This window comes from Mustela nivalis, assembly GCF_964662115.1.
Source record: "Mustela nivalis genome assembly, chromosome: 12".
Lineage (NCBI taxonomy): Eukaryota > Metazoa > Chordata > Mammalia > Carnivora > Mustelidae > Mustela > Mustela nivalis.
The window spans coordinates 2,316,811-2,601,709 of NC_139031.1; the positions used below are offsets into that span (position 1 = coordinate 2,316,811).

General features: G+C 54.1%; 2 protein-coding genes and 2 long non-coding RNA genes across 15 annotated transcripts; 1 reads left to right on the forward strand and 3 right to left on the reverse strand.

Annotated features, from left to right (window-relative positions):
- Positions 1-65,177: 65,177 nt before the first annotated feature.
- On the forward strand, positions 65,178-75,603 carry SHH (sonic hedgehog signaling molecule). Of its 2 annotated transcripts, XM_082692677.1 has the most exons (3): positions 65,178-65,793; positions 70,822-71,083; positions 73,696-75,603. In XM_082692677.1, exons 1-3 carry the CDS (start codon positions 65,494-65,496, stop codon positions 74,499-74,501), a joined length of 1,368 nt encoding a protein of 455 aa, XP_082548803.1. In that variant the 5' UTR covers positions 65,178-65,493; the 3' UTR covers positions 74,502-75,603. The 2 variants fall into 2 exon arrangements, with proteins under 2 accessions (XP_082548803.1, XP_082548804.1); XM_082692678.1 differs by lacking the exons at positions 65,178-65,793; positions 70,822-71,083 and adding an exon at positions 72,412-73,386.
- Positions 75,604-77,240: 1,637 nt separating this feature from the next.
- Positions 77,241-82,426, reverse strand: LOC309845142. 2 transcript variants are annotated; one of them, XR_014301068.1, is made up of 3 exons: positions 82,133-82,426; positions 79,289-79,342; positions 77,241-77,700 (listed from the first exon to the last, which is right to left on the reverse strand). It is a non-coding gene; the product is annotated as an uncharacterized lncRNA (long non-coding RNA). The 2 variants fall into 2 exon arrangements; XR_014301067.1 differs by lacking the exon at positions 79,289-79,342.
- Positions 82,427-93,564: 11,138 nt separating this feature from the next.
- On the reverse strand, positions 93,565-219,329 carry RBM33 (RNA binding motif protein 33). Of its 10 annotated transcripts, none has more exons than XM_082692898.1 (18): positions 219,062-219,329; positions 198,520-198,598; positions 185,498-185,546; positions 181,305-181,381; positions 178,957-179,269; positions 165,319-165,490; positions 161,298-161,506; positions 157,522-157,810; positions 152,768-152,826; positions 135,608-135,740; positions 134,686-135,029; positions 133,213-133,500; positions 131,406-131,693; positions 127,847-128,458; positions 111,924-112,133; positions 107,037-107,225; positions 99,977-100,065; positions 93,565-99,673 (listed from the first exon to the last, which is right to left on the reverse strand). In XM_082692898.1, exons 1-18 carry the CDS (start codon positions 219,102-219,104, stop codon positions 99,625-99,627), a joined length of 3,492 nt encoding a protein of 1,163 aa, XP_082549024.1. In that variant the 5' UTR covers positions 219,105-219,329; the 3' UTR covers positions 93,565-99,624. The 10 variants fall into 10 exon arrangements, with proteins under 10 accessions (XP_082549024.1, XP_082549025.1, XP_082549023.1 ...); XM_082692899.1 differs by having other exon boundaries at positions 111,924-112,130; positions 219,062-219,328; XM_082692897.1 differs by having other exon boundaries at positions 111,924-112,130; positions 127,820-128,458; positions 219,062-219,328.
- Positions 219,330-274,553: 55,224 nt separating this feature from the next.
- LOC309845065 lies at positions 274,554-276,343 on the reverse strand. The gene is made up of 3 exons (XR_014301012.1): positions 276,226-276,343; positions 274,886-275,011; positions 274,554-274,693 (listed from the first exon to the last, which is right to left on the reverse strand). It is a non-coding gene; the product is annotated as an uncharacterized lncRNA (long non-coding RNA).
- Positions 276,344-284,899: the final 8,556 nt, after the last annotated feature.

The window sequence follows — 284,899 nt, forward strand, 5'->3', positions numbered from 1 at the left end:
ACGTGGGGTCGCTGAGCTCGTGGGACCTGCTGCGGGAACATGCGACCCTCGGAAGGGGACAGAACGGACGTTAGAGGACGCAGAAGCAACTGGGCAGGACCCATTTTGTTTGTGTCAAAGAAAACCGTGAGAACAGCCAGGCAGGTCTTGCGAACCCCGTGGTATAAATACTGCGGTACTATTTTGTTGACAGATGAGAATCTAAATCTTGTTTGTCGCAGAAAAAACTTACACCAGAAAAGCTTCCCCATGTCACAGCGTATTACTCAACCATTAGGAAAAATCCCATTTACAAAGAATCTTTCCACGTATGAAAACTGGTGTGATTCTGTCTAAAGCAGCAAGGGGAGACGCTGTGTCTTCCTCGGCTGTGAGCACGACCGTCTAAAAATATGTGCAAGGAAAGCCCGGAAGGGACGCACGGGCGCGCTGCGGCGGACGCTACCACGGCTCTTGATTTCCCTCCGTCCTTTTTAAGGCTTCCTTATGTTTTCAAGATATTTTCATAATGAGCATACATTATTTTTACAGGAATTTAGTAGTTTTGAAAGATCTACCACGAGTCATTAGCCCTTATCATCATCCGGTCCCATCCGACCATGTCCCGGTGGGGGCAGGGAAGCCCCGAGCCTCCGGGATGGGGCCGGGCCAGCCCGCACTCGGGAAACGCCGAAGCTGACCCAGGTTATCGGGGCCTCGGCGCGGCCTTCCAGCCCTCTGCCCTCCCGCCGGCCTCCCCCGCAAGAGGGGGCACACTGACCTGTTTGCGTCTGTCCCCTCTACGAGATGCCGCGGCTCTTGGGAAGCGGGTCTCGCCCGTCATTGTGCGTCCAGTCTGGTCTGGTCCTGCGATGGAGTAAACGTTCAAGAAACACGCGCTGACTGACTAAACGGCAGAGACCGGCACTAAATGACCGCCTGCTGAAGACATACGAGCAAGAACCGTGTGGGCAGAAGGAGGGAGCAGGTGGGGGCTGTGACAGTCAGTGAGCTGTTTCCAGTCCGTCACACACCCTGGGGTCCTCACAGCCCCTCCAGCAGCAGCCCGGGGGGGGCAGGAACCCTCCTTCCTGGGAACCCCCAGCTTCCCCCCAATCCTCCAACACTGGACATACTTCATTCCAGCAAGGAAGTTGAAAACAGATTGCTTTAATCCCCCAAATGCTGTGGCCTCCGCCTGCCTGCGGCGAAGAGGACCCTCCGCGTCCCCTCCATGTCCCCTCCCTGTCCCCTCCAGCATGTCCCGCAGGCTGCCCCACGGAGCTCGTGTGGACACAGGCCTGGAAAGCACAGGCTGGGCTTGGTGCCCAGGGCAGCTCAGGACTCACGGAGCGCCCCGGTCCACCCCACGGCCCCCGCGTCCTGGGCACCTCCTGCCATCCCGAAAGACATCCTCTCCACAGAAGGGCCCTTCTTGCCGTGATTAGGAATTTAGACACGTCGGCTGAGGGAATTTTAAGTCCAGTCTGTTCTGGAAAAACCAAGAGCACGGTTATTAAATCTGTGTCCCCTGTAAAACGTAGGAAGCAAGAAATTAAAAACTGAGCCCTTCATCTCCGTGGTTATTAGATCAGGAAAGACACAAGCAGGGAGCAGGTCTTTTTCTGTAAACCGCGAATTTCACAAAAATCTTGGGGCCCGTCTGCAGAAATACAGTCAGGAAACGCTCACCTTGTGGCCGTCCCACGAGGTCAAGAGCAACGGCCCAGACGACAGCCCAGTGCTGGGGCTAACAGGCAGCTAAGGGGAGGCTTCATTCGGGGCAACATAGAGCTCGTGGGTCAACGGGAGGAAGCGACCCAGCGGAACGTGTCCTGGTTCTAGAAGAGGACTGCGCCGCGCCATGGGGCCAACGCCGGATCACGGGCCGGATCACCACCTCAGTTTTGTCGCACCGTCTTCCAATTCCTTATCCCGTGCGATTTACAGACAGCGCCTGCCCCCACCTTCCCCGACCCCACACAGCCGCTGTCTACCAAATCAAGGCCCCACGCCAGCTGCCAGGCAATGCCAGGTCCGGGCAGATTCTGGGCAGCTCGGAGCCCCGGAAAGGGAAAGTCAAGGCAAGATTGGCCGTACCTGTGCTTTTCCTGAATTCTCCGGCTGGAGTGAGTTACCAAAAAAAATCCCCGACACGTGTACTTTCCAGCGCAGGACGAGATGGGGAAAGCCCACACGTCCTCCGTCCGGTAGCTCCTGAGTCCTTCTCTGGTTCTCGGGGAAACCGCTCTGAGCGATGTGACGGACAGACGAGCTCCGTGCTTCGAGGACGACTTCCAGGCAACAAAATGCCGCCCCCAGCGGCACCGAGGAGCCGGTATGATCTCCCCCCCCCCTGAACTAGCTGCTTCCGTGAAGACACAAGACAAAAAGCAAGACGCTGCTCCTGCCCTAAGGAAATTGCCAGAAACTAGAATCCAGAATTTTGGGGGGAAACAGCGAGTCCTCCAGCCCCACGCAGACTCACGGAACACTGCTGTGAGCCCACCCGTGGGCCCGGGACTAGACACCGTCAGGACCCCCGAGCTCCCGGAGCCTGCCCTGCCGGATGGTGCAGCCATGCGAGTTCAACGAATATCCTAAGAAAACTAAGCAGGCGACCCTCCTGCCCTCTGGCGCGTAGCTGCATGACCGAGGGGACGTCTGTCTTCCGCCGCTGCCTCTCAGAGCTTAGAGTGAGGGGAGCCTGGCGCGCCCCGACTGATGAGCAGATCGGAGTTGGACGAGTAAATGTATTGTCTTCTGCAAATTGTCAGGCCACCTGGCGGATATTCTGGACTGTGGGTTTATGCTTCTAGAAGGAAAATACCTAAAACTTGCCTGTGCTAAAAGCAGCAGGGCAGGGAGACACAGCCCCAGATGGCCCCTGTCTCCCCAGGGCACCAGAGTCGTTCCAAGGTTTCCAGAACACCACACGGCGGCTCAGCCAGCGTTGCTGCTGCCCTGCTCTGTCTGCCCTTAGCGAGGACCCAACCCCGACACCAGCTCTGACCACGCAGGCGTCTCCCTCTCGGTGCTCACCTGTAAGAGGAATCGCGGCGGCTGCCCTGCCCATCACCGTGTAATATGTCAGCAGATCCATCTCAGCCTGACGTAATGGCGTTTATGGGCACCGGCGACGTCATGACCTTAACTGGAGCCATTAAGCCTTGCCTTGCTCTTCTTATAGGAGACTGACTGGTGATCATTTATTTTCTCCACTTCCTGACAAAGGAAAGGTGACCTGCGCACCCAGGGTATGTGCCCTGTGCCTGTCCTCGCGGAAGGCGGTCCAGGGCTGCTTTCCCAGGGTCTGTGAGCGAGGCCTTCCCCAGAGCCAGGCTCTACCATAGAAGCCCAGGACCCTCCCAGAGAACGCAGCAGAAGCTTCGGGACTGACCTCAGTCAAGCTTCTCGCTTACAGAGGAGAACGCCGAGACCACAAAGCCTGGTGGCCGCCTCCCCCGTCCCACTGACGGGAAGAAGGGATACGACCCCAACCCTCTGCCCAGAGGCAGAAGGAGGCCAGCTGAGGACACTCTGTCCTCGTGTCACACCATGACTTAGAACACAAAACCTTTGCTTCCAAGAAATTTTTCACGTCTTCCCAGATTTTCTAGAAGGGAGTAAATCTCAGTAGTTTGCGAGTTGATTTATGCTCTAGTCTGTTTCCAAGTTTTGCAGCCCGTTATCTGGAAACCTAGGAATAATCACAGGAGAGTTCCCACCTCCTCCCCACCCCTGAACTTCCCTCCCCGGGTCATCCGGCCTTTCAACGGCTGGTTTGCACCTATCAGTTTTGGCTTATCCTCTGATAACTCCACCAGGAGCCGTTTGAGGTCGGCCCCCCATTGTCTCCGATCTTAAAATAGCCCTGCTTATCTGCCTCCTTAAACTCACTTTAAAATCAAATACTAGCCTCTGGAGCGATGTCCCTCAGTGGAACAGACTTTTAAAAGTCCTTATTTTGTGCGCGGTTCCTCCGCCGCTTGCCGGGAGCCGGCCCCTCCCCCCGGGGTCTATCTTCCCGTCGCTTTGGATTCACTTCTCCGCCTGTCCTACCTTTCAGAAAGTGGTTGTTTTTCTGTTTCCAGAATTGCTGTTCTTCTTCTCTTCGATCTGCCGATGGATTTTCAGGTGTTTGCAATCTTTAGATAAGCTATCTAGCTGATCTCCGGTTAGCTGAAGTAGTCTCAGCCTGCTACTTCTCCGCCATCTTGACTCCTCCCTCTCTCATCCCTTCCTGATCAAAACTCTTCAAAGTGTAGGGATAGAGGGCACATACCTCAATATCATCAAAGCCATCTATGAAAAACCCACCACAAATATCATTCTCAATGGAGAAAAACTGAAAGCTTTTCCACTAAGGTCAGGAACACGGCAGGGATGTCCATTATCACCACTGCTATTCAACATAGTACTAGAGGTCCTAGCCTCAGCAATCAGACAACAAAAGGAAATTAAAGGCATCCAAATCGGCAAAGAAGAAGTCAAATTATCACTCTTCGCAGATGATTTGATACTATATGTGGAAAACCCAAAAGACTCCACTCCAAAACTGCTAGAACTTATACAGGAATTCAGTAAAGTGTCAGGATATAAAATCAATGCACAGAAATCAGTTGCATTTCTCTACACCAACAGCAAGACAGAAGAAAGAGAAATTAAGGAGTCAATCCCATTTACAATTGCACCCAAAACCATAAGATACCTAGGAATAAACCTAACCAAAGAGACACAGAATCTATACTCAGAAAACTATAAAGTACTCATGAAAGAAATTGAGGAAGACACAAAGAAATGGAAAAATGTTCCATGCTCCTGGATTGGAAGAATAAATATTGTGAAAATGTCTATGCTACCTAAAGCAATCTACACATTTAATGCAATTCCTATCAAAGTACCATCCATCTTTTTCAAAGAAATGGAACAAATAATTCTAAAATTTATATGGAACCAGAAAAGACCTCAAATAGCCAAAGGGATATTGAAAAAGAAAGCCAACGTTGGTGGCATCACAATTCCGGACTTCAAGCTCTATTACAAAGCTGTCATCATCAAGACAGCATGGTACTGGCACAAAAACAGACACATAGATCAATGGAACAGAATAGAGAGCCCAGAAATAGACCCTCAACTCTATGGTCAACTAATCTTCGACAAAGCAGGAAAGAATGTCCAATGGAAAAAAGACAGCCTCTTCAATAAATGGTGCTGGGAAAATTGGACAGCCACATGCAGAAAAATGAAATTGGACCATTTCCTTACACCACACACAAAAATAGACTCAAAATGGATGAAGGACCTCAATGTGCGAAAGGAATCCATCAGAATCCTTGAGGAGAACACAGGCAGCAACCTCTTCGACCTCAGCCGCAGCAACATCTTCCTAGGAACATCGCCAAAGGCAAGGGAAGCAAGGGCAAAAATGAACTATTGGGATTTCATCAAGATCAAAAGCTTTTGCACAGCAAAGGAAACAGTTAACAAAATCAAAAGACAACTGACAGAATGGGAGAAGATATTTGCAAACGACATATCAGATAGAGGACTAGTGTCCAGAATCTATAAAGAACTTAGCAAACTCAACACCAAAGAACAAATAATCCAATCAAGAAATGGGCAGAGGACATGAACAGACATTTCTGCAAAGAAGACATCCAGATGGCCAACAGACACATGAAAAAGTGCTCCATATCACTCGGCATCAGGGAAATACAAATCAAAACCACAATGCGATATGACCTCACACCAGTCAGAATGGCTAAAATCAACAAGTCAGGAAATGACAGATGCTGGCGAGGATGTGGAGAAAGGGGAACCCTCCTACACTGTTGGTGGGAATGCAAGCTGGTGCAGCCACTCTGGAAAACAGCATGGAGGTTCCTCAAAATGTTGAAAATAGAACTACCCTATGGCCCAGCAATTGCACTATTGGGTATTTACCCTAAAGATACAAACGTAGTGATCCAAAGGGGCACGTGCACCCGAATGTTTATAGCAGCAATGTCCACAATAGCCAAACTATGGAAAGAACCTAGATGTCCATCAACAGATGAATGGATCAAGAAGATGTGGTATATATACACAATGGAATACTATGCAGCCATCAAAAGAAATGAAATCTTGCCATTTGCGACAACATGGATGGAACTAGAGCGTATCATGCTTAGCGAAATAAGTCAAGCAGAGAAAGACAACTATCATATGATCTCCCTGATATGAGGAAGTTGTGATGCAACATGGGGGCTTAAGTGGGTACGAGAAGAATAAATGAAACAAGATGGGATTGGGAGGGAGACAAACCATAAGTGACTCTTAATCTCACAAAACAAACTGAGGGTTGCTGGGGGGAGGGGGGTTGGGAGAAGGGGGTGGGATTATGGACATTGGGGAGGGTATGTGCTTTGGTGAGTGCTGTGAAGTGTGTAAACCTGGTGATTCACAGACCTGTACCCCTGGGGATAAAAATATATGTTTATAAAAAAAAAAAATTAAAAAATTAAAAATTAAAAAAAAAATCAAATACTAAAAACAAAGACCAATGGAAATCCAGTAGCACAACCCAACACATGTGGGAGACAACGCACTCTACCCTGGGTTCGTCCACTCACAGTATCTTCTGGACGACTCAAAAACTCAGACCTTCTGGTGTTTTCTCTCCTCGAAGATTGTGAGACGGGCTGCATATGGACATTTCTCAGATGCTTTCTGCTCCCACACCTGGGCCTGCAGACTGTTCCTTCCCTGATTGTCTGGTGCGGCTCTGCGGCTCTGCGGGTCTGCTGGCTCCCGTGCCACGGCCAGAGATGGGGTGGGGGGGGACGGGAGGAGGGTGGGGGCGGAGATGAACAAATCTTGCCTGTCTATTACGTGCCAGGTGCTTCCCCAGAACAGAACAACGATGGTCCGTTTGTTCATCTCATCTAATAAACAAGGAAGGAGAGTCTTCGAGGAGCAGCGTTCAGCCAGGACGGGATGGACCTGAGACCTGCGTGTGCGTCTGCCCGCTGCAGAGACGGGGCGAGCCTCGGTCTTTTTCCCCATCCGGATCTCCTGGGAAGCAAGGCCAACGTGGGGGACGACCACGAAGCAATGCTTTGAGACCGATCTGCGGGGAATCCACATCCAAAGACTGCGTGTGGTTTGCTCGGGTCTCCCACTCCCTGTCTGTGGGCCTTCGGCAAATCTGTCCTCTCCAGTCTCCGTCTCTTGTATGTAGTCCTGTCGCTCCAGAAAGAAGGGCCAGGACTCCAGGGCGGAGGCTACAGGATGACGCCAGGCTGTGCTTCTCAAAGTGGGAGCTGCTGGCAATCCACTGGGCCAACTCCAGAGGTGGCGATGCCCAAACAGAGCCAGAATGGCCACCAGTGGCAAGAGGTCATCCCAAGAGGGCATCCCAAAGCCCGGGCCGAGGCACCAGGGGCCTTGAGGGTGGACAGCCAGAGGGTCTGGGGTTGCCAGAGAGTCCTGTGGCCTCTGCAGACCTTGGCCAGCTTCTTCCAGCCTCGGCCAGCCCCGTGGTGTGTTGACTCCAGTGTGATGTGCGGAAGCCATCAGCCCGTTTCTACCTTTGGCCACTGACGACCCCCCAAACACACACTAACTACTTGTGGCTTCAGGTCCCCTGCTCCTGGGCCCCCCGCTGTATGCATCTAGCACCGCACATCTGCATGCCCCAGGGGAAACTTCCATCAGAAGACACCTGCACTGGCCGCTGTCCCCCCAGCCCCCTCTCTGCGGCCTCAGGCCTGGACAGTCATTTCAGCAGAGTGACAAAGTGTTGTCCAGTGCTGTCCTTCCCAGGAGACACTGGCACTGTGGGCATCTCAGGACCTCAGTCGGGTGGGAAACTGCAGGGGAAGGGGGCTTTGGGCTCTTCACTGGCCCGGCCCCACACAGCCCTGTGTGCAGGACTGTCCTCCTGGTCCCCTCACCCCAAGCCCAGCAGCTTCTGTCCTCCTGTGGGTGCTTGGTCTCAGGGTTATGTCCGACAGCTTCGCATCGGCTCCTCATTCTCCTCCGCCCATCCTCAGACAGAGCCACCGCAACCATCCTACAGAAGAGGAAATGCAGGGCTGGCCTGAGACCAAGGGCAGGAACAGCAGGACCAAACCCCATCTCCAAAGTTCCCGGACGGAAGACCTGGGAGGTTTATTAACCTCTCAGTGCTCAGTGTCACCTGCAACATGAGCATAATCAGAAGAGCACCTTCCTCCCCAGGGTACTGTTACGTGAGCAGATACCTGCTAAGAGTGTAGGACAGTGGCTGACCTGAGTGGTGATGGGGGTGATGGTGACGGTGGTGATGATGTTGATGGTCGTGGCGATGGTGATGGTGGTGATGATGTTGATGGTTGTGGCGATGGTGATGTTGGTGATGGTGATGATGATGGTGATGATGGCAACACTACATGGTGATTTCATGATGCTGACAATAGTGATGCTGGTGACAGTGATCCCGTAAGCAGTCACATTGACCATCAGTGCACTCATTTGCCAGAGTCACAGCAGAACCAAGAGCTTTGACTCAACCCCTTGGCTCCTAAACTCTTTCCACCCATTGCAGGAAGAGTCAGCCGGCGGTCTGCTGAGAGGAAACGCTGGCTTGGCTTCTTGCCCTTTTTGATAAGCTGAGAGTATTGAGCGCAGTAACTCCAAGGCCTCGGACGGACTCACTCTCAAGCTCTTCATTCGGTTTCATCTCCTGAAACACACACAGGATTTGGTCTCGTCTCCAAGAAACTGGCCTGAGCGAGCAAAGCAAGGAGTCCTTAAATCCAACGACCTCGCGATCCACATAAAGAAAAAATCTTGATGGAAATCTGGGTTCCTTTTTCTTGCCTTCCCTACCAAGTCAGCTGGCCCTGGTGTGAGGAAAGTCCACGTAGGCATGTTAAGCCCCCAAAAGCCCCTAATCCCTGGTGCCTCAAATGTCTGAGGAAGAACAAAATCTTCTTCCACCACTGCCCAGTGGTACTCCTCAGACTGCCAAACCGATCCAGAAGTGCACATGTGCACACCCACATGCGTACACACCTGTCACACACTCACAGCTGCACACAGGTGTCCCCATGCATGCACACGTGTGCACACACGCTCACACACGTATCCGTTCTTCTTGCATGTGCTGTACCTGAGCCCCCAGGCTCCCCAGGAACAGATTGGGAGTGTGAGCACATACTTACGGCAGGAGGGGGGTCCCCAGACAGAAGGCACAGGAAGTGACACAACCTGAACGTCCGCCTGCCGTGCTGATGAAGACATCTGCAAAGCTTCCAGCAGAGGGACCAAGCGGTGTGTGTCTTTCAGGCATGCTTCCCTTAGAGAATAGAAACTGCCCCAGGACCGAAGCAGCCGATGACACGTCCCTCCATCCTTCCTTCCTGCCTCAATCATCTTGAAGTAAGGCCCCTCCCCACTAGCGGCCACCAAGCACCGTGTCGGGCGAGTTTCCCTCCGAGAGCGGCCCGACCTCCTACCCGGAGAGGAGGTAAGGGCTGGCGGAGGACACGTGGCTGTCCTCCAAAGCTGACAGATGGTCAGACTTCCAAGAAATATTTCAGGCGACCATGTGTCCAGTAGATTCTCCCGGGGATGGGCGTGTTGCCTGGCTCGGAGCTTGGGAAGGAAAGGCAGAGGAGCCCGTGGGCAGAGAAGGAGAGAAGACCAGCTGCGGCGCTAGATGACCCTCACCCAACAGCAACTTTGTTGTTAGATGACTTTGGGCGTCACACTCAGTCTTTCGTGGCCTCAGTCTGCTCATCTGCAGCATGGGACCATTTGCAATATGTGCCTCACAGGGTTGTTGTGATGATTAAATGAAATAACGCAGGGAAATGTGTTGCAGGGAAATCGGCACCGGAAAGGGAAAGCCCACGAGCATCTCCCACCGTCATTCCGTGTTTTCACCATGTTCAGGACAGCTTTGGACCCTGCCCCTCCGCCCATCTGGTCTTCTCTGTCCCAGGAAGGGGGGAATCGTATAGATGGGAGATTTTAAAAATTTCATTCCGCAGCTGAACCGAACTAAGTTCTGACAGGAAGACAGTGGAGGAGTAGGAGGGTGTGAGCCGGCCGGCGCGGGGCGGCAGCTGCACCGCCAGCGGGTGGAGGAGCCGACGGGCTCAGTCCCTCTGAGGCGCGCTCAGGGCAGCTGGCCGGAGAGGCTTGGCCACTCCCAGCCAGGGGAGGAGGACCACGGTTTCCTCGTCTGTGAAGAGGAGCGCGGTGCCTGCCGCCGATGTGAAGCTGGAGAAGACCAGGACACGATCGGTGTGCGGCTCACGGGGCTCTGACTCTCAGACAGGCGCGTCCCTCAGGACCGCGGCGAGGCCCTCAGGACCGCGGCGAGGCAGGCGTGGGCCTGCGCACGTGACTGCCCTGGTCGGCTTCTCAAAAGCGGTCGGCAATTTGTTTCAGACTAAATGATCCCTGTGTGAGGAAAGCCGTATAAAATTCAGGCGGTCAAGTGATTTCAGAGAAACAAATTATTGGGGCATAAGTATGTCCCATGCAATATTTGGGGCACACTTAGAGTAAAAATTTTGTATTGTGTATCTGAAACTTGAGTTTAAGCGACTCTCCTGTATTTTGACTTACTAAATATGGTGATATTGTGTGAAACTAGCAGTCTGTGGCAGAAAGGTACCCTACAAAGCAGGGCCCAGAGGAAACCAGAGGTCAGCAATAAGGACTTTTAATGGAAATGATGACCAAGATTCGTTCTGATCCTCAAGACCAGAAGAGCGTGCGGTAGGCACCGTGCTTCCAGAACACGATCATGTGAACCGTGTACATCCGCTCCAGAGACTGAACGCAAATCTTCCTGAACACATGCGAGGATTCTGCCCGAGGGTTGGTCCTAGTGATATTCTCACAACAGCGTAGAAGCGCCACAGCTGAGTTGTCCAACACCAGGAGGCAGAGCAGGGAGGGATGGTGAGCCACGCCTCCGGTTCTAAGACGGGGCGAGGTGGGGAGCCGGTTCTAAACAGACCATCGGGAGTGACCCAGCTGTGTGCGGAGACACACACTTGACAAAGCGTCTACAGAAGGAGCAGACCGGATGTCCGAGCGACTTCCTGGGCACCAGCCACTACAAGCGCACTTGGTTTTCTCGTTTTCTCACCGCAGAGTTTCTGAACCCCGCAGAGGGCATTGCAGAACCTGGCGATGGCATGACCCTATTCTCAACCCACACCGTCGCCTCGCCTACCTCCACGTCCTTCTCCTCCTGCAGTGATGCTGAAACCGGCTGCCTCCTACAGCAGATGCCCCCTCTTGTTCCCACCACGTCTCTGTTCCACTTCCAAGGGGGACACGCCATCACTGAGTCGAGAAACACGACAGCAAATACTAATGATGTACTGCATGGTGACTCACATAACATAATAAAAAAACAGAAGGGTGCTTCCCGAAGGTAATGCCTGTGAAAATATATCTGAGTTCGCGAATCATTTTGTAGGGAAAACATGGGTGGGCCAGCAGGTCCCAGCCGCTGAACTAGATGCATTCCTGCACACAGCCTGGTTTACTCTGCGCTATCACGCCAACGAGCCCTAAGCTTCTAGAAGGTAAAGACCACGTCTCTTTTGTCCATTCGTTCGCTCATGCATGAGACAGATGGTTCCTGAGCCTCTGCTGCATACCCCTGCGGCTCAGCTGTGGGAGAAGCAGGGATAACTCCAACACGGTGGCTGTTGTCAGGACAGCCATTGTTCCGCGGGGACAACTATCAGACAGGGCCGCAGAGGTCGGAACTGTCAAGGTAAAGACTCCGGCATACCTGAGCACACAGGAGGCAGCCTCGGGCTCTGCGCCTTCATTTTACTCCTTTACTTAGTCTTCCTTTATTAAGTGTTTTGTGAAAGCAGGAGCTAAGTTCCAGGGGGTGACCATGGGACCGTTGAGCCAAGAAGCAGCATTTGAGCAAAGGTGAGCTAAGAGGTCTGTCCAAGAAATCACTGGAGAAAGAGGGCTCCGGACAGAGAGAACAGCATGTGCAAAAGCCCCGGGGTAAGATTCGGATTTGGCTTATTCACGGGGGAGAAAGATGACCAAAAGGGTAGGAGCAGATGAAGCAAATCCAAGAGTGAAACCAGGTCGTCTGGAGAGAGAAGGAGAGAGTAACCAGCTTAGGTTAGCCCTAGAGTTAATGTGCGCCTGTGTCTTGACTGTTCAAGTACATGATGTCTAATGTAACCAAACCCACTTACGGGGCAGACGAGGAAATCAAAGCCTAGAGAGGTTGAGATGCCCCAAGATCGCACAAGCCCCCACCTGGGTTGCCCAAATCTCCTACCCCCGTTACCCCTTCTCACCCCACCTGCCACACAAGGCCCTTCCCTGACCTGCCGCTCACCGACAGTCCCTCATCGGCCGGCCCACGGGTGCTGCTCCTCAGCCGAGAGGAAGCAGACCTAGACACCTGACCCCACCTGGAGGTCATCTGGGATCCGGGAACCACTCCTGACCACACACGCCTGCTTTCGATCTGTTTCAGCACAAGGCGAGATTACAGGCCATCGTGATCGTGCCGCTGAAGGAAGCAATAATAATTTTAAAAATCCAAAAGGTCAAATTTCCACAAATTAATTAGGTAATTTGTTTCTTCAAGAGGCCCCGTCATGAATTAGCCATTAAGTAACTATCTGATGCATTTAATACTCTCGTGCAGACTCAAGCTGAAACGGCAAATTAATAGTAATTATACATAAACACGCGACAATCCGTAGCGCTCCCATTCCCGGGGTCCGACGTCATCTTCGGGCTGCGCTGAGGTGAGCTCAGTCACAGGAGACTTGCACCCATTTTCCTGATGGTAAAACTGAGAAAAGAAGCAAGAAATGTTTAGGAGAGAAACACGCGTTTTGGATTACTGATGATTACTCATCATCCCCAAGTATTTTGTGGCTTCTCTAAAAACACTCACACCCTTATGTGCGCCAGAATGAGTGACAACTGGGACAAGTGAGATCTGTCCCTCGTGGGGTCCACAGCCCAGGGTCTTGATTCCCAGTGGCCATTCCTCTCGGTTTACTTGGTCTGTAGAAAGTGAGGCTGTTCGGACTGGAACACAGCTCTGGGAGTGGCGCCGCCGGGCGCCAACGTCCTTCTGCTCGGAAGCAGAAAGAAATTCAGGGATATTACAGAGAGCGAGGGTGGAAGTGATTTTTTAAACCAACCTGAAACGTTTCATGAGACGCGGGGGAAAAAGTTTATTCTGCATTATCTCCCGTTGATTTAAGGTGTCGAGAATTTTTTTTCATAAGGTAAAGCTACATTCTGAAGAATTCGATGTTTGCCGTTTTTTCAAATTAATTTAGATTTCCAGGACCATCTTCTCAGGGTTGGCCGTGGATGTGGAGTCAGTGGAACGTGCTTTGACCCCTGGCGCTCCTCCGCTGGTGTGGCTTTCGGTGAATGACCTAATATTTTCAGACTGTTCCTCGACCTACGAAATGGGGTCATGGTGGGCACGGGCAGCGGGGCGATGAGCAGAACACGGTGGGCACGGGCAGCGGGGCGATGAGGACACACACAGGCCCTCAAGACGTGCTCCCCAAGCGCCCGGTTAAATTCATCTCCAAGGAGCGCAGGGACTGGTTCTGACGCCCTTGGGTACCATCCTGCCCCATGAGCCTCGTCTCCGAATACGAGGAGTACAGGTGCTCACCCGTGGGTCTCACAAGCGGGCCCCGCTCCCACGGTCCAGACGCACTTGTCGAAGGGGAAGAGGCAGCAGCTTCTGGGGGGAGAGTCACGCCCGGTTTCCTGTCAGAGCTCAACCGGCGCAGTAGCACTGGGGACAGAGGTCAGAGAACCAGCGGCCGGGCGCTGTGTCCCTTCCCCGTATGCCCATGAGAACGTGAAATCTCTCTTCTACCTTGGGCTCCCGCAGAACGAGAAGACACCCCGTGGAAACGGCGGCGAGCCCTGCGTTTCCTGGGAACGAGAGCAAAGCGTGGGTGCCCACGCGGTCATTTAATCACTGCAGGTTGTGGTTTTTAATCCATTAAATGGGGAAATTCACAGAACGGCTGCAAAGGATTAATGAGATAATATTTGTGAAGTGATTGGAGATAATCCAACGAAAAGCACATATAAATACCGAGTATTACTATTAAGTCTCTGAGGAATAATAAAATGCGTAATGACATGCCCGTGGTAATCTATACTTAATTGTGTAATTGTCTGCTCCCCAGAAGGTGTGCACACGCACCGACGAGTGAATTGCATCGTGCGGCGTTCATTTCATGAGGTCACTGGTCATTAAAGTTTAATCATGTCCCATTAAAAAATAGAGATTTCTGTTTTTACTCTTTCCCAATCGTTGCTAATACGTGCACATGGTCAGGTATGAAGCTGTATCGATGTTTTCAGAGAGCCTGAGGCTCCCTAGGAGGCCTGCGCAGCCCTCTCCCCCAGCCTAGCCCCTGCGAGCACCCGCCGGAGCCCAGGAGGCATGTCCGGTCTTCAGGGGCTCCGCCCCCACTGGGCAGGGGTGACTAACGCAGGAGGGACACGGGGTGCTGTGAGACAGGGCGCGATTACCGGCCAAACCGCCTCTCGGGATCTCTGGGAGTCCGGTCTGGGGAAACTGCCGACGTGGCCTAGTGAGGTCAGAGACTTAATCTCGGCTCCCGGACGCCCAGGACCGTCCCCCGGCGTGTGCACAGTGAGCAGCGCGTGACCGGTTCTGAGCAAACAAGCTGGTGAATGAAGGAATGAGGCCCCAGGGGACCCAAACCATGTCACGGAAGAGAGGGCGCTCCAGCAACCCTAGAAGGAGGGGCGGGGAGGACAGCCCCCTCCCCGCCAACGCCAGCTGCTGCGGCGAAGCCCCCGGCACCGCCGTGGGCTGGTCCAGATTCAGGGAATGGTGCGGCCGCCCATAAGACGGAGCTGGGGACGTGCAGGCCGAGGCTGGGCTTCTCTGTGACTCTTGTGAAAGTCTTTCCCTCCCAATTTCAGACCCAAGACAAACCAAAATGGTACAGAGACCCCTTCATGCCCCGTTGGCCGCCAGCGGCGCCGACACGCGCAGGGACAAGCCACGGGGCCCAGGAGCTCCGAGTGCTTCGGAGCGGAGCCCCGTGGGCGAGCACGGCTTCGAGCCGGCAGCGGCCGGAGGACCATGAATCCCAGGGACCAGGCAGCCCAGAGCGAGGACAGCCTGAAGGCGGCAAACAGGTGGTCGGATTCCGAGCTTTCTGCAGGGTCTCTGGGTGCCACGCCCCCTAGGGTGCTGCCAGACCCAGCGGGGAACAGGGCCGAAGAGCTGGCATCGCCACCCATCCCCAACCCCCAGCAGACCCTAGGCGAGCCACAGACCAGGTCAGGTCCCGGTTTCCTCGGGTCTGCACGGGCGTGAGAACACTGCTGTGTCTCCTCCCTGCCCTGCCGCAGCACGCGGCTCACGTTTATGGAGAGTCAGGACAAGCCCCAGGCACGAGCTGTCACAGAATTAAAGAATGATTTCAAGAGGGCGTCCAGGGACTGTGGGGCTGGCCAGACCCAGACAGATCACGTAAATTCTCCAGGCTTCTGTGCCATTGGCCACAAGACGGGACCGTTGGCCCAGGATAGCGGCCCCCATCCCAGTCCGTGAATTGGATGCCTCTGTGTCGCCAGAGCCTCTTGGTGGAACGCTGAGGCAGGTGTGCAGGGCCCGGACCCAGGAGGCGTGGTCCCTGTCGCTGACACAGCCAGCCAGGCCACAGGACACCGGCCAGAAGTTTCCAGAGGTCCCTCCCGCTCTGCAGCCCAGAGTCTACACGGTGGCACGTGGGACGCTGAGTGGAGAGCTCTGTGGGGGGAGGGGTCCCAGGCTCCCAGCCCCTAACCACCGCCGCCCTGCCTTGCCCCAGCCCCGGGGCTATCAGGCTATCCGCGGGCCTCCTCCCCGCGGAGCTGGGCGTCGGAGAGACCGGACCCACTCTGCTTGCGCCAACGTCCCCACCAGGAGGGCAGGCCCCGCCTGGTGCAGGGGCAAAGCCGCTCCAAACTTCAGAAAGCAGCGTCTGGTCGTTGACCCGTCGTTGTCTAGCGAACACGAATGTGCCTGGTTACCCAGTAACTAAGACGTCCGCTCCACAAAACTCCCATTGTCAGGTTAGGCCCTTGACTGTCTTTGTCCACTTTCGTTTGAGCTCCCAGGGGAATGATGAGAGCCAAGACCTGATTCTGCTTTCCGGAAGGACGCCGATCTCCAGCTCTCCCCAGCTCTCCCGCAGCTTGCCCCGTTGCTCGGTCGACACTGCTGCAGATCTACTGTGTGCGGGCAGAGTCAGATACGAGTCCAGAACCTTCTGGAGCTCCCTAGGGGGACACTTCGAATGATAGGACAAAAGACTCTCTGATGACGACGGCGTCCTGGACAGCAGAGAGCCCGGCTCTCTCTTCACACCCACGGACACAGGACCAGACGGGGGTCCTCCCCCTAAAACTCTCCCCTGACATGTGGAACCCTTGGCTTCACCCCAGTGATTGGGTTTCCCTGTGGCCTCTCAGCCCAGGACGAGTGACACGTCTGTCACTGCAGCTGGACTCCTGCCTTCTCTCCAGAAGAACGTCACCAAACACCCACAGCACGCCCTTCGCAGGATAAAGAGGGAAGACAGGAGGTCCACGGTCGTAGCTGGAGCACCGAGGGCCACAACACGGCCGGGCTCAGGGGTCCGCCGCTGGGACGGTGACTTTCACCGAGACACTCACCCAGCCGTGAGGGGCCTGCTGGCTTCCCCCTGCATTTCCTTTAGAACAATTAGATCTATGACGTTAACAAATATGGTAATGATGTTAATTATCAATTAGCAAGTGGCACTCATCATCAATTTATTAACTAATTGACCTGTGCGGGTGACAGTTCAATGGTGTCTTGAAGGTCTGTTTGGAGAGTCCAACCTACTAAATTAAGGCAGTCCAGGAGCTTCATCTGGTGCCGCAGACCCCAGGGCCCCAGGCAGGGGGCACGGCCCGTGGCTGAGATGTCTTCCCGCTGCGTGGTCCACTCCGAAACCCAGGTAGGCAGGACTCCCCACACAGAGGCCATCCCCATGTGAACTGCTGGCTTTGCGGGGGAACGCAGTGGACCAGAACGTGAAGGGTTCCGGTTACTTGCGGGGTCAGCAGCTGGCGTCCCCCTCCATCACCCACGTGCGCTCGTCCGCGTAGGCGAGGCCCTGTGGACAGACTCAGCTCACAACGGGGCAAGAGTCGGGGGAGCTTCTTCCTGCCCCGATGGCAGAAGTGACTCTGGGACTCGGCGGGTGCCTCTGCCGTCCTCTGCGGACTCGTCCCCGAGCACACCCAGCGGAGGAAGGGAAACGCCCACTACTGCACACGTCAGTTGTGTCCGTCTCCTGTCGGCTGGGACCCCGCGGTGGGGCCACGGCTGCGACGTGCAGACCCACAACGCACCCAGGCCGGGGGCACACCCAAGCTGCGGGGACCAGCCGGAGCCCCTGCAGACGGAGGGTCTTTGCCCACAGGGCCACGCCCCTGCCTTCGAAGACACCTCCGTCCCGGCCGTGGGAATACCCCGTCGCTCGGGACCGAAGTGCGGCTGGAGTTGTGAGGGACACGCGGCGCACCCAACTCTCGGGGAGCCTCTGACCGGTCTTTCTCTGCTTGCATAGCGATCGCCCAGCCCCTGAGTCGCGGCTCCGTGCCGTCGGGTCATGAATCAGGTGTCTTCCGCTTGCCAGCCTCTGGTTCCTCATCAGCAAAAGGGCGGTGTCATCCCTTCGAGGGCGTAGCACCAGCTGGGAGAAGCCCCTGCCGCTGTGGCCAGTCTCCCCCTCTAGACAGGTGACTGGAGATCTGCTGAGAGCCGGAGAAGCCTCTTTCACGGATCTTCTAACCTTCTTCGAAACTCACCACCTGAGACACCCTAAATTTAAAAACCTTTCTTAAGGCGGCCCGAAGCCCCAGCCAGAGTGGAAGTCACCGTCCCAGCTTCCCTGCCCTCCGGGTTCCCTTCCTACAGAGACCGTGACTTCTAGAAGGTAACGGCTGAGGATGTGCTGGCCAGGAAGGTCCAGAAGTAAAACCTCGGCCTGGAAGAAGGCTGAGGAGGGCAGCCCTGGCTGCGAACGTGGGCAGAGGACGTGGGGCGGGGGAAGCCGCGGCTACCTCCGTCCCCGCCGCCCCCTGGCACCCCCAAACACACCTGTCTCCCATGTCAGGCTGGGGGCCCGGCGCCTCTGTCCCCACCCTAGCCCTCGCGGACTTTGGTGGCGCTCTTGCCTGGGGCAGCTTCTGTGCCTGCTGGACGTGGAGGGGTGTGCGCTCCCCGGCTCAGAACGTGCAGGGGTGTGCGCTCCCCGGCTCAGAACTCTGACCTCTCTGTCCACAGGGCAAGCGGTACCCCAACTTCTAGGTAGGAAGGGTGAGGCACACAGAACCAGGGTGACTTCCCCGGGCGGACCAGCCAGCGGCCCCAGCAGGATGGGGACCCAGGGGTCCGAGCTCAGTTAGGTCCCCTCGGGCTGCCCTACACCCCCTCCCCTTCTCAAGCCCAGGCAACACGAGTGTCCTGAACGAGGAAGTCCTGCGGTCACCCCCGCCGCTCGAAACTGCAAAGAGCATGGAAATGAAGCAAGCGTGGCCCCAAAATGGTCACTCGTTTGTGGCCTGGGAGCTGAAGCAGGAACGTAGAATCCGCTTCCCTGACCTCAGCTGGAAGCCTGCTTGTCAGGGGCCCCGGATTCTCACCGTTCTGTGCACCTGTGAGCGGCCACAGACGCACCCCAGTACTTGGAGTGACTACGCAGGTGCATTTACAAATGCGCTGGCGTGCGAGGGGCCTGGGAGGGAAGAGGACAGGCTGTGTGGGCGGGAGCCCCTCACAGTGGGTAAGCAGGGCCGGGCACCCAGGGCCATGGACTCAGAACGGCCCCGGCCAGGTGTCAACCCAAGTCCTAAGGAAACGGGCCTCCGTGCCCCCTAAGCCCACCAGGAGGCAACACGCGGCTCACCAAGACCCGGCTCAGAGTGGCCGTCGGCCAGAAGCCAGGGCTTGGGACACAGCCACACGGGGGCTCCCAGCCGGGGGTGCCGTCCCCCTCTAGACCCTGCAGGGCTGCTCCATAAAACTCGCGTCCCTGCCGCTCTGTCCACTTCTGCACCCGCTGACCTGCACTCCCTTGTTCCGTCCCCAGAAGGTCAGCCTGCACAGCAGGCAGGTGTCGTCAGGACGCTGAGTCCCAGAGAAGGCGGGCAACTGTCTACCTTCGTCTTGTTGGAGTGGCGCTTGGGGACCATCCCGTAAACCAGTCCCCGTGGCCCAGTCCCCGGGCAGAATGCCAGCTGGCCTGTGGACCCACGGACCATCCTAATGGCTCGTAGCGCAGGGCTCTGCTCGCACGTGTTCCCTGGGGGTCTGGAAGCCTTGCCCACAGAGTCTGCAAAGTTGCCTGGCAGGTGTCTTCCTAGCAGAATAGCTGAGGCCCAGGGCCATTCCCAAGGTCACCCAGGGAATCGTGTCATAGCAGAGACCGGCACTGTGGACCCTCCATGGTAGCCCCCAAACCAGCGTCCCACTCCCCACCCCCACCGGAGCCGGCAAGACGAGCCTCAGGAAGCAGCTCAGGCTACTGGGCTTACGGGACCTCGAGGGGCAGCAGGGGAGCCTGAGCTCAGGGGTCTCCGCTGGCCCCCAAGTCAGCCAGATGTCTGGGGAAGGGCCAGGAATCCGAGGGAGGAGCGTGTTCTCCCCTGCTGGCCGTCTCCCCTACCCCCCACCCTTTGCTCGAAACCTCTCCGGCTCCAGTGAGAACGAGCTGGTAGAACACCTTCGGAAAACTGACTGGGTGAGGATAAGGAGCTAATGTTTTTTTCAAAATTTGAGAGGAGCAGAGTAGACAGAGAAAACGTGCTCTGAGCACACTTCCTGCACTCAAGGTCAAAGCCAGAATCGGTCATTAAAGAGCGTATTAATCTTGGTGCTGCTGCTGACATCTGTGGTCCACGGGGCGGCTGCGGAGCTGTAACTGTACGATCCGGTGCTGCAGGAGCAGGACGGGAAGGTGCGGCCGTTCCTGGATCCGCCCCACGCCGGTTCCGGGTATTATGACCGACCGAACCCCGCGTGGAGGGCGTGCTCAGGACCACCGCACCTGGGACACAGGGGACCCTCACAAGTAGTCCGTGAGTGGACCCGGGGGTCCGTCAACCCATCAGACCCCCTTCCCTCATTCTGTTGGACGCGAGGGGCTTTCTGACCAAGCCTCGGTGCCGGGGGAGCAGTAAGCTGCCCCCTCCTCCTGCCTCCCTGACCCGCCTCCCTCGGGCCTGGTCTCAACAGGGTGAAGCCCCGTACGACCCCTCCCGTTCCCGGTCACAGGCACCCATCAGGCCACCCCGGCCTTGGGGGACTCCACAGTCTCTGCCACGCGGCCCCCTGGGGGCCAGCTACCTCCCCTCTGCCGAGGGCACCCTGTCCCTCCTCTGCGCCTTCACGAGCTCTCAGTGACCGCAGCGAGGCGCCCACAGCAGGAGCCCCAGACTGAGCCGGGACAGCGGGTGTCTCTCCACAGCCCTGCCACCAACGAGCTGAATGCAGAGCTACGTGATCTCAGTGTCCTTCGCAGGGAAGTGGGCAGAAGACACCAGGGGGTGCTGGGACACACGCGAGACCACCGCGGTCCCACCCGTGGCTGACCGCGGACCACCCCTACCTTCACTTCACTGAGCCCTTCCTGTAGCTACTAACAGTCACAGAAGGTGCATCGGTGCCTAAAAGGGGGCCCGGGAACTCTTGGCTGTCAGCAGGCTCAGGTGCCGGAGATGCAGGAACATTCCGGTATCGGTCCGCAGAAGGAGTGCCACGTGCACTGAGCTCCCACGAGGACACTGGAAAGGCTGCCTGGGCCGTGGCCGACCTTGTGGCCGACCCTGTGGCTCGGTGCAGGGCTTACGCTGAGCCACCGTTTCGTGGCCCCCTTTCGCTCAGACTCAGCGGGAGGAGGTAGCTTGCCCAAAATCACACGGAGCGGGGGGCTGCTCTGGGCGTCGCGTCCTCCACCGCCGTTACCATTGCTTGGGCGTGAGCACCGTCCTGCTGAAGTGTGAGCCTGGCCAGCAGGCACTCTGGACAGCTAGGATGTGCGCCTGCGTGGCCCGGACGCAGAGACATCGTTCGTGGTGTGAGGCCCCCCAGCCCCCGACGGCCAGCACCCTGGTCTCGCCACGGAGCTTCCAGCCCACGCGGACAGGGCGGCACTGTCCCCCACTCCAGGGTCCCCCGCCACCCCACAGCAGTGGCACAGTGTGCCGCGCAGGCGCCATGGACGTCCTCACTTCACAGGTGGCCGCCGGAGCCCCCGGGAGCTGCCAGGGACGTCAGGGGCCCGTATCCACCCAGGCTCCCAGAAACAGCTGCTCACCGCGGGGCGCTCCCAACCGGGCCGGGGGCTCCCCCAGCCCGTGCCCTCCTGATGGCCCTGCAGGAGAGCCGGAGCCTGTCTGCAGGGTCAGCAGAGCCGGAGCCTGTCTGCAGGGTCAGGAGAGCCGGAGCCTGTCTGCAGGGTCGGCAGAGCCGCTGGCCGGGCCGCGGCGCCCTCCCCACACCACACAGCACTTTCCGCGTGGCTGGAAGTGCTGCTTGCGACACAGTCTAGCCCAGACACCCACGGGTTTTGAACGGGACAGAGAGCAAAGCCGGTGTTGAGAAACTCTGGCACTTGGGCCCCATTGTCTCGGGCGCAAGTGGGCTTCGAGACCCAGACTTCCACGCGGCCCTCTCCTGAAGGTCACCAAGCCACGTGACCAGAGCAGGCCAGGCCCGGCGTGAGCAAGCCTCTGGGAAATGAAAATCCTTTTGTTGTCGGGCCTGGAAGGTCAGGAGTTGCCATTTGAGTCTGCCGGGGCAGCGGGAAGTCCGCCCCCAGAAAGGTGACAGCATCTGGAGCAGAGGGCAGCCTCACGGCCTCCGCCAGCCACGTCGCACCCGGCAAAGGCCCATTATCCCATCACGAACAAATGCTATTGTGATCGGCGTGCGGCGGCAATAGAGGGTGCTTGTTTGAAAGGCCACCAGAGCAGCTGGCCAGCCGGGAGAGGTGGCCCCTGGCCGGGCAGCGGCGCTCGGCTAGGAGAGACACCAACCCCACCCAGCCCATCGGGGCCATAAAACGTAGCCATGTCGTGCTCTATGACCGCCATGTCCTATCAAGTGGCCACAGACACGGGACCACAGGGACTGGCCCGTGGCTCCTGGCGGAAGTACAGGGCAAGGCGCCCGAGAGCCTCCTGTCCCGACACAGCCCTCGGGGTCAGTCCACGCCGGGTCTCACGTGCGTTTCTGTGGACAGACCCCAGCGAGTCCACACCCTCCATTCATTACCACTGAGCTCACGGCCGCGGCACCGTCACTCACCCCGGAGCCCAGTCGTCCCGCACGGAGACCTTCCCCGCAAGGCCCGTCGCGGTCTTCTTGCACGCGGGAGCGCTGGCCGGCCCTCAGGCGACACGCGGAGTCATTTCCGACAAAGGAGCCACCGCGAGCCGTGCACAGGGTTGGAGCAGGTGTAGGTGCTCCGTGGGAAGACCCGGTTTGCAGTGGGAGCGGGCGTGGGCTGACCCGGCCGTGGCTGGGACCGCAGAGGACCACAGCAGTGCCTGGGATGCTGATTTTCGGGTTTCAAATAGACATCTGTGGGGGGCGAGTCACACCTCGGGACTGTGGCGGGAAAGGGTGGCCCGTGCGAAGCAGAATTTCTCAGCACGAAGCTCTGGTTCTTTCAGGACGGATCCCCAAACCCCTCACCACTCGAGAGAATGAAGACCTTATGAATAGCCTCGTGCACAGGCGGCTTCGGAGGCTCCTGTCCCCCCCGACAGGCACGTCCTGGGGGCAGGCTGCCCTGCTGAGCCATGCCGGTGGGGAGGTGACCAGGGCATGGCTGGAGAGTAGGACGCTCAGCTCTCAAACGGCCGGGCCTCTCGGAAGAAACGCCTGCTTTTCTCCTAAGCATTCAGGTGCATCCTTGCCAGCACCGGCCCCTCTGTGAGCGACCGAAGTCTCCGAGTGAGACGTGTGGCCTGCTCCTTGCCGACAGGCAGGGCTCCTGCAGGACTTTGTGGGAAAGCCCGGAATCGAGTTTCTTCTCTACCTTACTTTCCTTTTATCGCCAACTGCCTTTACTACAGGTTGATTTTAGCCTCCGGTCCTTTTGGGAAGAGGTGGAGGAGGCAGTGTGCAAATCGGTGCGGCAGGAGAGCGCTCCCGCAGGAACCTCGGGGCACCGATTCCGATTCCGGGCCGCTGTCCCCGACGGGGGGTGCGTGGGGGGGCTTTCCGGCGGCCGCCGAAAAAAGGAAAACGCTGGAAACAAGATGCCTTGCCTGCTGGTTTACCTGCGCCGTTTGTTAATACCGTGATGGGCACCAGCAGAAGTGAGAGACAAGGAGGTCTCCGGGGTGTGGGGAGCGGGACTCAGGGACGCGCTGGGTGTCAGGGAGAAGCGAGGCCGGGTCGTGGGCTTCCACCAGGAAAGGTAGGAATTGCCCAAAGGTGAGTTTCCCCAGCTTCACCGGGTGCTTAGGACAAACCGAGGTGCGCTCTCTCCTCGCGCTACCAACCACGGCACCGAGTCACCTAGAACGTCCGCTTCGACAGGCATCGGGAGTCCGAAAACCCCACACACCCCCATTTGGGGTATCTGTGCCGATGTTTGCCAGTAACTGTTGGACGCCGATTCCCTCCATCAACCGCAAGGACAGTTAAAACTCCTTCCTCTCCAGAGGGCGGTGTGGGGACCATCGCAAGACGCCGAACTGAGCAGCCGGCACTCGCCCAGGGTCAAGGCAGCCTCAGGAGCGCAGGGTCCAACCAGAAGTGCCTCCCGCTCTCAGGACCAGCAGAAGCAACAACTCCACTAAGGGTTTTGAGAAGAAAAGTAGAAAAGCTGTTCTCATGATGACACCAAGGACTTCTTTGCACGTTAAACAAATGTATGTGCCCAAACTGAAGTCCTCCTAAGAACCGGGATTCTGGAATACTCCTTGGCGAGATGCCCTCAGGAGTAGGCAGAGGGACTGGGCGCCGGGCAGGGCGTCCATCTGCCAGGCCCCCAGCTGCAGGGAAGACGCAGCCCCGCATCCTGGAGATCTGCCCCTTCCTCTGTCCCTCCTCCCTCCAAGGAAGGTTGCTGTCAGGATTCTGCTTGAACGGCCGGCCAGCTTCTGCCCAGCTCTCGGGCCTGGCCAGCGCTGCTCCGGCTGGAACAGGGGGCGCAACCATGGCCGGGCTGATGTGGGACCCGCAGGCTCCCGCCGCGGCTCTCTGTTCTGACCCGGCTGGCGGGACACCTCCCCCACCCCCGACCGGGCCTCCAGAAGTGGCCCGTCCGCCCAGAAGGCTCTGTTCTCTCTGCCGTCGAGTCGCTCCTGGAGGAGCTGCGGTGGCCCACCTCCTGTGACCCGAGGTCTTGCTCCCTGTCCTGGGACGGGCCAGGGCCCCATCAAGGGCAGTCAGAGCTCTCTCCTCCCGGAATCATGAGTGACAGACAGTGTCACTGAGCTGTGGCCCTCTGCTGAGGGGAGCCAACTCTCTCCGCTGTCCACAGGGGGTTCGGGCAAAGCAGGTCTTCAGAGGCCATGACACTCCCTGCTGCTCCGCTCGGGGCAGACCAGCCGCACACGGTGTGTTTGAGATGCGCTTGGGCTCCGAGCTCGGCTCCCTCCCACTGACGCTCACCCAGGTCCCCCTCTCTCACCTGGAAAGGGCGTGACGCTGCCAGGACGAGAATCGTGGCAAGACGGGAACCATGAGGACAGGCAGGAACGAGACGTAAGCCCGGGGAGCACCAAGCACAGAAGCTCGACAGTGAACAGGCTGTGAGTTCGAGTCCCGGCTGGCCCTGCAGGCTGTGGGGCCCAGCCGCCCTGGAGGCAGGGGTCTTCCCCGACACGGGACGTGCACTGCCTGGAACACTGGGCAAAGCGGAGGAGTGGGTCACCCCACCTGGGAGAGCGACTTAACCTTACAGCAACCCCTTCGTCCCCTGCAGAGGCGGTAGGCCCATCTGACTCAGAGACTCCAAGTCCTCCCTTGTCCATCAAGCGCATCCCGACACAGAGACACCTTGTCCTCCTCCCGTGGCAGCCGGGGCCCCCACAGATGTCCCTCAGGCCACGCTGCCCGCCGGACCCACCCGATGAAGACCGGATGAGAGCTGGGACTCAAATGAACAGGACACGCTGCGGGAAGGCCGTGACCAGGAAACGGCCCCGCATGGCTTACGGTCCCACGGGAAGCCTTAAAGCCAGAGCAGGCATTGTCTGGCTGTTCCGATGAACCGGGTCCTGGGGAGCCCAGTATAAACTGCATGCTTCTCAGATACAAGCGTTAGTCCAGAAAATACAAATTCTGATAATGCCTCTTTCTTTCTAGAAGTGACTATGTAAAGAGCTGATTTCAAAGACTATAAAGATGCAAGAAAATAAAAAGAAAGCAAGAAAAAGAGAACAAAGACTAAAGAGCACAGCACAGGGCTGTGAACTTCAAGCATTTCCCCTCGGAGAAGGTGCCGCCGGCCCTGAAAATGCTGGGCCGCGTCCTCTGAGGTCCTGGACAGGTGCAGCGGGGTCTGGAGCGGCTCTGAGCCCCGGAGAAGCCAGTTCGTCGGCCAAAGGGGACGCGGCCGTGCTCCCTGAGCACAGAGCTCCGGTCACCCTCCAGTCCGGGATGGGAGGAGCACCCCACAGTGAGGGGGAAGTGCAAACCCTGTGGCCCCGTGTCCTTGGCCGTGGGGACTGAGGCTAGATGAGCTCACAGCTTCTGGAAGGGGAGGGAAGGGCTGCTGGGTCAGCAGTGACTCAGGCCGGGCGACAATGGTGGGACAGTGAACGGGCCGGCCCGGAACAAAGGGGTTCTGTGGAGCAGCACCACACAGAGGGCGGAGCTGCCGCGTGGACTCTCGGAGAAGAAAGGCCCTCGGCGAACGTGGGCCGGGGACAGACCGGACGTGCAGAGTCATCTCAGAGTCGTCCAAAAGGCGACCACGTGCTGGCCATGGGCAGAACACAAAACCAGAAAGTGTGCGGTTCTCTGCTGGACCCGGTGGGGAGCACAGGCCCTGGGCTCGCTCTCCGCTCTGCGGCCTCCCTGGACACCGGCGGCCCAGGGCTCCGACCCCGGCCGTCCCCTCCTCTCCCAGGGCCCTCGGCATCGCCCCGGGGCTGTCGATGCCCCTCTAGGTCGGCCTGCCCTCGCTCCCTGGGATCGGGCAGGACCCGGAGAGGGGTCATGGCCTCCCGTGTGAGGGCAGGAGCCTGTCCCCTGCACCCACGTCCCCTCGAGCACACAGCTCTTCACCGGGAAACTGACTCAGATCAGCGCTCAGGACAGGGACCCCAGGCCCAGAGAGGTTCGGTGACCTGCCCAGGCACACACCGCACCTGGTGAAGGCAGGTGTCTGGAATTTCTGGAATTTTCCCGCAGAGGAACCCTCGAAGCTAACCTAAGTGCCCCTTCTCCAGGAGCCCCTGACTCCCGAGCTGCACCTTCTCTGCCCAGAGGCCCCTGGCCTGGTGCTGACGGACACCCACGGCCCAGGGCCACCTCCTCCCAGTCGGGCCGGGAAGAGGCAGATGCCCAGGAGGGAGCGAGCCTCCCTCGGACCACCTTCCCCCCGGAAGACTCCTTCCTCTCAGATGTGCGACCAGCACCGGTGACGCAGCAGAAGGAGGTGTTGGTCGTGCCCCCAGGATTCCCAGGGGAATGCGTTGTGATCATGATGAGGCTGATTTTCTTAATGTGATTAGAGCTAACTTCGAGGGAATTTGTAATTTCCGTAATGATTCTTTCTGGCAGGCGAGGGAGCGTGTTGTTTGCCAAAGAAGAGGGTTTGCAGAAGCCCGTAGCCAGCACTGCCGGGTGTTTGGGGCCAAGGGGCCCCGGAGCCGCCGTCCTGGGGCTGCGCCTGCAGGCGGCCTGCAGTGTTCGGAGCGACTTCAGGAGCTGCAGACAGCTTCTCTCTAACACTTCGTGCTCCGGAGCTGAGAAGACCGCGGCTGCCGGGAGCTGAGCGAGAGACCTGCGTCCGGGACACGCACCCGTGGCCCGACACGCTGGGCCCGCCTCTCAGGGGCGCCACCCAGCAGGCCAAGTGCTTCAGTCATGACGACTTGCAGACAGAGCTCGGGTCGGACCGAGGATTCTCCCCACGTCCACGGAGAACATCCGCACGCAGGGCACAGTCCTTCCCACCCGGGGATCTATCTCGGATGGCGGCTTTGTTTCCGAAGGATGGAAATCAGAGACATTTTCAACTTAAGGGACAAGAGCAGGGGTTCCTGAGACTAACTGCCGCCGCCCGTTCATGGGACCAGTTGCTCTCTTCCCCGAGGGTCGCTGCGCTCTCCCCTCCCCACCTTGATATGAGACGTTTGGGGCCATCTCGGGGAGAGGGAGCTCTGAGTCGTGGCAGGCACGTGGGAGCCCGGGAAGAACAGGGCAAAGCTCTTTGCTAAGGCGACCCCGTTCTAAAAAGGCCAGATCTCAGCCCGACACACTGCTCTGCTGTCAGGGTGACTCACTGAGCTTCTCACGGTCAGGAAGACAGAGGGGGCTAAGGGCACCAGCGTTTCACTGAGCACTGAAAAGGCACTTGTTGTTTTTAGAAATTATCCCAACGTGTAATTTTACCAGTGAGTGGGTAAACTCATATATGAGACGTCACCACCGAATTCTGCAGACGGCTTTGGGTTGTATTCCTCTCCTGCCCCAGGCGTCTGATTTACACTAAAGTGTGCAGGGCTGCCATGTGAAGAACACAGTGCCACGTGGGCTCCCCGGGAAGCAACCATCTGCTCGGTGGCCGAGCGGCATCCCATGACCCCTCGGATGTCTGGGGGCAGTTCCCAGAGGCTAGAGTGCTCCTCTAGAGGGGACAGCAAATGGTAAAGCCACCAAAGCCCCGCAGCAGGAGGGATAGACAGTCCTGAGCGTCCCCTGAGAAGCCCCTGGTGCAGATTCCCGCAGCCACAACGCTCACCCAGCAGGACCTGCACCACGCTGTTTCTGCACCTTCCCGCTCTCAGAAGCCGACACCTGCCATTTAAACAAAGTCCCAACAGATCGTTTTCAACAGGGCCACGTCCGGGGTACCACAGACATGGCCTCACCTCAGGGCGCTCCAGCAGATGGGAGGGGCCCCTGGTGGGCCGAGCAGGGGCAGGGGACTGCCCGTAGAAGGCGGCCTCGACCCTCAGAGCTGTGCCCCTCCACGCCGGTCCATGCGCGGAACCGCCAAGGAGAGAGAGAGCCGATGTTTAAATGACCCGATCAAAATTGTATTTAAAACCACACAAGGAGTCCAGATAAACAGCAAAATTAGTAAAATGGAATTTATCCTGCGTGAGTACAAAACCCCAAACGCAGGCGAAACGTGCTGCAAGCTGGGGAGGGGTGAGCAAGCACATGAGCGCGAGGCCCAGCAAATGCCACGGCCGGGGGGCAGGTCTGGAAAGTAGAGCAAGAATCACACCAGTGGGGGTCACCTCGATAGAATTTAACATCCAGCCTCGAGCCAGTCACCCACGCTGAGCCTGTGGGGTCCACACTTAGACACTGTGCAGACCAGCTCCAAAGCAGGCTGGACCGGGTCCCAGGAAGATAGGGAGAACCGACCAGGAGCGCTCGCCCGCCGAGCTGCACGTTTCCACACAACCCCAGACGGGCCCTGCTGTGCTCCCAAATCTGCCGTTTATTAGCTCTGAACCTCTCTGGACCTCGGAGTCTTCTTCTGAAAAGCAAACACAATTTAGAAACTTTCTCTAAATAAGGTAATCATGAAAATCATGATGCCTGTCTGTAAGCAAGCTCCGGCGAATTCACCAGATATTCTTACCGTTGTGCTGGGAAAAGACGGGAACACGGCAGCAGGTGCTCCGGGAGAGATGGGTTAGTCTGCGGGCAGCTCCCGCCGGGAGAGCTGGGCAGCGGGTGTGTCCAAGGACAAGGGGTAACACCGCCTCAGAGGGAGTCCCCTCACCTCCTGGTGCTTTGACTCTGGTGCAGAACTTCTGCGTACTGAGCTTCAGAAACACGCTGTGAATGTGCCCCATGTCCGAGCAAGGACATCGGCGCGAGCCGAAACGCGCGCCCCCAGCCCAGCTCTGAGTGCCGCCGCTCCATGGGCGGCTCCAGCCCCGATGACCCAGGGCCAGGCTTCCCCCAACCCACGACGCGACCATGCCAGCCTCTGGACGCTCCGGCTCCCCTGAGCCCAGGACCCGTCCATCGCCAGGGCTGGATACAGGAGGAGCGAAGAGAGCCCATCTGCGACCCCCCACACGCCAGGGGCGGCCCTCACTCCTGCACGACGCCTGCTGTGAGTCCCGACCTATCTGCCTGGTTCGTCTGCGGGCGGCGAACGTTCCCTCTCAGGAGTTCTCCCTCTCAGGAGTTCTCCGCGGTGTCACCAGGGAAGCGCCCGCCCGCCGGCTGCTTGTCTGTCGGGATGCAGCCTGAGGCCCCAGCGGCTGAACTCACGGCAGGTGCCCGGAGCTCGGAGCTCGCGGAGCGCGCCTCCCCCGTCTCAGTCTGCAGAGCCCTGCTTCTGGCCTCGCGACATTCCCTCTCGCCACTGATTCTGACGAGTGCGGGCTCGGGGCGCCTGGGTGGCTCCATTGGTTAAGCATCAGGCTCAGCCTCGGCTGAGGTCTTGATCTCAGGGTTGTGAGTTCAGTCCCTGAGTCAGGCTCCACGCAGGGAGCCGGTTCAGAATACTGCTACTACTAATAATGCGTGCTCCTTGCATAGAATTTGGAAGCTACAGAAGGGTAGCTCGGAATCTCCCGTAATTCTTCCAGCAGAGGTTCAGCAATGACTATTTTCTGTACTTAATACATGTATATATAAAACACTTACTTTGCAATATTAGGCTTATTAGACTTCTCACAGGTGGCGTCATTTCTGTCACTCATCATTACATTAGGCAACTTCCCCAGCCCACGAGACATCCTTCCAGATTGGGACGGCAGTATTTCACTACAGAAATAGGACTTCCTTTATTGGACAATGCCCTGTTTGAGCTATCAGCATGGTCTCCGATCTTTGGGTATCATCCACAACCTTGAAATAAAAATTATCGTATGTAGCTTTTCTACCATTTCTTTAGGAGACATTCCTGGGAGAGGTTTGTCTGTCTTTCTTTCTTTCTTTCTTTCTTTTTCTTTCTTGGTCACAGGGTTTAAGCAGTACAATCTTGATAAAAAGTGGCACAGCCACCTCCAGGAGAGCGCACCGGCTTACACCCAGCGCCCACAGGAGCGTCTGTGCCACTCGGGTCTCTGCCAGCTCGGGGATGGCTGTTAACTTATTCCACCTCCGCAAATCTGACCATTAAATTTTTTTTTCACTTAACTGTAAATTATTTGATAAGTGACTAGTGGGACTGAATACTTAGCTTACTTTTATTGGCCATTTGTCTAACTTCTGAAAATTGTCTATTAATGACATTGCTCATTCTTCTCATTAGAGGTTCGACTTTTTCATACTGAACCTCAGGGACATTTATATATTTAAAGATTTTAACTCTTTGTCTGTCATATGTGAGTTCTTTTGTTAGTACATTTTGTTTGCATTTTAACTTGAGATACGAATTTTAATTTGCATTTATTTTAAATTTAATATAGTCAAACCTATAAATATGGGACTTCGTACCTTCTCCATTCTAAGATCAGGTAACGATTAGTCTGGGTTTTTTTCTCTCCAATTCCTTTCTGCTTGTTTTTCCCATGGGATTATTAAACCCCTTGAAATCCATGTTGGTGTCTGATGGAAAGAAGCCCAGCTCGTCCAGACAGTAACCCTGTGCCCAGCGGCATTATTCACAGAACAACCCATTCTTTCCCATTAATGTTAAGTGAACATATTATCATATACTAAATTATTTTAAAATGCTGGGTTTGTTTCTCAGTTTTCTCTTTTTTGGTATTGATCTAAGTTTTTCATAATATACGATTTAATATGTCTCCATAATACATTTAATCTGATACAACAAATACACCATTAATTTTCTTTCCCATAAATGTTCACCCTTTTCTACCTATTTGTTATTTTTCTAATTTAGAATCACTTGGCTAAGTTCCAAAAATATCCTGACATGATTTGGGTTAGGACCATATTATATTTTTTAAATTAGTTATAAGAAAACCAGCACTACACATAACTAATGAGTCATTGAACACTACATCGCAAAACCAATGATGTACTATACGTTGGCAAACTGAACATAATAATAATAAAAAAAGAAGACTATATCTTATAATATTAAGCCTTCATAGTTGGGAACATGGCATATCTTTCTATTTAGTTAAATGAAAAAAAAGTTGTATGTGTTCTGTACATTTCTTAAATTTAATTAAAATTTATTGAAATTTAAATTAAAATACTTTATATGCTATAATCAATATGATCTTTCTTCCCCTTAGATTTTCAAACTAGTCATTGCCAAAATGTGGAACACCTGTTAGGTAGTATTTTTATACTGTAACTAGCCACCTTAGTACAAATTATTTCAATAGTTCAAATAGTATTTTCAAATTATTCTTGAGGTTTTTTAGATGGACAATCAAATCATCAACAAGTTACAATAATTTTTAAAATTTGTCTTTGGGGGATATATACTATTTCTTATATTTTTCTTGTCTAATTGCATTGTCTGAAACTGGTAGATCAATGTTAAAGTAGGAAAATGAGCTCTCTTGATTCATTTTCAAGTTTAATAGAGATTTCTTGATTGTTTCACCCTAATGCCTGATGTTAAGTTTTAGATTAAAAGGCAAAATATTTACCAAGTTAAAGGAGAGTCATTCTATTCCTAATTTCTTAGAAGCCTTTTTTTTTAATCATCAATGGAATCTCTTAGAAATTTATCCAGATGAACATTTTTCTCTCTAAGCCTGTTGATGTCGTAAATCACATTAATAGTATCCTCTACTAAGCCATCGTCTTGTTTCCGAAATCAAAGTGTCGTATTCTCTCCGTACTCTGCTAGATTTGATTCTGTAGTATTTTGTTTACAGTATAATGCATCTGTATGCATAAGTAATACTGGTCTGTAATATCTCATACTATTTTGGTCAAATTGTTCACACTGACTTGGTCAAATTATTATGCTAATCATTCTTTAATATAAATTATGTGAGCTTAGTAAAATGAATTCGGGAGATTTTTAATTTTGTCTCTGGATACACAAACACAAAACAACATGAAAACCATCTCTTCTGGAATAATGAGCTTTCACTGGACACCTGTGAGAATGGCCAGAATCCAGTGACAACACAGGATGCTGGCAAAGATGTGGAGCCTGGGGACCCTCATCCCTACCTCCGTGGGAATGCAGAATGGTGCAGCCAATTTGGAAGAAAATTTGATGGTTTCTTGAAACACAGACCATATTCTTACCATATGATCTAGCAATTGTGCTTCTTGGTTTTTACCCGAATGAGCTGAAAATTTACATCACACAAAAACCTGCAAACACACATTTATAGCAGCTTTATTCTTGATCAACAAAACTTGTAAGCAACCAAGAGGTCCTTCAACAGATGAATGGAAATGTAGACCATAGCACACTCGGTCAATAGAATATTATTCAGCTCTAAAAATAAATGAGCTACCAAACCATAAAAAGGCATGTAGGAAGTTTAAATGCATATCACTGAGTGAAAGAAGCCGATCTGGAAAACCTCATGCTGTGCGATTCCAACTCTATGACGTTCTGGAAAAGGCAAAGTGACGGGGGCAGTAAAAAGCATGGTAGTTGCCAGGGGTTAGCCGGCAGGGGGAACGGGCAGAGCACAGAGGGTTTTGGGGGCAGTGAAAATGCAGATACCAGAGTGGAGGCACATGTAATTCCCTGTTTGTTCGAACTCAGATAATACACCAAAAGTGAGCCCCACTATGAACTATAGACCTTGGCTGATGACAATGGGCCCGTGCAGGTTCTTCAGTTCTAACAAACCTACCTTCTGGTAGAGGGGTCGATACGGGAGAGCCTCTGCACATATACAGGCAGGGGATCTACAGGACATCTCTGTAACTTCCCCTCAATTTCACTGGGAACCTAGAACTTCTCTGAAAAATATAGTCTATTTAAAAAATTATCTCTTTCCTAAAAGTTTAAAAGAACTTGCCACGGGGCACCTGAGTGGCTCAGTCAGTTAAGTGTCCAACTCTTGATTTCAGCTCAGGTCATGATCTCAGGGTCCTAGGATCGAGCCCCACCTTGGACTCCACGCTGGGCATGGAGCCTGCTTGGGATTCTCTCTCCCGCTTCCTCTGCCCCTCCCCAACCTGGCCTGCACCTGCTCTCTCTCTCTCTCTCTCTCTCTCTCTCTCAAAAAGAAGAACTTCCACTAAAACTGGTCTATGTCCCAGACTTACATTTTCTTGACTGGGAGGTAAGTCTTTCACAGTATTTACAGTTGATTTGAAGAACCTCAGTCTCTTCACACCTGAAATGCCTTATGGGGCCAGTTTTGCCAGTGTTTATTTTCCCAGAAAATAATGAAATTTATCAAAACCTACACTTTACAAACATTCTGATCGTCTCCATTTTCACGCTCCTCTTTAATACCTTCATCTGCTTTCCACAGCTCTTTCTCCATGTCTCATGCTGTGTGTTTGTGTTTTCTCTTTCTGATTTGACTATTTGGATGCCTTCACTTTCATCACGATTTTCCAACCAACCAGTTCATGGATCTATAATCCCGTTAGCTATCCCTCTGCTTTCTAATGAATTAACTTGTGGGCATATCATTTGCTTTTCCTGTTTTCTCTGGCTTTGTGTTTGCGCTTATAGTCTTTACCCCTTTCTTAACTTTTTGAGGAACCAACATAGTTCTTTGCATTTTTTCTGAATGGTGATGAATGAATCGAGCACCATAAATTTTCACGAATACAGCTTCAAACACTCCCCTGAGACCTGATAGATGGGGTTCCATCAATACTAAACGTAAGAGTCAGTTTTATTCCCTCTTTAACGCAACTTATTCTGCAGAGTGATTCTTACAAAGGGTTTAGGGTGGGGGCTTAAACTTTTGGTCAAGGTGTAAGTACCATCTGATCCTGATCTGGAGGATGGAATCGAGAAGGCAGCGGTGCCACGTGCTCAAGGACTCGGAGAGGCGTGGTCTGAGCGAGCATGCGATCCAGGTGCCTATACGATCTGTCTCCGACTGTAGGGGTTAACCACATTTTGGGGGGATCTTGATGCCTATGTGGGTCCCTACCATCCTTCATAGAGAACTCCTGTCTTCTCTCTCTCCATGTATACGTATCTATGGAGAAGATATATAAAAATAAAAAATATATCTTCTAAAAAAATTTAAAAAAAGCAAAACTTTCTTTAAAAAAGACAAAAGCACTGTTTTAAAATTCTTAAAACAGAGCTCTCGAATCGTGGAGACTCCAGATGAGACCCCACCGTCACCTACACCAAGAAGCAGGTCCTTGAGGGCCTCACAGTCCCATCCTCTGCCACACCCGACGGAAAGCACAGATGGAGCGATCGAGGGCCGGAGCTCATGGGAGGTTCTCGCCGCCAGAGAGCCGGGGCCAGGGCCGTCCCCCAGCTCTGCCACCGTCAACGGCCTGCTGGCCACCGCCCCCGTGGCTGACATGCTGGCACGGCGCATCAAAGTCACCCCGGGAACTAAAGCCATTTTAACCCAAAGTACACCTCAAAGACTTTCTTTGGAATACTCCTCAGTCCAAGTGAGCGTTTGCTTCTGTGTGCTGTGTCCGGTGCCCACTGCTGATGCGGTCCACGGTGGCCGTACGTGCCCAGCCCCCACCGAGAGGAGGAGGGAGCTAAAAGCATGACGCATGAAGCAGGTGCTTGCCGCGGCGCAGCCGACGAGAAGAGGCCCTCCTCCGTTGCCCCTGACCCACCCCTGCACCGCGGCCTGGGCGCCGAGGCTGCGACATGAGCTTCCACAAGACATCCCATGTGACACCATTGGCCAATGTCCTACCCCGGGCGGTTTAATCATTTCTTGAAAACAATGCAAACGAAAAACAAAGTTAGGTGGACCAGCTCGGAGGCTGAAAGGCCTTGGCTGCTTCATGGCAGACAATAGAAGACGGACTGCGGACGCACAGGGAAGAGAACATGATTAAATCACAGAGGTGACATGAAATCAATGAGGCAGCGCAAGGTCGATACGCCTTCACTCCGGGTAGCCGCGGCGGGCCTGTGCAGATTTTCAGATTGCTCCAAGATTGCTTCCTATTTGAATTGTGCAAAGAAAGGGTCTGGGAGAGCATGGGGGCTGCTGTTTTCCCGAGCGTCCGATCTGATTCTTCAAGCGCGGTTGTACAATCCCCCCTCCCCCACTCCCACTGCACCGCCGATCGGTTCCAGCCCCACACACAGATGAGTCGCTAGTGCCGGTGACAGCACAGGAGCTGGGCGATTTCCAGAGGAAAGATGCTCTGAGCTAACCAATAAGAAAAGGAAGGAGCTGTTCCCCGACCCCACGAAGACCGGGCCGATGGGAGTGCAGGTCATGCCGAGGATTCCCTCTCGGCTCGCTGGCTCCGCGTCGCTGACGTCAGCAGGGGCTCGGGGCCCCGCAAACAGATTCCAAAGGAGGACAGCGGCCAATTCCATGAACCCGTGTGTTTGCAGAGGAAGCATCAGCACAGAGGGAATGTCAGATCAAGGAGAGGGCGCCAGGCTTTCAGCAGCAACGCCGCTGACCGGCTGCTGACCGTAAGCCTCTCTAAGCTCCCTGGGCCTCCGTTCTTTTTATCTGTACCTCGAGGCAGCTGGAGCCGATGATCTGAACATCTTGTTGAACCTCCAAAATCCGCATTCTATGAAGATGGCTCTGAAACGCCTGCGAATCATCTGTGCTTGGTGGTAACGAAACGAGGAGAATAGAAGCTATTGGGACTTTTCTCGAGCTCTCTGGGCAAAGTGCACCTCAGCCACGTCAAACACACCTAAACAGAATGTTTCATCAGTAAAGAAAACACGCACACAGCAGAAGCCGCATCCTGTCATCGATCTGAACACGGAACAGCAGCAGGATATGGCCGCCGGTTCGCATTTGTTATTAATAGGAAGGCTGAATTTTCAGGACAAAAATAACATTATCCTCTGAACTAAGGAAATGTGAAGCTGTAAATAAAATATATGCGCTTGCCAGCCGGGAGGACCGCGTGTCGGATGCTGCTCTTCCAGCGACCGCACTGCTCTGTGGCGCTCGGCGGCTGCTCACAGTCCAGTCGGGGGGACTGTCATGCGGCCACATGGAACAGGGCCAGGGGTCCAAAGCACCAAGAACAGAGTCTCAGGGACGCACGGCCGTGGAGCTAAGAATGGGAAACGGGAAGGAGACCGCTCGTGAGCATCCCTCGGTAGCCGCGGACACGCAGCAGAAAGAATGACTCTGCGTGTGTCAGTACGGCCGGTGGGGGTAGAAGGAGAGCCGCTGACCCATGTGCCCAGCCCGCAGCCGGAGCGCAGTTACCTGGGGCCTGAGGCGAGCAATGCAACCTCCAGCTCCTCGCCCCCGGGTACCAGGCGTGCCCCTGCCTCCAGGCTGCTGGAGGGGACAGTCCCAGAGGGGCATGGGGAAGTCCACTGCTTCAAATCGATTCACTTTAGATGGCTCTTAGGTCCACTCTTGCCTTGTTTTCAACCTTCTTGGTGTTTGGGGCCAAGCGGATGGACCATTAGGGGACAGGCGCGGGAGAGGTTTGCTCATGCCGGGTGCGGGAGCCACAGCCCCACCGGCCGACAGCCTCATGCCCGGGAAAGCAAGCCCGCAGAACGCAGTCTGTGCGGCTCGGCTGGGCTGCGCCTGGCATCCCAGAAGTGTCAAGGAGAGGACAGCGCGGCAGGCCGGGGACGGCGGCGTGAAGGGGGTGACGCTGTGTTCCGCTGCGTGGGATGAAACAAGGAAACGGCACTCCAGGCTGGGGGACATGTTGCATGTGAGGTCACAACGGGGAGGCAGGTTTGGGGCACAGTGGGTGCCCGAGTCAGCCACGGGGAGTGGGAAAAGGTGGGGCTGCAAAGGATGGTCAGAGACGCCCCTGGGAACGGAGACTGCACCTCAGAAAGGGCTTCGCTGAGGAGAGAAACGTCACACAAAACCATCCGTTTATATCTGAAAACCAGCTTTCTCTCCCCTCCTGCCCAGAGAAGACACAGCCCGAATCACAGCACAGAAATCTCGGTTCTATCCTGGATGTTCTTTCAAGGGTGAAGGAGAGGAACTGGGGGGCCATCCAGGTCTGGGGAGACGGGCCTCACGAAGGCGGACCTGTGCCCAGATGGTGTCCGGCCAGGTGCGGAGGCAGAACGCCCGCCCCCAGGCGTGCCCCCGCTCCGGGCCGGGGAGGACAGCCAGCAGCCCGGCCGCCCACTCTGCAAGCATCAAACCGCCAGGGAGATCGCAGCCCCCAGGGCGCTCCTTCTCAGGAGCTCTCCCTGCAGAGCCAAGGTTAAATCATACAGGCAGCGGGACCGAGGCTGGCCATGACCTTTTCTCCCCCAGCTATGCATGAACACTCCATGGAAAATGTATAAACCAAAGCATGCCTGTACATCGAAGGGGGGCTGGGGCCTGGGGGTTCCTGTGCTGGTTCATTTCATGAGCTCAGGGGCCTTATAGTAAGTGAGAGACAGCCGAGACCCCTGGGTCTCTGAGATCTCAGAGGAAAACTTGACCCACCGCATCCCCAGGAGTAATGCTCCTCTTTGGAGGAAGAGAAAGGTTTAACGTCAGGCTAAACTCACCCTAGAGGGCCAAACAGAGAGCCTGGGTGGGACCCCTTGCCCAGACACCGACCAGCCTTGAGTCCAAGGGGTCCTTCAAAGGGCAAGTTGGTAATCACTGTCGCTGAGGGCAGGGAGCACAAGTTATCGTCGACCCCCAGCAGCCCCGGGGGAACATTCGCTCGCAGAGTCAGTGCTGACTGTCTGCCGGACGAAGGAGAGAACAAATGATTGAGTCCTGGGTGAACGGGGGGGGGGGGGGGGCGAACAGGTGCGAAGCCCCAAAGCTCATCCAGGACAAGGACGAGCAAATTCCCCCCGCAAGGCGAGACGGAATGCTGCAGGTTTTTGGCCCTCGGGTCTCCTCCGAGACGACGCCCCTCCCACTCGTGTTGCAGAAGCAGCCACGGTCACTATGGAAACCTGGGAGCCCAGCTCCGTTCCAATCCAACTTTCCGAACGCCGCAATTTGAACTTCGTATGATTTTCAGGTGTCATGGAATGTGGTTTACTTTTTGATTTTTCCCAACCATTTAAAAATTTAAAAACTCCTCTCAGCGGCACAGTCACAACAAAACTAGGGTCTAGTCTGGTCTGCAAACCTGTGCGCTGGGGTGTGGCAGGACACGACATCACAAAATCTGAGGAATTCTGCATCAGGAAGGATGCCAAGTCGTGCTTTTCATCCCCGGATCTCATCCCCGGGGCCATCAGCAATATAGACCCTGAACCCAAGCTGCTCCCCGCCGACACCGGGGAGGGGGCGGGGTTACCGGCTGCGGGTACCGCGAGCTGGAAGTAAGTTTCATTGTATCACTGAGAGGTTCCAGGCTGTTCGTTACACAGAATAACCTTGTCTATCGGAGCTGACGCAACCTCCGCTTCTCAGTTTCTCAGCTTCAGGAATTACCTGTGGATTATGCATTATGAAAAGTGAGGCTGTCCGCAGCTCCGCTGCTTCTCACGCCTCCTGACGCGAGGGGATAACGACATTATCGCCGTCAGCTCTTCTGTCACTCGCCTGTTTCAATCCCGGTGAAGCATTTCATTTCTTCCACCAAGTCTCAAAGTATCTCTTGATCTTCCGGTATTCAGATCGTCGGCAGCGAGTGGATGGCTCCCTCCCCCTCCTCCACGCTCCCGATCCCTTTTACCAATTACAATTTTATTTTTACACTGCGAGGAACACTACCATCGGCATTCTGTCTCGAAGCCATAATTAAGTCTTCTGGGCTTTATTCCTAGGTTGATTCCAGAAGATAAATAAGAGTTCTTAAAACATTAAGCGCATGTATATGATTGCGACGGTATGAAGATGAGGGGTTTTATTCTCTGAGGGTCCTCTGCCGCCCAAGGGAGAGCCTTCCTAGCATCGAGGCTGCATGCCAGACCGAAAAGGCATTATTCTGAATTTCTGGGAGAAGTCCGTCCAGTTGTAAAGAATCCTACGCTCGTACGCCTGCTGCAGGTGCCGTCCGAGGGCTGGGGGAGGGCGCCACGGCGGGTGCGCGCAGGACAGACTGACGGATTCTCTCGACGCCCCACTTACTTTACGTCCTACAGACATTTGTGGGAACATCTCATCTCCCGTCAGCCCCCTTGTGATCTCGCCTCTGTGGTGCGTTTTCCCCCTTGGTGTTCCTTCTTCACTCCTCTTCCGGCAGGATCTAAAGCTGGCGGGCAGAAGCAAGCAGGGCTGGCCACTTTTAATATCAGCTTCTCTCACGACAAAGAGCTCTGCTTAGCTACAAAACGCAACTATATGTGTATGTATGGACAAGGAAACACAACACTTTTTGGTGACATAGAACAGAAAGCAAAGCTCACAGGCATGAATTTGTAGACGACGAGTCTCCCTGGGGCGAGCAGGAAACACCGCTGAGGCGGGACGTGCCTCTCCTGCCGCCCCGTCGGCCCCGCCGCGCTGGACAGCTCCCGCCGCCGCCGCCGCTCCTCTAGCACCTGCTCTGTCGCTCCCGACTGTTTTGCCCTGAAAGCTGGGGGGGCCCTCACAGCCCCAGGGGCACCCCCGTACCCACAAATGCCCACCCCACCCCCTGCCAAGGGGCAGCTCTGGAGCCATTCCTACCTTTCTGGAGTGGAGACCCGCCCCCGCCCCCGACCACTGATGCTGCCCGGCGGCCGCTCCTCTCCCTGCTCGTGGTCTCACTTCCCTCCTCCCGCCCTCCTGATTCCAGGGACCACCTCCCAAATGAACACTCGCCCTCAAATTCTTATCCCAGGCTCTGCCCTGCGGACAAGGACACCAGACAGGATGAATCGTGTCCTCTGGGGGAGTGAGTGGCTGTTGATCCAAAGCAGCTGACATTTCCAGACGGCTGAAGTTGGGAAAGAAGATGACGTTGAGAGCTGGGTTTGGGTGAAGAGTCCCAGGGAGGAGATCAGCACCTTCGGTGGAGCCCCTCACCCTGAGAACAGATCCTAGGGTCCTAGTGGTGGGCAGAGAACAAAGCGGGAAACAATGAGGAGAAGCTGCCGTGACGAATCGGAGGCCTGGCACTGTCCACTCAGGGTCTCAGAATGTAGGCTGCAAGGGACAGACCCCCTTGAAATCCTTGCTGAGTGCCTGCGGTCAAAGGCACGGTCAGAGGGCTTCTGCTGAGACCCCAGGAGGAGGGGGTGGGTAGTGTGGGCCAAGGCTGAGAGCTTGTGGGTGAGCCCCCCCTGAATGTCTACAAACCCGTGGAGCCTTGCTGTGTGGACAGCTCCCAGGACGGCTGGTGAATGGATGCAGACCATGTCCGAGGGATGGTGGGGCAGCCCCAGAGATCCAAGGGCACATTGGGGGAGAGAATCAGAGAAGCCCCCCGGCCCACCAAAACCTGTGGGCAACCAGAGAGGCCCTCTGATGGTCAGCGCGGCTCGCCAAGGTGTGTGTGCCCCCCACTCCCTGGGGAAGGCAGCATGGCCCGGGCTTCTCCTGGTCCCTTATGTCTAAGGAGTGTGGAGCACAGAGCCATGGCGGTCCCAGATAAGGATAAGTCTCTGAGGACGGACTTTGATATGCTTTGAGATGTTTACTCAAGGCTTTTCAAAAGTATTTCCTCTCCTAAAAAGGCTCCAGGGTACAAGCAAGCTCGCCAACAGCCAATGACAAGCAGAGTGGCAGCAGTGATCGCATCAGAACGACAAGGGAACTGTTAGGGTCAGGAAGGCGGCGTAGGTGCGGACCCCCAAAGTCCGTGAGCCCTGGGAGAGGAGGACTTCTGTGCATCATCATGCAAGGGTTCCGGGGGGGGGGGGGTTCAGGCTCCCATGGGGGGCGGGGAGTGGTCCCTGGGGAGCGCTTGCTGTGGGCTGAGTGTCCTTATGCGTGTGTGCCTACCGTCTCACAAACGCCCAGCAGCCCTGCAAGGTAGATGCTGGGAATCCCACTTTGCAGAGGAGGAAACTCACGCTCGGGAAGCATAGATCTAAGTGTCTGGCTTGACTTCAGGCAGGTTGGCCTGGGGCCATAGACAGCGACGGGATGAAGAGTCGCAGAATCTGAGTTCAGAATAGCCACACCCTTGCCCCTTTCAGGACGACCTCCCCGGGAGAGCGTGCGCTGAGCCATCCGTACGGGAGGGACCGGCTGTGAGCTCTGGGGAGGGACCCCATTCAGAAGATGGCGGAGGCAAAACCATGCACTCCAGGACCCCCATACAGCCAGTCTGTTCCCCGGGGGGCCTTCCACAACACAGCAGCCCCCTCTGGGTTTCCTCATCGTGCTAACCCCAAGAGCCCTTTCCCAGCTGAAGTATGCATTTTATGTTTGTTTTTTTTATTGCAAACAGAAGTTTATGGTGCAGCAATTGTGCTCCTGTAAATCATCATTAGAAGGCCTCCCATCACGGAACAGTGACAAGAATAATAATCGATGGACATAGATCAAGAGTGAGAAGCTGATGTGGGGCTGAGACAATGGCACCACAAAGCCAATGTTTGCGTTCTTAAGAATAGCTTTCTCATTTATAAAGTATGAGTAATAAGATCAATACTGCCGGGATGGAGGGAGCCGGGGGCGGGGGGGGGGCGCGCTTTCCTGGCCCGGGGACAGGTGACGAGATAAGAATGTTCTGTATTCTTTTCCCTGAGTAAACACGCGCCCCCAGGGCTCCCACATCCCAGCGACGGTCGTGGGGCACGTTCTCCTCCCCGTAAGCGAAGAGGAGATGCACCATTGCAGATACGGGACCTAATGACTAATCATCAGCCCGGTGGCTTAGCTCGTCTGCGTTCAGCACGCACCCGCGGCTCGCCCGGGACGTTTCCCTGCAAGGGCGGTTGACTAGGGTCTGGAGACAGAAAGCCAGCAACCCGCACGGACCCCAGAGTGCAGGAGGGAGCAAGGTGGGAAGGGCTCCCTCAGCTGCACCCCACAAACCTGAGAGAGACGGTTCTGGATGACGTCATTGCCGCGGTGACGTGGCCACGCGTGCAGGCGGTGGTGGGCTCGGATCCCCGGGCAGACCCGGGAAGGTGTGCCATGGACCCCTCTTCACACGCGCCCTGCGCCTGCGGGTCACAGAGAGACACGACCAAGTCATTCTCTGCTCGGGGGCCGCGCTGACCCAGTGCACTTCCAGAATCACCCCGAGCCCGCCCGGTTGGTGGCCGCGGGCAGCCGTCACTGCGTCTAGGGCCGTGATGCCATGAGGCTCGCACCCCTGCCTCACCCCTCCGGGGCAAAGACCCAGAGCCCTGCCGGCCACACCTGGGTGCGCCCTGTGCCTCCCGCCCCGTCCCTGTCCAGCTTTCTCCCTGGAATCTCTACCAGGACCCTCTGCTCCGTGGGCACAACCCTGACCCCAGCCTTTCTACCAGACAAGTCCGGCTGGGAGCCCGCAAGGGCCCTTTTGACCCCTGGAGAAGACCAAGCACTCTGCTGCTTTACCATTGCTTTAGGAAGGCACACCAGGTGTCCCTCTCGGGGCACAGCTCTAGGACATGCCCTGAGAAAGGCAGCACCCCTCAGAGTCACCCTGCGGGGGACACTGGTGGAGGCCACTCCCTCGCTGCCCCTCGGTAGGGACTTAAGAAATGTTCTCGGTGGTGGAGCTGTGCCTTGGCAAGCCTACGGCAGGGCTGATTGCCAAATGCTCTCCCAGCAGAAGGAGCCACTTTGCAGGAAAGAGGAAAAAAGATTGCAAATATGAGCTGACATCAGCTTTGTCTTTGAGACTAAAAGTTGGTAGCAGGATGAGGTCATTCATCCTTCTGAATTGTCTCCCTTCCCTTGGACAGGAGGAGCCCTCACCCGGGGGCTTGTGTCCCTGGTTTCCTGGTAAGGGAGTGGCGGCGGGTGCTGGGGTCTTGGGTGGGGAAGTGTCTCCGTCATCCCTGGAAGCAGAGTGACCGCTTGGGACCTCACAAGGCTGAGAGCTGCCTAAAAATAGAAGCCTCCGAAACGTGCTGTTTCCTGGAACCAGACCCCCTCCCGGGACTCGGGGAGCCTGGGGGCGCCCACCCATGGCCTGGATACCCCAGCTGGGCTCGGCCTTCTCACATTCCTTTGCTGTTGGTGCCCCGTCCCACGGGGGGCCTGGGCCCAAGCCCTGCCGTCTTCCCCGCTTACCTGTGAGGAGGCTGAGCCATGGGCGAAGACGGCCCCCACACTCCGAACCGCAGCCCAGATGCGGAGCCACAGCTCGGGCAGCCGGCAGGGAGCGGGGGAGCCGCGCTTCGGGGAGGGAGGCCGTGGAGGGCAGCGGCCGCGTGCCCGCGGGAGGCTGGGACTTCCATCTGCGGTGCCCGTGGACTGGCGCGGGGAGAGCTCAGCTCGAGAGTCAGAGAGACCCGAGTTCCAATGGCCGCGACTCTCACCCGGGCCGTGGGACCCTGGGTACACCCTGACATGCCGAGAGCCTCGTGTCCCCCGTCCGGGACAGACGGTAGTGAGAACTCGCTCAGAGCTGCTTCTAGGATTGAGAGATCAGAGCCAGGACCCACGAGAGCTACAGACAGGACGGATCCCCGCGGGCGCTCCGTCAGTCCCCGCAAGCCCCCTCTGAGGCCGGCATGGGGGAAACTGAGACAGGGAGGCTAAGTAGCCCCAGACGCAGGCCACCCCGGGGGCCCACACCCTCCCACTGCCCTGGGCAGCCGCAGCTGCTCTAGAAAGGGCAGGGGACACGTGGCTGGCGTGGTAGCCGGTGGCAGCAGTTCTCAGCTCACCGTCACCGCACGTTGTTTCTTCTCATTCTACCGCCCGTCCCACGTCCCTGTCACTCACACACGTGCACACACTAACACGCGTGGGCACGCACACAACATGTCCTCGCATGTGTGCCTGCGCTCGGCATGCCAGCGTGTGTGCACATTTGACATGTCGCTTGCTGACACACGTGTTCACCCGAGACACACACACACACGCCCACGCGCACGTTCTCGTGAGCTAACGTGTGTGCGTGACAACGCGTGTGCACACACCCTGCAGTTGCACACTCACGTGCTTGTAGACACACACTTGCACCCTGGCGTGTGTTCCCCGTGCATGGGCTCCTGCACTCCCACGGGCTCCCCGGTGCGTGCGAACACACCAGCACTCACGTCCACTCTCCCCGTGGCTCGCGCCTCCCGCGCCCTCACCCACCTCCGTCCTCACACCGTGCTGACTCCCGCACGGCCACCCGCAGAGCAGGGAACACAGCGCCGACCGCTGCCCGCAGGGACCGTCCCAGCCCCAGGCTGGGACCACAGCAGCGGCCGCAGTTCAGACCGGAGCGGGACATGCAGGGAGGGAAGGGGGGCCCGAGCGGGTGCACAGACGCCCCAGGCTGTCGCTAGGCTCAGACGTGCTGCGGGCCCGGGGAGGTGCCCTCGGACACACCCTGAGGAGCAGCTGGTAGAATAGGCAGGTGGGCTCTGACCCAGAGACTGGCCTCAGGGAGCCCGGAGCATCAGAGCACCGCGGACAGGCGCTCGGACCAAGTGCTCGCTGTGTTAACGGGACGGCTCATGGACCAAAACCCCGCAGAGCGAGTCACGGGCGGCATAGCAAGAGGGGCTCGCCGATCTGCGAATCCCTTACTCGTGCTGGGGGTGACAGCCAGAGAGGCCAGGAGGTGGCCCGCAGTGACACAGCGGTCAGCGGCCAGGCCAGTCCCTCCAGCTCCTTTCTTCCTCCCACCGCAGCAGGATCAGGACCCCACCGCGCATCAGCCAGCGGCCCGTCCGGGGGCAACGGGGACACGTTTGGGCTTGAAGAAGTTTCTGCTTCCCCAGGCGGTTCCCCCACCACATGCCATCAGGATGATGCCCAGGACCGCGTAGACCGTGACCAGGACCGCGTAGACCGTGACCAGGACCGCGTAGACGTGACCAGGACCATGTAGACGTGACCAGGACTGCTAGACCATGACCAGGACCGCGTAGACCGTGACCAGGACCGCGTAGACGTGACCAGGACCGCGTAGACCGTGACCAGGACCGCATAGATGTGACCAGGACCGCGTAGACGTGACCAGGACCGCGTAGACCGACATGACCCACCACCGTACATCGTTTACACTCCTCCATCCACGGAACCTTCCAGACCAATCTAAACGCTGCTCCGGGAGTCCTCGGTGGTATAAACGGGGTTTCCGCCCACCCGGAGTTTCAGAACCTCAGCACATGGGCATCTCTCCCTTCCCGTTTCTCGAGGGCCCTGCCAGAAAGAGAGGCCGTAATGACAGGCATCGCCTGTTTCTGACCTGGGCTTCGGAGACCCCCGACGGCGGTCCCGGCCCAGCTGAGCCACATGCATGGGCCACGTGGAGGCCACAAGGGACAGGTCACCCCCGGGCCTTGCTCAGATGGACACTCAGGCGCGCCAGGGGCTCGGGGAGGGCCAGCCCCCAACTGCCCCACATTACGTTCTGTCCCAAGAAGTTCCAAAGGCGGTATTTTTATGACCAACATGGTGAGTACGTGCCTGTACAGGAGACCAGGGTTTAAATCTGGATATAAACAAAGCGTAGATTTGCGGATAGTCTTGTACTTTACCAAATGAGGGACCACAGGGTTGACACTGATCATCAGAGCCTCAAACCTAGTCCTGCTGTCACTTGATTCATTTAAAATGGCCTTGTGAAGGGGAGCCTGGTGGCTCAGTGGGTTAAAGCCTCTGCCTTCAGCTCAAGTCATGATCCCAGGGTCCTGGGATCGAGCCCCGCATCGGGCTCTCTGCTCGGCAGAGAGCCTGCTTCCTCCTCTCTCTGCCTGCCTCCCTGCCTACTTGTGATCTCTATTTGTCAAATAAATAAAATATTTTTTAAAAAATTAAAAATAATAAAATAAAATAAAGCGGCCTTGCAGATGATTCTGCGGAAAGCTGAAATTTTATCAAGTGAGGTGGGCGCACGACAGCTGTGGGTCTCCGTTCGGTATTTGCTTCCAAAACCTAAGACTCAGACTCTGGATTCTCCCAGTTCTGCTACGTTTCCAGAAGCCTGCACTTGTCTTGGGTCACTCATCACATCGAAGGCCAAATCCAAGTACCTGTTGGGTTCTCTAGAAGACGCTAGAACATGCATAAACCTTGCATCTGCTTTGTGCACGGCTCCAAAGCACCACAAGAGTAAATGGAGGTTGTGGGGTTCAGTCTCTGGCTTCAGGGAGCGCCCAACCCAGCAGGAAGGACAAACCCGCTGAGCCCCGCAATGGCCTCAGGAGCCCCCCCCCCAACAGCACAGGGGCGGTGAGGAGAGTCCTGCCTCACACAGGCAGCCCTTGGGCCCTGGGGTGACAGTCTTCTGGTCCCGAGGAATGGGGAGGAGACCGTCAGGGCCCTCTGGTCCGCCATGGTTGTGGGCAGAGCGTCAGGAAAGGGTGCGGAGAACCGCCCTGCCAGCCGGCGAAGGTAGAAGGACAGAACCCACGCTGGGACGTGACCCAGCCTGGCCCTCGGCGCACGGGCTGAAAGGCACCTGCCCTCCTCCTGATCCGTCGGGGGCTCCAGCCGTCCACAGCTTTAAACCACCACCACCTGCCAAAGAGGAAACGCCGGCCTCACGTCCAGACCCACGTCTGCCCCAGAGCCGCCATGGAAGGGAAGCGGGGGGCGGGGGCGCCAGGCTGGGTCTCCCGGCACTGGGCGATGCCCCAGGCTTGAGGCAGAGCAGAGCCGGCGGGGAGGCCCCAGGGCCGGGGCGCGGGGTGGGAGCCTCGGCCGCCCTGAAGGGTTGATATGAATGCTGTAGGCTTCGTTCTGTCTCTGGGAGTGTGCGTCTCGGTTGGCGGATCTCGGGAACAGAGTCATGCCCAGCGACTTCCTTCAGAGGTTCTCCGACGGACGAGACAGAGACGCAGGAGCTAACCCAGCACTGGGCTCTTCTGGGCCGCGCACAGCCCTCGGGCCCCCCAGCTCCAGCTCCCAGGCAGGGCGCGGAGAGGGACACCCAGGACCCTGTGGTTAATCATTGCCACAAAGGTGCGCCCCGGGGCGTGCCCGGGCCTGGCTCCGCGTTTTCAAGGAAGTGGGCAAGGAGGAAGCCGTAGGCCAAGGGAGGGACAGTAGCAGGAACTCAAATAGTTCTCATTCCTCCCCACACAGAACAGCCGCGGGTGAGTGGCCTGTGGCGCATTCCTCATCCCGGCCGAGCGGTGCTGGGGATGGACCGTCGCCAGGGCCCGGAGGGGGAGGCCAAGCGGGAGGAATGGTTCCCCACCCGCGGCCCCCCAGCGCCTCCTTCCAGAGCCGGCTCCCAGGCTCCCCTGAAGTGCGGCCAGTGCCCCCGGGGGCAAGCTCACGTCATGAGAGCCCGGGGCGGGGTGGGGGGTCGGCGAGCACCTGTCCTGAGCACCCGGATGGCTGCCACGTCAGCCTTCGTCCTGGGCCTCCGGAGTTGAGGACCCAAGATGGGCGGGTGACGGACAGGAACCAGGGCGCGGGCAGCCGGTGCCCCGCATCCCCGCTCCTCCAGGGTCGCGCCCTTTCTCTGACCTTGTCTCTCACATTTCCGCAGCCGTGGGCCCCTCCTCCGCCCCCTCTCTGGGGACGTCGAGTGGCTGAATCACATGCCCTCCGGGTGCCATAGGCCCTCCTCCGAATCCACTGTGACAGACTTTTCCTGCCCCTTAAATCACGGGCTTCCGTGCCACACACGTGTACCGAGCACGAACTCAGGACTGGGCCGGAGACGAAGGCCTGACCGGGGAGGCAGGCCAGACCCCAAACCCCCGCACCGGGGAGCACGGTGTGGCCGAGACCGCCAAGCACCGTGCATCCGAGGGGGCCTGTGTGCGGAAAGAACACAGCAGCTCACGCGTGGGCCCTGAACCCTGGGGGCCGGGCTGTGGTCAGCCACCTGTCCCCAGGGCTCGGAGGCGTGTGACCGGGAGGAGGGGAGATGCCCAGGGGCCCAGCCCCTGCCCATGTTGCCAGGAGTGTGCCCTCTGGATACGCGCGAACATCTCCCCCTCCAAGCAGATCTCTCGTGTGCCACTGCTACATCGGCTCCACGGAGAATGAAGGCGTGGGCCGGACCCTTGGACTTGCTGCCAGCGAGTGGGCACCGCGTGGCTCACCGACGTGGAAGGCGGCCGGTGCCGGCCCCGAACCCGTGCTCCCGCCCACTCCCTCTCGGCGTCTTCTCCACTCGGCTCCGCACTGGCCACCCCTCCTGCTGCTTGGGGACAGCCCTCCTGACGTGGGCCCCCAAGGCCCCGGCTCTCCTCACGGCTGGCACAGCCCCGTCCCTGCTCCTGAAGCCGGTGGGGAACCCGGCGCCCCGCACCCACCCACCACCCCCGCCGCAGACAGATCCAGAGAGGCGCTCGGCAAACACTCGCGACGGAGAAGGAAAGAGCTGTGCGGTGTGACTTGCCGCTTGAGGTGCCGCATCATCCGGGGGAGAAGGACGCTCTGTGGGAAGCGCGTGGACGTGCTGGTGGCGGGGGAGGAAAGGCCCATCTCACCGTTGACCACGACGTCCCCATCTCGCTGCAGATCATGTCACATCCGTACGGACGTCGAGACACCAACGGTGACAAATAACGTCTGGCCCTGTACAGAGTGTGACGTCGGTGGGATGACGAGGTCCGTGAACCTGATCGAAACTCGCTCCTTCGCTCTCAGGGACGTGTCTACCTCTCTGTGGGCTGGTCTCGTCACAGGCCCTGGAAGCCGCTACGGAACCAGTGGGTCATGGAAAAGCAGCCGTTGCCTTTAGAGATGAGAGTGGAAACCAGACCAGTCCAAGTCCTTATCCAAACAACTGAAGAAAAACACCATTTTGATGACACACTGGGCTCCCCAGAGGACAGCGAGCGGCCCGGGTGCACACAAATGCCCACACACTTCAGGCTGGGACGTGCCAAGCCAGGCACACATCCTCAGGGGACTGCATCACATCCCTCGGTGACAGAGCCGGGGGGAGGCCCGTCACGCACCTGGCAGGGAGGGAACGGGCTGGTGCACAAAGCCAGGAACTGGTCCAAAACGGAGCAAGACCACTTGGGCAAAATCCCAAAGTAATTTCCCCCAGAAGCCAGCTTGCCAGACCCGACACGGGGAGCCCAGATGTGAGGGAGTCTGAACAGATCCGGGTCGCGACAGCAGAACAGCCCAGGAGAGGGCCAAGAAGGATTCCTGGACAGCAAGTGGCTGTGGGACCTCCTCCCCTCTCTGGAGGCCCCAGGCTCCCCCCATCAGAAAGTGATGGGCACTCACAGGGAGCAAAGATGGGCAACGAAACACAGCCCTCGCGCTCCCCCGCCCCCAGTGTCCGAGCCCGGGCCCTGTACCTTCTGATGGGTGAGCCCTGGCACGGCCCTCCCTGTCCCGTCACGCATTAACTGCGACTTTGCTTGAAATCGGAAGCAGTTTTCAGATGTCCTCAGAAGTGACCCGTGTCCTTTAAGGGTGAATTTCATTTTTGGAACAATTAGAAGCCGAACAGAAGCCAAGTCCAGCAAGACAGACAGTATCCAACAGGGTCAGGCTGGAGTCAGGGCTCAGCTTCCCGGGAGGGCCACTCGGGAGGAAAAGCATCCTTCAGGGTGTACAGAGTCGACCGTGGTGAAGAAGAAAAGTCTGTGTGACTTCCCTGCTGAGGGTGTACAGGTCTGTGTGTGCCTGTGTGTGCCTGTGTGTACCTTGCGTGTGTGTACCTGTGTGCATGTGTGTGCACGTGGGTGTGCACATGGAACACTTTGTTTCAAGGTCTGTTCGAGTGAACATACCCGCAGGTCAACGCACTGGGGAGTCTTGCTGTTTAAACGTACCTTGTGGTCAAGCCCTTGGAGGAGTGAACACACGTCTGACGGGACAAGACGCAGCTCAGCTTGAAACCAAGCCTCCCCGAGTCTGGCTGAAACGCACGTGAAGTTCCCTGGGGGAGTCTGTGCCCCTGACATGGAAAACAGGTCACTGATTCCAACCAACGTGCCATTTCATGAGACCAAAAGGGCAGCAGGCACAGGCATTTGCAAGGTTAGAGGCTGCGTGGTGGCAGGTCTGCTGAAGACCTCGTGATTCCTTCTGTCCGCAGACGCCCGACCCTTTCGGCAGATGCCTGGTCCCATCCACAGATGGCCAGTCCTGCTTGCAAATGGCTGATTCTGTCCTGCGCTGCTGCCAGGCCGGGGACATGCCCTTCGCGAGAGCAGAATTGACCGCACGTGTGCAGCGGCGTTCAGGGGCAAGACACTGGACAGCCTTCGTCGGAGCAGGTGGAGGGACCTCATCTGAGCTCAGGACGCGGCCTCCAGGAGAACGGGCACATGCGCCAAGTGGAAGTCCCAGCCCTTTGTAGGGTTAGCGAAGGAGTGAAGACACGACAATGCCATCGTCCGCACAGCGCAGCCGCGGCAACAGCGGACACCCGACGGGCAGGCTCGGCACCTGCTGGGCTGCGGCGTGGCTCGGCCAAGGCCCGACAGCGGCCCAAGTCAATGACTTGCCGCAGCCTGTCTGCACAGCCTCTTCCAGGCCACGGTCTTCTAGACACACGAAGCAAAGCACTGCTGACTCGAGAAGTCTGAGTTTCCCGAATCTTCGCCGTGATTCTCTAATAAACCATCCTCACTGCATCTCCGAGTTTGGCTCCCAGCATCGCCGTGAAAGCAACGTGCATGTCTGACCCACACCCTGGGGCAGAGACCACGCTGGAGAGCCGCTCTGCCTCTTGGGGACCCCAAGGCTCCCGACCAGTCCCCCACCTCCCAGGCTCGTGACCTCCCCACAGAAGAGCTGGGACGCAAGCCTTCTTGGTTTTGAGACCACCACAAAACATTTTGTCTCTGGTACAATCCCAAGAATCAGAACGGTTTCCCCGTTGAAATTTGACGTTTTAAGCTCTTTTCCATAAGCACCACGTCCCTAAAAATCAAATCACCGAAGCCAATATTTCCTCCTAAAAAGGCTCTCGCTCAAGCTCGACACTGGTAGGTGCTCCCTTGCCTTCACCATCCGCCAGCATCACAGGGGTGCCGGAGGCTTGAGAAAACGTCCCGGGGCAGAATCGAACACCGAGGATCGATCCGCATGACGTTACATGTAATACACGACACGTTGTTGGAATTCGGCTCATTGAACTTGAAACCTCGGTGACGGCTCACGGTTCAGAAAACAGCCCAGTTCCTGGAGCTTCGAGTCCGGGACCCACGGCTTGGTTCCCAGGACGATGGTGTCTGCGGAGCTGACGGACGGCCACGCGCCCCTCACCTTCCGGAGCCCCGAGGCTCCGACGCTGTCGTGAAATAAAGGCCCCTCCACGGTGGATGACAGGACGGTGGGTTCTGTTGTCCGCGGGTATGTCGTAGCTGTGCGTCCGTCAGAAACAAACGGGTGTTCCCCAGACATGCAGAAGGATCCCCGAGCGGCCCCGGGGTCCCCTAGTTCTCATGATCTCACCGACCCCTGTCCCCACACTCGATCAACGCACATGCAGGCTGCGGGACAGTGACCACACGCTTGCCTTACCACAGACACCACGGGGTCCGCCACGCTGCTTACCCTCCAGTGCCTACAGTCTAATACCACGATCCCTTTAAACGTCATCTGCGTTCTCTCCAGCCGGGATCCGGGTCCTTACCTCTGAATCCGTGCCCAGAGCTGCCTGCTGCCTTCCACCCGGAACCCCACTTACCTGTTGTCACTGAGACCCCGAGTCCTGGTCATGCACTTGGCATTCCCGACACCGGGAAGGAGCCGAGACGTCAGCACCCACGTTCCGGGGGGAGCCAGCCTTCCCGGAAATGTCTGACTTCATTAGGTGCTCACAGCCTCACCCTGACGACCCCCCAGCTTCCCTCAGAGACCCCTTCACAGCAGCGCATGGGGGCCACGGACAGCCACCATGAGAGCCATGTCCAGCCATGTCCCTGGACAAGGTAATGCCCAGCCCAGTGGTCCTCGCTTACGCCGGTCATGTCCACCCTCCGAGAGGGAGCCCGGGAACAGGAGCCACTGGCAGAGGACAGGGCTAGGCTGGGCAGCACCAAATGAAGACAGGGGCTTGGACCCCATCCCACGGTACTTTTCTGTCGCTGGTGCTTCTGTCCGTCAGGCTGTGAGTCAGTTCGCCCGAGGGTGACCGCCCCAGGAGCGTGGGCTGGGCGCCGCGGCCGACCGTGCCGGAAGGTTCCATGACAGCTTCGGACAGCAGGACGGGCCTCCTCGGGCGGCGCGGGGGAAAGAGGCCGCCTCCCACCCTGCCCAGCAGGACTCCGTCAGCGGCACCAGGGGGTGAGGCAGAGCGGAAGGAGGTCAAGCGTGAGTCCTTGTCACCTCGAGGAGGACAGCGCGGGGCGGCCGGAGGGGAGCCCTGGCAGGGCGAGCTCCAGACACCAGGAGACTCCGCGCTGTGAGACGTGGCCCCAGGCCCCCGGCCTCCCGCTGACGCGCTCCCTGCTGAGTCGGGCGGCTGCGGCGTAGGCTAAACACTGCCGTCTGTGCAAACGGTCCCTCTCCGGCAGCCACGGGTCCCTCTCAGAGTCCTGCTCTGCTGGGGCTCCCGATCAAAGGGGTCCCTCGGGATGCCCACCCCCCGGGGGCTGGCAGTCAGAAATCCTCCGCCGCGCACACAGTCGCCGGCCCCGGGCAGGAGAATAGGGGCCAGCCCTGGAGGAGGATGGCTGGGGACGCCCCGGACGGTCCGGGCCAGGCGCCCTCCCGCCTCCAAATGGGGAGCCGCCCGGCAAAGGAGTGCGCAGAGTTCCAGAGAGCCTCAGCTCGGCGGCCGGAGCCCGCCAGGACCACAGCCGCCTGCCGCAAACGCTCCCCGGGACGGGTAACTTGAAGGCCCAAAACGTGTCCGGAGCGGGAACAGAAAGACACGCTCAGGTCACTGTAAGGGAGAGACTTAAAGCCGGATCCTTACTGTGATCTTGATGCGACCTTGCCGGAGCCCCAGGGGTCCTCAGGCCGGTCACGGGCCCTTGGCTGCTGGCTTCTGGCGATGGTAGGGATGAACTGGAGGGTCAGCCTTGGCCCGTGTGGGGCGGAGAGCTGGCCCGGACCCTGACCCGTGGAACGGCTTCTCTGGCGGCGAAGAAGCCGGAAGGAGATGGGAAGGAGCAGCGGCCGGTTCGGAGATGTGGGAAGGAGTCACGGCTCCGCCCAGGGCTCGGGGTCAGGAAGAGCCGAGCCGGGTCTCCGCGCGTGCCAGAAGCCAGCGGCACAGCCGTGAGGTCACGGGGGGAGACGCGCACACACGGTGAGAGGTGAACCAGGTGAACCCGTAAGCCAGCTTTTCCTCGCGTCCTCAGCATTCGCACCACCTCGCGCGGGACCTGTGGCTCCCGACTCCAGGGCTGGCTCACAGCCCGGACCCTGAGGCTGTTGTAACAAACCAACACGAGAAGAGCTCCGCGACCCGAGAGCCTGGGGTGCGAGTTCGAGTCCGGCCGTCGGATGGGAGCACGGCGCTCGCTCCAGGTACGCCTCGGCTGCGTCACCCAGACCGACGGCTCCGCTCGAGTTCTCGACTTCGTCCTGACGTTCTAGACCCCGTCGGGCTCTCCACAGATGACATCACACAACATTTTCTTTTTCTTTATCTTTTTTGATGAGTCAGAAAGTCAAAGGCTTCCCGGGATGTCAGGGGATTGTGCACAGCTCAGAGAGGGGAGGTTTTCTGGACCGCACCCTGTGCCCTCGCCTACGGCCGCCCTCCGAGCACTTCGGGTCTGTTGTGACTTCTCATCTCTGCTCTCCGAACGATGATTTATCTGGCTTTCAGAATAGAAGTCTGAAAGGCCTAATTGTGTGTGTGGCTTCTGGGGTTGTTTCGATTTATAAATATTTTAATAGGATTTTTATTCCTTCATAACAAATATCTTAGAAACCTTTGCACCAGAAGCAGATTCTGCGTTGTCTTTCTCCTACAAAGCTAACTTAAGGGAAAGGGTAGAAACGACTCTGGAACATCGCGTCCTGGTCCCTGAGGAGAATGTGGTCACACGCCTGCTTGAAACGTGCCTCCCACATCCCGAAGGCGGCCGCCGTCCCCTGTTCCTCGCGGATCCCGGCCTCGACCCACCGCCTAAGAGGACAGTGAGGAACGGACACGCCTCCCACGGACGGGCCTCCTGAAGGAGCGTGTTACTGAATAAACAAGACGTACCAGATACATAGGCCTCCAACCGGAGACATCGTGAGGCCAAGGAGGGACGACAGAAAACCCCCTGCTGAGTGACACGACCGCCGAAAGCTCCTCGTAGACTCTGCCATGACCGGCGAAGGGCAAGGAGCTCAGTCCCTGGGACTAAAGGGCAAAGGTGACAGTGGGGCGAGCACAGAGGGACGGTGGTCCCGGACTGGCCACTTAGGCCCCCGCCTGTTTGCCACAACTTCCTTCCCACCTGCGCGGCTCAGCCAGCGACGCAGGCCCCCGTCCGCGAGCCCTCTGCGCAGGGTCCCGCTGCCCCCACACCTAGAGCAGCTTGTCTCGCTCAGTCCTTCCTCGCGGACTGACCGTGAGGCCTCAGAGAAACTTCCCGAGGAAAATCACTTCGGCAGTCCCTGGTGTGTCCACGTGGCCCCGGGAAACAGGGTCTGTTGCCCAGACCGGCGAGTTCGACATCCCGGAGAGGCCGATGCCGACGCACGTTTCTCTTCCGGGGGACGGACGTGTGGACCACAGGTTCACCTGACGGGGAAGCACCGGGGGAAGCGCCGTGGGGCCTTGAGCACCGGGATGGTAAATTGTAGGATTGTCCTCGGAGCTGCTCAGGGGATGCTGGGATCTGGAAGCCAGGAGATGACCGCGGAATCCAACTATTGCCCAAAAGCAATTACTGATCAGAATTGGTTATTTCTACAAAGAAAGGGGGCTGACGGATCCGTTGTCACATTACAGTGGGTTTGGGCAAAACTGCGGTCCTAGTTAAAGGGACAGAGCCCCCGACGGCAGGTAGGCTCGGACACTGCTGGGACCCGTGGTGGCCTCTGCGTGCAGGTCGATGCAGCCTCCAGGGCCACGGCTCCTCCCTGGAAGGGTCTGTCCTTGTCCCCCTTCCATCAGGTGGACTACGGCTGCCACGGGTCTCCTCCTCGCGACCCCGTCCTGCGCTCCCCTAACGGGGGGTTGGAAAAACACAGATACAGTCCCCGTGTAAACACTCAGTCCATGAGCGGGACGCGGTGTGTGACTACGTAGTCGAGAGCCCTGGCCAGGCCGCATCAGCCGCGTTCCAGCCCACGCGCTCCTGCCTCCCGCCGCAGTGGCCGCCGGCCGCACCCCTCGCCTGGACCCTCCTTCCTCGCCCATGGCAGAGTCAAACCCCTCGCCTGGACCCCCCCAGGCCTGCGGGTTGGAAACCGCTTCCAAGTCCATTGACGTGCGCGTCGGGGAGAGAGATGGCCCTACCGGGATCTCGGCGGTGGCGTTCTCCGATCTGAAGATGAGCGTCCTTGACCCACCGGGTACAGAAGGTCCCGCAGCCACGCCACCGCCTCCCATCCCTCCTCCGCCACACGAAGCCCAGCAGAACTGGGACATAAACACATCAGGCTAAGAACAAACACGTCTGCGACGTCGCCTTCCACCCGGCGGCCGGGAGAAACAAGAGGACGCAGGACAATCAGGCACATACTCGGCCTGCTCCCATGGCCCGGGGGACTCAGCGGTTACCATGGCGGGCCGGGCCGGAGGGAGGACTCCGGAGGGCAGGCTTTGTGTGGGCCCTGCTCAAACAGAGAGGGGGGCTTCCGTCTGCTGGTTTGTGTACTTTGGGGTAAGCCCCCCTCACACTGCAAAGGCCTGGAGGAGAACTGTGGAGTCTGACTCGGTCTCATACCTTTGGGTTTCTCCTGGCAGCCCGCCCCACCCCGCCCTGCCTCCCCAGCCGTGGAAACAAACCGCGCTGAGCACTCCCAGGGGGAGACGCCAGCCCGGAGTGTCCCTTCTCCCTGCATAAGGCGCCTCCGGGAACCTCCCAGAGCCCATGGGTGTGAGTCACGGGAGAAGCCAAAGGAATGTTCTTCACTCGGAAAAGGAAATCCTTTCGAGGAGCAAGGCCTGGCCCCCAAAACGCTCCAGCAGCTGACGCTTGAAGGTCAGAAGGGTCCAGTCCAAGGTGACCTGCACAGACCCAGTGGGCTCCTGAGCTGGGAGGGACAGCGCGAGGCCAGGGCTCAGCATCCGGGACCGCCCCGCGCTGTGCTGGGCGGAGTCACCTCATCTCTCAGACTTCAATTTCCTCATCTGTCAGATGGAGACAGTGACGTGGGCTCTGCCTCTCCCTCGGGCGTCACCGCCGGGGTTCGCGGCCCTTCGAACGCACCTCGTTAGCAGGGATGCAACTCCCTAGACTGGCTTGGGCGGCCGCAGAAATCCGTCCAGTAGCCGCCACCGGGAGCGTCCACACTGCGGAGCGGCGCGGGAGGTGGGCCCGGAGAGGCGGGAACGTGGGTGCCCCAGGGCCGGCCCAGGCAGGGCCAGTGGGCGCTCCCCACGGCCGGCGGAGAGGGGTGGGCCACAGGGCTGCCACCAGGAGCGAGAGTGTTTAAATTAACTCGATTTGATTGAATGTCCTTTTTGCCCCATGGAAGAAGGGACCCACGTCATACCCCCTCGGCTTAAAAACCGTTGAGTTATTTCACCCCCACTGCCCTCGGCCTTAGGAAGCGTGTGCGTCCCAGCGAAGGAGGCAAGGCCCACAGGAAGGGCCCAGCGGCCCTGCAAGTCCGTCTGAAGAGGGGACCGCCGCGGTCAGGCGGGGGCATGCCCGGGCCGGGCCTGGGCTGGGAGGGGCAGGTGTCTCTTCGCCCCACCGCCACGGCCACCAGGGAGTCGGGTCACGTCACGGATGTGGAAACGTGCTCAGGGCAGCTCAGAGGTTTCCCCGGGGCCACGCAAACAGGGGACATCGCAGAGGAGCCAGAGCCGGCGCACACCCGCCACGGACCAGCCCCATGGGAAGCGCCTCCCGCCGCACCCCGAGGCCCGGCGCTTGCTGCCTGCGAGGCCGCGGGCGCCCCGGCAGATGCGGGGCCGGCGAAGCAGAAGGAAGACGCCCTCCCCGCGCCCCTCCCGCGTCGGCTCTGGGATCCGAGCAAGTGACGGCCGTGTTTCTCCCTCCGGGCAGAGACGGCACGTCGGACACCCTAAACCCAATAGCCGAGACTTCTGTTGTGGCTTCATTCCGCTGGGATCCTTTTTCTTGTTGTTTTAAAGATTTTATTTATTGTTTGTCAGAGAAGGAGAGAGAACACGAGGGGGCAGGGGTGTTGAGGGGGAGGGAGAAGCAGACTCCACGCGGACCAGGGAGCCCGACCCAGGACGCAGACCCAGGCTCCTGGGGTCATGACCTGAGCCGAAGGCAGACGCTTCGCCAACTGAGCCCCCAGACGCCCCTCGCTGGGGTACTTTTCAGGGAGTGAGGCCTGAGGAGCGCTACAGGGCCGCCGGCGGCCCGACCGAGAAGAGACACCCTTCAGCTGCCGAGCAGAGGGTCCCTCCCCAGCCGGGCCTGAGCCGGTGCGGGGTAAAACCAGGAAGTAATCATCATGAGTTTGTACCGAAACATTCTGGAGCAGCCCCAGACCCCAGAGTCACCTCTCCGCGTTTCCCATGCCCTAGGACCCCTCGCCAATGGGCGCCCAGGCCTCACGATGATGCAGACACTCGCAGACGCGGTTCGGAGCTGTCGGGGGACACGGACACGCCGGGCGTGGAGGGAGCTCGGGGCGTCCCACTCACGGACCGGGCCGTGCTGGGCTCTGCGGGCTCACCGCGGGGCACGGAGACCCTCCTCGGAACCTTCTCCAATAGCAAAGACAGGTCCCTGCCTCCCCACCAAGCAGGGCCGTGGGGCTCCAGCGAGGCCCCAGGGGGAGGTCACGGCCGTCGAACATGCACTTGGGGCTGAGCGCTCTCTTGAGCAGTGAGACACCAATAAGTCTGACCCCGTGTCCTCAGACATGTGACAGCACCACGCAGGGTCCACACGGCCGCCTCTGACCCCAGCAGGAAACCAGCTTTGTTGTTCAACCAGTGTTGTTCCCAACACGGGCCCCCCCGGGGGCACCAGGGAAAGCTCCCTCCCCCCGCAGAGCAGGCACCGACCACGCCGCGCTGCACGGAATCGTGGCCCAAAAACACACGTCCCCATGCTTACCCTCGGGGCTGACAAAGAGGGTCGCGTTGGAACCAGGGTCTTGGCAGTGGAAGGGGCGGTCCCATGGGCTCAGTCTTCCCTCACTCCGATCTCAGAACCGGAGGTCTGTCCCCCGCAGGGGCCCCGCCCGTGGGGGAGGAGGTCTCGGCTTCCAGCCTCCACTTTCTCATCTGTGAACAAGGGGGCGGTCAGCCTTGCCGACCGGCAGGACCCAGCATTTGAGCCGTCCCCGGAGCCAAGGCTCGGATCACCCCTCACAGCCATCCAGTCTCTCCAGGGGTGCAGGCACGGCCCCCGTGTCGTGTCCTCGAGGACGGCGCTGCCTGCCACCCACAGGACGACACCGAGCACGATGGAGAAACGGCAGGAGTTGCCCCACCAGTGAGGACCTTCTGAGGCCGCTCTGGGGCCGGACGAGCACGGCGGGGGCAGACGCAAGATTGCACGTGGGACGTGCACTTCTTTGGGCCGTGGCCTCCCTGCCTGCCCCACGGCCCCTACCTCCCAGGGCTGTCAGGCTGGTCACCGAGTGTTACCCAGGGGCAATGGACATCCACTGGCACCGACAGACAGCACCCCGAGCCGGGGCGTTGGAGCTTTAACTTATCACCCCATGCGGCTCGGCGGGAGAGGGGCTCCGGGCGCACCAAGGGGGAGCCCTGGGAAGCCAGGCTCGGCCCGTGCTACCTTTCACCTCCGACCACGCGTGCTCCTCGAGAAAGCCCTGCTCCATCGTCTGAGTGAGCATTCCGCGGCCTCCCCCGCCGCCGGCCACGCCAGAGCCACCACGGGCCAAGCTTTGTGGTCTGCACGGACACGGCCCCTCAGTGCCCTGCACTGCGCCCCTCAAGAAATTCCTGCCCCACCTGTGGAGCAGAAAACCAGGACGCATCACCAGCAATCCTATTAAACACCCCCCAGATATTAGGGTAACGGGAGAAACACAAGAAAGAGGCCTGTTGCGTTATTAAGGCTCTAGCGGCATCTGCTAATGGGGTGAAGTCCAAGTGTGTGTGCGCTTGGTGCACCCTTCCCCGCTATGTGCTCCCGACACACCTGCCTCTCCCCTCCCCACGCCTCTGACTCTGCATCTGTGCACAGTAGGGGCAAGTGTCCCGGCCCTTTCAAGACAGCAGAGAAGGGGCCTGGGAGGAGGACCCCCTCTCTGCCCTAAACACAGCTGCCTGGTCCATCTCAGGGGCTGGCCCAACGGATCCTGGCGCCTGGCCACCTCCATGCCCGCCTGTCGCTGGAGCACGCGCCCTGCTGAGCCAAAGGGCCCTGGACAGCCCAGCACCTCCTGCCGCGGAGCTCATCCCGGCCATGGGGTAGAGGCCCCAAATGGCCGTGCTGAGGGGACAAGGAGCCCTTGGGGCAGGGGCAAGGGGTTTGGTTCTCGTTTTCGCCGGTCTAAAGGGATGTGGGTGAGCTCCCTGATTCTTCTGAGGCTAGGATCGGGGTGTCGGGGGTGGAGGGCTGGAGGACCCTCCTCTAATTCAGGAGTGCTCGGGGGACCCAGCAGGAGGGCGCTGAGCTGGGTGGCTGGGGACAGAGGAGGAGCCTTCGTGAGGATGCCGAGTGCGGACGCGGCGGCCCAGCCTGCCGGCCTGGGAGGAACCGCCTCTGCCTCTGTGCTCCTGCGTCGGCAGCCGCGCGTCCCTTTCTCTCTTTGGAAAGGTGTTGGACAGAAGGGGCCCAGATGACGTACGCACGTGCCGGCCATCCGGAGGACCTCGCACCCCCCTGGAGTGGCAGAATGAGCCAGAGATGGGGGCTCTCCCTGCGCAGGGTGGAAGCAGGCAGCAGGAGGAAAAGGCCTCCAGTCGTCACCCCCCCAGACAGGGCCCCTCGGGGACGTAGACCCTCTCTTCCCGCGTGGCTAGTGGTCCTGCTCTGAATCCACCTCCAGGCCCTGCGGTGAGGAGTCGGGCAGCGCCACGTCTGCTCCGGTCCTGTGCCCTAGCTTCTCCGAGGACCCGGGAGTCCCCGTGTCACACCTGCACACTCGCAGCATCTCTCACACACACAGACACTCACGTGTGCACAGTAGTAACATCTCTCACACGTGAGCACACCCACAGGTACATACAGTGCACACTCACCTCTGTCTTGCATACACACAGTCACATCTGCACACTCACGCACACCAGCACACTCAACCTCTCACACACGCGCACACCCCACACCTGCTCTCTAGAATCAGAAACTGCTCCAGCAGCCCCTCCTCAGCCTTGGGCAGGCAAAGATCTGCAGCCGCCCCCCAGGGCCTGCAGGACCGGAGGGGAGCAGACACGGAGGCACTCCAGGAGGACAGCGGTATCCCGAGCACAGGGCCCCACCATGTCCGGGCCTCCCCATGGGCTCCCACCTCCAGGGCTTCTTGGGATCCCATCAGGGGAGTTAGCAAAGTAGGGAGCCCCGTGCTGTGCAGGGACAGCCCGCCAGGGCTTGCTGCGTTTGCCTCTGGTCGTGGCAGTTCCCCAGGTGACCTGAGTTCGCAGCGAGCATGGACTGGATTCAGTTTTCCAGGGCCTTCTGTGTCTTAACAAGGTCCAGAGATCCAAGGAGTGATGGTCTCGCAGGAGGGCTTCACGATAGCTCTGGGCCAGGGTAGGGGGTGGGGAGCGCACCAGGGTTGGGGCCAGAACCATAGGGCCTGGGGCCAGCGAGGGACCCCTCACTTCCTGGGCACTTCGGCTCCACTCACACAGGTGGTCCGGGGCTCCCAGGGGGTGGCTATGGACCACCCTGAAACTGGAAAGGCTGCTCACGTCTAAGGCATCGCTTGGACCTGGGGAGAAGCAGCCACGGCTCAGGGTGCAGGTAAGTGACCCTACGGGGCGGAGCGGGGTCTGGAGAGAGGAGTCCACAGCCCAGAAAACCATGCATTCCAGGCCCAGTGCGCCTGCCTTCACGTGTTCATGGGACAACACACGGCTTTCGGTCTCCGCAGCCGGCGGTGTGGCCTGTCTGCATGTCGGCGTCCTCCTGCAGGAGCCCCGGTGTCTGCGCCTGCCCGGGAGCAAGTGCCACACGGGCTGGGCCAGTCCTGGGGGAAGGGCCTGCTCACCTCCTCCCGGGGGCTTTGTGCGATGAAGGCAGGTCCATCCCGCCCCCGGGGTGGGCAACCTCACGGGCGTCCCTGCGTCCACGGCCAGCTCAGCAAAGCCGCCCAGGAATGGGGCTGCGACCGCGAGCTGCAGAGACAGGAGGGGCCCAGGAAGGTCCTTGGTGCTCCTTCTGGAGAGACTGACTGAAGTCAGGGGGATGCCAGGTCCTGCCCCGGGCACGGTGTGGCACGTAGCCAGGGGCACCCAGCCTGTCCCTTTGCAGTGCCCTCCGTCTGCCCGGCTCCACTCCGCTGAGAGACGCTGGGCTGCAGGCCCCAGCCGCTTGCGCAGGTCTTACGGGTGTGGGCGGCTCCGTCACTCCCGCCACCGCTGCTGGCCGGCTGTGGCAGCTGAATGACGGGGCTGTGGAGGGAGGCCGGCCGCCAGTCCAGGCTCCTGCCCAGCGGTCTCGGCACAGAGAGGAGAGTGGCTGAGTTCACCCACATGCGGACTGGAGTCAGGAACAGGGGGGCCTTTCCTGGGCCAGGAAGCTGGAGACTCGGGTTCCCCAGGTCCAGGGACTGGGCAAGGGCCATGGGTGAGGGGAGCGGGGCTGGAGGTCTGTGTCCCTCCAACACTGAGAGGGGGGCCCCGGCTGGAGCTCCAGAGACTCAGTGTGCCAGCGCCGGGACAGCGTCAGAGGTAGGACCTGGGAAGATGCGCAGGGAGGAGAGTGAGTAGAAGTCCGAAGGGAAAGAGACGTCTTAGGGGACATGCAAGATTACAGCCCTAGCCCAGCGGGTGGGGGCCCCGGAGCAGGGAGGCAGGTGGGGCTTCCTGGGGAGGCCCAAGCGCCAGCTTCTGGCCTGTGGGTGCCGACGTGCGGAGAGGGAAGGGAGGGGGTCACAGACACTGAGGGGCGGGGTGGGCCAAGCTGCCCAGACCCCTTCCAGGGCCTCCCAGTCTGGTCTGCAGGATTCCCCAGCCCGGCGGAGCCGGGGACTGAAGGCAGAGTGAGGAGGCCATCTAGCGGCAGGGGCTGGAGGGGAGGCGGGGGGCGGGCCGGGAGGCGCCTGGGGGGGGTGGGGACAGAAGACAGGCAGCCACCTGTCCTCAGCAGGGATGCTGGTGAGGGATGGAGGGCCGGGCGGAGGGAGGGGGAGGGGGAGGGGAGGACAGAAAGGTGGGCGGGGCCTGCAGGGGTGGGTGCAGACCTCCGGGGAGAAGGGCGGAGCCCAGACAAATGAGACCCCGATCCTGAGCGTTGGGGACGTGGGGCCGGGTCAGGCACAGGGTGGGGTTTGGAACCTCTGACCTGCGTGGGGAGGGGCCCGGACAGGCAAAGAGAGGAGCCATCTGGTGCCTGGAGGTGGAAGACAGCAGGGTCCCGTGTCTGGGAAGTGGGGAGGGGGCGGGACGGGTGAGGGGAGTGGGGGCCTCAGCGGAGCCCTTGCTTCCAAGGCAGTAAATGTGAACCACAACTGAGTTTTGTCCAGATTTGCCCCCAGCTCACGGCAGGGAGCAAACGCCAAGAAATAAGGCCTGGGTGCTGGTGTCCCCGTCCAGTCCATGGTTACCTTCCGCTCGAGGACAGGCCGTCCTAGGGCAGGTGGCCCCTGGCGGGCTCTGGGATGTCCTGGCTGGCCGCAACAGGGAGTGGGATCCTAGGGCGAGGAGGCCAGCAGGCCTCGGGACCCCTTGGTCACCCCCAAGGAGCGCAGGGCCCCGGCATGACCCTTCCTGCTCCCAGCCTAGAGGAGCCCTCAGCGCCCAGCTCCAGCCCTGGACTGTGCTGCTCAGTCTTCCAGGCGGCAAGAGGCAGGCCCAGGGTCCCTGCACCTCTGGGAATCACGTACCCCAGGCACACTCCTTCCAGTTGGCCCAGTGCCCCACGTAGCCTCCCTGGCCTTGGGCGTGCGGTCACAACCCAGGGCTGCAGCGCCTCCCGTGCCTGGTCTGCAAGGGAGAGGCTGGAGGCAGCAGGAGCGGGGAGGGAGCCCAGAAGGCTGGAGTGTCCTTAGGACCCGGTGGCTTCTCAAGGCCCACCCCCCACACACACCCAGTGCTGGCACCAGGTGGATGTCCCTGGGAGCACAGACCCACAGACCTCACAGCCCGGCCATGGAGTCTGGCCCTTTATCCGCTGAATGGAGACCCTCCCTCACCCGCCGGCCTTGATGGAATTGGGCGATGCTGCCCCCACCTTACCTAGAGGGGGGCGCTCCCCTGAGAATGTTGATTCTTCCCAAACCATAGGATGGGGGGGGGCAGGGACAGAGCTTGGATCAAGTTCTGGGGGCCCAACTGGCTGAGCCCAATAACAGTCTCTTCAAGGCCCAGCCAGATGGCTCTCAAAGTGCCCCCCTCCCTCCACACCCCCAAAATCATCTGCCCAGACACCTGCCTGGACTGCTGGGGGCGTCCCACCGTTCTGAGGGCCGGGCCGAGCCTTCCCCCAGCCTCTCCCACCTCCCCCACCGGTCTGGGGTCCAGGGAGACCTTCAGCTTCACAGAGGACGCTCCAGGCCCAGCACCTCCATCCTCCACCAAGAGCCCCCTCCTCGCTCCCTTGCTTTTTTCTGGAGCAAGTCCTCCCTAGGAGTGAGATCGGGGTGGGGGGGGTGAGGGGGAGGGTGTGTTCCGCAAAATGGGAAACTTCAGGTTTTATTTTTCTGGTTTAAATAGGACTTTTAGGTTGTTGTTTTTGTTTTCTTTTGTTTTGGTTTGGTTTTTTCCTGAAAGAAGTGCAGGGATCAGGGCCCCCAGTATTGCTGCTCTGAGCCCTGTGCCCTGCGTGACCAAAACAGGACTCCCCTAGGACCCTGCCCCACCCTGGGCTGCGGGCCGCGACTCCGAGGGCTGCTCGCAGAGCCCCACGGAAAGCCAGCGCCGCTGATGTGGAAGAGCCTGGATTCCACATTCAGCTCATCCCCGGCCTGCACTTTGCTCCGATCGATCCGTCGGTGGGGGTGGCGTGCGCGAAGCCGTGCCCACTCGCCACTGCCCCCAGGCACAATGGGCCTCCGCCCACCACGCAGGCCCCAGCCCCGGCTCCCCTTCTCTGAGCTGGGGGGCAGCACCAGACATGCTGGGCCCAGCCAGCCGGACGGTCCCTCAGGCCACTCTGTCCCAGCTCCTGAGCATGCCTGCAACCCTCTTCCAGAGGGTTAGAAATAATGCATTCGCTGAAACACAATAAAGGAGAAGCATTTTGCTATTTTCCCAGGCGCTTAAAGCATGTCAAATAGCAAGGCTTTAAGTTGTGGTCAGTGAGAGTCACCAGCATCCCAGGGTGTTGAATGTGCGGGAGGGGCACAGACCCTCTGTCTTTAAAATGCAGGGAGCCCTGGCCTGCAGGATAAAGTCTCTGGGAAAACAAAACAAAAAACAAAACAACAACAACAACGTTTAAATAGGACCTGGGCAGCTCTGGCCCTCAAACATTTGAGAGAATATTTGTTTGATGACCAAAGCTTGGGAAGGGGGGGGGGGGTCTAGACTGTCCTTTAAAACTTAAGTTGGTTTTAACTGAAGCACCTACCATTCTGGAGACAGGGAAGGGGGAACACACGCTCCGCACAAAGCAGGGGGTAAGTGGGTGTTATCCTAAGGAGCCTGTGCCTCCTCCCTCCCGCCCACCTTTGTCTCCGGAAAGACTTTTTTTTTTTTTAACTCAAAGACTTCAGGTGAAAATAAAGCAACTGCAGCAGCAGGAAAAAAAATTTAGTCTTTTTTAGGGTTAAATATCAGAAGACAAGCTTGCGCTGCTTTGGCCAATCAGATCCGCCCCTGCTGGCTATAATATAGCACGGAGGGCAGCCTGTCTCGCAAGCTCTCTCGGCTTGCTACCATTTAAAATCAGACTCTTTTTGTCTTTTGATTGCTGTCTTCAGCCCCAACTCCGATGTGTTCCGTTATCAGCGACCAGCAGCCTGCCGTGCCAGCCCCCGTCTGGGTGGGGATCGGTGGCCAGTCTCCCGCAGCCGCGGCGGGCGAGGTTATATAGGAAGAGAAAGAGCCAGGCAGAGAGCGAGGGAGCCAGCAGCGAGCCGAGCGAGGAAGGGAGAGCGCAAGCCCCGGCACACAGGCACACGCGCTCGCACCCGCGCACACAGCCCCGCGCGGGGACGGCGTGGAAGGCGCTGGGCGCCGCGGACAAGATGCTGCCGCTGGGGAGACGTCTGCTGGCGGTGCTCGTCTCCGCGCTGCTGCTGTGCCCGGGGCTGGCGTGCGGACCCGGCAGGGGATTTGGGAAGAGGCGGCACCCCAAAAAGCTGACCCCTTTAGCCTACAAGCAGTTTATCCCCAACGTGGCTGAGAAGACCCTAGGGGCCAGTGGAAGATACGAAGGGAAGATCTCGAGAAACTCGGAGCGATTTAAGGAACTCACCCCCAATTACAACCCCGACATCATATTTAAGGATGAAGAAAACACAGGAGCGGACCGGCTGATGACTCAGGTAGAAACCCAGCGCCGGGCGTGCAATGGGCTGCTTTCCCGGGGGGGCTGTGTGCGAGCCGCTCAGACCGAGTCTGCGGGCGCCTCCGGCCCATCGCAGGGCGACTTGGCCCTCTCGCTCCCCACCCACCTGCCGGCCGCCACCCCTGCCTCGTCCCCGAGCGGAACGGAGGTGAGGGGTCCAGCGGGAGAAGTTTGGGATGGGGGTGGGGGTCAGGATGGCAGGTGTGGTCCACCCGTGGCCCGGATTTGCACTGTCCTGCTGGGATGGCCTTCCCATCCTGCCTCAGCTCTGGCTCCTAACTTGGGGAGACCTCGGCTCCGGGGGCATCACGGCCCCCCCCCCCAGCTGGGAATGGGCATGGCGGGAGGGGGGCAGAAAGCCCCCTCCACATAAAGTGGCTTCCAGGTCACTGTACAAATGCAGCCTTGGGCAGGAGGCCGGGGAGCTGGCGCCTTCCCTTCCCCGCTGTGCTCTCCTTTCCCACCCGCACGCCCACCCCGCGCCCCCCACCAAAGACGCTCAGTGGGAAACGCAGGAGGCCGCGCTGACAAAAGGCTGGGGCTCCCCAGGCGCCGCCTGGTCCCTGAGTGCCTCGCACAGCTCCACTCCCGGCGCACCCCGGGCAGCGGTGCCCATCAGAGTGTGAACGTATTGATATTTCTTTAAGGATGCGCGTCCATTCCCCCCGGGCCGCGGTCCTTGAGGGGAGGGACTTAGAACTTCCCGGCGTTGCATCACTCGGGCCAACCTGCGGGCACGCAGCGAGGGGCACGCAGCGAGGAGCGCCTCGGTGTGAGCGGGAGGGGGCTACAACGGAGCACCCGAGCCCACTCGCGCCCCCTCCCTCCGCACCTCTGCTCCAGCCTTCCGGCTGCCGGTCTCGCCGCCGACCGTAGACTTTCTGAAACTCCAGGCACGTAGAACTGAGCTAGAAATGGACTTCCTGGCAAATATAGGTCAACATCCTTTTTATTGCCCTATTAAAACAGCCAAGTCCTATCTGCCGGGCTCGGAGCGCACCGCAGCTGGCGGAGCAGCGGCCGCCGGGCGCAAGTACAGGGGAGGGTGGGCGGGATGGCGGGGCGGGGAGCCCCCTCCGGACCGCTCGCGCCCCAGCCGGATTGGGGCGGCCAGGCCGGGGGAAGGAGACGCGCGGCCGGCCGGAGCGGGCGGAAGGGCCCGAGGGAGCCGACCACCGGCTCCTTATCGGCCCCCCCCTCCCCGCGCTCGCATCTGCTCGCGACCACCTTAAATCCGGCCGCGAGTGTGGACGCGCGCCTGTGCCCGCGAGCGGCGCGAGCGACAATGAACTCGGCGCAGGCCGCGGGGCGCCGGGGGCGCGGCCGGCTGCGGGGACTTCTCCGACCGGGGTCCCCTCGATGCCCGCGCGCGGGGGGCGGCCTTCCCGGAGTCCCTCGGAACCGGGACAGCGGGAGGCGAGGCCCGGAACGCGGCGGGGCGGTGGGGGGTGCGGCGGAGGTCCCCGAGCCCGCGGGGTCGGCGTGCGCGCGGGGTTGCCGCGCGGGGCCGACGCCGGCGAGGGGCCCCCGGGTCCCGCCGCAGGTCGCGAAGCCGCGAGCGCACGGAGCCGCGCACCCTGGCGGCCGCACCTCGGCGCCCCTTCCTCCGGGGCGAGCGGTCCCCGCGGCCCGGGCTGCGGTGCTGGGCGCGGGCCGGGGCCGCGGGGGCTCCGACGGCCGGCACGGTCGGGGTCGCCGGGGGCGCAGCGCGGAGCCTCCGGCCTGGCGGCCCCGCCGAGCCCCCGGCCCCGGTCCCTCTTCCGGCCGCCCGCCGGGGACCCACGGCCGAGCGACCCCGCGCCGGCCACTCTGGCCGCCGCGCGCGCTGGCAGCATTTGAACTTCTGACCTTCTGTCAACTTCCCTCAGACGAACGAAACGAAAACAAATACTTTTTTTCCCTTAGGCAGTGGCCATTCCCATTCCCAGCACAAAAGGACGGGGGAGGGGCAGCCGACGTGGGGGTGGGGTGGGGAAAGCCGGGCCAGGATTGTGTCGCGCACCCCGCAGATGTCCCCTGAAAACGCGGGTGGCCGGTGGGGCGTGCTGCCCGGCGCCCTGCGGGTCACCCACTCCCGCCCTCGCTTCTTCCCGGGCTCTAAGGGTCGGGGCGGGGGCGGCGGACTGGGGGTGAAGGGCAGGGCCGGGGCGAAGGGGTGAGGCGGGGAACGCCTCCCCGGCCACAGGAGCTCAGCGCTCCTCGGGGACCTGTTCCCCCGCTGGCCCCACGCTTCACACCAGCACCCAGCTTCTGCCCTGGGGGCGCGCGTCCCTCGTCCCCGGGCTGGCCGTCCCTCCGCGCCTCTCCTGTCTGTCTCCCTAACGTGACTGCCGCCCAAGTCCCTCAACCATGGCAAGACCGTCCCCGGTGGAACTTTCAGAGCAGTTCTGGAACGCAGGAGCTCCTGGTTAATATTAACTCGGAGAGGGGGAAGCGCAGACAGACACGCTCGCCCCGCAGGCGCGGGTGCCAGGCGCGGGCGCGGCGGCCGGGGGGCTCCGGGGGCAGGAGGCGGCCGCCGGGGCAGGGCCTGAGGGCCGCGGGAGGGACAGCCGGGGACGCCACGCCGAGTAGATTTCTGTGTGCGTGGCCGGCCCGGCGCTCAGGGGAGGGTTCGAGGAGGGTGTTCCTGTTTGGATAGGAGGGGTCCGCTTTCCCAGAGTGGGGGCAGGGGCGTGGAGACAGGTGTGTGGGGAATGGGGTGGGGGGTCTCTTTTGAAGTCGGGACACCCCTCCCCCGCCCCGGGAAAGCCTGGCAGCCGTTGGCGGTGACAGTCCTGCCAGGGCTTCTGGCACGTGGGGCAGCTGCGGAGACCGGAGAGGTGGCTTAGACGCGGGGACCACCTTGGCCTCCAACGCCCAGAAGCCCGGCCCGGCGGCCCCGCTGCGCTTGACGGTGGCCGCAGGAGCCGGGCCGGATTCCCGGCGCACGACCCAGTGAATCGCTAGCCGGCCTGGGCCCCGCGCCTCTCCCGCCGGCCGGGCGCGCAGCGTCCTGCAGGCACCGGGCCGCGGCCGCGCCACGCCTGGGGGAGCCCGGGGAGGGCGCGCGGGGAGCGAGGCGCCGCTGGGGCCTGGCTCGGCCTGGGGCTCCTCGCCTGGGGCCCTGCACCTCGTGCCCTGGGGGCGCAGCTCCGGGCGGTGGGGGCCGGAACGTGGCCTCCCCATCCCGCCCTCCCCTCGCCAAGCTGCCCCGCGGAGAGCCGTGGAGGCTTCATCTGATCCCCAGAATAAGGGAGCGGGGCTGCGGCGGGGCCCGGGACGCGGGCGGTGTGCGTGCGCGTGTCGGCCGTGTGCGCCTGCGCGGCCGGCCTCCCGCCGGGCTCGGCGCTGACCCTGGTTTACTGACTGATTTTCATGTAAAACGCGTTCAATCCTCGAGACGACCTCACTCAAACTCTGCCCTTCCGTCATTATTATTATTATTATTATTATTATTATTATTATTATTACAGAAAACTGCTGGCGGGCCCAGAAACCTTGCCAGCGCCGACCTGTTAGCAGGGCGCCCCTAGCCGCCCCCCCCCATTTGTTGTCTGTTCAACTCCACGACCGTGCGGCCGGTTTTCATGCCCTCCGACACACCCCACAAAGCGCGGACAGCAGCACCAGCCCGAGCTCCCTGCCCGCTGGGTCGGAAGCCCCCAGCCTGCTGGGAGGGTCCTCCACGGAGTCGTCTGTCCACCCTGCTTCTGGGGCGCCACAGCCCTGGCGGGGATCAGCCCTGCCCTCGGCGGAGGTCAGCCTGAGGTTGCCCCGCGGGCCCTGGGTCTGGCTCTTCCTGGTCCCGCCACCATTTCCCCGCTTTGAACCCCGCACCCCAGCACCACTGGACACTCCCCGGGAGCGAGCTCGTGCAAACACACACGCGAACTACAAACGGCTGCTTTCTCTTGCATCCGAATGGGACCCGAGAAGTACAGGGGAGGCTCCCCCAACCCCGAGTTCCCCTCGGCCCTCGCCCGCGTCCTGCGCATTCAGTGTTTCTCCGCCAGCACAGCCCCCGCAGCTTCCTCCCGGGCGGGGTGGGGGGTACTCCCCAAAGGTTCTGAGGCCTCGGGCCTCTCTGGCTCCCCCTCCCCCACCCCTCACAGCCCGCCCCCTCCCGCGCCCTCCCTCCGCCTCTTAAGTTTGCTCTTCAAACTTGCAGGACGCCATTCTGCTCTGGGGCCCAGAAAACCAGAGCGGGGGAAGGGAACAGGTTAAGAGACACAATCAGACCACAGAAAAGCCCAAGAAAAGAGGGCTATGGAGAAAAGGAATGTGGCCGTCCAGATAAAGAATGTCTGTCGGCAGGCCTGGCCCACGCTGAAAATCATAACTCACCTGCTTGCCTTTCACTTGGGCCCCCTCCCGCCCCCTCCCTGCGGCTCCAGCTTCCCACCTCCCTCCCGCCCTTAGGCAGGATCCAGGGCTCAGATAGGCACAGGGCGAAGTGGGAGGGCCCAGAGATAACCCAAGGCTTCTCACTCTGCTAGAAGCGACCACCACCGGGTCCTTTATTTCTGCTAAGTCGCACCCTGGGCCTCTGTCCGGCCTCCTGCTGAGGGAGCTGGGCTGGGCCCAAGGGTGGAGCCTTGCCCCGGTGTGGAGACAGGGGGCCGGGAGAGGGGCAGGATGGGAGTGGAGAGCACCTCTGGGGAGGTGTGAGCCACTGGGGGGGCGGCACCTGGCAGGCCCAGCAGGCCCGGTCTGGGACACACGCCGTTCACTTGTCTCAAAAGATGTCATCTCCTCCTCTGGCCACGCGCTAGGCTCTCTGCCGGCTCCGATCTGGAGACAGGCCCTGCGTGGGCCGTGAGAGCACTGGTGCCTCCAGCAGGCACAGCCCTGCCCTCGCCCCTAGTGCACCTCCGCCAAGTGAGCTGAGGGTCTCCCAGGCCTTGTCCCCCTACTTGTCCACGGAGCCCTCATCCTCAGGGACTGGGCCAGGCAGACCCTGTGGGGACCAGGGTGGGCGGTGGACCCAGGACTAATGTCCACTGGGACCCCCTTCTCTCCGCAGAGGTGTAAGGACAAGCTGAATGCCTTGGCCATCTCGGTGATGAACCAGTGGCCCGGCGTGAAGCTGCGGGTGACCGAGGGCTGGGACGAAGACGGCCACCACTCGGAGGAGTCGCTGCACTATGAGGGCCGCGCCGTGGACATCACCACGTCGGACCGTGACCGCAGCAAGTACGGCATGCTGGCGCGCCTGGCCGTGGAGGCCGGCTTCGACTGGGTGTACTACGAGTCCAAAGCCCACATCCACTGTTCCGTGAAAGCAGGTGAGGTGGCGGGCCCGGCCTTCCCCACGCCCCCACCCGGTGCCCGCAGAACCTCCCCACCCAGCCACCTGACAGCTCCAGAGCTGCCCCTGACTTGTGGCCATGGTGCCCCATGGTGGGATCCAAGGGCAAGAGACAAATGCTTGTGGGCTGGGGGGAAGCAGGAGGCGCAGGGAGGGCTGGACCCAGGGGATAACTCGTGTGTCCGGTGTGGGGTCACAGCCTGTAGAAGTGGGGGACTGCCTCTACCTTTGAGCTGCAGAGGCCTGAGGGGCTCCAAGCCCAGATGTGGAGGGCATGTGGCTTCCTGAACCTCCCCCACCCCGTTTCCGGAGGCTCCCCCCCCCCCCACAGGTGGTGGAGACAGGGAAGATGGGGGAAGGAATCTTCCTGGGGCACTGGTGGCCAGGTCTGGCCGAGATTGTTCCTCTTGTTTAAGGCTGAAGAATCAGCCCAGGAGGGTCTGCCCAGGGTGTGAGCCCCTGGCCCTCTTTCCTCCCTGCTGAGGGTCTGTGGACACTAACCTGACACTAACTGGCCGGCTAAGCCTCTGGGGAGAGGCCTGGTGGGAGGTACTGAACGCGCGGCTACCTGCCAGCATCTGGAGGCCGAGAGCCAGGAGCATCGGTCCTGATTAGGAGCCCGCTGGGCTGGCCTGAGCCGCCGGCGGGGGTCAGGAGCAGGACGGGGTCTGCCGCGGCAGGCAGTCGGCCCTGTGCTGGTGGCTTGCCTGGGCCTACACCGCCACACGCTGTCGCTGGCGGGGAACAGCCGAGCGGGAAGGCTGGGCACCCACGGCAGACCGCCCAGCTCCCAGGCTCTCTCTGCGCTCTTCCCGGTCTTCCCGCCGAAGCCGGCGCCTTCAGCAGAGCAGTTCCGGTGAACTTCGGAGGCCGGTGCCTGGCCCGCAGCCCCCCGCCGCCTTGCCTGCTTGTCTCCTGAACTGTCTTAGCAGCATGTGTTAGTAGAAAAACACTTCCAAGGTGTCAAGACACACTGGGTAGGGAAGGAAAATAGTGGTTTCTTATCACAACAGAAAAGAAAAGGTGTGGAAGGGGCGGCGGGGGGCCGGCTGGGCTTCAAGCCAGAGAAAGGGGGCGCGGGCAACGGTGCCCCCACTTCGCGGGGCTCCGCGGCGGGAGGCCCCCGGATGCGCCCTTCTCGGGACCTCGCGGTTGCGCTCCCCGGGCGCGCGGCCCCCTCCCGGGCCAACCTGCCCGCGGGGTCCCCCTGGCGGGGGTCCCTAGAGGTCTCCTCGCAAGTGAGCGGCGGTGATCCCGCGCGGGGACCGGACTCCGGGGCTGGGGGGCGCGGAGCCGCTCATCGGCATTCGGCGCGCGCGGGCGGGCCGCGGGGCGTTGCGTGTCAAGCAGGGTCGTGCGACTGGACGACTCGGGCTCGCCCGCGCCCCGGGTCGCATTCCGGGGGGCGCCGGCGGGCCTCCAACGGCCAGGCCCGCACTTCATGCCGCAGAAACCGATGAGAAGATTAAAAACCCTCCGCGATTCCGGCAGAAGATTCTCTCCGGCCTCTCTGTTTGCGGAGCGCATGATCCCGGGGATCGGAATGCGGAGCCCTCCCCGCCCCTCCTCCGCGGCCCCCGCTCCCCGCCCCGCTCCCGCCATTGTCCTCGGGACGGGGAGCCTCAGAGCGCGACCGCGGGCTCGGGAAAGCGGGGAGTCCGGGGGCCTTGAGAACCGGCGGCTGCCCGCGCTCGGAGCAGGCCCCGCCATTTAAAATTCAAATACGCGTCCTGAGAGCCGGCGAGAGGCCGGGCTGTGCAAACAGAGCCTGTGGGGCCCGGCCCGGAGAGCCCCGCGGACGGCGGGGGGCGGGGAGGGGCGCACCTGAGCAAATAGGGAGGGGCGGCGAGAGAGGGCGCGCGAGGGAAGTCGCCCCCTCCCAAGAGTGTCTCCCGTTGATCGCCGAGAGCGCGACAATGCTGGGCCCTTCATGGGATTTTAATTACAAGACGCACAGCAGCCGGGGTTCGCACCGCGGCCGGTCCCTGGAATGTTTGTCCAGTTGCCACAACGACCGCAGCTATTTTCCACCCCGGCCCCCGCCCCCCCCCCGTGCCCTGCCACCGGCCGCGCCGAGGCCCCCCGGCGGGGCTGGGCGCCGGGGGGCGGGCAGGCGACGGGTCCCCGCGGCCCGGCCGGGGTGCGGGGCGCGCGCGGGAGCGGGGGTGCGGGGACCCGAGGGAAGGAAGGAGGTGCCCCCCACCCCGCGCCCGAGGGAGCTCAAGGAGGCTTCCGGAGGAATCCAAGTGCAGAGCAAACAGCCTGCGAACTCAGGGCGAGGTCGGGGGTGCGCCGAGCCAGGGGCTGGGCGCGAGGGGGCGGGAGGGAAGGAGTGCAACGGGCCTCCCGCCGGAGACGCCGGCCGACCCTCGTCGCGGCCGGTCCGCCCCCGAGCGCCGTGGAGGAATGCGTCTGCGTCTGAACTTTGTCACCGAGGCGGTGGGGCTGCGGGCGCGAGGCGGGCCGCACCCGCGGGGGCTCTCTCTGCCCGGGGCTCCCCGGGGCCGCGCGCGCCCGTGCCCCGCTCCTGCCTGCCCGTGGGCGCTCACCACCCTGTCCCCTCTTCTCTCCCTCCCGCAACCCCCGCAGAGAATTCGGTGGCGGCCAAGTCCGGCGGCTGCTTCCCGGGCTCGGCCACGGTGCACCTGGAGCAGGGCGGCACCAAGCTGGTGCGGGAGCTGCGCCCCGGGGACCGCGTGCTGGCGGCCGACGACCAGGGCCGGCTGCTCTACAGCGACTTCCTCACCTTCCTGGACCGCGACGACGGCGCCAAGAAGGTCTTCTACGTGATCGAGACGCGGGAGCCGCGCGAGCGCCTGCTGCTCACCGCCGCGCACCTGCTGTTCGTCGCGCCGCACAACGACTCGGCGGCCGCGGGGCCGGAGGCGCGGGCGGGCGCGGGGCCGCCGCCGGGGGCCGCGCCGGGGCGCCGGGCGCTCTTCGCCAGCCGCGTGCGCCCGGGCCAGCTGGTGTACGTGGTGGCCGAGGGCGGCGGGGGTCGCCGGCTCCTGCCGGCCGCGGTGCACAGCGTGACGCTGCGCGAGGAGGCCACGGGCGCGTACGCGCCGCTCACGGCGCAGGGCACCATCCTCATCAACCGGGTGCTGGCGTCGTGCTACGCGGTCATCGAGGAGCACGGCTGGGCGCATCGGGCCTTCGCGCCCTTCCGCCTGGCGCACGCGCTCCTGGCCGTGCTGGCGCCCGCGCGCACGGACCGCGGAGGCGACGGCCACGGCGGGGGCGGCGGCCACCTGCCCCTCCCCGCGCCGGGGGCGGCCGAGGCGCCGGGCGCCGCGGGCATCCACTGGTACTCGCAGCTTCTCTACCAAATAGGCACCTGGTTGCTGGACAGCGAGGCCCTGCACCCGCTGGGCATGGCGGTCCCGTCCAGCTGAAGGCCGGGGAGCCGGGGAGGGCGCGGGGGCGGGAGGGGGCGGGGGGCGGGGGCGCGTCAGCGAGGAACAGCAAAGGACACACGGAGAAGCGCACGGAATGAGACTTTAATTATAATAATAATTAATAATAATAATAAAGTAGGACAGTCCAAAGTAGACTATAAGGAAACAGAGACCCCGGGAAGTCTTGTCGTCGTGCTTAGTTTATATATATTTTTTTGAATTTTTTGGTTGTTTTATTTTGGTTATTTTTTTTTTTCACCTCTCCTGGCTATTTATTTGTTTGGTATGAATAGATGTTTTAAATAATATGAACCGGACCTTCAAGAGCCTTAAATAGTTTGTTTCTCGGATAATTTATTATTATCATGTGAACTGTACTCACGGGGGAAAGATTATTTTGTGAGGCCAAGCGACCCGCTCAGAGTCTATTTTTCTACACGTCCCTCGCCCTGACTTTCAGAAAGCAAAACTCTGCACTCTGCACTCCTCCTTCCCACGCCTGCTTTTCGGCAAGAGTAAACTGAAACATGCTTCATGGGGGTCCACAAATTATATTTTTATACACAGAAATGTAAATTAGATTTTTTGAGAGATCAATACTTAACTGAATGACATTTCATTTTTGAAATAGTGTAAAATATGAAAATATATTATTTTAATTTAACTAGTTTCCAGTGTAACAGCCACCTCCTGTATGTCTTCAACGGTTAATATTTGCTCCATCATTTCCATTTTGGCCATGTTCTTGGAAGTCAAGACTGTTACACACACACACACACACACACATGCGCACACACACACACACACACACACACACACACACCGTGTTTCTTTTTTTCTCTTCTTTTCTTTTTTTCTTTTTTTGGACAAACTGGAAGAACTCTGTTATTTTTAACTTCAAAGAATTTATTAGAAAATAATATTTTTTAAAAGCGCACATAGTGATAAGCCCACAAGAATGGAGCCTGTAGTTTGTACAGAGAAAAACAAAGGATGTTTTTGCATTAATAAATTGAGAAATTACTGCTGTAAATTTACTAAAATGTATTTTTGAATATTTTGTAATAGTTTTATAGAAATAAAATGTGCCACGCACAGACTGGTTAGTATGTAATAACTAAGAACTCCTGTCGCGGCCACGATTTCTTTTCTATTCTGGCTTCTTTGTCTGGGAAACCTGGTGCTGACAGGAGTGCCCAGTGTGACCTTTAGATGTGTTGCTTATACTGTGAATTCAGATCAGCTTAAGTAGGAAACCAAAGTAGGAAACCAGACCAGCTTGTTTATTCCCACCGCTGGAGGGACCTCAGCTCTGTTCCTGTTTGTCCTGGGAGGGTGTCTGAGCACTCCAGAGGCTGGGGTGCTGTGTGCGGGAGCCGCGCCGCTCTCACCCCCCAGCCCGGAACCCTCTCCCCGCGCTCCATGGACTTTTCGGCAGACCTCGTGCCCTCCCCTGGGTGGCCCCCACTTGGAGAGCCTGGTCCTCTGGCCTCGAAGGGAGGAGGCCCCTAACTGCTTTGTGAAGTCTGGGGGTGCCATTTCCAGATGGGTCCCCAAGGAGAGGGCCAAGTGTTGACCTTCTCTGAGCCCCCCCCCCAGGACCCTGTGGCAGATCCACTGAGAAGCGCACATTCTGCACCTGCCCCCGGGGCGGGGGGCCCACACCCCACCCCGCGCAGTCACAGCTTCTCGTCTCTGGGCTGCTGGGGTCCTTGGGCCACATTGGTGTCATCGAGTCCAAGCCGTCTGTCTGGAGTGGTTGTTCAGTGTAGACTTTCCTCCCTAGAGTACGGTCCCATTTCAGTGGGCACCGTGTGGCTGGTGCCCTAGGTCAGCTGCATCTGGAGGGAGAAGTCCTCACGCTTGGCTTGTGTTAGAGACTCGGCTGAGGGGCTCGGCCCTTGGCTGTCACTCTAAGCGTTCTGGTGCATCAGAGGCTACTGTCCTGAAGTGTGCTTTGGGCCTAGTGTGTGAGCAGGCTCAGCTCTGGGAGGGAGGCTGCGTGGGAACCGGGCCTGCGAGCACCTTCAGCCTGTCTGGAGGCTGGTTTGGGTCCCGGGAGCAGAACAGAGCCCGACGGCTTCGGCCAGGGGCTGGAGATGCTGCGCATAAGGCCGGGTCAGGGGTGGCATCCTCAGCCAGAAGCACAGGCCCCAAGGCTGCTATGTGGCGGGTCCAGCGTGCTGGACCTCTTCCAGGCGGCCGTGGGCCTGGAAGGACAGCGCTGGGGCCAGGGGGCCCGGCCCACACCCTGGAGCCTGCCCTCTGCCGGCTTCCATGGGGCCGGGCCCTCCAGCCAGGAGTGGTCCTCGGTTTGTGTCTGTCAGACTTTCCTTTGGTCTTCTAGGTGGTTGGCAGGGGCGAGGTTCACGGTCCCTGGTGGAATTTGGCGCTTTCAGCTCTGTTGACTGTCCTGTTCTGAGTCTAGCCCTGGCGTCCCCAACAGCTCTGGCTTCGTGGATTGCCGGACTCATTAGCGGTCAGCCTGCTCGGCCCAAGGGAGCATGGGTGCGCGGGCCAGGTCCCAAGGGACCCATCTGTTGGGGACCACCAGTGCGGGGGCCACCCTGGCCTGACCCCCCCAGTCAGGAGCGGTGGCGGCCCCTCTCCCTGCTGCCCTGCCCTCCCTGCTCCGCGTCCACAGCTGCTCACCCACCTTCACATTCAGAATCCTTCGTCTTCTGGCCGAGAAAAGGGAGCCACGCCGTAGGGAAACCCGATACGGGCACCAGAGGGTGCAGTCCGCTCCCAGGGGACGCGGCGTCCACGGCGCCCTCTGGGTGCGTGGGGTGGAGAGTCTGTGCGAAGTGTCCACGCGGTGTCGCGGCCGCCTCCCTCGTGACTAAGTGCATATCTCTTCCTGTCAAAAGCGTGTATCACAATGTACTTGAAACTGTTCTCTTTGTGCTCTATTGTTTGAATAATTAAAGCAGTTACAGAGACCTCCGGCCCTGTCTGTTCTGCGGCACGAATCCTGCCCCCCGCAGTCCTCACATTGTGCCGGAAAGTAAAAGGCAGAGTCTCCGGGAGGCCCCGGCCCTGCAGGCCTCGGTGGCGGGGTATGACCCGGCTGGGGAGGGCTCCCCCGCGCGGATGCACGGGGCTGGGACGCTGGGGGGACGAGGTGGCGCTGTCCGGTCCTGGGGGAGGCCCTCGGCTGCCGGCATCACACCCGCATGGCAAACACGGGCCAGACCTGCCAAGAATGCCAGTTGGTTGCAAGATTTGGTAAGAAAGTGGCAACGCCCCGGCGGTGAGCCGGCGGCAGGGCTGGTGCGGGACAAGCCCTCCGACCGCGTTCGGAGCTCTCCAGTGACGTGTCCTTCTGAAAGGACGCGGTGCTCGGAGGGCTTGGGAGGCCCTGGGAGGTGGGCTTCCAGGCGGCTTCTCATGAGCAAGTCCCCGGACACGTGGTGAGCCCTGGTCTGGGGCACGCGCTCTGCTGGGCCTACGTTTTCCGACAGGGGTTGGCAAATGACAGCCATGAGCTATGGGTTTTTACGTATTTTTTTAAGACGGAAAAAAAAAAAAAAAAAAACCCTAAAAAATAACATTTCATGACAGGTTAAAATTATAGGAAGTTCAGACTTCTGTGTCCAACCATAAAGTTATCTCAGAGCACCCTGTCCCCCCCACACCCCGCCCCACCCCGGCTAATTCCTTCGCACTCTGTCTGGCGGAGGCTTGGGGCACAGAAGATGCTTCGGGAGCCACAGGGCCCACAAGCCTGAGGTTTCTACTCGCTGGATCCTTACGGACACAGTTTGCCACCCGTGGTCTAGGACGGGAAGACTTTGGCCGTGCCTGGGAGGCAGGAGGCTGGGGCGGTGTGTGCACACTGGCAAAGCCCCTCCCCGCCCACTTCTGTCCTTACTCAGAGCCATGGAGAGGGTGGCCGACTCAGGGAGAGCCACCAGCGGCCGCTGGGACCTGCGGCATCAGAGGCACAGCTGAGCGCGCAGCCGGTGTGCGCCAGCCCGGAAACGACCTGTCACGCAGGGCGGGCCGCGACCAAGAGCAGAGGAAGACCGGCTCCGTGAGAAGAGCCCCCAGGGGGGAGATCAGTGAGTCTGGATTTGAGATAATCTTTCCCTTTTTGGGCTGAGTTTGATTTTCTCCAGTTAAGAAGAAAGCCCTTAAGAAATAAAATTCACATTTTACCCTCTAAGCGAGCTCAGGGGCCTGCTCCGCGAGACGTGGACACGGAATGTCACCTTTTTAGTGCGTGTCTGTGGTTCTTGCCGGGGGGCCACTGTGTCCCCAGAGGGGGGAGCCGGCCTGAGTAAGGGGGCTGGAAACCTGAAGACTGGAGATAAATTCTAATAGATATTATGCCCAGAATGCAAGGAAACCACGGCCCCGAACAAGAGATCTCCGTTTCTGGACGCCATCCCCCAGGTCAGGGCCCAAGTGTTTGCTTCCAGGGGAACCTGACGCCCTCTCCACCGGGTGCCGCCCCTCGCCGGCGGGGACTTCCTTCCTCCACACCCAGGAGAGGGCAAGGGTTCGCTTGGACAACCCGCCTCTGCCAGGCAGAAACACAAGCCACTCCCGGGTCCCTGCATCTGCCTCCTGGCCGCTGTCCGTGACCTCGGCATCCTAACACACCCCTCGGCCAGGCTGTGCCCAAGCTGCTCGCTCAGTGCCGGGCCACCCAACGGGGGCAGGAGCCTGTCCGAGAGGCAGGGTAGTGGAAGGTGGTGGTGGGGGTCCGACATTTGCCATGTCGGATCGACCGCACGGGTGGGCTCCGCCCGAGAACACCCTTGCACACACCGGCTCACCTCCGGGTCGTCACCGACGCTGGCCTTGTGGTTGTTCCCCCGACTGGGTGCTGCCTGCGGGAAGGCTCAGTCCTCGTTCCCCAGCCCGGGGCTCTGGGGGTCTGGGGTGAGGCCTCGGCCCAGCCCCCAGCCCCAGCTCCCTGCAGGGCTTCGCCCCAGGGCCTCTGTGGCCAACTCCCTTCCACCCCCAGCCCGCGGCGGGGCAGCTCCCACTGCAGCCCTCCCGACGGGGTCCCCGCTGCGCCCCACGGACCGGGGCCAGGGCCTGGGGAAGCCAGATGGAGCAGGAGGCCGCCCGCCCCTCCCAGGTGCAGGCCGCGGCCCTGCGCGCGGGGAGAGCTCCTGGCAGCCGCCCGTGCCCTCCACGCTGCCCCTGGTCATGTCAGGCTGTGTGCGAGGAGGCTGGGAGCGGGGGGAACTGGGGAGATCCGGGGTGCTGGGTCAGCAGGGCCCGCGACCGGGGAACCAGCGCCGCCGGCCCAGCCTCCGCCACCTCCAGCCGGGACCGCGCTCCCCGGAGTGGAGTCCGAGCGCCCTCTGCTGGCCGTGCTGCGAGAAGGCGGGCGCGGACACCGGCCCCGTGGCCTGGCCAGCAAAGCCAGGGACGGTGACCAGCCGCTGGGGCTCGTCAAAACAGGTGACCAGGTGTCTACAGAGAGCAAGGGACAGCAGATCGAGCCCCAGAGAGGAGTGTCCGAGGGAGGAGACTGCAGTGCGTGGTGTGGGCTGTCCCCTGCGTCAGAGTGGCCTGCCCTCCTCACCCTGCATGACCCAAATTAAAGCTCAACTGTCCCCGCCGGGCGGCGGACCGGGTCTGGGTGGTGGGTCGACACTCTCCAGGATGACTTTATTCTTGGATACCAGCGGCCAGCGGGGAGGAACGAAGTTGTCCGTGTCCCCGTCTTGGGGGAATCCGTGTTGCTTCTCGGCTGGGAGCTGCCGCTCCGTGCCCTCCCCCCACCGCCTCCGTCTGGGCACCAGGCGCTGCGGAGGGAGGGGCGGCCGCAGCTGTGTGCAGAGCCAAGGGCTTGGGCAGACCCTCCTCCCAGTGGGTCTGGGGCTGCGGCGCAGGCCTTGCCGGGCCACGCGGCTGGGACCAGGCCCCTGGTCTCCACAGCCCTCGGCTCCTGTCCCAGGACACAGCTTCGCACACCTTGGGGCGAGTGGTCGACCCAAGGGGAGGTTTATAGGAAGGATGGGGCCACACGGGGGAATGGTGGTCACAGGGGCCTCTCTGAGAAGCCCTGGGGCATGGGCTTCCTCTGTGTGGTCTGGGCCTCACCGAGAGGGAGCCAGGGACCGGGGACCTTGTGGCCCCACCACGACCCACCCCTGGATCTGGAAGGGCGGCGGACGCAGGGAGGGGAGGTGTCCTTGGCAACCCAGAAATGCTCTGGCTCAAATCTGAACGTTGTGGGGCTGGAGGCACTTTGATTCTCTGTGAACAGACCCTTGAGGTCGTCCTCAGTGGGGTCACTGCCATTGGGTACCCGCTGTCTCCTGAGAGCTGGTGGCCACGCCAGGCTGGCCACCTCGGGGAGACACGGAACAAGAATGTAACGAAGCTTCCTTCCAGGGTGACCGGCCTGGAGAGGACCGCAATCCTCAACTGGAGAAAAGAGGTAGCCTCCCGCCCGCCGGAGGGGCCTGCCCAGCCCCCTCGGGGGCACATTGTGGCCATGACACGGTGTCCTCCCCCTACCACCAGGACTGCTGGGTGCCGGGGCGGGGTCGGATGCCGCATGGCAGGGGTGGAGGGTAGAGGTACAGACAGAACTCGCCCGCTCTCCAGGCTACTTCCTTCCAGAAAGCACTTTCCTCCCCGCTGGCCCCGATCAGAGCCCAGGGGTCACTTCGATGGGGACCCAAGGCCACAGCGGATCCCCGGGCGGCCCCCGGGGCCGGGAATCAGGGAACGCATCCCCTCAAGGCGTTCTCCTTTTTAAGGGAGAAGTTTCAGGGATGGCAGAACCTCTAGTGGACCAGAGCTCATCAGGTGTCCAGAACCTTCCGTGCTGGAGTTGGGGTAAGCCTGCGCTGCGCCCAACCACGTCGGAGCCCCGCGGTGAGAAGCGTGACCTGGAGCGCGGCCCCCTCCGCCCCAGCTGCAGGAGCGCGGACAGCCTCCACGCTTCCTGTCCTGACCGGGCCACGGACTGATTTCAGGGGCAGCCCATGGGTTTGGGGAGCCGCTGAGGTCACTGCTTTCCCCCCGTTTCCGGGGCCAGATTGGGAGCGAGAGGTGGAAGCCGGAGGGCACCTCCTGCCGTGGCTCTGAGCCCTGTGTCCCTGCCCCGGGGGTGGCCCGGAGGCCCCCCCTCAGTGTCGTCCCTGTCCGGCTCCCGGTGAAGAGCCTGGGTGCACACCCCTGAGAGAGACACGGTCGTCCCAAAGACCCCATGCCCTGCGCCCGCTCTCATGGGAATTCGTTCTCCCCCAGGCTGAGGCTGGACGGGCCAGGAGGAGGCGAGGCCCCAGGATGGGGCCAGTACCAACAGGGAAACTGAGCCAGCCATGCCCAGAGCCCGGGGAAGTTCCACAGGGGGCTGGAGAGGGCTGCCCGGAGACCTGGCCTCAGCGGAGGGAGCACCGTACGCCCTCGGGCCCCAACTACCTGCCCCTGTGGGAAGACACGACAAAGACCCAAAGCCCCAAGGCGGCTTATCAGAGAGGTGGGAGCCAGAGCCTGGCTGTTGCAGGACGAAGCGAGTCTGGGCTGCACCCGCTCCCCGCACAGTGGGTCAGGGTCTGGCGGACTTGGGTAGGTGCAGATTTGCTACTTTCCCGTACTTGCCTAGTTCGCTGTAAGGAGTCTACTTCCACCGCTCAGAAGGACAGACTTACCGCTAGCTTCACAGGGCACCGACCTGCTACTGTCATCGCAGGGCTGTGGTTGGCGGTCCGGGCTCCCCAGTCGGCAGCCCCCACCTCTGCGGGCCGGGTGGGGAGGACGGGCAGCAGCAGGGGCACCAGGGGCGACCGGCACTGAGCCATGATGAGCCCAGCCTGGCCAGGGCCCCCTGCAGCACTTGACACCAGGACCCCAGGGGTGGGCCCCCAGACCCCTGTGGAGGCCCGAGCTGTCCCCCGTGCTCTGCTGCGGCCACACGGCACCCCCCAGCTGGAGCACTGAGCTATTTATAGGCGGTGCTCCCATGGCGGTCCTAGAGACGAGGTGTTCCGTCAAAAAAAAGTCTTTTTAGGTCAGCGAAATGAGTTTAAAAATACTTTTGTCTGCCTGCGACTATGCCAGGCAGAGGGACATGGGCTCTGCCACTCTGCGCAGGCACACACGGGCTTCTTCCGGGGGGACGCGCTCTGGGCAGCCCTGGGGGCTCCCCACCTGCAGGCCAGCCCAAGCCCCAAGCCCCGGCTCCGAGAGGCTGGGGTCCCCTCACCTGCCCCCACCCGCTGGCTGCCGGTGACCTCTGCTCCGCTCGTGGGGCAGGGGGACCCCCAGGGCAGCTTCCTAGGAGCCGGGCTCCCTGCACCCCCTTCCCACAGCACAGAAGGTGTGGGACACGAGGGGCGTCTGCACAGACACACACGGAGAAGGTTTTCCAATGTGGCTGGGTGTGCACCTGTGAGTGTACAAGTCTTCCGTGCGTGTGAGCGAGTGTATGAGGGGAGTGTGCGGGTTGCACGCGGGTGTGCACGCGGGTGTGCGGCGTGCGGTGAGGGGTGCCGGTGTGGGTGGGCTGCACCAGTGTACCGGTGAATGTGAATGAGATTGTGGTGAGTGTGCAGGGCCCGAGTGCGTGAGTGTGCAAGCATGTGGGTGTGTGCTGTGGGCGTGCGTGGGTGTCTGTGTGAGTGTGGGAGGGGCCGGCAGTGGGCGGGTGGGAGGGCCTTTCCGGGACGGGGTCTCTCCGGGCCGCGGTGCGGTGGGGAGCCGCCTCCTTCTGAGTGGGGCACCTGCCGGCCAGACGTCAAGGGCACAGCAGGTCAGGGAGCTGGGGAAGCCGCCTTCTCCCCGCGAGGGCAGCGCTAGCTTAGACGCCATGCGAAAGCCCTGGGGAATCAGACTCGAAGTCATGTCTTAAATATCAAATCCTCCTCCGAGATCAGGTTTTGAGAGGGACATGGAGGGTGGCCGCCTGGGACAGGTGCCGTGGGGCTAGGGACAGCAGAGAGGCGGGTGCGGTGGAAGTGCGGCAGCCCAGGCCTCCGGCTCCCGCAGCCAGCGCTCTCCCTCCCTGCCCCAGGGTGAGTGGCGGAGACAATGGGGATTCTGGGGTTCTGGTTTTGGTCAGAAAGTTGCCCACTAGGCATCTTAGGAACTTAAGAGGCTGTTCTAGGGGCTACGAAGGACCTTAAAGGAGTCACGCATGTGGGGACTCCTGGGGGGCTCAGTCTTAAATGTGTGCCTTTGGCTCAGGTCATGATCCCAGGGTCCTGGGATCGAGCCCCATGTCGGGCTCTCTGCTCAGCAGGGAACCTGCTTCTCCCTCTGCCTCTGCCAGCTTGTGCACTTTCTCTGTCTCCCAAATAAATAAATAAAACCTTAAAAAAAAATTCATGCACTCTTCAAGTTTCCTAGCAGGAGAAGAAGAGACCCACAGGTCTAGCCATGAAACAGGAAATGGTTTTTCCTTCTCATCTTTATCACCAATAAGCGCGAGCGACTCTGCACCAGGTGTTCCTCCCACGGCCCTGAAACTTCTCTCTTCCCCTCACAGATGAGGACAGAACCTCTAGGAAAGCAACTGGTTTTTCCCAGATGGCCCAGCTGAGGGAGGGAGCTGGGACTGGAACGTTCTGCTTTGGAGCCCCCGGTGCGCCTTGCCCTGCCAATCCACCTGCCGCAAGGGGGGAGCGAGGAAACCTGCGCCGGCCTGTCCCCGGACCGCTCCTCCCCGACCCTCCAGGCCTGGCCTGTCTCCCCAGCAGCCATGTCCCTCCTCGCCTCCTCACCTGTTCAAACTCGGCCTGGCGCCCAGCCCCCAGCTCCCCAGAGTAAAGGGCGGGGGAAGTGGGAAGAGGAAGAGTCTTTAAAAAACTTGGTGTATGTGGAGTTGGTGTGGGACTGGGGGCAAGTCATGTCACCGTGACACCGCGCGGCAAGAAGTCACCAAAGCCCGGGAGGTCTGTGTCCACCGGCCTAGCAACTCCAGTGCGGGCATCGGTGTCAAGGGAACGGCCAGACTTGCTCGTGCTCGGGTCCTGTCATATTTCCGCGGGGGCGTCCGTAGCCCGCCAATCTGGGCAGCAGCTTCCGTGTCCACCGCGAAGGAATTAGTTCAATAAATTCGGGAACGCATATAAGTACAGTACGGTTAGGCAAGATGCGCTAAAACATGCTCAGCTTCATGAGGAAATAGTCCCAACACATCATTCAGCGAGGAAGAGTGGTGCCGGAACCTTGCGTGTACCTGGATCCCACTTCCGTGTGTGCGTGTACGCACGCGTGTGTGCTTTCTTAGGAAACGGTTTGGACGCACACGGACATCTCACCCGTGATGGTCTCCGGAACAGCAAGTGACCGCATCCCCCACTCGCTTACCTATATTTTCCTCATTTGTCTCCACGACAATTTAGAACTACGTACGCAAAAATAAAACATTTTAGTTTGAAAACATTTAAGAAACTCTTTGCCCTGTTTCCCCTCTAAATCCATCCTAGTGACCCCAGGTCACCAGTAAATCCTGCCACAGCTGCCAAGATGCTGCCCGAGTGGGAATCCAAGAGATCTGGGTGTCTGTGCATTTGCTATTGCTTCCAGAACGTTCTAAAGGATCAAGAGTCATTTGGAGAAACGTCTTGTAGAGTCTGGGATGAAAACAAACGAGACCTCGTGTGTCCAAGAAGTGGTGGGGCTCATTCGTCAGGCTCGAAACCAGCACCCAAACGGATTCCCAGAATGTTCTCATTGGTAGGAAAAGGACTTTCCCACAGGAATGGCGTCTCCCCCCACGGAGGAGCACAGGGGACAGGGGAGCCAGGCTCAGCTCTCAGATCCGCGCAGGCCAGCGGGTCCTCCACAAGCCACGGCCACTCCCGCGTGTCCTCCGACCGGCGACCTCAGTGCCCAGGGGCAGCTCCGCGCCTGCGTGCCTCGGCTCGCGGGGGCCGCACGGCACCGTCTGGCTCCCCGGTGCCCGGCCCGGTCGGGAGGCTGTGCAGCAGGCATTGGGTAAGCACCGAACCGACGAGCGACCCCATGAAGGCAGGCAGGCAGGAGCGGGCTCTGGCGGGAACTGCGGCTCGCCCGTGCCGGTGGGGGCACCACGTGCAGGGGAGCCCAGGGAGGAGGCCCAGCCCGCAGAAGGGGCAGGCCCCGCTCCAGGAGCCCACACCCCGCACCCCTGCAGCACTCTGCGCCCCCGGAACCGCCCTGGGGCCCGTCATCTGGGAGAGGCTACTGCGAGGCCCCCCGACCCAGATAAGCCCGCGAGGGTCGGGAGGCACAGGAGACTCGCCCCGAGGACGGAAGGGCCCCTGTAACAGCCCCCGCGACGTCAGGGTAGAGCAGACGCGCACGCGCGAGCGTGTCCCCCGTTACCTAGAGTCACATTTCCAAACCTTCCCAAGACTCTTCGCCAATCAGCCGGTGGCTCTGAGCGGCGCGTGCGGCGGAGGCCGGCACCCCGCACGAGCGGCCCCGGAGCTCAGGGACACGAGGGACTCGGTGCCCACACCTCCGCAGTGCCATCGCGGCCCTCAGCGTCAGTCCCGTGTCCCCTCGCTGCGAAGCCAGCCCACGTGGCCTCAGCCACGAGAGGCCGAGGAGCTGCCAGAGCCGTGCTGGCTGGCGGCAGCCATGGGCAACCACTGGGAGAACCTTCCGGTCACCGATGGGCTGGGGGGGCGGTGGTGAGCTGCAGCTGGGGCTACAGCACCCCATGGGGAGGAGCATGGCTGTTGCCGAGCAGGGTCCCTCGTCCACCCTCCTCTTGGGTCTGGTGGGGACGAGGCGGAGGGGGAGCCTGGAGCTTCTCTCTGCTGGCAGGCTTTGCTTCTCTCTCTGCAGGGAGGGGGAAGCCAGACTCCCAGTTTCCAAGGCCTGGCTCTGGGCCCACCTGCTGGGCAAGGCTCCTTCTCCCCTGCGTGCCCCAGGACCCGACGCCAGGAGCATCCCAGCCAGGCTGGGGGCGCAGACCCTGGCCAACATGGGGTGGTCCCATCGGCCCTGCAGCCACTGCCTCCCCGTGCTGCTGGGGCTCCGAGGGCACCATCTGATTCTAGAGCCATCGGGGGGAATGCTCCGGCTCTCCTCGACCCAGAGCTCCTGCCACCGCCCCTGCAACACGGGCTGCGATGAGACGTTGCTTCTAACCAACACAGCAGCGAGTGGGAAACGGAGCCTCTCCTGCATCACGGCATGAGTGTGCCCTGGAACCCCCCGTGACCTTTCTGGACGACTGCGGACAGACTGTGCCAGAACAGAGGATATGCGAGCGCCAGGTCAGCGATCCCACCACTGGAACCCCTCCGAGACTCGCGTGCTCACGGCAGCCCGACACGTCTAACAGGCAGAGTCCGACGGGCCCCCGCGTGGGTCTGGTTCATTACCCATGGGAGCAGCCAGTGGGGCGCTCGCCGGCAAAGGTCCCTGAGCGCCTCAACCGTGCGTCCCCGCGTGGCCCGGGGACGTCCGATCGCGTGTGAGCCGCAGGATCCAACACAGCCTCTGCTCCACGTGCACCTGAGCCCCCGGAACATGCCGCGGACTCCCGGCCGGCCGCCGGCTTTCCCAAGCAGCACCGGGAATCCATGCTTCGCCCTGCCACGAGCACGCAAACCAAACCCGCCTGCAGCGATGGCGGTGGGTGGCTCCTCGGGGCCGCTTCCAGGGCTTTCTACCGTCCTCGTGCCGCAGGGAAGTTAAGACGCAGCCTTTGGAGTCACGTAGATGTGGGGACCCGACGCGGGCACCAGGCCCCTCTGAGCGCCGTGACCCTGCGGACGGCCTCACTCAGGACGGCTCACGGTCCACAGGGTCGCCCCACGGGAAGCAGCACCCATGCTGCCCGTGCATGTGACGGGCGTAATGCACAGCGCCAAGCCCAGCACCCAGAGTCCCAGGAAGGGGGAGCTCCGGCCACTTGTGCCCCAAGACGCCGGACGTAACCGGGGGCGCTGCCGGGGGAGGCTCTCACAGCAGGGTCCTTCCTCAGACGGTGCACGGGCGGGCACTCATGGGGGCATCCAGCACCGGTCACGCACAACAACATGCACGCAGGGGTGCCTCGGTGCTCGCCGGGTGATGGCCATGGTGGGAAGCGCCCACTCTCGGAGCCGTCAGGGGCGGAAAACACGAGTGTCTTAGAATCAGTGTCCCATAATACGCTGCAGACCTCGTTTCTAGTTGGGGACTCAGTCGTTACGCATCTGCCATTGGCTCAGGTCATGATCCCGGGGTCGTAGGATCGAGCCCCACATCAGGCTCTTGGGATCGAGCCCGACATCGGGCTCCCTGCTCAGCGGGGGCTCTGCTTCTCCTGCCTCAGCCGCTTCCTCTGCGCGTGCTCTGTCTCTCTCTCCAGTAAATAAATAAAATCTCTGAAAAATAATAAGCACTATAATAGCCTGTTTTCTCAAGCCAACATGGACACTTATTTATTTGCAACATATATTGAAAATAAACACGTATGAGTTTACCAGAAGCCTGGGGCTTCCAGGACGCTGCGGCGCGGCCACGTGCAATGCAGGAGCACGGGCTGAAGGAAGGAGGCCCGAAGCCGCTGACTCCCAGCGGGGGCTGAAGGTCCCCCAGGCCCCGGGTCCCCACAGGGATCCTCAGAAAGCGCTGCTTTCCACAGACACAGCCCGGCTCTGGCTCGGCGACCCCCCTTGTGCCACATCAGCTCTTGAACCCCCCACTGGCTGGTCTCCCCGAGCCGACTCGGTGGGCTACGGCCGGCCTGCAGCTCAGGCCCTGCCTTGTGCGTCTCGACGAGGGGCCCCGGGGTGTGGTCCCCGGCCACAGGGTCTGCGGCGCCAGACCTCCCAGAAGCCCCCGCAGCTTGTCTCCTCGCCCGACTCCAGCCCCAGCGGCGAACTGAGCGGAAGCGCCTTCCTACTCAGTGGCCAGCGCAGCCGGTGGTGAGCCCGAGGTCCCCCGGCGGGTGCGAGCAGCAAGTGCGGGCCAGAGCCCTTTTGCTCCCGTTGCCGCCGGCGGGAGGAGCTGGGGCGGGGAGTTGCCGTGAGTCACTCACGGAGGACCTCGCCACCCCTGAGCGGCAAGCACGGGGCCCGGGGCCTGTGGACTGAGCAGGAAAAGCAGCAGGAACACCTTCCTTCCCTCCCGGGTCTACCGAGACAGTAAGACAGGCCTGTGAGCCACAGACCGAAGACACTGTAGCATGCCGGGTGCAGCAGATTCATTGCGGGCAGAACAAGAGGATGGGGCCTGCTTCCCGTCACGACACAGTGACCGTGACCCGGGGGCTCTTCTCCTACAACAGGCACCAGCTGTGATCACACACCGTCAGCTCCAGGTCCCCCAGGCCTGGGCACGGACGGACTTTCCCGAGCTCCATGCGTGGGGCTGGGGCCCGCGTGGAGGGCCGCTCTGTGCAGGAACTCGGAGAAAATGCTGCTGCACGAGGAGGCTTCAGAAACCCGTGGCAGGGCACCACCAGGCCCAGCATGTGTCCAGACATGTGCCTTGGGGCCAGGCAGGGGGCGGCCGGCCACCTGAAGCAGGCCGGGCCATCAGACACTTGGCTCGACGCGTCCCAGGGCAGTCAGGGCTGCGGAGCCTTCCCTGCCTCGGGCCAAACCTAGCTGGAAACTGAGCCTCAAAAGGGCCGAGCGAACCATTAGACCAGTGGCCTTCCAGAGCAGAAGTGGACACTCTCTGCAGCAGACGCACAGAACGTCTGATCCAAGGTCAATGGACGTCCGCAAAAGCAAGCAACAGGACGCGAGGCCCTGGGGGCACAGTCCAGTACCAGGAGCCACGCAGGCAGCACAGGAATGGAGCAGGGGGGGCCCTGGAGGGGGTGGGGGCAGGCTATGACCCCGCCTAGGGAGGCGTGTTCTAGGACGCGGAGGAGGGCAGGGCTGCCGGGCAGGGGGAGCAGAAGCAGGGGGGCAGGGGGAGGAAGTGAGGGACCGGTGTTGGTCTGCCGTCGGAGCAGAGCTGACCCCCACGTGTGCCGTCCGCCATGCTCGCGCCGCCACTGTCGCTCTGACGACACGTCCTTTGCGGCATCTTCCAGAGGGGATTCCCAGTCCCATCTGCGTGACAGCAGAAGCCCCGGGGCATCCTGAATGCAGGCATCGGACTCTGTTCTAATGGCTGGCAGGAGGTAGCTAGACGTGGGCCTCCAGAGGTGGACCTCGGAGACCAGGCTAGCCCGTGTGACCGAGCTGGGTGGCTTTCGCTGGGGTCGCAGCTGAGGAGCCAAGGGAAGGGCTGAGATCCCGAATGCTCTGGGAGATAGCACAGAGAAGGAGAGAAGGCACCATCGACCCCCAAAGCCCGGGGCCTTGGGTGTCCTTAAGAAAGGAGCTGCCACCTGCTGCGACGCAGGGAGACCGAGGAAAGACCAGGGTTCCGCAGAGTGAGTTTGAGCCTCCGGCCGAGCACCTAAGCGAAGGGGGTCTGCCTGCCTGCAGTCAGGGGGCCAGCACGGGGAGAGGTCCAGGGGCTCCCCCCCATTAGCAGACAGGAAGACGGAGCACCGGGAGGACCCAGCCGGGAGCCCAGGAGGCCAGTTGCAAGAGAAGACGCTGACCCACGGGGGAACGCAGACACCTGTCCTGAGCGGAGGGGGAGACACGCGTCCTGAGGCACCTGACTCCGGCACGATGGGGCCCATCAGACTTCTCGGCAGAGGAGCTCCGGGGAAGTGTGGGGTTGAAGAGCCGGATCGGTGTGGATTCAAGAGGGAATTTGAGGGAGAAAACGCAGACGGCAAGAAAGCCAGCCTTGTCGGCGCGCGCGCGAGCAGAGGAAGAATGTTCCAGCTGGGAAGCCAAGGTCAGGGAGTCCGCAGGCCAGCGGGGGCGGCCGGCCGGGAGCAGCGGCCGAGAAGCGGCTCCACGGGGACAAGGTCTTCAGCAGGTGGGCAGGTGGGGCTGCGGAGCAGGCCGGAGCTGGCCTCGCACAGGAGCGGGGACAGGGACAGCGGGCACGGCGGGGGCCCCCGCGGGCAGGCTGGCAGAGCCGGTGGCCAGCACGATGGACCTGCCGTCCTGCTCCTGCCGCGGGAGGCCCGGGATCACCCGAGGGAGCGGAGACTCTGCGCACGGTGTGGAGGGGGGGGCGCACGGGAAACACGCCGAGAGTGACCGCGACGGAGGACCCCACCTGGGATGCAAGGCCGGGATCACGGGGTCTGAGGGCTCCCAGTGAGCTCCGTGAGCCCCAGCTCCAGGGGGAAGGAAGGCGCTCGAGGCGGCGAGCAAGGACGGCCTGCAAACTGACCTGCGGTGAGGGGGAAGCCTCACGCCGGGTTGAGGCGGGGCCGGGAGAACCACTGGCCGCCACCCCGGGGGGCGCTGGGCTCCTGGGGCTGTGATGTCCCGAGGGCTTTCCTAGCCATGACAATGACCATGTGGGCCTGGCACTGGGTGGCTCCGAGTAGGGGAGAGGGAGGCCCATCTCGGGAGGACCGTGCTGGGGAAGTGACAGACGTCATGACGGAGAGGACAGGGAGCTAGGTCAGCCGGCGGCGGCGGGGAGGACGCACGGCCCTCCCTCCGCCAGTGACGGCCGCCGGCAGAGCGGGGAGCTGGAGTCTCATCTCTGGTTCTCGCAAGGATGCGGGGTCGCAGGCCAGGTTACCCGAGGAAGCCGAGGGCCCCTCGTTCACCCTAGACCCCAAGGCATTGGGGAGGCAAGGGAGAAATGCAGCGACACCCTCCAGGCCGTGGCCTTGGCTCGCAGGGTGGGGCGGGGGGTGCCAGGGCGAGCCCCTGGAGACGACCCCATGCAGGGATGCAGGAGGCAGGGGCCTGGCAGCCTGGGTGGGCTCTGGGCCGGCTTACAGGATGAGCGTGAGCCCAGGAACAAGGCACCGCGGGGGCCTCGTGGCTGGAGGACACGCGCTCAGGGTTGCCCCGGCTCCACAGTCCTGGAGCCCTCAGCACCGCCCCCCCAAGGCCAGGTTTCCGTCCCATTCCTGCACCATGAATGGCGGGGGGAGGGGGGTCAGGGGTGCCACCAGGGATGCACAGGCTGGGGGGGCGGGCGTGGGGGACCCGCCAGGTGTCCCGGACCTGGCCCCACTCCCCCACCACCCGAGCTCAGCTGGGGGTCTTGCACCTGATCTGCCTGGGCCGGCCCCTCGCACCCTTCCCTCACACCCCCAGCTTCCCACACCCGCCCTCTGGCCCCCAAACCCTGCCAGCTCCCTGACCCTCCCCACCCTCCATTCCAGACATCTGTGAGGGTTCCTGGCACAAGTCAGGGCACGAGCGAGGCACTGGGTGGGCGTCCCGACACCAGCAGACACACGTCTGGAAACCGAGTCGCCTCCACCGAAGCTGATGAGGGGGCCCCGCGGCCCAGCTAAAGCAGCCTTGGTCGCCCCCCGGCTGAGGGCGGGAGTCTGGCCAGGTGCGGGAAGGAGACCCTCTGCCTCCCAGTGCACATGCAGTAACACCCCAGTGCAGCCAGAAGACACCAGTGGGCGTGCGTCTCAAGGCCGCCATGCTCGCCAGTCCGAGGACGGCACCAGGGAGCTGCCCTCCAGCCCAGACACCGTGCCATGCTGTCCCTTCCTGGAGCCACATGCCTCCTGCGCGTCACTCCTGCTCAAGGACTCACGCTCCACCCGTCTCCCCCTTCAGACTCACCGGGGAGTCATCCCCTTCCAGTGGAGGAATGTGCGCCTTGGGGGGGCGGAAGAAGCCGGGGGTGCAGCTCAGGCACAGACCCCCACCGCCGGTGTGTGGGCCTGAGCGGGCACCAGGCATGGACACAGGAATCCCGCAAGGAGCGCCCTTCCCCTAGGGTCTCCCGCTCACTACCCGACACCCAGAGGCACTCCCAGCCCCATCTTCTGCAGAGACCCCATCATTCAAGGCGAAGGCCAGGTTTTAGAGACCTTGCCCATGGAGTATGGATTAAAATGGGGGAAAAAATGGTTTTGGCTTCGATCACTAGCCATGTTCAGATTCTGGTTTAGGGTTAAAACGTCCATTAAGTTGGATCTAGGAAATCAATCCAAGTGTAGACCTCAGTGGGGCATCACTTCCTGTTTTCCCCAAATCAGCCTCTTCTCCCGCCTTCCCTCCTCCTCACTCAGACCCGGACAGAGGTTCTTATCCCCGCGGTCAGGGACCTGATGGCATGTGCCGCAGGGGGACTCCAGCAGTAACAATCATGTCAGGCCGCCGCCCATGCTTGGCGGGACCCAAGGCCCACCCGCCCGCCTCCTCGTAAGAACACCGTGGTCATCCCCCCATGGTGGCCGTTGTCACTAGATTCAAGCAGGTACTATGTAGAGAGGTCAACCAAGAGAAGGGACCTTGGCCTTGAGTCCCACAACAGGGGCTTGGGGTGGAGAGTGACGGTCACTCCCGAGACGGGACACGGGGGGTTATCTTTCATCCCATCAGTCAAGTGAGCCCGTATCACCCACACAACTCGGAGGACTTAACGAGGCTTGATCGTCACGAGACAAGCCCTCTTCCTACAGGTAAGAAAGGTGGGCTTCGCGAGGCGGGGAGCGGTGCAGCCACCGAGCAGCCCCGACTCCCATTCAGCACAGGGGCGCAGGTGAGCCAAGGTCGGGGTCTCAAAGGTTTCCTCCAACGGGGGAGGGCGAGTTACTTTAAAAATACTTTGCTCTCAGAAGAGACCAGAAATCAGGAGCACTCCGGAGCCACATGGTAATATAAGCGTGGGTGATGCAGGGAACGCCCCGGGCCACTTCCCAACAGAAACTGGGCGTCGCGCGCAGTTGGTGGTACACGGGTGTGACATTAAAGGTGACCGGTGTTCTCCGGCTTCAGTGTACAAATGTCCTCTGATAAGCTGTAGCAAGTATTTGTAATGCCTTAAAAAACGTAAAAGAAAATATAACTCCCTCCAACCAAAGCAGCACAGCGTCAGCAGAGATCTCTGCACGGAATGCGGGTACGGTGCGGCGGCACGGCCGCTCTGACCTTCCTGCGGGTCCGCCTGTTAGAGGCCATTTCCAAGCCGGTGCTGATGGCAGAGGGGGCACACCGGGGGGCCTGGGGACACTCCCTGTCCTCGGCGGAAACAACCTGCCAGTCTTCTGGGGTTGGTGGGGGCACAGTGCTGTCCACGTGGCGGAGACGAGGGATGGACCACATCTGAGCGGCGAGATCAAAGAAAAGCTCCAAACAGAACAGAAGTGCAAAGCATTTTATTAACAAGTCTTTCAAATTACAGTACAGTCCGAGACACGTCTCGGCACGCAGTCACACAAATGATACACACAGTACATTTTTTCCGACCATGTCACTACTGTTCTTCACATGAATTCCTGATCAAGCTGTCACAGGGATTAGCGCAAGTGAAAACTGGGGTAAAGCAAGGCAGCGCATCTCCCACAGTGGCAAGTGGAGTGTCTGGTAGAAAACGCGCAGCAGACCCACCCAGAGGAAAAGCAACTCAGTCATCTGGTGGTTTCTGAACTCTCAACGCGCTCCCCGCACACACAGCGCGCGACTCCGCCTCGGAGCCGGCAGACGGCGGCCGGGCAGCGCCGCGCGTTACGGTTAGGAAGGATCACAGCGAGAGCGGTAACAAAGGGTTAAAGAGGCCACCACTTCCAGCGGAAAAACCGGCGCGCCCCAACTAACACTGAACTCATGCACAAGAGGTCCTGCAAAAGTAGAGGCGAAACAAGGGGTGAGTAGGGCAGCGGCCCGCGAGCGGCGCGCCGGCGGCCAGGGCGCCCGCGCTCCTACAAGCCAAACTGCAAAGTAACGGAAGTCAGCCGTCGCTTCTCCAGCGGACACCTGGGGGACAAAGCGTGAGTAAAAACCTGTCAAAGCAAAGGATGAGATGCAACCGAACTGAAACACGGTGCAGAGACATGCACGAGGTCCTCGTACCCCCTCCCCGAGGGGTTCTGGACGGGAGACCCGACAGAGGAGCCAGAAAGGATGCAGCGCCGGCGGCCGGCCAGGAAGTCCACGGCCCGAGGCAGGCGGGGAGGAGGAGGAGGACATCCAGGGATGAGGAGCTCAAGGAAAGTGATTTTCCAGAAGGGGAGAGGAGCTCTCCGCGGGGCTGATAAACGGGTTTGGGGAGGAAAAGTGCAAGAGAACAGGAAGGAGGGGGGCACCCGACACGGGGCAGCAGCTCGGAACGGAAAGATCTCGGGCTTCGCGGTCGTCAAACCTGGAAATTAAAGTGTGGAATTAAAGACGAAGACAGGAGTTAAAATCCTCACAGAGGAAAAGCGATCCTGGATCCCAGGCCTGTGGAGAGCAAAGACAGATGATCAGCACAAAGGCTCGCTTGCCCTGAAGCTCAGAGGGTGACCGTGTGCTGTGTGTTGCTGGTTCAAACGCCCACATCGGAGCCTAAGCCAACACCGCAGGCTACAAAACGGAAAGAGTCCTTTAAAAATCAGCTTTCACTACGTGTGCCCTTACGAAGAAAACTAACTTTAAAGAAATATCATGGCTAAGAGAACTCCAGGCTCTACTTTCTAGAGTATATTACTAAATACAGTATATATTAAAATAGGTCACTCTGCAATGTATTAAAAATTTTAAACTACATTGTTTCTCTTTAAAGGGCCTCTATTTTTCTACATACGTTTTAAAGTAAGTAAAATAAAACAGCAAAATACCAACATAATCTTTTTACATTTTAGTTGGTTAAAAATAAAAGGGAAAAGCAATTTCTCACTAAAGATACCTGCTCTGCCTGCCTGTCTCAACAAGATTTCCGACCACAACACAGCACAGAAGGGAGAGAGTTAAGAGTTTTAAAAACATTCTCTAGAACAGGCAGGTCACAACGTGTAAAACCAATGATCCTTCCCAACCACGCGCTACCAGAAGAAGGTACACCTGGGATCCAATATGAATCAGGGAGTTCTGCTTTGGTTCTAGGACATAAAACCATGGGCGCTTTAAATGATGACAATTAAATAGGTTGCAAAAAACCTTACACAAAATCCTTAGGATTTACTAGTGAATCAAGGCCAAGTGCCTTGGGAGAGTTCATATTTACCGAAATAAAGCTTCATTCACAAGTTTTAAAAATAGTTGAGAAGATTAATCAAAATGCTCATTAAACATAGTAAAATATCTAAACTTTCCCCTGCATGATCTAAACTCGTGGCTTCCTTCACAGGAGGTGGGGCTGGGGGCAACCGGCTCCTGGCTGGCCCTGTCCCCTCCCATTCAGGAAACCCCTCTTCAGAATAATGTCACTTAAAAATCTGTAAAGAACCAACAAGGGTTCTCGCAGAAGCCCCCCCACCCCAACCCCGAATAATAAAAAAGGGGGTGGGTGCTGGGACTCAGTGCCTGACTAAAAGAAGGAAGATCAGGTCTACCAGTGAGCATGGAAGACTCCCGAGTCCTCCGAGCAAGAAGGGGGGGAAAATCCAAAACAGCCCCGAGAAGGGCAGCGTGCCAGGCAGGGAGCCCAGAGCCCTCCGCGGAGGGCGGCCCGAGCCGATCGGGGATGCACGTCCTGCCGGCCGGGCGCAGGGGCTCTCTGGGGAGCTACGTGTGGCGAGGGGGGGCTCAAGGGTGTCCTGCACTCGGCACACAGACCCCTACCAAAACCCAACTGTCCGCAACAGGGTCCCTGTCAGTCCAGCGATCCACCAGCACGGTGAGCTTACCTTCAATTAAACAACAAAGAAATTAATTAAACCAAAACCAAAACCAAAACAAAACAAAAAACCAAAATAAACAGAACAAAACCGAAAACCAAAAGCCAAAAGAAAATGAAAGAAAAAAGAATGGAAAGGATCGTCTCTCAACACCAACCCTCCGAGCAAGGCCCCACGTCCCCACGTCTCCAGCCCAGGGAGCCAGTCCGGCCTCCTCCCGAGGAAGAGCTCAAGGCCCACACGGGGAACGGTGACTCTCCAGACGGGCGGGCGCCCTCCGGTCCCCAGCGAGAGCCGCCTGCGGGCCCTCCCGTCTCCCAACCTGACTGGCCGACTCCTCTTAAAGAGTCTGTGTGTCTGAGGTTCATTATAAATCTTATTACAACTCCTCCGTTCTGCAACCCCCCCCCACCCCCTCACCCCCTCCACCCTGGACGGCTCCCAGTCTCCGGCCACCGGCAACAAAGTCTTCTGCTGGTCAAGTAAGGACAATGTTCTTCGAGAACGGACCCCTAGGTGCATGATCTGAGCTGAGTCACAATTCAGAGATGTCCCAGAACCCCGCGTCAACAAGCGTTCATCCAGGACCAGTACAAATCAAGAGAAAACAAGCCCGTGAAAAGCAGTCATGAAGCCCCCCTCCCCCCCGCCAGTCCCCCCGGGGCAATGGGTACCGGCACCTACACGGGACGCTGCCTGTCCAGAGGGGGGGACCCCTCCACATTTCTTTTGGGGAAAAAAAACAGAATTTCTCCTTTAGAAAAGTATCGTTAGAAGGACTTAACAAAGTGGCCGGACCAACGGCAGTGCTCGGAGAAGCGGCTCCGCGAGCTTACATTACAGCACAAAGTCAAAACAAGACAATGCAGGAAGAAAAAGTGCCTCGGCTCCACAGAACCTACTACGATTACCTTACGCGGTACTCTGCTATTTACTGACTCAAGCTTCCTGAATTTGGGAACAAATAATACACAGGTCAGGATAAATGTATTGACTTACTACCATCTTTATAAAAATCGAATATACACAAAACACATCAACAGTTATGGACTGTGTCCGCGCAACTTCCATACGACAACACAAAAGAACTAACAAAGAGCTAAGATTGTTGCTGAATTGAAAGCATTTCCAATTAACATTTTAATTTTAAAAGGTCCGTATTTACACAGTATGTTAAATGCTTCTGCATCTCATTTTAAATGCATGATAAATAAAGAACAAAGATAATGGTTGCAACAGATCTTCTAAGAGGGCTCAGCTGACGGTGCTCTGATTTCACTGCGGAAAGCACACCGACCACGACCACGACCACGGCAATGTTACCTTCTAATTCTGCTCCCTCCCTTTCTGGCAGTCCCCTTCGAGGAAACTAAGGCTTTGCTCCGGGGCAGTGCCGGGCGCAGGGAGGCGGAAGCACTGAGCCTTCTCACCCCTTGGCCCGAGGCTTTCAAGAACGTCACAGCAAGAGGAAGCCTCCGTGTGTGCAGACGGTTAGAGGACACACACGTCCCAGACACCCGTGTCCTACTGAGACAACGCCAGAAGCAGACCTGAAAGTTGTCGCAAGGTCCGTCTTCGACAGAGGAGGCCGCGCAGGACTGACAAGCGGACCGCGTGGACGAGGAGGTGCGTTTCTGGGCCTGCTCTCAGAGACAACGCGCAGCCCTTTGGCGTCAAGGCCCAGCACACTCCGACTACCCCGTTCTATGGCAGCAGGTGGCCCTGGGCGATACAGCAAGTCCACCAACCGAGAGCCCGCCCACGGCCCCGCGTGGGGCAGGGGCCCACGTGCTCTCGAGGACAGCTTCCAGGCCGTCAAGCTCTTCACCTCAACACAGCGCCCACCGGACTGAACCAAACCAACTACGCTTTGAAACCACCTCAGCCCTGCTGTATCTGCCGGAGCCCAGAGTGGCCAGGACAGCCCATGGACGCCGGTGAGGCCCCGGCACGACACCGCCTCCCATGGCGTCGCTGGGGCTCTCGGGAACCAGCGAGGCTGGGCGCCTCGGCTGGAAAGTGTTCCAGGGCATCCTAGGACCGCCTGCTTGCCCCCTGGCACCAGACCTTCTGCAAAGCAGCTGCCAACCACCAGCACCGGCTTCCGGCCGACCCCTACCACGCGCTGCCACTTCGGGAGCCGCAGCAAGCCCCGCGGGGTCTGAACACTTCCCCGCGGCTCAGGGAGCTTCAACTAGAAACAACTAGAAATGTCACCTCGGGGAACATGACGACACAGGTTCCCAAGGCCCCCAGAAGGCTGAGAGGTGGCAGGCTCCCACCTCGTCCAACTCCACTAAGCAGCCCGACAGGCGGTCTCCGGCATGAACACAGCTAGTGGGCAGAGTCTGCCCGGCCCCCAGGGCTGGCTCAGACGGTCCAGGTCTACGCCACAATAAACCCACAACAATGCGCCTTCTTCGTGAGCAGAAACACTGAATAAGGCACTTTTTAAAATCTGCCCAGAATGAACTTCACTAAACGCTGCTGTACAGAAAGGAAGGGTCTCGGCTGAAGGGCCCTACCCAGAACCCCTCAGGCGGGTTCAGGGCGCTACGAACAAATGCCGTCTGCACTTTGGGCCTGGCAGTCCCTCGTGCCACACTGCACGAGGGGGCACCCGCTCCTGTCCGCGGAGGACAGAACAGCCCTGCTCAAAAGGCCTTCCAAAACAAGAAGTTCATCAAAGTGATGCCAACCAGGTTCCCAAAGAACGTCTAAGTCACCAAGCCAGGGACGCAAATATGCCCCTTCGGGATGCATTTAAAACAAGGGAAAAAACCCAGCGGGTGTGTGCAAGCTCCGGGCCGGCCCTCCACCTCGCAGGGTACACGTGAACTGTCGCCCGCCTGACAGGGGAGTCCAGAAGGGCCGCAAGGTGGCCACGCTACGGGCACCTCCTCTAGGCCCAGGGAGGTCAAGTGGGGCCTGCCAGGGCTGCTGCCTGATGTGGGAAGGGTGCAGAGGGGCGCGAGTCCCCTCTGGCACTGGGAATACACGGGGCGCTTCTGGAGCAGTCACAGGAAGCAGGATCTCCACAGCCGGTGCTGCTTCCAGCCACCGCACACCCCGCTTTCCAGGACATGCAACTGTCAGTCGCAACCACCCGCGTTTTAATCCACATTTTTCCAAGAGCCTTTGGAAGGCTTTCTGAGAAGACAGTGCAAGTCACGCGTGGCCGGGAAAACACCTGTCTAGCCTGCACTGAAGATAAGTGCAACCATTATCAAGTATTCTTTGCTGTGAAAAACTACTTAAGAATCTGTGACGTTAATGTCCCTTCCTGAAGCTAAGTGACCGATGACACGGTGCGACCACGAGGAGCGATGTCTACATGCATGTGAGCACTTGGAAAACAAAAGCAAACGCAAACTGTAGTTCTCTGTGCTGACACCAGGACGTGAAGCGGTCTAACAGCAAACCCCAGTCCGCCGTGTCCCCAAGTCCAGCTGTGCTGGCGTCGACACTGGGCTGTGCGCCGCTCCGGACAACAGCCACGCGAGGCTGCAGACGGAGAGGCCTACGCTCACGGGGACTCCGCGCTGCCACTTCCTCGAAGAAACCCCACAGCGCGGGCAGTGTCAGGTCAGCATCTCCTGCCAGACGTCACTCAACAATCAGGGCCACGTTTATGTGGGACAAATCTATCATGTGCCTGTGGAAATGCAAACCAACAGTCAGCATTAACATGACGCCACGCATCGGCAGTCAACTTAGCGAGGTACCAGGTCCGGATCCACAAAATCATCAAAACTGCAGGCAGACAGAGAAGACCGATACAAAAACGGGCAGGTGACCCGCAGCAGAGAAGAGCGAGCCATGGCGCTCTTTACACACTCCTGGTGCGTCTGTCCGGCAGCAGGTGGGCGCGTGCATGCGGACAACACTGAGCTGCCTCAGCGGACGGGCTCTCCCACCACCCCCCCACAGCACCCTGACCACGGAATACACCGGATACCTGTGGAATTTCTGCTGAAATGCTAACGCATGAGCTGGTTCCTTGAACTTAGCTATGGCTTTCCGTTGCTGGGGAAGCATCTGTAAACTCTAGAGAAAAAAAAAAAAGAAACGTGTTAAGAGCATGTTGTACGTGCTTAAAAAAAACCCAAACACCCAACATATTTATACGGTAGCTTTCACACAGAATTCGAGTCCAGGCTGACACTTGGATCGATGCAGAAAATTCTATCTCCCTGGCAATTTTTCGTACCTTATCCAAAGAATCTAACCCAAAACAGTCACTCCTATAAGTAGCCCCCAGCCGGGTTCGTCCGGCCACACAAGCCACTCAATCTTCTCCCTCAACCTTCTCTGTGAGGCCCGCTGGTGACACTCGTGGAGAGTCACCTCCTGTCCACACGCCCTCCTGCCCTCGCTAAGCTTTCCGGAAGAGCAGTACCCATCACCCGGGGGGAACTGCTGTTTAGCGATGGGACCCCGCAGCTGCCGCTGGGTAAAAGGCGGCTTTCCTCCATCTAGCTCGTCGTGATGAGGCACAGCGCGGCCAGTGGCGGCTGTCAGAGCAACCCGGTCACACCGCACTGAGAAGATGATCACCGAGCAACACGGCAAATTCAACCTTCAGGTGCTAAAGAACCATTCCCCAAGCCACTGCTCTCTGCAGTGAAAACCAAGTACGTCTGTGCATAAGACAGAAGGACAGAAATAATCCACTGAGCAGAGAGGATCTTACTTGTCTAAAAAGCAAGCCCTGGACAGAGGTTATCTCAGGCCTGATCCTCACACCTGCCCTGTAGAGGGTGCATGGCTCCGAGTTTTCCCTGAGGCCTTGGGATTTAGGGTCTGAGGATGCGGGAGGGGCAGGTCAAAGGAGGAGACCCGTGGACTCTCTCAGCCAGCCCCTCCCCAAGAGCCTGATGTCTCCCAAGTATCCTGGTGACGCAGCCAGCTCAGCACGTGTCCCTGGGGGGCCCAGCACAGGCTCCAGGCTCTGCAGTGGGCAGGGCGCGGCAACTGAGGCCGGACCCTTGCTCACCCCAGGACACCTGCCCCGGGACTCGAAGCCTCAGTGCCTGGGCTTCCTAGTGAAGCAGAGCAACAAGGGGGAAAATGCAGGTAACACATGACCCTTAGAAGTGCTGACCTATGTGACTCATTTTAACGCATGTTTCAAAGATCTACAATGGAAACACGTGGCTAAAAATGCCAAGTATTCCTCATTTCAGTAACAGCAGGTATCTACCAGTCAATACAGCGAGGAGAGCTTAAAAACGGAGCCATCTTCCCCAATGTCACCTTTTGGTGCTTCATGGGAAACTAAACCGTTTCAAGTTGGCCAGCCCCGGAGCGCTGAGCTGTGCGCGCAGAGCCTGGGGGGAGCAGCAGTCAGCGCGGGACCCGAGGACCCCTCCCCACCCCAATGACCGACCGGGAGCGGCCCCCTGGGTGGTGCTGAGCTGGGCCTGCCCTCCTGCGAGCCAAAGCAAGCTTGCTAGAGCACCAGGTTCCTCCTCTTCTTCGGGATATAAAAACTGGAACCAGAAGAGCTTTCCGGATGATTTCACTCCTCATTAAATGAGCGGCACACCGAAAGCACCACAGAGTGGTCTCTGATGAATGTCAATGCCGCCTCCTCAGCTGCACCCTGGGGCAGCGCGGCTTCCCTGGACCGGGAGGTGCACCCCGGGTACTGGACAGAGGCACCTTCTCCTCCAGGGGACCTGCCTCATGCTGCTGTGCCCACCGCCTGTGCCCCTTCCCGGAATGAGGTCAGTTGCTGCAACTCTGGGGCTCGGTCCCGGGTGGGGCGGCTGTGGGCAAAGAACCACGCCTCGGCTCCCGGCAGAGTCAGTGGCAGACCCCACCCCGTCGCCGAGCACCTGCACAGCCCACTGCCAGGCCCTTCCTTCCGGCTCTGCGGGCCTCTGGCCTGCTCTCCTCTCTCCAGCCACTGGGTCACAGGCACTGAGGCCCGAGGGGAGTGACTGCCGCCAGTGCGGAGACAGACCTCAGGCTCGCATCAGAACAACTCACCTAAACTCTCCTCTAAACATTTAAGAACTTGATTAGGAACAGACAAGAAAAACTCATTTCCAACCGCGCGGGGGGAAAGCTAACACTCCAGCTTTCCCCGTGACTCCGCATTCCCGGAGGGGAGACCACTCCCCTCCCTGAGAGTAAGGAACTGTGCTTCTCTAAGTAGCAAAATGCATGAGACCTGGGGGGGGGGGGGGGGCAGCTGCTCGCTCGGACACCCTGCCCCCCCCGCCCCCCACCCCCGACATGGGGCCAGCCCCTCCCCCGACACGCGAATGAACAGTGACGGGCTCTGACAGCCCCGCGGCTGGATCCCAGGAAGGCGTCCATGTCACTCAGATCCCCGACCTCTTGTTCCCAATTAGGGAAAGTGCCTTCTCCTTCCCGGAAGCCCGTGCGTGCATGTGCATGTGCGTGTGCGTGTGATGCGCACACACTCAGATAAACTGCAATGTTATGAAGACACTATCAGGGTTCTGCAGCCCTGAAAATCCGTTTAGTCTTCTTCCCCCCCCCCCCCGACCTCCAGGAACGCCTGCCTGGCTCAGTCAGTTAAGCACCTGCCTTTAGCTCAGGTCGTGACGATGCTGGGGTCCTGGAATCGAGTCCCGCATCCTGCCCTGGTGCTCCCCCCAACTTGTGCTCTCTCTCGCAAATAAATGAAACCTTTGAAAATAAACAAGCTGCTTCCCCTAGCACTTTGGTGATCACTTCAAGCCAAGAATGCTAACAGCTGCTTTAAACACAAGTGAAACGGCTGCAGCCCTGAGCCAGACACCTGTGGGTGGGCCCCTCTGAGGCCCGCCAAGAAGCACGGAGAGCACAGAAGCTTCCCCCTGCGGCCAGCGCCACCGGCCTGTTCTCCGTGCCCGCAGGACCGTGTCCCCGCAGCAGCGAACAGCACTGACCACAGAAAATGCACTCTGCCACCCCCCGCACCCCGCAGCTCGTCAACAGGCTGGGTCAGGTCCCGTCTGCTCCGCAGACCAGTCACTGTCCTTGCTCAAGTCCCAGGGCCTGGGCACACCCACCTGCAGTTCCTCAGGCTGACACTGCTCGTGCTGAGCCAATGGCCCCCCGCCACCTGCCTCGCTGCTGGCCCGGCTTCCCTCCCGCTACACGAACCTGCCCGGGAAAACCCATGCGAGCGCCTTCTTTTAAGAGCTGTCGGGCTGTCACACGGAGCTCCTGAAAATCCGTTCTTCCTCTGGGTTCCCGACAGTTTTCAGGATGGGTTTCCACAGTATAGCTTCGGAACGTGTGTCCACCGCTCTATTTTCTTCACACCTGTGGCATGGGTCCGTGGTCCACCTACGCCGACCATACCCAGCGCTTTCCTTCCCAGATGTCCTCAGCTGCAGAACGGCTGCACTACTGTCGCCGGGCAAGTAAGCCTCCTCCAACACCTCCTTGGTGGCTCAGAACCAGCCACGCTTCAGGGAAGACGGAGACCGCGCCCCCGACAAACAGAGAGCAGGGCCCGGAGGGGCGGATCAGGAGCGTGCCCCCTTGGGGTCAGCACCACCTTCCAAGAGCACACCTGCCCCTGCAGCTGGGTTCGTCCTGTCTCGCTCGCTGCCCATCAAGGGCAACGTGGAGGTCAACGGCCTCGTCCACCCCTCAAGGTTTGCCAGGGCACCACGGAGAGCTACGAGGAACGCTGAAGTTCTCGTGCAGGTGACCCAAGTGCGGGGGAGGGGGAGTGCTGTCGGAGCGCTACACACCGGCAAGAACCGGCAGCACCGGGACTTGCCCCAAAGCCTTGTTGCAGAGCCCAGTGTGGATGTGACCCCGGTTGCAGGGGGAGGGGCTGTTGCAGCCTTCACAACAACCTGCCCGGGGCCTCCCCTACTCTGGACCCAGCTCAGGGACGACCCGCACGGCTGCTGGGCCGCAGAGAGAACGTGCAGGGCACCGTTGCCCCGTTCTCTGGACCGGTGGTATCAGTGACGATCACAGCAGGGAACTGGCCACAGAGTCTCATTAAGTGATTCCAAGCGTTCTGCTTTTGTGAAGAAACGACTTTTTTGTTTCCACACCATGACATTTCAGTTATTTATAGGATAACAAATTTCTCTTCTTGGCACCATTTCCGGCACAACCTACCAAAAGGGGAAGTAAAGATAATGAAGCAAAAAAGCCACAGGTGCTTCAATCATGCTCTGTCCTGACCCCAAGAGCTCCCTTGGCTTCTGGGTTTCAGGACAGAGCAGGAGGTCAGGGTCACTCCTGCGGGAAGCCGTGCAGGTCACCAGCCAGCAGTTGGGCGTGCGCGACACTGCCCACAGCCGCCACAGCCCCCCCCCCCCCTCCAGCAAGGTGCAGCTGCCTCCCGCTGGGTCTGCAGACCAAGGCATGGCCTTCTCGCAGATCAGACTCCTGCCATCACTGCTGCGGAGCGCCCCGCGGCTCCCTCACTGTGCCCGCTCCCCTGAAACTCAGAACACGCCCTGCACTGCTCACGCCACCGCTACCCCCTGGTTGTAACAGGTCTCTCTCTGCTCCGTAGAGGAGTCGTCAAAGAGAGGCCTTACACCGGACACTCTAGAGAGTCTTCTGAGCACCATTTAAGGGAATACCGCCTTCATCTAGAAGAAATGTGGCCGCCCCGTCACGGTCCAGTGTCACACTGAGCACGCCGTTCCCGTTCCACGGTTCAGTGCCACGGTTTTCTCTAACATAAAGGCCCAAAGGAACAGGGTACCTCCCTGCCCCAGACACCACCACTTGCTGTTACCTGAAGTGGACACAAGGTGGCACCAGAGCCCGCCGCACACACGAGCTCCGCGCAGGGCTTGGGGGTCACTGGCGCCATCAGTTCCGGGCCATGGGCGAGCCTCATCCCGAAGGTCCTTCTCCAGAGTGTAACCAGGGTCACTCTTCAGCTATCTAGCACTGGCAGGGCCTTGTTATGTTAGTTGTTTTTTTTGTTTTTGTTTTTTAATTAAGAAACTTGACCTTTTGTGAATACGGTGTTTATGAACTTCCCCTCAAAACCCTCCTATGGGACTGAGACGGGCAAGATGCGCGCTCTCTCTGTTCCCCAGGGAGGAAGGACAGGCCCCTCTCTAAGTGCTCCGTTCATCATACCCCAGGGAGCTCTCCGGGGCGGATGGAAGGTCACCTTCCACCCCATTTTTAGGGCACCCGGTGGAACCCAGAAACGCATTCTCCTCCTCCTTTCCTCGCTTTCTAGCCTGGAACAAGGCATTAAATAGTCCTACGCCGTGGCTTTAGGTTCCCTCAACCAAACTTTATTTGTAACTAACCGATCTCCAGTACTTTTCTGAACAGGGGGGTGGGGGAGCCATACAAGAGATCTATAGGCCCCAAATGCAAAATTCAAAATTCAAGTTTGTTTGTATTTTTTTTTTTAAAGATTTTATTTATTTATTTGACAGAGAGAGATCACAAGTAGGCAGAGAGGCAGGCAGAGAGAGAGAGAGGAGAAAGCAGGCTCCCTGCCGAGCAGGGAGCCCGATGCGGGACTCGATCCCGGGACGCGAGATCATGACCTGAGCCGAAGGCAGCGGCTTAACCCACTGAGCCACCCAGGTGCCCCAAAATTCAAGTTTTAAGATAAAGTTAAGACCACGGTGAATGCCCTGACAATGGCTCCAAGCAGCAGTGTGGTGAGAAGCTGTCCGTGGTTCAGATATGGACCCTGACAACCACGTCCCATGAAGACGCTCAGGAGAATTACCAAGACTCCTCGTGAGGAAGCCAAGCCATGACCACCGTGGAGAAAGCAGCCACGCCGTCACCCCCCCCAGCCCACAGGGCAACAGAGACACAAGCCATGAGACTGCCCACGAGCCCTCAGGAAACACCAAGCCTCAGAACCCCCAGATCCGGCTCTGGTTTGTTAGTCTGGACCCACTGTGAGGGGACCCCCGATTCTCCCCCACCGCACGGGAGACTCAGACCAGGACAATCACACGCTAAGGCACGTGCAGTGCCGTCCCATCTGCTCCGGCAAAACCCGCCCCCGTCGCGGGGACCTGTGCGCAGGGGCTGCCGGTGAAGGCAGCGTGAAAGCCCCGGGGCATCACCGACCGTCTCTGCCGCACCCCTGCGCTGTGGGCCGCCCAGAACACAGAAGCCCAAGTGCTAAGGTCCTAGTGCGACACACAGCGACACACACACAGACACGAACACCCCCCTCTCCCTCCAGAAATGAAGAACAGGGCGGGTTCGAGAAGCATTTTCATCCACGCCTCACAGGTAGTGACTGACTCTCAATGGTAGACAGATTTCAAACACGTTAAGAATTATTTGTATCAACTCTAGTCTGAAAACACTTCCCCATTCGCTCACGCAACAAGAGGCTGGGAAAGAGGCCGAGAGGAAAGCACGCGCGAATCTGAGGTTCGCAGTCCTCGTCTTGCTCACTGGGGTCTGACGCGGTGCAGACGGCACCTGGCACGGGGAAGGGGGAGGGTGGGACCGGGGAAGGCCATGACTCGGACGTGGACGGGACACGACCCGAGAGACAAAGCTCAAGGAAACCCAGGCCAGCTGGCTCCTCTGTGGGTGTACCCGTGAGACCGGACGCAGAGGCTGGCGTTTGCGTGGACAACGCTATTTACCACGGACCTGGGCGCGCCTGCAGCCGGCTCAGCGGAGACTGCCCGTCGTAAGACAAAGAGATCAAACTATAGTCTGCGTTACTTCATGTTTGTAAAATCGAAACCAGGTTTCATAGTTGTTAACACATGAGCTATTTCTCCAAATTAGGGCCAAGGAGGGTAGATGCTTTACAAGTTTCAAGTTATTACAACCGAGTGCACGACAGGGCAGAGCGTCAGGATACCGCGAGGACGCGGCAGGACTATTTCATATATTGCATAACTGAGCATCTGAAAATTTCCAAATAATCGAAGGCAAAAGTTCTGATGTTAGGTATCCACAGTATATAACGTACGTGTCTTTCTTCTCAAATGTGATATTTTAACATGAAGTAACCAAAAGGGAATTAATCGAGACCTAGCGGGTCCTGGAACGGGCCCCGGGAGACACACCTGAATGGGACCCACTGACGTCAGCAGGCTCTTCAGCTGGACGTCAGTCGTGGATGAGGAGAGCCCTTCGACGGACACGACGCAGGGCTGAGGCTTACACTCCACCACCCGGAGGTTCTGCTTGTTGGGCGTCAGGCGTCCCCGGCCCATCGCTCCGGCCGCGCCTCGGCCTCTCCCGTGCATGAGGACCTGGCAACAGCAAAAGTACAGTTTCACTTTGAAGCTTTGGATATTTTCCCTGCAGCTACTAAGATTATACAAGGGGACAAACAACTCAGAATCCATTACAATCGACCACGAGCTACGGGACTGGCTGTACGTTCACCCACCACCAGAGCAGACCTGAATGTCAAGGTGAAACTACCCCCACGAGTCTGGGCAGAGGCAAAGGAAGACGCAGCAGCGTCGCGTGTGCATCTACCTCGGTACCAAGCACAGGAGGAGGAGGAGGCACTTTCCACGTAACCATCGCTGGCAGATGCAGCGGCAGGACCAGAGCAGTTGAGAAACTTGTTTGGGTCTGGTCCTAACAACTCCAGAGCCCAAATTTCTCCCGGCGTACTCCAGGCCACATCCACGGGGACTGGGGCCACCATGCACCCACAAAAGCCACAGCGTTATGGACCCAAGGCTCCTCGTGACTCTGTGTGGCTGGCACCCTGAGAACCTGAGCAGGTTCTGTAGCTGGGGTCCCCTCCCGTCTGCTGCACCATCCCGCACATCACAGCGCTTTCATACCCCCACCAAAACCCAAGCACGACGATGCCCGCACGCCCACCGCCACCTCAGTGACGAGGTCCCTGGTCTAAGGTAGGGCCCCGACCTCAGGAGATTTTTAAGTTGCCCACGGGTTCAAAACTACTCTTACGGGGTCTTTTCTAAAGAAGAGGAGACACTGAGGAAAGTACCACGTGCTGAGTGCTTTCTCTAAAACACAACTTGTCCTCTGCAGGGCAGCAGTGAAACGCAGGTGGCAAGTCAAAGTCAACAGCACCAGGGCTTCCAGACATCCTAACCCTAATTCTGCCCTGGAGTCTGGGTACAAAGGGACAAAAATGGCCCCTTGTTCCATCCCAGAGAAGGACAGAGAGGAAGGTAAGTAGAAATCATAAAGGAACTTTTGCACATGAGCCGGGCACCACACAAAGGGAAAGGCATACAAACTGACATTTCTTAACACTCCCCAGAAGGCAACAAAACTCCACCTGGGAAATGAGTTTTTGAAAAGTGCAAAAGGATATTTCAAGAGAAGTCACACTGAAAAACATGCATCAAAAGGTACACGTAAATCACATCAATAAGAAAAAGGATAAAAACTGTATGATCATTTCAACAGATGCAGAAAAAGCATTTGACAAAGTAGAACATCCATTCATGATTAAAAACCAACAAAACAGGTCTAGCGGGAAAATACCTCAACATGAATAAGGTTATATATGAAAACCCACAGCCAACGCCATACTCAAGGGGGAAAAACTGAGAGCTTTTCCCCAAAGATCGTGAACAAGAAAGGGATGTCCACTCTCACCACTTTTATTCAACACAGGACTAGAAGTCCTAGGCACAGCAATCAGACAAGATAAAGAAATAAAAGGCATCCAAACTGGTAAGGAAGAAGTGAAACCTTCACTACCTGCAGGTGACATGATACCATACATAGAAAACCCTAAAGATGCCACCAAATACCCACTAGAACTGATGAATGAATTCAGTAAAGTCGCAGGATAAAAAAAAATCAATGTACAGAAATCTGTTGCATTCCCTTACATTAATAATGAAACAACATAAAGAGAAATTAAGAAAAGAAGCCCATTTACAGTTACACCAAAAATAAGATGCCTGGGAATAAACCTAGGAGGGGAAAGACCTGTCCGTACTCTGAAAACCACACAACACGGGGCAAAGAAACTGACGACGACACAGAGAGATGGAGAGACCTTCTACGTTCATGGCCTGAAGAACAAATTATGTTAAAATGTCTACAATACCCCAAAGCAGTCTACACATTAAGTGCGACCCCTATCAAAATGCTAACAGCACCTTTCATAGAATTAGAACAATCCTAAACTTTGTCTGAAACCGCAAAAGACCCAAAATAGGCAAAGTGTCCTTGGAAAGGGAAAGCAAAGCTGGAAGCATCACAATTCCAGACTTCGAATGATACCTCAGAGCTGGAGTGATCAAGACAGTAGGCTACTGGCACAAAACAGACATGCAGATTAAGGGAACAGAACAGAAAACCCAAAAATAATCCCAGAACTGTACGGCTAATTAATCTTTCATAAAGGAGGCAAGAAGGGGGTGCCTGGGTGGCTCAGCCGGTCAAACCACTGCCTTCCACTCGGGTCATGATCCCAGAGTCCTGGGATCGAGTCCCACATCGGGCTTCTTGGTCAGTGGGGAGTCTGCTTCTCTCTCTGCCTCTGCCTGCCTCTCTGCCTGCTTGTGTGCTCCCCCCCCCCCTGACAAATAAATAAATAAAATCTTTAAAAGCAAAATAAATAGAGGCAAGAGTATGCAACGGGAAAAAGTCTCTTCAACACATGGTCTTGGGAAACAGAGCAGCCACATGTAGAAGAATGAAACAGGATCACTCTGACACCGCACACAGAGATAAACTCAAAATGGATTAAGGACCTAAATGTGTGACCTAAAATCATAAAAGTCGTACAAGAGAGCATATGCAGTAATTCTCTAACACTGGTCATAGCCATATTGTCCTCATGTGTCTCTCGAAGAAAGAGCAGCAAAAGCAAAGATAAGTCACTAGGACTGCAGCACGATAGGAAAGCTCAGCAAGTTAAACGTTGAAAAAGGCAGCCTACGGAATGGGAGAAGACACCTGCAGATGACCTATCTGATACCGGTCTAGTACCCAAAATACATAAAGAACTGATACAACTCAATACCCTAAAATCAAATAATTCAATCAAAAATGGGCAGCAGACAGACATTTCTCCAAAGGAGATCTTTCCAGATGGCCAAAGACACATGAAAAGGTGGCCCACGCACGTCATGTCTCACCGGGGCTACTGAAAACACCAGCGGGCTAGCACCTCCGCTGTCCGAATGGCTAAAATCAACAGCACAACAGCTGAACTGTGGAAGCAGCCCCAGTGTCCACTGGAAGACAGACGGAGGAAGAAGATGTGGCGTGTGCGTGCACGCGTGTGCATACATACAACACACACACACACACGGGCAGGGTCCTCAGCCACAAAAAGGATGAACTCTTGCCATTTCAATGATGTGGATGAAGACAGAGAGTGTTATTCTAAGCAAAGTCAGTCAAAAAGAAAAAAATACCAAATGATTTCCTTCTCATATGGAATTTAAGAAAAAAATGTACAAGGAAAAAAAAAGGCAAACCAAGAAACAGACTCTTAGCTCTCGAAAACAAACCAGTGGTTACCCGGCAGGGGTGAGGGGGAGGCCGGTGGGTGGAGGGGTGAGATGGGCGAAGGGGTTAGGAGCACACGCAGCACCGTGAGCACCGGAAATGTGTGGGATTTTGCTGAAATTCACTACAGTGGAAGCGGTCGGGGAAAGCTGCAAGTAAAACTGGCTGGAAACCAGCAGTAGGTAAGCATTCTTCTAGCTATAATAAGTTACAATATTAATAATAATATCCTTTACCAAATGCTTCCCTTATACCCCAGGAATCATGCTTTTTATCTGCATCTTCTTGTGAAATCCTCCCAAGAGCCCAGGTGAGCTGGCAAACATTGCTGTCCTCACTTCACAGGAGAGCAAAGGTTTCAGATGCGCTGTCGGGGGCAGGAGGCCTCTAATGTCTCTCCTCGTGTACGGGGGACAGCCCCTGACTGAAGCCAGTTTAGACCGGAGCAACCTTCCAAGACTGAAGTTAAGATGTCATGTCTGTACCCCCGTCCTCTGTTGCAAAAAGGGAGTAATTTTGTTTGCTCCTACATCAAGTGCTTATGACGTCAACAAAGTCATTTAAATACTTCCAAGACCCAGAATGGCCTTCACAGTGGTACTATCACTACTGAGTGTCAGTAGGAGGACGAGCAGAGAGGAAGAGCTAGGAGACTGCAGAGCTTTCCAGAAGAAACTCAAAGCAGGTGCTGCTGCCCTGCCTCTTCCCTTGCGTAAGTCCATCAGATGAGGGGCATCTGACTTATGCACCAAGAGACTTTACTTTTGGGCAGAGAGGCGGAGGCCTTGGGGAAGTCACAGAGACAGCTCCACTACCAGCTGAGGGGAGGGTGCCCTACCACAGGGACGTAACGGGACAAAGCAGACACCCTTCTCCTAGGGGAGGTTTTATATTCAGTGCGCCAAAGGAGAACAGGCACCTGTGCGGAAGGCATTCTGGATGCCCCTGTCTCTTGTCCCACAGTCGGTCAGGACCCCTTTAATCCTCAGAGCAAAGGAAGGAGAAAAGAACCAGAGTCAGGGTCACTCTCTTCAGACAGGGTCCTTCACCCCCAACCGCCTCGCTTTCCCGCCTGTGGACTGGGAACAGCAAGAAAGTGGCTGAGCAAACATCCCTCTGGCTCTTGGTCTGCAGAGCCCGGAGAGCCAGCGAGCAGGGGAGGAGGCGTGCTGGACCGGGGTCTGTGCGCCCAGGGTTGTCCCCAGCGCACGGGTCAGAGCTGGAGAAAAACAGCCACGCGCCCCGGCTGTGCGGCCTCTCCCTGACGTGTCCCGTTACAAAGTCAGGAGAAGGAAGTCCTTTTGTGAACACACAGCCCCCGAAGCCAGAACAAAAGAGACTACCGTCCATTTAGAAGTTTACTCGAGGGCCTACTGCACGCGGCCCTGCTATCGGAGAACTGTCCGCACGCCGACCGCGACCACCAGGAGCAGGAGGACAGCCCCAGCCCCGCGTCGGCAGCACTCGGCCCAGCTAACAGGCAGTACCTTCTTGGCCGGATGAACTCCCGGGATGCTCTTGATGCCCGGAGGGCCGGCCGAGTGCACGTGGGACCCCACTGGCGGGTGCTGGGGCTGCTGAAGGGCCCCCTTGGTCAGCGTCACCTTGCGGGCGGGCTGCTGTCTCACTTCTGGGGGCTGTGGGAGCCGCTGGGGCTGGCCCTCAGGGTGAAAAAAGCCGTCGCTCTCTCCTCCCTGCTGAAACAAGGCAGCGTGCTGGTCAGTCCCTGCGCGGCCGGGCGGGCGGCCTTCCCCAGCCTCAGGGCCCGGCGCGGTTCGCCCTCACCTGAGAGCAAACTAGTGAAAAACCACCTGTCCTTTCGCGAGAGCCACTAAGGAAATTTCTCATCTGATGTGCGTGGGTTTTCATCGCACTGGAGCAACTTAAACCGTGGAGATCTTTAATTACTGTATCTACTCAAGAGGTCTGCAGATTCCGGTACCGGCTGTGTCGCCAAGTGAAATACAGCTGAGCTTAGAAATACTTCCTACTCAACCTGCATTTGCCACTTCTAAGAGCATCTGGCTGGAATCTGACAGTCTGTGGGGCGGTGGTTTCAAACTTTTAATCCACCTTGCAATGCAAATGGGACAGTCCTCGGGATGAGACTGACTGGCTATGGCCAGAGGGGCCCTGGGGACACGGCGTGGAGCCCTGGCCCTCTCCGCACCCTGCCCCCCACTGAGACACACGTGCCTCCGTCCCCAAGTCTGTGATTTCAGGTGGGACTCGCAGGGCCTATTACAAGCTTCACAAGGATCAGAACCTTTTGAGTTTCACTGACAACCCCTTGTTTCCTGTACTTCCTAAAGAGAAGGACAGGCCCCAAATGGGGTCCCTTAGAGCTCCCAAACCGGGGCCTGGGAAGAGCCAACCTGCCAGAAACAGGAAGTTCTCCATCAGCACTCAATAGCGGGCCACAGGCCCTGTCTCATCTCCGCAGGTCCTCCACGTGCCCCTAACAGAGAGCCACCTGCCTGAACCCATCCTTTTCTTCTGCCAGGAGAATTCATGCCCGTCCTTGTTCTACAGCGGTCTCCCGTTCTATGCCTCCCGGGGCCTCCAAGGCTTGGTGGCTGGGACGCCGCCAATTCACAAACCTTCAACGTGGTCTCGCTGGGACTGTTGCCCCTGAGCACACTCCAGCTGCACTATTTATGCTCACGGCCCCGCCCGGCAGCACAGAACACCTCTCTGGACGGCGTCTCTGTGCGCTGCCTTCCGTGTGAAGGAGAGCAGCCGGGGCCAAGAAAGAAAGTGCGGACAGAGGAGCGCGCGCTCTCGCTCTCGCCCTGCTAAACCGCGTGGCCTGAGCAGAGCCCGAGGCCGGATGTGCCGGGAGGCCCCAGTCCTCCTCACCGGCGCTGCGAGCCCAGCCCCTGCCTGCTCAGGCTCCAGGGTTTCCACACGGGGCTGCGGGAACGAGCTCAGCCGTGGACCCTGTACTCGGTGCCTCTCGCCCCTCTACACTGACCTGTTAGAGACAGCTTAGTGGAACAGTGAAGGCACAGGGGCTGCAGTAAGACAGGTGTAGGGAAGATTTGTGTAAAAAAAAAAAAAAAAAAAAAACTGCCCGAAGTAATTGGGACCTGAGAGAAACGGGATTAAAGCTGTCACCTGTGGCAGGGCTTCTGGCCAGGGCAGCATGAAAAGGAGGGCAAATCTCTCCAACCACCCCCCGCCCCCCAACAGGAAGTACCTACGTGACAAAGCCACCCAGAACAAGCATTTTAGGTCTCTGGGAGTCTACAGTGAAAGGAGTCGCGGACTCGTACCTACTCCTCAGACCTGGCCAGCAGGGCAGCCACAGGAAGTGGTGGGGTGGGGACTGCCCACCAGGCCGTCAGCCGGGGACCTTTCTGGAACAATAGCAGACCCATTGGGAAATCCTGGAGATCAAGGAACTCCTGAAGGCCTAGGGGAGTGCTGAGAGCGCCAGGGAGCCAGGGGGGCTCACGCAGGTAGGGGGCAGGTGGGAAGGAGGAGCTGCGGTGGGCTCTACGAGCCAGCGCCCCCACTCACACACCACTGGACAATGTCTTCCTGAATGACTGGCCGACCAACAAGCTACGTAGCAACAGGGTCAACCCCTGGGAAGCCAGACTAAGAAACGAAGAATAAAAAACTCACCAAAATATATTCTGAACTGAATAAAAATACAACATCGAAACTGAGGGGATGCAAGTTAAGAGTTACGTCAAAAAAGAAAAATCTGAAATCAGTAACGTGAGCTTTTATCTCAAGAGGCTAGAGGGAAAAAGGAAATCAAACTCAAGAGACGAGGAAGGAAATGATAAGATCGCAGCAAAAGGCAAGACACAGGAAACAGAAAAATAGCAGACCAAAATAAATAAATAAATAAAAATCAATGAAACCAGAAGTTGCATTTCTGAGATCAAAAAAACCCCAATGACCTGTAACTAAACTGATCAAGAAAAAGGAAGAGAGGGTACAAATGACCAAAATCAGAACCCGGAGAGCAGCATCACTACAGGCCCCACCGCAATGAAAACGATGCCACGAACAACTTTATACCAACAAGTCCGGCCGCTGAGGTGAAACGGACAGGCTCCGAGAGAAATGTAAGACATCAAATCAATTCAAGAGTAAAGAGAAAATCGGAAAATATGAGAAAATACTGAATTGGTAATGGAAAACCTCCTGCAAAGAAAAACCACTGTGTCAGGAAGAGAGAGCCAGTCTTAGAAGCCTCCTTCAGAGAAGAGAGGAGGAGGAACCTTCCCAGACCCCGTGAGGCTGGCATGACCCACACATAAGCGATGAAGCCGCCAAAGCACCCCCACCAACGTAAGTGAAGACCCCCCAAAACAGCAGCAGCGTGACTCAGCCGCACAGAAAAGGGACCGCGCCCCACGCCCACGCAGCAGGCCCACGCCCCACGCCCACGCCCACGCAGCAGGCCCCAGGAACGCAAGGCTGGCCTGGACACCGGAAACCCTAAGGACTCGAGGGGGCTAAGTCCGCTGCCGGGAGCCTACCCGGCGAGGGGAAGTCTGCAGGTTCCGGAGCATCCGCTATCCTGCAAGCACCTACAGAAACCGGAGTCTAGACCCCATCATTGTGTTGCTCACCAAACCAAAATTTCTTGTATGTATCCAAGATACTAAGATTGTCTAGTGAATGGATCAATAAATAGCGATTCATACTTTTAAAAACAGAAGTTCTCAATGTGCTAGAAAAAAGACGGTAGTATCAGGACCTCGAGGTTACAGCCACTGCCCGTCAGCACACAGGTGTTCCCTCAACGTCACTGTGACATGGAATGCGCCACCTTCCAAGGCAGCGGCACTGTCTGATGCGCCACATGGCTACGCATAATCCGCTGGAACGACGTCCATGTATCTGATGGACAAAGACAACGAATCCTGCCATCGCTTATTTCTTTAGTAAGCCAAAACTAAACACGGGATCTACACAGCGAACTTCAACTTAAAGAGAAGAGATGACACCAAGGGAAGACCCTGTAACTTCCCTTCCTTGAGGCAGACAATGTCGCCGCGTACCCCTATTTGGAGGATAAAATCAACACGGGTGACCTGATGGTTTCTGAACTGGGAATGGAACTGAGAGCGTAACCTTCAGTCAAGAAACACTCCAAATAATAAAAATCCTCTTCGTTGTTATATTAGGCAAGAGACCAGTGGTAATTTACTCTGTGAAGAGGAGACGTTAATGTCAGATAAAAACCCTGAAAAACAAAGTTATGGGGGCACCTGGGTGGCTCAGTGGGTTAAAGCCTCTGACTTCAGCTCAGGTCATGATCTCAGGGTCCTGGGATCGAGCCCCGCATCGGGCTCTCTGATGGGCAGGGAGCCTGCTTCCCCCTCTTTCTCTGCCTGCCTCTCTGCCTACTCGTGATTTCTCACTCTGTCAGATAAAGAAATAAAATCTTTACCCAAAAAAATTTTTTTAAAAAGTTATGAACTTTCATTTTCCTTCCAAGAAAAGTTTATTTTTTAAAGTAGGCTTGATTCCCAAAGTTTAGGAAAAACAGGTACCACAAAAGCTTCTTCTTTCCTCATTTGTCAAGAGAAAAACTTAACTCTCGTAATGCAGAGTGGAGTACGAAAGCTTGTGACACCAAGAAAGCGTCCTAGTCAGGGTGTAAAGGTTTTCTAAGGAACCACCTGGAAAGACCCGATGATGACCCCGTTTCTTTGGATGTGCACCCCATCTCCTACCACTCTGGCCCCACGGCACAATTCCTGGGCCACGCGGTCTCTGCGGGTCCCCGTCCCCCACCCCCGGCCTGCTCTCTCCTCCCCCGGCCACGAAGCGTTCGGTGCTTCTGCAGAGCAGCAGTCGCTACTGCTATTCGGCTCCCGTTCGCAGGCTGGAAGGGGAGCCCCACGGGAGGCCTCGGTCCCCGCAGCACCGTCAGAAGAGAGAACAGAGCAGGTGGGTGACACTTGTTGAGGCCACCACGCACGCGGAAAGGGGGACGTTTCAGGCAGGGATCGCGACTGCCCAGCTTTCAGGAAAACCCATTCCCATCAGTGGTTTACTGGGAAGTGGGAGGCGGCGCTCGGGAAGCCCTGGAGTGGCTCACGGTCTGCACCTTCCGTGGCTGTAGATGACGTCATGAAGGCTGCAACAGGAACTTCGCAGGCACTCCTAGGACCCCGAGCACCGCGAGTCTCGGTGTAATGAACACGTCCACCGTCAGGAGGGCGGGTGGAGCTGACGTTTCTGGACCGTCCGCAATGTGACAAGCAGTGTACTGGGTTCTGAGCAGACATCACTTTCCTTAGAGGTAAATACTATTATCCTCATTGTATAAATGAAAAACCTGATCCCCTTGGTCACGCGGTACCAGTGGGGACCTCCTGTTGTCTGCAATCGGACGCTGCTTCCCAGGGGAGGACTGTGACTGAACAGAATCATTTTTAGCAAAAGTTCAAACAAAAAAGACTAGCTTTCCTGCAAGTGCATGAAGGGTCACTATAACGACACGCGTGTGTTGTTCTAAACCACACAGCTGAGCGCTCAGGGCTTACATAGAAGTTATTCCGTTTTGTAAGAGAAATGGAGAGGTTTCCTTGTTTCAACGGCGAGAACTATTAGTCTCTTTCAAATCAGCACAATGACAAGCTAATTCTTCCGTTCCAGAATTACTCCAGTCAGCACGTGGGGAGTCCCCAATGCGTTCATGACCGGGCTCCCGGGGGCACGTGCTGCGCACACCCGCATGCACACGCAGACCCAGACGGCGGGCAAGGAGAGTGCGCCCATGCACCTGGAGCCCTGGGCAACTCCTACAAACAGTCACGGCGCCGACACAGACCCTGAAATCGTCAGGACTTCGCTATGCACATTTGAAAATAGCGCTGACCTCAAATCAGAACTTTGGAAACCCGCCGACGGAAACGTAAGGCACCGCCGGGCGCCTGTGGATGGGAAATGATGTCCTCTTTGGAACAAGAGCGCTGTGGAAGCCCGTCTCTGGAGGTGAGCCGGCTCCTGCTCCCGCTCCTTGCACAGCAGCGTGTGTAGCGATTTTAAGAGTCTGCCATTTCCTCTAAACACAGATGAGGTGAAAAAGTTCAGCCCATCTTAGACCAAGCCAGAAGATTCTGCTGGTTGTCTTCACAAACGATGCTCTCTTAGTGCGTACCGCAGAACTGTCTGTTCTGAGGAGTTTCTCTTTTTTAGATAAAAGGGGCACCACCTGAATTAAGTTAGCCTGGGGGAACACTTTGTATCAGCTAAATCATGACCAAAAACGAGGTTTGTAGCCACCAACATGAGCAGGACAAATTTATTTATAACAAACGGTTTAAATGCACAGATAAAAATGCCCGTCGATACTGTCAGGGCTTCTCGCAATTTGACAGATCAAATCTTATTTTCATTCCTAAACCCCGTGAAGTGGTATCACTGACTTGCATTCGCTGGTGAGCAAATTGATTAATCCCTCGCTATAGAAATCTCAACTCTTGATTACACCTATCAGACCTTAAGCAGCATTATTCTAGACTGACAACACTTGACAAATTCCCCAACCATTTTTCTCAGCTTTTGTGGCCCTGCTAGCTTGTATTAACCCTGATGAAAAATTAATTTCCCTTATCTTCTTCTAAACCCCAAAATCCAAATCCGCCAAACTGGCAACTCTTTCTGTAAAGGTATTATGAAAACCTCTAAAAGATTAATTGCATGTCTTCAGGTGACATTAAATTAATTTCTGTACTCATGACAGACATGTGATACTCCGCACTGAGAGGACAGATAACATTGTCAGGACACACACAAGGACAGTGGTTAGGGTCCCAGGGCAGCCTCTTATGAATCCCCCTTCCGATAAGGCCCACTTCACTGTCACGGCAGTGCCGCTGATCCCGCAGCCCGCAGGCCGCACGGAACGGGTTTCTATTAACTGCAACAATGCTGGGCCTCGCCCTGTAATCTTCAGAAAGCTCACTCCGAACCTGGACAATAAATGATATGCATGCTACGTGAAGTTTCCAAATATAAAGACATGTAAGGCTCTACTTTGTCTTTGAAGACTACTCTTTAAAGAAGAAAAAGTAAAATAAACAGGCTAAGGTTTTCCAGGTTCCGAGATCAATCTCCCAGGGAAATGGTTAGGACAGGACAGGACAGGAGGGGCTCCTTTCCATTTGCTGATTCTCTGCAATCAGTCACCCTCACGTGTAGCGAGCGTGCAGAACACGTACCCGGCGTAAGTCTTCGGTGCTTCCCCCAAAATTTCAAAACTGGGCCCACATGGAGTGAAGTGCAGCAAAACCCCTGACGTCAAGGAGACCAGAGCACACGGCGCCTGCTCACGCCCCGGCGCGCTGACCGGCACAGACGCCGGACCGGACAGCACGGCTCGGCTCGTGGGGCCCAGCTCCCCGCCCGCCCGCTCTCGCTCCCGATTCTACCTTCCTGAGACGAGTCAGGTGTGGGGAAATCTTTGGAAGACAAAATTCACTGGACTTTGGAGGAATACAACGAGCCTCTGGGGGGTGGAGGAAGGACCTCCTGCCCCCGACTCTTCCACGGCTCTCACCCCAGTGGGCTCCGCTGGAAAGGAAGCGGAAGCTGAGGCTGGAACTCGGTGGGGCGGCGGCACGCCGGGGCCCTCCAGGCAGCAGGGCTCCTGTAGACTCGGGCTCTTCCAGCTGAGCCCCCCACTTGGGTGGGGCTCCAGGCCAGGGAGAGAAGCTTCCAGCGTGCCCTTGCCGAGCAGCTTGGAAGAAACTGCTTCCCTGCGGAGGTACCATGACTCCTATCCTTGGCAGTTACTGGAAGTCAGGAGAGGGAGTTACCCAAGCCCCTGGAGAAGGATTTCCTCCTCTGCTGGGGAGAATGAGTTACCACATCCTGTTTCCTAAATATACAGGAATTATTTCTGATTTAAGCACTTATTTTACTCCCCGATATCATACCCCTAAAAAAACAAAAATTAATGTAGACAGATTGAGTCATTACAACCGATTTCTGTCCTCTAATGAACTGATGATTTTGCCCAAATTTAGAAGCCACGTGTTTAAGAATGCTCAAAAAGTCCTTTCTCTGAAAGCTATTAATTCTGTCCACTAAAGCACTTCAAAGCTCTTAAAAACTTTATATACAATAGCTTCAGCTCCAAAAGAAGTTTCCGGAATATACATATTCTCAAAGACGTGACTAATCAGAATTCAGGCCCAGGTCTCTTCCTCTCTTCCGCTAGTTGCCTTCGGGCCCTCTTGCTGCTTGTGACCACCCGGCACGGGGAAAGGACCCCGCAACCAATGAGACCCACCTCCACCCCTCCACCAGCCGTGCCCCTACCGGAGAGGGAAGGGGCCCGTGAGGCAAGGGTCTGGGCTCACCCTCACCCCGGCCCTCCTGGCTCCCCTACCTGGGTTAAAGTAGCTTACACTCGTCTGCCGCCCCCATCCCCACAGCACAGCAGCTCTGTCCCCCCACACCTCACTTCCCACCCAGCTCCCCCCAACTCACTCCTTCCTGGTCCTTGAGTGTGGGCTCAGCTCCCACGGACAGCCTGACCCTGCCCGAGCTTCTGCCAGAAATCCATCGAGTCAGTGCCCTCTGCACCGGTAAGGCAGCTCAGCCCAAGTCACAGGGTCACCCCCACAGCATGGGACGCGCTCTGCCTTGGCCCGGGTCTCCGCACGGAGATGTCCTCACACCTACCCACCACTCAACCCAACCCAATAAGTGCCAAACCGTATGTATGATATAATCCCATTCTGTACGCTGAATGAAGGAGGAGTCTGCGAGGAACCACAAATGTTAGCGTGAAAAGACGACCAGGAGAATTAATAACAAGAATTAACGCTCTTTACCCCCATTTTGCTAACTGGTGCTACCCAAATGCCGACAACAGCTACTTTAACAACCAGAAGCACTCAGGGAAAACACACTGTTGTAATTCCTGCTTCGGTACTTCACCAAAGAAATCACCCACAATGTTCAGATTTTTAAAGGGAAAAGAAACTTTCTCAATTATTTCGACAAATGCTTTTTTAAACACCGGTCATGTTCTTAAAACTGTCCTCAACCCTGGACACAAAAAGTGAATAGAAGTGCGAGCCCGGCCTCAGTCAGGAGCAGCGAGCAGGGGACAGCTCCGAGAGCCCGCGGCCACGCACGGCAGGTGGCAAGCGCAAGGCAGGTAGCCAGCGGGCCAGAGGCAGGAAACGGGCCACAGCCGGAGAGTGGGAGGCAGTGAAGGTGACCCACCCCATTCCTACCTTCTACGCATAGCAGCTGTAACTCCTCCTCAAACCACGAGTCCCCAAAGGGTGACAGATGGCTCCAGGATGAACACTTCTATATCTAAAGCCAATGCTCAGTTGTGCCTATGACTTTCTGTATATTAAACTAAAGGCAGAGCCTCAGGAAAAAAAAACAGCAAGTAAGGTCTAATTTAGAAATACACTTCTAAAAAACAAGGTTCAAACACTAGCCCCTCATCTCTCTGCTGAAACTTTCCAATGGCTCTCCCGGATCTGATGATCAAGATTCGCGCTCAAGGCCATAAAACAGCCCATAAAAGCCCCTGTCTCCAGACTGACTTGGCTTTCTGCACTCTGGTCAAACTGGCCTTGCTACAGTGAGAACACAGGCCGTGACCCTCCTGCCACAGGACCTTCGTCAGTGCCCTCCCCAGCCACCTGGAAGGCTCTTCCCTTTCCCCGGACCTCCTGGCTTCCCCCAGGCAGCTCCTCCCCTTCACGCAAAGTCCCTTCATCAGGTCTCCCTACCTGTGCCTGGCGGCACCCATCAGGGGCTGCTTCACCTGCAGGCAGGACGCTGCCGCCGCCCGCGCAGCACCTAGGCTGCAGGAGCAGCTCCTACGCCCTGACGGGCTCTCTCAGCAGCTGTCCTGCTCCCGGCCATGAGTGACTGAGGAAGTGGCAGTGCCTCCCAGCCACGGCTGCCAAAGCTCTGCGGACACGCACAGCAAACAGAACAAAATGCAGAACTCCAACCGGGGCCGCTGCACCTGCCAACTCCGCCGGGCCCCTGCCGTGGCTCGGCTGCCCCCTGGTCCACCAACACCCTCGTTTTTAACGTTTCAACAGTGACGTTACCTTCTCTCTGAACTGCCACACAAGAACAATCCAAAAAGTGAACTCAGTACAGCAATAGAGTCTGTTTTAGTCACATCAGTGGCTGCTTCAAGAAACGCAGCGGACAACGGCATCTCTTCTTGATTCATCTGCCTCTGGAACTCACCGTGGCGGGCTGGGCGTGGGCGGACAGGGCCCAGAGCGATGGCGCTCAGAGAGCGCGCCCGGCGCCCCGCTCTCCACCCCGCAGAGGCGGGCCTGACCCCGGAGCTGAGCAGACCAAGTCCAGCGTGAGCCCCATCATCTTCCTGCACCAGATTTCAGGCTGTGTTCAAGAGTGATGGAGACACACCAACAAACACAGAGCCAGCCTGAAGGGGCTCCCACTGGCCCATCTGGGACAATCAAAACTCAAAACCGACAACAGGAACCGTTCACGGGATAAAGTGAGAATCCGCAAGCCCAGACCGCTGGGAATGCATGAGCCCTAAGTCGGCGAGCAAAGACGAAGCGATCAGAGTAAGCACACAGAGTGAGTGCTGACACCGTAAAAATATCGGGGCTGACTAAAAACAGTGAAAATCTGACAAGAAATGATACATTTCTGTAGTCTCCAAGTACCTTCCCACCTTCCCATAAATCCCATACCGATCACAGAGAGGGGGACCGCAGCCCTACGGACAGAGACTTGCAAACACCTCCTCGCTCAAGTGATCCAAGTTACCAACACTGGACAAACGTGTCAGGAGCCTCCTGACAGGACCCACCGTGGACACAATGTCCTTCTATGGGGCTCCTGCCCAAAGCACATCACCTGAAACAGCACCGGAAAAAGTAAGACAAACCCAAATTCAAGGACATCTGACAAGATCATCGGCCTCCCCTCTTTAAAAAAGTCAAGGGCAAAACACACAAAGGCCAAGCTGCTACCCCAAAGTCATGGGGACCATATACAGTACATGCCCTTGAGCCGGGCTGGGACTGTGGCTCTGCACTGGGAGAGCCGTGCCGGCGACGAGCTGCGCTGTGTCGATGCTGCGTCTCCCGAGTTCTGAGGAGCGTCCCTGCGCATGTGCACGAGGAGAGCTCGCTGCGGAGGAGATGCGGCGAGGCTGCGACGGACTTCCGGGCAGTGACAGAGCTGCGCGGACTGTGGGGCGGGCAGAGGGATCGGTGGCCACGCAACCGGGCAAAACAAAGTGGGGGGGGGGGGGCGGGCAGGAGGTCCTTATCCTGTTTTTGCAACTTCTCTTCGACCGAAATTACATCAAAATAAAAGGTCCTCCACCAAACACAGAGCAATCCGGTATGTACGTGTTCCCTCTTCTACCACATCCTAAACAAAGTCTGAGAAGAACCTGGGAGCGGGGGAGGGCAGGAACTACGGATGCATCCGACCCCCCGAGCAAGGGCACACGCACAGATACGCTGGGACCTTCTGCAAGCAGCACTTGACAGCCTTTTAAAAATAAAATACAAGAGGATCGCAACTGGACAGCTGGCTTTCCTGCTGAGGCATTCTGGCTTCTCCCATTTCTCGGTGTGGCCGGCAGAACAAAGGACTGTTTACTGAATTTGCTGCCAAATTCTTAAAATTTTTATTACCTCCATTAGAATAAAGCCGCTGAATTCAGAGTTTGCTTTCGTCTTCTTCAAGAGCTCCAGAAACTGCTGCTCTAAGCCACTGCTCCTCCCTGGGGTGGCCTCTGAGAGGAGCTCCTCGCACCTGCCCCTGCTTGGGACCCTCCCAGCCAGCCTGGGGGAGCACGCCGCAGTTTCCAGAGGTCACCTGGGCCCACGGGGGCCACGAATGAAGGTTCCCTGAAGCCACGATCCAACGCGCCCTAGCCCAGACCCAGAGCCGCCGTCCTGGCGCAAGTCCTCCATGCAGGAGGCTCCTCCCTGAGACGTGCTCACCAAGGATGGGTGGGTGGTGACAGTGAGTTCACCCTGAGTGAACACTTCCTTTTTTCATGTTTTTACTTGAGTAGTTTTCCTGGATTACATATTGGTTATAAACAAAACTATGTAAAAAGATTGTTCTTTTGGTTTCTGAAAATTAAAGACTAAGTATCTTTCTGAGACCTGAGCAGGCCAATTTTTCCACATATGACATAATAAAGAACCATCCCATCAAATACAGCTCTTTACGTAGACTACTTATGTAAGAGTAACCCTCGGGAAGGTGTATGAAATTCTGGAACATTCAACAATATCCAACACTTCACAAACCACCACTCTACACACACTCACTCCTTTGGTAATCTTACCTAGGGAAGCCAGACCACAAACTCTGAGCAGGAAAACTAAAATCCACATGTATGTTGATGAGTCTCACAACACAGGTCTCTTTAAACAGCAAATTCCCCTAGTTTTCACCACAGTGTTTTCTATGCAAAATGTGACCTCATTTGACTTACATAGAAGCGCTCGCAGGTTCATTCAGAGCACACGGCAAGTTCCAGCCGCACAGAGCCCGGCTACCCCGTCCCTCGCTCCACCGGGCCAGAGGACCCCCATGTTCAAGTTCTAGAACAGGAATGATGGAGACCCGGCCACACTCCAGTCCTGTAGCCACACTGCTGCTGCTATGCACCCATCACGACACTTTCCTCCACCTTCGGAAACCTCAACACTCTCCAGGCGGTCGCTACCACCTGGGGATGGCCAGAAAAGTGGAAGCTCATCACCTCTGCATGGGAGAAGCCCCGGCCTAAACGTGTCTCAATCAACGCTGCTACGAACTCCCTGGGAACAGCAGGGTATCAACCCTGACCAAGAGTTAGGGAACGCCTCGGAACAAGGCAGCAGGCAAACCGCCGTTACAAATACAAATCCCGAGAACCTAAGCCCCGGCCACCAGCAGCTGCGTGGGCCCGAGCTACTCACACGAGGTCTCCACGACGAATGTCCTCCCCCGTCCGGCGGGCACGCAGGCCGCCCCGTGCTCGCGCTCGGCAGCACCACTGTGCGGCGGGAGCCGCGACCGCGCTCCTGCGGGGCCTCAGCCGCGTCGGAGAAGCGAGCAGCAAGCACACGTGCGCGGGGCCTTCCGCACGCCGGACGCGCCTTCGCGCACTCCCGCGGCCACTTCACAACCCAGAGACCGGGGTTCAGAGAAAGGAAGGGACGCGCGCCCACCCAGACGCGGGTCCTCCTCACGGACAGCCACTCCGCTCCCACCGCGTCGCGCCACCGCAGACGGAGGGACCGAAGCGCTCTGTCTGGGCGAGGGAGCGCCTCCACCGCTACCTTTCGTGAAAGGGCACCTCACAAGGACCAGTGACCAAGGAGATGCCAACAGAGAGCCCCGGTGAGGGCAAAGAACCACTCTTCGGGCTTCACCACGCCACTCGTTGCCGTGACTGTGAGAACTTATACCCACAAAGAATTTTTATTAAATTCTTTTTGAAAACGCTTCCTATACCCGGGATGTATTAGCCGTAACAGAGAGAAACAATATAAAAGGACGAGAAATTCTCTTGAGATTAGGGTGAATTAAAATCACTTTAAAAATAAAATAATAAGGGGCGTCTGGGTGGCTCAGTTGGTTAAGCAACTGCCTTCGGCTCAGGTCATGATCCCAGCGTCCTGGGATCGAGTCCCACATCGGGCTCCTTGCTCGGCAGGGAGCCTGCTTCTCCCTCTGCCTCTGCCTGCCTCTCTGTCTGCCTGTGCTCGCTCTCTCTCCCTCTCTCTCTCTGATAAATAAATAAAATCTTTAAAAAAAAAAATAAAATAATAAAATGACTAAATAACAACTACTGTTTTAAGACTCGGCTCTTTCACATTTTAAAAAACCCAATTTAATAAAACCCTAAGATCATCTGATTATAAATAATGAAATACGGAAAAGAACAAAAGAGAACTCTGTACTGATTCACAATCGCCTCACAGGCACACCTGGAGAATCCAAATTAAGTTTTAAGGCATTTCCAATTTGTACATCAGAACAAGAGTTCAGAGACATTTCTGCTTTGCTAAGCATCCGATGGACACCTAGCTGAACTGAGATCTCCCCCGGGCCACCTTCTAGCAGGACACTACGCCCTACCGTCGCCCCATGTCCTCTCTAGAGACCAAGCAATGAACTAGAGGAGGCCACGACGGATGGCAAGGATAATGGAAGTGCATCTATTTGCGGCCAGTTTAGGTCAGTGAAAAGCAAAGGAAATAAACGGACCCTCTCTACAGAAAACCTTATAAGGACAATATCCTGCGCCTCTGCACTAACGGGATGTAGAGAAGTCCAGGCCTCACGACAAAATACAGGAACACGAACAGACGGCGAGATGCTTTTATTCCGTAAGTAATTATAAACCTGAAACGCATAAATACTGCTCTGCACGGGTGTGATGTGCTAAGCCTGCCAAAGCCTTACCAGGGTGCCGGCTGAGCCCCAGGCATAACACCGTGGCCTGCGGAGCAGAGGGAGGCCTGCAGGGGCGGAGACAAGAGTCAGGAGAAACGGGAGCTGACCCAGCACCTAACGAAATGAAATGGTTTCCTTTTTGCATCACCTGCACAGTTACGAACATGTTCTCTTAAGAATGGTTCTACCCACACAAAAGGACCCAAGGCCTCTTGGGAAATACCATTTTTTTTCTGGTTCAGAGACAGACACACAGAGATACTGATCCCCCAATAAGTTGAAGGTTGCCAACACGCCACTGCAGGACTTGCTGGAATAAATCCTAAGACATAGAACATGTTGGTTAGATGACTTAACAATTACAAAGAGATAAAAAGTTATTCCAAATTTTGTCAAGTAGCTATTTTCGCACAGCAGGTCCTCTGTTGTTCCTCTGGGTACTGTATAATTAGACAGCAGGATTCTGGAATACAGTCTTACAAAATATACACTTTTCCCCCACTGGAGAAAAAAAAACAAAAATTTAAGTAGATAAATTATTTTAAAGGAGAAGTGTTCATTAGTGTGAAAGCTGCTCTCAGAGCACAGCAGACCCCGGACCTCCCAGTCCACGAGAGACCCTCACTTCACACGAGCCACACTGCACACAACACCAACAATGAATGTCACAGGAAAAGGCCTCCTCCCAACAGTGGCCCCGTGGCCCCAAGTCTCCTCCTCCTAAGTTTTTAACTCAAGCAAACAAATGAGACACTGACAAAGTCTGCCTAAAATAAGGTCAAAACAGAAGACCACAGATACCGTGAAACGGCTTCCTGCTTAGGTCTCGCCTGAAGAAAACCACGTCATACGATGATTCAACAAGCTGACGTGATAGAGGCCATCTGCTTATCCACCCTCTGAATCACAATGAACGGCGGTGAGAAAAACCGATCTGAAGAAACAGCAGAGGGTCTGTTGAAGATGAATCTCCAGATCATATACCACTCTACCAAAATTTTTCTCACGGCACGTGAAATGCTCGCACTTTCAGTCTACGGACCTAGAAATAAAAGGTAAAACTGAACTCCTTAAACGAGGAGCCACGAACTGTCCCTCGGGTGTTGCTGGCCCACTCCGAGGGCACAGCACAGATGGCACGCAAGGGGCAGCACCGTCCGGACGCAGACCGCAGGGCGCCCCACCATCGACACAGGACAAACAAGTCCCCTCCCGCGAGCGGGTCAAGAGCACGTGGCACGGTGAGGATGGATGCGACAGAGCACCGTCTGACCGAGAACCTTCTGCAGCGCGATCTGTCTGCAGCAACTGTGTCTATTCTGAGTGCAGAGCTCATCCGTATCGCGATGGCTCTGCCTCACTGAGAATGATCTAGAAGGAGCACTGCCCAAAAGGAAAGGAAGGAAGGAAGGAGGCGGGCTCTCCCCCTGCACGCATGTGCTAAGACTGCACAGGACACTTGACTGCGGATTCAGTTCATCCTTCTGGTCGTCACAAGGGCAGAGATTAGCTTGAGAAGAGAAGACAGGACCCACCTCTGAAACGCCACCACTTAAAAGCAGCCGCGCAACGCGCGCTTGCCCCCGGGGTGCTCCCTGGACCTACAGCTGCATGCAACAGATTGTTTTTTTGGTAAAGGAAATTTTATTTTTAAAACAAACCTGATGGTTCTATCACAAATTATCTACAAAAATAGGCTAAAAGTGAGAAACACCTAATTTGGGGACTGTCCCACTGGTCTTTCAGGAAAACTCAAGACAGAATCTGAAAGACCACGGGTCTCGGCCGGAAGGAGAACCTCAACGGCGACTCTCGTCACCGAGTGCGAGCGCGGAGCGGCTGGCCCGCGGGGCGGGAACAGAGGCAGCTCTGACTTCCCTTTCTTTGAAACCCTTCTCTGGGAATTAGGACATTCTGAGGGAAGCACAGATTCCAAGAGGCACCAGTTACCTCGTCAACTTACCCCGCCTGACAACTTAATCACCCTGACCTTGGAGCTGACGTGCGGCCCATCTCCGCCGCCGCTGTTTGCCCGGTGCATGACAGTCCTTTTCGCGCCGGGCTTGGCGTCCGGGGGCCGGCCCTGCAGGGACGCCACTCGAGCGGTCTGTGAGGGGGGTGGCGGCCCCTCCCCGTCCGCAGGTTTGACCTGCAGGACTTTGTGCTGAGCTGGACTCTGAGGTACGGTTCTGGCCTGTCTCAAGTGTTTCAACGGTTTCATCAGTTGTCCTTGATACTGCACGTTAGCACCAGATGGCACAAAACTGGATGTTTTGGGCTGAACATGTGAAACAGTGACATCCTGGTTTTTCACGAGAAGTCTGTTTTTCACATTTTGTCTGACCTGTGCACCTGGGAAGGGTAACAGTGGGCTCCCGTTGGTGGGCGACGGGGCGGCGGCGGGCTGCTGCTGCTCGGCCGCGGCCGGCGGGGGCAGGTGGAGCTGCTGCTGCTGCGCCAGCCTCTCGAGCAGCTCCTTCTTCCTGGCGCCCGCCTGCTGCTGCCGACGCAGCTCCTTCTGCTTCAGGATCTCTTCTCGCAGGCGCTTCTGTTCTTCTATCTTCAAGCGATACAGCCTCGTTTCTTCATCTTCGTCAGGGAACTGCAAGAGAGCACACGTCGGCTTTACTGCGGAGCGGGAGGCGAAGCCGGCTGAGCCGGGCCGGCGCAGCAGCCCCAGAAAGCGCGCTTTCCAAAAACGCTCCGCTCGGGATCGGAAAGAAGCCGTTCAAGATCTGCTTACAGACTTTAAGGATGACTCCTTCCTCTGGGGAGGGAAAAACGATCACACGCAGCTCAAGCTAATTTGGGAAATCTTATCAGAATATTAGAAACTATTGAAATAATGTAAATTTCCACTCATTTACAAGTTTGAAACCAATTAAACTATTCATTTAAGATATCAAAATATGTTTCGAATGGAAACGGCAACAGTAGGGAGACCGCGCTGTCACAGAGGTTTTATCTGGCTCTTCTCTGACGAACCAACAAAAGGTGGGTGTAAATGACCTGAAAGGGCCTGATTAGAACTATTGATTTTTCGTACAGAATTTTCAGCCTGATCTCAAACTCATTTGTCACAGAATAATTGGTTATAATGAACAGCACAAGTCAATCTCTCTGACCTTGAACTCATGCACTCCCCACAGAATCAGAATGCTGCCAATTGCAGTATTGGAATATTAATGGTATGTAAGGAATGCCTTTTACATGCCAACCCCAAACTATTCTGAAAGTCCGCCCCAAAAAAATCTTTGAGAAAGTTCAAGAGCTTTCATAAAAAGCACCCCATGAGGAAAGTTTATTAAAGGATAAGCATTTGTTAAGAATTACAGTAATTTTCTCAAAAAAAAAAAAAAAAATCGCAGACGCCCTCATCCAAAGATCCTTTACAGAAGAACTCAATAGGACCTGGTCTCACTGTGATTCAGCCAGGAACAAATAGACCTTAAGAATCAGGAATGAAGACCAAAAGGCAGCTGAGGAGTCCATGGGTGCTCCCAGAACCCACACCAATGGCCAATAGGACAGAGTCAGGCCTCATGAGGACTGGCCTGGCATTTCAGAAGCCACCCCAACCAACTCGGTTATCAACTTTCAAAGTCTAGGATAGATCTGAAATAGCAAATCTATGGTAGATGAAGGCTCAGGGGGGCACCTGGAGAAAGACAACGCTTGTTAAGGGAAGACGGACAGACAGGAGGACGTGGGCAACAGCTCAAAGGCGCAGGCGCCGCGGTTTTCAGGAAGAGGCCGACTGCTGGGGGAGGCGGCAGGTCCGGAGCACCTGCTGTTCGGGCACAGAAGTAATTCACGTTCACCAAGCAAGCTCCCCAAGCAATCAAGAAAGCATTAATACACGTTCAAGTACATATGAATACACCTGTACACAGCTCTGTCAACCACATTTACCCAAGCCCAACAAATACAAGACGTCTCACAAAGTAAAATGGGGTCACTCCTGGTCCCAGCGCATGCACCCACACACAGAATGACAAGCAAATACATGAAGACATCCAGCTTACACGACGGCTGCCTGCGAGTCCCACTTCATCCACAGAGCACCTGCTGGGTGCCACCGAGGGCTTCCCCAAACCAGCCGGGGAGAGAGCAGCCCCAGTCGCCCGCAGTGTGCCTAAAGCTCACGCCGCCGCTACCAGAAAATTCAAGGGTCCCGTGACTTCATCTTATACACACGGGGGCGAGCCAAATCAGGTTATACATACAAGGGGCAAGCTATCAGGACTGTGAGCAGGATAAAATTTTTAGCTAAAATTTCTTTTTATAAACTACCCTAAACCACTTTGTAAATCTACCTAATTTTTTCATATATTGACTTTAAAACCAAAAAACTCACCCCTTCTTTTAATATGATCTTACTTGTTAACACTGTATCTTGACTTTGTATTTACTTCCTCATGTGGTAATGCTACGTGACCGCTGCTCCAAGCACTCACTAGGGAAGCCGGGGCGCCTGAGTGGTGTGGTCCGTCAAACACTCCATCTTGATTTTGGCTCAGGTTGCGGTAACAGGACCAGTGAGATGGAGCCCTCCGTCGGGCTCCACAGTTGGCGAGGAGCCTGCTTGGGATTCTCTCTCCTACTCCCTCCACCCTTCCCTCCCACCAGCTCACTCTCTAAAAAAATAAATGAATAAATCTAAAAAAAAAAAAAAAGTTTATTAGTAAAATCTGACCCCACCTCCAAATTTCAATGGGAAGGTAACTGATTAAGAGAACACGACTTAGGGACTTCTGGGTGGCTCAGTAGGTAAAGCATCTGCCTTCAACTCAGGTCGTGATCCCAAGATCCTGGGATAGAGCCCCACATTGGGGAGCCTGTTTCCTCCTCTCCCTCTGCCTGCTCTGCTGCTGCCCCTGCCTGTGCCTGCGCTCTGACAAATAAATAAAATCTTTCTTTAAAAAAAAAAGAAAAAGAAAAAAGAAAGCGTGACTTATTTCATGCCTATATTACCTCATGAAGTTCTTCACACTGCTGTTTTCATTATATTAATAAATGCTACGAACTCACTGTATACCTTCTACGTACCTTTAAAAAACAGTGGTGTAACTTCCACATACTCATCTCTTCCCACACCCCAGACACAAAGGCCACCGCTGTGAACGGCGGCCCCCTCCCAGGGTGCGTTACTAACCCAGGGACAGCAGACTCCTGTGCTGGGCTCGGAGCTTTGCCGCACAGATCTGCTCCAGTGCGGTATCTGTATCTCTCGGGGAACAGCCAGGACTGAACCCCCTCGCATGGAACCATCAGGCAAACAGATCCAACAACCTGCTACCCACCCCTGGAGGTACCAGGCTCTGCAGCACCAGCTACAACCAGACAAACACACAAACGCTAACATCATAAACCTACGAGGATGAGTGCGTCTCACACGGACATGGCTGCTGGGTTCACTGAAGGATCCGGCTGGAAAAAAGTGACAGTTTTATGAAAAACCTGCTGGACAAGAGGACACTGAGAGGAACGAGCTGATGATAAGGCTTTTCCATTTGAGATCAAAGATTTTGTAATGAAAATGCTCTTACCTCTGGTTCTGCTTTTGCCTCCTCTTTGGGCTGAACCGCAGGGCTGACTGGCTTGACTTTGGCTTCGGTCTTGCCCTGTGCACTCCTGGGCCCACCCCCTGGCCTCGTGGGTGGTGACGTGCTGGCGACAGGCTTCCCAGGAGCGGCGGGCGTGGAGGAGCAGCGGCTGCCGCTCATCTCCATGACGTGCGCCGGCGCGATGGGCAGCTCCCGCAGATTACTGTTCCTCGGGGCAGCCGGCTGCAGCTGCTGCAGGGGCCGTTTGGACACATTCTGAGAAGTTGTGTTCTAGCATGAGAAGACAAAAACGGAAACTACAACTGGGTACTTGCGAGAAGGAACGTAAAAAGGTACATTCTTAGATAAAAATATGACAAGAATCCTGCTAATTACTACATGACTTCTCCTTCTGGGGCGCTGATACCTTTCCCATGTGAACACCTTCTTTCATGCACAGTTGTTCCTGCTCTGTGGGGCAGCATACGCTACTGCTGAGGGTCAGGCCTGGTCAAGCTTACCCTACCTGCCTACGGACAGGCTCCTTTTGAACGGAAATTACCACCACGGGACTGCAATTGCTGCCTGAGGACGGGGACTGACATTCTTAACAAAACGGATCGGGCCAACAAAGGGCGATGGGCACCGCTTTTACGGGGCCCCTACATTTCAGGTGGAACAGTAACAGAACAGGCAGTCCGTCAAGATCCTACGAAAACCACACCCTGCCAGGGAAACATGCTCAGAAGTTTCACCCGAGAGGAAATTCTTCGCCCTACTCCTCCCCCAGATTCTTAACAGAGAGCCAACAGCTGGAGGGGCGCACAGGTCGTGGGGACGGCTCGGGGAGGACGGAGCTCCGACGGCACCAGGTCGGAGCCCAAGGGCACCAGGCAGGGGTGTATCTGTTACGTTGCTGTAGCAGAACGAAGCCTCTGTTACAACGCAGCTCTCCCCCAGTCCTTCCTCATTTCTTACATCATGTTAGTCTCAATGCTACTTTAGCAAAGAAAGAAAGGCTAGTGAGCATGAGAAAACTGAAATTACAAGTAGCTAAGTGACACACTTAAAGCTGCAGCTCAAGGGCAGAGTACTTAAAGGAAAAACTAATTACCTCCCCTGGCCCAATGCTTTAACCATCAGCCTCTTTATGGAGTTACTTAATGGAAAACAAGACAACAGCAAAGACTACTGTCTTGTGTTTGTGGAGCAACACACATTTCCTAGTTTCCTTCCGTGCAAGACAAGTCACACACCAGCTGATGGCCCCCAGCCTGCACCTGCATAGCTAAACGCACTGTTCATCTCCCACCGTTAAATACAGCCTCATGAAGGCAGGAAACTGGCCCCTGTGTTCACGGGTACTTCCCCGGGAACTCGAACGGTGCCTAGCAACAGAGACTGGTCAGACAATTCTTCCTGAACTCATATATTTATTTATTCAGAGCCCAAGAAGACAGAGACAATCCAGCCATCAAAAAGCAGGCTCCTGGCAAAGGCAGAGTGCCCACCACCACAAGCATTTGCTAAAATTATATGTCTACGAATAATACCACCGATCACTATGAAAATATCTAGATACCCAGAAGTAAGAGGAGGAGGTACAGAACATCAGTGCAGTCTTTCTGGCACAAACGGGACTTCCTTAATTTGTGTAGTCCTAAGAAAATCCGTTTCCTAAGTAAGCAGTCTTTTTAAACATACACTCACTTTACAGAAACGTACTGTACGTGTTTCAATAATTAAATCGGAACTGGAGAATGTTCCAGCTCCCAAGTACCGCCCCTCCTCACCCGGGGCAGACACTCACATGCCGCAGGCCCTGGCGCTGGGGGCACTGCATCCGGCCACTGCTGGGCGGAGGCTGCGCCGTCTGGACATGAGGCCTGAACTGGGGTTGCGCCATGGGCATGAGCGGCGGCGGCGGGACGGAGAGGTGGTGCTGGTGCTGGTGCGGGGGCTGGTGCGGCGGCTGCGGGGGCGGCTGGTGCTGCGGGGGCGGCTGGAGCGGCGGCTGGTGCTGCGGCTGGAGCGGGGGCTGCTGCGGGGGCTGGGGCTGCGGCTGGTGCGGCGGAGGCAGTGGGGGGTGCAGGGGCCCCTTCCCGGCCGGAAGAGAGAGACATGACAGTTTGCAAAGGTACACACTGGTGATGTTCCAATGCGCAAAAAACCCCCAGCAGCAGAAACTTGAAGTAGCACTAAAATTTCATTCTAGAATTTGTGGACAGAGGTTTAAGAGGACCTGCGAAAAGCTAAGCTTATACATTTTATATTTGCCCTGAGTCCTCTCAGCCCCAAAACTCCAGGAGTCTGCTCTCAGGAAACCACCACGGCTGCAAGCACACAGCGCTGCGGACGCAGACGGCAGAGTTTCTGACACTAGACTACTGGAAGCGACGGACGTGTGCCGAGAGCAGCGGCCACGGCCTGTAAACCCGGGCAGCACTTTCTGAAGGCGGCGGCGAGAGGGACTCACGAGCAGGGAGCCTGCTGCCGCGCCAACCAGGCAGGGTGACGAGGCCGCACCGCACCCCCGGGGACCACCAGCACCCGAATGCTGGTGGTGACCGTTCCCAGACCCCGGGATTTCTCAATTCCCTTTTTAAATACTCAAACATTGATACAACGGGGATGTACTCATAGTTTTTAATTTTAAAAAAATGAAGAAACATTTTACCCTACTTTAACACTGAATTTTTTTTTTTTTTTTTAATTTCGATAGTCTGCATGTGTTCAAATAGTTGATTCAAGGATACCATGATTCTGTATCTCACTAGTAGGGCTAAATCTGAGCAGAGTCATACAAGGCAAGAAGGAGCTCATGGAAGCTCCAGGCCCCCGCGCAACACCGCCTGCAGAAGGGGGCACGCAAATCTTCCCAACCACAGGGGAATAGCGACTCCGAGCTTCCCTCCACACAAAGAATCTTTCCACACATTTTGCAAGAACATAATTTGACAAAGGACTTTCTTTCCATTGATGAACCTTTCCAGAATCTTGCAATGAGGAGCAAAGGTAGTATCAAAACATGCCCTCACTTTATTAGCAGTACCACCTTTTTAAAAAAAATCAAATACTGAATTTTTTCATTTCTCCTACGATTAGGGAGAAAAATATTATTGTCAAGAAAGTTGCCTTCAATAAGTAGCATGTTTACGACTAAACCCTTATCCTCTACATAACCTCCACACACTAGCAGACTCGGACGGCACAGGAACGTCACCTTCTGAGACACAAAGACCCAAAGCTCCGGTGCTCCCCCTCCACACAGCCTGATGCGTACCTGCAGGTTAGGCTGTGCGTGGGTGGGCAGGAACGGCTGTCCCGGGCCGGGCAGGAAGGGCTGCCGAGGAGGGATGAAGGGCCGCGTGGCCGCTGAGCCTGGCTGGCTGAAGTGAAGGATCCCCACGGGACCTGGCGGCTGGAGGGCTGGCCGGACGGGCCTCTCTCTGGGGAACACGGGCTGCTGTCCCTGCTGACTAAACGCTGGTCCAGGCTGAGTGAACGGTAAGGGGCTAGGGGTGGGCACTGGGTGAGTGCTGCTAAGAAGTGTGGGGGGCGGCGGTGGCGGCGGGGGGCTTCGCTGTTCCAGAAAGAGATGACTCGGGAACCTTGGTTCACCTGAAACTGAACGGTGGTGCAACATTACCCTCGGCTCACACACAACATGCCCATCACCCAACAGCACTTTTTTTTTTTTTTAAAGATTTTATTTATTTGCCAGAGAGAGATCACAAGTAGGCAAAGAGGCAGGAGGCGAGGGGGGGGGGCAGGCTCCCCGCTGAGCAGAGAGCCCGATGCGGGGCTCGATCCCAGGACCCTGGGATCATGACCTGAGCCGAAGGCAGAGGCTTTTAACCCACTGAGCCACCCAGGCACCCCCAAGAGCAGTCTTATGTGCCATCTTACTGGGAACAAAAATGACAAGTGGTGGGCAGGATGTGAAGTCTACACTTTACAACTCATTTCTAGATTGCTTCATCGCTCCTTTTCTACAGAGGACCGCCTCCTTGGCAGGAGATTCTCATACTGCAGATACCAACAATGTCCAATGTTAGCATCTGAAGTGGCAAAAAGGTGCTCTGGTGCAAAATGTGACACTCTTCACAAGGACCTCCTACTGGAAGCTCAACTGTCTACAACATGGATGTACTCGGGCGCATCACCCAAGAGAACTCTGTTCTGTGAGCCCGCCGGTCCTTTACCTCCTAAGAAGAAAGGGTCTCGCTCCTGCGGCGGGGGCGGGGCCCTCCACTGGTCCTGGAGAGGAAGTCGGGGAGGCTGGCTGAAATTGCTGGGAACGGGCCCAGGCGTGTGCTGCGGGAACTCTGGAGGCCCCTACAGAACAATGGGAAAACAAGATGAGAGGCAGGGAAATGGCCATTTCTAGAAATGGAGATACACGGGGTTTCAACCTGAAAACATCAAGCAACTGTGTCCCGTAGCTCCCACAAGGTCTTGCACAGTAAGTGATCCTACCATAAGGAAACAGGCAAACATCGAATGCAGCATCAAAACATGAATTCCATGTTCTGATATCACTACAGCAAAACAAGAAAATTATTTTTTAAAAGCTTACCGAAATCCATGCAATTACTGACCCCTGACCCTTCCTGCCCATTCACCTAAAAAGCTGAAAGTCTACTTTCAGCATCCTCGGCGTTGATCTCCCCGAACGTGCTGTAATTTGCTACCTTCTGAAGACAACCATAAATCATGGAGCCTTTACTTCCAAAAAAGAAAAAGACACTGAACATGCAGCTTTACAGACACAGCAAGCTCTGCGGTAACAGGAAAACGTGAAACGTCTAAGAAACCACTCTGCTACAAAAGAAATGTCTCACAGTTGGATTCCACTGGATAAGACACTTTGAATTCTCACAGATTAACATTCTTCCACTAGAAGTCTATTTAGAGACAAGCTAAATTACTCCATTTTTCAGTTGGCCTTTTAAGTATTCGCGGAGATCTTTAAAAGCACCACATTTGCATTTTCTCTTTTTTTTTTTCCAGTGAGGCATTTAAAGAAAGCTTCGCCATTTTTTTCCCACTTCTCCAGAAAGAATTCATTAATTATACAGATCATCAAAATAATTTTCATTTAAAAATATCTTCTTCTTTGAAACTCAGCCAGTATTTCAACTTTTAAAAATCACTCTCTTCTCATAAACTTGAAATGCTAAGTCTTTTTCTGTCATTTTATTACTGATACACTTAGCTGTCATCTCTAAATGTGACGTCATCTTACACTGGTATGTTTTGCAAACTACACTGACCTCCCTCCCTTCTCTCTTTTTTTTTAAGTCTGTTTTCCCCGTGGCACTGTAAGAACACCGCACAGTAAACGGAAGAGCACCCACGAAAAGCTCCAGAAAAGCCCGCTGACTGCAACAGTGGCCCATCAGCAAGAGGACTGTCACCACTGGGAGAGCCCAAGGAATTGCCCTAGAGAACCCTAGGATCCAAGCCAACTCTCAGGAGCACTGGGTCTGTCCATGTTCTGAGAATCGGGCACAAGCTCAAAGATCGAGCCATAACACCCAGCCTAGTACTGAAATGACCTGTGGACCTGCCAGCGTGCGGGGCGCAGGGGCAGCAACGGTCCCCTGATGAGGGAGACTCGGGTAACGGCCTTGGTGAAGTGCTGGGTCTGGAACTGGGTGGGTCACCCGGATCCAGGCCGACTCTCGGGCTCCTCTGGCTGGTCTTGCAGCCCCAGCGAAGCTGACTCCGGAAGCCGGAGATCTCAGCCAGAGCCCAGGGCAGGGTCTGAACCAAGGCTACGGTCTCATTACCAGCAAACCACCGCAGGAGACACTTCTCTCCACTTCGCACGGATGCTCGGCCTCTGCACTCAGGAGCCAATGCTCTGGACACACCCCACCACCACTCCGTGACTAACGATGCAGTGATTTGTCCAGGATTTCAATAAACCACCTTGCTAAGGCCAACGTGAGCCCACTGAGAACGGATACTGTGGGAGCACCTACTTCAAGAGTAAGGACCAATGGGCATGGGGCCCCTGGGGCCACAAGTCCCCAGTACAATGGCCACCTTCGTCACCAGTGGCTTACGTACATACTCCATGCCAAGGTCTGTGCAGAGCCCCCACCATCTGAGCTCAGGACTGGGCAGCACAGCAGGGGCACGAGTCCCATCTTACAGCCAAGGAAACAGAAACTCAGGACATTAAATAATTTTCCCATGGTGACCCCATTCTCTTTTCTTTTAAATTTCATTTATTTTATTATTACCATTTTTTAAGTAGGCTCCACACCCCAGCATGAAGCTCAGTGTGGGGCCTGAACTCACGACCCTGAGATCAAGACCTGAGCCCAGAGCAAGAGTTGGACGACTAACTGACTAAGCCACCCAGGCACCCCCTTTTTTTTTTTTAAATCAGAGATTTCAACACGCAACAGGTTAAAAGTTCCCAAAGGGTTCATTTTACTCGTCACATGAAAATGAACCAGGGAAGTTTCAACCCATATGATATTAATCTTAACAAAATTACTAAATTTGGGGATTTTAAAAACCAGATTTTCTCTTGACTTGACATGAAAATAACAGCCTACAGCCAACAGAACTGTGAATTCTGGAAACCATCACATCATACGCAAACTTCCTTGTTTCCTAACTCATCCTTCTCTTTGGAAAATTTTCACTCTAGGCACTGTCTCAGCTGAAACGCACCATCTCTACCAAGAAGGGCTCCTCCTGCAAGTCCTCTGTACAGACACTCCACTTTCCCCGGCCCTGCTCCGTGCTCTCAGCAGCTCCCCGGCAGGCCAGCCCTCGATGTCAGGAGAGCCACCCCGAACACGGCGCGGACCCTGCACCCACCCACGTGTCCCTCCTCTCCACACGCCACTGCGTGCTGCTGGGAGGCCGGAGTCACTCTCACCGGCCAGTCTCTCACGTGCTCGTGCTCACGAGCTCCAGCTGCCCAGGACCCTCCGCGGACTCGCAGCGGGTGATGCCCCCGCCCTCGCGGCACGGTCCGGCCTAGTGCTCCTTGCGCGCAGGGGCTTCCTCCTCTGGGCCGACAGACTGCCAGTCCCTGCCCCTGCCGCACGCTCTGCATCCCGTGTCCTGGCTGCTTTCCTTCCCTTCCGTCTTCATAGTATGAACTTTCTGACATGAATGCTTGCCGCTAATTTTCACTCTATTGTTTACATCGGTAAGATGTTTCATTAAAAAGCAGGAACAGTATGCTAAACCGTAACCCGGGCTGCAAGCGCTACACTACTGATTTGTTGGCAAGCTTTCATCCCGAACTGGACTCAGCCGACTTCAGGGCTCCTAACTCGTGCGCTGCATCTGTCACTTCTATGTTAAGGAGCCGACCAAAAAACACAGAGGGACACAGTGTCAGAAGAGAGGACAGACAGGATAAAACATACTTTCTGAGAAAGCAGGGGAGTCTTCTGGGGTTATTTCCACTCAACCCTCAGGTCCTGTGTCGTATCAAGACCTGGAAAGCGGCGGCGTTCATTTGAGAACTTCTTAAGACCTTACAACCGTTTTACCCATTCCAACAGAGGGGAGAGCAAAGCGTAACTTCTACACTGTCCCGCACCGCGCGCAGATCAGCACTGCTGTCTCCCGCCCCGGGCAAGCCCCACCTGCACTCCTTTGCGGTGAGCGTCCCGCAGCGGGACCCATTCTGTGCGGCGTCTCTGTGTCACCCACACCTCTGGTCGGAGGCCCGAGTCCGTCCCAGGCAAGTGCTCCGGGGCCGGCACTCCTCCGCACAGCTGCACGGAAGCCAGCGACCAGCAGTGCCTCCCACCTTCCGTCCCGGCTCTGTTCACCACTACAGGAAGCGGAAAAAGGCTCCCGCCCTTTCTGGCTTGACTAAAAACTGGGACTTTCTTCGTGATTTACTATGTGAAGGCCTGATACTTCCTGCTAGTTTTCTTGCCGGGCTCACATCATGCGGGGCTTACAGAAAACTGGAAAATACTCGGTTTCTTCTGAAATCTGTCGTAAGCGATAAATTGCACGACTGCGTTTTACTGCCGCACGCCCCTCCCCTGCCGATGGAGGCCCAGACAGGACTGGTCACGTGGCTGCACCAACCGGGCTCTTCGCGGCCCTCACTGTCTCCTTCCATCCGAGAGTTAATTTCCAGTCCTCCAGAAGATAGGTTTTCTCATTATAGATAAGGCCAAATGTAACTGGAAAAGGAGACTGGCTCCCCTTCCATTGTAAGTAGAAAGTCTGCTAAGTTTTGATTTTGACTTTGCCACAGGTGGAGTCAGACAATATATTCTCAACCCCCTTCATCTGTTTCTAAAAGGAAGCAGTTACTGAATTATGAGAATGAACTCAAAAAGAAACCAATGTGGTTAGTTTTCAATAAAAATTCCAAGCTGCCTAAGAACCAGGTACATTCCTGGGAGATTATTTTAAATATTCATAACTTCTAAAGACATTTTTTTGTATTAAACTGAAAATATATTGGGATCATAAATCTTGTCCCCTTTGGAATTATAATATTGTGATTTTCATCTCTTCCCAGATCTTCTTTCCTTTTACTAATTACCTACATGCTAACCGCGTTTAGACACAAGCATTCAAATGTCAGCAATATGGAACAAGGCCCCCCAAATCCTTTATCTTCATCAGTCACTAAGGCTAGAACCTGAGTCTTCCAGCCGGTCGGCTCTCCGAAAGGCTCTGGCTAGCAGCAGCTGAGCGGGCAGGGGGCAGCACCGGCCCTCCCATCACTTAGCAGAGCCCCGGCCATGCAGCCGAGCCTCTCCAAGCCTGTTTCCTCCTCTGTAAAAGGCAGGGATACCGATGGTACCTGTTTCTCATGGAGGAAATGAAAGAATACGTTCAAAGGACCTACGACAGTACCAGCAAATAACAGAAGTTGACAGCGCTTGCCATTATTGTCATCTGCACGTGACACACTTGTGCAGACGGCTTCCATGCTCTACCCTAACACAGAGCTGCTGACAAGCGACATGTCGCCTCCTGCACTGTGCGACAGACCAGCGAGACCCCCTTCCTGCATTCCCACTCTGAGTCACAGGAGGCGGCCTGCACGGGTGAGCCGTCAGCATCCTGGCGAATCCACTCCCACTGTTCGCTGCCCTTCAACGGACAGGACTGTGCAGGGTGAGACTATGGTCTGTCTTATTCACCAATGCACTTTCATGCTTGGCACAGGGCCTGGTACACAAACATTTACAGATATTTAACAAATGAAGAAACTGCCCATTTCTAACAGCAAGGAAATTCCAGCCCCACACTGGAATCTGAAACACTACAGCAGGTTAAACCCTGGCTGCCCACAAAGCACACAGACAGCAGGTGGCGGAGAGCCCCAGGAAGGACTTATGGGACGCTGGGCCAGACCAACCAGACCCTGCACAGTGAGCCCCAGAGGCTCCTGGGCGGAGCAGACTTAAAACATACACAGTGCACCAGGACCAAAGAGAAGCCAACATCAACAGAAGCCAGTTCCCTGACTTAACTGCAGGGCAAAGGTCACCTTCCTACCGTGGCACTGAGATAATCAGAGGAAAAGTGAGATGAACGTGGCTTCTTCTCTGTTCCGCTACATCTCATTTTTAGAGAACAGAGAATGAAACATGGAAATGGGACGGTCTGTGGGATATCCTTACAACACTGCTGGTCAGAAGCACAGCCCGGGCCAGGTTTCTTCTGGGCTGTAGACTGAACCTCAGAATCATACAGCATGGGACGCCTCGGGGGGCTCAGTCAGTTAAGCGTCTGCCTTCAGCAGTGAAGACCCCGGGGTTCTGGGATGGAGCCCCATGTCAGGCTCTCTGCTCAGCGGGGACCCTGCTTCTCCCTCTCCCTCTATCCTCTGCCCCTGCTCTCCCTTTCTCAAATAAATAAATATAACATTGAGAAAAACAAAATACACCTGCAAAATGCAGGACACACACATAAACCAGACCAAAAAACCAGAGTAAAATGAAAAATAAAAAAATAAAAAACCACTTCACTTTACTCAAATGGTGGTACTTGGCAATCATCATGTAGCACACATACGATAACAAGGCATTTTTCAGAGTCAATCCTAAAAGTAAATACAGATCAACAAGTTAGAACTATACTCCTTCAGCCAGAGAATGCTTAAGGAAAAGTAAAACATGCTAGGAGCAAGTCTGCATAACGGCAAACCTGACCATACTACCCTAACAGCATGATAAACATATCCATAAATAAAATATAAATATATAATAATAAAAAGCCACTTGTAAAATGTAAAAAAAAAAACATAAAACAAAAAGTACATAATATTAAAATAAATGCCCAAATCTGGATAGATCTTACAGCAATTTGTCCAAGTTCTAAACAAGGACAGAAGTCACTAAGAAAAAGTGATAAATGTAATTACCTTAATGTTGCAGAACGCTCATGAAATAGAAATCTGTACTCGTGAGGCCAGTTGGCTTTATATAAAAATTAGCTGATTCCCCGCCTCCCCCGCCGTCACTAAGGACACAGACCCCTGATGCTCCCCACGTCTGTGCCCACGTCTTCTTCCTGAGCACCAGCCAGGATCCATTTCCCAGCCAGTCCTGCAAGGCCCCATGGCTGGCCGCGTGACCAAGGTCCAGCCGACAGCATGTGAGCAGAAGTGGCGCAGGCCGGTCCCAGACCTGGCCAGTTACAGGAACTCCCAGGAGTGAGCCTCGCCCTCTCCCCACCAGACTAGTGAACACAGAGGTCTGTGGGGGCCCAGAGGACACGGTGAGTGCGAAGAATGCTTTGCAGTACCGAGCCACTGCGGGCTCAGGGCTGGCCAGTCACTGACCTCCAGCTGGTCCTGTGGTGCGGGGAGCCCGGGGCCGTCGCCAGCTAGGTCCCCTTTACGTGCAGGCGCCTCGGGCCCCAGCTGCTGCACATGCTGTCCCGGCCAATGCCTCAGACGTCCACGGCACCGGTCCCACCGTGGACAACTCCGAGGGAGGCTTTATGCGCCACAGGCTCCCCAACTCCCAACCAAGCTCCCAAAGATCAGGCCAGGGCCAGAGACTGACCTGAAACTACACAGCAGCCCAGTTCCAGCCCTTCCCCACCTGCATCCCCAGCGCCCTTGCCTAGTCCTATCCCCCCAAATCCCCATCTTGAATCTGCTCCTACTGACCCAAGGCTGCGGCCCACCACTGCTGCTTGCCAGCTAACTCTGCGGGGGACTCCTCTGCCGTCTCCTTCCAGCCCTTGAATGCCCTGTAAGGTAGGGGTTTTGCTCACAGAATCTTCGGAGCATTTCAGTATCTCTCACCCAGTACGTGGCTAGAAAGCGGAGGAGCCCAGACTCACTCCCGAGCCGCCCACCTCCAGAGGGCACACACTCACCGTGCCTGTTATGAACAGTTATTTCACGTTCCGTCGTCTGTCTCACTGTTTCACGATCACATATGTACAGGTCATCGTGTGACAGTACGTGAGGGCTATAGAGTCACAAAAACCAACAAATACTAGAAGAAATTAGCAGTTCTTATCTGATCAGCCTATGACAAACTGATACAGGAGGCAGAACCCAAGATGTTATCTACAATTTAGAAAAAAGCACTGACTAAAGTTGAGTAAACAAGCAAAGTTCTGGCTTGGTAGTTTGTCCAACAGAATTAGAATGGGAAGAGGGTTTTGCTAGCATCACCTTGAACCCAGAGGCAGCCACCAGCCGGCTATGACCCTCTGGGGCAGCCAGCGCCATGGAGGACGGACCGTGGCAGGTCCACCAGGCCCAGCCACACTGGCTCTGGGGGAGAGCCAGCTTTATGGGCACCTGCCTCAAATCCAACCAGAAAGAAACCGAATTCCAAGAGGCCAAATACGACATAAGGGTCAGGGGGTACAAAGATTAGATAAAAGGGGAAGATAATACAAGACAGTATTCAGAAAGAAAGTCAATAGCTCGTCCATGAAATGAACCAGAATGACAAATGCTCCCTCTCTGGAGGTAGCAGGTCACAACAGACACAAGGGAGAAATCATCTGAGGAAGACACGTGGACCCCTCGCTGCATCCACTGGCCTCAATGGACAACAGGACCCAAGAACTTGAATATTTACATGAGCTTTAAAACTTAAGCTTTAAGACCCTAAAAGCTTCTTACTGGCTATCAGCAGTATTGCCTTCTTGAAAGAGAAATTTAACAATTGCCAAGTATCAGGAAGCTCCCAGTGCCACTTTCCTCACTGGTTTCTATTTCACTTTGAACATAGAGGTCACTCTCTTTTTATGTATTTACACAACTTAAATTACAGCCGTTAAGTTTTAGCCTTGGTGGTAAAGATTGCTAATCGCTTACCCAGTATAAATTCTCACTTCTTCCTAAGTAATAAAAGGGCAGCACAGCCCACCTAAAAAAACCCTGAACTTGCCACAAGGGTGCCCATGTGACTAGGTTCTGGCCAACAAGACATCGCTGGCACTGTGGGACAGGGACCCAGGGAAGGCTCCTTAGGGGGTCTGCCTCAGCAGGGACACGCCTTTTGTCCCCATCCTTCCTCCTCATCTGGCGTGGAATTTGGGTCGAGTGATAGATGGGCCACTGGAACATCACAGAATGGCTATACCAACACAGAACTTTCTCATGTTTATGCAAAACATAAAGACACTCGGTTTATGTCACTGTTACCTGAGTTTTCTGTCACATGCAACCTCATTCGCATCCTGACCCCGAACAAGTCAAGTACGACACAGTATCTTTCATGAACACACGGCCAAGGAACAGGCACAACAAACAACTTTCCCTTTAAGGGACGAAGAAACTCGGGTTTACAGTTAGAAGTGGATTAGCCCAAGCTTCACTGTCCACGGAACTCAGGCCATAAAAGCCCATTTTCGGATTTGCTCTACAAAGTGCTCTTTCCGCTGTGACCAGTGTGTCTTCAGGCGACGTCGAACACGCCGTGGCTCCAAGCTGGCCCCAGCGGGGAGACTTTCCCGATGAGAGCATTCATTTAAGAACTTCTATCATTTCACGGGTATAAAAGATAATAAATTACCAATTCCCTCCCCCAAATGCACAATCATTTTAAGACTGTGAGTGAGCTGTGAATATATCACTTAACAGAACTTTCCGTACTAATTCTTCTGCCTTTTGAAAGAAAAGGCTACCTTAATCCTTTCAACTAATTGCTCTATTTTGCTTTTCTTTATATGCCTTTAAGCGTCTAAGGTAAAAGTTATCATCCTCTCCTGTAATTCTTACGCAAACTACTCTCCCTTCTTCCGTCTCTTGTTAATTACATGATGTTATCTGCCTTAATCCTACTCAGAAAGAACTGACAACTTCAACCACGGGAAAAAAAAAGAGGAGAATTCTGCATAAATTGCTTAGCCCAAAGTTAATCGTATAATGCGAGAATAAAGCGGCTCTACCGGCTATTGTATGACTTATCAGCTTCCCTAACAGGGTCACTTGATATATTTTAATAAGACTAATTAAATACCTTAACAATGTCATTGAAACTTCATGAATCTTTCAATGAATTACAACCTTCCTTTATAGCATGTTTTCATTTATTAATCTCGCTTAAAATGCAAAGAACTATATAAGAGACAAGCAGACACTTAAGAACCCCGCGTCTCAGTTAATTCTGATTAAATGTGGGTTAAATGCAGAGAATAAGGCCACCAGTGACCCCTGACATCATTAAAATTGTAACCTTCGATCAGTGTTAATCCTCTTATTTCAGTTTTTCCATAGACCTTTTTTCTTTCAGATTGTGCCTTATTTAATACCTACATCTATTCCCTAAAAGGTACTTTTGTATCGGAGATGCTCTCTAAACATTCTGAAGAAGGACATCGCCAGCGCTAAGCACCAGCCTTCGGAGATGGGGCAGGGGCGCGCGGACTCCACACGGATGGAGCCACACGAGACAATGCTACGGGCTCAGAGTGAAGCCAGCAGACACACTAGAGCATCTCTAACTTAGTACAAAACACTGCTTTGATGAACACACTGAAGCCTACTTATTTCTCATATTTCAACAACAAAAAGTCCTTTAGCCCTACACCTCACGCCTCCTGTTGTCCTCCCCAACAATCCCACCGAAGGGCAGTACGGGCCCTCCCAGAGCAAACGTGGCCACTCCAGCTCTCACTGACAGTCACAATCTTAAACACGGTCTGGATTAACATACTCAGAGAGAAAGGGAGAGGTACGCCAGGACTGAGAGACTCGGACTGCCGCGGCTAAAACCCCGTCGGCACCCAGTTATGTGAACTTGAGCAACTGAATCCTTCCAAGACTCGGGTCCCCCTCTGTGAGCTGGAGAAGACGTTACCCTCACGCGGCTGTGGAACCCAAGCTCTGAGCCAACTCTGAGACACCGTGAGCACTCGGTAACTGTTGCCTTGCCCAACGATGTCCAAGAACGGGCTCCAGGACTATCTCCTCCCTCAGAACAGGACGCAGTTAAAAAGCAGAGCAGCGGCTCCGCCACTGCGAGCAGTCTGTTTGAACACTCTCATCGATAAATACCCCCACCACGAGACCCGCAATCCCTGCTCCTAGCTATTTACCGACTACTACGTTCACGTAGAAAACGCAAACATTTAATACCAACTTTACTCACAGTAGCCAAAGACTAGAAATAACCCAATGTCCACATGGCGAATGGACGCCCCGACTATGGTACATCCACACGGGAGAGCACTACTTGCCAATACAAACAGATGAGCCGCGTACAGGGAAAGGCTCTCAAGAGCACCGTGACAAGGGAAGGCAGTCAGACTCACACCATCCCGGGACAGGATTTCAGTGACCGGAAACAGATCTGGCTGTGGGGGCTGGGACGGGGAGAGGAGTGACCACAGAAGGGCAGCAAGAGGAAGCCACTGGGGAGACACGACTGCTATCGACACCTTAACTGTAGTGATTACACAACTGTGGGTACTTGTGAATTTTCACAAACTTGCACATAACAAGACCTATACTGTAAAGAAGTTTAAGTTTCTAATCTTTTGAGGACGTGCTTTCCAGTCCTTTATAATAAAATAGGGCCTCTTTCAAAGTTTATCTTAAAAATGCAATTTAAAAGAATTCCAGGTCTTCAGAGACTCCAGAGAAAGTAAGTATTTAAGATAAAAACTGGTGTGCTCTGCAGGATGCATGGTAGACACGAGCCATGAAGATCTTGTTGGCACACACAGGAGGTTCTGAGAGCTGGACAGTCTGGACCGGCCAGACCGTTACAGCGCGGACTGTCACAGCACAGTCGGCTGGGCTGCACGCAGGACTTCAGACTACCGCTTCCGAGAGGATGGATGGAAGGTTTGCACTTCAACCTAACAGTTTACTTAGCAGAAGACGCAAAGCGACATTCTAGCACACACTTTTAGAAGGCAGCTGTTATAATGAGGCCTACGGGCTGACTTACTATACACGAAACCCACTTCACAGAGTCTCAGTCCGTACTCCAGGGGCTCAGAGTCCCGCGTGCAGACTCGTGCCCGGCCAATCTCACACACAAGGGACACCGGCAGGGTGGCAAGTCACGTCAGCAGGGCGCTGCATCTCATCACCACCATACTTAATAGCGGTTACCATAGTGGTTAGCTGTTCCTGTTACTGCTGCAGATGGGAATGCATTGATATGATTAAATCTGATGGTATGATAATATATGGTAATCATGATTAATCAGAGCCACCAGCAAATGGAGGATGTTGGGCATCATGTCACCTGCATTTTCAACCGCGTTCCCTCCCTGCGAGCCTGACAACGTCTGACAGCTGGAAGCCTCTCGTCCCACACTCGCCTGCTACTACTCGTACATCTGATAAGAGAAAATGCCCGTCATTCAATCCCGATCTTAAGTGCTAATAATTACAAGGCATCGCAGGCAAGTTGTAAAAACAGTTAGGGGTTCCAAAGAAAGGCTGGACTAAAGTCCAGATTCACATCTGCAAGGGCTCTAATCAGAAAGAAATGGAATCTGAGGCAGCAGTCTCATCAAACACGATTTGCATGAAATGCCATATAAAACCCATCCAGGCCGTGTCAATCACCACCACCTGATGCCACGCACCCGCTCCACGGGAAGAGCCTGTGCTCAGACCTACCTGCGAGGGGCTACAGCTACACAGTAAACACAAATGGAAATCTTACCGGGTGAACCTAAGTAATCATGTAATTGCTAAGAAGATTAATTTAAACTTTTTAGTGGTTTTTTTTTAAAACGCAATCTTTGGTTTTAATTCCAACAAAAACCCACTGAGAAATTATTTAGCAGCCAAAGTACCTGGTTATTTAACTGTTTAGCCTGAAATACCACCTCTACCCAGTGCATCCATTCAAAATCAGTGACTGAACAGGTTTTAAAATACCCTAGGTCAAGAATCTTTACGTGAGTTATCGGGGTTTACCCACACGCTTAAAAATAGCAATTGTACCGACAACTAAAACAAATTAGGTTAGCAAAATCTCAAAGCAACACCTCAAAATATTATTAACCAACATTTTAGTGTTACTTTTTTAAGTGAGCCCACTTTAAAAACGATGAACACCTCTTTGAGGGCAAACACGTGACTGGAAAACACACTTACAGACAAAATCAAGCCTTCCAACTTGACACCAGTGACAACAACATCAGGGACAGCCTTTGCGGAAAGGACAGACTAACCCGTAAAACCAAGAGCATTTGGCAATGAGAAGAGATCACGAGCAGAAAGGTAAAGGAGCCTCCCCACCCCACTCCCCATAAAAACAACACAAAGAAAACCACAACCGTTCTGTGAAACTACATTCAAAGGTCTTCTCATGAGTGAGGCCGCTTCAGGAGAGCACGCAGGATGGCAGGAGGCAGAAGGCAAGACCAGAGGAGCGGACACGGAGGGAGGGACGGGCCCTTCCACAGCAGCACCCGTCACTCCTCACGGCAGACGCCGACTTCCTGTGCCCGTCTGCTCCGGCGAGCGCTCACCGTTCACGGAGCTGACGACACACCCTTTCCGTTCGGCAGAGTGATACTGCGGTATGAAAAGGTGTATGAGAAGAATTCATTCTCTGACAACGCTATCAAATATACTGAGAGACAGATAGATAGACAGATAGATAACTTGGATTTCAAAGAACAAAGCAGCCTGGGAATTATAGTTCGTGACGAGAAATGTTTTAAAGTGCAGCACTAAGAGCTGTTTCCATAGTGAAAATTAAAGACACAGATCGGATTCTTAGGTGCAAACCTGAATCACAAAACAAGTCAGCAAACTCCAAACTAAGGGAGTGGGGCCGGGGACAGACACGGAGCGTCCTGACAGGAGCACAGAAGGGGCAGCTGGAGGCAGAATTTTCCAGAAACATCAACTGTAAGGATGCCCTTCTTATGGTATTTAGTACTCTGACATTCAAGCTTTGTCTTAAAAACCGTTTACTCAAGTCTTTTAATAAAATTCACCAAAGAGGAAATAAAAATATTAGTTCTCCTACTATATCACGTATAGCCTAGAATACCGTATTTTCACCTAAGATTTGAATCTTTCAAACATTCTTAAGTAATTCTATGAAAAACAGGCTTACTAGTTGCCTAGACTTCTCTGATTTTTAATTTAAAAACTGAGGCATTACCGCCTAATACAATTTCTAGGTGTACTAGCTCTAAATTAGGAATTTCTCACGTTTTCGTAAAATTGTCAAACAAAATGGATTTTTAAGTAAAGCTTGCCACTGTTGGGGAAGAGCAGAACACCTTACCACTAATACCGACTAGATACTAATTCCTTTAAAATCTGGAAATCTGGTGGTACTTGTACTGGCTGCCTTTTTTGCTCTTTGGTCAGATGGGGAGAAAGTGAATGTGACGTAATTCTCTGGCGCAAATTCACGTATGTACCATTAAAAACAATAAAAACGTAAATTACACACCCCTTCTCCGACTACTCATTTTACGCAGGGCTGCTCACAGAGTCTGCTGGAGTCAGTACGTGTCCCTGGCGCACAAAAGGATGTGGATTACAGAAACGTACAGAGCAAAGTGAGATTCCCGGCAATCTTGTCCTTCCCGACCCGAGCTCCTTGACGGAACCCCCACTGCTCCGAGGACAGGTGGAGCTCTTGCTGCCGGCTCAGGAGGCCCCGATCCACGGCTGCACATCAGCCTGTGCACACGGTCCTACTCGCCCTGCGCCCAGCAGAGCTGGCCTAGCCCTGGGCCTTGTGCACAAGAAGTGCAGATCAACAGTGGCTCAGTAGGTGACACAGCACATTACTACTGAATGACCGCGCTGCAAGACTGCAGTGAACCTCACTTTGCTCAACAGATCCGTGTAATTCACATCTGTTTGTGTGCCAAGGAAGTCTACTGATCTGAACACACTCCATGATGATTCCAAAGTCAGGCTTCCCAACCTAACTGCTTTATCACCTTACAAAGCAAAATTAACAGGACACACCCCTGGGCAAACGGCCATCAGTTAAGAAATCGCCAAGGGTTTTGTTAAAACACAGCAAGACTATCCCCACTAGTTTTATAATTTTATAAAACTGGTTTTACTGAATTCTGCTAGTCTGCTAGTCTGTTTTATGGGTTGGGACTAGCACTCCACAGAAGCACTGGGAAGGAAGGAGATGCATGCTCACAAAACTACCCTTACACTGACAGCAACCACGTCCAACCTTGCAGAAAAGGGACAATCAGTTTTATTCAGTAAAGATCTGGTTTATGTAAAGTACCAGGCAATGGCCCAGAGTTGGTCCCCCTTCTTAATGATATTGTAGTACACCTTTTTAAAACATACTACCCTCTTGTGTGTTTCTAAAAAAAAAAAAATTTTTTTTAAGTCCTCTCTACACCCGTCATGGAACTTCAGCCCTGAGAGCAAGAGCCACCCGCTCCACTGACTGAGCCAACGGGTGCCTCCACCTCTCACGTAGAGATTGCACACCTGATCATCTGCTCTCAGGAAGATCGACTACAGAAATAAGCAGAGCACTGCACTTTTAAGACCAAAGGCATGCTGTAACTGCAGCTTAAGACCCAGCATTTGGGACATAACAGAAGGTACAGGACGTGTCAGATACCAACAGACCAGTGAGCTGCAGGGAGCCTCCCGTGTAGCCCAGCAGCTTCCTGCCGCCTGTACATACTGCCCGTCTCAAAAACAGTAACAAAACAAAACATCAACACTTTGCAGAAACTCTTCCAAAAGCAGCTCCACGGTATTTACTACCCCCATTGAACCATATAACTGAAAAGAAAGTTCACAATTTAGGGGTGCCTGGCTGGCTCCTCCATCGGTAAAGTGCATGACTACTGGTCTAAGGGTTCTGGGTTTGAGCCCCACATTGTGTGTAGAGACTACTTAAAAATAAAATCTTTAAAAAAAAAAAAAAAAAAAAACAGTTCAATTTCTCAAAGAAATATTCTTTTGGGGGCACCAGGGTGGCTCAGTAGGTTAAGCATCTGACTCTGGATTTCGGCAAAGGTCATGATCTCAGGGTCGGGGGACTGAGGCCTGTGTCAGGCTCGGTGCTCAGTAGGGTGTCTGCTGCTTTCTCTTTCTCTCTCTTCCCCTTTGCCCACCCCCGATGCTCTCTCTCTAAAATAAATCAATCTTTAAGACGAGAGAGAGAAAGAGAAAAATATTTTCTTTTATTATCCCCTTGTCCTCCGATAGTATGCAAATTTGCTTCCTCTAGGATCAGATAAAATTGTATCTCCAGAACAGAAAAATAAAAGTAGACGAAAACTACAAATGTTTATCCTAATTTTATATTAGTAAACCTTTTTATAAAAATATCAAGTACATACAACCGTGCTTTATGTTTTCATTAAACTACAATTGGTTTTCATATCAAATTTTATCTCTATAATGCAAACAAAACACAAAAACAAATCTAATAATGATTATAGCATAGTTGCTTACATTTCTGAAAAACAGCAAGAAGTACCTAAAACATGAGTGCTTTAGAGTAACTAGCGGGTAAACTACTTCAAAGAAGAAATGTATCTAACCACTAAAACACACACACTTATTAGTGGGCCATGCAGTTAATAAACCCTGTCTATTAGGACACTGCTTTCAACACAGAGGCATACTCAATAAATGCACCACCTAATTTTAAAACCTAGTTTTTAGTACTTTCTAAGTAATTTAAAGGAAAAAATAGTTAAGTAAGGGAATAAAACCACTAAGAATCAGTTTTAGAAACCAAATTATAATTCATAAATAACTATAACATATCAAAGTTTTTCTAAAAAAAAGTACTCTGAGCCTTAAATCTAATACTGATTTTATTTCTGAATAATCATCTGACTATACACCCAAAGCCTTCATTAAAAGGCTAAATGCCTAATAATAAATATGCTGTCCTTAAGTCTCAAGGCTAGGGTCAACCAGTCTCTTAGATATTTCCTGAAATCAGAGATTATTCAGTCTCAACAAAACCGTATCTGTTTTATATACAAACGATAGTAAAATTTGATAGTCTGGTCCATTTTTTTTAAACATGTCCTCACTGATTTAATGAAGCCAAGAACTAATAACAAGTCTAACCCAAAACTCAAAAAAAGAAAAAATTATTTAAACAGATACAACTATTTAACAGACATTTTTCTTCCAGTTAAAATACATCAAAAGAATGGATCAAGTTAAGGAAAGCGTAGCAAAGTATGGAGGGGGAGAACCGGTGCTTTCTTGTAAAGGTATTTTAAAGAGAAACACCTTCATTTTAAACTACAAAACCAATAGCTCGTTAAGACTTTTGGGGTTCAGTTGGTTGTTTTGTTTTGCTTTTTGTTTTCTTGAGCAAGTAGACATCTCATTTAAAGAAGCTTGCAAAGACTGCCTGACTTATCTGAGAGCAAGCACGCACGAGTGACTGTGGGGTGGTGTGGGCAGAGGGAGAGAGGATTCTAGGGCTGGAGGCGGAAGCCGACAGGGGCTCGATCCCACGACCCTGAGATCGTGACCTGAGCCGAAGCCAAAAGTCGGACGCTTAACCGACTGAGCTACCCAGGTGCCCCGAGAGGTCATTATTATCCCCCAGAACTGCACACACACCCACACATATGCAAATCCACCTGTGCATGCACACACACCATGATAAAGCAAGGCCCTTTCTCACTTAAAGTACTTAAAGACTGATTTCAATGATGAAATCAAAATTTACCTCTTTAAGATGAAAGGCACTGTATGATGATCCTGATTCAACACTTTTACAGTTAAACAAAATTAATTCCATTCTCAAAAACCCATTGACCTTAAGCTTTTAACAAACATTTTCCAGTGCAAAAATTATTGTCAATATTTACAAATCTTTAAACTTTATTTAGTTGGAACCACGCGTATTTGCGGTCTGAATGTTTCTCAGCAAACGTATGCTCGTCCTATTGCAGCAGAAGGAGCAGCTGCTACTCACTGGGAATCTCTGCGGCCCCACAGCGGGTCTCGGCTGGCTCGGGACTGGCAGCAAGGGCACTAGGAAGAAAAACAGCTCTGGTTACAAACACCCTTTACGTCACAAACAAGCCCACCGAGAAAGGAATACAGCATGTCCAGTTTAATAGCAAATGTATGTTCTGTGTGCAGTACCCGTACTCTGTCAGGGTCACACTTAACCTACACCCCAGACAAGGATGGGCAAGCGGAACGTGGGCCGGCACACGCAGAAGCTGAGATTTCAGCGGGGGATTCCTATGCAGAGCTACAACGCTTCGCAACAAAGAGCTTCCTGCTCTAAAACGAGACACGGCCCCGTGTTGCACATCCATATTCCAGTTATCCAGACAACCTACTCCAGTTACATTTTCGGACTCCAACCAAACATAGATTTACATTGAAATCCTCTAGAATAGTGACAGGGAGGGAGACAGCAGAGGAAGTAAGACACACATGCCCACGGCAGCGTTACAAGGGAACATGTACTACACAACCTACCACACCAAGACCAGAGGTTCGGTTTTGGTGGTTGTTTTTAAAGAAGCAGAACTCCAATCCATCTACCAGAGGAACGCAAAATCATGTCATTTTTAAAGCAGATATTTTATAGTAGGGAAGAAGCCACATGTCAGTTTTACGCCCTGGGGCTGAATCAGGTATGCTCAAGCTACTTAAAACGTATGCATTGTACTGATCTTGATTTTGGAGGGAAAAAAAAACAAAACCACCACCGGCCTGCGGATTGCTCTCCAGGGTGTACCCTGTCTCTCACTTCACAGCCCGATGACTGTCCCATGCACACGGTAAGCTCTCAGGGGGTCAGCTATTACGGGCTCAACTGCGGTCCCCTCCCAAATGCCCATGCTCAAATCCCAGCCGCCCGGCCATCAGAACAGGCCTGCATTTGCGCTAGGGGCCTTTAAAGAGGTGATCACGTAGAATGAGGTCACATGGACGGGCCCTGGTCCAGCTGGCTGGTGTCCTTGTAAGAGATTAGAACACAGACATGCACAGAGAACAACCAGCCAAGGGAGGATACAGAGAAAATAAAATAGCAATAATACCACATACCAAACGTTTAATTTAAAAAATGTCTGGTGAATGAGAAACAGAGAAATGATACAGCTTAAAGGTCAAAATTATTGTAAAAACAGAACACTATGATAAATTTTATTTACTACAGGTACTCGAGGAACTCTAGACATCAAGCCATGTAATGAGGGCCAGACGTCCACAAGTCCAATTTAAAGGTATGGTGTGTACAGAGCCGAGTCAGCACCCATCAAATACAAAGTGTGGTGAAAAGAAACTTACTTGGATAAAATGTAAAATGGCAGAAGTCCTGGGAGACAGAGAGAGAGAGAGAGAAAGCCTAATCCAAAATTTCAAACCGAGGAGAGGTCAATCTGAGAGACTTTACATGGACCAAGACCTGGTCCCCAGGTCTGCCCAGCCTGCTAAAAGGCACTGGGGAAGGGGGAAGAGCTCATCAATTTAACCAAAGCAAAACAGCAGACTGTGAAGTAGAGAAAGATACCATTAGAGTATCTTTGACCTCAAAAGATGACAGTGAAGGTGAAAGACAATTACCTACTAAACAACATGAAGATGAGGGTTTGTACATTAAACACCAAATATAAAGTACCCAGACCTTCAAGACTACGTACCACTGATTTTTAAACTTGGCACTTAAATACCAATTTCCCGTCCGAAACCTCCACTACAACAAAAAGATTAAAGAAAAAATTAAGTCTCTCTACCTGCAGGGAATGAGAGCAAGAAAGCTAGGAGCGGTCTCTGGGAAGAAATCTGATGATTATATAATTAACAGATTTCTTACACAGAAGCCTCCTCGTTAGTTGGCTTTCTTTCTTTTCTTTTCTTTCTTTCTTTTTTATTTTTTTAAGATTTTATTTATTTATTTGTCAGAAAGAGAGAGAAAGCACACAAGCAGGCAGAGAGGCAGGCAGAGGCAGAAAGAGAGGCAGGCTCCCTGCGGAGCAAGGAGCCCGATGTGGGACTCGATCCCAGGACGCTGGATCATGACCCGAGCTGAAGGCAGCTGTTTAACCCACTGAGCCACCGAGACGTCCCTTTCTTTCTTTTTTTAAAGTAAACTATAAAAAGCAACAAAAAAAGAAAGGAGGGAAAAAGAACAAAAGTGACAGAAGAGAGCACGTAAGGACAGGTGTGAGGGGCAGATCAGAGGTCCAGCCTGGAGAAAGGGCCTCGGTCAGACCACCCAGGCCTCTGCAGAGTGTCCCTTGGGAGCTCCGCAGTCTCCAGAGCTCGTGAGCAGGGGACACTTCCAACTAGCTGCCTCTCTCTGCGCCGTGAGCAGAGAATTTAATACTTATAAAGGTAACACACCATTCTTGCTGAACCCTCTACTTGGAATATTTGATACTTAACATTTATCTTTCTGTTGTCCCATGTATTTAACAGACTAAACCGATCAAGTTTTTAATTCATTACAACAGTTAAATAAGCAAAAATCTAGAACACTAGTTAAATTTCCACCAAAACTGGTTAATTATAATATGATGGAACCCTCTGTATCCCTGAAAAGGAATCAGGAAAAGACATGCTTATGCTGCTACTTCTTTTAAAACATTTCCATGCACCTGTCAGTGGCCTGCAGCTCCGAGACCCTGGGGCAGTGTGCGCGCTAGGCACAGGAGACGTGCAGACACTGGCAGCCTCTCTCAGGAAGGGCACACTCATCTCCTGGGCAACACGCGACTCTTCAACAGTGCCCTGTGCGTACGCCCAGCTAGGGCAGGGCTGCACCCTTCCCCCCACAGCAGCCCAGCTCAAGACCAAAGGGACACTAAAGAAGGAACATGGGCTCCGCAGCAGCCAGTTTCACACTGAAGAATCATTCCGCTGGTTCCAAGAGTGTAAAACCCATTGTCAGAGCTGGTCTTCCACTTACAGAACGATGAGCTTTGCGGCCTAAGGCCTGCCTTCAGTATGTCAGGCTGCGGACTTTTTGGCAAGGCACGTGGTTTTCATATCTGGACACTGTCCTGGGGTTTCCTTGGAGCTTTCCCACTCCAGACTTCTAACACTATTTGTTTTTATTAGGCTAAAGAGTATCTGTGCACCCACCACCTGCCAGTTTTCCACTCAGTGTTTACGAGGAAATACACAGTAACCGATGCTGACCTCAGTAAAATTCTTCTGACAAACGACACTGAGTGCAGGTGCCTGTCCTACCTAGGAAGCCGCTTACAGAACGAGGGCGGTCGTCAGCCTGCAGTCCACCCCACGGCCGCCCTGTCGGCACAGGCAACTTCCCACCGCCGCTCACCCCCACAACTCTTTCCGCTTCCTCCTTGCTACCCTGTGCCAGGCCCCGAGCTGTCCAGGTTCCAGGCCTTGGGCTCTCCCCACACTTTAACTTCCCTCCTCTGGGCCTCTCACTGGGCACAGGCTCTCGACCTGCCTATGTGCCAACCACCCAGCAAGTTGTACTTGAACCTAGACCTCCTTGTCTAAACTCTCACTAACTGTGGACGCCACCACCTGCAGGCACATCTGGAGCAGAACTTCGGGCCTCCCCCGCTCAAAACCAACTCTGCACCACCACAGGGGCCGGTTAAGTCCATGCCTCAGACGCTAGACCCCCCAGCGCCCCTCTGCCTCCGCCCACCCGCACCCTCACCTGGTCCATCGCATCCTGCTGGCTGGAGCAGCTGACGGCTTTCCACCGTCACCGCCACCACCCTATCTGAGCCACCATCGTGTGTCACCCTTGTCAGCGTCACCGTCCCCTGGCTGAACGCTGGCTTCCACCTGCCCCTACAGCCCACCCACTGCCAACATAGCAGCAAAAATGACTCTTCTAAGCCGGAAACCAGATCACGTCATTCCCCTCCTTAAACTCCTCCAGTCACAGCCCCTTTTGCTCAGAGGAAAAACCACGGCTCTTCGGAGGGCTGGAAGTCTCACATGACAGAGGTCCCACGGTTCTTCTCTGCCCTCACCAGTCCACTCACGTCATGTCAGGTCTTTCTGGTTCTGGAACACTCAGGGCGTGGTCTCACGCTCCCCTGCTGATCCCTCTGCCTGGAACGCTCTCCCCTGAGACAGTGACATCGCCGGCTCCCTGACCCGCCCTCGTCTCCCACGTTGCGCGGCCGACTCCAGGCCCCAGGCGCGTGCTCTGCGCGCTCACGCTGCACACGTGATGTTTCTTGCCCGCTGCCCGTCCCTGTCTCCTAGACAGCAGGATCACCAGCGCAGATGGCTTTATCTACTCTTTTTCAGCAACGCAACTCAAACGCCAGAGACCGAGAAGTCTCTCAATCGGTGTGGGCTGAGCAGAGGTGTGAAGACACGCCCCACACCCCCCACTCCGAAGTGGCCTCCCGGCTGCCTGTGGTAGCACGCGGTCGTGTGGCTACTCACTGAACCTGACCACCAGGGCGGACGGGGCAGCAGGCACGCACGGGGAAACATTCCCACTGGAGGACTGATGAACACTACCAGCTTGGGCATTTCTGCAATGACCTCTGCTGCCCCTGAACTTGAGAAGTTGCTCAGTGCTTCCCACCACGTTATAAAACAAAAGGAACAAATTCTTAAGCAAACAAGTCTGGCCCATCAAGCTGGCAGGTGCCTGGGCCAAGGGGAGGAAGCAAAGAAGCCAAGCCGTCCTTAGAGACGTGCCTGTGAGGACAACTTGGCCGTGGGACCCCGTGGCTTTACAAGAACAGAAGAGACACGTACCTTGGACGGGCGTCACCACCGCCCCTTTGAAGTGAGGGTTTATGTGTATGTTCTTGGGCTGCTGGGGGGTCACGGGGGGCGGGGTCATCATCACCCTCGGGGCCTCTATCTGGGGCGGCATGTGCACGCCCTGGGGGGGCGAGGCGTGGTGCGGGTGCTGCAGGGGGAGCAGAGGCTGCAGCTGCTGCTGCTGGAACAGACTTCGGATGGGCTGCGGTGGCGGCGGCGGTGGCGGTGGCGGCGGCGGCGGCTGAGGCTGCGGAGGAGGGATTAATCTTGGAGAGTGCGTCTGAAAACCACCAAAAAAGAGGAGACAAATTCACAGAAATCAACATTCAGAAGAAGAGTAAGGGAAGTCTGGCGCCTTACAGATTTACCCTGTGAATTCACCGGGAGGGATGGCTGTGAAGTAAGTTTGCAGGGACAACTGGAGTCACACAGTGGGACCAGTAAGCTGTACGACCCGTCCCCAGCAAGCTGCCTCACAACGCGAACCAGCCTCAAGGAGGGAAAAATCACAGCCTCAAAATAACTCACATGGGGGGGACACCTGGGTGGCTCAGTGGGTTAAGGCTCTGCCTTCGGCTCAGGTCATGATCTCAGGGTCCTGGGATCGAGCCCCGCATCGGGCTCTCTGCTCAGCAAGGAGCCTGCTTCTCTCTCTCTCTCTGCCTGCCTCTCTGCCTACTTGTGATTTCCGTCAAATAAATAAAATCTTTAAAAAAATAAAAAATAAAATAACTCACACGGACTCCAAAAGTTCACAAAATTTTGGTTCAGCCAATAACAGCCCAGAGCAAGCCAAGCACCGTGCTGCCGGCGGAGCCCGGGCTGCCCTCGCCCTCCCCACAGCCGGTCCTGCTGCTCCTCTTCCAGAAAACCAGGGAATAAAGATAGGGATGTGCACAAGCAGCCATGCCGGGCACAAGGCCTCCAAGAAAAGCCCAGCTACCCGAGGCGGCGGGGACAGGAGGAGGAAGAGGGCAGAGACGCGGCTGTGGGGAAAGCAAGAAAGCAGTGACACCGTAGCCATGGAGACAAAAGATGGACAGAGGAAAGAAAACAGACACCCAAAGCAGTCAGGGGTCCCAGGATGGTCCCATCAGACACCAGACCCAAGGGGAGGGACGCAGCCACAAGGGCACGATCGCTAAGCACAGGGCCACCCCGTGTCATAAGCCCCTATGTCAAGGTCCAAATACAAAGTAACCGGCGTCCCCCTCACCCAGACCCCCCACCCCCGACGATGCACTGCAGGGGCTCCTCATGCCAGTCCTTCTTTCACAGGTCGGGCAGCAGAGTCCAGACCACCTGCGTGCACAAGCCCTGCTCATGGCTACTCCTGAGGCCGGCCATGCTCGGTAGCAGAGGTGGCCACTTCGCTAACGCACCGTGTAACGCAGCACCCGCCTTCCCTGCTGGGCTGCCCGATGCCAGCGCCTGAAGGACCGTGGCTCCAGCCCGCAGCGCGTGCGGGCACCTACAGACATGACGCGCCGAAGACATGACACGAAGACGTGTCTCACTCACCGCTCCGCGGGCTGTGGCGAGAGCCTAGCGGAGGAAACGGGCCACGGCTGGACGAAGAGCAATGGGGAAAGAGGCATCTCAGAGGCACGAAGACGCTCTGGAAACCAAACCATCTGTGGCCTCGGCCTCAGCCTCAGGGAAGACTGTTCCAGAGACCCCCGAGGCCAGCCCATATCCACGGCTACCCACGCTCGGGATGCCAGCGTGCGCCTCTTCTAGCGCAAGGCGAGGCGCGAGGGACGCATGCAGCGCAGACAGGACAGTCAGGGAGCCGGGCACCAGCGCGCACAGAGGCCGTCTGAGCTGGCTCTGACCTGACGGTGAACGCGGGGCGCGTCCTCCGCTCACGAACACCAGGCGTGCTAAGGAAATCCTGCATTTGCGACCGGGAGTGTAGCGGCTGTGAGCCGCCCTCGTGGAGAGGCCCAGGGCAGCTGGGGAGCGCAGAGCTGGCAAGAGGGAAGGGCCAGGGACTCAGACGTGCACAGGGAGGGCCGGTGGCAGTTCGGCAATGGCACCCAGCGAGAGCTCTGGCCAGGAGGAGGGCTGACAAGAAGGCCGCTGCAGCGGATAGAAGGGGAGCGCGCCGCCCAGCCCGATGTAGGAGGCTCGGGGCGCAGGAGCTCCGTGGGGCCTGCGAGGCACCCAAGCGCGGCAGGAAGGACTGGCCCAGGGCAGGCAGCGATTCCCAGAGCACCTTGAGAGGAGCTGAAGGGAGCAGAGTCCAGGCAGCAAGGGACTGACCTAAGACAAAATGCACTGATGCAAGGACATGAGGAAGATTCTTCTGGGCTGGGGGGTAACCAGGACCAAGAGCGTTTGTGGTCTGACGACAGACATAGGTGGGAGCGAGGTTAAGTTCATCTCCGACAGCTTCGGCCCTCCTGGCAAAGTGGAACTGAGAAACACCTGGACTTGCACGGCTGGGCACCGAGCTTGTGGCCCAGAGTGCCACAAGGCCGAGCAGGTCACGCCACAGGCTTATCTCCAGTTCACAGTGAGCTGCAGAGCCCAGCTCGGTCATGAGAATGCCGAAGACACGACACCCCCAGGGCGGCGGCCACGCCGTCTTCCCCTTGGCTAACAAGCCAAGGAGCGCTCACGGCTCCTCTCAGCCCAGCCTCTCTTTGGGGAGGCCGGTGGGTTCACCTCCTCTCTCTGTGGACCTCCCCTTCTTTCCAGGATCACAGAAGACACAATTACACAAGAACAGGTCCCCCTGCGTGGCTGGTCCCCCCCGACACCAAGGAGGCCAAACTAAGCAAACTGGCTGTTCAGTACACAGCGAGACGCTGGGGGTGCGGGCACCGGACGAGCAAGAGAAAGGAGGAACGAAAGGTCCAGTCTTTTTGCGATGTGAGAAGCGTGAGAAACAAAGAGCTGTATGAAGAAACAGCGGTTCTCAACATCGGCAACTTCTCTCTCCTTCCTTTACTTCCAAGTCGGAATTCCCGTGCGGAACAGTAAGGCGCCCTTTCCCCTCATCATTTCGCAAGTGAATGCCTCCTGACACTGAACACGTCTACGAAGAGGCAAAGTGTGACGTTCCCCAAATTCAGATAAAAATGTAGGAGGGACATGCAGTAGTCAAAGTGGACGCATATTTGTATTAAATCAATCTGTCCTTGGAGAATGACTTCCGAAGGAAAAAGCCATAAAACCCTAAAGCTAACCAAAAGAACGTGTAACAAAATAACCACTGTAATTCCTTCCTATGCTTCTGCGCTATCTCATCTTCGAAATGCACCCAAAATGCAACTGAGGTGAGATTCCAAGTATAGGATTACGAGTAGGAGAAGACAGTTACTCTAAGAGAAACCGCTCCACGTAAGGAGAGACCTCTGGTAAACAGTATAAAGGAACAACTACTCTGATAAAATCAACAGTACTACCTAGATCGGGACGTAACCCAGCCATCGTTTTGCGTACGGGTCCTCGGGAGCAGCAGCCCTCTACAAGCAGGGAGGACAGAAGCCAGGCTCCCTGGTGGCTCTCGTCCCTTGAAGATACAGGCCTCTGGTTACTTCTTTCTCCGTAAGCAGCTGCATACAGAATCCTCCCACTATGCGAATACCAGGAGGAGTGAATTTGGACAAGTGAGAGCGGACTGTAAAGAAACTTTTGCCATTATTCCTACGATAAAACCTTAATTTCAGACTAGGAGATACACCCCAAGTCTGAAACCCATGAAGGCACACTTTCATTGTTCTAAAGTCTCGGGCTGTCGCCGTGAAACTAACCCTTACCATGCCAGGAGGCTGCGTCGGAAGCAGGGCCGGCCTGTGATCTTTTATTCTCGCCCGCTCGCTGCTGTCTCTCCTCTGGTCTCCCATTGCACGACACACCACAGAGCCTCCTCTCCTTCCGCCCCGCCTGGAACCATAGCGCCCCTGCTTGTGCTGTCGCTCTCTTTCTTCAAATTCCAGCAACGCAGCTTTGGCTTCTGCTGAAAGCTCTGTTTGAAAAGATGGGTAGATGTCAGAGCTCTTCCAAGAGCCGAAACTAGATCTACAAGAGAAACAGGGAAGATACACATGGCAAGACACCCCGAGGCAGCGTGGGCCTCACCCTCAGGAGGTCAGCAGACTGGCAGCGACACTCACAGCGTGTGAGTGACACCTGTTAAATGAAGATGTGGCCCGCCCGTGAACCTCACCTGGAGTGAGGCACAGGAGCCACAGTATTTTCACCGGAGACCACAAAAATGTGCAGGGAGAAGCTGAAAGGAAGGGGCTGGGGCCCGACCTCACAGAGCCCTCAAGCCACTGCGATCCCTCCCTCAGTGCCGGCGGGCGGTGCCGGGGAGGAGCGCGCTGGGCCAGGCCCTGGCCCGTGCACTGCGCTCGGTGAGACCAGTACCGGCAGCAGGGGTGTGCAGTGGCACACAGACTCCAAATGAAGAAATAAAACACATCACTGCTTATGCTGAAGTAAACGAAACTATCAGTGAAAACACTGCGAATCAATTAACTTCATACAATGGAAAACTCATCATCATTTCCGATTTATCAAAAAAGACCTTTACTCTGTGAAAAAAGATTTCTATCCCTGCAGTCTGATATGGAATCCCTATCAGATGAAAGCAAAGGCACAGAAGAAAAAACTCATCAATGCAAATGCTTGTTGGACGCCCACGAGATGCTCACCTCTCTGACCAATGCTTTAAGGACACAAAAAACACTAACTCTGGCCCTAAAAAACTTCAGCTGGCACATTATTATAAATTCCTAAAAGAGAAAAGCTGACTTACTCATATACGGTTCCTTTATTTTCAAATACTACCTGAATTGGGGTATCTTACATTAACAAATGTAAACCTTCTAAAGATGTCACTGAATCCTGAAAGGCATTCTTACACTTTCTTCCACAGTGAAGGGTGAATTTTAAACATTACCAGTTCATCTCCTACCTTGAATTCCATAATCACCACCAAACTCTTCCAAAATCTCTAAGCCACATTTCATTTTCTTGATATTGTTTCTATAGTATTGCCCTCCCCTTCAAAGAAGTCTAGACCCCATTCAAAAGAAAATTTAATCTCCTTTTAACAAGCACAGACTTTTACTCTAATCTTGACTACATGATTGGTTCATATACACCATTTTTTGCGGTGAATCAGCAATTATTTTTCTAGTGGTTCTAAGTGTCAAGATTAATTTCACTATCCCCAGTAATAAAATGGTTTCAAATGACATCTTTAATCAGCAAGTAAAAATGCTTTCCTCCAATTGAGACAAGCTGTCACAAAAGGTCACCAAAATATGACAGGATGGAAATTACATTTGTAACTTCAACTGAAATGTTAATTTCCTCTTAAGTGTTTTCTGAACTATGTCCATATTCTAAAGTAAAGAGACATAGTTGAATGTAACAAAGTTCTATACTGTATTGTCCTTTCCTACAATGTGTTTAATAACATTTGCATATAAATAATTTTTATAGTAGTTGGACTAATACATAATGAATAAATATTTATAGAATACACAGCTTATCTGGCAAAATAAAAATAACAAATGATAGTCTGAATTTTTTTTATAAGAGAATTTCAATCAAGCAATTTGTTAAAAAAAAAAAAAAGAAAACAAACCTTGCTTGTACTACAAGGACCATCATGTAAACTGAAGGCAGGATCCCACTGCTGGCACTATCACTCTTGTACAGTTTATTACTAGATGAAAATATTCTTCCCACAGATCCTTGGCCTTAAACAAAATTAACTAAGGATATTATTTCAAGAGAACAATATGTAAAAACAGTAAGAATGTTCTCTCTTTAGGCTAAAGCAATAAAATGCAATTTAACATTTACATGTGCCAGTGAAATTTAGAATACTACAAAATCTTGTTGCCTACTCATAGACTAATGGATAAAAAAAGGCCTAACTTGAAAGTAGTCTTTGGGGTACCACGTGTACTGCTCTCAAAGGAACTCTCAGGTCCACCTCCAAGGGCCAAAGCAGCAGCAGCTCTGAACTTCCGTGCTGAGATTTAAGAAAAACCAGTCACTAAAACCTACTTGTTAGAGATGGCTTTTGACATTTCTATTCAAAATACATCACTCCCATACACGTATCAGTTCTATAAACCCTTCTCAGCTGGGTTCCACAGAGAATTAAAACCCTTAGACCCTACGGCATCCTTTGTACGGAACGAGCAACTCTATCTGCTAATAAGCATGTGGTTTTGTACCAACCGCAGGAAGACTGAGAAAAAGTCACATTTTCTGAAAGGCTTAGTTCCCAGAAAGCTAGCTGACTCCTTACTTAAGATCTTTACCTACAGGAAAGCCCAAAATTCTACCTGAATTCAAAATCCACATCAGCAACTGCGTATCAGCTTCTGGAGCTGTACACGACTCCGTGGTCCGCTCACTAAACAATCCCCGATCTAAACACGAGAACAACTAAGACCCAACACCCTTGCAGGTTGTGCAGGGAACTCACTACCCACACGCAGGGTCAAAGGGTCAGGAAAAGGAGGTGCCAGAGCAGGATTTCAAGCTTCTTTTTAAAGAGTGGAATGGGGGCGCCTGGGTTGCTCAGTGGGTTAAAGCCTCTGCCTTCAGCTCAGGTCATGATCTCAGCTCAAAATCAGTATTTTCTTCTACGTAAAACTAATCTTTTGTTGGATCAAGTCCCCGCATGGGGCTCTCTGCTCGGTGGGGAGCCTGCTTCCCCCTCTCTCTCTCTGCCCGCCTCTCGGCCTACTTGTGAGATCTCTGTCAAATAAATAAATAAAATCTTTTTAAATAAATAAATAAATAAATAAAATAAAGAGTGGAAGGTTCTCAATAGCAATCAATGATAACACAAAATCATTTTTGTCTTTAAAATGTTAAAAGACATCACTTGTCAAGAAATACGTATTATATGAGATGACATGTAGACTCTGGTAGCAAGATACCTACAAATAGTAGGTAAAGAACAAAGCACAGTATCCCAGACGTTCCTAAAGAAGAATCCTAGAGCAGCAGGGGCACCACCGCCTGCCAACCCCTCAGAAACGTGACCATCCTGTGCAGCGCCCTGAACCAACACTCAGGAGAGCTGACAGTGGGTCCGGGAATCTGTGTTTCAACAAACCTTCTAGGTGATTCTGTTGCTCAAATTGAAGAACCACTGCTCTTTCCTCTGTACTGGACACTGGAAAAATCAAACCCCTAGGGGGAGGGGAGGGTGACCAGTGAAGGGCCCTCTGCTCTTAGCAACGGCCTTCTGCGGGTCCTGCAAAGCAGCGTCTGCTCAGAATGAAGGTCAGTCAATCATGTCTATGAACAAGGGACCTTAACTCATAAAACATGGAGAGGAAATGACATCCGGGAAAAGAAAACAGAAAAAAGATGGTTATAACGACACTAACGGGAACAAAATACGAGTAGTCTGGTCCAGAATCAGCCTTCCAGAAGGATCAAATGGCCCTGCGCCCCCCCCACACCACACCCCCCACCCCCAGAGCCAGCAGGACCTGCATGGTATATGCCTGAGAGCAGGCCCAAGCCATCAACTCCAAAAGAAAAAGCTATTAAAAAAGTAAGCAATCAGATACTTTATTCAAATATTTTTGGTCCAGAAGACAGTCACTTTTACGGAACGTATTCTACAGCGCCGTAACTCAGCTCTAACGTCACGCAGCCCACGCGCTCTCTGGACGGCACACACAGTAACCTATGGAGTCAAACCGCTTCTGCCCATCTGAGTCGTCACGACAGAACGATGAAGGAAGCTGACACAGGAGTGAAGAAGGACAGGAGACAGGCAAAAAAAGTTACCCAAAGTTTCTGGAATGTTCCTTCTCTCTCTAGTTACATCGGAGAGCCTAATAATTGTTCCTTCTTTCCTTTCAGTTTTGAAACGTAACCGTCCAGATTCTTCATCATCATCATCTTCTTCATCTGATTCTTCTTTTATGTCCTTCTGCAGTTCCAAAGTTTCCATACCTCCCTAGAGCACCGACATACAAAACAGAAAGGGATTGAGACTGAGTTCACATCCTTCTGAATTAAATACTGAAGCATGATCGATACACACACACACACACACACACACACAGGTTCTTTATATTTAAGATGTAAACATACTGTAAAATGTTCCATGACAAGGCCATGTAAAACACTAAACTGATTCCAGGAACAAATAATTTCAAACATTAAAAACAAAGTCAGGAAAAGTTCAAGTCTTGCTTGTAATTAGTACACAATAAATACACTTTTACTTATACTTCTGAGAGAAAAAACATGAACTTCTTCCTTCCTTCTTCCCTCCCCCCTACCCCACCATTTCCAATTTTTTTAAAGTAGGCTCTGTGTCCAGCTCTGGGCTTGAACTCACAACCTCGAGACCAAGAGTCGTATGCCCAACCAACAGAGCCAGCCAAGGGGCCCAAGAACCATAAATTTCAAGAAGTCCCTGCTGGCCTCAAGCCTGATCTAGATTCCAGCAAAATTCAATATATACGTTAAACCAGCACTGGAGTTCCACGAGTCATCAGCATACGCCCCAGCATGTGACTTACATCCGATGAGAGCACGCTCCTTCCTGTCACACAGGCTCAACATTCCCAGTCCCTCCTGACCTCAGCTGCCATGATTTTTACTCTTGGCGCGCACTCCAAAACTGCTGTTAGGTTGGCTGGTTTCTTCAGACTCCAAACATCTGTCCTCACTCACTCTTAGCCTCTCCCTGCTTTCAACCTCCAGGTTCATTTATCACTGCCTCTGGCTCAGAATACTGCAACAGCGAAACTAGGTTTTTTTCTCAGGCATGCTAAAACCAGCTTTTATCTTTTATTTTATTATGTCAGCATTCCTATAGAAATATCACCCAACCAATCCCAACTAAAAATTTCTTCATCAACAATTCTTACGTTAGCCCTGACAGTCCCGTTGATGCTGACCACTTTTCCCCTTGCACTAGGAGTCTAGGTAGCCTCCTGGGAGATAAAATACAGAGTTACAAGTGCCAGGTTCAGTTAAGTACGTTTTATAAACGTAAAGAAAACAGAATTTGTCCCTTTATTCTCATGATTCATAATTTTAAATGTCCTTTACTCTCAAAGGAAACAAAGATGAACTACTTTATTAGAAAATGCACAAGAAAAAGTTTAACATAAACCAAAAATACAATGGTTTTCTATTCTGTCCCCAACACTATCTGTACAAAAAGATCAACTACGAATGCACATACTCATTGCTATAAATACTCACGTCTCTAACATCTTCAGGAGTTCAATCACCTGAAGATAAAACAAGGACTGTATAATGACGATGATACCACCACCTTCCAGTATTCCGACAGTCAGTCTACCATGGAACTTTAAAGTACCCATGTCCTGGCATTTGCTCATTTGAGATCAGTATTTCTGTCTTACTGAATATCTGAAACCAAACTGAGTAACACGGACGATGGACCCAGCTAGGCTTGCTCAAACAAAGGTCAGCTCATTTACGAAGGACGCTTCCCATTTCCGTAAGGCTCCAGAGGCAGCGCTTCTCCAATCCAGCGTTCACACCCATCCCTGGGAACCCTGTTACAACACAGACTGTAATTCCACACGTCCATGGTGGGGCCTGAGACTGCATTTCTAACAAACTCCTTACATGCTGGTCCAGAGACCATGCGTTTTGTGTGGCAAGGCCACAGAGGAAGAAAGAAATGGCTACCAATAAAGCAAAGATTCTACTTCCTACAATGGTCATTTCTAATGTAGCCATTAACAGTAATTTCAGTAAAAATTTTCCGAGCAAGTTTAACATAAAACAGGACAAGACTGAAATCAATAAAGTTTATTTTGTATCCAAATATCCATCTAAGAAATCGAGAGAGGACAAGGATGAGCTGAAAATGGTTTCTTTGGAGCAACTACTACAGCCCGCTGGACACAAACCAACCCAGTCTACACCCCAGCAAATCGCCTTCCCAGACATCTGACCCCAGAGAAACAATCCTTTACGTTCACGTAAAGAGCCTGTAGGAACATACTGCTCTCTTCTGGATCACCGAGATCGGACCGACAGTAAGTGAATGGCTGCGTGAACAGGAGCCACTCAACGCTCACCAGCAGCAACAGGGCATCGACTATGGACATACACGGGGGGCGCAATCACAAAAGCCCTGCCCGAAGAGAGAAGCCGATCACACGCTGCAACGAGTGCACTCACAGGCCGGTCTCCAGGAGAACACATCACCCTGGCTGCCAGTGATTAGAAATGGAGGGAAGGCAGGACCGCAAAATGACAGCATACGGTAGTTTTTGAGCGATGGAACTCCTGGAAGGTAAGCTTCTGTCTGAAGTCTCGGAGGCCACGCAGGCCTTGAACAACACAAGCCCAGAACCCCCAAGCTAAACCACGGCCTGGCTTCGCCTGTCTCAACCACAGCCGACCACTGGACAGCCTGCACTGAGCTAGACTCATGCCTTTGAGCACCTCTTGTTCTAAACACTGGCTCGAAAAGAAAAGATAAAGAAGAAAAGAAAAAAAGCCATCTTTTTTGGCCATATGATTTACAGAATCCAATAACCTATCTGCCAACTGCTGAGTTTCTCCACATTTTTTTTTTAATATTTTACTTATTTATTTGACAGAGAGAGACAGATAGCAAGAGGGGACACAAGCAGGAGGAGTGAGAGAGGGAGAAGCAGGCTCTCTGCCTAGCAAGGAGCCTGATGTGGGGCTCAATCCCAGGACCCTGGGATTATGACCTGAGCCAAAAGCAGACGCCTAATGACTGAGCGATCTAGGCGCCCCCTCCACAGTTTTAACAAGTACCAGCTAGTATTCTACCCATAAGTAAAACCCCAATGAAGAACAGTGCTGGTGACATAAAAATCAAATTATCGTAAGATACTATTGTGTAAGAAGTTAAATATGTGTATCTGTGATCTCATTGTGAGGCTTTGCCAAAAATACACAAAGACTTGATTTTTAACTACTTAATTATCTTGAAAACCTGAAAGAGGTCATTGTAATTCTTAACAGAGGGTACACATGAAAATCATCATCAAAGTTCTTAAAAATAGACAACTCTATCAAAATCTTGCCACATATAGTTGCCCCCTGAACAACTCAGGTTGGAAATGCACAGGTCCACTGGTATGTGAATTTTTGTTTGGTTAAACACAGTACTGTAAATGTCTTTTCTTTAGGATTGTCTTAATAACATTTTCTTTCCTCTAGCTTACTTTATTGTAAGGATATAGTATATAATACATATAACATACAAAATAGATGCTAATCGACTGTTATCAGTAAGCTCTTATCAGTTATGTTCTGGGGTAGTTAAAAGTTACATGCAGATTTTCAACTGAGCGGGGACCAGTGACCCTAACCCCAGTACTGTTCATGGGTTAAAGGTATAAAGAATTAGAAAGTCTAGGGCGCCTGGGTGGCTCAGTGGGTTAAAGCCTCTGCCTTCAGCTCAGGTCATGATCTCAGGGTCCTGGGATCGAGCCCCGCATCGGGCTCTCTGCTCAGCGGGGAGCCTGCTTCCTCCTCTCTCTCTGCCTGCCTCTCTGCCTGCTTGTGATCTCTTTCCATCAAGTAAATAAAATCTGAAAAAAAAAAAAAAAGGAATTAGAAAGTCTAAGGGAAAGCAAGATCCAGGCCTGTAGATATTTTTAAGTTCTCCAAATAATTCTGAAATGAACCTGTGATCTAAACTTTTTAAAAGAAAATTCAATATTCTTTCCCAAACCCAAGGGGAAGAAAAACGGGTGGTTCTCCGAAACAGGGTGGGAGAAGCATAGGGAACAGAGTTTTTAAAAATTTACCATAAGTTTTTAATGTTTACAGAATATTTTAATAGAGAATAATTCTTTATTATACTAAGAAATAGAAATCAAATACAAGTATTAATTCTACCAATTGTGAAAATTTAGGGGCACCTGGGGGGGCTCAGTCTGTTAAGTATCTGACTCTTGATTTCGGCCCAGGTCATGATCTCAGGGTCCTAAGATGAAGCTCTGCATGCAGTAGGCAAACTGCTTGAGATTCTCTCTCTCCTTCTGCCGTCGCCCGCTCCCCACCGCTTGCTCACTCACACTCTCCTCCCCCACTCCAAAATACACAAATCTTTAAAAAAAAAAAAAATGGTGAAAATTTACAAGTTGTAGAGATGCAGCAATCAAATTGCATAAAAATTCTAACTACAGACCATTATCCTTCATAAATACAGACACAAAATTCCTCAAAAAAACAAAAGCACGTGGAATCTAGCAAAATATAAAACAGGAAAATATATCACAACTAAGTGAGGTTAGACAGAAGCACAAGGTGGATTTAAGATACAAAAAAATCAATTTACCAAATCTTAGAGAAAAATTCCAAATACATGTAGATAGCACCCCTGCCCCCATAACCCTCCCTCCACCAGAGGCAGAACTCCAGTCCGTCCGCCCTTGAAGGGCCCGCGACGAGGGACTTGCTTCTAAGGAACAGAGCACAGAAGAGGAAAGACCGTACTTTACAGACCTACTACCTGTAACTGGCAAACAGGATGTGGCCATGCGATCAAGGCTGACATTGGCAGGGAGGTCCCATACCCAGTGGTATGATGGATGAGAAGGGCAGCCAACCTCTGTGGCATTCCTTCCTTCAGCTCAGGTCATGATCTCAGGGTCCTGGGAACGAGCCCCACATCGGGCTCTCTGCTCAGCGGGGAGCCTGCTTCCCCCTCTCTCTCTGCCTGCCTCTCTGCCTACTTGTGATCTCTCTCTGTCAAATAAATAAATAAAATCTTTAAAAAAAAAAAAAAAGGAAAAACATCTACCTAGAACACACAGACAGGAGCTTTAGACAATGTATGTTCCATGCAGAACAGATACAGATAATTTATATTCTCTATGTGGCATATACAGACTACGCACAGCATACACAGACAAAGATTAAAAAGAACCCATTTTTTAAAGACTAAAAATGGACACAAGGAAGATCTAGAAGTGGAATCAGCACCAGCAAGGGCGTGCAGTATCATCAGCTATCAAAGGAGCGCACACTAAACGTGCAAGGACACACCCAGTGAAAGATCTACATGGGAGGGACGGACACCACGAGTGACGGCGAACGGACACTCTCAGGCAAGACCGCGGGAGCACAAGATGATAGCATCACTCTGAGAAACCATTTGGTGGATTCTCATAGAATTAACTTCTACTCTCTCAGTAATTCCATTCATAGTTAATACCAAGGAAAATGAAAAGATACATCCACTAAAAGATACGTAAGATAATCTTTATAGCTGAATTATCCATGACTTTAAAAAAAAAAAAAAAGAAAAAGAAAAGAAAACCCAGACGCCTGGGTGGCTCAGGGAGTGAAGCATCTGCCTTTAACTCAGGTCATGATCTCAGGGTCCTGGGATCGAGTCCCACATCGGGCTCTCTGCTCTGCAGGGAGCCTGCTTCCTCCTCTCTCTCTGCCTCTCTGCCTACTTATGATCTCTGTCTGTCAAATAAATAAATAAAACCTTAAAAAAAAAATATATTTTAAGCAACAAAAATAAGGCAAACCTCAACCATAAAAGGACAGAAGAATAAGAAAGTAAATATAAGAGTAACTTTTTAAAAATACTTTCAAATACTAAATTTAAAATTAAATCTTAGAAGGAAAAAGCAAATACTCTACCTCCTCACAGATGGCATAAAAAAAGAAACTAGTCAATCTGGAGGAGAGTTTACTTTATGCTCTATAAAAAGATTCATACTGAAAACAAACCTTAGAATGTTTCAAGTGGGACCTCAGCAACTTGAAATCACAGGAGTTAACAAATGCAATCTGGTTCTTTGCCTTACAAATTCCAGGTCAGAATCTTAACCATCCTGGGTCCCAATTTTAAAAAGTTATTATGTTGGGCGCCTGGGTGGCTCAGCGGGTCAAGCGTCTGCCTTCGGCTCAGGTCGTGATCTCAGGGTCCTGGGATCGAACCCCGCATCGGGCTCTCTGCTCAGCAGGGAGCCTGCTTCCCCCTCTCTCTCTCTGCCTCCCTCTCTGCCTGCTTGTGATCTCTGTCAAATAAATAAATAAAATCTTTAAAAAAAAAAAAAAGTTATTCTGCTCATAGCAAAAATATTCTGAAGTATTTGGGGTACAAAGCATCAAATAATCCCACCATCGAGAGGTAACCACTATCAGCATTTTTGTCCACACCCATGCAGATGTGGAGTCACACACACACTTAGATGTGCAAAGTTACAGGGAACTTAGGGGAGGAACTGGATTGTCTTCCTCTGTTCACTTTACGTGCCCAACAGAAAGCGAGCCCATCCGCAGGTAAGCCATGCCGAGAAGTCCGGCCACCCCTTAACCCTCTAGAAAACTCCACACTTGAGGCTGCAAGCGGACTGGAGTGCGCGTCTTCGAACACAGGTAGATGAACTCTCTCGGATGACTTCAGCAATGGGAATTACTGAGCCGAAAGGCCTTGAGGCTTTGATCCCCCCGAGAAGAACGGAGGGTGTGCGAATCTTCCCCTTTCAGCAAGCAAGTGAGGCAGTTGCCACTGTTTCACGGAGGCTGTGAGAAGCCATCAGTGCCTGGTCACAGTTGAGGACAAGGTGTCCCTCTGATCCAGAACAGTGTCACTTGGGGGCTGGCTCCCGGAGCGGATTCCCAGGTGCCGTGTGAACACAGTGGCTGAGCTACAAAAGAGACCCTGAGTGTAGGGACCCCCAGTCTGTTATAAGAAACAGAAAGCACACTTGCCCCTGGCCCCAGAGGAAGATACTCCATCTTTTAAGACTGTGTGTGTGCTTGAAAAGCTAGCTGAGAACAAAGGGGCAGTCTGTGCTTTGCTCACAAATAGGCAGAAACATGAGAGACCCCCAGAAAAGTGTCTCTGGACAGTTAACGTTTCTAAAATGGTCTCCTAACAGAATGAGACTGTAATCTGACCAGTCATTTTTTGATTTCTGCCAGTATTAAAAAAGGTTAAATTATCCATTTTAATTTATTTTGTTGACTATATTTTATATGCTTAGTGGTCATGTGCTTCTCTTCTCTTTGGATTACTCTCCCGTATTATTGACCCTTCTTTATATAGGAATGCTCATCTGTATGTGCGGAATATATTAACTTTGCTAAATATATTAATTTTTAGGCTCACATGCGAATTTCCCAAATCTGTCATTTGTTGAACCTCTTCATGGTGTTTTGGGGTATTTACAGATGATCAAATCACTCTTTTCCTTTAGTACCGAGAGTAGTAGAAGGGTAATAACCAAGACAACTTTGTGCTCGTTTTTCCTCATTTTCTATCATGTCCTTAATAATAAAACTCCCAGTTTTGGCTGAACACGTTGTCACCTCACACTGTCTTGACCAGTTTCCCTGCCGTAGGTTATGGCCATGTGACCAAGGCCTAACTTGTGTGATGTTTATCGCGGGCTACCTGAGAACTCTGCGATGTGGGTTCGGAGTGGCATGGTCCCCTCCCGGCCTCCAGCAACCCACAGTCTGGATGCAGACCACAGTAAGAAAGGCACCCCTAGAACTTACCATGCACGTCCAAAAGAAGCCTATACACGATTACCTGAGGAGGCCTACACCAGATCGGAAATGCCCTCTGGAATTTTTTGACTTTAGTGTTAAAAAAAATTAGCTCTCACATTTGCTGAGTTTTCAGTTTTGCAGGTAAGCCTAAGGCCACTCAGTTGCCATTATTAAAATGATTTCTTCTAATCCGCTGACCATTCCGTATGTGTATATGCAGATGAACAAGTCTATGTCTGGTTGTTTTTTACACTAAAAGATTCAATCTTCCTGAGATCCACACTGATGTAAGGTATAAGGGAGCAATCCAACTTTTCCCCAGATGAGCAATCCTTTCTACGTGTCTCTGAGATACTCTGTCATGTTAGCCGCAGACAGGTTATGAGTTCATTTCATTTAAGGCTGGGTCCAATCATTAATGTTCCTCCAAAGACATCTCTCCAGAAGATACTTGAAAATCGAAGGCAAGATTACCATTCTTTTTTAATAGTAACAACCCACTTTTGCTTTAATATTTTCATGACTACAGTTCAGGAATCAAAGTCTGAAATACCTCGATCTACCAGTCAGACCCAGAAAACCAGCACTTCCAGAAGGCAGCCAAGCAAGGGTAACCCTGGTTTTCTTTGATCACTTCACACAAAAAGTGTGTATCTCCAGACATCATTAGACTTTTCTCATCCTAAAATGTCCTATAAATATATTATCATCAAAGGGTAAAGAGACTACTACTTAAAGTACCGAAAGAATAAATTACGACAAATATCAATGAAATTAATTTTCCAAACTCAAAATCCCACAAACTAGCAGGACACGAACTAGGTTTCCATCTCAACTACTCACCACTGGGAATGACATCTGCACCTCCCTAACTGCGCCCTCCCCTTCTCTCCACTCCTGATGTCTTCAGGGTTCTTTCTTAGATGTCTTCTGCCTGAATCAGCCTCTCACAGGTCTGACCCAGACGTGCTCTACGCCCTCCAGCACACAGAGCGCTCACCTGCGTACAGCTCTGCTTTCTCCAAACCCGAGGCAGTGGCTCAGGACAGCCGGCACAGAGTGGCCACGAGGAGGGAACCATCTCTCACGGAACATCTCCTTCAGCTTTGGCTTGGCTCCTTGTCCTGGCTGCTTCTACAACTGGACAATCTGGGTAAAGATTTCTCCATCCTATTCTTTTATCTTTTCTCTAAGTTTCAAATTATTTCAAATAGCAAGAGACAGACGGCACAAAAAGGAAAGTCAAATTTGGCCTGCGAGGGAGGAGAGAGGGTATGTCCTGGGAAGTGCTCGCAGCATACACGTGCCCACACTCGGTCACAGCGCCGTGGGAGGCAAAGGAAGGGCGAATAAAGAGTTCTGTGCGCGGAGTTTCTAAAGCGCTGGCCTAAGTACCCAAAGCAGACGACCCAAGCCACTAAGTATCACTTTTCATGATCTTTTGGAATAAAGGGAGGCAAAGTTATTAAGGAAAGTAACTGAGAAAAAGTTTCTAAACCAACAGATCGCACGGCGACAGAATGATTTCATGGCTCACATGCCTGGGCCACCAGGCCAGTCCACAGGGCGGAAACCCGAATCTAGGAAGCCCGACACGCCTCACGCCGCCTCTGTTCATCCAAACATCTCTTCAGACTAGCCCACAGCTCACCTCTTCGCCAAGCCTCAACGCTTCCCCACGGCCCTTCCCCGTGCGCTGGGAGACCCAGTCCCAACCAGAGGGCCCCTCCGCGAGCTCCCGAAGCAGGGACCGGAGCGCGCGCTGGCGGACTTCACTTCTTCTAGGCCTCGGTCACAGGAACTTGCCCACGTGTCTCCCCTCTCCTGGATGAAAGCGCGCGCTCCCTGAGAGCAGGGGCCCAGCTTCTCCCCCAACCACCCAAGCAAGGGAACACCTAAATACGAACCCGGAAGTATTTCTGCAAGAGTGCTCTTAACTACGAACGGCAACGGATTTAAAATGATTATAGCAATCCTTTCAAAGCACTAACACATACACCACATTTTTAAAGATCTGTACCCACGCCCCCCTAAAACACTGAAAATATTCTAACACTTCCAGGGCAAAGAGCTAAGTGGAAATCACAGCTCACCAGAACTCACTGTCCAAAGACTCTAGAAAGCGCCGGCTTTTTCTGCACACATAGTTCAAAGAAGACATGTATCAACTTTTCACTAATGCTTAAAAAAAAAAAAAAAAGGCTCATTTTAAATCTGGAAGAAAAAAAACCATCAAAATTTTGGACTCTTTTTAAAAGATGAACAAATACCTCTTCCGCTTCAGGAGCAACCTGGGGGTCAGTGATCTCATCTAATTCATCTTCGGCAACACAGTCTTCCTGCCCTCGCGGCCCCCGCCGCCCACAAGCCTGCAAGCGTTCTTCATCCTGACAGCCATTAAAGAGAAAGTAAGTCCTCCTCATACCGCTCCGGGTCCTGAAAGCACTTTTCATCTTCACGACTCATGCTTCGTTATTTTAGCAAACGTGACGAGCGCGGTGACCGGACAAAGCAGAAAGCACGAAGCACGGGCAGCCGATGCGGCCTCGCCCGCGTTACTGAGACGGGGAGCGGCAGGCCAGCGCCACGGCCAAGGTCAGTGCCACAGCTGCGCTCCAGCCCCCGAGCGCCCTTTGAGCCGGCGCTCGGGGACAGCAGCCTTCAAGAGAAGGTGCCTGCGCTCGCTCGGTGCTGGTGGAGCCGAGGCACACCCACCGTGCGCCATTTTTACAGCAGTAAAAGGCAACAAAAGCATAAGCCGTTCACTTCCACACAGGAGCTGGGTTAGAGATGGCGTTTGAATTTGCTTCTCCCTCAGCGCATCCCTTCGATCGGAGGGGGGGTTCCAGCTCTGTGCGACACGTAAGGGGCAGACATCCCTCGAAGGGCATATGGAAGGAAGCAGACAGCGGGCTCGAGATGGTTCCAAGAGAAGGAAGGGTCCCTACACACGCTACGGTCAAGTAACAGGAGCCTCTGGTCCTGCGCGGGGGAGTGACCCTGCCAGCATCCGCCGGAACAGCAGCGGCTGCTTGCAAGACAGCGAGAGTGAGCACGGACAGAACCTGAGGCAAGCTCCCGCGCGACACGGAAGCCGCCCCTGCGAACCCCAAAGAAACCAGCTGTGTTCAAGGGGACAAACCATTGTAGGTCCCACAAGTGTCTCTCAAGGCTGCCTGAACACTGCATCTCACTCTCCAGAAGAAACCGTCCCGTCGAAAAGAGAACTGTCACCCCTCACCATTCACTGACAGAACGGTTAGACTTCGAGGAAGGCCAGCGGCGGCCATCAGAATCTTCAGCTGAGACACAACGGAGAATATTCTATACCACTGGATCTCCCCCAAGAAACAAAAATCTGCTGCCCTTCACACGAGCTCCCAGTCTGAAACTGTTCCGACAGACCCGTGTTTTATGAACTCTCCATCTACAGGAGCTTTAAAAACCCTGAAAAGATTGTGCTTAAAAGTATACATCCTCGACCATCTTCTCATATTTTGTCAAATAACAAGGAACACCGTCTCTTAACACAAGAGCACAAGCTTTTAAATCAAGTGCCAAGTCACTCTCAAGAAGAGGACTGGCAAAATCCACGGCACCCGAGGGCCGTCGGGCACGGGCGTCCCCCGAGCCACGCCCGCACGCGGCTTCTGCCCACGCCCACGTGCCCGTGGCAAGGCGGCTCCCGGACTCCATTCCCGGGCATCCGCGAAACGCACCCACTCGGTGTCAAGAGTGCGCCCCGAAACCCATTACGTGCTCACACTCAGCATGTCACCGAGCGGGGTTCTAGCTTGAGGGGGCAAGTTAACCATCCGACCCGGGACACGACACACAGTGAATAAACCATCCGATACGCTAAAATGCCGCTGGGACCCAGGGGCCCCCGAGGAAGCCCGTCCAGGAGCCCGCCCCGCTCCCCAGCCGGAGCCCCAGTCCGAAGACACGGCAGGGGACGCTCCAGCCCCGGCTGCCGCTTCGAAGCCGCCAGCGGACAGGGACAGGAAGGGAGAAGAGCGGCCGCGCCGTAAGCTCCGGCGCCGCGCAGAGGGGCTCGCGGGACACTCGCCTTCCCACACGGCTCCCTGCGAAAACAGGACGATGCTCTCAAAAATTCTAAGCAAAACTGCCGAAGGCTTTTTTTTTAATTCTGAAAACAATTCTCATTTTGATGTGGGAAAGTACCGTGAGGTACTGAACCGCCGCACCGTTTTTCTTTCGGATCGGAACTCCGAGACCACAAGACGTCGGAGAACTAAGCTGGATTTTACACAACCCAGAGCCTAAATGCAACCTCTTGTCTGACAACGGAACACAAGAGAGGGCAGTCCTGACGTACCAGAATTCTCTGCACAACAAACTCGGCCGGGAGGCCACAGTGAGAAACAGCTCCAACGCCGCACACTCGTGCTGTCAAGCAGGCACTTTCCCCCCGGATCTGCTCCCCCAAATTCTAAGTGCACGGAAGGCAGGGGCCACGCCTCGGTCTCCTGTTAGCAAAACTGGTGCCCCCAGTGCCTGGACATCAGTACAGAAGTGCTGAACTGCTGACTCTACAAGGGAAAAGGACCCACATACCATCAACCGGTCACCTTTTCTTACCGAGACCAGGAGAAATAATAAAACGCTCTAACCAGGGAATAACCAGGTACATTTTTAAAAGATCTTGGCTTCATCTTTAAGAATCATTTTAAATGTATAGCACCCCACTTTCAGATAGTATACAAACGCACCAGTAAACCAGAAGAGAACTTGTCCACACCAGTGAAGGATTTATTACCAAAATAAACCATTACCATTATCAAAAGAACAAGCAGCCATGAGGCCTTTTACATGATTCTAGGTACCAAAACGACAAACATTTTTTCATTACTGTATTACCTACTGAAGTGTCAGAAAACATTCAAAACCAATCAAATCTTAAAAATAACTACTGAGATAAACACAATTATGATCAGAAATAAATATTCTAAGGTTCCACTAAACAATCTCTTTCAAAATTACTCTCATTTGTTATATATGTATGACCCATGGCCAAAATTAAGATTTTGGAATTTTTTTCTCAAAAGCAAACTTCTTCTGAATAAAAACATTAAGAGATTAAAGGCAAAGCTACTCCCCTAACTCTGCATGCTCCACCCAGTCCCGGCAGCCCAGCGGACCACACACCTCCTGGAACTGCAGGATCATGAAAACCCAAAGATTCTACCCATGGATATCACGTCCTTCCCACACAAATGTCATTAAGTGCTTATTTTAAAAACAAGTATCTTTTAATGATGAATCATTAAGACAGATGAGCAACCTTTCACTAGTACCTTTTGCTTTCTTGACAGTTCAATTTTAAAAACAGCCACCTATCAAAACCACCTTTCTGAAACAGAAATCAGCACCATCTTTGCTTCCTGATTACAGATAACAAATTATGTGTGACATTTCCAAAACTAACCTCCAATCTCTTTATTCATGTTTAGACAGTTCTCAGCTACAAAAAAGGATGAATGAACAGGACATCAATCACTCTGGAATATTAGCACCTGAAAGATGTCTTTAGCAGGTCAATAATCTTTTCACCTTGGAAGGACTTTATCAGATCTTGTCTAAAGCCTGGATAAAAGCCCTGCATTAAGTACTTCTAACAACTGACAGTGTATCTCCACCACACAAAGCTGTTTTCTTCCTTAAGGTGCAGTCCTCAAGGTCAGACTCTGTGCAGCCTTCCAGACTGACAAAGGGGCATTACCTCCGGCCGAACAAGCTGTCAACACAAACTTTGTCACAGCTCAGATAAAGAAACTGGCAGACAGTGATAATAAGGTCTAATTTCCCTCGGTCCCGAGGGAGGGAAACAGATTTCAAATCAGTCTAGAAACCTCGGCCCAGGCAGCCATGCTATCTTCAGCCGCACAAAGGAGGGAGACTCACTGTGAACTCATCTAAAGGCTCATTGATCTCGATGTCCAACACTTCGTCGCTGTACAGCTGCGCCTCCTCGTGCTCCCCCACATACTGCATGTGGTCGTCCGGCAGCTCGGCGTCCTGGCCTTCGTACTGCCCTTCCTCTGCGTAGTCGTGAGCATACAGTTCGGAGCCGTCGGATTTGTGATAGACAAGTTCATCCTCTCCTTGTTCATACTCGGACTCCTGTTCTCCAGACTGGTCGTTGGTGTTGTCAGACAGTTCAAATGACGTGACCATGCCAGACGTGGTATTTAAACTAATTGTGACACCCTGAGAACTAAAGAGAACAAAAATACAAAGAAAGGCGCCCAGTGAGAATCAAGCCCAACACTGAATCACTACCTCAATAACCGTGACCGGTGAAAAGTTGTTCCAGGACCTAGAAACCCACATTACTCCACTGGTGACCGACAGGAGAGCTCGGCGTGCCGTACTGAGCCCGCACCCCACGTTCCTGACGCAGACGGCACCCGCACGATCGTCTGCTGAGGGTCATCTGCCCCGAAAGAATCAGATGGACCCGATGGGGAACCAAGTCTCACTGGCAAAACGCCAGGACTGGAACAAACAGACCGCATTGCACTCTAACTTCCAGGAAGAAAAGGGTGGTATCTGTTTTCCAAGATCCCAAAGAAAAAACGGGAATATTACTCTATAATCCTAACAAGAAATCTCAATACATCACACAGACCTGAAGACATTACTTGGCAAAAAACTCCAAACTGCCACATTTTGAGGGCAAACTTAACTATTCAAAAAATCAAAATATAATAATGATATCAAAGAATGGAACTGGGACACTTAAATAACTGGGGGAAAAAACTAACTTAAAACCGTATCTCTATCCATAAAAGTTACTTTAAGTTAGAAAACCTGTTACAGATCTGTAGTTCAATAATAAATGGCATATGTGTTTATTAACTTCACTTATAACTGAAGGATGTCTCTTTGAATTTTCACAATAAAGCTTTCCTCATTAACACTGAAAAAATCACTCCACCTGCCCGAGGATACTAAATACCTCTTTCTCTAATGATGGAGCTTACTAGGTCAACAACAAAAAGACATTCACTGATCGCTGTGGACTGGATATCTGTAGCCCCCAAAACTCATCCTGCTGAATCCATAACACACCCAGGGTGATGGTACCTGGAGGTGGGGCCTTTGGGAGATGATCAGAAAGGTCATAAAAAGCTGGAGTCCCACTGATGGGATCAGTGGCTTTACAGAGAGAGCCCCAGGAACTCCCTTAGCCTTCAACCCTGTGAAGACACAGCAAGAAGGCGCCATCTATGAACCAGAAAGTAGAAACTGACCATGCTGATGCCTTAACCTTGGACTTCCTAGCCTCCAGAAATGTGAGAAATGTATTTCTGTTATGAGCTACCCAGCTCATACTGTTTTGTTTAAACAGCCGAAAAAGACAAAAATAACTACATTCACTGAAACAATTACATTCACAGAGTCCACTAGAGTCCAAAGTACAGTCCAGGGTCATCCTGGTGGCTCAGCTGGTTAAGCAGCTGTCTTCAGGTCACCATCTCATGGGTCCTGGGATCCAGCCCCAAATCCAGCTCCCAACTCTGCAGGGAGTCTGCTTCTCCCTCTGCCTCTCCAACCCCCCCTCAGGTTCACACTCTCTCTTTCAAATAAATAAATCTTTAAAAAAAAAAATCTTTTAAAAAAATAAAGTACAGTCCAAAGGAATTTCCAAAATGGCAACTGAGTAAACAGATTACAGATAAACAAAAACTGCTTATAATAAAAAGCAGCAACATCAAACTGCAGCCAATAGTAGTAAGAGCCTAAGGCCACCGCCCCCACCCGAATGAAGGAATTCTTTAAAGAAGAGCAGTAAAGAGGCGCCTGCGTGGCTCAGTGGTTAGGTGTCTGCCTGCCTTCAGCTCAGGCCATGATCCCAGAATTCTGGGGTCAAGCCCCACATAGGGCTCCCTGTTCGGTGAGCCTGCTTCTCCCTCTCCCACTCCCCTCTACTGTGCTCCCTCTCTCACGGTCTCTGTCAAATGAATAAATAAAATCTTTAAAAAAAAGAGCAGTACATACCTTTACTGAGTTTTCATAACCTGCAGTCAAGAGAACTTACAGAGGTCACCAAACACAAGACCAATACCTATTTACACAAAATACATATGGCTTCCACATAAGAGAGGTATATTAATATCCTGTTTAAAATAAAATCATGTTGAAGATACAATATCACATTATCGATTATACTCCATTATAATTATAAATTCCAGTTACTAACAATTTAGTTAAACAAAGAAAATTTTTAATGAGCTAATAATGAATACCTGAAATTTTCTTCATCATCATTATCGCTCTGTAAGAGGTCGTCATTCAGCTCTTCGTCTGACAAATCTGACTGGTTCTGATTAAAGTAAGAAATCTAATTAATGCATGCCACTTCCACAAAGAGACCTGTTACAAATGTGCAAAATCCCGTGGACTATACTGCTTCCAGCCCTGTTATTAGAGCATGTGCCAGTCCGTGAGCTACCTCACTTGGATGCCACCAGCCGACAACTGGGAAACCCCACATACGGTTTACCTGTGGCCGCACACAAACGTTCAGATGCAGAGTCAAGTCGGTATGGAAGCAACAGGCCTAATGATCACATTTATTCTAAATCTAACAAAAAAGGAAAAAGGAAGAGTCCCTTGGCAGTATCCTACAAATATTTTTCCCTATCGTCCACACGGAAAAGAACGGTATCCTTAAGATTTGACTAAATTTGATTTTACTCACATGTTGAATTTAACAAACAGAGTAAGAAAAATGAAAAAGTAAGAGACAAATTAAGAAACAGACTCTTCACTACAGAGAACAAACGGACACCGGAGCGGGACAGGGCGGGGAAGGGGGAGACAGGTGACGGGGACTAAGGAGGGCGGGTCCTGTGATGAGCACTGGGTGGTGCAAGGAAGTGACGAACCACTACACGGTGCACCGGAGACTAACATTACGCTGTATGTTAACTCACAGGAATTGAAATAAAAACTTTAAAAAAATTTTTACTAATTTTAACACTGTTAGTATCCAAAATCTGAAACCTTAAAAAAAAGCAGAATTTTAAAAATAAGCAGATTTTAGGGGCACCTGAGTGCCTCAGTTAGTTAAGCCTCTGCCTTTGACTTGCGTCATGATCCCAGGGTCCTAGGGACTGAGCAAGGAGTTGGGCTCCCTGCTCAATGGGGAATCTGCTTCGCCCTCTGCCCCCTGCCCCTCCTTCCCACTCATGCACTTGTCTCTCAAATAAAGAGACAAATAAAATCTTAAAAAAAGGATAAAGTAGATCTTAAATAGCCAGATTACCAGACTGATAGGTAAGGGATGGCAACAGAGCTTCGGTCTGTCAACAGAGATGACCCGCGGAGGCAAACATGCCTGGCTCAGGGCCTCACCACTGCGCTCCACAGGCCTGTGCATTCATCCCACCAGCAGGCGGAGGAAGCCTAGTGTTTCTGTCACTGCTCAACTTCCTAGAGTTCCAGGTTTTGTTAAGTTGAACACAGCCCAGCGTTGTACACTTACACGGGTGTGCTTCACACTCTGCTCCCATATTCAAATTACTTTCAGACTATACATAAAGTACCACACCCTCTAAAAGAGGCCCCCTGAATGCCCTCGTATTAGGAAAAAGGTAAAGATAGAAAAAGGAAAGAGAGACTTGATTTCTACTTAAAAATAAAGCAAAAGGGGCGCCTGGGGAGCTCAGTGGGTTAAAGCCTCCGCCTTCGGCTCAGGTCATGATGTCAGGGTCCTGGAATCGAGTCCCGCATCAGGTCATGATCCCTGCATCCTGCGATCGAGCCCCGCATCCCTCCGGCTCTCTGCTCAGCAGGGAGCCTGCTTCCCCCTCTCTCTGCCTGCCTCTCTGCCTATTTTGTGATCTCTGTGAAATAAATAAATAAAATCTTAAAAAAATATATGAAAAAAAAATATAAGGAAATATATATGGCAAAATGTCATGAGGGCTTATATCTGTTTTTTCCTTCATCATTTCTTTTACACCTATCTATTTGAGCTCTTCGATTCCTACAAGGTATAGCGTTAGGAAAGAAGAGGGGAGGAAAGGAGAGAGGAGCACACACAGTTCCCAGCCAGACAAACTTCCCAACTGACCGAAGTGGCTGTGGGCGCTCCCGCCGAGAGAGCCTCTCACGCTCCTGTTCCATGGGAAAGGAGGCCAGTCACACCGATCAATAGTCCGGTGAGAGAAAGTGAGTTGACTTTCCCAGAAGAGTCAGCATTACTGTCCAAACCAAACTGTGCTTTTCCATCTTTACTGGTAAGAGACCTGACCAAAGCTTTCACAGGATGGGGACAAATGTTCACCAAAAGGAATTATTAGGGCTGGTGGGTCACCCTGACAGAGATATGGGGCAAAAACTATGCTGCCCCAGGCTCACCCGAGGATAGAAATCCAACTTGGGTAAAAATATCTCACCACATTTAAACATTTTAACATCTAATGGTATTCTTCACTGAAGTATCTTAAAGAATCACAAAGGGGAAAACCATGTTCATATTAGGGCAGTGAACTCCCAAGTTCAGTGATAGCACTTCAAAGATGTGCAAAGTAATTAGCACTGAGTCTCAAAGAAAACAGCAGCACTTTCCCAGGACCGTGACCTTGGAAGGACTAGCCCTGCACCCAAATCACATGAAACATGCAGGGCACCCGGAGGCCAGAGAGTGAGCCCCTCAAACAAGGGAAGGCTAAGGGACCATCTCACAGGTTTTCCACTTTCAGCATTTTGACATTTCCTCATGAGACCAAGTGGATCTACAGGGAACTCCACTAATTTTTTCTTTTTTTAAAGATTTTATTTATTTGACAGACACAGATCACAAGTAGTCAGAGAGGCAGGCAGGGAGAGAGGAGGAAGCAGGCTCCTTGTCCATCAGAGAGCCCAATGTGGGGCTCCATCCCAGGACCCTGAGACCATGACCTGAGCCGAAGGCAGAGGCTTTAACCCACTGAGCCACCCAGGCGCCCCTCCACTAATTCTTACTGAGAGTTATAGGTGATGAGAGCCCCTTAGAGGAGGAAAGGCTGAGGCAGGCTGAAGCCAGATCAACTGGGGGCCAGGGATGCAGTAAGAAACAGGACAGAGAAAGGAAAGTGACCTCAAAAGTATCCTATTATAAATTCATGTATTAGTGAAAGAGCTAATAATGCAACACACTAAGTTACAAGAAAATGGCAACACTGGTCCTTCTCCTACTAAAAGATCTCCATTAGCTTTATTATGATATTAAAAGGAAAATATAACCAGAGCTAATAAATCAGGCAAATAATGAGACCTTATCACCCACAGTAACTGTGGACAGTAAAAAAAAGACCACAATCTTTTTTTTTTTTAAGATTTTTTTTAATTTATTTATTTGACAGAGAGAGATCACAAGTAGGCAGAGAGGCAGGCAGAGAGAGGAGAGGAGGAAGCAGGCTCCCTGCTGAGCAGAGAGCCCGATGCGGGACTCGTTCCCAGGACCCTGAGATCATGACCTGAGCCGAAGACAGCGGCTTAACCCACTGAGCCACCCAGGCGCCCCAAAAAAAAGACCACAATCTTAAGACTTTAAAAAACTAAACATTAAAAAACTTACCATATTTAGTAAGAACAGCAAATGTTTTTAAACTGTTAATAAATAAAATAAAAATTCACTATTTCACTTTAATCTCTGGATTTGTGTTTCTATTTTTAATGTATGTTTTATAATGCTATTGGTAAAGTAATATAAACATACATATACATTATATATAGACATTATATATAGATACACACATACCAGAGTTAATTACTGAGAAATTTTGTTTGATCAAAAAGGTTCAGAAAAACCTGCATTAGGTTTTAGGCTTTTATTCTCATTTGTGTCACATCTGAGTACAGCTATCATTGAGCTTATCCAAAGTTTCAAAAAAGGAATGCAAACTATTAGTCTCCAAATGCTAGTTTTCTTGCAAGTGAGTGGGGGGGGTTCTACGTTGCTGCTTTCACAAACTCAATACCTCCTAGAGTGCCTCCGACTGAGTGAGAGCAAAAATATTTGCATGAAAGGACAGACCACTTGAGGTAGAAGTTACTGTTACGGGGCGCCTGGGTAAGCCTCTGCCTTCAGCTCAGGTCATGATCTCAGGGTCCTGGGATCGAGTCCCGCATCGGGCTCCCTGCTCAGCAGGGAGCCTGCTTCTCCCTCCACCTCTGCCTGCCTCTCTGCCTGCTTGTGATCTCTCTCTGTCTATCAAATAAACTGATAAAAATCTTTAAAAAAAAAAAAAAAGAAGAAGAAGTTACTGTTACAAACAGACTAAACAGAAAGGAACCTTTCTGTGTATTTAAAAGATGATTCAATTCCCAACACTGTAATCTGCACCCAACCTTCCAGTCAGTACCACATCCCACTCATGAGATGTATTCCTGGATGTTGAGTACAATGAAGCAGCTGGAGGCCGGTTTCAGGAAGACCTCGATTTCTTACCTTTTTGCCAGACAACAAATCTTCTCCAAGTAAGTCATCTTCAAGTTCGCTGGGGAGAAAGAAAAAAAGGCCAATGCATTATTCCTACAACGCTGGAAAGTCTGCAGATCACTGGGAAATCTCGGGACTTCAGGGTGTGGGTACTTTCCTGCTTAGTTTGCTATGCTTCCCTTGTTCTTTATTAATACTGAGAACATTTCCAAACGTATAGGGAACCTGTGGTCTTTTAAGTGTGGGAGGCTCTCCTAGAGGAGATGGCTCTCGCTAGACTTCTGATCTCGGTTTTTCACGTAATATGAGATCTCTATTTCTTGGACCTGTTCAGTAATCAGTCAAAGAAGGAACTCCAATAGGTGCTTTCTCCTGCCTTGAAAAACCTATCCACCGTCATTAACTAGGAAAATTAAAACCAAAACCAGAGACCATCTGACACTCATCAAATGGCAAAACTGGAAAAGATGAAGAAGGAAAAAAAAAAAAAAAAAAAACACCAAAAACCAAGGCTGATGAGAGCATACAAGTAAATCATCGTGACTAACAGAATTATCTTTGTAAAACATGGCAAGTCCTTCAGCAGTCTGAAATTGTTTTGTCAGCATGGTTATGTTCTGAAGTGATCAGGAGTACATCATGTCACAATTAAACTCGAAACCCTTACCAGATCAAAAAGCTAAAGAAATTCCCCACTGTATGTATGGGGCGGGGGGGTTGGTGAGGATGGCTACTACTGAATTATATTCTTAGCGCTGGGGAACCCAGTGTCTTAGGAACAAATGCCTTTTAAGGACATCTAGAAGGAGAAAACAATCAGACTAGGCTTCCAGGTGCAAATGTACCATGATTCTTATTAGGGCTATTAATTTTTTTTATAAGCACTCTGGTCACAAATTTCTGTAGGTTTGGGGCACAACTTCATCCAAAAACCATGTGCACTCATAGTATGCTACTTTGCAGAATACCAGAATACACAGGAATGCCTCCTGGACTTGGAACAGAAATGCCTGTTTCTACACACTGCCTTTTAGAACCAGAAATAACTCAACACATCTTTTCATTCCTGCACTGAACACCTTTTTGTTAACTTGTTACTCTCTATAGATCCGCTACCTTCATTTTATAAAGAAAACAAGGATAAGAGATTAAATAACTGTCCGAAGTCGCGCAGCAGGGACAGACCGAGGACACGAAGTTACCCGTGGGGAAAATCTTCCACACAACGGTATGAATAAGACGACGACCGGCAGAGAATAACACGCACTTCCTCCAGCATTTCCAACAATCCCCTTTATCACTTTCAGATACAATGGCTGCATCTTCAGTGTTAAAATCATCTTCTGTGAGTGAGGGAAAAAGGACCTAGTCACCATACTGACAGGAACCCCATTTGAGAACGGATTCTAGATGACCAGAGACACTCTCTCCTTTGAAGACAAGCACCCACACCAGGCCATCAAAATAACTGAAAATGAAAGGCAACAGCATCCGCCCAGGGGATACGGACAACTCTTAAAACCAGAATACAAAAAGGCCTTGGTAAAGATACAAGCAAAAATCTAGACACTTCTCTGTACTGTTTGCTAACAAGGGATGTATACAGAAGTAAGAAATCAGTCTTTGATGACCACTTATTTTTCCGAAACAAAAGCATTTTTAAAAAGTAGATAAAGGATCGCTAACGGTTCTAAGTGAACGGAGTATACAGAGATTGAGAACAGCTGCTTCCGCGACTACCAAAGCCAACGGCAGGACGGGAGACAGGAGGGTTAGGGCCACACAACCACAAGAGACATAAACTGCAGCTGGAAATCGTGCACATCCACTGAGCACATCATGTGCCAGGACCACTCTAAGTGCTTCACGGGTATCAGCTTTTTTGTTGGCGTGACAATCCCATCACGTACATATTGACATTATCTCCCATTTTCCAAAATGTGAAAACAAAGACACTGAGATGTTAAATATTTGGCTCAAGGTCCCCAAGCGAGGAAGCGGCAAAGTCAAAAGGTGAACCTTGAGTGGCTCTAGCTCCAGGTCCAAGCCCTAACTACTAGGCCCAAACCCCACACAGAGAGCGAACGGCCGTCCCTACTGTCCTCACCTGCTGGACCCTTACAAAAGATGTGTGCAAAAGGAAAGAAAGTGATAAAATATAAAGCACTACCAAAATCACACCAACTGTCCCCAAAACCAACGAGGGACTTGTGGGAGTGACCAGCCCGACCAGGCCCGCGCACAGAGCAGGGCCGCCGCGCCCCGCCGGTCAGGGCGGCCGAGGTGTGCGAGGAAAGCGGCGCAGCGCGGCACCACTGAGGGGCCTCGGGACTCAGCTGCGGGATCCCCTCAGGCCCTCGCCCGCCTCACGACGTGAGTGAGAACCACCGCGTGGCAGCCGTCCTTCAGGATTCGGGACAGCCGGCTCTCTGACAGCAAGGTCACGCTGACTAGCAAACAGGGGCGCCCGGACGGACCCGTTCAGGAAGCAAGTATGTTGTGCTCAGCCTCGGGGCTGCAGCCTGTCAAAAGCGCAAGTGTGAGTGACAAGAGACCCTGTGCGCAGTCCGGGCCACCCTCCTCCGCTCGCGGCCTGCTCCGGTCCCCGGAAGCTTTCTCCGGGAAGACCCGAGCAGGCTCTCCTGGACTCTGCTTCTGGACGGCCTTGGCCCATGGGGTGATGCGACAGGAGAGAGACTCCCCCTCCCCCTTCCTGCACAGTCCAGTCCCCGCACTGCCACCACTGCGACGCCCACTGGGCTCCAGGACGCCCCTTCTTTCCCCCGGGCCCGCTGCTCCGCCCACCGCACCAGCTCTTCCTGCTTCCCTGACCCTGCCCTGCGCCAGCCCCGTCATCCCAGGCCTCCGGCCAGAGCCCCGCGCAGGCCAGCTTTCTCCAGACATACACTGACACGAGCACATCCTTCAGAAAAGCGTAAGAACTTCAGGTGTCGGTGCAACAATGGCGCCAGCCTCTTCCAGATGCGCCACTGATGCAGCATCGCGGCAAGCGCTGTCAGAACAATTTCTGACTCCCTCTTCTCAGCGTTCAAATTTCTCCCTCGATCATCCAGTGTATGGAAGAGGCTGTTTAATGATTTTAAAATACAGAAGAACACATGATACAGCACCTCCACATGCAAACGCGCACTGAAGGTGTACGGAGAGAGGAAGCACGTGCTGGTGAGCAGCGCCGGGACAGCGGCCGTTCACACCAGGAAGGCCAGGAAAAACCGGAGTCGGCCTCACCTCACCACCAAGCCCAGTTTCCACCGGCGCAGGAAGCCAACTCACTTCTTGACAACTGCAAATCCCACTGACCAGACAGGAGAGCGGTTCAAATACTAATAAAAATAACAACCGCGATGCATCAAAATACACGTGCAGTATTTAAATCCGTTAGTTCGAAAGGATTCAAGAACAGGACTCCCCTTAGGAGGCGACTAAGGAACTGAGCCACTACTTTGAAAACTGGTGCACCGAAGTAAGGAATCGAGCCCGGCACTTCAGAGGAGCCCAGCAGCCTGCAGAAGGTCACTCGGGTCACCCCTCCTCCTGCCCATTTTCCAACCTACTCCCATCAACTTCTAGACCTGCTAACTCTCAGAAAAGCAGGAAACAAAAAGAACCCACTAACACTCCAGGGGACACAACCAGCGGAAGCAGCAACTCCACAAGACAAACCACTCTGTTTCTTCAAAAAGTTGCAGAGAACTAAAATACAGATGCATGAAAACCTACAGATGAAACAACGGTCGGAAAACCGACCTGTCAGATGCCACCGAGGATCCGCTGTGGACCGCACAGGCGGCACAGAGCATACAAGACCCACCCCACGCCGTGCTGTGTGTGCGACACACTGATACTTACATGAGACCAGCAGTAATACAACACTGACATTCAGGGAGTTTTTCAAAATATAACTCTATTATGGTTGTCTTTGTAAAGCCTTTATTTTTTAGAGATACAATCTGAAATATTTTCAGATGAACTTGTGTCTGATATGAGGAGCGTTGCAAATTACAGATAAAACAAGACTGACTTTGTACCAATAAATGTTGAAGCTGAATGATGCTACACTGTACTATTCTATTTTCACATTTTCTTGAAATTCTCAGTAAGTTGAAAATCAATCAATTTAATCAAGTTCAGGCAAATTATGTATCTTAACTATAAAAAATAAATAAAAACACTTCACAATTTTCACAGGAACATACAAAACATCCCAGAACACAGGGTAGGGATGAATTTCATAAGGACAGATAGTGGAAAGCACCTTCACCACACGCCTCTGTAAGTGATGCCCTCGGGAAGGCCACAGCCTTGGTGACAAGAGTCCTGACCAAATACACAACTGAGATCTAGCTCTGCAGAGACACCTGCAAATCCGTGCCGAGCCTGTCCTCTTCAAAAATGTCAAAGTCATAAGAGACAAGGATACATAATTCTTCCAGATGAACAAAACGCACTCCATGATCCCAAACTGAAACGTGAACCAGAAAAAAAGAAACTCATTTTTGGCTATAGCACACTTTCAGGAAAACCGTCAAAACTTGAATAACCACTGTACAATAAAAAACACAATTCTGTGTTTGTTAACTTCACAATTGTGGAACGCTCCCGGGGCTAAGTAAGTGAATGCCCCTGTTCTTGGGAAGCACACCAGAAAGACTACATACTGCGGCACACGGGAAGCACATGGCCCGATGCCCTCAGACCACTGTGCAGGGGCGGGGCAGGGGACACTGGCGAGCAGGTGTGCAGAGGACACAAAGGACAACAGACGAGGCGGGAGGCAACTGGGACTCTGGGGGCCCATGAGAATATTTGTGTCACTCCGGAAACTTTCCTCCAAGTCTGAAAATGATTCCAAAGTACACTGTGTTTGTTCATACTTTAATTAAAAAATAATAAATGCCATACAGGGAAAGATCATACATTTGATTGTATTATTTTTAAAAAATCCACCTCAAAGCTATTGTTTCGAGGACACACGGCACAGACTGGGAGGAGAGCTCTCCAAGTACAAAAGTATATACCACAGAAAGTATGAAGAGCCTCTAAAACCAATGAGGAAAAGACAAACAACCATAAGAAAAATACACGTAGATACGAATAGACAATTGACAGAAGAGAAAATTCAAATGGTGAATGACTACTAAAATATATTTTTTATTCAGCTCCCCATCAAAATCTCCGAAACAAAATTACTCATCAGTACTTGCAGTAGGGCCATTTCTCTTATGTAGGAGATTTTGTTGTGCACTTTAAGTGATTCCTTACAGACTGCCTTCAAGCCACTGAAGAATAACCAGGTCATGTAGGCGCTAAGTTTTTAATGCATATAGTTTTTAATGTATTCTTTTTTTTTTAAGTATTTTATTTACTTATATGACAGAGAGAGAGAGAGAGATCACAAGTAGGCAGAGAGGCAGGCAGGGAAAGAAGGGGAAGCAGGCTCCCCGCTGAGCAGAGAGCCCGATGCAGGGCTTGATCCCAGGACCCTGAGATCATGGCCTGAGCTGAAGGCAGAGGCTTAACCCACTGAGCCACCCAGGTGCCCCAAGTATTCTTTTTTTAATGGCATTCCTTTTTTTATTAACATACAATGTATTATTTGTTTCAGGAGTACAGGGTTGTGGTTCACCAGTCTGATACAATTCATAGCACTCACCACATGACATACCCCCCTCCGCCCCTGCAATGTCCATCACCCAGCACCCTCTCATCCCCCACAAGGCCCTCCACTCCAGCAATGCTCAGTTAGTTGCCTGCGGTTAAAAGTCTCCTATGGTTTGTCTCCCTCACTGGCTTCGTCTTGTTTCATTTTTCTCTCCCTTCCTCTGATCTCCTGTCTTGTTTCTCAAATTCCTCTTATCAGTGATATCATATAACTGTTTTTCTCTGATTGACTTACTTTGCTTAGCATGATAACCTCCAGTTCCATCCACGTTGTTGCAAATGACAAGATTCCACTTTTTTGATAGTAGTGTTCCATGATGTATCTATATACCACTTCTTCATCCATTCATCTGTCGATGGACATCTGGGTTCTTTCCATAGTTTCGCTACAGTGGACACTACTGCTATAAACATTGGGGTGCACGTGCCCCTCTGAATCACGACAATTGTATCTTTGGAGTAAATACCCAGAAGTGCCATTGCTGGGCCCTAGGGTAGTTCTATTTTCAACTTTTTGAGGAGCCTCCATACTGTTTTCCAGAATGGCTACAGCAGCTTGCCTTCCCACCAACAGTGTAGGAAGGCTCCCCTTTCTCCTCATCCTCGCCAACATCTGTTGTTTCCTGACTGGTTAATTTTGGCCATTATGACTGGTGTTGAGGGTGTATCTCACTGAGGTTTTTGATTTGTATTTCCCTGATGCCAAGTGATATTGACCACCTTTTCATGGGTCTGTTGGCCACTTGGATGTCTTCTTTGAATAAATGTCTATTCATGTCTCCTGCCCATTTCTTGACTGAATTATTCTGTGGGTATTGAGTTTGATTACGTTTTTTTACAGATTTTGGATACTAGCCTTAGATATGTCATTTGGAAATATCTTGTCTCATTCCATTGGTTGTCTCTGGTTTTGTTGACTGTTTCCTTTGCTGTGCAAAATCATTTTATCTTGATGAAGTCCCAACAGTTCATTTTTGCCTTCTCCCCCTTGCCTTTGGAGATGTGTCTAGGAAGAAGTTGCTGCGACCAAGACTGAAGAGGTTGCTGCCTGTGTTCTCCTCAAGAATTTTGATGGATTCGTGTCTCACACTGAGGTCTTCTATCCATTTTGAGTCTATCTGTGTCTGTGGTATAAGGAAATGGTTCGGTTTCATTCTTCTGCACATGGCTGTCCAATTTTTCCAGTACCATTTGTTGAAGAGACTGTGTTTTTTCCATTGGACATTCAAGCTTTGTCAAAGAGCTTTGTTGGCCATAGAGTTGAGGATCCATTTCTGGGCTCTCTATTCTGTTACACTGATCTATGTGTCCATTTTTGTGCCACTACCATACTGTCTTGATGATCACAGCTCTGTAACAGAGCTTGAAGTTCAGAATTGTGATGCCACCATCTTTGGTTTTCTTTTTCAACATTCCTCTGGTTATTCAGCGTCTTTTCTCATTCCATACAAATGTTAGGATTATCTGTTCTATCTCATTGAAAAAAGCTGATGGTATTTTGATAGGGATTGCATTAAATGTGTAGATCGCTCTAAGTAGCATAGACATTTTCACAATATTTGTTCTTCCAATCCATGAGCATGGAGCTTTTCCCATTTTGGGGGGGGGGGGTCTTCCTCAATTTCTTTCATGAGTACTCTATAGTTTTCTTAGTACAGATTCTTTGCCTCTATGGGTAGGTTTATTCCTAGGTATCTTATGCTTTTGGGTACAACTGTAAATGGGATTGACTCCTTAAATTTCTTTTTCCTCTGTCTTGTTGCTGGTGTATAGAAATGCAACTGATTTCTGTGCATTCACTTTATATCCTGACACCTTACTGAATTCCTTAATGAGTTTTAGTACTTTTGGGTTTTCCACATAAAGTATCATATCAGCGAAAAGTGCGAGTTTGACTTCTTTGCCGATCTGGATGCCCTGTTTCTTTTTGTTGTCTGACTGCTGAGACTTCTAGTACTATGTTGCACGGCAGTGGTGATAGTGGACAGCCCTGCTGTGTTCCTAACCTTAGGGGGAAAAGCACACTCAGTTCTTCCCCACTGAGAATGATATTCGCTGTGAGTTTTTCATAGATGGCTTTGATGATATTAAGGTTTGTATCCTCTATCCCTACATTGTGAAGAGTTTTGATCAAGAAAGGATGCTGTACTTTTGTCATATGCTTTTCTGCATCTATTGAATGTATCATATGGTTCTTTCTTTTATTAATGTTATTGTAAATACACTGATTTGCAAATGCTAAACCAATCTTGCAGCCCAGGAAAAAATCCCACTTGGCCATGGTAAATAATCCTTTTAATGTACTGTTGGATCCCAATGGCGAGTAGTGAGAATTTCTGCATCTATGATCATCAGGGATATTGGTCTGTAACACTTTTTGGTGGGGTCTTTGTCTGGATTTGGGATCAACGTAATTCTGGCCTCATAAAATGAGTTTGGAAGTTTTCCTTCCATTTCTACTTTTTTTTTTAAAAGATTTTATTTATTTATTTGTCAGAGAGAGAGCGAGCGAGAGCGAGCACAGGCAGACAAAGTGGAAGGCAGAGTCAGAGGGAGAAGCAGACTCCCTGCGGAGCAAGGAGCCCGATGTGGGACTCGATCCCAGGACGCTGGGATCATGACCTGAGCCGAAGGCAGCTGCTTAACCAACTGAGCCACCCAGGCGTCCCCCATTTCTACTTTTTTGGAACAGTTTCAGGAGAGTAAGTGTTAATTCTTCTTTGATTTCCTGGTTGACCCATACATTCTTTAGTAGGATGTTCTTTAGCCTCCATGTACTTGAGTTCTTTCCCATTTTTCTCTTGTGACTGAGTTCCAGCTTCAGAGCATTGTGGTCTGAAAATATGCAGGGAATAATCCCAATCTTTTGGTACTGGCCAAGACCTGATTTGTGACCCAGGATGTGATCTATTCTGGAGAATGTTCCAGGTGCACTAGAGAAGAATGTGTATTATGTTGCTTTGGGAACAATGTTCTGAATATATCTGTGATGTCCACCTGGTCCAGTGTGTCATTTAAAGCCTTTATTCCTTGTTGATCTTTTGCTTAAATGATCTGCCCATTTTGGTGAGGGGTATGTTAAAGTCCCCTACTGTTATTGTAGTACTGTCAATGTGTTTCTTTGATTTTGTTATTAACTGGCTTATATAATTGGCTGCCCCCCATGTTAGGGGCATAGATATTTAAAACTGTTAGATCTTCTTGTTAGATAAGACCCTTTAAGTATGATATAGTGTCCTTCCTCATCTATTACTATAGTCTTTGGTTTAAAATCTAATTTTTCTGATAGGAGGATTGCCACCCCAGCTTTCTTTTGATGTTCACTAGCATGGTAAATGGTTTTCCAACCCCTCACTTTAAATCTGGAGGTGTCTTTGGGTCTAAAATGAGTCTCTTGCAAACAGCGTATCGATGGGACTTGTTTTTTTTATCCAATCTGATACTCTGATTGGGGCATTTAGCCCATTTCCATTCAGGGTAACTATTGAAAGACATGAATTTACTGACATTGTATTGCCTGTAAGGTGACTATTACTGTGTACCGAGTTTGTTCCTTTCTGGTCTATGGTAGTTTTAGGCTCCCTCTTTGCTTAACAGACTCCTTTCAATTATTTCCTGTAGGGCTGGCTTAATGTTTGCAAATTCTTTTAGTTTTTGCTTCTCCTGGAAATTTCTTCTCTCTCCTTCTATCTTCAATGACAGCCTAGCTGGATATAGTATTCTTGGCTGCATATATTTCTCAGTTAGTGCTCTGAATATATCATGCCAGTCCTTTCTGGCTTGCCAGATCTCTGGATAGTTCTGCTGCCAATCTAATAAATATTTCTACCGTTGCAGGTTACAGGCCTCTTGTCTGGAGCTGCTTTCAGGATTTTCTCTTTTTCTCTGTGACCTGAAAGCTCTACTATTAGATAACAGGGTGTTGACCTATTTTTACTAATTTGGGGGGGGGGGTGAATGTTCTCTGTGCCTCCTGGATTTTGATGCCTGTTTCCTTCCTCAAATTAGGGAAGTTCTCTGCTATAATTTGCTCCAATATACCTTCTGTCCCTCTCTTTCTTCTTCTTTTGGGATCCCAATTATTCTACTCGTTTCATCTTATAGTATCCCTTATCCCTTCGATTCTCCCCTCATGATCTACTGGTAGTTTATCTCTTTTTTTCTCAGTTTCCTAACTCTCCATCATTTGGTCTTCTATATCACTAATTCTGTCTTCTACCTCATTTACCCTAGCAGTTAGAGTCTCCAATTTTTTATTGCACCCCATTAATAACCTTTTTGATTTCAACTTGGCTAGATTTTAGTTCTTTTATTTCTCCAGAAAGGGTTCTCTAGTATCTTCTATGCTTTTCTCAGGCCCAGCTAGTATGTTTATGATGATCATTCTGGGCTCTACTTCTGACATCTTACTAATGCCCATATTGATTAGGGCCCTGGCAGTTGGTACTACATCTTGTTCTTTGAGATGAGTTTTTCCATTTTGTCCAGAAAACAGATGAATGAGAGAACAAAATGCTCAAAGGGTAACAACGACCCCAGAAAAATATACACTGAACAAATTAGAAGAGACCCAAAACTGGGGCAAAAGGAAGGGAGGGGGGGGAGAATATGAACAGGCTGGTGAATAGAACAGAGGCACACACTAGATTTTGGTTGTATTTTGATCATTAGAAGAAACTGCATCCCACAAATTTAAAGAAAGAAAAACTTATATTACATGAAAAAATAAGGTCAAATACAATGAAGGGATAGAGTATGACTGTAAAAAAGAAAATTTAAAAAGATTTTTAAAAAGGAATTGTAAAGGAAATGACATTGAACTTGTATCGAACTCAACTGCTTTGATTCAGCAAGCCACAACTGTTAAAAACAAGGATATCAGAAAATTTTTGGACGGTATCTATGTTTCTGAAAAAGGAACAGTTCAGCAGGCTGATGAATAAGATCTGAGTTGTCCATCTGCAGAAATAGCGAGAAGCCGGATGATTTTTCAGACTTATTTGTGATATTTTAAAGATGCAATAAAAGCTATACTGATTTAAAAAAAAAAAAAAAGGAATTGTAAGATGTCGGCTGAAAAAGGAAAGAAGAAAACTTCAAAAAAAAAGTAGAAAAAGAAAAAAAATAAAGAAAATTTTAAAAATTAACTTTGAAAGACTAAAGAATCATGGGGGAAAAGCCGTGAGTTCCATGCACTGTATTCCCCGAGCACCACAATTGTGCAGTCCTCATTGATCAGTAAACTCGGTCTTGGCTGGATGTTCTTGCTGATCTTCTGGGGGAGGGGCCTACTGCACTGATTCTCAAATATCTTTGCACGAGGGGGAACTGCACCACCCTTGCCAGGGGCCAGACTAAGTCATCTGCTTGGGTTCGCTTTCGGTAGCTTTTGTTCTCTGCAAGCTTTCTGTACAGCTTTCGAGGGCAGTAATGAACATGGTGGCCTCCCAATCTCCAGCCACGAAGGAGCTGAGAACTCAGGGCCCCACTCCTCAGTGAGCCCTCAGGGAAAAGCAGTCAATCACTCCCATCTCCCTGGTCTCCGGCCACACTCTGTGCTCACCAGCCTGTGACTGAGCGTTTCTATCTCTGGCGCACGACCCCGTTTGGAGTCTCCAAACCCAGCAGATTCCTGCAGTGCACCCCTGTACCGCTCCCTCCGGGGGACGAAGGGGAGTCTCCCCAGATCTGCTGCTTGTTAGGTCCGTGCTCAAAGAGCAGCGGCCCGACTGTGCCTCGGATCACGGTTTAAGGTAACCCCGAGCTGAGAGGCCTCTCCTCAGCTCCATCTTCTGCAGCCTTGGGAGCTCTGCCACACTCAGGCACTTAGGTCTTTCTGTGACCCCGACAGACCTGAGACCACACTGTCCCAGCAAGGATTCCACCCCCCGCTTAGCCACTGGAGCAACGTCCCTCACCGGAGCAGACTTCTAAAATCTCCAAGCGCTCCACTGCTCCCCTTCTTGCTGGGTGCTGGCTGATGGGAGTTCCCTCCCCCGGCAGTCTATCTTCCGTATAGCATTTGGATTCACGTCTCAGCACCTCCTACCTTCCACAAAGTGGTCGCTTTTCTGTTCATAGAATCGCTGCTATTCTTTTCTTCTATCTCCTGCTGAGTCTGTAGGTGTTCAGAATGGTTGGATAACTCGCTGAATTCCTGGGACCGGACGGAATTTGGATCACCCACCCCTCCACCACCTTGTTCCTCTCCTCCCAATGCAGAGGATTCGGTAAAACTCCTGGGGCATCTCAGTTTTCAAACGGCAATGAGGTAATTTTCTTTTTAGCTGCAGAAGGTCACTGTTCTTTATTCAGAACTATTTACCTCTATTATTAAATTTTCCGACTGCAACTAAAACAAGGTAAATTTTTACATTTTCAACAAAGTATTTAAAACCTTAAGAAATATGTAGGAGTGCCTGGGTGGTGCAGTCGGTTAAGTGTCCAACTCTTGCCTTCCGCTAAGGTCGTGATCTCAGGGACATGAGGTCAAGCCCTGTGTGGGGCCTGCCCTGAGCATGGAGTCTGCTGAAGATTCTCTCTCTCCTTCTTCCTCTGCCCCTCCCCCGAGCTCTCTAAAATAAATAAATCTTAAACAAAAGTGTAGAGAATAATCCTCATTTGAGAACCCCGCCACCTGGACTGTGTCCCACGTACTTCTGCCAGTACACATCCCTCTAACTCCTACTAGAGCGCCTCACCAGCAGTAATCACTCTACAGAACTGACATTTATCACTACTGTGAATGCTTTAGCCCTTTACTGCATGTGTGTGTATTCCTAAAGACATTTCTATGTTCACTAGTAATCAGAGAAATAAAAATTTAAATTATAGTGAGAGACTATTATACATATACAAAACTGGGAAAAATTCTAAAGTCCAGCCAAATATCAGGTGGGCCACAGAACAAAAGAACTCCAGCAATGACAGCTCTGGGGACCCACCAAATCAGTATCACCACTGCATAAAAACACAGAGACAGAAGGAACAACAGGGCCCTCCAGACAATACAGGCCTGGAACTGAAGCCTACCAGAAAGGCCTCACCTTCCGACCTGGAAGACGTGCCCCTGCGCTCACATCAGCGCAGCAGGGACAGGCCCACTTGGAAAAGAGCATCAGAGAGCCAATATACCGTCCTCGGGAAAGATCTCTGTGGAGCCGGGAGGCCTGGTTGGCTCAGTGTGTGGAGCAGCAACACCCGATCTTCGGGTTTTGAGTTTGAGCCCCACACTGGGTGTGGAGGTTACTTAGACATAAAATCTTAATTAAAAAAAAGAAAAATCTCTGAGCACCAAGCAGCAGAATGACAGGAATCAGCGCGAACTACAAGAGCCAGTCATTCCGTACCTGTCCCAGTCCTCGTCGGCGGCTCTTCTTCTCCAAGATCGCTCTGCGCCAGGCTTATCAAACTGGTCAAAGTCATCATCTGTGAAAGAGAGATTGGCTGTAAGTCAGTCTTATTAAATTAAAACAGACACAGATGTTCTAACATTGATGGCCCCTGACTTAACAATGGTTTAACTTCTGATTTTCAACTTTGCAATGCTGCAAAAGCAACAGGCATTCAGTGAAAACCATATTTCAAATGACCAATGTGGGTCTTTTCCGCAGGCCGGCGATGTGCAGTACTGTTCTTTCTCACAATGCTGGGCAGGGAGCAGCAACAGCCGCAGCTCTCAGCAGGCAGGGATCATGAGGGTAAACAACCAATACACGAACAACTACCTGTACCCACACGACCAGTCGGTACAATATATTCACACCATTCATACCAGCACAATATATTCAATACGTTACCAAACACAGCTAACACTTTATTATAAAACGGGCTTTGTGTTACATTACATGATTTTGCCCTAAAGAAGCCAGGCTGAACTATAATATAATGTTAAGCAGGTTAGGTCCACACGTTTGAATTACAGCAAGCTTATTAGGATATAACTCGGTAAGATGAGGAAGATCTGTACTGAAACAACGTTTTTCTTATAAGGATTTCTGACGTAACATTTTAAAATGTTAAAGTTTTGGCTCTCTGCTCCTTCCTACTTGACAGACGGCCACTTCTGTGCAGTGCCGCTTGCACCCGAGTCACAACAGTGAAGGTCTGCGTGTTCCAGGAGGAGGCCGCCCGCGGCACAGTCAATGGCACGATCAAGGCTGAGAACAAGAAACCTGTGTTCAGTGGAAAGCCCATCTCCATCTTCCAGAACAAGTTCCCACAACATCAGATGGGCTGATGCTGGAGCTGGGTAGGTTCTCAAGTCCTCTGGGGACACGGAGAAGGCCGGCGCTCACCTGAAGAATGGCGCCGAGAGGCTCATCTCTACCTCCTTCGCTGAAGCCCCCATGTTTGTGATGGACACGAACCATGAGAAGTACAACGACTCCCTCAAGACTGTCAGCAACGCCTCCTGTGCCACCAGCTGCCTGGCCACTCGGGCCAAGACCATCTGTGACCATGGATGGCCCCTCTGGGAGGCTGTGGCGTAATGGCCGAGGGGCTGCCCAGAGCAGAGAGCATCATCCGTGCTTCCTCCGGCACCACCAAGGCTGCAGCCAAGGTCCTCCCTGAGCTAGCTGAGGGAGCAGCTCCCTGGCACGCCCCTGCATGTCTCCTCCCGCAGTGTGTCAGCCGTGGATCTGAACCACCGCCTGCAGAAAGCTGCCAGATATGACGACATCAAGAAGGTGGTGAAGCAGGCACTGGAGAGCCCGTCCCCTCAAGGGCACCCTGGGCTCCACTGAAGACCAGGTTGTCTCCTGCAGCTCTAACAGTGGCGTCCACTCTTCCACATTCAGTGCCGGGGCTGGCACTGTTCTCAATGACCACTTTGTCATGCTCCATTCCTAGTACAACAGTGAATTTGACCAGAGCAACTGAGCAGTGGACCTTACGGTCTAGACAGCCTCCAAGGAAGAAGAGCACCCTGGACCACTAGCCCTAGCAGGGCCACAAGAGGAAGAGAGAGGCCCTGCTGGAGTCCTTGCCCAACTCATCCCCCAACACGCTGAGACTCTCCTGCCCTCCACACAGTTTCCATCCCAAGCCCCTGATGCAGGGGAGGGGCTTAGGGGGACCTACCTCATCATGTACCACTGTCAAGTACACAGTACCGAAATGAATAAATGCAATACAGAAATTCCATATACAGCTATTACAAATGCTGGGACACCTGGGGGGCTCAGTCGGCTGAGCGTCTGACTCTTGGTTTCACTTCAGGGCATGATCTCAGGGTCGTGAGATGGAGCCCTGTATCTGGCTCCAGCCTGAGCACAGAGCCTGCTTAAGACTCTCACTCCCCCTCTGCCCCCCCACTGGTGTGCGCTTGCACACACAGGTATGCTCTCCCCACCCCCCCCCCAAAAAAAGTTTAAAAAAATCTAAGTAGGCTATTGAAAGCTACTGAACACTATTAGGCATGAAATACCACTAACAGACTGGACTTTTTTTTTTTAAAAATCATAAATTTTAGTAAGATATTTTCCTTACGAATTAAGTTTTTCAAAATTTTTACTAAACTTACATGAAAGGGAAAAAAACTGCTTTACTAAATATTAAAGATACTTTTATAACATTTTCGTTATCTTTACATTTTTCCGAATTTACCACAGAAGACAAAGACCTTATGTAGGGAAAGTAGGGATACTAAAGAACTGATAAACAGAAAAAAAACACGAGTCGCATCTATAAAAGTTTTCTGTAGCTACAGGTAAAAGTGAAAAGAATGAAACTTTAGCAGGTGAAAACTTAACGACATATTTTATGTAACCTAGCATATCCAAAATATTACAGCATGTAACCAATACGGAAAATATTAGTAAGACATTTTACATTTTTCCCATTTTACGTTTTTCCCATACTGTGTGTCTGTGTCATACACAGTACATCTCCTATCTCATTTTTAAAAATTGTATTGGGAAAAACAAGGAACTGGAATGAAAGATTTTCCTCTTGGATACACATCGGAGCCCAGAGGCTTGAGGAGAGGCGGCAGACAGACAACGCCCCAGAAAAAGCTGCCTAGGAGAGTCAGAGGATAAAAACACCAATAATGCCCCAGGAATTTTCCCAGCCTAGGGCTAGAAACTAGCCAGTGTTCTTTATCTTTATGATTGAATTGTCTTTTGACAGTTGACTCTAACTTTCCTTCCAGTTATTTCTCTGCAGGATTCTCACTGTTTCCGGGAGTACCTTTTGGCTAGAACTTTTTTGCATTATGTTCCATGAAGTTGGCTCCTCTGAGAGAGTTTTGGAGCTCTGTTGGTCTAAGCCTTGCTCTTCCCCTTGGACAAACCTCAAGTCCCAGCACTAGTGCTATGCGTGGGGACAGTGGTGTACCTGTCTCTGAGTAACATCTCACTTTGGGAGCTGAGGGCCTGGATGATGGCTGGGGAGGGGAGCAGAGAAGCTCTAGGTCTCCTTGGCTTACTCCTCTTGGTGCAAAACTCCATGAACTGGGTCAGGAGCTATTGGTGTTTTTATCCTCTGACAGAGGGAGAGTGAGAGTCTTAAGTAGGCTCTGTGCCCAGGCTGGAGCCAGATACAGGGCTCCATCTCACAACCCTGAGATCATGACCCGAGCTGAAACCAAGATTCAGAACTTTAACCAAGAGAGCTACCCAAGCATCTTTAATGGGAAAAATACTTAAATCAAGACTGCACCAAAAACCATGGATGTTATGACAAAGAGTGTATGAAAAGATTCTCAACATTACGCTGTCATTAGGAAAATGTAAATTAAAGCCACAACAATACACCAGGACATATCTATGAGAATGGCTAAAATTTAAGACCTTACTATACCAAGTGTTGTCAAGGATGTAGAGCAACAGAGCTCATACTCTGCTGACAGGAATGTGAAGTGATACAACCACCTAATAAAATAGTTTGGCAGTTTGTTTGTTTGTTTTTAAGATTTTGTTTGAGCGCAAGAGAGCAAGCAAGAGCACAAACAGGGGCAGAGCAGAGGGAGATGGAGAATCAGACTCCCCGCTGAGCAGGGAGCCCAACACAAGGCTCAACCCCAGAACCCTGGGATCCTAACCTGAGCCAAAGGCAGACACACTTACCCAAGTGAGTCACCCAGGCGCCCCAGTCTGGCAGTCTCTTATAAAGTTCAGTATCCCCCAACTACATGATTCAGCCATTCCACGCCTATGTAAGTACCCAAGAGAAAAAGAAATTTAAGTCCAGGCTAAGGCTTGTACACAAATGTTCATAGGCACAATATTGATAAAAGCCCAAATCTGTAAACAATTCAAATGTGCATCAACAGGCAAACACATCAACGAACTATGGAATATCCCCAGGTACAATTCTACTCAGCAATAAAGGAGACTTAAATACTGATATACACTTAACAGCATGGATGACCTTCAAAATAATTATGCTGAGAGAAGCCAGACCAAAAAAAGAGAACACACACTCTCAGATTCCTTTTTATAAAATGGTACTGTTAAATCAGGAACAGAATCAGCATTTGCTCGGGGACAGACAGGAGGCAGGAATCAGAAAGGACACGAAGACACTTCTGATGATGACACAATCGTCACGCTGACTGGCTGTGGTTCCACGGATGTGTACAGATATCCAAACTTATGAAATTACGTGTTTCAAAGATACTCAATCTCCTGCGTGTCAATTACACTTGAATGGAATCAGCTTTTTAAAAGGATAATTAAGAAACTTTGGTCAGGGATGAAAAACTCAAATGTGTACTTCCTGTAGACACTGTAGACTCCTGTAGACTCACTGTAGACAAATGAGCAAAGCAGACTAGGCAGGCATGATGGCAAATTAGCAGGACTTTACCTAGTTTGAAGACAGGAGCTTTACCACATTAACAGGGAGTGCAGTGCAGGCCCAGCGAAGGCAGAATCCCAACTTTTCAAGAGAAAACAAAATTATGAATTGTTCCTTAGTTTTTAAATATAAGCAACTGATTCAAGTCTCTGGGGGTGCCTGGGTGGCTCAGGCAGTTATGCATCTGCCTCTGGCTCAGGTCATGCTCCCAGGGTCCTGGGATCAAGTCCCAAGTCAGGCTCCCTGCTCAGCAGAGAGCCCTGCTTTTCCCTCTCCCTGTCCTTCTCCCCTCCCCACCGCTCATGCACTCGCGCTCTCTCTCATGCTCTCCATCTCAAATAAATTTTTAAAAATCTTTAAAAATAAATAAATAAAATAACTGAAGTTTCTGTGGTTAGTTTTCTGTTAGTTTCTGTGTTGGTTTTCCTTCCTCCCCCAGATTACATACTTCATGAAAACAGAGTATTCCCTAGCTGACAACATGAACACAAAGTTCCAACATTTTCTAAGCAAAAAGGTCTGCTCTTGGCTTCTTTCACATCAGTTCACAGTGAAGGTATTAATGGTCACAATCGCCCTTGGCAGATACTGCCATACAGCCAATTCTGCTGAGGACATAAAACCCTATGGCCAAGGTAACAGTCACCTAAAAACCTTGTTAAAAACTATACAATCCCTGGTCCCACCCTGAATCTGATTCAGTGGGCTCAATTGTCCATGTTTGTTTTTTTAAAGCTTCCCAGTGATTGTGATGACAGCTGGAGCTGGGAATCCCTGCCCCCAGAGACCACAATCCATCATACTCCAGAAGAAAAGTTAATTGTTATCTTGCTACATAAGTACTTCCTACAGTTAAATCCACAAAAGTCAAAATTAGAAACCTGGATTATGTAAAAACAGTTAAAATAAATACTTCTCCAAAGGAGAGATCCCCATAAAATGTCCAAGAAAATTGGCTATGAAATCATTCCAAACTAAGGATTATTGAAAGGTAAGCACAAACTACGCGGAACTGAGGTCATGAAACCCCCATTCTTCATTCAACAATTACTTGAGCACCTAAATTATGCCTGGCATTGTTCTAAACACCTAATATCCAGTGTACAAGATAAAAATTTCCACTGCGTGTAGGTTACAGTCTAACAGATCGAGACCAACAAAAACCCCACAAACATATATGGAAAGCAAGAAGGAGGGAGTGGAAGGAGCCAACCAGATTGCTTACAATTTTAAAGAGAATGGTCAGAGTAAAATGCTTTTAAAATGCACACAGGAAGCATTGCCAATACAATTACTGATACTGCAATAGCACTGAATGGTGACAGATGAGAGCTAAACTTGTGAGCACAGCGTAAGGTTTACAGGTATAGTTACAGAGTTGTCAAATTACTATGGTGTAACCTTGAAACCTAACATTTTATTGATTATACTCAATTTTTTTAAATTGAAAAAAAAGGACATGATTCATATGTTTCAAAATTTACTGTACCAGAAATTAAAACCAGGACATTTTTAAAATATTTTATTCACAAATTGTTGTAAAAGAAACAATAAACCCATTACATGTTAACGTAACACATTCTTACTGAAAACTGTATTTAAAAAAAGAAAATTTTTGTTTTGCCAAACTCTTTAATGTCTTTGCAGAAGACAGCTTGATTTTTACATCTGCTTCTGCACTTAATCTCTTGCAATAAATTGCTCTGAGTGAAGTGCATGAAAGAAATCCAATTCCAAAAATATGTGAAGCTGTTAAAGAGCATCAAGTGTTTTCAGATCATTTCAGATGTTCTTAATATTAGACCAACACTCAACAAGTGGTGGTTTCTCAAAGGCTATTTGCAATGCGGAGTATGAACCCTTATCAATGAACATTTCATATTCTCACCTGTTAAAAAATGCACTGGTATGTCTCTCATTCTTAATAGATCTTTTAACACAAGACTGTATAACATCTTGAAAATACTGGTTCACTGAGTTATGCTGTTCTTTCAAATGCAGACACCTTTCTTATTCCATATCAAAAATTAATTTGTTTAAAGCACCACCAATCTCTTCAGAAAAATCTTTAAAATATTGGGACGGTTTCAAGTTCACCACAGCAAATACAACTTCTCCAAGTTGTAATGGAAATGCTAATTTTTGCTAGAAAGCTTGGATTCTCTCATTGGCAATCAATACTGCCAGCTGTTTCCTTGACTAGACAGGCTCACGTCACTTGCAAGAAAACATCTGCCAAATACTACAGTCTGAATAATCCTAATTTCATCAGTTGTCTTTTCAAGTAAAACTGGTGTTCTATGAAAAAAAAACAACAAACAGCATATTCAGCTCTCAACTCAATCAGAACAGTACCTTCCCTAAGAAACACCTTATGCATACTTCCCATTGTGTCACAAACCTTTTTTTTTTAAAGAGGGAGGGAGATGGTGAGGGGCAGAGGAGGAGGCGGCTCCACAGAGCCTCTCCACCCAGCACAGAGCCCAAGAATCTCACAATCCCGAGATCATGACCTGAGCTGAAATCGAGAGTTGGACGCTTAACCAACTGAGCCACCCACGTGCCCCAAAGAGTATTATTTTTTCAAATGTACTTCAGGGTCAAGATTTAATGAAAGTAATAACTTTTATTGCTTCATCAAGGATCTTCCTAAACAAACTCTTGTTTTTTTCTATGTGGCCTGGCTTCTAACAGTTTGTGGTCACTGCCTTCAATCATGCTAAGGAAACAAACTGACTCACCATCGCTTTTGCAACACTGATGCAAATGTACACACAGTAAAAAAGGCACATCATCAGGTCTTAGCACTCTTATGCAAACAGCCCTCATAAACACTCCTGGGGGACCCTTGGGGGATAGTCTGGGGGACTCTTTAAAAAGACTTTGAAAGCTGTTGTCATGCAATCAGCGAGCACAGACAATATGGACAAGGAAGCTCACTAAGGAATGTTTTATCAGCAGGAAAAGTGGAAATCAAGCAAATACCCGACGAAGCAGAGAGGTAAATTAAAATACAGTCTTGCAGTTATATGCGAGGCAGCAGTAAGAACTATCACTAGAATTGCTGTATTTCTGACATGGAAAAATATCCACAATAATCTAACAACCCCCAATACCATGCGGTATAGTGTACCACTTTGTATGCAAAATGTGTATGTGTGTGTGCGTGTGTGTCTGGAAGGATATAAGCAAAACCCTAATGGCAGTTATCTCTCGGTATGGAATCACAGACTGTCTTCTATACTTTTCCCTTACATTTTTACAGAACCTATTTTCTTTCTTAGAGTAACAACTGTCCTTACTAAAACAGCATACAATTATAAAAACTTCTTGGAATCCTAAAGGTGCAAAGATGGTACTGAAGTCACCCCAAGTTTCTCTGATCAGAAATAACAGGACACCTGGGTGGGTCAGTTGGTTAAGCATCCGACTTCTGATTTCTGCTCAGGTCATGATCTCAGGGTCACATCAAACCCCACATCAGGCTCTGTGGTGGGCACAGAGCCTACTTGAGAGTCTCTCTCCCTCTCCCCCATCCTTGGCTAGAGCTCGCTCTCAAAAACAGCAACAACAAAAAGTAAAAATCATAAAATCAAACAAACATCATTTTAAATGTTTATGCACACGTTTGAACATACAGTGTGCAAACTTTAAAGAGGACTGTACAATGTTTTTAATGAAGTATGAAGTTTCATACTATTTAAATTTATCAGCAGAAAAAGCCACTGAAGGGGTGCCTTGTGGCTCAGTCGGTTAAGCATACAACTCCTGATCTCAGCTCAGGCCTTGATCTCAGGGTCAGGAGTTCAAGCCCTACACTGGGCTCCATGCTGGGCATGCAGCCTACTTAAATATCTATCTTAAAAAAAGGAAGAAAAAAAAACGGAAGTAAAATCAATGGGATGATTGAAATTCAAGTAAAACTTTATTCAGCCCAAGAGATATCTTGAAGTTAATTTCCAAGCCCCCCCAAAAGCACATACAGCATGAAAGGGGCTGGGGAAAGTAAAGCTTGATGTTACAGTAACAGAGAGGAAGGCTGAGCACTGACTTGAGTTTTGACAAGCAGATGGGCATACAGGGAAGACAGCAGAGAGGGTGAAACGTGCCATATTAAGGCCAGAAGATTGTGACTAGTTCCACGGGTTTGAAACAGCCGTTCAGGGAGAGAAGCAACAGTTAAAATAAATGCTGAAAAGGTAGACTTGAGGGGTGCCTGGGTGGCTCAGTGGGTTAAAGCCTCTGCCTTCAGCTCAGGTCATGATCCCAGGGTCCTGGGATTGAGCCCCGCATCGGGCTCTCTGCGCAGCAGGGAGCCTGCTTCCCCCCCCCCCGCCCCCGCCCCACTTCTCTGCCTGCCTCACTGCCTACTTGTGATCTCTGCCTGTCAAATAAACAAATAAAATCTTTAAAAAAAAAAAAAAAAAGGTAGACTTGGTGTGTCACTGAAGAATCACTGTGAGACACCTACTTACACTTAAGAGGCAACACGACTGCAGTTTAGAAAAATTACCCAGCAGCGAAAAGAGGCAGTGACTGAACTCATAACAGATGAACAATGGTCTGAACAACACAGAACTACAAACCAAGTAATTTAAAAAAAAATCCTGGCTAGCATCACAGTAAATAGGTGGGAAAATAAGACAATGGATCAATCAGAATCTATTTTTTAAAAGATTTATTTATTTTAGAGAGGCAGAAAGAGAAGAGCGTGAGCAGAGGGAGGGACAGAGGGGGAGAGAGAAACTCAAGCAGACTCCCCACTGAGGGTGGAACCCAATTCAGGGCTCAATCCCACAACCCTGAGACTATGACCAGAGCTGAAATCAAGTGCCCCAGAATCTGTCCATTAAGAAACTTCAACTCATGTCCACTAAATGACAAGGATCAAAGAGAAGTCAAAGAAAACATCGGTATTTTGAATCCGGTATATTACTGGGATGTAAACTGACTGATAAATGTGCTGGTTTATTTTGGGGTTGGGGATGGGTAGAAAGCAATGAGTTTGGTTTTTAAAATGCTGCATCAGTCTTATGACACACCAGTCATCCTTTGTTAATACTAAAAGCAAGTCTGACTTGCTGACCAAACAGGACTGAACAGTCTCTGATTTTCAGACACGAGGCAGATGCTGAACAATCCGGCAGTCCCGTAAGTGCTATTCCCTCATAATCCAGGGTTCGCACAGAGGTTAAGGGCTCCGTCTCAGGAGACTGCCCCACTTCAGAGGGTCAGCTGCGAACGGGGTGCCCCGGTTACCCATAATTCTATCCCCCAGGCTAAATAATTCAATTGAACAACTTACAGAACCCCTCAGAGAACCCAGGCTAACATGATACTGGGACAGTTTACTATCAAGTATAGAAATGGAGAGCCAGGTGTAAGCAGGATGAAGCTAGGAAGGGTCCAAATGCAAAAGCCTCTGTCCCCATGGCAAGGGTATGCCACCCTCCCAACAGAGGCACATGGGAAGCGATCCCAAACCCCTTCGCCGAGGGATGTTTACGGCGGTCTCATTAGATAAGCATGCCTGGAAAACCACTGGCCAAAGATGACAGAACTCCATCTCCAGCCTCCCAGGAAATGAGGTTGAGGCTGAAAACTGTAACCCGTTAAACACATGGCTGGTTTTTCAGGCAACCAGCCCCATCCTGAAGCTACCTAGGTGACCCCCCCCAAAGTAACTCATTCATTAGCATACAAAAGATAATAAACTCCAAGGGTTTTAGGAGCTCTGTGCCAAGAACCTGTCCACCAGAACCTCACAATGCAACCTTATTTAGAAATAGGATCATTACAAATATAATTGTTAGGATGAGGTCGGACTGGATTAGGATGGGCCCTAAACCCAATGACTGCTGTGGCAATTCCACTTCTGGGTATACTTAAAAAAGAACTAAAAACGCAAGTTTGCAGAGGTATGCATACACCCATGTTCACGGCAGCACTCTGCACAACCAAAAAGTGAAAGCAACCGAAGTGTCCATCAGATACTCGGATAAATGAAATGTGGTCTAGCCGTACAACGGGGTATTATTTAGCCTCGGAAATTCTGACACCTGCTACAACACGCACGGACCTTAACACTGCTGCGTGAAATAAGGCATTCACAGAAAGACAAGCTATGAATGAGTACTCTTTTTTTTTTTTTTTTTTTTTTGACAGAGAGAGATCAAAAGTAGGCAGAGAGGCAGGCAGAGAGAGAGGAAGGGAAGCAGGCTCCCCGCTGAGCAGAGAGCCCGATGCGGGACTCGATCCCAAGACCCTGAGATCATGACCTGAGCCGAAGGCAGCGGCTTAACCCACTGAGCCACCCAGGCGCCCCTGAATGAGTACCCTTATACGAAGTCCCAAGAGTAGCAGAAATCATAAAGACAGAAAGTAGACTGGTGGGTGCCAGGGGAAAGGGTAATGGGGAGTTAAAAGTGTTTTACAAAGGGGACAGAAGGAGTGAGAAGGTAGAAAACAGACGAAATCCGACTGGCCATGATTTCATATTGCTGAACTAGATGATGGGACATATAGGAACTATAATTATTTTTAAGCTGAAATTTTTCCCACAACAGGACTTTTTTAAAATAAAAGATATTTTAAAGTAAACTATGAATCATTTCCTACTTCTGACAAAGACTTACAGCATGTGACTGTGTACTGCAGATCAGTGTGTGGGAACACAGGCGTTCTCTCTGACTAGTGGTCACAGTGCAAAATGGCACAAATCCAGCTCCGTAGCTCAGGGGTTAGAGCACTGGTCTCGCAAAATGGCACAAATCCTACACAACATTGTGTCTGACAGTAACTGGCAAAAATCTACGTGTCTTTCTCTTTTTATCCTCATTCTAACAAGTCTAAACCAAAGACCCACTGGCAAAAATACAAAATGACATTTGCACAGACTAAGCACGGAGCATGAAATAAATATTATGTATTGGTTACAAATACATATAGGTAGATGTATTTCTTAATTTAACATCCTGACATTGATACGTAACAAATATATATTGGAAACACATCAAATTCCTGGTAGTGTGAGACTCTGGAGAAGAGTTCTGTGATCACACAAAGAAAGCATAATGGGGAACTTATCTGTAATACTGTCCTTCATTTAAAAGACAAACCTGGGGTGCCTGGGTGGCTCAGTGGGTTAAGCCTCTGCCTCTGGCTCAGGTCATGATCTCAGGGTCCTGGGATCGAGCCCTGCACTGGGCTCTCTGCTCAGCGGGGAGCCTGCTTCCCCCTCTCTCTCTGCCTGTCTCTCTGCCTACTTGTGATCTCGCTCTCTGTCAAATAAATAAATAAAAATCTTTTTAAAATAAATAAATAAAAGACAAACCTGATGCAAATGTGACCAAATGTTAAGTGCTAACTCCAGCTCTGAGGCTAACAGGTTTGTCATGCTATTCCTCACAGTTCACTTTACTGAATGATTTCTCTCGGCACACAGGTCAACAGGAAGTGAGAGGGGCCTCAAGAAGCTTTGGCTGCAATGTGCAAATATGGAAGAGATGCTTGAAGGGGACCTTTTACGATAAAGAAAAAGTATGTGTGTGTGTGTGTGTGTGTGTGTGTCTGTGTGTGGGGTTAATGCAGGAGCAAGCGCAACATGTGCCAGTGTCCGTGTGGAAGGGAAAAGCGTGAGGGCGAAGCAGAGGAGGGAGCGACGGGCAGGGAGGTCCCAAAGGGAAACCTGCTGGGAATCCCAGCCCACGTGTAGATTAAGGCAAGCTTGGGGGGACAAAGTTTGTGGTTGAAAAGGCTTTTTCTGAAGAAAGCAATCTCATCTCCTAACACCAAAGAAATAAAAAAATTTTTTAAGTAATGCAGCAAGACACAGCTGGAGCCTCCGTGGGAGCAGAAAACTACTAGAATTCCCAGAAGGAAGGAAGAACGACTCTCGGCATGGATGAACCTGTGCTTCGACAAAGACCCCAGCTACTGGGGCAGAAAGCAAGAGGGTATTTCCTTCCCCGGCATACGGAATACACAGGTGGAGATGGAAAGAACCAGGACTCGAAATCCTAGGAAATAAGCGAAGACAAGAACTCTTGGCCCGTTTTTACTATTCTTATACTTCCTACAGTCACCTCCCTTCTGCTCACGTTGAGAACACAGACAAATCCTTTTTGCAAAGCTGCAGTTTACATCTGTCACAATGAGCCGAACCAAGAGAACAAAAGATGTCCACACAGTCTGACCGAATCAAGAACAATGCAACCTTGAAGACCAAGGGGAAGATCAGCCTGGCAGGATGAGCACGGTCCATGCTCCCGCCTGCGGACTCTCCCTGGAAGGCCGAACGTGGTGCTAAGCATTCCTTCCGTTTCCCTAAGGGAGCACTTTTCCTGAGAGCAAGATTACAGGTATCTACTAGAATTCTCACGCCTTCCACTTACACAGCAACCAGAGGTCTGAAACTAACCCAACTCCCTTAGCCTTTTTTTTCTCTTTTCCAGGAACCTCAAACTTGGATTAGAAACAATACAGAAACATTAGCTTGAACAGGGTTCTAGTCAATTACCTCGCCAAGAGCCAGCACATTTCAGTCCACAGGGCAAGTAGGGTCTACCACCTATTTCTGTCCAAATTGGGCTACTACCTACTTCTATAAGTAAGCTTTTATTGGAACACTGTATGCCAATTCAGCGACATATCATTCAGCTGCTTTCAACCTACAAGGCAAACAGTAATTGCAACAGAAACCAGGTGATCTGCAGCGCCTAAAATGTTTATTAGTTGGCCCTTTACACATAAAGTTTGCCAATCTTTGCTCTAGTCCAAAGGTTCTCAGCCTTCTTCTTTTTGCGTCAACACCATTCTCATGTATGATACACTCAACTTCTGAATCACTAACAGTCCAAATTCTGTATTTTATAGGCAAGTCAATCTAGACCCTTTATTTAAACCGTAACTAAAAAAGCAATCAGGGTACTGTTTGAGACCTTTGAAAGTGAGTTTATTAGCCCCACAGAGTAAAACTACCAAATTGAGTAACCAAGCAAAATATTCAGAGAGCGTCCCTACGCCATGCTGTTTGGAAAAAAATCTGTAGTCACCGTTTTAACGATCTCTCACCGGGGGCACGGGGATGGCTCAGTCGGTTAAGCTTTGGACTCTTGATTTCAGTCATGATCTCACCGTTCTGGATCAGGCCTCGCATCTGGCTCACGGGCTGGGAGTGGAGTCTGCTTGAGATCCTTCTCTCTCTCTCTCTTTCCCTCTGCTCCACCCCCAAAATAACTATAAATAAATAATCTCTCACGGATATGGGCCCCTAGACAGGTTCTCCGTAAAATGAACTGTGTGATCTGTTCAGGAAGCGTACTGCACATTGACCGTCTGCTGCCATACACAAGATTTCCCCTTCCTGCGTCTGGATGTCAATCACAGGAAGACAGGGCTCTGTCTCCCAATGCGAAAACTGTAAAAGGTAGATCCTTGATTCTCGATCATCCTGGGCAGCCTGGAAGAGGACAAGTGGTCTGAGCTCAGCCAACCAGATGTTCCCATCAGGACTTAGAGGAAATGATGCCCCATTTCTTTTTCCAAGAATCTAGACCCTCTTTTAAAAAAAATGAAACCTTCAAAAATAAGAATAAAAAAAAGTAAAACCTAAAAACTGGTGAGGATCAGCTGCTACACAGGTGAAACTCAGGGGAAGAAACAAGAAAAGGAGAAAGTGCCCCCACCAATCCCTCTTTTGCCTTCCACAGTATCGGCTGTGCGGACTGTGGTCACTATAGTCGCCCCCAACGCTACAGAGGAAATGCAGGAATATGCTTCTTCCCCCGCCTTTGTGGGGTTCTGAGTTAGACAGCAAGGCGAGGCAAGGCACTGGCAGGAGGTCTGAGTCCCAATTATCATTACAGTTCTTCTCAGGTGGCAGAGGCAGGACACACACACACACAGGAGACAGGAGGCCGTCAGGGAGCTGGGAGGGAGCTCAGAAAACCATGCTGCTGCACTGAGCTTGCAGGAGCTGGAGAGTCAGAGGGGACTTCCCGAGACTCGAGACTCGAAGGGTTCAAAAGTCAACATGTGCAGTGCTGCAGACCAAGAAGGCCCCAGAGCTTCCCCAAGAGTCTTCAGGGCCACAGGACTTGCAGGCAAACTCCTGACAACCAGGCTGAGACTATCGGAGAAAGTTTTCCTAACCGCTGTACCTCCACCTTTCTAAGGTTGTGTAAGCCTGTAATTCCTGTATTAAAACAGCTTCGGACTTGAACCGCATAGCATGGCTTCTGTTCTGACTGAAACAGAGACTGATAAAACTCCAGAAATTCCAGCACTACTGAAGAACTTAACAGAGGCTTCGTTGGACTTCAGCCAGCTATCATGTTCACGTCAGTTTTCTCCGTTGATGCAACCTCAAGTCTTCCTTTCACAGACGTGAGAACCAGACTAACCAAAGTTAGTAAACAACAACACCAGACCAACTCAGGTCTACTGAACACCAAGTGTAGCACTCTTGCATTTATTTAGGAAGCAACCGTAGTAACAGACCCTCTGATTTCCTCTACAGAGTGTTAGAGGGCGACCACAACCCCATCGAGGGTTAGGTAGGAGATCACTTCCTCACGGCGCGTGCTGAACCGCGCAGGCAGAGCCGCTGGACAGAGGCTGCAGGCTGGTGGTGCACAAGCCACATACTCTTTGAATTACACGGTCTTTCCTGACTTGACTTAGTTGTTAGCATTTTTAAAATGGTATTATGCATAAGTATTAGAATTCCATGTTCTTTCAAGAAAGAGGAGAAAATACTAAAAGATCAAGAAGAGCAGACACATTTAGCCATAGCTGAAACAGCTAAAGATAAACTGCATTTGGCCAAAGAGGAACAAAATTCCTCCTACCGTAGGAGTGGTAGCCCGGGGCACACCTGGAGCAAGCTGCAGCACCAGCAGCCGGAGGCCCAGGAGCGGCCCTGAGCACCGCACTTGTCCAGCCTTACTCAGTTACGCATTCTTTTACTTCCCTCTAGGAACTACCAAATTGCCTATCTTCCCAAAAGCATCCTAAGGAACTGTCTCATTATTCTTATACTTTGTACATAAGTGAAGCATTAAAAACCAACAATAAGAGTTTCAGGTATGTACAGAGGAAATGAAAGGGAGAAAAATACAAGAAAATTTCCCAGAACTGAAGATGAGTATTTCCACACTAAAGTGTCCACCAAATGCAAAGCACAACAAAAGACCCATGCTAAGGAAATTTTAGAACACTGAGAAGGAATTGTTAAATCCTCCAGGGAAAGAAAACGGTCACATAACAAAGGAATCAGAATGCCATCAGACTTTTCAACAGCAGAACTGGAAGCCAGAAAAACAACACAGCACCAGCACCAAAAATCTAAGGAAAATGAATCCAAGTCTAGAATTCTAGGCCCAACCAAATTCACCAATCGAGTATAAGAACAAAAAATTTGTTCACACACACGAGCCTCAAAAAACTTACCTGTAACACACCAGAAATGGTAGTGTTGAACCCTGAATTCAAAAATATAAACATAAAAAATTACTTTTCCAGAAAAATGTATTAAACCTGACCTCTATGTCAGAAGAGCATGCAGCTCTTGACCCCGGGATCATGAATTCAAGCCCCATTTTGAGTGTAAAGATTAAACAAATAAATAAACTTTTAAAAAATGACCCAGAGATTTCTAAAAAGCTAAATGGACCAAAACTGGTTGAAGAAACTGAAAAATAAAGAGCTACCAAACCCAACTGCTGTTCAGACAAAAGTTCTTCCAACTTTAATTTAAATTTTTTTAATTTTTTATGCTGTCCCAGAAAACTTCACAACTCATTCTAGGAAGCCTGCGTTTCATTAAAAAAAAAAAACAAGAAACAATAAACAAAAAACAAAAACAGGATAGCACAAAGCACAAACACAAAGGGAAAAAACTGTAATCCACTCTTTCTTATGATCACAGGTAAATCCTAAAATTGAAGTCCCAACAATATACTAAAAAGAACAGTATGTTAAAAAGAATGTATATTTAATATATTAAAAAGCACACAGAAGGTTTTGAAACCAAGAATGCAAGGCTGGTTCAGCACTAGAAATCTATCAATACATTAAGAGACTGAAAAAGGGGTCCCATAAATTACCGCAACAGATATGGAAAAAGCATTTGATAAAATTAAATGCCCAACTCAGAAAACAATTTTCTTTGCTAAAACACTATCAGAAACCTACAGTAAACACCATATTTAATGGCAAAGCATTCGAAGAACACTCGTTGAAACTCAGAACAAGGGGCGCCTGGGTGGCTCAGTGGTTAAAGCCTCTGCCTTCAGCTCCGGTCTTGATTCCAGGGGTCCTGGGATCGAGCCCCGCATCGGGCTCTCTGCTCGGCAGGGAGCCTGCTTCCTCCTCTCTCTCTGCCTGCCTCTCTGCCTACTTGTGATCTCTGTCTGTCAAATAAATAAAGTCTTAAAAAGAAAAAAAACTCAGAACAAGATGACAAGACAGAGATGCCTGTCACCACCCATATTCCTCCACATCATACTGGAGGACCTGACAGTGAAAGCCTCTGAGACAAGGAGAAGAAAAAGAAATGAGAGCTATAAATATCAGAAGTTTCGCAGGTATGACTAACCAGAAAATCTAAAGTACCAAACTATTAAAACAACATTCACAAAACCAGCTACATATAATTCAATTATATTTTTAAAAAGCTTTTCTGTAATAGGCCAGTAACAAATAAGAATGTACGAAGATAAAATACGCCACCCACAACGACAAATACTTTGTATTTGAAAATAAAACTAACAAGAAATGTGAAAGACCTACATAAAGAAAATTTTATTGGGGCGCCTGGGTGGCTCAGTTCATTAGGCGTCCAAGTTCTTGATTTCAGCTCAGGTCACGATCTCAGGGTCAGGAGATGGACTCCCAGGTCAGGGGACCAGTTCAGCAGGGTGTCTGCTTCCCCCTCCTCCCCCTCCCCAGGGCACAGGCTCTCTGAAATCAATAAATCCTTAATTTTTTTTTTTTTTAACTTACTTTAAGTTCCATAAGGATAGGGATCTCTTGTATATTTACTATGTATCCAGGCTCTTGGGTTAGTGCCCAGCAGAGCAGGTACCGGATAAACGTTTGGTAGAGATGACTGACAAAAAACAAAAAGCTTGACAGAAACATTCTTGTTATCAGATGAAAGGACCCATATTGCAAAAACGTCAAACACTCTCAAATTATGTAAAAAGACTCAATGCCATCTCAATAAAAATTCCCATAGAATTCTTTATAAAACGTGATTGATGATTCTAAAGTACATTTTTATTAAATGCACAGGACTAATCAAGATATTTCTGAAAAGGAACATGCCATCATATATGCGCAACATTTACCCGTACGTACCTGCATATACATGCACACACACCCTGTGAAACAGTATATTGTAAAAAACTTATGGGAACTTAATATATTACAAAGATGGAAAAGATGAAGAGTTCAATAAATCATATTAGAACTGTTAAAAGTCCCAAAAAACCACAGAACACCCAGAATAAAACTCCAAGAAATAAAAGCTAAATATAAAAAAGTGCAGAAGCATAAAATGTTACAAAGCATAGACGAACTCTTGACATAGAGACACCATTACAAAAAGAAGAAAAAAAAACTTGTAAAACCAAGTGACATTTAAGGATAAAAATTTTAAACTTCCATACAGTAGAAGTTTAAAACAAAGTTATTTATATGGGAAGCACAATTTTTAAAAAGGGGTTAATAATTCTGATTAAAAAATACAGAGTGAAAAAATATATAAATAACAACAAAGAGATCAATGACCCGATTTAAAAAATAAAAGTGAAATGATATAAACATACAACTCACAGAAAAATAATATATAAAAAGATGCATAACTTGTCTGGAGATCAGAAAAATCTAAAAACCTTATGGTTATTTCTCTGTCCAAGATGAACAAAAATTAAAAAGACTCTTAAAAGGGGCATGGAAAACGGACCCCCCCAACACTACTGAGGGAGGATAAAGTGGCACCAACCTGTTTTTAAGGGCACTGGCAGTAGCTACCACAATTTTAAATAAACGTAACTTGAAACACAGTGTTTCCACCTCTAGAGGTAGGGGTTCTCCGGAAACACCTGCAGAAGCACACCAAGTTGTGTCTGCAGAGGTTTAGCACAGTATCTTCCACAGCAGTTTAGAAGTAGAAGTAACTGAACTAATGATTAAATGATCAATAATGGATCCATAAAACTCTCACCTATTGACATGGAAGATCCCCAGGACCTCCTTTTTCTTTAAGATTTTATTTATTGATTTGAGAGAGAGAGACGAGGAGAATGCGAGGGGCAGAGCAGAGGGAGAGCGGGAAGCAGACTCCCCGAGGAGCAGGGAGCCCCGGACCCTGAGATCATGACCCCAGCCGAGGTCAAATGCTTCACTGACTGCGTCCCCCAGGCGCCCCCCTAACCCCCAAGACCCACTTGTAGGGGAACAAAGCAAGTGCAGAACACTACATGATTTCGCTGCCACCAGAAAAGGTCGCGAGCTAAAAAAGCTCAACTTAAATGTGCACAGAAAAGGGGACACAGGGACTCGCAAGGGCATTTCCTACTCCAGTTCCCGCCCTTGCGGAGTCGCTTGTGGATCGCAGCGCGCCGAGCTCGGGGGAAGCGGCAGGTGAGGCGGGCAGCATTCCCGTCCTCGCGGGGCTGCCACGCTCCCTACACAATCTTACACGACAAAGTAGTTCCAGGAAAAGTGAGCAGGGGCGCCGGGGGCGCTCAGGGGGTGAGGCCGCTGCCTTCGGCTCGGGTCATGACCTCAGGGTCCTGGGATGGAGCCCCGCATCGGGCTCTCTGCTCGGCGGGGGCCCGCCTCCCTCTCCCTCTCCCTCTGCCTGCTGTGATCTCCGCCAAATAAGTAAGATCTTAAGAAAAAGAAGAAAGTAAACGACACAACAGGACTCCGAGCTGGGCTGCGCAGGGCGAGGGAGGCCCCGGCGCCGCGGGGCTGCGTGGGCGTGGGGGGGCCCCGGGAGCCAGTGCCCCCGTCTCCCAAACCCGCGAGGGCTCCGGCTTCGGTGTCCGGGCAGGGCGCCCAGCGGCCCGGGATGGAGCGCGAGCCTAAGCCCCACGCCCCGCGGATGGAGCCCGCCCCGCGCTCGGAGACCGCAACCGTCCGACGGCCAGAGCCGAACTCGAGGACGCCCGCCCGCGCCCACAAGGCCGTGCCCCAGGCGGACAGCGGGCGCCCGGGACACCCGCACACCCCCGCGCACGGCGCGCGCTCCCACCCCGCACACGGGCCCGGGCCGGCAAGTCAGCGCGGAGCTGCGCGCGGGCTCGCAGGCGACGAGGGGCCGGCCGCGGACACGCAGAGTCGCCGGCGGAAGGACGAGCGGGGCGGGCCGGGCCGGCCGGGGGGACGCTCCGCGCGCCGTCCCCGCGGCCCCTGCGCGCCGCACAACGCTGGCCCACGCTGGCCGGAGTTGCGGGCGCGGCGGCGGCAACGCGCTCGCCCGAGCCCGACTCGGGGCCCCCACGGGCCGCGGCTCCCCCGGCAGCGCTTCCAGCAGGCCCGAGCCCCTCACGCGCTTCCCCGCACCACGGCTACCGCGCCAAGCTCCGCAGCCCACGAGCGCTGACCTGCCCGGCGCCCGGCCGACACCGCCGAGGCCCGCGAGCGGGGGAACCGCCGGATCGGGCTGGGCCCGCGGGCGACCTGGCCCCGCCGCGCCCGCGCACCGCCGAGGAGGCCCGAGCAGGCGCCGAGGGGCGCTCGCCGGACGGTGGGGGCCCGCAGCGGCCGGGGCTCGGCCCCCGGGACCCCGGGACCCCGGGCCCGAGGCGCCGCACCGCCCCACACGCCCGCACGACGCGGCGCCCCTCCCGGCCCGCAGCCCTCCCGAGCCCGCAGGGCCCCCCGCGAACCCGTCGCCCGCACGGCTGGTCCGAGCGGCCGCGGCCCCGCAGGCCACAGCCTCGCCGGCCGCCGCGCCGAGGGGCTCCGGGCTGCGCGCAGGCTCGCGGGCCACCGCGGCGCGGAGCCCGACGCGGGAAGCAGGACGACGGGGCCGAGGCGGCCGCGGCCCGTCCCGCCGCGCGGCTCACGTACCTCCGGTGCCGGCTCCTCCGCCCGCGCCCAGGGCGGCCGCCATGGTGCTCGCGGGCCTTCAGGGTCGCCCCGCCAAGCCAGCCGGGGGGCCGCCGGCCGGCCGGGGCCCAGAGACGCGCGGCGGGGCGCGGGGGGCGGCGGGCCGGGACCGGGCGCAGCGGGAGGCGGCCGGGGGCCTCCGCCTGTCCGGCCCCGCAGCTCCGCAGGAAGAAAACAACAGACTATCGCAACATGGCCGCCGGCCCGCCGCCGCGGTGCACGCCGGGATGATGGCGGCCGGCGGGCCGGGCGCGGGCCTCCTCCGCGGCGCGGCGGCTCCGGGCGGCCCCGGGGACGCGGGGCAAGCGCACTCGGCGAGCAGGACGGCGGCCACCGCGCTCGACTCCTGTAGCCGTCGGGCTTGCAGCGGCGTCGGGGGCGGTTGCCGGCCGTAGTACGGTCCCGGGTTCTGTCGCACGGCGCTTTGCAGCAGTGGGCGCCGCGCTTTCCGGCCGGCAGCCGGCGGGGCGGTGGGCGGGGCCGGCGGCGCTGTCAGGGCCGGGGCGGGGCGTGTTCGGAGAGGCGGGGCCTGCGTCCTGGGCCCGGCTGCGGGTGCCCCCCGGGCACTCTGCGCGGTGGATCGCGGAGGTCCGGGGCGTTTGCGCTTCGCAGCAGCGACGAGGGCGAGAAGACGAGGTGCTAGTGAGGGACGTCAAGGAACGGACACGGGTTTGGGGAGCCCTGGGTGCTGGTTGGCAGTGGGGCTGTGGCTGCAGTGCGGTCTCCGAGCACACACGAGCTGCTAACCGACTCCGCGACGCGACGGTGGGGCCTGCTGGGGGAGGAAAGGAAGGGCCGTCGGGGCGGAAAGAGGACGCCGAGCGGAGACCCCTATGTCGGAGGACTTCCTGGGGACCGAGAGCGCCGGCAGAGCGAGCTGGGGGAGGAGCTCGGGCGGCTGCGAGGGGAGAGGGTCAGACGCCCGCGACCGTGGGTTGTTTTCCCGAAGCTGCAGGGCGTGTGCGTATGAGAAGGCTCCAACAACAGTAGTTGCATTATAAAATCTGTGTTTTAGGGAGAGGCTCTGGCAGCAGGAGAGCGGAGACACCCCCAGGAAGCGGCCCCGCAGTCCAGGCAGCAAGTGGCCTCCTGCGTGGGAAGATGGACCGGTGGCAAAACCCTAGTGGTGGACTGCAGGAACTGTGAAGGTCCGAGAGCTTCTACACACGGTTCAAGTTTTTAATAATCAAATGTTTGGAAAAAATAAGATTTCCTAGATTTATCTTTCATCAAAAAGATAAAAACCAAAGAGTAAGTTTAAAAATTATTTTGAGGGGCGTCTGGGTGGCTCAGTGGCCACCACGGAAGGCTCTGCCTTCCGCTTGGGTCATGATCTCAGGGTCCTGGGATCGAGCCCCGCATCGGGCTCTCTGCTCAGCAGGGAGCCTGCTTCCTCCTCTCTCTCTGCCTGCCTCTCTGCCTGCTTGTGTTCTCTGTCAAATAAATAAATAAAATCTTTTTTAAAAATTTAAAAAAGTTATTTTTATTCATCTACATGTAATTGTTGCCAAAAATAATAATTATAAGCTTGGCAAGCAACCTGGAATAGCTTAACTCTCCCTCAGAAAGCACATCAGCAGGTCTGGATTTCAAATGGTTTGAATCTCTAATCACCTTGCATTATTTTTTGCACAGTGGAGGATGGACTTCGTAACTCAGAATATGTTCTTAAAGAGGTTTCACTGCTGATCTAATGCTACACACACACACACACACACACACATATCCTGGTGATCTTGAGGATTATTCAAAAAACAAAATACCCAAAGATGAAACAATCTCATAGATACTTTCCAGCCAGGTTGTAATTGAGGGAAGACCTCTCTCAGTTATGAAAGACCTAAAAATGAATTTCTCTAGGACAAGAATCTCTACATTTTTTCATCAGATCCCTGCTGGAAAAACTTGAGCACAGACACGAACTATTTGAAGACATCGATAAATTACTGTGAGTAAAGGTTTAACAAACCCCTTTTCTTCTCAACAGATTTCACTTTGGGTTGACTTTTTAGCTTGTTCTAGAAACCTAATGAAGTCAGAATGTGAGCTGTGTGTAAAACATCACTGCTCATGTGAAAGAGGTGCTCTGGCTGATACACTGCTTCTGGCTGGAGAAAACCGAACGATCTTTAAACATCTGTCAAGAAGCCAGACCTTTAGGCTCTGTTCTGAGTTTGGGGATATATAAGAAAAATCCAGGTGACTATTATGAAATGTATCAGTTCCCGTGGTCAAAGACACTCCTGAGCCAGGGCCATTCCTACTCATCCAGTAAGCGGATGGGATGTCAGCACACCGCTCTATGAGGGTGCTTCCATGCAGGTGGGATCAGAACCAGATGAGAAAGGTGTAGGAGCACATGCCTGGGAGTTGTTTGCGTGGCAGAGCCACAGAGGGACAGCCTGGTGCCTGGAAGCAGAAAAACATCCTCAGTGTAATGACTGCTACTGGACGATATGTAAAAATGAATAGGATCTGAGGACAGGTGGAAAGGAAGGTAAAGAAGTGATCTTTCTTATTTTGGTGACTGTACATAATAGGTAGGAAGAAAGTGCTTGTTGGAAATTCACACCAAGGTACTTGAGGGTGATACAATATCAAGTCAGGAGCTTGTTGTCAAATGGCTCAGGGAAAAGGGTTTTTGAATTTACTCTATGTTCAACTCTTCTGTAAGTATTTTATTGCTTTGAAACAAAAAAAATTATTAAAAACAGGAAAGGATCAAAGAGAATATTGTTTTAAAATGTAATTGTTGAATTGTGGTGATGGTGATGATATCACAGGTGCATGTATATGCCAAAACTCATGCAGTCCTGTACATTGAGTATGTGCAAGTTTTTGTGTGTCAATCATATCTTCATAGAACTATGACAGAATTAACCACTGGAGTTAAAGTGGTTAAAATCCCAACAGAAAAGTTAAAGAGATAAGACCCAGTTGAGGGAATTTTAGACTTGAGGACAGGCAGGAAAGGATTGCCCAGAATGGACCACAAAGAGGAAAGGTGTGGAAGAGTGTGACTGAGGCATTTCACAACTAGGAGGGCAGAACAAGAGTCTCAGACTGGAGGTCCATGGAAGAGAACAAAGATCACAGAAGAGAAGAAGTATTTGTGAAGAGGACTCCTGAGAAGTTCTGCGAACCGATGAAAGACATCAGTCTGAAGATACAGGAAGCATAATGAGCATTGATTAAGAAAAGTTCGGAGAGGGGCGCCTGGGTGGCTCAGTGGGTTTAGCCTCTGCCTTTGGCTCAGGTCACGATTCCAGGGTCCTGGGATGGGGCCCAGCATCGGGCTCTTTGCTCAGCAGGGAGCCTGCTTCCCCCCTTCTCTCTCTCTCTCTGCCTGCCTCTCTGCCTACTTGTGATCTCTGTCTGTCAAATAAATAAATTTTTTAAATCTTTTAAAAAAAGAAAAGAAAAGTTTGGATAAATCTACAACTAGATGCATGTAATACAACTCAAAAATATGTCCAAAAAAGAGAAGACCTTAGAAGTAACGAAAGAGAACATGCTATGTCTGATCATGCCAGAGCAGCTGGGGCAGACTCCCCATACATGTTACAATATGAAAGCTGGACAGATATGAAACACACGGTTTTCTTGCATTGGACAACATGCAGCGCTGGACCGTGGTCACCAAGGCAGAAGAAACTACCATGGCAGGCCTTGCCAGGAAGCACTTTCTGGACCTTGGGGGAGCAGGGGAAACTCAAGTAAAACACAGCAGTCATGATGACTTGAGAGATCAGAGTTTCAAAGGGCTGTTGGGGAGGGGCATTTGTGAGGCTCAGTGCTGGAGATGATGGAGCTATGTCGAGAAAGAGCTCCAGAAATCTGCATGGGCTCACCTTGAATGTGTTGCAGCAGGTGAAATCCCACGAGGATGGGAAAAGTTCACACAGTCATCTGTAAATGGAATGAATCCTGGAGCTCACACCACTGTCCCCATGACCTCCACAGGCCAGTGTTCAGACCTCTTGAGTCATGGGCGTCCCACTTGAGATATGCTGTTCCTCCTGTCCGTGGGCCAGAATTTCTCAAAGTGACACCCTGTTTAGAAATTTCCTTTGAAATCACTTTTGAGGGGCACCTGAATGGCTCAGTGGGTTGAGCTTCTTCCTTCAGCTCAGGTCATGATCCCAGGATCCTGGGATCCAGTCTCTGATGACCAGGGAGCCTGCTTCTCCCTCTCCCTCTGTCGTTCCCATGCTTGTGCTCTCTCACAAACTCTGTCAAATAAGTGGGAAAAAAATATTTAAAATAAATATACTAAAATCACATTTGGGTCCTTGTTAAAAGGCAGATTCCTAGGTTTCATATCAGTTTTATCAAATTTTGATTTCTGGAAATTGGGTTAGCAAATCACTTCCCAGGTACCTTGTATGCTTACCAAAGTATAAAACCATCTCCATAGATGTTTCAAGTTGAGAAATGTTAGGTTATCCGATGTAGCTTTTTTTTTTCACTGCTCCTCTTGTGATACTCTATAATGAGTTCAAATTTTACAGTGGAGGAGTATGTGCTTCCTTGATTTTCCAATTTCAAGTTCGAATCTAGGGGAATGATGTCTTTAGGGAAACTCTATGCTCTGTGGCAACCTCAGGATGGGTGTCAGTGCTAATGGCGTAAGTGGTGTCAAGGAAGGTGAGGGAAGGAGGCTCGCCAGGCGTAGATGTCTAGACTTGGGTCCATGTGGTCTGGTGTGTATCTGGGAGAAGGTGCACTGCTGAGTCCCCGGGAGAGTACCATAGAACACAGACTGCTTTGGGCCAATGCAGAAAAGCTGATGAAGGCACACTTTTTATTTAAATAGCCCTGTTTCTGCTGGGAGCTCAGAACCTTCATTTATTCCCCACACACCACCTATGGTAAGGCAGTGAAGTAGCCTCACCTTACTGGTGAGAAAGCTAGCTGGCCCAGATCACATGATGCTGTCCCTCTGTGAGAGCGCACCCTCCTGGGTGTCCTGTGGTATCATCCGGGTAGGGCCCTGCCTCTCCCAAGACCTCAGCACAACAGGACAAACCCGTCTTTCCCCCTACGTGCACCTGCACATGCAGCCAGCCAACCCCACCCCCCCCACACACACACACAGGCCTAAACCCTCACAAACTCAGGTTTCTGCGGTGTGATCCTTTTGAGGGACTTATTACTGTGAATTACATAGTCACCCTGTTCTTCTCAGTTATTACTCTCTATAATCGTTCTTTTTATGGTGCTTTCTTTTCTTAGCCTGTTTTCTCTCATTAAGACATTTGCTTTATAAAGCTATTAGAAGGATGTCATCCTAAAGCGCACTAAGAGTAAAATATCCCATATGTATTGGATAGTTTTAGGTGTAAAGAAGTTAAATAATGCATTTAGTACTGACAAGTGGGATAACCAGCAAGACGTCAAAGACACACCTGAATAATCTACTGTGAAATAGTGTGGAAACCCAAGGTCCCAAGCCTCATTGCTTGCTTGAATTTCAGTGGCATCAAAGTATTAGTGTAAGATGGTCATTGATAACTGCTAACAGAGCAATGGTAAGTCCGATTCTCATTTCCAGCTTAGGAGCAGAGCTCCTCATCAGAGAAGCCACACTTCTTGAGCACAAGTGTGTGAAGGAACCTGCCAGCACCCCAGGATGTTTCTTTAGCTAACAGTGATTTATCATGTGACACAAGAGGTCCTGGTGTTACTCTGGTAAGATACCATTTGCAACTGTGTTTCAGAAGTATGTTGACCTACTCCAGTCAAGAAATGGGCAGAAGACATGAACAGGCACTACTCCAAATAAGACATCAAATGGCCAACAGACACATGAAAAAATACTCCACATCACTGGGCATCAGGGAAATACAAATCAAAACCATAATGAGATACCACCTCACACCAGTCAGAATGGCTAAAATTAACCAGTCAGGAAATGACAGGTGCTGGCGAGGATGCAGAGAAAGGGGAACCCTTCTGCCTTGTTGGTGGGAATGCAAGGTGGAGCAGCCACTCTGGAAAACAGCATGGAGGTTCCTCAAAAAGTTAAAAATAGAGCTAACCTATGACCCAGCAACTGCACTCCTGGGTATTTACCCTAAAGATACAAATGCACTGATTCAAAGGGGCACCTGCACCCCAACATTTATAGCACCAATGTCCACAATAGTCCAAATATGGAAAGAGCCCAGATGTCCATTGACAGATGAATCGATAAAGAAGATACAACATATGTACAACATACAACATATGTATACACACACACACACACACACACACACGAGTGGACTATTACTCAGCCATCAAAAAAAATGAAATCTTAGCATTTGCAATGACATGGATGGAACTAGAGGGTATTATGTTAAGCAAAATAACTCAATCAGAGAAAGAATTATATTTCACTCCCATGTGGAATTTAAGAAACAAAACATGGGGAAAGGAAATCATAGGGAAAGGAAAAATAAGATGAAATCCGAGAGGGAGACAAACCATAAAAGACTCTTAACTTCAGGGAACAAACTGAGCATTGCTGGCAGAGAGATGGAGGTAACTAGGTGATGGGCATTAAGGAAGGCATGTAACGGAATGAGCACTGGGTGTAGTATGCCGCTGATGAATCACTAAATTCTACCCCTGAAACAAATACTAAACTATATGTTGATTGACTGGATTTAAATTTTTTTAAAAGCATGTTAACCTACAGACAGTGCTTGTGAGCACCAGATGGTGCTGGCTGCCTCTCTGCAAGCTTGTTGCCTTTTCCCTTTGCTGTTTTACAAATGGGAAGCAGGGAGAGGAACTATCACAGATGTGCCAAGGACCGAGAACAAGGCAAAACTCCTCAATTCGCATGCGGTCCGCCCAGGAGATAGCTCCTGTCTGATTACTTCCGGATTGTGGAGAGTCATGTGAAATCCCTGCATGATACTAATAGCAATGTTGGGAATTGTGTCAAAGCAAATGAAATTGTGCTTCTGAAAGCCTTGCCCTGGGGAGCCCTACCTAGCCTGGCATCCGACAGCAGCCCAGTACGGTCCTCACAAGAGCAATCTGGTCCTGGAGTGACTCTGAAAAACTAAGTCATTAAAACATGCTCATATTGAATAAAGTTAGAAATCCCTCTGAATCAATATGTCATGTCACATCCCAAAGCTGGCTCAAGTAGCGACTATTTATTAGACAAAGAAATCTGGCCATTGATTCTTGCAACTAAACATTGAGCTGTTGTTTGTCATTTTAACTAATGACAAATCTCATGAGGCCACACCTCCACAGAGCCCAGAACGTTTTTGGGGGAGCCTTCTGTGGTGTCTAACCCCACAGCAGCCACTTTCATTTCTGGACCTTAGCTTCCTAATCTGTGGGTGAAGGGCAGGTGCTGACGGGTCCTAAGGCACTTAGCTATGTGTCAGGGGCTCACAAGTACACTGTGGAGCTCCTGTATCTTTGAAAACTTGAGGAAGGATCAGTGTCATACAGAGGTTTTAAAAGGAGAAATCCTTGGCCCTGTTCCTGCTACAATACTAGGATTGTCAGACAAAGTGCATGATGGGCTAAAACGGAGGCCACATGAAATCAAGGACTTCCAAGGTCACAGAACCTAGAAGGACCAAGCCAGGACTGACACCTCGTGCAGTAGACACTTACTCTAACGAGTTGGGGAGAATTCCCCTCCTCTCTGGGGAACCGCTCTCTCCCACCCCTACCCCAATCTGTGACTAGTGGAGGCCACTGGGATGCTATCTCCCCAGCCTTAGTAGTTGGCTGGGGAACGCCTGAGTCCATGGTAGAATCTGTTCAGCACACTCCCTCCTACCACCCCATCTTCTGAGACTGTCTAGAGAGATGGACATGGAACACAAGCCAGGGGTCCCCCTCAGGACACTGAGCACCACAGCTGGGGAATGGGACAGGGACTTTCTTTCAGGCAGTGAGGTTGGGAGAGTATGACCTGAAAGATGCCAGTGGGCCTTGTCCTTCCTCTGGGAGAACCCTGGGCTCAGAGGATAAGAGCAAAGAGGCAAGAATGAGAGTTCGAAAATAATATCTTGCAACTTCAAAGGATGGAATTTTCACGAGCAGAAAAGGAAAGGAAGGTGGGTTACTGGTTTCCGAATGGTAGATAAATATTTACCAACCATATAAAGTCTGAACAAGGGGCGCCTGGGTGGCTCAGTGGGTTAAAGCCTCTGCCTTTGGTTCAGGTCATGATCCCAGGGTCCTGGGATCGAGCCCTGCATCGGGCTCTCTGCTCAGCCTGCCTCTGCTTACTTGTGATCTCTGTCAAATAAATAAAAATTAAAAAAAAAAAGTCTGAACAATCCTGTCCAAAGGCATTCACCAGATGTTTTTTTCAACTTTTCATTTAACCAACTGCCATTTTAACATGGTACGCAATATGCTGGGAATGACCATAGTGTAAGCCATCTCTGGGGCTTAAGTGATGAGGGAGGGACGAATATGGGCGCTAGCGGGCGGTGTAAGTAGTGGGAGGAAGGGGAGGCGTTTTGACAATAACAGCCTAGACAGACGGAGGGGGCAGGGCCCGGGTTTATGCTGTCGTCCACATCGAAGGGGATTCAGCTAAGCTGTTGTTAATTTTCAAGTCCTCAAACCCAAACTAGGTGTCTGGGCAGTTCAGAGGTCTCCTTTCTGAAAAAGATTTCATACGTATTAACTGTTTCACTTGAACTCAAAGCTGTTTGCACCAACGTGCTGCTAGATCAGCGTTAACATTCTGAACCACGGAAACGGTGAGTGCGGAGATCCCTGAAGCTGGCGTGCGGGGTGAGCCGGTGACGAACCTCATCGACCTAGACTGGAACTCAGGAAAAAACAGCGATGGTTTGATAAGCATTTGCCTGATAGAATCATATCAATGCAGTGAGTAAGGGAAAAATTTTCAAAGATAAAGAAGAAAACAGCATAAAGGCTGAGACTGATCAATTTGAGCTCATGAAAATTTGAAACTGCTCTGTATCTAAAGATACCGTTTAGATGTGAGAAGGCAGGCACACACGAGGTAAAGATGTTCGCGCTTCTTAGCTCTAACAAAGGATTAGTATCCAGAACATACATGTATGTCTCACGACTCAGTAATTGTAAAAATCATAAAGAGTCCAGGAGAAAAATGGGCACAGGGTATAAATGCAGAGATTAAAGATGAGGAAACTCTAGTAGCTAAGAACAGGAGAATCGGCTAATCCTTACCTTGTACGAGGGCCGCGCAGGCAAATTCACAAGTCTCTGGCTGGTAGAAATTACAGTGATTGTTGGTAGAATGACCAGATCTGGTGAGGGGGTGATGCTGGCTGAAGCCTAACCTGGAACAAGCATTTTGGAGAGCCAGTTGGCAGTATCTGATGGAAGTCGAAGAGGAACATTCTCTTCTACCCAGCAATTATACAGCTCATTATGTACCCTAAAGAAATTCTTCCGGGGCGCCTGGGTGTCTCTGTGGGTTGAGCATCTGACTCTCGGTTTCGTCAGATGATCTCAGGGCCATGAGATGGAGCCTTGCATTGGGCTCCATGCTGGGTGTGCTTAAGAGTCTCTCTCTCCCCCTCTGCACCCAGCTTGGGGGGAAAAAAGAAAGAAAGAAAGAAAGAAAGAAAGAAAGAAAGAAAGAAAGAAAGAAAGAAAGAAAGAAAGAAAGAAAGAAAGAAAGGAAGGAAGGAAGGAAGGAAGGAAGGAAGAAAGGAAGAAAGAAATTCTTGCATGTGTGCAACAAGGTGTGAACCAGAAGTCTTCTGCTGTATTAACTAACACGAAAACAAACAAAACCCCCCAATACATAAAAACATAAAACAAACACCATATCTAAACGCACACCAGTGGCAAAGAATGGGTAGATTGTGACATATTCACAAGGTAGGTTGGTGAACTAGAGCACGAGTTCCAAAATGGAGCCATCTCAGATCAGGGCTGAAAAAAAAAAAAAAAGGATTCAAATATGACTATGTCGAGTGAACAAGCATCTCCACGACAAAGGAAACCATCAACAAAATGAAAGGCCAACCGGCTGAATGGGAGAAAACAATTGCAAATCATATACCTGATAAGGGAATAATACCTAAAATATACAAACAACTATAACTCAATAGCAAAGAGAAAGACAAAAACAGAAGAAGAATAAAAAAACTCACAAGTAATCTCATTAAAAATGAGCAGAAGAGGGCCCCTGGGTGGCTCAGTGGGTTAAGCCTCTGCCTTCAGCTCAGGTCATGATTCCAGGGTCCTGGGATCGAGTCCCGAGTTGGGCTCTCTGCTCAGTGGGGAGCCTGCTCCCCCCGCCCGCCGCCGCCTACTTGTGATCTCTGTCAAATAAATAAATAAAATCTTTTTTAAAAACTAAAAAAATTAAATATGGGAACAGAATGGAAACAACTCATCGTACTGTTGATTTATTGGCTGGATGCTGATTTTTAAGACTAATTTGAGACCCAACGCCTCAAAAAAGAGAATCCATTGAATTGAAGCTTCCTAAGAACATTCTTTAATGGGTCTGAGTTTTGTAGGAAGGTTGTCTCGTTTCAGCTTACTTTTTCGACAAAAAAAAAAATCCATGAAATCTCCTTCCAAATCAAAAGTAACCCCCAGAGAATTAAGGTTTTTCTCTGTGGGAAACTGATCAAGAAAACATTGTCATGGGGGGCGCCCAGTGGCTCAGTTGTTAAGCATCTGCCATTGGCTCAGATCATGGCAGGGTCCTGGGATCGAGCCCTGCATCAGGGCTCTCTGGTCAGCAGGAAGCTTCTCCTTCTCCCTCTCCCCCTGCTTGTGTTCCCTCTCTCGATGTCTCTCCCTCTGTGTCAAATAAATAAATAAAAAGAAAAAAACACTGTCTTAAAAAAAAAAAAAAAAAAAAAGATTGTGTCCCGACATCCGCTGAGCAAGTTCTCAAGCACCTGGATAGGGACAAAAATGGAAAGTCAAAGAGCTTTTATGCCATCTAGAAGCTCCAAGAGGGTGTGGAGACAAAGTGTAGGCAGGAGCAGGGACGGCGTGTCAGAGAGCTGAGGGGCGTGTTGCAGAGCTCTGTGGAGCGGGAGGGAAGGACGAACCCGACCAGGACTGTCAGGGATGGCGGCAGGGCAACTGAGATCTGCAGAAATTTCTAAGCACCTAGGGCAAGGGCGGGGTGTTCCAGTGTGGTGTACGGGTACAGTGGGCAAAGTCATCATTTCTTAGCTCTGTGATCTAAGACTTTTTTTAATGCTTAAGAACAATGTATTGAAAGGAGGAACTGAGGTCTGCATGGTGGAGGTGTGAAAGTGACTGCTCATCCTCTCTTCCAGCCTTTTGAGCAACACATACCCACACACACCCACATATACACATGTGTGTGCCTCACAGTGGAAACAAGCGTCAGGGTCTGCGTTCGTTAGGCTTCTGGGTCGGGGAGGGAGTGGCTTGGAGTAGGTTTCTATCCACAGACAGTACCCACTCAAATGGGATTCTAGTAACCACAATGCTTGCTGTCCTCTCCATTTCTCATGGGTTTTTACGTGTGTGTTTCATAAAGATGGATGCGTCATTGACATGACCTTGGGACATTGTCTACCAGATTTCTCCACTGCATAGTTATTTTTCCCTTTGTAATTAATAAGTTTCTTGTGGGGAGATACTCTGACACTGCGTAAATAGTCTGTTTCTAATCAAACATCAATCCAGTGCAGCATTCATGATTTTTGCCTGAATTGACTACCATTTTGTTGGGTGCCACATGATGCTTTTATGACTTCATAATTCTGCATGTATCACTGGTCGCGCCACCACAAGGAAGAGCTTACGCTGCATCCCATTTATTTATGTGTCCAGATGGACTTGTGAATTTTTATTTTTTTCTATAGATTATCACCTATTATTAGCATTCTTTCTTATGTTCAAATTGTCATTGCATTGGGAAACCCTTCTAGTTGGATCTGGTACCCTTTCGCCTTTAGCTTCGGAGTATGTGACGGAGCCAACGGTCCCGCCCACCCCTCCCAACTCCTAAGTTGAAACCCTAACCGCCGACGTGACCGTATTAGCAGGTGAGCCTTCAGGAGCTGATTAGGTTTAGATGAAGTCAGGAGCTGGGGCCCCCATGAACGGGCCAATATCCTCAGAAGAAACTTCCAGCCTCCGGAGCTGTGAGAAAGGAGTGTTGTTCGTTGAAGCAGCCCCGGTCGGGGCTATCTTGTTATCGGAGCCCAGCCGGAGAGTCTGTAATCAAATCACTGGTCCCAGAATTATGAGTTCTTTTCTGGTCCACCTGCCTTCCAGGTCGTGGTGTTATGTCTTTGTGATACAGTGAGGTTCATTTGTTTCTGTTCTCATCGGCGTTCTTCCTCGGTTCTTGCTGACTGGCTGGCTTACAGGAAACATTCATTTAGTTCTGCAGCCAGAGCTAGGGGAAGGTCATGTCCCTGGAGGTGTCCCTCCCGCCTAGATGCTCCGCTCCCACCACCCCTGCAAGGAACCCGGCTCTTTCGGCTCCAACGCCTCCTTCCTGAATTTCATTTCTGCACAAATGAGCAAATAATGCATGTGTCCTTACTCACATGAACAACTAGACACACACACGGGTTGTTTCATTCTTTCTCTTTTTCTTTAAGATTTATTTATCTGTGAAAGAGAGAAAGAAAGAGAGCTGGCGGCGGGGGTGGGGGGCAGAGGGAGAGAAGCAAGAGTGAGTGAGGCGGGGGGTGGACTCGCTCCCAGGACCCTGAGAATCATGACCTGAGCTGAAATCAGGAGTCAGGTCCTCCCACCTCCTGAGCCGCCCACGCGTCCCTCATTCTTTCTCTTTTGCTGGTGGCCTGTGATTTGGCGGCTGGGACCCGTCAGTGGTGGCCTTCGTCCTCCTCCAGTGGGAGGTGGCCTGTGGGTCCGCTTCCTCGGCTCTTTTCCCTGGAAGCGCCCGTGGGGAGCCCAGAGGACCCTCGGAGAGCTGAGGGCTGCAGTGGGCCCCCCCCCCCCCCGGCCAGGCTCCTCGGCATATAGAAGCTCCAGGCAGTAGAGTAGATATTGCAGAATAAATTCTATTATCTCAGAAGCTGTCCTGCAGGATGATGGACACAGATGGTTACTGGGCAGTGCCAGGGAACCCTGCTTCTTGGCCTGGCTGGGACCCATGCTCCACAGTCCATGCTGTCGACCTGGCCCGTGGCCCACGGGCATGCGCCCTACTTTATGAAACCACGATGACGTCTTCAAGGGAGAGCAGAAGGGAGGCGGTTATTGGAATCACAATAAGCACTTTTAAGGGGGCTCTCGGCAAAGGGCAAGGGCCAGGGTGGGGTCAGGAGCACAGAGTGAGGCAGGAAGTGCACAGCACAAGGGCGAGCTGCCCCTTGAGGCATTTCAGCAGCCACGCCCAAGGGGCTGGGCTCCCAGGTGGTCCCAAGGTGCACCCCGGTAGGGTCCGTTTTGGGACTTGAAGCCCAGGTGCCCGTGCACCCAGTGGCAGGGAGCTGAAGCAACCCACAGTGTCCCAGAAAGCCACAGCTGGTCTGGCTGCAGGGTCCCTCCCGGGCCCCAAAGGCCCAGCGAGGTAGCGTGGGACTCATCCTCTCCCCTGCGCCTGGACCATCACTGAGGAGTGGAGGAAGGGCCAGCCAATCCCAAGCCTCCTCCTGTGCATTAAGTGGAGATTTATAAAAACCGATCGTCTTCAAATAATTCCTACTTGATTTGATTTGACCTCATTGTCAATTTTCTTTTGTATTATAGATGAGAAAAATGAGATTTTTAAAAAAATTTCTGTTTTAAAGTAATAGCAGTTAGGATCACACTGAAGGCAGTGAGATAGGCGAGCCAGAAAACCAGACCAGCCACAATTGTGGGGCCTCTAAGCAGTCCTGCCCCTCCTCTGTGCCGGTGTCTGAGCCGGAAGACGAGAACGTTCGTCCCTGGGGCTGTGGACAGGATGGGGTGAGTTCATGCACTGAGACGGCCCTTGGCCTTGGGTAGGCTCTGGCCCTCAGCAGACGGACACCACCGCCATCGTCACCACTAACAGGAACACGGGTACCGTCGCCCCCACCAGCACCACCAGCCAGCTATTGCGAGCAGAGTGTAGACACTGAACTAATCTGGCAGCACTCAGGTAATAATCACGTCCAAACCTCTGGGTAATGCCGGGTAAGGGATCCGAATCCCCGTCTGACTCAAGTGCTCTCCATGGTACCCGTGAGTCCCTCGGGGTGTGAGGGGTGGGAACAGAGGCTGATTTAAAAACACAGACTCCCCGGGCCCTGCTGTCCGACACGACCGCTGTGAGTCTGGGGTGGGATCCGGGAATCTGTGTGTTTCCTAATCACAATGAGTGATTCTGCTGCAGGTTCCTCAGGCCCACACTTTGAGAATCCTGGTGCCACCTCAAGCCCGTGGCCAGGGGTTCCTGTTAAGACCCCTGAACCGTGTCCCAAACTCCTCTCCCCTTACAGACACACTGTCAACTTGTCACTCATTAGTTCTAATCTGCAGAAAGTACGTAAGACAGGAGCCCATCCGTCCCTTCCTCCAGCCGGCGTCCCGTTGGTGTCCTTAAATACCTGGTAGACACCGCTCTCCTCCAGCTGGGACATGTCAAAGAAGAAAAGGCAAGGATCCTTGCCCTCATGGAGTTCTGGTCTTACTGGGAGAAACAGGAAATAAGCAAAATGTGATAAATTAACTAAATCATTTGCCAGGGGGTGAAGGTGCCCTAAACGGTAAGACAAGGGTGCTGACACCCTTCTCTTCTTCAGAAGACTGACAGTGGGGCTGGAGCTAACTCCGCAGCCAAGGTGGGCCCTACTGAGAATGGGACACTGGAACAGAAACTTGGAGGAGGCAAGGGCCTGGTCACAGGATATCTGGGGAAGGCTGTGGGTGAAAGGAAGAGCCTGTGCAAAGGCCCTGGGGCAAGATGGTGCCTGGAGGCCTGAGGACACAGAATCAGCCAGGGAACGGATTGCAGGACTAAGAAATGAGGCCCGAGGGGTACCTGGGTGGCTCAGTGGGTTAAGCCTCTGCCTTCCGCTCAGGTCATGATCCCAGGGTCCTGGGACCAAGCCCCACATCGGGCTCCCTGTTTGGCAGGGAGCCTGCTTCCTCCTCCTCTCTCTCACTCTGCCTGCCTCTCTGCCTACTTGTGATCTCTCTTTCTGTCAAATAAATAAATAAAATCTTAAAAAGAAAAAGAAAGATTGGATCAATGTATCATCGCCGATGCAGTTCTTGTGATTAATACATTTTTTGTGTGTCATAATTCGATGGGTGGATCATAACATCTCCGTGGGGTTCCCTTTCTGTTTGATCGCTCCTCAGGTTAAACATGCTCTCCAGTGTCCACGGTCCTTCATAATGACCTCTTTCATGATTTGTCTGTTCGTCCTCTTACCTCTAAGGTGGTGTCTCTATCAGGAGGCCGACTAAGGCCATTCACCTTTAGAAAGAAAACATCATGAAGTCCTGTCAGCTTGACATCTTCTCCTGTTTAGGATAATGTGCAAAAGAGACAAGGAAAATGTATTTCTATCAATCTTTGTTGTTGGCCTCTTGATTTCTTGAAAAATAAGAAAAACAAAGTAGAATTTCTGACCTTTGAATTTTCCATTCCCATGCCACACTTTCAAAGACAGCGAAGATATAAATATCCTTTATACAGGATCTTGTCCCTCCTAACCCACGACCGATGCCTTATGTTGAGGTGGCGCGGTGGCTTACAGAAGAATCGTCTCAGAGGACGCAGCCGTTCGTACACGAGGGTTCGTCAGACATGTTTAGGAGGAAAACAGTGACGAAGAACATGGCTGGCTTTTCTCAGATGTCCTGACAGTATCTCAGGAGGCTCCCGACACCACTGGAATTCCCCTCTTGGTGACTGTCACGTCGCCTCCGCTGGTGGCTGTCAGCACTGCGTGGACAGCACCGTAAGAAAGGACCGGTTTTGGAATGTGGGCTGAAAGTGGGAGCCCCACATTAGGTACGGAGGTTACTTAAAAACAGAATCTTTACAAAAATAAAATAACCAAGTGCACACATTTTTTCATTATCTTCTTCTTCCTCCTCTTTTTTTGATGCTCCAAACCAGTATCTTCAAACTACTTTGAAATACAAACTCCTATTAACTTTATACTCCTTTATTTTCACACACAGTTTCCATGAGTTACACAGGGAGACGGCAGAGGAAAAAGGAGCCCTCGATGTGGGTCCCTTTCTAACTGAGATGTGGCTCATCACATACTTAGCTTACAGTATTTGGTGAAAGATGCATATTTTTTTCCTTTCCAGTCAGAATGATTTTTTTTTTTTTTTTGGCAATAAACTTCCTGCTGGGAGAGCATTAGGGCCGATCTGCAGGAGCAGAGCAGACCCATTTAGGCGTCTTCACCAATGCAATGTGCTGCTCACAGCAAAAGTCTATGAACAGCGAATGAGCTGCCATTTGGAAAGATGTGCCTGTTGGACACCGACTTCCCAACACACCGCCTGGTTCATCAAGGCTGCTCATCTCAGCAGCTCTGAGTCCAACAGTGAGAGTTAAAATGGCACAGAGATGAGCTTTGGGGACCCGAGAATTAACACAAGCCTGCGTGATACCCTGTTTCGGTGTCTTCCGTGCATGAGGAGCCCTTCTGCTCAGACGCGGCCACCAGTGAGGTCGGTGGGACCCCGAGACCGGGCTGCCCCGGCTGCTCAGGGCTGATGGGTGTTTGTGGGTCCTCCTCTCGGTGCCGAAGAGCCCCGTGTGTGGGACCGCTGAGCAACCTCTCTCCCCCCAAGTGGGGGGCTCGTTGCTGGGCCGGGGGGGCATGTAGCCTCTCAGGCAGAGTTTTGCAATGAAGGAGGGGTCTTGACAGAGGAGCCCATCGCAGGAACTTGCCCGCTTTGTGCAGCAGAAAGAGCACCTCCCACCTCCTGGGGAAGGAGGCTTGACGGATGTCGTGAAGCTGCGATCTCCTCAGAAGCCATGGTTTCAGGGCTTTGAAGATAAATGAGTGTGTACATATCTCGACACGCAAAACGCTGCTTGCGACTTTAGAAGAATCCCGCATCTTCTTGCCTTTTGAAGCTCCCACAGAAGCAAAATGCTGTCGTTTTCCTGGGCACCGGTTAGTTTATTGATCTAGTTGGACAAAAAGAGCAGAATCATGAAAATTTACTCCGGCAAACATTCTTTTCATCTTCCGGCGGTGAGGCGTCTTTAAAACCCGATTAAAACACTTCGAAACAAATGAAATGGCTTCTGCGTGACAGCAGCGAGCATCCAGGATCTCTCCCGCGTCTCTTAGCTTCGGGAGCTCGCGTTGGAGCCAGAGAACCGGAGTCTCAAACCTCAAGCCTGCAATCTTGACTATGTTTTCCTCCAACGCCTTTTGGCAACCACTGTTGCAATGTATAGAATTTATTTCTGGAAATTGTCTCCTGTCTCTCCTGCTAGGTTCTGTGCAATTTGGGGACCAGGCTTATGCTGCTCCAAGGTTCCCAGCCTCCCTGTAAACAAGGAAATGGGCTCAGACTGTGGGAGTGGCCGGGGCAGAGGGGGGCATGGCCAGGCGAGGGGGGTTCCAAATGGTGACCACCCGAGTCAGCCCTCCTCCTGCCCCTCCCACCTCCCCTTTGGAGGCATCCTGGGTGTTCATTTTAACCTGATGTCACTGATGTCAAGTGTTCTGAGAACCTCTTCTACAAAGACATGCCCTACAACTCACAGCAGTGGTTTAAAGGCAGAGAAAGAGCCAGCCCGCCCGTCCATGCTTCCTGGTGGCAGATGAGCTGGGATGCTTTTTTTTTTTTTTCTTTGAATATCTTATTTATTTATTTAGTAGAGATCACAAGTAGGCAGAGAGGCAGGCAGAGAGAGAGGAGGAAGCAGGCTCCCCGCTGAGCAGAAAGCCCGATGCAGGGCTTGACCCCAGGACCCTGACATCATGACCTGAGCCGAAGGCAGAGGTTTTAATCCACGGAGCCCCCCAGGCGTCCTGAACAGGATACTTTTGAAGACCTCTCTAGTCCATATTGTGTGGCCTGCAGAAGGGAAGCCCAGGAGTCGGTATTCTGCAAAGTTTCCGACAGCAAATTGAATCCCCCGTCCCCCGCTCCCCTGCCCCTTCCCCCAGAACCAGAAACATTCCTCTTCAGACTTCCAAAGCTGTCTGCGGATGTCTGTGTTCATTCACTGTTCTGGTAACCTGGACAGCCAAGGGCATGCCGCGGCCACCTGTTTAGAGCCCCAGGGCTCTCCAGCAAGTCAGGAGCTGAACCTCGGGTGGGGTCCTGGGGGCCAGGAGTAAAACCCACACTGCTCGCTGGGCTTCCCTTGAGAAGGGCAGGAAGTAAGCTGGAAAGACTGCTTGTGAGGGGCCGAGTTATTGGTCAAAATCAAAGTCAATGGTTCCCAGAGCTCAGGTGCGTGGGACACTAGTGACAAGGCGACAGATCAGCATTTATCTCTTCCCGAATTAACGCCTTTTCTCGTTAGACGTTAGGATTTTGTAGGTTTCTTCCCTTTGGAGGTTGTTCACAGATTATTTATTTTTGAGAGGAGTTTGGGTTTAAGGACGCCCTAAGTCGGTGCCGCGTCTGCCTTCGGCCTCAGGTCTGATCCCAGGGTCCTGGGATGGAGCCCCACGTCGGGTTCCCTGCTCAGCGGGAGCTGCTTCCCCGTCTCTCCCGCTGCTCCTGCCCCTGTTTGTGCTCTCCTTCGCGCTCCTTCTCTCTCTCAAATACATAAAAATTTTTTAAAAAGCTTGAGGGGCGCCTGGGTGGCTCAGTCGGGGAAGCGTCTGCCTCTGGCTCAGGTCATGATGGGCTCCCTGCTCAGTGCGGAGTCTGGTTCCCTCTGCCCATTCCCCACTCTCCTGCTCTTTCTCTCTCTCACTACATAAATAAATAAATGCCTTTAAAAAAATTTTAGGGGCCCCTGGATGGTTCAGTCGTTAAGCGTCTGCCTTCAGCTCAGGTCACGATTCCTGGGATCGAGCCCCACATCCGGCTCCCTGCTCAGCGGGAAGCCTGCTTCTCCCTCTCCCAGTCCCCCTGCCTGTGTTCCCTCTCTCGCTGTGTCTCTGTCAAATAAATAAATACAATCTTGGGAAAAATCTTTTAAAAGAAGAGCTTGAGTTTAGAATTATAAATAATCTTATTCCTTTAAAACTTTTAAAAATGGAATGCATCGCAAGGCTCATGAGATTTTACTATAAAAGCGATGTGTCCGATTTCTAAATCAACCCGACTTCACGGAGTGAACTGCGTTTTAGTGACTGAAAAAAATATTCAAACGCAGCGCAACGTCTCACACCCACGGGCCCCCCAGCTCGGCACCGAGCCCAGAGCCGGCCGGAGAGGTCGGAGCCTGGAGGGAAGCAGCCAGCGCCGGGAAGTGAGCTGCGAAGTGCAACGTGTGCCCACAGCCGGTCTGCGGTGGGACCCCAGAGGCAAACGGGACCGAGTATGGGTCACACGCAGCCGGGGAGATGCCAAGCCCAGAAACGGTTCTCCGGTTCTCCGGTTCAGCCCTCAGTTTGTTGTTTAGAGCTTGGGAGGAACATTTCTGAGGGAAAACAAGGCCAAATGCTGGGCAGCTCCTGGCGGGCGGTTCCCCACAGCTGCCGCCCGCCTCAGGACGGCCGGGCCCTGCTCTGCTGCTGGGAGGTGAAGGAAGGTTCCCGGGGATGCGTGAGCCGGGCTCGCGGGATGCTTCCCAGGCCGGGCCGCTGTGGTCGCGGTGCTTTCCCTGAGCTCCAGCCGTGGTGCTGGGCCTTCCCAGCAGCTCTGCACAGACCACGGGGCCGCCTGGGCCCTCCGTGTTCTCGTCCATAAAAACCAGGTGTTTGGTGTGCACAGTCGCTGAGACAGTTGTCAGTTCTCAGGTTCCAAAGACAAAATCTCAAGGATGACAATGTCCTGTCCGTGGAGGGCCTGCATGCACACCTCCCCCCAAGCAGACCTCGAAGATTCATCCCCGTCCCCCCCACCGGTGCTGTGGGGAGCTGCGGCCAGGGGCGGGAGGGGTCGTGGAAGGCTGTTCAGCCACGCACCCCCAAGGTCCTGAGCGGGGAGAGGCTTTGCCAGGACAGATTGGCCTGTGGGGCCGAAGCTCCTTGGTGAGCCGTTTCCAGCAGACCCCAGGAGGGGCCGGGCCCGGAGCCGCAGAGGCCGGGTGCTCCAAGGGCCTGGGGCAGCTCAGCACCCGTAGCCCGGCGAGGTCGCAGGGCGCGGGGTCTGCAGCGGGGAGGGGACTCACCGGGAAGCCTCTGGGACCATTGTGTGGGGGTGACACCAAGGGGGACATCCCCGTGCCGGCAGAGCCCAGGGCCCCCGGTGTGAGGGGAGCAGCCCTCTTCTGGTTTCTATTACAGGAGCAGCTGGCATTTTAAACCCTCTACACACGCTGCTTCGAACCTCCCCCCCCAATATAATTCAGAGCGAGCACACGAGAGGGCGAGGCCGGCCGCCAAAGGGAGAGGCCTGCTGGTGCCGCCCTGCCAGGCCACCTCCCTCTGGTGCCTTTGCACCCCAGCTGGGCTCCCACCACACCCACCCTGCACGCAGTCTGCTTCTGGGAGGGACCGTCCCCACCCCACCCGTGTGGCCGTGATTATTTCCAGCGGAGGCCGGGTCGCATACAAAATGCGAACACGGTGTCGCTCGTGACCTGTTGGAACCTTACTCCCCGGCGCGAGCCTGTTGGAGCGGCCGTCCGGTGCCCCCGGCGAGCGGACACCCGTGTTCCCAAACCCCCATGACAGCAGGAGCCAAGCCCTGCTGCTGGGAGAGGTTCCCGAGAGCTGGAGACTCGAGGGGCCCAGGGTTTGGCCAGAACAGGGCTCCCAGGGTCGCAGTCAGGGCGACACCCACCGGGGCCGGCCAGCAACAACGGTGGCCTCTCCCACCAAGGGCTATTTCCTGTGGCTTTTTATAAAAGTTCAAGGACAAGTGATGAAATGTTCAAGCTGGAAATGCTAATTTAATAATATCCTCATTTTTATCATAGGAAAGAGGGAGCCCTGCAGACACAGTGAGCTGCTCAGGTCCATCTGTCCAGGATACGTTCAGAAACTCTGCACCAGCGTCTACCGCCCAGACCCCTGGGGGGGGCTCCTCAAGCAGACAGATTGGCTGGCGCCTTCACAGCACGGACAGAAGGGGGCGCTCTGACAGACTCTGGGCACCACAGCCAGACCCAACTCAGACTGGAGGGCAGGCAAATGTTCAGGGAAGGCTTCCCGGAGGAGGTGACACTTGCATCAAGTCTTGAAGGGCTGGGAGCTTTGGACAAATAAGGAACGGTCTGGGAAGGGAGGTCCAGCCTGAGGGGACACCTGTAAATGCGGCGCACAGGCCTGAAAAAACATGAGAGGGACCGTAAACCCAATGGCAGAGAGGCCAGTGGCCAGACTTTCATACCAGTGCTAAGGACACGGCATTTTACCCTCGGGCAGTTGGGGGCTGGGTCTGAGTTGCAATTATGTTGGTATCTTTGGAGGAACTTGGATCCGGTCTGGAGGAGGCAGTGCCGTAGGGGCCCCGAGCTAACTGTGTAATCCAGGCAGGGAGTGGGGGACGGTGGGGTGAGGAGGGACGAGAGACATCCAGACATTCAGTGGGTTGTTTAGAGAGGGTCCGGAAAGGTCTAACCTTGGGCCTTTTGCAGAACCTCTCCTCTGGCCCTTCCCAGAACTCCCTGAGCCCCAGGAGGCCCACCCCCTGGGCTGTCCGTGGGCTCCAAGCCCTCCAGGGCCAGCACGGTGGTCCCAGGCTGGATCACGCTCCTAGTGGGTCTGCGCGGGGTGCGTGGGTCCCTCCACTGAAGGTCGCGTTTCATGAAGTCAGCCTTTGTCGCAACTGTCCTCTCCACGCTCCGGTGGTCCTGGGCTCAGAGCTGGCGAGGGCCCCAAGGACAGCACTGTCCTTCTCACATTTCTTCAAGCTTCCAGGCATGTTAGAAAACTCTCCTGAAATCACTGAGTTCGGACCTGTTTGCTCTCTGCCGTGCCTAACTCGGGGCCCTGGGGATGACAAGCAGCTCGGGGAGGAGCCACGTGGCCCAGGCCTCCATGGAACCCCTGGCATCGTCCCGGGGCCACAGTTCCCAGTGGGGTCTACATGTCCAGGTGTCCTCACGGCTCCCTGTCCCAGGTCCCATCCAGCGCGCCTGCTGGGGTGTCAGCCTGCTGCTGGGAGCCCAGGTCCGGAGAGTCTCCCCCCGCAGAAAACACAGACTCTGATTCTGTCTGTCAGGCAGATACACCGAAGAGAGGAAGGTGATCAGGGAGAACGGTGTTTGGAGGGCGGAGGTTCTCAGGCGCTCGGCTCCTTTCCCTTCCTCTGTCCAGAGCTCCTCTGCTACAGCTTAGGGAAAAGCTCTTTCCGGCCAGTCTCTACCCCTAAAGGAGGGAGCGCCCACTTTGCTCGTCTGCTGGCTTAATTGCCCCGGGGGTCCCTGCCACCAAAAAGGACAACGCTTTCTAGAGACAGAAGTTCGAGCACGTGCAGGGTGTAGAGGAGGGGCCCCCAGCCCCGGGTGGCTGAGGACACCCCTAGAAGGGCTCACTTCCTGTCTGCACCAGGAAGGAACCCTGAGCTGGGGAGTTGAGGGGGTCACAGCACCACTTTCTTCCTCTCAGACATCTGGGTTTCTGCTCAGATATTCATGACGTATGTGCTGGTTCCTTAACGTGAGTCATTATTGTCACTTATGCTGAAGGGCAGGGGTCACACCGGGCGTGCCCAGGAGGTTTCCAGTCTAAGTAAAAGAGACAAAGCAATTCAATGAAAGAAAAACACCTCTCCCAGTAAATGAGATGATGCTTTAACCCTCAGAGGGGTGAGGTTATTGGCTTTTTTTCTTATTCATTCTTTCTCGCCTCGAGGGTCCACTCAGCACCACCTTGCCACAAAACCTTTCCATGTGAAATGCTACGTTAATACACGTTGATTTCGTTAAAATGGAATACATTGATTTATTTATGGTTTTAAAGATGTATTTGTTTATTTATTTGAAAGAGAAAGAGAGAAAGTGCAGGGGGAGAGAAAGAGAGAGAGAAAGGGAGAGACTGTCCGGCAGACTCCCGGCTGAGCCCAGAGCCCAATGTGGGGCTCGATCTCAAGACCCTGAGATCATGACCTGAGCGGAAACCAGGAGTCGGACGCCTAACTGACTGAGCCAGCCGGCTCCCCAGAATACACTGATTTTAAGAGGAAATGGTGTTTTATTTTCCTTTTTTTTTTTCATTTTAAATGGAAAGGGCACTTAAGCTGGTTTTGACTCAAGAGTCAGGCTCAGGGCGCCTGAGGGGCTCAATGGGTGAAGGGTCTGCCTTGGGCTCAGGTCATGATCTCAGGGTCCCGGGATCGAATCCCCCGTTGGCCTCCCTGCTCATTGGGGAGCCTGCTTCTCCCTCTGCCTCTGCCTCTCCCCTGCTTGTGCTCTCTCTGTCTATCAGATGAATAAATACAATGTTTAAAAAAAAAAAAAGTGTCTCAGGCTCCCGGCAGCTTCTGGGACAGGGTGAAGGGGGCAGGGCAGCTGTGGGGTCTCTCCCTGGCACCTGCCGGCTTCACCAGCATTGCCCACCCGCCTCGGTGGGGGGAGGTGGACACAAGGGAAGTATGGGGAGGGGTGCGGGTGGGTGGAGTGAGGAGGCAGGGAGGGTTCAGGGACATTGGGGAGGGTGAGGAGGATGGGGGTAGGGGGCTGTGAATCCCCCCTTGCTGGTGGGGCAGCAAACTGTAGGCCTCAGAAAACTCCAGTGCTCCCTCTCTTGCGGCTTCCCGACAGCACCAGTAGGTGCCACGTCCAGCAAAGGTGACCATCAGAGGGTGACCCCAGCCCTTCCTCTTCCCCGCACGTGACACGCACAGGGCGGGCTCGAGCAGACCCTCTTCTCTGCAGCAGGTTGCCCTGCAGGGTCACAGGAAGCCCTCCTGCTCCCGGGGGTGACCTGCCCCGCAGGGTCACGTGGACGGCGCCTTATTCCTGCGGTGGGACGGGAGGCACAGGTGTCCCTCACGCTCCGAAAGCTCAGTCCCGCCGGCTGGCTGTGACGGAAGACTGGCCGGCACGCACTTCCTCGACGGCAGAAAGTTGAGCGTGTCAGAAAGGGCCACCGTGCGCGCTATTTTCGCTCTTCTGACTTCTTCCGCTTGGGGAAAATGGGCTCCGCTGTGGGTCTTCTGTGAGAGCCAGTGACGGCACGTCCAGCGGCTGCTGCGACAGCGCGGTCCCTCCCGCGAGTCCTCCTCGCGCGCAGTGAGCCCCCGGGCGCAGGGGTCTCTGGCCTTGGCCTCCTTCCCCGTCCAGGTCCCCTCCCCCGGGTACGTCCAGGCAGGGGAGGGGACAGGGAAGAGCTTTTCCCGAACCCGCAGTTTCTTAAAAATCATGGACCTACAATAATCTTTATGCCGAAGAGGCCTAATCGGGGGCGACAAGGTCTGCTCCCCTTCCGCAGCCCGCGACATCACACACGTGGTTTGGAACCTTTTTTTTTTTTTTTTTTTTTTTTTTTTTAACCTTAGAAGTGCGCTCTGGGGCGCTCCCATCGCGGTGCACAGAGAGATTCCTCCTTGTCCTGACCGCGGCTCCCGCGCCGAGCTGTGCCGTTTCCCGCCGACGGGTGGATTGTTCCCGACCGCGGCTCTCACGGTGGGGCTGCCGCGCGGGACCGCAAACCACTCTGTCCCCGTGCGCGGATTCTCGAAGTGGGGTCCCGGGGTCACCCCATACGTGTGTCCGTCCCGCGAGGGACTATTTGGACACCACCAGATGGCCCTCCTCGGAGGCCACTCCCGTTCACGGCATAGGAGGACGATGTCTTGCGGGTGCCGACCTGCGGCCGGCTCTTGGATTTTGCTAGTCTTTCCTTTCAAATCCTTACTCGGTTTTCAAGCAGGTTAGATTTTAAGGTGTTTTGTTCTGAGTGGTCTTTATTTTTTAGGGCAGATTTTGAGCAGAATTACTGACTTCCCATGTTACCCTCTGCCCCCACAGCCTGTCCTATTACCAACACACTCCCGTTGTTGCGTGTGTGACAGCTGGTGAGCCCACAGCGACACGGCCTCATCAGGCGGAGTCCGCGGTTCACTTTAGGGTTCGCATCGACAGTCTTGCACTGGTGTGTACTGACCCGCCTCCGCCGTGACAGTCGCCCCAGCAGCCTGTTGCTGCCATAAAACTCCTCCATGCTCTGCTTTGTGAGTTCATTTTATTTTGTAAAGAATCCTAGGAGTAGGGGCTCCTGGCCAGCTGTCTGTAAAGTGTGTGACTCTGGGTCTCGGGACCGTGGGTTCGAGTCCCCTGTTGGGCAGACAGAGACTTTACTTAAGAAGAAATGATTATGGGAGTGTTCTCTTTCTTTTGTGTTACGGGTTTTCTTCCTCCTGTTTTGGTACTAGTTACAAAGCCCCGTCCCATGCTGCAATTATATAAAAACTACTCTCCCTTAACATCTTCTAGTGCTTTTCTGGTTTTGTTTCTTAATCCACCGGGAGCTTGCGTGGTGCGTGCTCCAGGCCTGCTTCCTGGAAGCCCGGTCCCTGGAAGCACCACCTGCGTCATGTCCTGAGAGCCCCCTCTGGCGGCGTGGGAAGTACAGGGGGACAGGCCGAGGGGCGCAGGGACCTGCCGGGGCTACGCGTGGGGCAGGGGTGGAGAGAAGTAGACTCATTCCCGAAGTATTTAGGGACAAAATCAAGAGGTTTAGTCATGAATTAGGATGGGGTCCGGGGAGCGAGCTGCAGGAAAAGACCCCCGGGTCTCTAGACTGAGCAACCGGTGGATAGTGGTCCCACAGACACGAGAAAACTGGGTGCTTGTTAAGGGCCCGGAGACCCCCAGAGCTGAGGAAGGAAAGCCAGACTGCATGCGGTCTAGAAGACTCTCACTCACCCCCCTCTGGCTTCTTCTCTCTCACGGGGGTGGCATGGGACCCCTCCCCAGGCTCCGTTGTCCTCTTCCTACCGGCTCTTCTGCAAGGTCCTTGGGTCTCACCTCCAACAACGGCACGGGTCCCGTCCACCCGGCTCCTCTGGAATGCGGTGATCCCCCCAACCTGCTGGGCCAAGAGGCTGGAGTTCACTGGGGCTCCCGCTTCTGCCCTGCAGACAAGTAGACTCTGACGGGAGGGAAGCCGTCACCTCTCTGCCTCCTCGCCTTAGGAATTTCATTCAGCTTCCAGCAGCCCATACCAACAGGAACAGTGGCTTAAACGTGGAGGGATCTGCTTTTCCCTTATATGAAAAGAAGGCCAAGAGTTGACAGTTAAGGGCTGCTATGGAAGCAGAGAGCCCTCAGGAAAGGGCTGCTATGGAAGCAGAGAGCCCTCAGGACCCAGGCTTCCGGACGCTCGTCTGCGCCTGCTCGCTGCTTTCCAGCCTCAAGCCTGCCTCAGGGTCTGGGGCACCTGCGGGAGTTCCAGCCATCACACCCGCATTCCAGGGAGGAAGCAGAAAGAACAAAGGAAAGGCGAGAAGGACCCACGGCAGCCGCCTTCCTGATGTGAGAGAAAATCAAATCTCCTTACAGCTTGCAGCCCACACACAAGTCCTTGGGACAGGCAGAGTGACCGTCCTCCAGGAAGTCAACTGCCTCCAGATTAATACTTTGCAAGAGGCAGAAGGCAACCTTAGCTTGACATTAGCCCGACCTCCAGGATCCTGTAAAAATCCCTTTAGAAACTTCCTTTATCTCTGCGCCCCTCCCATGCAATCATCCTCCGGGCACGTGGGCACCGGCACACATCCGAAGGTCTCACGACTTTGGTTTTACTGGACAGCAGTAAATGACCCTTTCCTAACAACAGGTAGCCCCTTGGGCCCTCAAAACTTTGTTTCCAACTTCCTTAGAGACTTACACTGTCCCCAACCCCCTCCCAACTTGCACGTGTGTAATTGGCCACTGTTCACAACCCCAGTGCAGCTCTTTCTGCCGACGGGTCCTGTCCCGTGCTCTAATAAGACCACGCTTTTTGCACTGCAGACGTCGCAAGAATTCTCTCTTGACCGTTTGCTCCCAGACCCCACTTCCCATCGCAACATTCCCAGTTTTAAAGAACTTTTCAGAACCCCCCCTCCCCCCGCCCAGCTCCTTCTGCTTACAGCTCAGCGCCAGGGACTTCACCCAGTGGCCGTCCCTGACCACCAGGGGACTGGCACCGGAGCCTCGGAGCCGAGTGCCCCGCTGCCCTATGACAACCGGCGTCCTGGCCCCGGCACACCAGCCAGGGCGTGGGAACAAGTCACTTACCGCGGCGGCTTAGGAGTGCACGCAGGGGAAATGAGCCAAGGAAAGTGGAGGGAACAGCAGCTTCTGTCCCGCTGGTGAAGGGGCGTCACCGTGTCGGGAAGGGAGGTAGCAAGAGTCCGAGGTGTGCGGGTGGGCCTTGGGGGAACTGAGTCCACCCAGGCTTGGAGATGGGGCGGTGTCTGTGGCTGTTGGTCCATCGCACATTTCCTCCTCTCCTCTGAGAGAGCCTAGAACGGTGACGTCCCCGTAGCAAAAGCAGGGAGTCCCCCAAATGCTCTTCTCCGCTAAACGGTACCAAGGCACTGGGAAGATCAGCCAGTCGGGGCAGGGGCGGAGGTCAGGGGCGGAGGTCACAGCAGCCCCGAGGCACCCCTCCCCCCTTCCCTCCCCCTTCTCCCCTTCCTTTCTTCCATCTCTCCCCCTTCTCCCCCCAAACCCGCCCCTGCCTGCATCTCCAGCGAGCGAGCTCCGTTGCCGCCGCGAGGGGACGAGCACCCGCAGCTCAACCAGACAGAGTCGGCCCCGGCTGCGGCTCCCAGGAAACGGGGGTCGGGGGCATCGAGGGAAATCACTCGCCCCGAAATACTCACCCTCCTTCTCCCCCTAACCCCACCCTGCCGCCTGCCGCTGGGGGCGACAGCTGGCCCTGGAGAGCAGCCGGGGAGGGTGGAGAAGAGCCAGACCCAGGAACGGGAAGGGATGGTGCTCTGCTGCTTTTCATACTGGGATTTCCATGAGACTCGTTTGAATAAAAGCCTCCTGCTGACCCACGAAGCAGCGTCCGGCTAAAACGCACGTGCGAGGCTAAGTGCCAGGCCTTTCCCTGCACCTGGCTCCGGCCGGCGGGGACGGTGGGAAGGAACAGGGCCTCAGGAAGGGGGGGACACCGGGAGTGCGGTGGGGGCATGAGGCAAGGAGGCCCCCAGGACCTGGAGAGGAGGCCTGTGGGGACCCGACCATGGCGAGGCGCTTCTCAGAGCCCCCAGGAGGACCCTTCCTCCACCTCTGTCGCAGGCTGAGAGCAAGGCCGGAGGTGCCAGGTGACCAGTGTGAAGGCGCCCCTTCTGCGGGGTGAGGCTGTGTGCTGGGGAGCGTGTGCCCAGAGCCTGCTGCGGCTCCCAGGGCCGCCCGCGCCGGAGAGCAGGACCCGCTGTTGCAGCAGGGCCGGCGTGAGGGCAGCTGGGCGGGTATTGGGACTGAGCGTGGGGCCACTGACCAGGACGGAGCTCAGGGACACGGGAGGGGGAGGGGCGGTGTGCAGGGATGGGGCCCCCGGGATGGGGACCAGCTGAGCCGAGCCCAGCTGCCAGCGCCTGGTCACAGGTGCAGGTGTGGCATCTGAGGGCCGGCACTGGTCTCCAGGTAACAAGGGGACACCCGCCGCTCCCTGCTGGTGCCCAGCTTCGGGTCAGCTTCAGAGGAGGTCGGCTGTGAAGCATGGGGTCGGGGCCGCTGATCGTGGTCCTGTTGGCCCTGCTGGCGTGGCCCGCGCGGGCTCTGGGTGCTCAGGACCCCGACGTGCTGTGTGGAGGTGAGTGTGGCTGTGGACAGCTTCTTCTCCGCACGGGGCACCCAGCCGAGAAGCCCCCAGGGCTCCAACGAGGCCCAGGCACGGGCCTCCCGCCTGCCGTGGCTCTGGGGCTGGGGGCCGCCCCTTTGCCTGTCAGCCTCCTTCTCGGGGGAGACTCGGGGGTGTGGGGTCTGCTGTGGGGGTCAGGCTGGCACACCGAGCCTGAAGCACCAGGGGGACGTCTCCTACAACTTCTTTCAGCAACCCCCTTGCCGGTCTCCTGGCTGTAACGTTGGCTCCTGCTTCTAGAACCCATGCGCGGGTTTAGGTTTCCCCGTTGTCGGACAAAAGGCAGAAGGGGTGTTCACTCCGTCCCGCGAGCTACTGGGCGTGAGAAGCAGGGGACGGAACAGGGAAGGACAGGCCTGTGATTGCCCTTCATGGTGGGGGCGGGGCCCCTGTAACCAAGAGGCCTCCGTGCTGGGTCAGGAGCCTGGAACCTCTGGATGGCTCTGGACTCAGAGCTGCATCTGGCTCTTCTTCATGCTCCCTGGCCCCGCTGCGGCCATGGCCCCCGGGTCTCTGGGTGGACGGAGGTCGCTACTGCCTGTCCAAGCTCTACACTGACCTGTGCTGGCTTCCCTGGCCTGGCTCCGGGGTATGGGGGAGTCCTGCGTGCCCTATGTGGCCAGGACCTGGGGATGGCGGAGGCGGGCAGGGGCTGGGAGTTCACACGCCGGTGTGAGAAGGCCGGAGAGGCCATGTGAGCTGGGGTCCCAGGAGTGAGTGGTGGGACAGTGGCAGGGGGTTCTGCTCAGAGCGCCCACAGTTTCCCCTTTCCCAAGTGGCCTCAGACGTGGTCCCCTGCCCACCCCACACAGGTCAGCAGGCACCTGTGTGACTTCCTTTGTCTGGACCCGGTGCCTGACGTCAATCACTTCTTTACTCGAACGCATCCTCTCCAGAAAACTTCCTGCGCAAACGCAAACATGTCCCTGAGCCTGGAGGAGCCTGTAGAAAGGGCGAGACCCCGGGGCGGAGTCTTGCTCCCAGAGGGGGAGGCAGGCATAAGTGAGCTCTCAAAAAAGAAAGGTGTTTGGACCCGTCTAGAACCGTGGTTTCCAAAGCTCTTTTGAGCAACGGATCCCTCTTTCCCAGCAAAGCTGTCCCCAGAGCACTGTGAGGACAGAGGATACCGTGGGCCTGTCAGGGTCTCCAGACGGACGCGTGTGCTCGGAGAGAAGGTGGAGAGCCCCGCGGGGCAGGGAAGGAACTATCAGATCTTCTATTTAGGCAGACTTTATCTAAAAACGAGCCGAGGTATATTTCGGAGGTGTTCTCGAGTCTACGTATAAAGCCGGGAGCGACATTCACCGGGCGCCCTCAATCCCTTGCTTGCTGGTGCGCTTGGACCTACTTTTGCGGGGCTCAGGGTGCCCAGGCAGCTGCCCCAGCTCCGAGAAGCGGGGCGCAGAGCGAGGGCGTCTGTCTAGAGACGCTGGGCGTCCTTGTGGGAGCTGGAGGGACACTGGGGAATGAAGAGGGGCGGAAGGCGGCTCTCCGTGGGTACCCCCAGCTCCCCCGATGCCCCGGTTCCACTCAGGAAGTCCTCCTGTAGCTTTGTCTCTTCTCTCTCTCGCTCTCTCTCGCTCTTGCTCTCTCTCTCACTCTCTCTCGCTCTCGCTCTATTTTGCTTTGAAAATCCCTTTCAGGGTCTCCTTGCATTTGAAGGGAACTCGTTGAGGGAGGCTTGGGAAGGGACGTCCCCTTCCATTCGGCTGAACCCCGTCTCTCTTGCACAAACGGCCCTGAACACGGACAGCTGAGGCCACGAGCCTGCTCTGTGCCCTGAAGCAATTCTAGCTCCGCAGTGGAAAGAACTAGAATACAGAAAGCTTTCCCAGCGGGGCAAAGGAGGCAACCTGCCTGCCCTCCTTCTAGGAGTAATATTAGCAATAAAATGCGCAAAATCCGACTTCTTGGCCACTTTCCCCCATCCTTGTCTTTTCTGCCGAGAGTGGCTGCTGGCAGAGCCAACTGCTGGGGACGTGGGTCGTCACCTGGAGCCCAGGACGGGCGACCGATCCTCTGAGACCCTTCTGTGGGCTTTGGCTGTTCTTGGCAGGGTCTGTGCGAGAGGCCAGGAGGACTGATAACTGAAATTCTGTCTCACTTCCATGTCCAGCACGTGCACCGCGCTGGCCAGGTTCGGCTCGGCTCCCTTCCTCAGACCCGTCACAGCCCCGGGAGCCGGCGGGGCCGCGGACCTGTCCGAGGTCTCCGATTCGGGCTCAGCCGGCACCGCAACAAAGAAAGCACGTGAATGATCAGGCACGCCTGTCTTCTAGTAAAGCTTTCTTCTTAAGATTCTATTTACCAGAGAGAGAGAGCAGGGGGAGGGGCAGAGGGAGAAGCAGACCCATATGGAGGGTGCAGCTGGACACGGGGCTCGATCCGACGATCCCACGACTCAGGAGATCATGACCTGAGCTGAAACCCAGAGTCGGACACGTCACCGACAGAGCCACTCGGGAGCCCCCGAGTAAAGCTTTAGGTGTAAAGTCAGGCAGCAGGCTGGTTTGGTACGTGGGCTGGGGTGGGCGCAGCTCTGCTCTCTCCAGGGTCCTGGGGTCTCGAAGGATCGAGCCCCCCCCACATCAAAGCATCCTCTGCTCTCCGACCTCACTCCTTTGTTTGGGGGTGCAGGGGGGGCTCAGCTGAACACTGGGAGATGGAATTACGACCCTCGTTGGACAGATGAGGAAACGGAAGCAGAGGTCATCGAGCTGAGAGCACAGAGCTTGGGGTTCAATCCTGATGCGCAGGCTGTGTGGGCTCCTCTTGGGTGCAACAGTCTCCCCCATCCACACGGGATTCGGGGCCAACGGACATCAGTGCGTCTGGGCACCACTGGGGACCCCAGAGACAGAGACTGGATTGTGGCGGGAGGAGCAGTAGACAGAACGAGGTGCCCGGACGCGCCGGCAAGCGTCAGATGAAGGACTGAATTCACGGGGGCAGGAACACCCCATGCTTCAGTGTGGCCGAATCCAGCAGATCGCCCGCCTCTCGGAGGGGCTGCTGAGCCCAACCCTCCTGCACTCTCAGGTCTTTGCGGTCCTGCTCTCCTGGTTTCCTGCGAATGCCCTGTCTGCTCCTCCTCTGCTCTGGGGGCTCCCCTCTCTGTCCACGTCTAAGTATTGGGGGCTCAGGCTTACCCAGCTGTGAGCTTCTTGGCTCTCCACTGTCCTGCCCTCTTGGTGCCTAGCCCCCTGGAAGCAGAAGCCACTTTGGACATGTGACACCATCGCCGAGCAGACAGCTCCCTAGAGCCATGGAAGCCCATGGGCCTTAGCCATAAACCCAGCTGATGCTGTGTTGTTGCAATACCGCAGCAGGAGACCTGAGTGTGTTTTTAGACATTTGGTGCTTACTATGCTCCAAGACCTGAATGTCAGGCCACCGTCAGTGAACTTGGCCAGCCTGACCCAGAACGTCCCGTCCCCGTCAATGTGATTAGGCTGCCAGCCCCCGTTGCTTAGCCACTGAGCATAAGAGGCAAACAACACCCGGCTGGTCCCATGGTGGGTGGCAGGACGGTGGCACTGATGCCTCTGTCTGGGGCGGCTTGGGGCAGCGGAACCCACGGTTGGCCCGAGCCAAGCTGCCATGCTGGAAAGTCTCCATGCCCTTCTGAGGCGGTCAGCCCCACAGCTCCCCACCCCGCTCCAGCGCCGGCACGGGGTGAGCCCTGCTTAGATGGTAGGAAGCTAAGCCTGGGTCCACATCTCCCTTCCCCAATGGGTCCAGCCGGGATGCCCCACCAGGCCTGCGCAGCCCGTGTCTTTCTAGAGGACGAGGACGAGGAGCCCGCCCTCCTCTTCCCTGGAAGCGAGGAGTCCTTCTTCTGCTGGGCGGCTCCATCCATGTTCTCGAATTCGGTGATCCCAGCCAGGACCTTGGCCCTCTCCATCGAACTGTGAGAAGAGCCCAGCTGCCTCCCCATGCAGCCATTTTCCTTGAGTTCACGGTCGTTTGCACGAACGCTCGCTGGTATCCCGCCAAGATGGGCCGGTCTCACACATCCGTGGTGGACATCCGTGGTGGACATCGCCCGCGTCACCGGCTGCCCAGTCTCACCGCCCGTGGCGGGATTGTTGGGTCCTTGAAAAGAGAGCCCACGGTGGGCGCCTGCGGGCCAGTACTGTTGGCTGGGTGAGTGGGGCCGGTGACCCGGGGGCTCGGGGAGGAGGCGGGCGTCCCAGGCGGGTGTCCCCGGCAAGTGTCCATCAGAGAGTACCAATCGTCTTGGCTTTCTAGATGCATTGCAATGTTCTCTCGGCTCTTATCTTTTGAACTTCTCCTTGAACGTGTATAGATAAGCTTGCAGAGAACCTCCATCTCCCCAAGGCTAAGCCTCCCTTGCCAACACGCTACTGTATTCGGCTCTTCTTACTATTTCCTGGTAGAGTTAAGGGTTTCCTGACCTAGGTCCCACACGTTTATTTTCCTTTTAATTAGGCCTTTTTTTTTTTTTTTAAAGTAGGCTCCAATGTGGAGCTCAAACTCACAACCCTGAGATCAAGACCTGAGCTGAGATCAAGGGTTTGACACTCAACCGCCTGAGCCCCCAGGTGTCCCTACATAGGTCATTTTTTAGGGCAGTTTTAGGTGAACAGCAAAATGTGGAGAAGGGGCGAGACGCCCCACAGTCCCTGCTGCCCCCAAAGCCTCCGCCACGACCAACAGCCTGAGTGGAGCAGGACAGGCCCCTGTCCGGACCCGTCATCGCCCAGAGTGCCCAGCGGAGCTCGGAGCTCCGGCCAGGCGCCTGGTGGGCAGCAGGGGTGGACAGGGTGTGGCGTCGCGACCCGCGCTCAGATTCCCACGGAGCCGTTTCCCTGCCCCACACGCTTGATTTTCAGCTTATTTCAAGCTCTTTTATCTTTTTTGTTATTGCCAGGATTCACGAGCACTTTTCTTCCTTATGCTTTCTAATTAGCTGGTATTTATACCCAGGAATTTTGTTATTTTTTTAAACTTTTTAAAAAGACTTTATTTATTTATTTATTTGACAGAGAGAGAGTCACACACAGCAAGACAGGGAACACAAGCAGGGGGAGGGGCAGAGGGGGAAGCAGGCTCCCCAATGAGCAGGGAGCCCGATGCGGGGCTCGATCCCAGGACCCCGGAATCCTGACCTGAGCCAAAGGCAGCAGACGCTTAACGACTGAGCCACCCAGACACGCCTGTTATTTTTATCTATAAATTCATAATCAGACATCCCCCTGAATTCTCTGTGTCCCTAGTACTCTTTAAGGGGATTCATTTGCATCTTCCAAGTGCATCTGCAAGTAACTGTCTGTTTGCTGGTGTCTCGCCGGTGGCTCAACCTTTCCAGCTCACTCTGCTCCCCCAGATGCACCTTGCCCCAGTCGGACTGGGACCCCAGACCTTCACACCCTCGTCTGCCCATCTCTGTGGGGCCAGAGCTCCCTGGGTCCCCAGACTCACCTAAGACACCCACCCTGCCACTCCCTGGGTCCCCAGACTCACCTAAGACACCCACCCTGCCACTCCCTGGGTCCCCAGACTCACCTAAGACACCCACCCTGCCACTCCCTGGGTCCCCAGACTCACCTAAGACACCCACCCTGCCACTCCCTGGGTCCCCAGACTCACCTAAGACACCCACCCTGCCACTCCCTGGGTCCCCAGACTCACCTAAGACACCCACCCTGCCACTCCCTGGGTCCCCAGACTCACCTAAGACACCCACCCTGCCACTCCCTGGGTCCCCAGACTCACCTAAGACACCCACCCTGCCACTCTCCGGCCCCAAGGTGTTCTGTGCTTCTGTCCCAACAGTAACCCACGGTGAACTCGCTCCTTCCCAGATTCCGCCCATGTGTGCACGTGAGGAGCCTACCCATGCCTGGATGGATATTTAGGGCCTGAAATCTCCCGGACTTAAGATGATCATGACTCGTTCTTGCCACCCTTGACCAGCTCCGCTCTCGGAGCAACACACGCCCTCCGGGGAGGCTGGAAACCTCCGCTGGGCCCAGCTTGAGCCTTCCTGAAACCCACCTGCTTCCCGGTGGGCATGTTGGTGGCTGCTGGGGGGCCTGTACCAGGGGAGAGAAGCCCCACAAATGCTGGCGCTTATCCCCAGGACCCACCCAGGGCACCTGCTCCAGGACTTGCTACTTCACTGACTCCTTCTCCGGTGTGTTTGGCTCGTTGGGAGGAGAGACAAAGCCGGAGCGAGCCGCGAGCGCTACTGGGTGTGAGTGTGGTGGCCGGATGGACACGCCACCCCCGTCCTAACGCACGGCTCACTGTGCAAATGCACTTTTTAATACATGATCTTATATGAATTCTCAATACCTGTGTCGTTGTCCTGCTGTTCTCAGGATGCCTGCGACGCGGAGACAGTCACCTCTGTCCCCCTTCTCAGGGGCTTCGGAGCCGCGGACGGAGCAGATTTTTATCTTTCCTGCCCCGGCCCAACGGCTCCGTAGAGGGCACCGGGCGGTCCCCTGCATTGTGAGCAGACCTTCCCGCATGTGTCAGCCGTCAGCAGGACGGCCGACACGGGCCATTGATTTAATGACAACGATCACCGCGAGGAATTGATCTAATGTTTTCATTACACGAAAAATGCTTTAACAAGTTCATTCAGAATCGGGTGATGGTAAAGATCCTCTCGGTCCCGACTGTGTCCCTGAAGAAGGGTGACTCATACGCGACCTTCTGGGAAAAGAGCTGCCCCCGACCCCTCTTCCCCCCCGCCCCGTGCGGTGACACAGCTTCACGCCGTGTCCAAAGAGACCAGAGACCTCACTGTCTCTGTCAGACCTTTCTGATTAGAAATACTCGGGCGGCGGGTATGGCAGGAGCTCCCTGCCCCTGGGGCCCGGCCTCCTCCTCGCCCCCTCCCCCAACACGCTGGCCTTTCTGTCCCCGCCCTTGAAAAGCCCTTCACGAGGCTCAGCTTCCCGAGCTGTCTGGCTGCACCCGGGGAGCTCAGCTGACCCACCCGGGTTCCCTGGCGTGGAGGGCATCTCCGCCGCGTGTCACCCTCCGTTTCAGTCCTGATGGCTTCCCAGCCACGGGCCTCCGTGCCTCGGGGCCCCAGACAGACCGTGGGTGAGCGGCACCTCGGGGGGCAGTCGGTGAAGCTTCCGACTCTTGATTTCAGCTCAGGTCATGGTCTCAGGGTCGTGGGCTCGAGCCCCGTGTAGGTCTCCACACTCAGTGGGGGTCTGCCCGAGGTTCTCTCCCTCAGTCCCTCCCCCTGCTCACACACGCTCTCTCAAATAAATAAACGAGTCTTAGAGGAAAAAGAACAAAACTGTGGGTGAGAGCACCTGTTCATCTGAGCTCACTGGGGGCCATCTCTGCCACTGGCCTGGCCGGGGCCCTGGGCTGTGGGGCCCCAGCGAGCTCTCGGGGCTGCGGGCGTCCCAGAGCCCAGAGCCATGGCTCCTGCCTCACCTGGGCCCAGCCCCCTTCTCCGGAGCACAGGTGCCCAGCCTGGCCTCGTGCCGAGGGCTGGCTTTCTGCTACGACCGCTGCTCTGAGCCGGAGGTCAGCTGTGGGTCGCTCGGTCCCCATGATGGAGGCGCCGTATCAGTTCCGAGCCCCAGTGTGAAACAGGAACACAGGGCCCGTTCACCCGACAGTAAGAATTCCCAGAGAGTGACGCAGCACTCTCACGGGGCACAGGCCCCTGAGCGCCACCCCCCCACCAGCCTGTGTCCCAGGAACCAGGGTCATAGCCACCTTGGGGCGTGGCTCATCTGTCCAGAAGCCCCAGCAACAGGCTACTTCTTGGCCCCTTCCTTATGCTTCCTATTTGCCTGGACAGGGCCCCTTGTTCTGGGCCCGTGGGGTCTGCCTCCCTGGGGGTCCCTTCAATTAGGCTGACCTGTGATCAGGCCCAAAGGGACACCTGCCACCCCTTGCCCCCCAGCACAGGGAGCCCTGAAGCAGCTGATTTGTTCCTCTGCGGAGTTTTGTGCTTCCTCCCCCTCAAAAATGTGGTTCCCATCGGCTTTCACACGGCAGGTGAAATCCACGTACCTCGGGAGGAAGGGGGCACAGATGACCTCCAACCCCCATGTATGCATCACAGGGTGCACGGCAGCCCCAGGGCTGCGGGCGCCTGGAGCTCGTCGGGTCCCAGCCAGAACTCAGGCCCAGCGCCAGAGCGGTGCCCACACTTGTGCTCACTGCCCTCTGGTCAGGTCTTGGGGCTCAGCGCCACGCCAAGCCATGAAGCAGGGAGCGACACCTCCCACGGCCCAGGGGAGCGAGGGGCATTCCCCCTGCCGCGGCTCCCAAGAGGAGCCGCGTCTAAGCGTGGCTCTCCAGCACGCTTAGTTGGTGCCCAGGGCAAGCAGAGATAGATGACCGCTTGGGCACGCAGGCTCGGAACGGGCCGTTAGCTCATCTACCACAGTCCACTGGCACATCAGATGTCTGAGGCCAGGTGGGGGCCAGCACGCCCTGCAGACCTATAGAGCCAATAGCACAGGCGGAGGCCTGTGAGACGGGGGACAGCAACCTGACAGGCGACAAGACTCGCCTCCTTGTCTTTAAATATCCTTCACGGTCCTTCCAGGACTCGACGCTTCGGCCTGACCTTTCTCTGGAGGTTAAACCAGGGCCTCGCCACCGAGGACTCTGTTCTCCCTGTTGTCCACGCCTCGGCGCTGCCCAGACAGGGATGGTGGTGCTGGTGGCAAGGATCTGTGGGTTTTTCTCTGAGTCCTCAGCGCTCGATGAGAAATGGAAGACTGCTTTCCACAGGTTTGCCTGTGTGGTACACAAAAGACACAAAAGACACTGCTTTTTAAGAAATATATATTTTATTTATTTATTTGAAGGAAATCATAAGTAGCAGAGAGGCAGGCAGAGAGAGAGAGGGAAGCAGGTCTCTGCTGAGCAGAGAGCCCCATGCGGGGCTCGATCCTAGGACCCTGAGATCCTTACCTGAGCTGGAGGCAGAGGCTTAAGCCACTGAGCCACCAGGTGCCCCCAAATGCTCTTAAAGCCGTTCTTTTCTCCTCTGATGTGAATCTGCGCTAAAGGCAGACAGGCGGCATCGTAAGAGCAGAGACACATGAACAGCTCTTCATCCTGGTTAAAAAAGAACCCTGTGGGGCGCCTGGGTGGCTCAGCGGGTTAAGCCTCTGCCTCCAGCTCAGGTCATGATCTCAGGGTCCTGGGATCGAGCCCCGCACTGGGAATCCCGGCTCAGCGGGGAGCCTGCTTCCCCACCGCCCCCCCCTTCCAGTCCCCCTGCCTGGGCTTGCTTCCTCTCTCTGCCACATGAAGAGATGAAATCATAAAAAAAAAAAAGAAGAAGAAGAAGAAGAAGAAAGAACAGAAACCGCATGTTTTTTGTTTTGTTTCATTTTCAGAAAACGATTATGTTGGTGGTGGGAATGTTCCGTGAGGTTCTCGATCTCAGTGGAATGTCTTGGGAGCCGCTGGCTTGGCTGGAGAAGCCAGACGGTCAGCCCGAGGGCTTGTCCGGGCCCCCAACCCTCTGTCGCTGGCCGTGTCCTGCCTCCTTCCTTCTGCCCTGAGGTTCCCGCGTGGACCCATTTCTTGGTATCGGTTGAGGAAGGCTTGAGGCGATGCTGGGATCTGGCTCGTAGTTGGCTTTTCAGCCATGCACCGTGGCCGGGGCCTGTGGATCCGGATCCCCTTCAGCGATGCCGGGACGGTGAGCGGTCTGATCGCACAGCACGGGACACGGCGACTCCCGGCCTTGCCTGGGCGCTGACATGCGCGGAGCCTTCGAGCCCGAGTCAGCACAAAGGGGGACTCAGACTGCGGAGACTCGGGGGGCCATCCCCTCTGCGCCCCACACGGCATCTGCGTCCACAGAAGAAATCACACACGGGCCTTGGAAGAGCGGGTGATGCCCGGCTCTGGGAGGGCCAGCTTGGTGACAGCCAGGACCTCCCTGCCCAGTGGGGTCGCTGGCAGGATGTTCCTGGCTTCCTCCGCGGAGCCAGAACTGCACCCCCAGGGCAGGAGCGCGGTGACCGTACTGGAACCGACGCCAGTATATTTCGACACTTCGCTGGGAAATGGCTTTCTTCCTGGGAAAGCGGGAGTCTCTCAGGGGAGGCGTGTAGGCGAGGCTCCCCTTGGCAGGACTGGGGAGGCCGTGCCGGAAGCGCGCGTGGGCCCCAGCAGCTGGGCTCACGGCCCACGAGGTGCTGTCCGCCAGGGTCGTCTCGCCGTTCACGCAGCAGAACTCAGTCCACGTCCCGCATTTTGGCTTCTTCCCACGACCAAACCTCTTCGGTGAGAAGGATGAACGCTGGAGAAGGTCTTCCCAGAGCCCTCATGAGGTGACGTGGTCATGTGAGCCTCATGGTGTCCGTGGAGGGCCCCCGCAGCAGCATCGATGCATCCACGCGGAGGCGTTTGGGGGAAGTGACGGTGAACTCGGGGCAATGCCTGCTCTTGAGTCTTGACTCTGCAGCCCCGTTGGACCGGAAGGAAGGCGCTTCCCCGCTCTAAGGCTCGGTTTCCCCATCAGCAAAATGGGATGACACCGGTACCTTCTGTCGATACTGCCCCGTATGCGTCAGTGGGACGGTGCGTGGACTGCCCAGCACCCCAATGTGGAAGCCATTGTCCCCTCGCTGGGAGTCCTCCCGCTCCCCCACAGAGAACTCCAGAGCCCCCTGTCCCTGGGGACCCCTAGTCACATCGTGCGGGCTTTCACAGGGACCCAAAGGACGGGGAGCCCTTCTTGAACGGCTGTGCTCTAGGCCTTGTGAAAATAGCCAAGTGACCAATTTCCCAGACTTTTTTTAACATCATCAGGTCTTAGGGAGGAAACATTTCGTACTCAAGAAAGGAACGATGAAGAATTCCTAAGAGCAAACAAAGGAGAGTGGCCTGAGTCAGGGAGGCAGATGGCCGGTGGGTACTCTGGGTGGTTGGATTCCCGGCATCTGAGGGCGATCAGACTCCCGCGCTTGCTCCTCCAGCCGTGCGCATCCCCGTCTCTCCCGGAGCTGACAGCATTTGCTGGTCGTGATTATCTCTTCCCTTGGTGACTAACGGCCCATTATCCCGGACATCGAGGATGACCGAGTGAGGCCGGAGGTAAACAGAATTAGGGCGAAAGTAGGACATTCCCCGGAAAACAACCACCACCCACCGCAGATTCCAATACTGCTTCTTTTTCTTAAAATCCTTCAGGTGGAAAATGCCTGTAGGTTGGGTTCTGACCTCTCTCTTCCGCCGTTCGTGTCTCATCTTTGCTTCCTATCCAGAGCATCTTAAAGTCGTTAAAATGAGTTCTCCTTCTCACAGTGACTCTGACTTTAGGCCTGAAAAATATAATTTGGGTTAAAACTCGATGGGGAGTCGCTCACATGGAGGGGTTGCCGTGGTGATGTGCTGGAGAAGAGAGACGCATGGCCAGTGGTATTTGCAAGAGCCTCGGGTCGGGCTTTGTCTCTGCACCAGCTGGTGGGGCTCCTCTTTCCAGCACCCCCCCACCTGCTGCCTCCCTGAATCACTGCCCAGTACCGCCACAGAGCAGGGCACTTCCTGGGGTCTCCAGGCGGGGCGCGACCTTGCCAACAGATCGCCGATTTTGTTCGGCTACAGTGTGGCCAAGTGCTTCCTAGGACAGCCTGCGCTTTTCCCAGACACAGACGTGTGTCCCCATTGGCTTGAGCTAAACGTGGTCATTTCATTTCTGTGCCAGTAACTGGGTTGGGCCAGGCCTTAGGACGGCTCTGGCCAGGGAGAGTAGGAGGAAGACAGCTGGGAGCATCCGGAACACTGTCCCTGCAACAGAAGTGGGCGGGTGAGGACGCTTGTCTGTGACCCCAGGCACAGCGGTCTGAGGACCTGAAGCTTGGAGCCGCAGACCACATCTCGCCACCGCGCAGGGGAGGCTGAGAGCATCGCAAAGAGAGAGAAGCAAGGGTCAGGATGACTTGGAGACGCTGAGCTTACCAGTGCACAAGTGCCAACCTGCGGCCATCCTAACCTATGGACATAAGCTTTTGACGTTATTGCTGTGTTGTGTGTCCCCAGATTTGTACACTGCCGTCCTCACCCCCTGTCCCTCAGAAAGGAACCATTGGAGATAAGGTCTTTAAAGAGATAATGAGGTTTCAATGAGGTCTTTAGAGACCATAACCCTGCTGAGAATTAAGGTTTGAACTAACAGCCAATGGATTAGAATCAGTAAGTCACAATCCAATATGACTGGTCTTAGAAGAGGGACTTTTGGAGGAGACGTGGGTGCTCACGGAGGGAGGATGTGTGGGGACAGACGCGGACGGGCCCAGGAGAGACCTGGGAAGAACCCACCCGACTGACACCTTGATCTCGGACTTCAGCCTCCAAATCCGCGAGGGAAGGATGTCTGTCATGTCAGCCCCCACCTGTGGTAGCAGTTCTGACCGTCCTCAGAGACCCGGACAGGCTTACGAAACAAGCCGGCAACGTTCTCCCGACCCAAAGCGGCTTCAACAATGAGGATAGTGTTGACTGTGTCACATCCAAGAAGTCGGAAGGAAGGCGGCCCAGGGCGGTCCGCACAGGCCATTAGCCACAGGCTCTTCCATCATCCCGTGCTCGGCTCTGGGGGCCGGCTCCATGGGATGACCGCCGCGCTCTCAGCTCCTTCCTGTGCAGACGCAGAGATGAGCTTCCTACACATCTCTGTTTCGTCAAAGAGAGAAGAGCCTCCTTCTTGGGTCTCACCGGCCAGACCTCCCACACGTGTGCATCCCAAACCAAGAACTAGTGATGTGTGTGGAATTACTGTGGTTGGAATGAACTAGGAAGGAGCCAGTTTTCAGCCACAAAGGGCTGCCAGGAACCAAATGAGTGGTGTTTCCTAATGCAGAAGAAGAAGAAGACACAGAAAGGGTGGTTGGAAGGGAACCAGCAGGGTCTGCACCACCCACACACCCAATCCCCTCCAAACCTACTGATTTTGCCTCCTAAAGAGCTCTCAGATTCATCAGCCTTTCTGCATCTCCTCTACCATAACTGTACCCAGCTGCAGTCCTCTCCTGCTGGGACCACTGCAGTAGCCTATCAGCTGGCTTACCTGTCCACACCCTGGTCCCCTCATCTCTTCTAACGACAGCCTAAATGATTTTTGAAGACTACAAATCACATCAAGTCTCACCTTTCTCAGAACGACACAGTGGTTCCACTATGGCTTAGAATAAAGGCACACCTCCTTACCTCTGCCAGCAAGGCTCTGCCGGATCTGGTGTCTGCCTGCCCGGGCAGCCTTGTCATGGGCCACAGGAATACCCTTCTGACAAAGGTCAGCCTGCGACCCTGTGGCCAGGCCGCACTCAGTGGCCTAAAGGTGCACTGCTTCTTCTCGCAGGCTGAAGAGGCTCCGTGCCCCCCGGCCACCCCCAGGCGCAGTCACGCAGCTCCCTCCCGCTCCGGGGCCGTAGTGCGGCTCTTGCCCTGATTCCGTTCCCACCGGGCCTGGCCTCAGCCACAGGTGTGGTCTGCGTGCCGGGAGTGAGCGTCCCGGAGAGCCCCGGGAGCAGGCCCCGGGAGTGCTACACAACCTCTCCCGGTGTTCCACCGGCCGGCGCGGACCTCGGGCGCCCACAGCTCACGCTGGGGCAGGTGACCGCGTTCTCTCATCCCGGCCCGCGGTAGAGGATCTCGGAGCCTGGGGGAGCCCCTCTCCGGAGCTCGGTGGCAGTCCCCTCCTGCGTGGGAACTCCAGGACCGGCCGTGGCCAGGACGTGGCCCCTGTCATCTTCCGCCGGGTGTCTGGCTCCCTGGCTCGGGGCCGGGAAGGGGGTCAGGACAGAGATCCTGTGTTGAGCGGCCGAGCTGACAGGATCACTCCAGGTTCCGTGTCAAAGGCAGCTGGGGACAACCCTGTATGCGAGAGGGCAGAGTGAGGGACATTAGGTTAGGTGCCTCTGCTGGACGGGTCTCACGCAGCCGTGGGAAACATCGTCACAGCTCTGCCGCCCGCAGAGAAGGCACTTAGGACATACTGTGGGTTCCAGGCGACGGGCGAAAGACTGCGTCTTCTTATAATGAAGACTTCCGTCGCCCAAACATCCTCTCCGGCTCGTCTCCTCCCGGCGGCCGACACCGGCCCCTCTGGGTCCCAGCCTGACTTGTCCTCGGGGCGTCGCTTCCTCCAGAATGAGGGTCTTCCTCGCCTGTCCCCACGTCTGGATTGTTGGCTTACAGCCCTGCCTCTGTCACCGCAGGGGCTCTCGCCACCTGTGTCTGCGTCTCTCCTCTCACAAGGACACCAATCATGTGAGACCAAGGTCCCCAGCGTGGCCTGGTGGCCTCCAGCTGAGTCACATTCACAGATACTGGGGCCTTGGCTTGGGGACATATCCTTCTCCGAGTCTCGATGGCACCTGCGACGGCGAGGAAGACAGGGAGGGAGGAAGTGAAGGGAGATCGGCCCCCCAGGCCCGAGCAGCTTCCCACGCCCTCCCAGGGACACCCCTCCCTCTGTCAGGGGCTCCCGGCTGCTCCCACTCCCTCAGCCCTGAAGGAGGCCCATGGCCAAGCGCCAGGTCATCGTTCCAACGCAGGTGTGGCTCGCCTTAGGGTCTCTCAGCTCATGTTTCTCCCGCTCCCTCCTGGGATGGTCCAACACCCCAGCAACTCTTGGATGTCTAGTGCCCACAGCGCGTAAGAGAGACCTCTGCTTGGGGGGGAACGAGCGTTTCTTGATGGGCGGAGTGCGGGGTGGTGTGACCTTCTCCGGGCATCAGGGCTTCGTCTCCCCCAAAGAAGGCGGGATCCAGCAAGCAGGACGCAGGCATTTGGGGTGGTGGAAGAGTGTGGGTCTTTGAGTAGCCACCTGGGGACGCAGGGGCCTGTCCCAGAGGCAGACACAGCCGGGCCACACCCTGACCAGGGCCCGGGAAGCTCCAGTCCTGGGCCCTGGGCCTGTGTCTTGGCATTTCCCGGTCAGTCTGCGGCTCAGCTGCATGGGTGGCTGGGCGCTGGTCCCTGCTGGTGGTTCTGCTCTACTTGGGCTCCGGCCCCCCTCCTTGCCCAGCGAGATATCTGCGAGCGCCTCTGTGCTGTCGGGGCTCCTTGTCACATCCATGACCCTCCCGGACCCCATCCCGGGTGAGTTCCTCAGAGGGCCTGGGCTGCTCCTTCCTTGGACTTTGCTCGTGTTCTGGAAGATGCCAGTGAAGTCAGGCGTGTCTGCGGCCCGTACAGAGCCAGGGGCCCGAGGGAAGGTGGCCCCGGTTCCCTGCAGCCGCTGGTCCCGTGCGCGAATGCTCGTACCCCGTGGTGGCTCTCGGGCCACCTGCGTGCTGTCGCTCAGGAACAGCAGGGCTGGGGAGATGGGAGCCGCCCCCAACAGCTCCAGCCCCTGAGCCCCACGGGGTCCCCCGAACCTGCCGGGACGGGCCTCACCGCCTCCTTACCATTTCCAAACCTCTTGCCGAGAAAGAGAAGGAGAGTGAGGCAGGAGAAGGGAGGAGGCAGACGGACGGAAGAGGTCGGCGGGCCCAGCCGGGAGGAAGGCTCGCCCTCGGGCAGGCAAGGCGACCCGCCAACCCCCCACGAGGCCCCACTCCCGCCGCCTGCTCTAATCAACTCGAAACTCCAGTGACTTAAGTGAAGATTTCAGATTAACATTTAAATTAACACCGGACTGGAAATCTGGAGACCCAGGTCGCTGATGTGACTCTGTTAACTTGTTCTGTGACCTGGGGCAGAAATTTAAAATGATCTTTTCTCATCGAGCCGACCCTCCACGGGGAGGTCAGGGACGGCAGAGCCGGAGGACCCCATCCCTCCCAGCCCGTCCTGCAAGCGGCAGCCTCCCGTGCAGGTGGGGACCCCCTTTGACCCTGAGACGCTCTGCTTGACGGGTGAACGTGGACCCTCCCCACCCCGGGGGTCTGGGACTCCAGGCGGCCGGAGGCCACAGGAGAGAGAGGCACGAGTCGTGGGCGTCCCTGACCACCAAGGCTTGGGGATGACCAGGGGCCCTGCCATCAGTGGGGTCTCTCCAGGGGTCCCTCTTCGAGAGCCCTCCTTTATGGGGCCCGTCTTGGTGTCCCCGAATCCCAAGGGGGAAGGGAACTTGTGTTAACAGGTGACCGGGTGGCCCCCAGGGGGCCAGACCGCTCCCGCCTTGTGGACTCCCAAGAACCAAGAACAGCCCAGATCAGGCTGGAGTCAGAAACGTGGTTCTGCCACACAGAACAGGAGCCCTTGGGGATCTGGGATCCCAGGCGGATCACCAGGGCAGGTTGGGGATTCTGAGAGTCTGAACTCTTCCAGAGGGTGGGGGAAGGGGCCGACCTTGTGCCTGTCTGACGCTTTGCAGACACTGGAATTCTTGGCCTAGGATGAGGGAACCGATAGTGAGGGGGGTTTGCCTGGGCATAGGGCAAGCTGGAACAGTGGTGGTTGAGCAGGGTCCTAGAGGACAGGGCACAGTTGTCCCCGGCAGCGGAGGCCGAGCCCTGCAGCTCTTGCTCTGCTGTCTCTGTACTCCCTGGTCCCGAGGGCTCGGGCCGAGCTCGTCAGGGTCCCCACCATGGGCTGGGAGGGGCAACACCAGGGCCGAGGATGTGTGCTACCTCTCCCTCCAGGAAGATCCCAGAACAGAGTCCAGAGCCATGCCCAGCTGTCAGGGACAAGGACAGGAAAAGCGTGTTCTCAGTGGCCAAGTGCGTAGCTATGTGTTCCTTCACGGGGACGGAGGGACACCAGTGCCGGGAGGAGAAAGTGCCACACGGACCGCCCAGGCAGTGACTGATGCCCCGGCAAGAGGCCGACACACCTTTCTGTCTCTTGCTGGCGATGGCCTCGGACAGACAGACTGTTTTGTTCAGGGTAGATTATGCCCAGAGACTGAGATTGTCCGTGGTAGGCATTTATTTAACACAGGTTCACGGCGGGTGACAGCACTAACACCTCACAAGCCAGTAGCACGGGGGCCAATGTCTGTTAATAAGCCAATAAGGAAACGACCCTCCAAACCCAGGATACATGAATTCCACTTTGTTCCGGGCAAAGGGGGAAGACAGAAACAAAGCCCGGGTTTAGCGGAGGGGAGTTCTCCATCACTTGTTTCTCGGTAGACTAGTCCTTCCAACCAAACCCCGGCTCCCCACCCAGGTCCCTCGCTGCTGGGCCACGGGGATGGCGGGCTGCTCCGGACGGTCTCTCTCCAGGGCCACTGCACACCTTCAGAGGTGTCCCCGAGGAGAAGCCTGCCCACGGCAGGAGCAGGGGTCTCGAGGTCGTCAGAGACCTGCTGAGATGAGTAAGGAGTAGACTCGCCCGGTCAGAACCCTCTTGGGAAGACCTCCCGAGTCCTGGGTATTGGAGCAACAAGCTCCCGCGACGGCGGCCGCCCCAGAGCTGCGTATCAAGGAGCACTCGGTAGCCCGGCGGTTTTGATAACATCGTCCTGACACGGCCTCCTCAGTGTCAGCATTTCTTTCTGGGGTCAGTACAACTCCATAAAATAGGTTCCAACCACAAACAACTTGGTCTGGAACAAGCTCGCAAAACAATTTGAAATCCCCACCCTGAGACGCGTGCGGGCCTGGGGACACGGACAGGACTTCTGGCTCCGTAACAGGTGCTCCGAGTGGTCTGGGCTGCTCGCGAGGGCCGGGAGTCACCCGGCCAGTTGCGGGTGGAGGCAGGACGGCGCCCGGGTCTGAGCTCCGGAGCTGCAGGCAGACGAGACGCTCAGGGCGGCTGGCTTCCCGGAGACGCGCTCGCTGGCGGAATCCTGGGGCAAGGTGCTGATCTCCCGGTCCCGGCCGAGAGGAGGGGGTGGTACCGGGGTCGCTCTCCCCGGCTGTGTGCGTGTGGAAGGCGCGCCACATGGGAGCCCAGCTTGTCTGCGCCCGGAGGGCAGGGAGCAGCCGGGAGAGTGTGCGCGGCCGGACTCTGCGGGGCCTTTGTTCTCTTTGGGGCAGGCTGAGCCCTCAGCCTTCCTCCTCGGACGTATGATCAGGGCATCGCGCTAAGGCCGTGGGGTCTCTGGTGTCAGAATTCACATGCTGGGCATTTGAAGGTTTTGCTGTTCTAACAAAGGGACCAGAATGCTTGCGCAAGAACGTGCTCGTGCCTCCTGCTACACCAGGGTGGTCCGAACGGTGGGGGCCTTGCTTGGGGCGGGGGTGGGAGGGTCATGCAGAAGACCAGGTTCCCCCAACATCCCTCCTCCGCGGTTGGGGCACAGAAGGCAAGTCCAGAATCAGTTTCCTGTCGGGCAAACAGCGTTGGGGGCATCATTGCGTGGACTTGTTAACGGTGACAATTCTTGGCTGGGTAGGCGGAACCTGGAAAGAAGGGACAAAACCAGCCACGTAGCCCGTAAGAGGCAAGTTTCGGAGGCTCCCTGAGATTTTACATCCCTCAAAAATGGGTAATCGGGAGCAGGGCCCAGTTGGGCCAAACCTTTCCCATAATGCACTCCGAGGTTCCCTGTGTGTAATTAATGCGACCCAGTGGGGCCTGGGGGTCTCCGACAGGCAAGGAGCAAGGGTCTCTCTATGCTTTAAAAAAGCATACTTTAAACGAAAAGGTGAAACGTATGTGGTTTAAAAAAAGACACTGTACAAAAGAGTGCACAAAGACAACCAGTCTCTTTGAAAGCTCTGTTCCTCTCCGCATGCGGAGAAGCGTCAGAGGACGAGAACCTTCCCTGCTTCCAAGGGGCCTTCCTCTGCCCCTTCCGGAGGTGACGGATGCTTTGTGCCTTGTTCAGCGTGCAGGGCCCTGATGGACGAGGTGGAGTACGCCGTCACCCAGGCTCGGCAGAAGAAGACCAAGGTGGGCGCCTTCCGGATAAATCCTGACGGGACGCAGGAGAGGAGAAAGGTAGCGGAAAAAGAAATCACGAGCCAGTGTATAATTGCGGATGTGGGCAATTACGAACCATTTATCCAAACAGCAGTTGGTCTTAATCTTGTAACCTTCCTCTTGTTCGGGGTATCAGCTCTAAATTGCTTCTGAGTCCTGGGGGACCCAAAGTAATCTTTAAGCTTGAAATTGAAGTCTCTCTCCCAGCACCTAAATTTTGTGTCTTGTCATGTCGGAAGACATTTCGGCACTATTGTTCCTCAGGATAAAAATAGCACTTCCATGGTTCTTGGCGAGGCCAGCAGGGGCCCAGGGTGGTCTCGGGGGCTCCTCCCCGAGGCTCCCACCCCTCCCTCCAAGGTCTACAGAGATGGCAGGTGGGGTGGGAATGCCCGACCCAGCTCTGGGACAGACCGGACAGACGTGGGCCCTTGTCTGAAGGGAAAGAAGGATGTGTTTCCTCCGTGGAGACCTTTGGAGAAGGGCCCGCCCCTGCACCGCTGACGGTGGGTCTGAGGAGCTGGGAGGGCTGTGGGGGGCCACTGTGAGCGCAGACTCGTCTCCTCCCCAGCCCGGCACTAGGGTCCTGAGGCTCGAACGCAGAAGCCGACGGCAGGACCGTCCTGGGCAAAACACAGTCAGAGAAGCTTTCTCCGGAGTCGCCCACCTTACTCCGAGCGAAACACAAACCAGTTTGGGGTTCCTTGCTCTTTCGTCCAATGGACTGTGCTCTATTTTAGGGCAAATAATTGAATGGTCTGTCTGCTTTTTCCAGGATGGCGTGCCCATCAGAGAGGAAGGCGGGGGGAGGGCGAGGTCCAGCCGAGGAGTCCACGGGGCGTCGCCTTTATGGAGGGCCCCGGGGGGATGTTGGCCTCGGTCAGGAGGGCGGGACGCTCGCCTCCAAGTCAGCACACCTGCTGCAAACGAGGGTGGGAGCTCCGGTCTTTCTTGGGCTCATTGCGTCTTGAAGTCAGAGACAAGGACAGGGCCCTAAAGTTCAGATGGTGTCACGGAAAGGATACGGTAACTGTGCCGGCTGCTGCCGCTGCTCATCCCCAGACATCCCCGGGCCCCGCGGGGTCACAGAGGACAAGAGAGGAGCAGGGCCAGGCCCGGGCACCCGCCGCAGCAGACTCCTGCGGCCAGGCAGGGCTGGGAAGCCGTCTGTGCGCAGCCCGGAGCAGCCCCGAAGATGCATGGGGTGTTACTATCAGCCTCGGTTAGCATGTGGTTCTCCGATGCTTCGTTAGTGCGCCGGGGCCCGGAGAAAGGAAGACATATGCCTTTCAAGGGTCCGGGGCTGAAAGGGAGGGAGGTGGGAGACACAGGGCGTCCCAGGCAGAGGGCACGAGGCCGGCCCCAGAGCCTCAGGGCCCAGGCTGGATGGAGGGCGCAGGGGCTGGCGGGCACGCCCAGCCCTCCCGCCTCCTGGCTCGCCCTGCGTCCTGGCTCGGGTCCCTCCCAACAGGGACTCGCGTTCCCCTGGAGGAAAGAAGCCTCTTCTGCCCTTCCTCCTGCTGCCAAGCAAATTCCTCGTTGAGTCAGTCGAGCTGAGACAAGATTTCAGTTTTGCCGCAAACTCTCCATCCGCTGGGCTGTTCGAAAGCCATCCTTCCGCTGTGTCCCTCGGTTAACCAGGGTGACCTCACAGTCGCGGCTCAGGGAGCGGACGCTGCCCTGGGTCGTGCTCCCCTTGGGGTCGTCCTCCCTTGGAGCTACCCCTGCCCCCCCAGCTGGGCTCCCCCCACCCCGAGCTGGACTCCCCCAGCAGACGCTAGGTCAGGTCTGCAGCGCCCCCAGAAGGGCTCTTTAAAGACCCCCTGTTTGGGAGCCGCGTGGTTTTGGGGTCAGAGGTGGAGGTCAGTTTTCCTGCCTCCGGCCAGCTCCCAGCAGAAGGACCCCGACAGCCCCCATGGTTGAAAGAACCCCGCGGGCTTCCCCAGGAAGCTGCTAGGACGTCCTGCCTCCTCCAACTCAGAAAGCCCTCCCTGCCGTGATCAAGCCCCGTGGCGTGGTTTCCTTGGGCGGCAGGCGGCCCGGCCAAACTAGAAATGCAGGGAGCCTCGCGGCGTGAAGTCAGGCCCTTCAAACGTCCGTCTTGGGTGGGGGCCGGCCGGTTCTCGCCTCGTGTGGCTCCAGAGGCGTTTCTCTGTCCTTCTGCTGTGAGCGCGCAGGAGGCGCCTTCTTGGCTTGGCATTCGGCAGAGAACAGAGCAAGTGCCTAGCAGGAAGCTGCAGGAGGGAGCCTGGGCCGGAGCAGCTTCGGATGCCCGGGCCGCTCCTGGGCCACAGGAACGTGGCCAGCCAGAGAGGCGACGCCGCATTTTTCTGCTTTTTCTTCCCCCTTCTCGTTCTGTGTTTCTCCAAGGATAAAGGGAAACACTAACGTGCAGGCTGTGTCCTCAGAGCCGAGGGAGCGAGGCCCATCCTCCCCAGGGTCCTTGGAAAGTCTCCCCTTCCTCCGAGCACTGGCGGGAGCGCCCCCCGAGAGAGTCTGGGTTCCGAGGGGCACCGGGGAGCACAGCGTGGAGGATAAATGCAGGAGCTGGCCCGTGTCCGTGGAGGATAAATGCAGGAGCTGGCCCGTGTCTGTGGAGGATAAATGCAGGAGCTGGCCCGTGTCCACACCAGACTCTTCCCTCTGTGTCCAGCCTGGTGCTGGGCCGGCCTGGGGAGGGCGGTGTGCACAGGAGGCACGTGGGCCCCCGCTGCTCTGGGCCGGGTCTCCCTCGGTGAGAAGATTAGAGGACAGTGAGGGGGAAACCCTGAGTTGTGGCCACAGCTGGCCTGTCCCTGCGTGCTTGCCAGGCTGTGCCCCTGCCGGCCCCAGTGTGTCCGGTGGGCTGGGCCGTCTCCCTGTCCCTCGAAGGCTCCCGGCTGGCCTCGTGCTGAGCTCTTGCTTCCATCTTCCCTCCCTCAGTTCCACGCACACATGAGCCAGGGCTGGCCTGCCTCTGGGGCCACTTGCTAGAGCCACAGACTACCAGACGTGGCTGCCGATGTGGCCACCAGCAGGATGCTGGGAGGTGACACCGCGAGAGCTGTCCCTTGGAGGACTGGGTAGGACTCCGGTGGGGCAGGGTTAGGGGAGTGCGGGGGGCGCTGCGTAGCAGATGCAGACTTCCAGCAAGACCTGCTCGCGGCCGGAGAGTTTTTCCCGACAGCAAGAAGGGCTACCCCCCAGGGAGCAGCCCCAGGGATGGGGGTTTCGGCCCTCCTGGGGGTCTTCAGAGCACTTGTCAGGTGTGCCGGGCACAGCGTCGAGGAGGTCCCCAGTAGAGTTAGGCCCAAGCTGCTCCCGGAGAGCACGCTTTTCTTGGCTGTTCCCACTCCCCAGAGCTCTGCCCCTTCTGCTCCCATGCCTAGGGGAGCACGTGGCCGCTGGAGGCAGCCTTCGGGACACACGGTCCCTCCATGAGCCTCCAGTTTCCTTTGAGTCCTGCTCACAGATCCGAGTGTGGAAGTGTGGGTGCTCTCGGATGGAGGCGGGGGCCCCCGCCAGCTCTCCACCCGGCCAGAGCCTGGGAGCGGACACCCCCACTTCTCCGAGTGGTGATGAGGCCAGGCCGACACACGGTTGCTGCACAGGCCAGCAGCCTGCGGGGGGATGGCACGTGCAGCAGGGGTGTGAGGAACGGTGTCTTCTGCTCCAACAGCCATGACCTTCCGGGTAGCTCGCAGGTCTTCGGTGTCCGATGTTAGAGACGGCCCCCACGACAGATGGACATACAGCCCGCGGGCCACCACCGCCCAAAGACTGACGAGGCTTTGCTGGGAACGTCCTCCTGTCTCCTCCTTCTAAATGGAGACACTGAGTTCACCCACAGCCACGTTTGTCTTGACGTTGTCTAAGGAAAGGCACAGGCTTATCCCCATCTCGCCGGGCCATGTCTCTGCAGCTGAGTGGGGACAGAGGCTGTGCAGAGCCCTCCCCACAGTGCCCGGTGCTGCATGCGAGCGGTCTATCCCCGCCCGACACCTCCCCTGCCTTGTGTCAGAGCCACATCCCTGCAGTGAGAGACAGGCGGCATCAGGTCCTGGGTGCCCTCTTCCTCGTTTTCAACATGAAATGGCAGCAGGTGTAGGAACACGGCAAGCAGCACAGCCCAAAGCAATTCGGAGGCGTCATTTAATGTTTGTTTTTAAGCAAGTGTGTCTCCTCCTCTCCTGCAAAGGACAACGGCCAGACCTGCGGGAATGGGGTGTAAGTGAATTTCTAAAATTTTTTAAAGATTTTATTTATTTGACACAGAGAGAGAAAGATCACAAGTAGGCAGAGAGGCGGGCAGAGAGGGTGGGGGGAAGCAGGCTCCCCGCTGAGCAGAGAGCCTGATGGGGGGCTCGATCCCAGGACCCTGAGATCATGACCCGAGCCGAAGGCAGAGGCTTAACCCATGAGCCACCCAGGCGCCCCTGTAAGTGAATTTCTACTCTCGTGCTGGAGACCCAGAGTCCAGAAGCAGCAGTATGAGGACGTGCGCTCCGTCCACCGGACATAGGAGCTCCAGGTCCCTGGGCTTCTAGCTGGCGGGGCCCAGGACGCATCTGTCTCACGTGCGATCAGTAGCTGAAAATGCGGAACACGAAGGCCTCCTTTGGCTCGACTGAGTGAGAATATGCAGAGTTCTCTAAATGTTGGAAGTTCAAACAGCACAGCCATCCATCAGTAACCATGGTGGTGTAGACTAGAAGTAATGCCTTTTTGGTGGATTCTTTTAACAACTCTGGAAGGTAGATAAGACCACTTTAATTAGCTTCATTTTCTTTTTTTTCTAAGTAATTTCTACACCCAACACAGGACTTGAACTCGCAACCCTGAGATCGAGAGTTGCGTGCTCTACTGACTTAGCCAAGCAGGCACCCCTAATTAGCTTCATTTTAGAAATATGGTTGAGGCTCAGAAAGCTTTAGTGATTCCCTGAATTTTGGCAAATTGGTATTAATTTAATTTGCTGGTAAGTCAACTTAGATTTCACATCATTTGCTATCAATTAAAGAACCCTGTCCTATTATCTCCTGCATAACACGAGGTTACCCCAGCATCATGGAGTTGTGCAGTGCACAACCGGCACAACTGTATGTGGGGCCCTGTTTGCTATTGAGATGAGAGGCACGGGCCTTTGTAATAGGCTGGCTAGGAGGCAGAGGGGAATTTAGTCCCTAGGTAATTTTCAGACTATAGCCTGCCCCCTGCAGGTGTGGTGGGGGGAAACCTGCATGTCAAAATACAAAATATCAGAGTGATCAGAGCAAAAGAAATGCTATCTTGTGGCACCACGTAATGAGCTGCAATGCAAGAAGTGGGTCATGTCCAAAAAACAAAAGCCACCATAGCAGATGGCTGGTCTCAGCATGGGACAGTAGCCTAAAGATATTTCATCTGGGAAGATTATTAACACCCAAACAGTGCTGCAGTAACTCCTGACTCCCTCTGCAGAACCCGCCAGGACTTGTCTGAAACCAGACACCACGGCAGCCCCGGCTGGGAGCTGGTGGTCTATCCAGTTCCTAGGCCAAGGGTGCTGGGCAGCTGGGGCGGGGCTGATGTCTCCCCAGCCCAGTGGTAGCCCCAGTGGCTGTGTCCCCATGCGATGATCCTGCGTCAGGATCCAGGTGCAAGTTCAGCCTGTGCTGAATGTGGTGTAGACAAGTTCTCACCTAGAGGAAGTGACACCTGGACCGCGGGATAACCAGAAGACGGAACATGTGTTCTTTATCTTCCATTCCCGGCACACAGCTCTGGAGCCCCTCGGGGTGTCCTGAGTGACTGGGATGAGAGCTGATGCTAATGAAATGACCCTTAGGTTTGAACTCTCAGTCCTACCCGGATCCCCTGGGGAGGGGAGGGGGCTGGGTGAGGGTTCACTCACCAATAGCCGATGATTTGGTCCACCACACTGACATACGAAACCTTCATTACAAGACTCAGAGCACGAAAGGGAAAGCTTTGTATCCTGTTCTTCTTTTAACACGTGGGAAATTTGGGGCAACCCTCTTGGGTCCCCTGCCTGCTTGGGAGCCTTATATTATCACTTCGCTTTGCTACCTAAAAAAAAAAAAAGGTGGGGGGTGTCTGGGAGGCTCAGTTGCTTAAGCATCTGACTTTGGCTCAGGTCGGGTCGTGGTCTTAGAGTCCCATGGTGGGCTCCCTGTTCAACAAGGAACCTGCTTCTCCGTCTCCCTCCGCCCCCCGCCGCTCCCCACACCCATGCTCTCTCTCTCTCAAATAAACAAAATCTTACACACACACACACACACACACACACACACACACACACACAAAGGAAATTTGTCCCGAAGCCCCACCTCCATCCCCAGAGCACTTCTCTCCTGGGTTAGGGTCAGGAGAGTCCTCAAGGCCCACAGCTAAACCCCTCTCTGGGCAAGGGAACCTGCCCACTGGGGGTCTCCATTGCTGGAGACCCTGACTCAGATCTCCCGAGGAAGCCTGCTTGAGCACAGGACGGGCAACAGGGGCGGGGTCTGCCCACGGGAGCGTTTGGTGCCAAGCGAGGAGCGCTCAGGGGACAGGGGTCGGGAGTTGGGGGGGCAGACAAGCAGCCGGCCAGAACCCCGGTGTGGTGCAAGAGCCTGGAGATGGGGCAGGGGCCGGTTGGGGGTTCTTCCTTGCATTTTCTGGTCAGCAAGGGGGAGGCAATGGTGTGCGGCTGGATTGCAGGGCCGGGAACTCTACCGAGTTAGCGGGAAGCTGGGGGGTCACCCCTAAGGTGGTCCGTGGACATTGTCAGCCCATAGACAACATTTTAATAAGCGTTACTTTGATAGCAAGCGTGAATAAAAATGTCTTCGGAAACTGTAGATCACCAACCATAAAAAAGCAAAACAAAAAGCAAATCCCAAAAACCAAAGCAGAAACGTGTTTTTCAGTGCAAAAAAAGAGGTTATAAACCAGTTTGTACAGGCGACCCTATGTATACACGTACGTTGTGGGCAGAAAGCTTCCAGATTATACTTCATAAAGGTGGGCACACTTACCTTTGGGTACTACTGTGACTGTCTTCTCTTTTTGCTTGTCTTTTAAATTTTTTTCCATACTGAACACATTATCACTGTAATTAAAAAACACAAAGTGTGGGTTTTGGGGTGGTTTGTTTGTTTGTTTGTTTGAGAAAGCAAAAGAATTCCATGTCATTTCAAGAATTCTAATGCTAAAATGTAGCATTGTTTAGTGGGAAAGACACGCACACATTCGTGGTTTTCTGTTTTACAAAGTACTTGACATAAAGCTACACTGTGGCTTTCTCCTGATTTGTTCAGTGCCTGTTCCTGGGACTCATACCCGCCTATGAGTGACACAGTCGGCATGCACTTGTCGCCTGGACCTTGTGAGAGTCCCGGGAAGGCAGGGTTGGACTGAGTGGCTTGGACTCGGTGGCTTTTCAGCTCTGTCTGGTCTGGCTCCGTCTTCTCCCTGTAGTCCTGGCGACCAAGAACCTCCCCTGGGACGCAGGTCTCCCCTCTCCCACCCTTGTTCCGGGAAACGGGCAGGTTAAGTTAGAGTGTTTGGTCCGAGAGAACGCGGACCGTCCGCTTACCCTCTTCGTCTTCCCTCCCTCCCGGGAGTGAGAGGAGTGAAATCTAGTCCTTGAGACCGAACAGTTGGGGTTCTGTGCGCTTGTGAGAAAAATCCGTCTGGTGACTTTAATTGTATATCATCTTTTGTTTGACTTCTCTACTTTTTTGTAAAAGAGAACCGCCACTACTCAAGGTTTCGCCAACATAATTCTTTAGTGTCCCATGCCACCATGAGCCTAGTCCTTGCTCACGCCGGGCCCCCCTGCAGGTCGGCAGGGAGTCAGCCCCACCCAGAGTCCTGGTCACTCACTGTCCCTAGAGTTCTCGCTGTGCGGCAGGATGGTGGGGCAGGAGGAGTACTTGGGGAGGTTTTCTGGGCAGACCACATGAAGAATGGGGAACCTTACTTTTGCCCACATGCCATGGCTGGGATGTCACATGTCCTCACCCAGCTGCAAGATGGGCTGGAAACGGCTCAGCTGTGTGTCCAGGAGGAGAAAGAGACGGTGGCCATTTTGCCGTTGCACTGATGACACGGTGTGCATCCCAGATCTCGGTGTGCGTGAGCGGGGTTCCCGCGGACCAGCACCCTAGAGCTCGGGTTCAGAGCCGCCCGAGGCTCGACAGCCTCCCAGGGCAAGCGGAACCACTCGCTAGCCCCACAGGCTGACCTGGTAACACGGCCAGGGGAGACCAGCCCGGGCTGCACTCTAACCCCCCCGGGTTTCTGGCCTGCGGCCAGGTCTTCTAGCAAACGTCCGGCAGTCAGGGCTCCACAGAGAGTAAGAACGCCTTTGCTGTTTAAAACAGGAAGGAATTTGATGGAGGCTTTTAGATGCTTTTAGATGCTTTCACACCCAGACCGCCAGGGAGCAGCCCACAGCAGAAGGGAGAGTCCAGAGGCCACAGCCCAGCGGCCCTGCTGGGTTCAGGGGGACTGTCCCGAGCTGTGACTCAGGCCCAGCAAGCGACTGTGGCTGCTGCCCTTGCAGCTGGGACCTGCCTGCCGGGTCCGCTGCTACAGAAGGAAGAAAATGGACGCCCTCACCCCCGGCCCCGTCGTACTATGGTTCCCATGCCGGGGTGCCAGGAACCACTCTGGAAGCTTGGGGTGGGAGGGCTGCAGACACGCTGGTCGCTGGTCGGAGCGGAACAAGCCGCAGAGAGATGGCCTCCCCTCCCCCCATCTCCCCAGTCACACGGGAATGCGTCCAATTGGCAAATCCTCTGTCCCAGAAAGAACCCCAGCTGCCAGGAGGCTGAGCCGTCCGGCCCCCCAGTGCCCGGTGGAGGCGGCGGGCTGGGGCCATGCACCAGCCTCCCCTGCCCAGCCCTCTGGCTTCCCGAGCAGAGCGGCGGCCTGGCCGTGAGCAGGGAGCCCGTCGGTGCCACGGTCCTCGGGCTCTTGTGCTCTGCACGTCGGCGGCTCTCACGTCCTCCGGACACCTTCTCGCCTCACTCCCACGGATTCCGTGAAGCCCAAGTTCCTTCTTTGACCCGGGGCACCTTCGTCGTTCCTGTGACCTTGAACCTTGGCTCTGGCCTCTCCCCATCTTTGGAAAACTCCCTCGGGTGCTGGGGCTCTCCCCTCCCGGGGGCCCCACGCTGGCCAGGGAGGTTGACCCGGGGTCTTGGCCCTGCAGCACGGACCTCCCTGGAGGCAGGGGAAGGGCTGCCGAGAAGCCCGCAAGGGGCAGAAAACCCGCATTTGCTACTGGATGACGTGCGGGGGCGCCAGCGCGCGTTGCTGGGGAGAGTCGGTGCAGCCGGCCTGGGGGTGTGGAACCTGCCTTCGGGAACTGGGGCAGGCTCCTGGGTCGGTCTGCCCCTCCTGGGTCTGTCTGCCTGTCCTGGGGTGGGAGGAGCCTCCTCCAGGCTCTCTCCCTCCTGCCACATGTCCCACCACCTCTCGGGCTCCTCCTTGGCCCAGATGGCTCCCTCATTAGCCAGGGTAGCCTCCAGCTCCCTTCGCCCCCTTCCGGAGAATAGTCCTGACCCAGAAAGTACCCACCTCCTCCGCACCAGCCTTTTTCAACCACATCATGGAAAGGTGACTTGCTCCACCGTCCCCTCCTCCAGACGCCAAGCGCCAGCAGGCAAGGGTTGAAGGTTCCTGATCCTGCTCCCTGTTTCTGTCGCTCACGAAGCAGCCCGGAGTCTGGGAACCCTGTGCCTCCGTGCAGCTGGAGGCCTTCTGTGTCCTGCGGAACTGCTGGGTCCTCCTCCACCCCTCCCCATCTCACGCAGCCCCTCCTCGACCCCACCTCCAAGTTGCCCAGGACCTGTCCCGGGGCTGCCTCTGGGTCAATGCCATTGCCGGCCCCACCGAGACGGAAAGAACCCCAGCAGACAACTGGTTCCTTCTCAGCCTGGCAGGTCTCCGGGGAGGCCAGGGTGAAATGCAAGCGGGGAGACAGGGCAAGCGTTGGAGGCTGTGTGTGCACACGTGTGTGATTGTGCAGGTGCATGTGTACACACCGCACACATGCGTTAGCGTGGGGCAGTTTGTCACAGAGCAGAGAGTGTGAGACTCGGTCTCGTGGTCTAGGAGGGCGGGCTGGCCTGGCTGGGACCCAAAGGGGAGCCCTCAGGCCACCGGGACAGTTGTGGCCCCTGAGTGGGGCAAAGACCCCTTTCTCCAGCCCCACAGTTCGCAGGCGCTGGTGCTGTTCCGGGACGGGCCAGCAGGGGGCCCTCTCCCCAGGGCATCCCGCCCCAGCCGACCCTCCTCCCCTGAACCGGGATCAGACACTCCTGGTTCCCAGGGATGGGGGGCGGAGAAGGATGCAAAATTAAAAGGGAAGGAGATGATTTTAATCCTGTGCTGTCGCAACCAAGGGTCCAGCATCCAAGCGCTGGCCCCGTGGGCGGGCACGTGGAGGACAGCCGCCCGGGCTGCCGCGCGCACAGACCTCCGCGGGGACAGGGCGGCCTGCAGCCCCCGAGACCGCTTCCTGGGTGGGTGCTCGGGTCTCCCCACGCCTCGCCTGGCACCGCGGGCAGGTGGGATTCAGGCCGGATGCCGTCTGGCACCGCTCCGGGGTTTCAAACTGGGCGAGGACCGTGGGAAGATCCGTCGGAATCCTGGCGACTCCCGGACACCGGGGGGGCGCACAGGGTCTTCTCCATTCCCGTTCATCCCAGGCCTCGTGGCCCGCCGGGAGCTGGCTGACCTGCGGCCTCCTCCAGCCTCTCACATTCACCCAAACCGGGGAGGAGGGAAGTGGACCGGAACCTTACATTGCTCTGGGAGTCTTCGGGGCGATGGCACCGACCCCCCGTTTTCCCTCCTGCTCTCGTCAGCGGTCTCCAGGGCGGCGCGCAGAGCAGCTCCACTGTCCGCCGGCCGACAGGCCAGAGGCTCTGAACTGCCGCACACTGGCCTGTTCCCTGCTCCCAGCGTCCCTGGGTGGGGCCTGGCCGGGGGCTGGGAAGAAGCCTGTCCTCCTCCGTCCGGGGCTCAGGGGGCCGGGGTGACCGCGGAGGGGCCACGCCGTAGGAAACCTGCTGTGCACTTACCTGCCCGGGGTGTACGAAGATTCCGGTCGCCGCGGTGGGTGAGCTCCGTCTGGTGAACTCCCCGTTTCTCCAGTGGCGAGAGAAGTCCCCGGAGACACGCCCCTCAGCTTGCCTGGAAGCGAGCAGCTTGGAGAGCGTGTGCGTGGGAGACGCCGTTCCCTGTCTTGTTCCCTGACTCTAGACGGACGGCGTGTGCGTGGGAGACGCCGTTCCCTGTCTTGTTCCCTGACTCTAGACGACGGCGTGAGCTCTTGGGTCTGGTTTGCGAGACAAACTTTGTTCATAACATTCCCCAGGGGCCAGAGAGGCCCGTGGGCGGGGCAAGCCACAGCCCAGGCCTGCGGCCAGGCTGACAGGTACCCCGTCCAGGTGGTAAGCTTCTCATTGTGCCATGTGGGCTCATTTTGGAAGGGGAATCGTGGGCGTTCCCAATGCAAGCTCTTCTCCGTTGGGTTTGATTTAAGAAAACTCCAGGCAACATTTCTGGGAGGAGACGGCAGGCGATATAAAATAAAGAATGGTGTAGAAAGGTGTCCTCGTTCCAAAATGGCGAAGAATCACTTTCAAAGAATCGTATAAAAAGACAACGACCCTGGGAAAGAAACAGCCTCAGGACTGTCTGCAGATACGTCTCTTGGACAAGCACAAGAGACTGAACTTTCGCTACTAAGAAACTGGCTTGAAAAATCAAGCTGAACTTGCAGAACCCAGTTTTTTTTCCTCTCTGAATGTCAGGTTCAGGCGCCTGGGTGGCTCAGTCGGTTGCATGTCCTGCTCTGGATTTCAACTCAGGTCTTGATCTCAGTCAGGGTCATGAGTTCGAGCCCCACGTTGGCCTCCATGCTGGGTGCAGAGCCCACTGTAAGTAATAAACAAGCAAACATCAGGATCCCTTTCCCTTACAGAGCATCCTACTAGCCATTGATCTAAGTCAACTATTTTGAGCTGGTGTCCACACATATTCTATTTTACGTGATCAAACTGGCATCCTGAACCCAGGCTGGCTTGGTTGTCACACTTAACGCAAAATGGGCAGTGAGGGTCAGGGCAATTGACAGCAAGGAGGGGACCCCTTTTGGCTGAGGTCCTTTCTAATGCTTCTGGACCTCCCTGGGTGCTGGTGTTCAGGGGCTCAAGGCTTAAACGTCCAGGCAACCGACGAGGCAAAATCCCCCTTCCCCGTTTCCGAGGTGTTTCCCTGGAACTCTGTCCCTTTAGCTGTCTCCACTGAGCCTGACGCCCCGCCTGGGGTTTCCTGCGGCTGGACTGTGTGCGGCTATGGGCCAGCAGAGCTCCCCAGTGCTCGGTGGAGCAGCTCTCAGGGCAACGGAAATACCAAGAAGGAATTATCCCATCTCTGAGCATGGTCTGTGTGTCTTCGGGCACAGCTCCGTCTGACTAGGAGGTGCCCGGATGCTGGCCCACAGGGAGACGAGCCGGGCAGGATGGCCCGCTCGGTGGAAGGCTGCCCTACCCCAGCCCCAAGTCCACGTCTGCTCGGAGCTTCAGAATGTGACCTTGTCTTTAAACACGATCTTCAGAGATGTTCTCAGTGGGGACGGGCCATCTCGCACTGAGGCAAGCCCAGTCCGAGGACTGCAGTTCGCCCCGAAGGCCGGCAGGGACACAGAGAGACGCAGAGGGGAAGTGGCCTCAGGCAGAGAGGCAGGGATGGGGGGTGCCAGCAAGCAGGGCCGGAGCACGGCGGGGGCGAAGTGTGGGGTCCCGCAGGGGAGAGAGATCGGAGGCTCGGCACAATGTGAAAAACAAACAGAACAAGACCACGAGCCAACAGTCGTGCCGCGAGATTTCCGATCAACAGCTGTGTCTGGTTTCTCTGCGAGATCTGCAGATCGGCCTGTCGGGCCCAGTCGTCCCTCCGCCCAGCATGTCCTCTGCGTGTCCACCGCCCCCCAGTGGCCTCCCCGGCCGTCAAGCCCAGTGCTCACCCCGGGGCCTCGGTCCCCATACAGGTGGACCGTCTGGGTCCGCAACCAGGTCTCTAACAACAGAGACACTTTTAAGAGATCAAGATGCCACATGTTTGGAGAAAAATGGGAGCCTCGGGATGCCTTCGGAAGGACGTACGGACGAGCTCCCCTTCTTTGGAGTTTGGCTCTAGACGAGGGGCCGCCTGGCGCAGCGTGGACAGTCGAATTCAGTGCCCGACCCGAACGTCCCTTCTCTCCAGTTTCCATGTGACCCGCACATTGGTGACCACAGCCCATCCCCCCGGCGGAGCTTAGTGTGGGACAGAGAAGGGACGGTGACCTGTGACCGGGGCTGCCACCACCCAGCTGCCTGAGACCTGGCCGGTGTGGTTCGGGGACCAGCCCCTCGGCCGTCCCACACCGGGAAGGGGAGGGGAAAGCCGTGAGGGGAAGCGGCGGCGCCGTCAAAGCTCTGACTGAGAGACTTTACATTTTACACTAAGAGGGTGTTACTCTCCTGCGCATTGTCTAAGTCGAGTGAAGAAATAATTAGGCTCTTTGGACCCTTCTCATGTCTTTCTCTGTGAACTTTCCGGAAACATCAGAGGGAGGGAGCGTCTGCAGCCATGTTGAACTGTTCGAGTCTGGGCCTGTCCGGAGAGCTGAGCCCCCCCTTCTGTGGGAATGTGGGGTTGAGGGCCATCTCTAATATTGCGAGGCTCCTTGATCTCACGAACCGGATCATCTGGTTCGCCAGGCAGCTCTCGGCCGTGCTGACGCATCAGGAGGGCTCGAGTTCTGATGGGGGGCTCAGGCGAGGTCCCTCGAAGGCTGGGTCTCTGTAGGCTCCTGGGGTCCCCCCGGCAGCGGGCTGACCGTGGGCGGGGGCGCCTGCTGGGCTGCGAGCGGCTCTCGGGTGAGGAGTCGGAACAGGGATACTGGTGTTTGAAGACTCCACTTTGGGCTTTCTAATTTTTTTTTCATTAAAAATTTTATATTACCCGAGTAACACGCAGTGATCTGAGCTGGAGCCATGCCGACGACCGTGTCACCCACCTTCCCGTCCACGCGGACGGCCAGCGGTCAGAGAGCCCCGCCCGCCTTCCCCATGCTCACCTAAACTCCCAGAAACATCCACACATTCAGTATTTTTTCTTTTTGTCTTTTTGTCAGTTTAAAGTACTCATGTTATATAGATCCCTCTGAAGAAAGTGGAATGTTAAATAAACTCAAATGTGCAGTTTCACTGATTTCCTCGCGCTCTAGACTGAACTGCGTCCCCATCCGTACGTATGTCGGAGGCCAGCCCCCGACGCGAGCGCGTTGGATGTGGGGCTCTTTGGGAGTGAGTCAGGTTCAAGGAGGCCCCAAGGGCAGGGCCTTGATCTGACGGATGGGACTGGGATGGTCATGAGAAGAGAAGAAGGTTCCAGAACTCCGTGTCTGCCGAGTGAGAGCAGAGAGCCAGCCAGCAGGACGCTCCTCACCAGGAACCTAACCCGCCGGCACCTCCATCCTGGGCTCCAGCCTCCAGAACCGCGGGAAGTGCGTTCCTGTTGCCTGTGGCCCCGGACAGGGCAGGCAGAGCAGGCTAGGACACCCCCAGTGACGATGCATCAGGACCCGTCCAGCCCAGGGGACAGAGGCCCCGCCCGTCTGAGTCTGTGTCTGTCCACCCCCCTCCAAGCTGATAGTCCCACGGAAGGATGTGTCCATGGTGCGCTGTGGGACCCTGCAGCAGCGTGGCAGCCAGCCTCCTGGGGGCCTGTCCTGCATGGTGGGCGTGTGTCCCACAGGTCCTGACCCCGTCCCCTTTCAAAGGGCAGGGGTCCCACCGTGTGTGCGTTCGCCCGAGCCACATCACGGGGTTATTCTCCGTGAAGCTTGCTTGTGTGGCCCCCGCCCGCGGTGTATGAGCCGGCAGTCACACCGGTCTTCAGTTTTGGTGATCTCAGCAGCGAACGGCGGCCTTCCTCCCTCCTCAGCTTTGCCGTCCTGGGTTCCGAGCGAAGGGCTGCGGTTGTCGGCAGCGCGCCGTCCCGTTAGATTTCCCGCGAGCCCGGGTGTGTGTGTATCCTTGACCCATTTCCTGTTGGCTTGAGTCTCACATCATGATTATTTCACAGCTCGACGGACGGGGTCAGGACCTCTTGTCCTCCCTCCGTAGTGTGCCCACGTGTCCCTGGTCATGGGGTGTGGGTGGCCGGCCGCGTCCTCTTTGACGCACGGACAGCCTTGACTCCGGACGGTTGGGGCTTCTCTTTGTCGAAGGCGGCCTCCCCACACTCCGTCATACCAACAGTTTTCTGAATTTTCTCCCAATGGTCTGGGCTCGTGGGTTTAAGCGCTGCCTCCGTGCAGAGCGTGGCTTTGGACGTGGCACGTGTGTGGTCCAGCTTCCTCTTCCGGCGGGCGAAGGTCTCCGTGAGGGAGCGGGCCATGGCCCTCCTCCCGGGGCTCGGGGGACACCTCGTCAGCTCTTCATGAAGATGAATTCGTCAGAGACCAAAACGCGGACAGACTTTTCCCTCACACAGTCCTAACATCAGGAGGATCTCGATGGCTCCTTCGGAGCTCCTGCTACTTCCCACCTTTCGTTCCCGTTGTTGCTACGCCGTCGCGCGTCTCTGCCCGGGACCGGACCCCTGTCACCCCACGCCCCGCACCTGGGGGACAGGATCTGCTTCGGGGCTCTCCGTGTCTGCGAAACGAAAGAACAGAAGCTTGGACGTCTGCTCAGGGATGGGCCACTTCTCTGTTGGTTCTGCGACGTGTTTGGGGACGATTTGCGCTCTTTTGTGAAGACTCCAGAAGAGGGACAGAATGTCAGGGGAAAAGACGATTCGTCACCTGTTAACATCCAGAGTCGTTCACTTGGGGATACGCGTCCGTGGACAGGTGCGCGGACAGAGAGAGTCCCCGGACGAGAGTTTCTAGACGAGCCTCGGGGGCTGCAGCTCTGTGCTCGGGTCCGCCCTGCGTCCCCGGAGGGCAGCTTCCCACAGCCCGTCCTGGACGCGAGCCTGTGACCAGTCCCTGCGTCCAGCACCGCCCTCCTCCTGCGCTCGCACACACACTCTGCTGGGATCACCGCTGCCCGGGAAGACCTGGGCTCTGGCCACGGTCACCATTGCAGGGGCCGAGGCACCGTGTTCCGATTAACCAGAATGTTCTGGCGAAGGCTGAGAACAGCAGCTCTAGCGTTCGGGCCTGTACATGGATTAAGTGCTAGACCGTCCTCAGGGAGAAGAGGTAAAACAGATGACCCCAAACTCCCAACAGATTAAAAACAATCATTATGCGACGGCATACAGCGATGGGAGGGAATGAGATTGTAGCCGCTTAACGCAGAACAGGGCTGATGAGCCAGATGCCAGCCACGCAGGCTTCTTTCCATCAGAACAAACCAAAGGTGTGGTAGGACGTGCGGCTTCCCAGCCCACCCAAGTCTTCCACCTAGGTCTTCCCCGGGGCCGGAGCGGTGGGAAGCCTTCCTCTGGCCGCGCATGGCCTACGGGCACGTTCACAGCTCCACCGCAGCTTAGAGGGGCCAGGCCGTTGGGACCCCCCCCCCATCCGTTTTTTGTGCCTGCCAGCGGACTTGCGAGTCTCCTGGCGTTGCCTGATGACACTACGGACAGGTCGGCCGAAACAGAAACCGGATTCCTTCCTGCTCAGGAGGCCCGAGGTCCTAACCGAGGTGTCGGCAGGCCTGGTTCTGTCTGGAGCACTCCGGAAACGCAGGTTCCCCGTCTCACCTAGCTTCTGCGCACATGGCGGCCCCCCTCGATGTCCGGGTCCTCTCCAAGGCTTATAAGGACACAAGTCATGTCAGGACAGAACCAATCCTAAGGGACCATGACCTCGTCTGAGCTAATTATACCTGCAAAGGCCCCGCTGAAATAAGACTGCGCTCACAGGCACCAGGGGTTTGGACCAGAACACGTCTTTTTTGGGGGGACACAGTTAGACCCACAACAGGCTTTAGAGTTGATGACCCGGGGCCTTCCTGCTGTCCTTCTGATTCTGTGAGGCCGGGTGCGCTGATCCTCTCCACCCCGTCATCTGCCAGGCCGTCGCAGGCGATGGGGGTGCTGGGAGGGTGGGTGGCGTCCCTCTGCGGCCCTCCCCATGCTGGCTGTCTACTAAGCAGCTGCTGGCCGGGGCCACCCGGCTGGGCTGGACCCTCCCAGCCCCCACTCCCAGGGAAACAGACCCTAACGCGGACCCCCCCGATGGCAGGAAACACTGCCCTCCCCACCCCCGTCCGGAGTGCGGCCCAGTGCCATTTCCCCCGGTCTCTGGTGTTTGAGTTCATTTCCGGGACCTGAGACTGTTCTCATTCAGGCGGGTTCAGACCATTTGGCACGAATAATTTCACAAGCCTGGTCTCAGACGCCGCACAAAAGTCTAAATACATAATGCATTTCGTAATTCTGTCACACTCCAAACAAGCTGTCAAAACTGTCTGCATGACTTATCCTTAATAAATCCCTAGTCCTGTTAATTGCTCCTTATTCCTCTGAATAAGGGTTGTTGGAATCCACAAATCGGGTAAAGAATGGAGGGATAATGGGGAGGAATTTAGCGGATTGCCACTGTTTCTCCCCCAGGACGAAGGGGGCGAGGCCTGGCGGTGGGCACGGAGCAGCCCCCGGCAGGGAGGCCAGCTCTCCTGGGCCCTGCGGCTGTGAGCCTGGCGGTGTTCGCAGGGCTCTACCATGGAACCTTCGGCAGGAAAGGGGGCCTTGAGGGCCTTTGACAAAGATCACCAGGACGGGAGACTGGGTTCTGGGACACTAATTTTCATAGAAACAGGGACTTTGGGGGCACCTCCTCGGTGCTGTCGGGGGTGGGGGGTGTGAACAGCAGAGGAGACAGCATGGCTGGCCCTCGGGAGGACCGTGGAGGTCCCAGGAGCACCCCGTGGAGGCAGGGAGAGCGTCGCTCCCTCTGGCCCCGGACACTCGGAGAAGGACTAGAGCGTCAGGTAGACCTGGCCGTCTTCTGGATTCAGCAGAGACTGGTTCGTGACCTTAAGCAAAAGCCCTCCCTCTCGGGGGCTGCCGACCGGGCTGCACGGGCAGGAGCAGGGACCAAGAGGCCCCCCGGGGCTGCACACTGGCTTTGTCATCGCACGCCTGGGTAAAAGCTGCTTTACTCTCTGTTCGGGGCGATGCCGTGTGCTTACCGTGTGTGCATGCGAGCACGCGTGTATGCGTGTGAACCCGTGTG

What these genes read in the sequence shown, in the direction of transcription:
- SHH (XM_082692677.1), top strand. Translation starts at nt 65,494, where the DNA reads ATGCTGCCGCTGGGGAGACGTCTGCTGGCGGTGCTCGTCTCCGCGCTG. An exon ending in CGGACCGGCTGATGACTCAG is followed by an intron (nt 65,794 to 70,821) that starts GTAGAAACCCAG and finishes TTCTCTCCGCAG; the next exon opens with AGGTGTAAGGACAAGCTGAA. An exon ending in CCACTGTTCCGTGAAAGCAG is followed by an intron (nt 71,084 to 73,695) that starts GTGAGGTGGCGG and finishes CAACCCCCGCAG; the next exon opens with AGAATTCGGTGGCGGCCAAG.
- RBM33 (XM_082692895.1), bottom strand. Translation starts at nt 219,104, where the DNA reads ATGGCGGCCGCCCTGGGCGCGGGCGGAGGAGCCGGCACCGGAG. An exon ending in AGCCTTTAGATGAGTTCACA is followed by an intron (nt 165,491 to 178,956) that starts GTGAGTCTCCCT and finishes TCGGTGCTCTAG; the next exon opens with GGAGGTATGGAAACTTTGGA. An exon ending in TTTCAGCAGAAATTCCACAG is followed by an intron (nt 99,674 to 99,976) that starts GTATCCGGTGTA and finishes GCATTTCCACAG; the next exon opens with GCACATGATAGATTTGTCCC.